The 288,358-nt window shown below is 44.8% G+C and overlaps 4 protein-coding genes, 1 long non-coding RNA gene and 2 pseudogenes across 10 annotated transcripts; all 7 read left to right on the top strand.

Annotated features, from left to right (window-relative positions):
• The first annotated feature begins 11,932 nt into the window (after nucleotides 1-11,932).
• On the top strand, nucleotides 11,933-20,264 carry LOC104845424 (carcinoembryonic antigen-related cell adhesion molecule 21-like; annotated as a pseudogene).
• A 34,570-nt stretch (nucleotides 20,265-54,834) lies between these two features.
• Nucleotides 54,835-100,370, top strand: LOC100673161 (carcinoembryonic antigen-related cell adhesion molecule 5-like). Its single transcript, XM_064293749.1, is given in 9 exon segments — nucleotides 54,835-55,268; nucleotides 56,201-56,322; nucleotides 56,324-56,583; nucleotides 56,922-56,948; nucleotides 60,565-60,815; nucleotides 61,213-61,378; nucleotides 61,380-61,465; nucleotides 99,447-99,725; nucleotides 100,123-100,370. Coding segments are annotated over 9 exon segments (1,443 nt in total). The 5' UTR covers nucleotides 54,835-55,204; the 3' UTR covers nucleotides 100,311-100,370.
• A 49,693-nt stretch (nucleotides 100,371-150,063) lies between these two features.
• Nucleotides 150,064-164,022, top strand: LOC111747594 (carcinoembryonic antigen-related cell adhesion molecule 21-like). Of its 2 annotated transcripts, XM_023543101.2 has the most exons (5): nucleotides 150,076-150,566; nucleotides 151,502-151,858; nucleotides 158,185-158,463; nucleotides 160,602-160,731; nucleotides 162,613-164,022. In XM_023543101.2, the coding sequence occupies exons 1-5, from the start codon at nucleotides 150,356-150,358 to the stop codon at nucleotides 162,629-162,631; spliced, it is 996 nt and encodes a 331-aa protein (XP_023398869.1). In that variant the 5' UTR covers nucleotides 150,076-150,355; the 3' UTR covers nucleotides 162,632-164,022. The 2 variants fall into 2 exon arrangements, with proteins under 2 accessions (XP_023398868.1, XP_023398869.1); XM_023543100.2 differs by lacking the exon at nucleotides 162,613-164,022 and having other exon boundaries at nucleotides 150,064-150,566; nucleotides 160,602-162,605.
• Nucleotides 152,742-158,165, top strand: LOC135232723 (carcinoembryonic antigen-related cell adhesion molecule 1-like; annotated as a pseudogene).
• A 20,726-nt stretch (nucleotides 164,023-184,748) lies between the features above and the next one.
• On the top strand, nucleotides 184,749-186,701 carry LOC135232772 (uncharacterized). Its single transcript, XR_010323339.1, has 3 exons — nucleotides 184,749-184,794; nucleotides 184,912-185,033; nucleotides 185,292-186,701. It is a non-coding gene; the product is annotated as an uncharacterized LOC135232772 (long non-coding RNA).
• A 6,096-nt stretch (nucleotides 186,702-192,797) lies between these two features.
• Nucleotides 192,798-198,877, top strand: LOC111747600 (carcinoembryonic antigen-related cell adhesion molecule 8-like). The gene is made up of 3 exons (XM_064293495.1): nucleotides 192,798-193,145; nucleotides 194,110-194,464; nucleotides 198,379-198,877. The coding sequence occupies exons 2-3, from the start codon at nucleotides 194,176-194,178 to the stop codon at nucleotides 198,678-198,680; spliced, it is 591 nt and encodes a 196-aa protein (XP_064149565.1). The 5' UTR covers nucleotides 192,798-193,145; nucleotides 194,110-194,175; the 3' UTR covers nucleotides 198,681-198,877.
• Nucleotides 198,878-199,697: 820 nt separating this feature from the next.
• LOC100672304 (carcinoembryonic antigen-related cell adhesion molecule 21-like) lies at nucleotides 199,698-262,899 on the top strand. Of its 5 annotated transcripts, XM_023543097.2 has the most exons (11): nucleotides 199,698-199,874; nucleotides 201,001-201,224; nucleotides 201,715-201,775; nucleotides 203,787-203,830; nucleotides 212,215-212,299; nucleotides 214,574-214,666; nucleotides 215,633-215,992; nucleotides 223,890-224,168; nucleotides 244,592-244,718; nucleotides 254,038-254,069; nucleotides 255,310-262,898. In XM_023543097.2, exons 2-10 carry the CDS (start codon nucleotides 201,147-201,149, stop codon nucleotides 254,051-254,053), a joined length of 1,143 nt encoding a protein of 380 aa, XP_023398865.1. In that variant the 5' UTR covers nucleotides 199,698-199,874; nucleotides 201,001-201,146; the 3' UTR covers nucleotides 254,054-254,069; nucleotides 255,310-262,898. The 5 variants fall into 5 exon arrangements, with proteins under 5 accessions (XP_023398865.1, XP_023398867.1, XP_023398863.1 ...); XM_023543099.2 differs by lacking the exon at nucleotides 254,038-254,069 and having other exon boundaries at nucleotides 224,010-224,168; nucleotides 255,310-262,899; XM_023543095.2 differs by lacking the exon at nucleotides 254,038-254,069.
• Nucleotides 262,900-288,358: the final 25,459 nt, after the last annotated feature.

Below are 288,358 nucleotides of genomic sequence, written 5' to 3'. Positions count from 1 at the left end.
TGATACAGAAGATCTAAAGTCCACAGTCAACCAACTCGACCTCATAGATATATATAGAACACTCTACCCAACACCAGCAAAGTATGCATTCTTTTCCAATGCACATAGAACATTCTCCAGAATAGACCACATCTTAGGCCACACAGCAACCCTCAATAAAATCCAAAACACCGAGATAATACAAAGCATCTTCTGTGATCACAATTCCACAAAAGTAGAAATTAATAACAGAAAGAGCAAGGGAAAAAATCAATGTATGGAAACTGAATAACACCTTGCTGAGAAACCCCCGGGTAACAGAAGAAATCAAAGATGGAGTAAAAAAATTCCCAGAAGAAATCAAAGATGGAGTAAAAAAAATCCCAGAATCAAATGAGAATGAAAGCACATCATACCAAAACCTTTGGGGCACCTCAAACGCAGTGCTCAGAGGTCAATTTACAGCAATAGATGCACACATCAAAAAAGAAGGGACAAAATCAAAACATTAGCTATACAATTCAAACAAACAGAAAGAGAACGGCAAAAGAAGACCACTGCCACCAGTAGAAATGAAATAGTAAAGATCAGAGCAGAAATAAATGAAATAGAGGCTAGAAAAATAGTATCAACACAACCAAAGGATCAACAAACCATTGGCTAAATTGACAAAAGAAAAACAAGAGAGAATGCGAATAACCCAAATAAGAAATGAAATGGGGGACATTACAACAGACCCAAATGAAATAAAAAAGATCCTAACAAAGTGCTAGGAAAGATAGAGGCAGAGCCAACATGGCACTATAGACAGAAGCACCATGCCATCCCTCTGCACCAAAGATTAAAAAAAAAAAACAACTAAGTAAAACAGATACAAACAGCAATCCTGGAACCCTAAACCCCAAATGAAGGAATAAAGAACTCTGTCAAGCACCGAATGAAATAAGAAACTGACAAAGAACAGAGAACAAGGAGAGCTATATATTGCAGGTCCCATCCTAGATAATGTGACCAGTTTGGCCATCTTGGAACTCAGACAGGTAGTAAGGGAAGGCAACTTCATGGAGCTTCCAGAAGGAGACAGAACACTGGTTAACCAGGCGTACACGCTTTTCCACCCCCCACTCCTCTTCCTTCTACACAGCCTCCGCCACTTTCCAATGGGCCAATGTTGCCAGGAGAGAGGGACACTCTCTGCTCCTGGGGTCCGTCCTGCCCCCACTATCCAGCCCCTTCAGAACGATTTTTTTTGTTTGTTTTTTGATTTGTATTTTTCTGTGTTTGATTTTTTTTTTTTGGTGGGGGGGGGCTTTTGTCGTTGTTGTTGCTTCTCTATCTCTCCCTTCCTTCCATTCTTTCCACAGACCAGCTAGCCCCGAGTGCAATCCTCTCCCCTTCTTGATGATCTGTGATTTTTTTGGTTTGTTTGCTTTGTTCTTTTTTTTTTTTTTTCCTGTTTCCTCTCTCTCTCCTTTTCTTCCTTTCCTTTCTCCCACTACCTAGCCCTGTGCACAGTTCCCACCCCTCCTGAAGGGGACATGCTGCATAGCTTGGTCAGAAAGTCACCACCATCACCAACAGGCTCCCTCAGAGACATTTTTTTTATTTAATTAGTGTTTGTTTTTTGTTTTTGTTGTTTCTTTTCTCTCTCCTTTCCTTCCTTTCCTTTCTCCCATCCGCCCAGCCCTGTGCACTGCCCCCAACTTCTTGGTAGATTGTGCTGTACCGTTGGGCTGAAAAGCCTCTGAGACTTGGCCTCCCTGGGTCTATACCACCCCCACAAGCCAGCTCTCTCAGTGCCATATTTTTTAATTTTTCTTTAATTTTCCCCTTCTCCTTTTTCTTCTCCCTCCCATCTGTGCCCTGTGCTGCCTCTGCCCCTTCCTGTCAGGCCATGTCGTGCCACCTGGTGAAAGAGATATCAGCTTGCCACCACCCCAACTCTAACCAACCCCCCACGGCCAGCTCCCCCACAACCATATTTTGTTATTGTCGTTGTTTTATTTTGTTATTTTTTATTTGATTGTTGGTTTCTTCTCTCTCTTTTCTCCCACCCACCTAGCCCCATGGGTCACCCACACCCCTTCTCAACAGGCTGAGCCACACTACTGAGCTAACAGCCACCAGCACACTGCCTCACCAGGTCTGCCCCACTCCAACCCACCGAATCCTACCCAACCACCATTTTACTTACTTTTATTTTTATTTTTTTATTTAATTTTTTTTGCTTCAGTTTCTTTCTCTTCTTTCACCCACCCACTTAACTCTACACACCACATCTTCTCCTTTCCTTCTTGCCTATCTGCTCCTTGCACCAAGTGCCATACCCCTCGAGCAGTACCAACCCAGTCCCCAGGCCCCACACTGCACTGCCCCCCAGCTCCTAACAAACCCTTCTGTACCTGCTTCTGATGTCCTCTCTTTCTAACTTCCACTCAGGCCACTCTGCATGGTCCCTGGGCAGATGTTCCCAACTACGAAGTGATTGTGGACCATGAATGTGATGGTCCCATAGCCCCATGGGAGACCAGGACTTGACCCACCCCACTCCTGGCTGTGATCTCAATTCAGGAAACAGCAGCAAAAATGGGAGCAGGGGTGATGAGCAGAGAAGGGGGTGGGAGGAGGGATCTCCCTGAGTAAAGCCAGAACCAGCACAGAGAGGACCCCTGTGGGACCCAGGACCAGGGAGAAGCTGGACCATGTTCTGAGAAGGTTATAAGAGGGTAAGAAGCCTTTTGTTCTCTCTCTCTCTCTTTTTTTTTTTTTTCTTTACAGAAATTACTAAAGCCTGACACAAACATTTACTGCCAGATCTACCTAAAAGCAGAAGTGGCTCCTCAGTTACCTCCAGGAAATGCTCTTTAGGGACTGAGAAGAGGGGCTTACCTTAGATCCCAGACCCTGGGGAGGGGGCAGGAGCTAAGCAAGATTACCAGCTCTGAGTCCTGAAGAGATCTGAGAGCTGAGGTGAAAGGGCTTCCCTCCTAGATTCCTGGAGACCCGGAAAGACTGCCTTGGGCTCGGGCAGCACCAAGACAAAGGCCTCCCATCCCTCCCCCACTGGAAAGTGGGAGGCTTCAAGGAAAAGTGAACCTGTGACCCACCATGCATTATCTGGAAACAATCTGAATAAAGAGGATTCCTCCCCCTCATTTTCTCTCCTTCTGCTCTTGCAAATTGTTTTCAAAAATTCACCTTAAACTCTGGATCCATTCTGCGCTGGGATACATAGGGAAATATTATCTCTAAGTTACCCTAACCCCTGTTTCCATTTTCTGGAAGGGAAGATTTAGAGGCAGATGAAGGTGGGACCACGCTAACAGGCAAGGGTGATTTTCACAGGAGCCAGGCTCAGGCAGGAGAGCACTCCACTGTCCTCACACTGCCCCAGGACGAGACATGGACAGCTCCCAGTATTTGCCCCTCTGGGAACACAGAACAGAAAATGGAACCATCTGAAATCCACACAAAGATGACCATGAAGGAGTACCATGGACAATGAACACATCATAGCATGGCTCCTTCTCAGCCCCTCGTGTACTGAGCCTTTCTGACCTATTCAGCCTAGGCCCTTGTGGCCCCCTTCTGACACACTGCCCTTCACAAATGAACTCATCTGTCCCCAAACCCAGGATGCAGGATCCCCAGCCAGCACCACTGGCTTTCTCCTCTGTTCCAAAAGCCAGCCCTTAAAGTATCTTTATCTCTGAGGGGATAGGGAAGACACAGGTAAGGTCTGTAGGAGAAAACAATGCAGAGAAGTACTCACATTCAGGACCCAGCAAGGTCCTTACAGGCACTGCCATTAACTCTAGACCACACTTCCTGTCACTCCAGAAACACACAAAGCTCGTCCATTTGCTAAAGCACAAAGCCCACAGATCACAAGGTTGTTCTGTCATTGCCCAAGTGTTGTCTGTCATGAGGTGAAGGTGATAAAAATATAAAAATAACCACGTCATGATTTAGCCCTAAGTGACTCCTTAGCCAACATGCATACTTCATTGGATTGGAAAAGTAACCCCTCTCAGGGCCTTTTTTTTCATCACTTTCACCACAAACCACACGTGGTCAACATGGACATGGCAGTTGCTACCATGGTGTCAGTTACAGCACATTCACTGATCTGAGAGACTGAAATGGAGGCCTGCCCACACTCCCTCCAGCCCCCTCATCCTCTTCCTGGTTAATAATGCTCAGTTTGAATAAGAAAGAGAAAGTGCAAAACTTCAGAAATCCACAATAATTCATGACCATCAGCACCACGGACAGTGTGTCTGCGATGCTTATTCCCAGGAGCTGCAGCAGCTGGAAAATTTTCCCATCTCTATTCCATGGGAAAAAGATGCAATAGGGGAGAAAGTTACTACAGAGGAAACCCCAACTATTTCCTAATTTATAAATTATGAACTCATTACACAAGTCTGGACCTTTAGGTTTGTTGGTACATCTCATGTTCTTCCTTGTTAATAATGTTCAGTTTTGAAGAAGAAAGAGTACTCATAAAAATTCAGAAATGAATAATTCATGACCATAACAACTGCAGACAGCATGCTTGTGATGCTCACTCCCAGGTGCTGCGGAAGGGACCACACAGTGAGAAGTGACTGCTGGAAAGGTTTTCCATCTCTATTCCATGGGAGAAAGATTCAACGAGTGAGAATGTTACTACATAGGAAACCCCAGCTATTTCCTAATTTATAAATTATGGACTCATTGTGCATGTCTGAACTTTACTGCTGTTGGTGTCTCCTTTGCAACAGCCTGCAAGGCCGATTGATGCAAGAAGAGTGTCACCTCAGGAAGGCTGAGAGCCTGCTCTGTCCTCATAGTGAGTCTTCCTGCCCCTGAGATTCTGGCCTCTGTGCCTGCAACACAGTGAGAACCTTTCATCATTAACTTCTGAGCCCAGTCCCTCTCCTTAGAACCACAACCCATCACCAGCTTGGAGCCCAAGAGCACAGAAGTCCTGCACCCCACCCCCAACCCTGGATGTGCCCCTGGGGCTACTGGGCTGAACCGAATCCTGGGCTGCTTGCCCCGGCCTCCAAGTCAAGTGTTGTGCTGGTTTCAGAGGCCTTTGTTCCTTCCTTCCCATCAGGGTAAACAACATTCCCAAAGGAACATTGTTGTTAGGTGTCATGCAGTCAGTTCTGACTCATAGTGACCCTACACACAACAGAATGAAACAATGCCCAGTCCTGCACCATCCTCACAATTGTTGCTATGCTTGAGCACATTGTTGCAGCCATGGTGTCAATCCATCCTGTTGAGGGGTTTCCTGTTTTTTGCTGACCCTCCACTTTACCAATCTGATGTCCTACTCCAGGGACTGATCCCTCCTGATAACATGTCCAAAGTATGTGAGATGTAGTCTCACCACTCTTGCTTCAGATGAGCATCCTGGTTGTACTTCTCCCAAGACAGATTTGTTCATTCTTTTGGCAGTCCATGGTATATTCAATATTCTTCACCAACACCACAATTCAATAGCGTCAATTCTTCTTCGGTCTTCCTTATTCATCGTCCAGCTTTCACATGCATATGATGAGACTGAAAACACCATGGCTTGGCCTAAAGACTTATCTCCCAGTGTAGGACCCTGCTCATGGGGGCTTCATCCTGTGACCACAAGGGAAGAGGTCCCTCACAGTCACCATCATCTTCTTTACCCATCACACCCCACCCAAAGAGGGAAATCTGGTCTCCACAGCCCCAACCTGTCCTTCTCAGGGGCTCAGGTCCAACCTGGGATGCATCCTTGTGGTCCCCACACTCACACCACTCAGGATGCCCAGTGCAGCAGTTCACCTGGTTGCCTATGGAGGCCCTCCTTCTGCCTTGGTTGGGAGATACCCCCTCCTCACTTCCCACATCTGAGTAGTCACCACAGTCCTCTCTGCCCTGTCCCTGCACCCACTGCCAGCCTTCACCTTCTCTCATGGACACAGCAACAATCTCCTGGCAAGTGGGATTGGCATCTGTCACCACAGTGTATGGCCCTACTTCTGGAGGCTCCTCATGTCTGACCAGTGATAGAAATTAGCATGTACAACATTTATGCAAATCAAATCAATTTGTACATTTACCTTATGGTAATGTGCACACCCTCTGACCAGGATCCACTTCTAAGAACCCTCCCTGACCTGTGAGCTCTTGGAAGGTAGGACTGTGCTTGTCCTGCTCTCTGCTGAGTCCAGTGACGAGCACACAGCCCAGCACAGGGAGCTTCACAGATATGTGTTGCATGAATGAGATCAACACCCCCACATGCGGTAAAGACACCTCTATGAGAAAGTTCACTGCAGAGTTGCTTGTGAATATGTAAAGTGAGGAACAGTCTCCAAAAGAGCACAGCATGTGGGTAAAGCTTCACAGTGTAGCTGTGCAATGAAATAATGAGGAACCACTTAAAAAACTTGATTGAAACAGATCTACATAAACTAACATGGCATGTGCCCACCACCAACGAGAGAGAATGCCATGAAACAATTTCACTCAGTAATAATTTGGCTCTAAACAAATAAAGAAAACATTATTGAAAGATTCACACCAACTGTCAAAAGTGGTTGTTGTTGTTAGGTGCCGACTTATAGCAACAGTATGTACAACAGAATGGAACACTGCCTGGTCCTTCGCCATCCTCAAAATCGTTGCTATGCTTGAGCCCATTGTTGCAGCCACTATGTCAGTCCATCTCATTGAGGGTCTTCCTCTTTCTTGCTGGCCCTCTATTTTACCAAGCATAATGTCCTTCTCCAGGGACTGATCCCTCTTGATAACATGTCCAAGGTACACGAGATGAAGTCTAGCCATTTTTGCTTCTAAGGAGCATTCTGGCTGTGCTTCTTTTGAGACAGACTTGTTCATTCTTCTGGCAGTCCATGGTATATGCAACATTCTTTGCCAACACCGTCATTCAAAGGGGTCAATTCTTTGTCGGTCTTCCTTGTTCATTGTCCAGCTTTCACATGCACGTGAGGTGACTGAAAACGCCACGGCTTGGGTCAGCCACATCTTAGTCCTCAAGGAAACACCTTCAGCTTTTAACATTTTAAAGAGGTCTTTTGCAGAAGATTTTCTCAATGCAATATGGGCAAAGCAAAAGTGGTTATGTCCTGGAAACAGAACTGGGGCAGGACCTGACAAACCTTATTTTATACAGGTTTATAATTCTGGTCTTTTACAACTAGTATGCTTTCGTAGATAAACACAACAGATAAAACCACCTTATAAGAGCCAGAAGACCTCCTAGGTCCTCAGGACCCAGAGCCCAGGCCTTCCTCCAGCCCCTTCCCCTTCACTGAGTCTCCTCTGAGACAAGCCTTTGTGATTCTGTCCACATCCTTGTGGAAGAAAGGCACCAGCCCCCAGATACGGATGTACCTTGCTGCAGCTCCTACATCAGGTGGGGACAGAGTGAAGCTCTGTCTGCCAGAAACTTATGGAGTAAGTACCTACTGCATGCAGACCTGTGATTGATGGGGGACAGTCCCTGCTCTCCAGGAATGCACCATCCAGAGGACACAGGGAGGACAGGAGAGACCAAAATGATTAAAGAATGATATTGAATAAAAACTCGGGTTATTTGAAATGGTTAATTTTATGTTCTGTGAATTTCACATCATTTTAAAAAACTACTTGACACAATCACCTTTTCCTTCTGCACTTTTCTAAATGTCCACCGGAAGGCAGCAAAGCTACTCCACAGCCTGGAGCTCCGCACACTCCTTCTTCAAATACAGCTGCTGACCCCTCAGCACCACCCCCAACCCAGCAAAGTCTGTGCCTCACCAGCAACACCCCAGTTCACAGCCCTCACTCTGGAGATCCCCACACACAGGTTTCTGTCAGCAGCTCCATCCAGCCACTTTCTCCCACTTGAAGGCCTTCCCCGCTGCACCAGGCTCTGCCCCTCCACACCCTCTGTCCTTCACTTGATAATGTCCACTCATGCTCAGGGCTCAGCCAGAAGGTCACATCCCAGGGGAGCTCTCTGTGGTCCCCAGACCAGCTCAGATACTCCAGATACTTGCCCTTCATAGCCCGTGTCTCCATTATAATTACCTCATTAGTTCCAAACACCTCTGTCCTGTACACTGTGGAATCCCAGGGCCTAGCTCAATGCCTGACACATAACAGATGCTCAGTAAATACTGGTTAAATGAAGGAGGACAAACCACACATCACCTCACCTGCTGACTCCTGATGGTGGAGCACAATCTGTGTAGACACAGGGTACTGGTGTGTCCACATGGGAGGAAGCTAGCAAGTGTCTGCTGCTGTCCCAGGGACATAGGACCTTCACCTCTAATAGTTTCAGGGGGAGCTCCGGGGCCTCCTTACCGTGAGAGGTCAGAACCAATTAGCTCCCAGATAACTGACCACACACCCCGATCTCTAGCTTGTGAGTGACATCAAGTCGCCCAGGAGAGGCTGGGATAGGAGCCTCTGTGCTTCCTCTTCTCACAGAGAGACCTGACCTGGAACAAAAATCTAGACCTAAGATCCCAGAGGAGTACCACCAGGGAGGACTGAGCCCCAGCCTGACCACAAAACAGTCAGGGTGGGACTCCCCAGCCCCAAGGGACCCTGCTTTGTGGGGAGACCTGCCTCCGGTCCACTGAACCATCTCACTAGCCCCAATGGGTCCAAGGGATGAGGAGGTCACCAAGCCAAATGGCAACAAGAGAGCACAGGGTTGGCCTTTGTTTCTACCTCAGAGGGACTGAGTGCCCTTCCCTACCAGGAACCTCAAGGATCCCTGAGTCCCAGGTGGAAGCTGCTCCAGTGCAATGGCCCTGTGGGGAGGACTCTAGTGGACAACAGACAAGGACACAGATGACCTTTATGCAACGCCCCAACAATGTGATGGAGGGAAACATGGAGCAGTGGGGGACTGGCCCCCCAGGCCACTGCCCACTCCTACAGCCTCAGACTGCTCACTGGGCCTTTCCTTTTAAACTTTGGGGTCAGAAAGCTACTCCCAGGCTCACCTGGGATGACAGTTCTCCTAACACTGGAACCAGGGGTCCTCAGGACAACTCACATTCTCTCCGTGGGTTCACCTGTACTTGGGTGGAGTCAGGGCGACCTGGGGACCCACAGCGAACAGGACCTGGGGCTGACCCTCAGCAGGGAGGTCAGAGCCCTGTCCACGGTCAGGGTTAGGTGACACTTTGGAGCCTGGACAGCATCCCTGGTGTGCCAGACATTGGCCGCAGGTCTCCTTGAGCCCTCCAAAGGTGACATAACATAGGAAACAGAAATTATTTCACCTGAGACATGAACCTGGCTTTTGGCTGAAGAGGTGGAGATAGATCCTGGTTTCCATCCTCTGCTCCTAAAGACCCTTCTGAGGTCCTCCTACTTGTCAGCTCTGCCCTGCCCCCCGCTTCCCGGGGCTCTGGGGACCTGTGCAGTGGGGCGTTCCTGTGTAGCAAATCACTCCCTGCTTGGGCACACCCGTGGGGAAAGACAAGGTAGACACAAGAAAGTCAGCTGGGCAGAGGACAGAGGCCTCCCAGGAGGGTCAGGGAGAACACAGACAGACTGTAAGCCACCGCTCAGCTACACAGACCCCAGAGAGAGGGGTCTTCCTGAAACATTTCCCTGAGAACACAGAGCCCACAGCCCCCTGACCTCCCACCACCAGCCCTCTCTCCTCAGGACACTCAGGAAAGTTCTCCCTTCACTCCCCAGGAACTGTAACTCCCTCCTGGACACCCACATCCTATGTCTCTGTCCCTGGAAGCAGAGGCCAGGATGGTGACACCAGAGAGAGAAGGTTGGTCCCTCTCACCCATCATCACCCAGCTTGACCCTTTCAGCCATCTCTGATCTTCCGGTAGGAAGTCAATCCAATCTTCCTAGTGCAGTTGAGGAGCCTGGTGGCACAGCAGCTAAGAGCTTCGCTGGTAACTAAAAGGTCAACAGTTCAAATCCACCAGCCGCTCCTTGAAAGCCATATGGTGCAGCTCTACTCTGTCTTATAGGGTCCCTATAAGTCAGAATCGACTCCACAGCAACAAGTTACTGCAGTTCGGAACACCGGAAAGACCTGGGTGCCCAGGGGGGTTCTGTGTCACCTGAGAAATGATCCCTGGGTTAGGGGAACTCAGAGGCTCCTTGTCCAGTCCTCACAGACCCAAGACCGGGAAACAGCAGAGGCCAACGTTCATGTGGGTGGGTCGTTCTCAGGAACAGAGGTCCCAGACAGCCTGGGTATTCCAAGTGTGGTCCACAGGCAGAATGATCAGCACCACCTAAGAACCTGGTAGATGCACCCTCAGGCCCACCTCGTACCCACCGAGTAAGAATCTGCATTTAACAGGATCTTCAGACTGCACATATGTATGAGAGAGGGAGAGAAGCCCATCCCACCACACAGACCATTGGTTCTCAGCCTGGCTGAGTACCATGAACATTACCTGTGCAGTTGCTGAAGCAGCATTTCTAAGGCATCACCAGGACACCTGGCTGCTTTATAAAGTTGCACAAGTGATTCTGAGGCACAACCAGTGATATCCCCAGTGACAAGAGTTCCTAATATAGCCCCTAGGTGCCTGCTCTGAAGGGAAAAGCTAAATGGGGTTAAAGAGAACTACAGGGGCAAGCTGACTGTGTACCTTAACCCAGAACTCTAGGAAATGCCCAGCTCAGGAGGCTGAGGCCCCTAGTGTTGTGTTCACCCCAACAATCAGGGTAGGGTAGGGGAAAAGATCAGGGCTGAGAAGGCAGAGGCAGCAGCGGTTCCCAGGGAACCTAAATGTAGACAGAAAGGAAAAGGAAAGAAGGGAGCTTAGAAGTCGGGAATGAAAAGGGAGGGCAGTAGAGAGGCTATCTAGGGGAGACCCCGCCCCAGCCCAAGTGACCTGGGGAAACTTCACCCCAGCAGGAGGCTCAGTGCAGAGGGAGGAAGGACAGCAGAGCAGACACGTCTGGGGCAGCAGTTTTTGTATTTCTGGAGCCAGAGTTCTTCCCCACAGAGAGAGTACAGAGCAGTCAGCAGAGATCCATGGAGCCTCCCTCAGCGTCTCCCTGCAGAGGGTGGGTGCTCTGGCAGGGGTCCCTGCTCAGAAGTGAGAGGAGAGTATTCCCTGGCAGGATTGGGGGGCCAAGACTGGCGGGGGTCTCCTGGGAGGACAAGGGTCTGGGAGGTGACAGATACCTCCCTGTGTAACTCCAGTGGAGAGAACATAGAAGAGAGAGGAAGACCCAGCAACAGGAAGTGTTATGGAACTGGAATTGGTAAGGGGGAGTAAAACCACAATTGCTGCATTTTTTCCACATTAGTTATCTCTTAGCACAGTGGGTAAGAGCCGAGCTGCTAACAAAATGGTCGGGGCAGCTGGAATCTGCCAAACTCACCTTGGAAACACTATGGGAAAATTCTACTCTGTCCTAGGAGTCAGAATTGACTCAAAGGCAACTGGCTTGGGGCAAACAATAAATTGTGAAATAGCTTCCAATCTCAGAAATGTGCGAATAAACACCAGGTATTTGCAGACCCTGTCTAGGCATTAGGGGTACAACACACAACAAGACAAGTGTTTGCCCTCATGGAGCTCACGTCTAGGGGAAAGAAAGACAGCCAAGCAAATAAACCTGCTTGGGATGTCAAGGGTTGATAAACGCCATGGAGGACACAGAGCAAGAAAGGTCAGAAAGTGAAGACAGAGGGCCTGTAGATGAGGTGTCAGGAAGGCAGCTCCAAAGACTCCACTGAGTGTGAGCAGATGCCTGAGGACAGTTAGTGAATGAGTGAACCACGCAGACACCTGGGTGAGTATTAGAAAAAGAGAAAATAACAGGTTCCAAGGTGCTCAAGTAATGCTAACTTGGGACGCACACACGCCCCAGGTCCAAGGCCTGAAAGACACCTGCTCAGACTCAAGGGCCCCAACTTTCCAACCCAATATAATTGTCCAAATGCTGATTGATTTCTCCCTCTTCCCTCCTAGTCTCACTTTTAATCCTCTGGAGCACATCCATCACAGCCCAACTCACTAACAAATCCATGCCGTTCAACACTGTTGAACGAAATTATGTTATTCTACATCTTCACAACCTACCAGCAGGTCCTTTAATCTATATCTGGCACAAAGGAAAACATTTAGACAACAACAATAAAATTGTATCATTATCTATCACTAAGTCAATCAAATATCCCAGGGCCTATCCACAGCAGTCGGAAGACAATATACCCTAATGGGTCCCTGCTGTTCCAGAATGTCACCCTGGAGAACACAGAAAACTACATACTACAAATAACAAAGACAAATGGTGACAAAGAAATATTAGCTGGACAGATCCGTGTCTACCTTAATTAATTCCTCTATGACAGTTGGGTGTGGGTGGGGTTAATTTTACTTTAAAGATAAGGATTGACAGGCCTGGACCCTTTATAGTGTATATACCCCCCTCTGCATTCCATACTTGGGTTTTGAGCATTTAGATCAGAATTCCCTTCCCGAATCCAAACCCTGCACACATTCATAGCAAAGAGAAGGAGACTCAGATGGGGAGTAATCAGCAGGGGGAGATCACTCAGTCCATTCCCCCGGGCTCCTTCCTGTGAACATGGTTCTGAAAAAGACCCTGGAGGTCAGGTCCTGGCCTGAGGAGCCCCTGGGACCCTCACAGAGCAGATCAGCACCAGGAAGTCCCTTCCCCAGGCCCTGTCCCAGGCCTCCAGACTCCAGATGACCCTGAGGAGCCTGTAGCCAGGGATGGATCCTGGCCTCCAGGACAGGTCTGACTAGGAGGAACAATTTACTGACTGCCCAAGTCCTGGAACTCCTACAGCTAGTCACCACCCAGGGCTCAACCCCAAGAGCTCTTCTGGACAGCTGAGACCTTCACCTGAGACTCAGTTTGAAGATCACAGGCGGCCATGTACCCCGGGCCATGATCGGTAGATCAGCGTCACACTGAAGTCTGTCTGCAGCCTCAGCCCTGACCTTTCCTCCATCCCAGGTAGCCTTATTAAGGTGTGGACCCTGAGAGCAGCCACTGATTCAGGTCCTTTCTTCTTAGACATCCCCAGTTCAAAGGGAGAGATTTTGGTGGGGGGAGGGGTGTCAGAGCAAATGAGTGATTAATTTGATTTTACTTACAACTAAATTACTTTCACCATCAATTAGTGCCAGGCATATCCACGATTCCACCCCCAGTCATGCTATCCACATGCACTGCACCACACTGAAATCATTTATGTTTGTTTATTGATGTGTTCTCTGTCTCTCCCACTGGAACGTAAAAGAAAGAACTTTGCTTTCTCCCTCCCTACTGCATACCTTGCAACTAGCACATACCCAACATATAACAAACTCTCAGTTACTCTCTGATAAAGGAAGAAAGTAGGAAATTAATGAATGATCCCTAATCTCTTCAGAGAATGGACCCTGCTTGCAGATTCCCTGGACGTTCAGCTACCCTGGCTTTCCTGTCACTCCAGGTGGCTGAAACTCATGTCCCCTCCCTCTGACTGTCTGCTCCTAAAGCTGCCCTGGGAGTCGGTCTCATGATGATTCTGGTCATCATGGTGTTCCTCAGTGGAGAGTGTTTCGGATGTGCTTGTCCTGTTTCTGGGTCACATTTGAGCTCTTGGATCTTTGGGTCTCTGAACCCATGAAACCCCACTGCTCACTGCCATGGGTATTTCTGGCTCTGTCTATTCCTTCCATGTCCCTCTTCTTGCTCCTCCTTCATTCCGACTGGGACTGCCCTGCTCTACACAGCTTCCTCCACCCCATAATCCTCCACCAAGTACTAACTGTCCAGTTCTTTTCCACCAGTACTGTGTTCAAGCTCATCCTTCCCAGGAAACAGTAAAGGACAAAGAAATCAGTCTAAGCAGCAGCCCCTGGGAGGGCTCCACCACCAGCCAATGTACCCAGGTCCCCAGGAGAATAAGTGCCCACTGTGTCCCTGTCCAGGGTTCTTCCCTTTAGTGATGTCAACATGTGGGACAGGCCATGTGGGATGGACATGCACCTCCTTCATTCACTCTCTGCACTGATCCAACCAGGAGTGAAAGGCAGAGGGAACAGATCTGCAGTCCCCACAGTACAGAGTCACATTTTACTTGTGACTCACATCCCTGTCTTCGGTGTGAGGCTCACAGTCCCACAGTAGTTCCGAGAACTTCCTCTGGGGATGGACTTTCAGATCTCATCACAACACCATGGTAATGAGCTGGGGTCCTCTGAGATGCGAGATGCATGAGCCACTGTTCTGTTAATTACTATCACTGTGACTGACAAGCAGGCTTGCTCCTGGTCTCCCCGAGTGTTATTCTGCTCATCACAGCCTGCCCCCAGGCCAGGGTGCCACATTTCCTAAAGTTTAAAGACAATGAGAAGTCCCATCCTTAACCTTCTCTAAGATATCCTTGAAAAGGGAGGCCTCAGAGAAAAAACAACTGGACTGGGCAATGTACACTTGTACCCCTGGAGGGACCTCAGCAAGTGTAAGTTCCAGATGAGGAAACCAACGCTGGTCAGGAAGTCAGCTAGTCAGTTTGAATCAATTCGATCAAACTCTAGTTGTTTGATGAAAGCAAAACTTTGCTGAAGATCATTCAAAAGTGGCTGGAGCAGTATATCGACAGGAAACTGCCAGAAATTCAGGCCAGATTCAGAAGAGGACGTGGAACCAGGGGTATCATTGCTGATGTCAGATGGATCCTGGCTAAAAGCAGAGAATACCAGAAGGATGTTTACCTGTGTCTTATTGACTATGCAAAGGCATTCGACTGTATTGATCATAACAAATTACGGATAACATTGCAAAGAATGGGAATTCCAAAACACTTAATTGTGCTCATGAGGAACCCGTACATAGATCAAGGGGCAGTTGTTAGGACAGACGAGGGGATACTGAGTACATTAAAGTCAGAAAAGGTGTGTGTCAGGGCTGTATCCTTTCATCATACCTATTCGACCTGTATGCCGAGCAAATAATTTGAAAAGCTGGATATATGAAGAAGAATGGGGCATCAGGATTGGAAGAAGACTCATTAACAACCTACGTTATGCAGATGACACAACCTTGCTTGCTGAAAGCGTGGAGGACTTGAAACACTTACTAAGAAGATCAAAGACCATAGCCTTCAGCATGGATTACATCTCAACATAAAGAAAACAAAAATCCTCACAACTGGACCAATGAGCAACATCATGGTAAACGGAGAAAAGATTGAAGTTGTCAAGGATTTCATTTCACTTGGATCCACGATCAACACCCATGGAAGCAGCAGTCAAGAAATCAAAAGATGCATTGCATTGGACAAATCTGCTACAAAGGACCTACCTCTTTGAAGTGTTAAAAAGCAAAGATGTCACCTTGAAGACTAAGGCACTCCTAGCCCAAGCCATGGTATTTTCAATTGCATCATATGCATGTGAAAGCTGGACAATGAATAGGGAAGACTGAAGAAGAATTGACGCCTTTGAATTGTGGTGTTGGCAAAGAATATTGAAATATTCTATGGACTGCCAAAAGAATGAACAAATCTGTCTTGGAAGAGGCACAGCCAGAATGCTCCTTAGAAGCAAGGATGGCAAGACTGCATCTTACTTACTTTGGACATGTTGCCAGGAGGGATCAATCCCTGGAGAAGGACATCATGCTTAGTAAAATAGAGGGTCAGTGAAAAAAGGAAGACCCTCAACGAGATGGATTGACACCTTGGCTGTAATGATGGGCTCAAGGATAACAACCATGGAAGGATGGGGCAGGACCAGGCAGTATTTCATTCTGTTGTGCACAGGGCATCTAGACGACACCTAACCACAACAACAACTAGTTATTTTTATTGTCGTTATTTTTTAGTTGCTTTGACTATCACAGTCTCTGGTACATGGCTTCCTGAAACTTCACCACTGAGCTCTGGGGTGGAAGTTGGTCTGGTTTTCTGAAAAAATCCTAAAAGAAGTTATTTTCCAGTCTGTGTCCCCTAGGAAAAGACAAATCCCAAAATCTGTCCCTGAGCCCTCCCACTACATCCCTCGAAACTGTTCTCTCCTCTTGCCCTTCTTATTTCTCAGGGCAGACCTTGAGTCCAGCCTAGAATGTGGGGAGGGGGTTCTCTCAGCCTCAGAAAGCCCCAAGGAATGGAAGGGGGCTTCAGAGTGGGAGAGGAAAGAAGTATCTCCAAGGTCAAGTGTTCTCTCTGTCACTAATTGTCGCTTTCTTTCATCTGTTTTCTTTCAATGACTCCATGTGCTATAATGAACACACAAGACTTTGAACAGGCTCACATGTTTTCCCAAATGAGAGGATGAAACAACCTCCAATAGGGTGATGGCAGGAAGAAGCTCTGCCTCTTTGCCCTGCCCCCTGCAGCCCCATGTACCACCCCTGTTCTGACACCATCTGTGGTCGGACCAGGGAGTGTGGAGCAGATTCAGGTGTGCTGTGTCCTAATCTTGCTAAAATGTGAAGACTTTCAATGCCAGAGCCATGCCAAATCAGGCTGCAGAGACATTGGTAAAGTGCTAGCTTTGAGGCAGAGGCATCTAAGCCTGTAACCTGGCTATAAAGTCACAGCTGTATACACTGTGGGACACTGGACAGATGATACACAGAGGAAAACAAAGCATAGTGAATCTTAGTTAGAAAACTAGGTAGACTCACCCATGAAGTCTTTTCATGGGAGGGAAGTGGCAGGGCTAAAAGTATGTTCAGTAAAACCTGCAAAAGCAGGAACCCATGTAAGGCGGAAACCTGTCAGAGAAGGAAAACTCAAATATTTTCCACTATTAGAGAGCAATAGAAAAGTGATAAGACTGCACCCTGTCAAAGGCGGGAAACTGTCGAGACGCAGAAAAGCAAGGCAGTCCTGTCAAGCTCCAGCTCTCACAGGTGTCACTGTAGTTTACAGAGAGGACTATGAGTACCGTTGTTGAAACATAACCACTTGCCTCTAAGGTTCCTTTCACCTGATAGTCAATCCATAGAATGGAAGCAAAAGCTTTTTCAGATTGAGAAATCCTTTAGATTGGAAACTCTCTAGTTTCTAAGATAGTGAAGACTGGGCCAGGCTGTGCTTACTCTCAAATACAATATTTTAAAAAAAGGAAACACCTTCCCTTCCGTATGTGAAGCTGCCCTGCCCTAGCTATGGACAGGACATGCAGCCCGCCTTCCCTGCACACACAGAATTCTCTACTAGAGAGGGGCTTGATCTCTTACAAAGTCACAGGAAGCCCTAAGAAAGGGTCACATGAAGGTCTAGAGAAGAAAATTTCCACCTGACCATAAGGTGGATGGACACATGGGCTCAGAAGAGGCCCCGGTACTGATACTCCAGGAAGTCGAGGGGTGCACCTATTTCCTAGTGTTGGGAGGGAACACCCTGTCCTTACAGATCGGCACCTGAACAGACACACGGCCTCTGCAGAGGGTCAGCCCCACCCTCTGGGTCACCTTTCAGAGCTCACTGTGGGGTCTATAAGCTGGTTGAGATCTCATAGGAAGGAGAGTAGCCCCAATACCACGCCCACTCTCAAAGTTGCCTCCTCTGTTTCTCCACAGTCAGTGACTAAGCCTTCCATCCAAGCCAGCAACACTGCAGTCACAGAACATGAGGGCCCAGTGACCCTGACCTGCCTCACCAACCACACTGGAATCTCCATCCATTGGGTCTTCCAAGGGCAGATCCTGCAGCTCGCAGAGAGGATGATGCTCTCCCAGGACAATAGCTCCCTCACCACAGACCCCATCAGGAGGCGGGATGCTGGGGAGTATCACTGTGAAGTTTCCAACCCGGTCAGTTCCAGCAAAAGTGATCTCCTCATCCTGACTATGAACCGTGAGTGACTTCTCTTCCCCTCCTACATCTTCTCTGGATAGATTAACTCTACCAATAGTGTGCTAAATGGATAAATGTTACTTAAGGCAGAATATCAGTTAAGAGACGATTACAGTAAACAATGGTAAAGTGGTCGAGAGCTCAAGTTTGAAACAAAGATGTTTATAAATTTCATATCCCAGGTCTGATAACCACTGTGCAAATTGGGACAGGGTTCTTAATTTCCTGAGCCTCAGATTCCTCAACTGAAAACTGCAATAAGAGCTCCTGCTTCCTGAGATTGTTTTAAAGGCTTAATGTGATAATCAGTTAAACCCTTACCAAAATGCCTCACACATAGAAAATGTTCCATAAATGTTAGCTGTTATCATTACTACAATTAACATTAGGCTTGAAGTCAGATTGTCCTGGAGTCAAATCCCAGAGCCACATCTTATTAGCCATAACACTTTGGGTAAGTTTTTTCACCACTCTAAGCCTCAGTTTTTTCATCTATAAAATGGGAATAATGTCTGTGTGACAGGATGACTGTAAGGATCAAATGAGATATATGTAAAGTATTTAGCACAGGGCCTGGCATTTAAACCTGTTGCCGTCCAGTTAATTCTGACTCATAGCAACCCTATAAGACAGAGTAGAACTGCCCCATAGGGTTTCCAGGAAGCAGCTGGTGGGTTCGAACTGCCAACCTTTTAGTTAGCAGCTGAGCTCTTAACCACTGCAACACCAGGGATTCCAAACTGTAGCTAGCATTAACAGTCAGCCTTGGGTTGACTGATGTGGGTTAACCTCCAAATGGTTGCAACAGACATAAAAACACTAGAAACAGATACAAAAAGTATTATATATGGGGAAAAAATGCATCACACAGAAACCGATTGAGACATGATTATTGACTAAATATCAGAGGGGAAAAAAAGGGGTCGAAAGTTAAGTGCAATCTATCAGAAGTAGATTGCCAGGCCTTACTTCCAAGGGAGTCAACCTTCAGGTTAGTAGCCTAGGGCTTACCCATCTGTGCCATTTGTGATAAAGCTGGGAAAAACAACGGGAGTAACTTTTGGTTTTGAAAGCATCTGGTAATAAAACCTATAAAAGCTTTCTTAAAACAAGACATTTAAAAGTACTTATTGAATAGCCCTCCTGTGCCAGTCACTTTATTCTATAATTACTGATTCTTTTAAAGATCCATTTTAAAGAGAAAAAAAAAAAAACCTGTAACTCAAAATGAATTTACACAAAGTCTGGATTAAAGTATTTGGAAATTACAGTGGAATGGTGCCACTCGTAGACAGATTAACTATCATACATCCAATATCAACACTGGAAATTTAATTGAAGGAAAACACTATTAAAGGAAATAAAAAGATAAGAGCAAAAAATAAAAAAAGAGTTAAGTGCAAAATTTAAGTGTGGTGTGTGACTTTTCATGCCATTAGACAAGCAAGATCTTTATCGGGAAAATGCCTGTGAGGGAAATGGGGCAGGAGTGAGAGGAGCCTGGGAGAGCCCTAGATCAAGGTGTGGTTCTGAGCCCTGTGAAGGAGAAAGGGAGGGAAGGAAGTTCTAGGTTGCAGTGTGGTTCTAAGGGCATTTCCACAGGGCCAGTGGGGAGTCCTCCAGCCAGCCACCTATCAGAAGAAACTGTCTCCCAGAAACAGGTCTGCTTAACACCCCTGCTACAGCCTGTGAGAAGTATGGTCTCTGCACAAACGGGTGATATATTCAGAGTGCATTAGTCTGCCTCTTTACTCAATTAAAAACTCACCACAGCAGATCTGAGAGGTACTTATTCATGGCTGCCATACGCGGGCAACTGAGAACAAGATGTAACCACGAAAAGGTGGAAAGTCAAGAGGGAAGTTCTAATAACACAAAAATAGCCGTCAGCCTTATGTTTCCAAAGCCTCAAAATATCTGAATGCAGAAAGGCCAGGATGGAATTTAGAGAAGATGCATCATCAACCTGGAAACACAGTAAGAGAGAAAAAATTGCAAGGATACAGTCTGCCAACTGCCTAGCAGTGACCTTCTATGAAAACTATTCCTTGACAGAACGAGTACAGACTCTTTCATGTTCAGAGTTGTTCCCCAGGGCAGCCCCAGTGTAAAATTATTTATTTTCTTTCTTTCTTTTTTCTTCCCATGACAGGTGATGATTCGGTCCCAGAAAGTTCTGGCCTCTTAGTTCGGGCCATCGCCAGCATCGTGGTTGGAGTACTGGCCAGGGTGGCTCTGATCAGAAACACTGCCGGGTGTGATGTCTTTCCTCATGTTCTGCTTCCTCCAAGGCTGACGGCCATGCTTAGGAGAGGGAAAGGACTCTTCTCCACCTCTGCCTCTGGGCCTGGGCCTCCTCTTCCTCCTTCCTAATCTCCTGCTTCTCAGCACTAATGCCTGCGGGTCTCTGCCTCCCTGGTCTTCATGATCCCTGTACCCGACTGTCTCTTGGACAAGGATAGGCCCAGCTTTGGAAATTTATATTTTCTTCCATAGCCTCTATGAGTCCCGTTGTGCCTTAGGATAGAAAGGGAGGAAGGGAGAAGGAGAGGAAAATGTACTTTCCTCCCAGCCTTCTTCTGCACAGATGGAATTTCTTTGAGGCTGTTAGAATAAATTTTATTAGTTTTTTTGTTGCTTGTTTTTACTATGTGTAGTACTTCCCTTCTTATTGTGTTCTACGTATTTCATTAAAAGAAAAAAAAAGTGCTTGCCAAGATGCAGAAGAGTGATTCCTCAGCCCACCAATGGACCAAGTCCTGCAGCTGGAAGGGCCTTGATCTGGGGCATGGAGGGATTTTTTGTTTTTAGATTTTTTTTCTATAAATTTTGTTTGTTTTGTTGCTGTTGTTAAGAGTATAAACAGCAAATCATACACCAGTTCAACAGTTTCTACATGTCCAATTCAGTGACATTGATTACATTCTTTGAGTTGTACAGCCATTTTTACCCTCCATTTCTGAGTTGTTCTTCCCTCATTTTTATTCAATATTGACTACTTGATTTCATGCTTTGCCTAAGAGATTTCCTTTTAGGGGGTTAGTTGGGAGTTCTTGACACTCAGTTACCTCTTTCAGTGTTTTCCAGCCCAGATACACACTGTATGCTTCCCCTCATCCTCTCTATGCTGTGTTATTTAATTTTGCCTGGCTAACACTTGGAATCGACTCGACGGCAATGGGTTTCGTTTTTTGGTTTAAGCCCAATTCTGAATTATTTGTAAAATCGATTTGCTCTACATTTATAATAAAAACTATTTACCAAACAAGAATGTGTTGCCTCACAGTTGATACTTCTTTACAGGCAGGAGAAAAAGTGTAGAAATTTCTCAATGGGGTATAGAAGTAAGTGTATTTCTGAGTCTGAAGACATTTGCTCTAGTGACCAGAGAATATGGCTAAATTCATCTGCACACCTGCTAACAAAGTGAGTATGTCCGAAAGCAACAGACCGCAGCTCCAACTGGCCTGGAAGGAACTGCCTACCTTCCTGTGGAAGAGATGATTTCTTGAGTAAAAGATCTCCTGGGGCTCCTTATTAGGGGCAAATAACACTTTTCACAAATATTAAACAATGTTAACATATTAAACAAAGCAGGAAGCATCAAAAGAAGATGGAAGAAATACACAGCGCTACTGTACCAAAAAGAATTAGTCGATGTTCAGCGATTTCAGGAGGTATCATATGATCAAGAACCGATGGTTCTGAAGGAATAGGTCGAAGCTGCTCTGAAGGCACTGGAGAAAAACAAGACTCCAGGAATTGATGGAATATCAATTGAGATGTTTCAACAAACAGATGCAGTGCTGCAAGTCCTCACTCATCTATGCCAAGAAATTTGGAACACAGCTACCAGGCCAGCTGACTGGAAGAGATCCGTATTTGTACACCTTCTAAACAAAGGTGATCCAACCGCATGAAGAAATTATCTAACAATATCATTCATATCACACACAAGTAAAATTTTGCTGAAGATCGTTCAAAAGCAGTTGCAGCAGTATATCGACAGGAAACTGCCAGAAATTCAAGCTGGATTCAGAAGAGGACGTGGAACCAGGAATATTATTGCTCACGTCAGATGGATCCTGGCTGAAAGCAGAAAATACCAGAAAGATGTTTACCTGTTTTTTTTTGACTATGCTAAGGCTTTTGGCTGTGTGGACGGTAACAAATTATGGATGATATTGCAAAGATTGGGAATTCCAGAACACTTAATTGTGCTCATGAGGAAGCCGTACATAGATCAAGAGGTAGGCGTTCCAACAGAACAAGGGCATAATGCATGGTTTAAAGTTAGGAAAGGTGTTCATCAGGGTTGTATCCTTTCACACCATACCTATTTAATCTGTGTGCTGAGCAAATAGCCCGAGAAACTGGACTGTATGAAGAACGGGGCATCAGGATTGGAGGAAGACTTGTTAATAACCTGCATTATGCAGATGACACAAACTTGCTGCTGAAAGTGAAGAGAACTTGAAGCACTTACTGATGAAGATCAAAGACCACAGTTTTCAGTGTGGATTACACCCCAACATAAAGAAAGCAAAAATCCTCACAACTGGACCAATAAGCAACATCATGATAAATAGGGAAAAGAACTTGAAGTTGTTAGGAATTTCATTTTACTTGGATACACAATCAACACCCATGGAAGCAGCAGTCAAGAAATCAAATGACACATTGCATTGGGCAAATCTGCTGCAAAAGACCTCTTTAAAGTGTTGTAAAGCAAAGATGTCACCTTGAAGACTAAGGCGCGCCTGACCAAAGCCATGGTGTTTTCAATCACCTCATATCCATGCAAAAGCTGGAACATAAATAAGGAAGACCGAAGAAGAATTGATGTCTTTGAATTGTGGTGTTGGCAAAGAATATGGAATATACTATGGACTGCCAAAAGAAGTAACAAATCTGTCTTGGAAGAAGTACAACCTGAATTTTCCTTAGAAGCAAGGATAGAGAGACTATGTCTAACATAATTTGGACATGTTATCAGGAGAGATCAGTTCCTGGAGAAGGACATCATGCTTGGTAAAGTACAGGGACAGCACAAAAGAGGAAGACCCTCAATGAGAGGGATTGACACAGTGGTTGCAACAATGGGCTCAAGCATAACAACTGTGGGAATGGCGCAGGAGTGGGCAGTGTTGCATTCTGTTGTACACAGGGCCGCTAGGAGTCAGAACTGACTTGACGGCTCCTAACAACAACAACCTACCACCACCCATCTATCGGTTTGTCATACTGTGGTGGCTTGTGTGTGGCTATGATACTGGAAGCTATGCCACCAGTATTTTGAATACCAGCATGATGGACAGGGTTCAGCAGAGCGTCCAGACTAAGACAGAGTAGGAAGAAAGATCTGGTGATCTACTTCTGAAAAATAGTCAAGGAAAACTTTACGGATCACAACGGAATACTGTCTGATTCAGTTGCTTTGGACATGTCGTCAGGAGGAATCGATCGCTAGGAAAGACATCATGTTAGGTGAAGTGGAGGGCCAAGGGTGAGGGAGGCCCTCAGTGAGATGGATTGGCACAATAGCCACAACAGTGGGCTCAAACATAATAGCGATTGTGAGGATGATGCAGGACCAGGCAACATTTCATCCTATCGCAACCCTAGGACACTAAGATATGAGTTGTTGTTTTTCAGGAAATCTTTCAGTCATTATTTCTCCAAATATTTTTTCTTCTCTTTTCTCTCCACTCCTTTTGGGCCTCCCATTACACATATGTTGGTATCCCAAATTTTTCTGATTCTCTGTTCATTCCTCTTAATTTCTCTCTCTCACTCTTCTTGAATTTTGTATAATCTCTATCAATCTATCTTCAAGTTGGCTAGTTTGTTCTTCTACCAGTTCCAATCTGCTGTTGAGCCCCTCTAGGGGAAACGATATTTCAGTTATTTTACTTTTCAATGCCGTAGCTCCCATTTTTATCTATTTTATAATTTTTGTCTCTTTATTGATATTGTTTTTGATGCAGAATTGTCATCATACCTTATTTTGCTTCTTTAAAGATGCTTTCCTTTAGTTCCACGAACATTTTTATAATGGCCATGTTGAAATCCTTGTCTGTTAAATCCAACATCTGGTCACTCTCACAGGCAGCTTCTGTTGCCTGCTTTTCTTCCAATGTTTGGTCATTCTTTGCTGTTTCTTTGCATGCCTCATAACTTTTTGGTAGAACCTCACCATTTTAAATAATAAATTTAGCAACTCTTAGCACTGGTCATCCTCTTCCTCCAGGACTGAATTTTGGTATTTCCTTGTTTATTTCTTCAGTGAGCAGCTAGATTTTTTAGTGAGGTCTGTTCACACACACACACAGAGTACCTAGCCTCTGGTATTGCTCCTTAAAGAGGGGCAGCTTTGGTTTATGCCCAGAGTTGCCCTGAGAAGACAGTGGTGGAAGTAGGGCACTCTTTTCTCTTTCCCTGACCACATTGAGCTGTTAAATTCCACAAAATGCCAAGGATTACTCATTATTTTCAACAATGCCCTGGGCCATAAATTTCTCAACAAACTAGCCCAATCAAATTATGGCTACTTCAGGTGGAGCCAAGATGGCAGAATAGACAGATGCTTCTGTAGAACCCTCTTTACAACAAACCTGAAAAAACAAATGAAATGAGTATATTTATGAAAAGCTAGAAGCCCTGAGCATCAAAGGCAAGCTTAGAAAACAAACTGAGGGACAGGGCGAGGAAAACCCGGTTCAGAAGTGGAGAGGAGTTACAAAACCTAAATCATGGGGAGCCCTCAGGCACCATTCCCAGAGAAGTGGAGGAGGGCTGATACTAGCATTCGGCAGCAAGTTCCTCAGGGAGAAGCAGCCAGCCACACAGCCTCCTCACACCTTCAGAAACAGAAGAACAGGGCTCTTAGCAAAAGTTAAGTGTTGTTGTTAGGTGCCATCAAGTCAGTTCCAACTCATAGCGACCCTATGCACAACAGAACGAAACACTGCCCGCTCCTGAGCCATTTTCACAATCGCTGTTATGCCTGAGCTCATTGTTGCAGCCACTGTGTCAATCCACCTCATTGAGGGTCTTCCTCTTTTCCGCTGACCCTGCACTCTGCCAAGCATGATGTCCTTCTCCAGGGACTGATCTCTCCTGACAACATGTCCAAACTAAGTGAGACGTGGTCTCGTCATCCTTGCTTCTAAGGAGCATTCTGGCTGTACGGCTTCTAAGACATATTTGTTCATTCTTTTGGCAGTCCATGGTATATTCAATATTCTTCACCAACACCACAATTCAAAGGCATCAATTCTTCTTCGGTCTTCCTTATTCATTGTCCAGCTTTCACATGCATATGATACAATTGAAAATACCATGGCTTGGGTCAGGTGCACCTTAGTCTTCAAGGTGACATCTTTGCTCTTCAACACTTTAAAGAGGTCCTTTGCAGCAGATTTACTCAAAGCAATGAGTCTTTTGATTTCTTGACTGCTGCTTCCATGGCTGTTGACTGTGGATCCAACTAAAATGAAACCCTTGACAACTTCAATCTTTTCTCTGTTTATCATGATGTTGCTCATTGGTCCAGTTGTGAGGATTTTTGTTTTCTTTATGTTGAGGTGCAATCCATGCTGAAGGCTGTGGTCTTTGATCTTCATTAGTAAGTGCTTCAGGTCCTTTTCACCTTCAGCAAGCAAGCTTGTGTCATCTGCATAACACAGGTTATTAATGAGTCTTCCTCTGACTCTGATGCCCTGTTTTTCTTCATATAGTCCAGCTTCTTGGATTATTTGCTCAGCAAACAGATTGAATAGGCATGGTGAAAGAATACAACCCTGAAGCACACCTCTCCTGACTTTAAACCAATCAGTATCCCCTTGTTCTGTCTGAACAACTGCCTCTTGATCTATGTACGGGTTCCTCATGAGCACAATTAAGTGTTCTGGAATTCCCATTCTTCACGATGTAACCCATAATTTGTTATGATCCACACGGTAGAATGCCTTTGCATAGTCAATAAAACACATGTAAACATCCTTCTGGTATTCTCTGCTTTCAGCCAGGATCCATCTGACATCAGCAATAATATCCCTGGTTCCACTTCCTCTTCTGAAACAGGCCTGAATTTCTGGCAGTTCCCTGCAGCCGATTTTGAATGATCACCAAAACTTTGCTTGCGTGTGATATTGATGATATTGTTCTATAATTTCCACATTTGGTTGGATCACCTTTCTTGGAATAGGCATAAATATGGATCTCTTCCAGTCAGTTGGCCAGGAAGCTGTCTTCCATATTTCTTGGCATAGACGAGTGAGCACCTCCAGTGCTGCATCTGTTTGTTGAAATATCTCAATTGATATTCCATCAGTTCCTGGAGTCTTGTTTTTTGCCAAAGCCTTCAGAGCAGCCTGGACTTCTTCCTTCAGCACCATCGGTTCCTAATCATATGCTAGCTCTTGAAATGGTTGAACATCGACTAATTCTTTTTGGTATAATGACTCTGTGTATTCCTTCCATCTTCTTTTGATGCTTCCTGCGTCATTTAATATTTTCCCCATAGAATTCTTCACTATTGCAACTCCACGCTTGAATTTTTCTTCAGTTCTTTCAGCTTGAGAAACATCTAGCATGTTCTTCCCTTTTGGTTTTCCATTTCCAGCTCTTTGCACATATCATTATAATACTTTACTTTGTGTTCTTGAGCCGCCCTTTGAAATCTTCAGTTCTTTTACTTCATCAATTCTTCCTTTTGCTTTAGCTGCTTGACGCTCGAAAGCAATTTTCAGAGCCTCCTCCAACATCCATCTTGGTCTTTTCTTTCTTTCCTGTCTTTTCAATGACCTCTTGCTTTCTTCATGTATGGTGTCCTTGATGTCATTCCACAACTCATCCGGTCTTCAGTCACCAGTGTTCAATGCAGCCAGTATATTCTTGAGATGGTCTCTAAATTCAGGTGGGATATACTCAAGGTCGTATTTTAGCTCTCGTGGACTTGCTCTGATTTTCTTCAGTTTCAGCTTGAACTTGCATATGAGCAATTCATGGTCTGTTCCACAGTCGGCCCCTGGCCTTGTTCTGAGTGATGATATTGAGCTTTTCCATCATCTCTTTCCATAGATGTAGTAATTTGATTTCTGTGTGTTCCATCTGGTGAGGTCCATATGTATAGTCACTGTTTATGTTGGGGAAAGAAGGCATTTGCAATGAAGAAGTGGTTGGTCTTGCAAAATTCTATGATTTGATCTCCAGCATTGTTTCTATCACCAAGGCCATATTTTCCAACTACTGATCCTTCTTCTTTGTTTCCAACTTTTGCATTAAAATCACCAGTAATTATCAATGCATCTTGATTGCATGTACGATGAATTTCAGACTGCAGAAGCTGATAAAAATCTTTTATTTCCTCATCTTTGGCCCTAGTGGTTGGTGCATATATTTGAATAACAGTCGTATTAACTGGTCTTCCTTGTAGACGTATGGATATTATCCTATCACTGACAGCATTGTACTTCAGGATAGATCTTGAAATGTTCTTTTTGACGATGAATGCAACATCATTCCTCTTCATAGTAGACTATATGATTGTCAGATTCGAAATGGCCAATACCACCCCATTTCAGTTCACTAATGCCTAGGATATTGATGTTTATGCATTCCATTTCATTTTTGAAGATTTCTAATTTTCCTAGATTCATACTTCGTACATTCCAGGTTCCTGTTATTAATGGATGTTTGCAGCTGTTTCTTCTCATTTTGAGTCGTGCCACATGAGCAGATGAAGGTCCTGAAAGGTTTGCTCCACCCATGTCATTAAGGTCAACTCTACTTTGAGAAGGCAGCTCTTCCTCAGTCATCTTTTGAGTGCCTTCCACCCTGGGGGGCTCATCTTCCAGCACTATATCAGACAACGTTCTGCTGCTATTCAGAAGGTTTTCACTGGCTAATGCTTTTCAGAAGTAGACTGCCGGGTCCTTCTTCCTAGTCTGTCTTAGTCTGGAAGCTCAGCTGTAACCTGTTCTCCATGGGTGACCCTGCTGGTATCTGAATACCAGTGGCATAGCTTCCAGCATCACAGCAACACGCAAGCTCCCACAGTACAACAAAATGACAGACACGTGGGGGAAAACTAAGCACTTGTGTATATATTACCGTGCCTCCCCCCACCCCCAAGGCAGCTTCAGCTGCTGAATCCCTGGGCCTGAGATAGGCCCTGTTGAGCTCCTAGAGGCATCCTCCCAGCCTTGGAGAAGGAATAAATTTGCAACTGAGGGAAAGAATAATTTGCCAGATCCACTAACAGGGGGAGCTTGGGACAGAAGCGGCTCTTGTCCAGGCATAAATGGTCCATGGACTTTGAGCACTTTTCCCTTCTGCATGGACCTCTGCAGGCCTATTTCAGGAGAATAGACCCTTTTTGGCAGACTCCAACTGTATCAGCTGTGTGGTGGAGAGTTGGTGTTTGATGTTTGACATTGCTTTGCCTATTAAACAGGGTCCTAACCTACCCACATCAAGGGCCTAAGGACTGGTAGCTCCACTCAGGTCACCCAGCCACCTGTGACAGGGGTCCAAGGATAACTGGTACCTTCCAGTCCTTACAACCAAAGACATTGGGTACCATGGTCCATCCGCAGAACCCACCCACCTGTACGCTCTAGGGATCAGGGACACGCTCTCCTCAGAGACACGTGGGGGATGATTCTCAGCTCCCTTCATTGTTCAGAGTGTAACCCCCTACTGCAACCAGGTACCGGTAGCTACACCAATCATCCCTGCCCCTCTAAGACTGAGGAATACAGCCTGTACCACACACTTGATGGTCAGCCACCTGAGCTGAATTCATACAAGAAAAGTGAATGGACTCCTAGACTGATATACCTCATAACAGCTCTAGCCATCAGGGAACAGGACGTCAGAGTGCCAAAGGTGAAAATAATCAAGCTAGCTCACTCGAGCAACCCATTCGGTCATATCAAAACAAAATAAAGCAAGAAGCTACTACACAGTAAGCAAACATAAAATAAACTAACACAATAACTTATAGATGGCTCGGAGACAACAGTCCATATCAAGTCACATAAAGAAACAGACCATGATCGCCTCAACAAGCTCTCAAAACAAAGAAACAAGAGATCTTCTAGATGGAAGTGCATTTCTGGAATTACCAGAGCCAGAATACAAAAGATTAATATATAGGACCCTTCAAGACGTCAGGAAGGAAATGAGGGAATACACAGAACAAGCGAAGGTACACCCTGATAAAACAATTGAAGAAATTAAAAAGATTATTCAGGAACATAATGAAACATTTAATAAGATGGAAAAATCCGTAGACAGATGGCAATCAGAAATTCAGGAAATCCACAATAAAATTACAGAAGTAGACAACTCAGTAGAAAGTCAGAGGAGCAGAATTGAGCAAGTGGAAGGCAGAATTTCTGAACTTTAAGATAAATCACTTGGCACTAATATATCTGAAGAAAAATCAGATAAAAGAATTTTTTTTAAGTGAAGAAACCTTAAGAATCATGTGGAACTCTATCAAGAGAAATAACCTACGAGTGATTGGACTACCAGAACAGGGAGGGATAATAGAAAATACAGAAAGAATTGTTGAAGATTTGTTGGTAGAAAACTTCCCTGATATCGTGAAAGATGAGAAGATATCTATCCAAGATGCTCATCTAACTCCACATAATGTAGATGTTAAAAGAAAGTCACCAAGAAATATTATAATCAAACTTGCCAAAACCAAAGATAAAGAGAGAATTTTAAGAGCAGCTAGGGATAAATGAAAAGTCACCTACAAAGGAGGGCCAATAAGAATAAACTCGGACTACTCAGTAGAAGCCAAGCACGCAAGAAGGCAATGGGATGACATTTTTTAAAAGTTGAAGGAAAAAAATTGCCTGCCAAGAATCATATATCCATCAAAACTGTCTCTTAAATATGAAGGTGAAATTAGGATATTTCCAGATAAACACAAGTTGAGGGAATTCGTAAAAACCAAACCAAAACTACAAGAAATACTAAAGGGAGTTCTTTGGTTAGAAAATCAATAATATCAGGTAACAATCCAAGACTAGAACACTGGGCAGAGAAATCAGAAGTCAACCCAGACAGGGAAATCCAAAAAAAAAAAAAGGCAAGAAAAAAAAATGCTCAAAACAGGGTAACAGCAATATTGTTATGTAAAAGAAGACAACATTAAAACAATATAAAGAGAGACAAAAAAATGTAGTCATAGATCTTCTGTATGGAGAGGAAGACAAGGTGATACAAAGAAATAAATGTAGGTTTAAATTTAGAAAAATAAGGGTAAGTAATAAGGTAACCACAAAGGAAATAAAATATCCTCCACATCAAAATAGAATACAAGAAAAAATAGAGACTCAGCAGAACAAAATCAACAACAACAAATATGAGGAAAGGGCAATATATAAAGATAATCTACTCAGCACATAAAATTAAGTGGGAAGAAGAAACTGTCAACAACACACAAAAAAAGACATCAAAATCATAGCACTAAATTCATACCTATCCATAATTACCCTGAATGTAAATGGACTAAATGCACCAATAAAGAGACAGAGAGTGGCAGAATGGATTAAAAAACACAATCCATCTATATGCTGCCTACAAGAGACACAGCTTAGACTTACAGAAACAAAAAACTAAAACTCAAAGGATGGAAAAAAAATGTATCAAGCAAACAACAATCAAAAAAGAGCAGGAGTGGCAATATTAATTTCTGACAAAATAAACTTTAAAGTTAAATCCATCATAAAGGATAAGGAAGGACACTACATAATGATTAAAGGGACAATATAGTAAGAAGATATAACCACATTAAATATTTATGCACCCAATGACAGGGCTGCAAGATACATAAAACAAACTCTATCAGCATTGAAAAGTGAGATAGGCAGCTCCACAATAATAGTAGGAGACTTCAACACACCACTTTCGGAGAAGGACAGGACATCCAGAAGGAAGCTCAATAAAGACACAGAAGATCTAAATGCCACAATAAACCAACGTGACCTCATAGACATATACAGAACACATCCAACAGCAACCAAGTATACTATCTTTTCTAGTGCACATGGAACATTCTCTAGAATAGACTACACATTAAGTCATAAAGCAAGACTTAGCAGAATCCAAAACACTGAAATATTACGAAGCATTTTCTCAGACCATAAGGCCATAAAAGTAGAAATTAATAACAGAAAAAGCAGGGGGGAAAATCAAACACTTGGAAACTGAACATTACCCTGCTCAAAAAAGACTGGGTTATAGAAGACATCAAGGATGGAATAAAGAAATTCAGAGAATCCAATGAGAATGAAAACAATTCCTATCAGAACCTTTGGAACACAGCGAAAGCAGTGCTCAGAGGTCGATTTATATCAATAAACGCACACATCCAAAAAGAAGAAAGGACCAAAATCAAAGAATTATCCCTACAACTTGAACAAACAGAAAGAGAGCACCAAAAGAAACCTTCAGGCACCACAAGAAAACTAATATAAAAATTAGAGCAGAAATAAATGAAATAGAAAACAGAAAAACAATTGAAAGAATTAACAAGACCAAAAATTGGTTCCTCGAAAAAATCAACAAAATTGATAAACCACTGCCCAAACTGACAAAAGAAAAACAGGAGAGGAAGCAAATAACCTGAATAAGAAACAAGATGGGCAATATTACAACAGACACCACTGAAATTAAAAGAATCATATCAGATTACTATGAAAAATTGTACTCTAACAAATTTGAAAACCTAGAAGAAATGGATCGATTCCTAGAAACACACTACCTACCTAAACTAACACAAACAATTAAATATATCCATGACAAAAGAAGACATTGTAAGGTAATCAAAAAAAGCCCTCGCCAGGGTGGCTTCACTGCAGAGTTCTACCAAATTTTCAGAGAAGAGTTAACACCACTACTACTAAAGGTATTTCAGAGAAAAGAAAAGGACAGAACACTCTCAAACTCATTCTGTGAAGCCACCATATCCCTGATACCAAAACCAGGTAAAAAAAAAAAAAAGACACCACTAAAAAAGAAAATTACAGACCTACATCACTCATAAACTTAGACGCAAAATTCCTCAACAAAATTCTAGCCAATAGAATTCAACAACATGTCAAAAAAATAATTCACCATGACAAAGTTGGATTCATACCAGGTATGCAGGGATGGTTCAACGTTAGAAAAACAATTAATGTAATCCATCACATAAATAAAACAAAAGACAAGAATTACATGATTTTATCAATTGATGCAGAAAAGGCATTTGACAAAGTTCAACACTCGTTCATGGTAAAAACTCTCAGCAAAATAGCAATAGAAGGAAAATTCCTCAACATAATAAAGGGCATTTATACAAAGCCAACAGCCAACAGCATCCTAAATGGAGAGAGCCTGAAAGCATCCCCCTTGAAATCGGGAACCAGACAAGGATGCCCTTTATCACTGCTCTTATTCAACATTGTGCTGGAGGTCCTAGCCAGAGCAATTAGGAGAGATAAAGAAATAAAGCACATCCAGATTGGCACGGAAGAAGTAAAAATATCCCTATTTGCAGATGACATGATCTTATACACAGAAAACCCTAAGGAATCCTCAAGAAAACTACTGAAACTACTAGAAGAGTTCAGCAGAGTATCGGGATACAAGAAAAACACACAAAAACAGTTGTAATTCCTCTACACCAACAAAAAGAACATCAAAGAGGAAATCACCAAATTAATGCCATTTACAGTAGCCCCCAAGAAGATAAAATATTTAGGAATAAATCTTACCAGAGATGTAAAGCACTTATACAAAGAAAACTACAAAACACTTCTGCAAGAGACCTACACAAGTGGAAAAACTTACCTTGCTTATGGATAGGAAGACTTAACATTATGAAAAAGTCTATTCTACCAAAAGCCATCTATAGATTTAATGCAATTCTGATCCAAATTCCAAAGACATTCTTTAATGAGATGAAAAAACAAATCACCAATTTCATATGGAAGGGAAAGAGGCCCCAGATAAGTAAAGCATTACTGAAAAAGAAGAACAAAGTGGGAGGCCTTACTCTACCTGATTTTAGAACCGATTATACCACCACAGTAGTCAAAACAGCCCGGTACTGGTACAACAGATACTTAGACCAGTGGAACAGAATTGAGAATCCAGACATAAATCCATCCACATATGAGCAGATGATATTTGACAAAGGCCCCAAAACAGTTAAATTGGGAAAAGACAGTCTTTTTAACAAATGGTGCTGGCATGACTGGATAGCCATCTGCAAAAAAATGAAACAAGGCCCATACCTCACTCTGTGCACAAAAATGAGTTGAAAATGGATAAAAGACCTAAATATAAAATCTAAAACGATAAAGATCATGGAAGAAAAAATAGGGACAACGTTAGGAGCCCTACTACATGGCATAAACCATATACAAAACATTACTAACAATGCAGAAGAGAAACTAAATAACTGGGAGCAACTAAAAATCAAACACCTCTGCTCATCCAAAGACTTCACCAAAAGAGTAAAAAGATTACCTACAGACTGGGAAAAAGTTTTTAGCTATGACATTTCTGATCAATGTCTGATCTCTAAAATCGTCTTGCTACTGCAAAAACTCAACTACAAAAAGACAAATAACCCAATTTAAAAAAATGGGCAAAAGATATGAACAGACACTTCACTAAAGAAGATATTCAGATAGCTAACAGATACATGAGGAAATGCTCACAATCATTAGCCATTAGAGAAATGCAAATCCAAACTACAATGAGATTTCATCTCTCTCCAATAAGGCTGGCATTAATCCAAAAAACACAAAAGAATAAATTTTGGAGAGGCTGTGGAGAGATTGGAACAGTTATACACTGCTAGTGGGAATGTAAAATGGTATAACCATTTTGGAAATTGATTTGGCACTTTTAAAAAAAAAAAAAAAGCTAGAAAGAGAACTACCATATGATCCAGGAATCACACTGCTTGGAATATATCCTAGAGAGATAAGAGTCTTCACATGAACAGATATATGCACACCCATGTTTATCGCAGCACTGTTTACGGTAGCAAAAAGATGGAAGCAACCAAGGTGCCCATCAACGGATGAATGGATAAATAAATTATGGTCTATTCACACAATGGAACACTATGCATCAATAAAGAACAGTGAGGAATCTGTGAAACATTTCATAACATGGAGGAACCTGGAAGGCATTATGCCGAGTGCAATTAGTCAGTTGCAAAAGGACAAATATTGTATAAGACCACTATCATAAGAACTGGAGAAATAGTTTAAGCAGTGAAGAAAATATTCTTTGATGGTTACAAGGCAGGAGGGAGGGTGGAAGAGGGGTACTCACTAATTAGATAGTAGATAAGAACTACTTTAGGTGAAGGGAAAGACAACACACAGTACAGGAGAGGTCAGCACAATTGGACTAAACCAAAAGCAAAGAAGTTTCCTGAATAAACTGAATGCTTTGAAGGCCAGAGTAGCAGGGACAGGGGTTTGGGGACCATGGTTTCAGGGGACATCTAAGTCAGTTGGCATAATAAAATCTATTAAGAAATCATTCTGCATCCCACTTTGGAGAGCAGGGCCTGGGGTCTTAAACGCTAGCAAGTGGCCATCTAAGATGCATCGATTGGTCTCAACCCACCTGGATCAAAGCAGGATGAAGAACACCAAGGACTCAAGGCTATTACAAGCCCAAGAGACAGAAAGGGCCACATAAACCAGAGACTACATCAGCCTGAGACCAGAAGAGCTGGACGGTGCCCAGATACAACCGATGACTGCCTTGACAGGGAACACAACAGAGAACCCCTGAGGGAGCAGGAGAGCAATGGGATGCAGATCCCAAATTCTTCTAAAAAGACCAGGCTTAATGGTCTAACTGAGACTAGAAGGACCCCGGTGGTCATGGCCTCCAGACCTTCCGTTGGCTCAGGACAGGAACCATTCCCAAAGCCAACTCTTCAGACATGGATTGGACAGGACAATGGGCTGGAGAGGGATGCTGGTGAGGAGTGAGCTTCTTGAATCAGGTGGACACTTGAGACTATGTTGGCATCTCCTGCCTGGAGGGGAGATGACAGGGTGGAGGGGGTTAGAAGCTGGTGAAATGGACACAAAAAGAGAGAGTGGAGGGAGGAAGCGGGCTGTCTCATTAAATAAAAAACTAGAAATTAGGAGTATGTAGCAAGGTGTGTATGAGTTTTTGTGTGAGAGACTGATTTGATTTGTAAACTTTCACTTAAAGCACGATAAAAATTAAAAAGAAAATTATGGCAACTTCCATGGAATAGTTATGAGGTCAGTGTTACATAATTGTTCTCACCCAAGAGGACTCCTTCCAGCTGTCTCGTTCCCTGTTTCTCTCCTTCCAACTAGACTGACTTCGGTCTAGGCTGTATCTTCATTAGATCCATGAATCTCCTCCTGACTTCCTTTCACCACGTCCACTGTTCTTGACAGCACTTATGGGTTTAAACTCTGCAAGCTCTGTTGCAAATAAATTCCTTAGGGAAGACATTAGGAGCTATCTGTTCTATGTGCCTGTTTCTCAAGCATGGCAAAAAATCTCGAAGCTTGGGGTAGGAATAATGGCAAGTTTCTCTCTGAGTTACTCCTCCACTCTAGGAGGTGAGCACTTAGTGGAGTGGGTGGGGAATCTGGAGCCTGGGATCCTATTTCTCCTGACATACAACCAACGCTTTAAGGGCCAGATAAAGGGCTATTGGACCCCAGTATTCTCAGTGCACAATTCCCAAGGTAGAGCTTCATTTCTACAAGTTGGTTTTGGGCAGAAGAAAAGAGCTTCCTCTTCTCAACTGTACTAGCCTGGAACTAAGCCTCACCAATGGGCACTGGGGGAAGGATGAGAAACATTGAAGTTCTACTCCTCCCAGGAAGAAAGACCCCTGGCTAGGAAATGGGGGCAGAAGAAGGTGCAGCAGACGAGTGCAGTCTCCACCTTGCTGAGCTGGGAAAGGGAGGGAGGGAGTGGACTTGGCTCAAATACCACAGCTGTCACCTTTCTTTCACAGATTCTCTTGAAAGCATGTTTCTTTATTAGCCATTTGCAGTTAGTACCATTTATAGCATGCTTAAAAAGTTGTTGTTGTTGTTGTTTTAATACCAGTTTCACTGAGGGCAAGTCGGAGGAGATTCTCACTCTCTCATTCCAGAAGCTGGTCTTTGCTGCCCAGCATGAAAATGTCCAGTGGCTGCTCAATGCACAGGAAGAAAGAACAAACCCCTAATCATGGTAAAAGCCTTCTTCTGGGGCCTCCAAAACTACCATTCCCCAAGTTTACATATTCTCCTCTCATTCACAGGTCAATATCTTCATCCCCACTTCTGTCCTGAGATCCAGGTTCTCCTTTCTGTCTCCTCTGATTTTGCCATCTGTTACCTCTGCTCCTGCCCCAAGCATGCCTGTTCATTGTGTTACAACCCAACCACCCTGAGACAGGGCCCTGGGACATCACTGAGTCTTCCTGATCTCCACTTCACAGTGTCCCATCCCCAAACATTAGCCCCACTAACACCTGTGCCCAGCAGCCCCAACATTCCCTCCACATACCCCAGGGAGCTGCATTCACGGGTGTGATGCAAAATTATGGCTGTAGCTGGACTTAAAAAAATGTGCAGTAAATAAGGCAAATGGCAGAGCAGGTCATCAACACTGTTAAGTGGTGTGCTGGGTGTTTTGTGTGATAAGGATATAAAAGAAGAGCTCCCAGCCTCTAGCTGTCGTTTAATACTAAACTTCTCTTTACCCTGTAGGCAAGCACTGATTACACAAAGCCTCCTCACACATGAGGCTTGAACTTTTGGGTTTGGATAGATAAACCAGTAATTTATATCATCATTTGCATTTACAAGAACATACACTATCTTCTTTTTCGTCATGGTCTTGAGGATTCTGAAATCACTATTGAAAGTGTTTCTGACACAGTCCTTAGGCTGATGGAAAGGCATCCCACCCGGTTTCAACTCTCAAAGGGTGAAAACAAACAAATCTAGCCATACAATCAGAACGGATAAGAGTCCCAGTAATTCCAAATATTTAGGTTATCACAGCCATTAATTGTGCATTACAGATGCTCATTATGACATAGAGAATATGGACTGACTCTGTAAATCCCAAATCTTTCGGTCCAGATGAGGAAACACAAGAGAGCACAAGAGTGAGGGGGAAACCTTTATCTGCTGGGATCCTATTTCTCCTGACATACAACCAACGCTTTAAGGGCCAGATAAAGGGCTATTGGACCCCAGTATTCTCAGTGCACAATTCCCAAGGTAGAGCTTCATTTCTACGGAAACAAATCAGCTCACACCTATGGGCTTCAACATCCTTTGCAGACCGTTATAACCTCACCCAGGACAGCTGGCTGCACCCAGGGTCGGAAGCTGGCCTGCACACTCAGGGTGAGAACCCCTTGCTGCTCCAGCCCCACAGACTGCCACTGCTTCTGGGACAATTATCCTGGCTTCCCCACCCCCATGGAGGATGGAGTATGAGCCCTCTCATCCCCAGGCCAGGAGCTTCAGTGTGAATGACTACAAAGGGTAGCCCCAAATTGACCTGGTCCAACATTTGCTAAGAAGCCTTGGTGGTGTAACTGTTAAGCACTCAGCTGCTAATCTGAGGTTTGCCATTTCAAACCCACCTAACGGTTCTGCAGGAGAAACACCTGGCAATCAGCTTCGGTAAAGAGTACAGCCTAGAAAATGGTATAAAAATGGTATAGGGCAGTTCTACTCTGTTACTTGGGAATGCTGTGAGTCAAAAACTGACTAGACTGTATGTAACAGTAACAACAACATTAACATCTCTTGTCTCAGGCAGGAGCTGGAGATCCAACTGACACCAAACCTGAGCAAAGCCCAGAAGGGCTGACCTCACTAAGGAGGGAGTAGAGAGACGTGAAGTGTGGTGTGATAGGAATACTGAGCTCAGTGCCTCTGACACTGCACCACTGAGGTCATTCTGGTAAAAATAATTCTCCACGTGGGGGTGTGGAAGGATCCACCACCTTCCTTAACACAAATGAAGCCCAGATCCTCTGAGGAGGCAGAGGGTGGAGAATTCCCACAGAGAGAGGGAAGGGGGGCGTCAGGGTCCAGCACCACCCACGGAGCTCTGATTTCATCTGATCTGCCCCACTGTGAGATCTTATGTGGAGATCAGGGAAGGGCAGGGGAATAAACTTTGTCCACCTTAACACTCTGACTCACAAGAGGACAAACAGACATTGTGTTCCATTAGTTGTTCCTCCCTTCTTCTTCCACTGACCCCCAAGCCCAGCCCTCGAGCCCTGCATATTGTGACAGGAATCCCATTGCTGTGGATACTACATCAGAGTTTGGTGGAATCTCTTCCAGGTAGAACAGAGAAGAGCTCATAGTGAGAGAGATTAAAAAGGCAAAGAGATGTAACATGATACCACATCAAAATTATATGTAAGCACATGAAAAAATGCTTAAAAAAAAAAAAAAGCTTAAAGGTGACATTAAATAAACCCTGCTCAGCACGATAACTTTTCCTCCTACACGTTCCTTATCGTCCTCCAGAGGATGGCAAAGATACTCTACAGTCTGGAGCCTCCCAGGAGGGTTGCTCACCCTTCTCAGCATCACCCACAGTTCAGCAGGGTCTTAACCTCAAGAACATCACCTCAGTCTACCGTCCCCCTTGCTCTCAAGCTCCCCCACAATGGACTCTGTCAGCTCCTCCATCCAGACAGGTTATGTCCCCCTGAAGACTATCCCCTCTGCACCAGGCTCCTCCCCTCCACACTGTCCACCCTTCACTTGATAACAGCCACTCATGCTCAAGTCTCAGCAAAAGGTCACTCTCCCAGGGGAGCTCTCTGTGATCCCCTGATCAGCTCAGGCGCATTACATGACCTGGACATGCAAGATATCTGCACTTTAGAGCACATCTCTCCATTATAATTAACTTATTAACTCCATAATTTTCACTGCATGCATGTCTCCCTGCTACAATGTAAACCCTTGAGCATAGAGACCAGTCTTGTGTACATTGTGGCATCCCAGGTTCTAGTCCAGTGCCTGACACACAACAGATGCTCAAAAAATACTCGTTAAATGGAAGAGGAAAAACCACACAACAGGACGTATCACCTCATGTGCTGACTCCTTGATTCTAATTGTGAGTGACCTCATATCCCCAGAAGGGCCTGGCCCGGCAGTCATATTCTAATCGTGAGTGACCTCATATCCTTACCACACGCAAGGAGTCTTGGGTATGGGGGACTCACCATGCAGGATAAGGACAGGAGAACACAGGATTTGCTTTTTCTTCCATCTCAGATGGGCTAAGGGCCCACAGGGGTCTGCCCTCCCCTAACGGGATGTTCATGGGATCCCTGAGATTCCAGATGAGAGCTACTTCAGTGTCTGGGCCCAATGAGGGACAACAGACAGCGACACAGATGACCTAGATATGCCCCAGTGCTGTGATGGAGGGAAACATTAGGCAGTGGGGGACAAGGCCCCCAGGACAGGACCCATTCCTACAGTCTCAAGGGATACCTTACCAGGTCCTTCCTTTTTAATCTTAGGGACAGAGAGCTCTTCCTGGGCAATGCATCCCCTGGTGGGTAATTCTCCTGACTCTGGACAACTCACGTTCTATCCCTGGGCTTAAGCTGCACTTGGAGGAACTCAAGTCAGCCTGGGGACCATGCTCACAGCAAAAATGAGATTCTCCCAGGTGCTGCAGCAGACAGAACAAGATAAGAAGTAACTGCTAAGGAAGTCATCCATTTATATTCTACGTGAGAAAGATGCAACCAGTGAGAATGCTATTAGAGGGACAACCCAGTTCTTTCTTAATTTATAAATTATGAACTCATTGCACATGTCTGCACCTTAGAGTTGATGATATATGCTTTGCAACACCTTGCATGGCCAATTGCTTCACCCAGAGTGTTGCCCCGGGGAGGCAGAGAGCCTACTCTGGCCTCACAGTGAACATCCCTGCCCCTGAGACTCAGGCCTCTCTGCCTACAACACTGTGAGAACCTTTCATCATTAACTTCTAAGCCCCCAGTCTGGAGCTCCCCGTGAGTCCTGCTGCCCAATCTCTGAGCCTTAACTCTGCCCCTGGGGCTACAGGTAGGGGCTAGTCCTGAGACACTGTGCCCAGCTCCTCCAGATCAAGCCTCAAGCCTGGCTTCAGAGGCCTTTATCGTCTTCTTGTCCTTCCCAGCAGAACAGTGGTCGCAAGGGGTTGGCTGGAAACAGGACAAGTAGGGCCTGAAGATGCATCTCCCAGGTTACCACCTACCCCTGAGGGCTCCTCCACTCTGCCTGTGACCTTAGGAGAAGAGGCAAAGACTGGGGCCCCACACTGTTGTTGTTATTGTTAGTTACCGTCAAGTAGGCTCTGATTCCTGGCTACCTTATGTATAACAGAACAAAACACTGCCTGGTTTTATGCCATTCTCATGATTCTTAGTATATTTGAGTCCATTGTTGCAACTATTGTGTTAGCCCATCTCACTGAGGGCTCTTCTCATTTCACTATCCCTCAAAAAAACAAAAAACAAAAAGCCAAACCCATTGCCATCAAGTTGATTCCGACTCACAGTGATCCAATAGGGCACAGCAGAACAGCCCCACAGGGTTTCCAAAGATCAGCTGGTGGATTTGAACTGCCAGGCTTTTTGGTTGGCAGCTTAGCTCTTAACCACTGCATCAATAGGGCTTCCTCACAGTCTAAACCCACAGAAGCAACTTGGATTTCTACAGGCTTAGCCCATCTTTTCCCAGGGGCTCAGGTCCAGCTCCTCCAGCATCCTGTGGTCCCCACACTCACACTTCTCTGGATGCCCAGTGTAGAGATCACTAGGTGTGCATGGGAGGACTGTACTGCCTTGGATGGAACCAAACTCCTCCTCACATCCTGCATACGAGCAGTCACCAGGGTTCTCACTGTCCTTTCCTTATACCCTACTGTCTCTGCCCTGGGACAGCTCTGGTCATCTCCCTCCTGGACATAGCAACAGCCTCCTGTGTGGTCCCTTTGTCTCCAGCTTTTGTCTTTCATCCATTCTCCAGAGTTTTCTTTTTAATGCACAAATATGACCACATCACTGTCCAGCATGGTATCTTAGGCTGGGTTCTCTAGAGGAGCAAAACCAGTAAAGCGTATAAATATATATAGAGAGAGATTTATGGCAAGGAAACAGCTCATGAAATTTTAGAGGCTGGAATATCCCAAGTCTGTGGATCAGGATAGAGGCTTCTCCTGATTCATGTAGCAGCAGGGGCTGGCAAACCCAAGATCAGTAGGTTGGAGAGCAGGGCTCCAGCTTACAGGCTGTAAAGATCGACGAATCCCAAGATTGGCAGATAAGCTAACAGCTCAAGTCCCCCAAGAACCAGAGGTCTAAAAAACAGGAGGCAGCCGCAGGATCCACGGTAGGCAAAAGCCAGAAAGTCTGCTTATATGCGGATGCAGGCCACATGCCCAAGTAAACTCCTTTCAACTGATTGCCTACTCACAGCAGATCCCATCGTGGAGGTGATCACATGTAAACACTGAGAATCATGGCCCAGCCAAGTTGACACATAATCTTAACCATCACAATGAGTTTCCCAAATTTTTCTCCATTACTGGTTTCTAATTTTATTCCATGTGGTTGGAGAACACACATCTTATTATTTTTATCCTGTCAAATTTATGGAGGTTTGTTTTATGGCCTAGCATATAATCCATCCTGGAGAATGCTCCATGTGCACTTGAGAAAAATATATAATTTGCTGTTGTGTGGAGTGTCCTATAGATGTCTGTTAGGTCTAGTAGGTTTACAGTGCTGTTCAAGTCTAATATTTCCTTGCTCATCTTCAGTCTTGTTTTTCTATTCATAATTGAAAATGGAGTACTGAAGGCTCCAACTATTATTGATGAATTATCTATTTCTCCCTTCAATATGTCAGATTTTGCTTCATGTATTACAGTGCTCTTTATTGGGTGCATATACGCTTATCATTGTTATATCTTCCTGATGTGTTGATTCTTTTATCACTATAAAAATCCTCTTCTATCTCTACTAATTTTTTTTGTTTTAAAGTTTATTTTTTCTGACATTAGAATAACGACCCCAGGTTTCCTATCATTCCTGTTTACATGATTTATCTTTTTCTATCCTTTTATTGTCAGCCTCCTCCCACATATCTGTCAGTTTGTCATACGGTAGGGGCTTGCGTATTCCTGTGATGCTGGAAGCTATGCCACGGGTATTCAGATACCAGCAGGGTCACCTATGGAGGATAGGTTTCAGCTGAGCTTCCAGACTAAGACAGACTAGGAAGAAGGACCCTGCAGTCTACTTCTGAAAAGAATTAGCCAGCGAAAGCCTTAGGAATAGCAGCTGAACATTGTTGATATAGTGTGGAAAGATGAACCCTCAGGTAGGTGGGCACTCAAAGATGACTCAGGAAGAGCTGCCTTCTCAAAGTAGAGTCGACCTTAATGACGTGGATGGAGTAAAGCTTTCGGGACCTTCATTTGCTGATGTGTCACTGCTCAAAATGAAAAGAAACAGCTACAAACATCCATTAATAATAGGAACCTGGAATGTACGAAGTATGAATCTAGGAAAATTGGAAATCATCAAAAATGAAATGGAACGCATAAACATCAATATCTTAGGCATTGGTGAGCTGAAATGGACTGGTATTGGCCATTTTGAATGAGACAATCATATAGTCTACTATGCCAGGAATGACAACTTAAAGAGGAATGGTGTTGCATTTATTGTCAAAAAGAACATTTCAAGATCTATCCTAAAGTACAACACTGTAAGCGATAGGATAATACCCATACTCCTATGAGGAAGACCAGTTAATATGACTATTATTCAAATTTATGCACCAACCACTAAGGCCAAAGATGAAGAAACTGAAGATTTTTATCAGCTTCTGCAGTCTGAAATTGATCTAACATGGAACCAGGATGCATGGATAATTCCTGGTGATTGGAACGTGAAAGTTGGAAGCAAAGAATAAGGATTGGTAGTTGGAAAATATGATCTTGGTGATAGAAACAATGCCAGAGATCGAATGACAGAATTTTGCAAGACCAAAGACTTCTTCATTGCAAATACCTTTTTTCACCAACATAAAAGGAGATTCTACCAGTCCATATACAGGGACCTCATCGGATGGAACACACAGGAATCAAATCTACTACGTCTGTGGAAAGACAGGATGGAAAAGCTCAATATCATAAGTCAGAACAGACCATCAATTGATCATATGCAAGTTCAAGCTGAAACTGAAGAAAACCAGAGCAAGTCCACAAGAGCCAAAATACAACCTTGAGTATATCCCACCTGAATTTAGAGACCATCTCAAGAATAGATTTGCTGCATTAAATACTAATGACTGAAGACCAGAGGAGTTGTGAAATGACATCAAGGACATCATAAATGAAGAAAGCAAGAGGTCTTCGAAAAGACAGGAAAGAAATGAAAGACCAGGATGGATGTCAGAGGAGACTCTGAAACTTGCTCTGGAACATCTAGCAGCTAAAGCGAAAGAAAGAAATGATGAAATAAAAGAACTGAACGGAAGATTTCAAAGGGTGGCTTGAGAACACAAAGTAAAGTATTATAATGACATGCACAAAGAGCTGGAGATAGAAAACCAAAAGGGAAGAACACACTCAGCGTTTCTCAAGCCGAAAGAACTGAAGAAAAAAACTCAAGTTGCAATAGTGAAGGATCTATGGGGAAAATATTAAACGGCACAGGGAGCATCAAAAGAAGATAGAAGGAATACACAGAGTTATTACACCAAAAAGAATTAGTCGATATTCAACCATTTCAAGAAGTAGCATACAATCAGGAACCAATGGTACTGAAGGAAGAAATCCAAGATGCGCTAAGGCATTGGTCAAAAACAAGGCTCCAGGAACTGGTGGAATATCAATCGAGATGTTTCAACAAACGAATGCAGCGCTGGAAGTGCTCACTAGTCTATGCCAAGAAATGTAGAGGACAGCTTCCTGGCCAACTGACTGGAAGAGATCCATATTTATGCCTATTCCCAAGAAATGTGATTCAACTGAATGTGGAAATTATTGAACAATATCATTAATATCAAATGCAAGCAAAATTTTGCTGAAGATCATTCAAAAGCAGCTACAGCACTATACTTACAGGGAACTGCCAGAAATTTAGGCAGAATTCACAAGAGGACCCGGAACCAGGGATATTATTGCTGATGTCAGATGGATCCTGGCTGAAAGCAGAGAACACCAGAAGGATGTTTACTTGTGTTTTACTGTCTACGCAAAGGCATTCGACTGTGTGGATGATAACAAATTATGGATAACACTGCGAAGAACGGGAATTCCAGAACGCTTAATTGTACTCATGAGGAACCTTTACATGGATCAGGAGGCAGTTGTTCAGACAGAACAAGGGGATACTGAGTGCTTTAAAGTCAGGAAAGGTGTGCATCAGGGTTGTACCATTTCACCATTTTTATTCAATCTGTATGCTGCACAAATAATCCGAGAAGATGGGCTATATGAAGAAGAACAGGGCATCAGGATTGGAGGAAGACTCATTAACAACCTGCATTATGCATCTGAGACAACCTTGCTTGCTGAAAGTGAAGAGGACTTGAAGCACTTACTGATGAAGATCAAAGACCACAGCCTCAGTATGGATTATACCTCAACATAAAGAAAACAAAAATTCTCACAACTGGACCAATAAGCAACATCATGATAAATGAAGATTGAAGTTGTCAAGGATTTCATTTTACTTGGATTCACAATCAACACCCATGGAAGCAGCAGTCAAGAAATCAAACGATGAATTGCATTGGGCAAATCTGCAGCAAAAGACCTCTTTAAAGTCTTGAAAAGCAAAGATGTCACCTTGAAGACTAAGGTGAGCCTGACCCAAGCCATGGTATTTTCAATTGCATCATTTTTATGCATGTGAAAGCTGGACAATGAAGAAGGAAGGCAGAAGAAGAATTGATGCCTTTGAATTGTGTTGGCGAAGAATATTAAATACACCATGGACTGCCAAAAGAACGAACAAATTTGTCTCAGAGGAAGCACAACCACAATGCTCCTTAGGAAGCAAGGATGGCAAGACTGCATCTCATACTTCAGACATGTTGTCAGGAAGGATCAGTCCCTGGAGAAGGACATCATCCTTGGTAAAGTGCAGGGTTGGTGGAAAAGTGGAAGACCTTCAATGAGGTGGATTGACACAATGGCTGCAACAATGGGCTCAAGCATAGCAATGATTGGGAGGATGGTGCAGGACAGGACAGTGTTTCATTCTGTCGTGCATAGGGTCACTATGAGTCGGAATCGACTCGAGGGCACCTAACAACAACAACAGCATTGGCATTCTCCACCACACGTCTGTCAGTTTGTCATGCTGTAGTAGCTTGCTTGTTGTTGTGATACTGGAAGATTTGCCACCACTATCTCAAATACCAGCAGAGTCACCCTTGGTGGACAGGTTTCAGGGGCGTTTCCAGATTAATACAGACTAGGAAGAAGGACCTGGCAGTCTACTTCTAAAAAAATTGGCCAGTGAAGCCCTATGAATAGCAGCAGAACATTGTCTGATATAGTGTCAGAAAAAGAGCCTCTCAAGTTTGAAGACGTTCAAAATACAGCTGGGGAAGATCTACCTTCTCAAAATAGAGTTGACCTTAATGACGTGGATGAAGTCAAGCTTTCGGAACCTTCATTTGCTGATGTGGCAAGACTCAAAATGAGAAGAAACAGCTGCAAACATCCATTAGTAATTAGAACATGGATGTATGAGATATGATTCTAGGAAATTGGAAATTGTCAAAAACGAAATGAAACCCATAAAGATTGATATCTTTGGCATTACCTAGCTGAAATAGACTGGCCGTTTTAAATCAGACAATCATATAGCCTACTAGGCCAGGAAAGACAAATTGAAGATTAATGGTGTCACATTCATCGTCAAAAAGAACACTTCAAGATCTATCCTGAAGTACAACACTGTCAATTATAGAATATCCATAGGCCTACAAACAGCTTTATATACTGTGTGACACTGACGTAGATGATACACAAAGGAGAACAGTGAATCATGAAGCATAGTTAGAAAACTAGACAGATTTGCCCATGAAATTCCTTCATGGTGGGAAGGTCCAAAAGGGTATAGTTTATACAGAGGGTTAAGAGTACCAGCCTTTTGTTAAAACCATAATCACTTCTGTCTAGAGATTTCCGTCACCTGACAGTCAGTCCACAGACCAGGAAGTAAAAGTTTTTTTCAGCTTAACAAATCCTTTAGGTTGGAATCTCTGGAATACCTAAAGTTTTCTAGATTGGGCTTATCCATTCTCACACCCCTGTAAATTATTTAAAAATAAGGAAATCCTTTTCTTCTGCTTGGAAGCCTACCCAGACCCAGAGATGGACTGGGCTGGCAGCCTGCCTTCCCCACAGAAAAAGAAGTGTCTACTAGAGAGGGGACTGATCTCATATAAAGTCACAGGAGGCACTAGGAAAGGGCCACACAAAGTTCCAAGGGTCAAAAATTCTACCTGATGATGAGGTTGCTGGAAATGTTGGCTGAGAAAAAATCTCAGCGCTGATACTCCAGAGAGGTTCACGTCCAGTCAGGGGGCTGCACCTATTTCCTAGTGATGGGCGGCTGCTTTGTCCTCAACAGATCAGCAACTGGACAAACACATGGCTGCTGCATAGGGTCAGGACCACCCTCTGGGTCACCCCTCAGAGCTCACTGTGGGGCCTGTAAGCTGGCTGGGATCTTGTAGGAAGGAGAGTGCCCCAGCCCCAGGCTCCTCTCACAGTCACCTCCTCTGTTTCTCCACAGTCAGTGACAAAGCCCTCCATCCTAGCCAGCAACATCGCAGTCACAGAAAATGGGGGCCCCATGATCCTGACCTGCATTACCAACCACACTGTAATGACCATTAGGTGGGTCTTTGAAGGGCAGAGCCTACAGCTCATGGAGAAGAAGATGCTGTCCCTGAATAACAGCTGCATCACCATAGATCCTGTCAGAAGGGAGGATGTCGGGGAATATCAGTGTGAGGTCTCCAACATAGTCAGTTACAGTGAAAGTGACTTCCTCATCGAGACTGGGAAACGTGAGTGACTACTCATCCCCACCTATGAGTTATAAAATTATAAATCTCAATTTTCTTTTTTGTAGCATGTTGTTATGATGCACTTTATACAGTACTTGTAAATAGGAAATGGAAGGAAAATGGGAAAACCTTAGACAATTGTATTCTGACACTAAGTGTCCTAAAATGTTACCATTTTCACGTTGTTGGCACAAAATAGCATTCACCTCCTATCCCACCACTGTGATATCAAATGATTCCTCTTCGCGGTAGAAGCAACATGGCTCCCTCCCAGGACAGGCAGTGCACCTGTGCAGTGAGGGGAACTCTGAGCACCACCCAGCACAAGATCAGCTTTCAGAAAACACACCTCTATCACTCCTCCACCAGGAGGTGATGGAGGGAGCCTGGACTTCACCATGGCAAAGGAAATAGATGAGGACATTCGTGTGATGATAATACACAGATGAACCGTATTTGACACATTGTAATCCACCCATGAGATCCCTGCTCAGAAGTGGGAAGAGAAGTTGGAAAGCCTAGCAGCTGAGAACCTGGGACAAGGCACAAACACTGAGGGAAAGGGACAGTCTTAGGGGAGATTCCCATCCCAACCACAGACCCCACCCCACCTCAACTTTCCTGGTTGGCATCTCCCTAAGTGAAGAGTGTGATTCAGGGTTCAGGACCTTGACGTCTCTGCAGACAGATGGCCCCCCATTCCTGACACCCAGCATAGATGAGCATTGGCAAAGGTAAGATCTCTCCCCAAGAGATGTCACCATCACCTGGAAAAGATACACCCAGGGCCACCTGCACATAGGGCCACAATCCAGGCTGAATCAGGATGGGCTGAACCCCAAAGCCACAGATGATGAATCTTGGGCTCCTCTCCACCCTGTCTACTGCAGATGATTTGTCTGAAGGAGGATGGAGCATCTATGCTGGGGCCATCACCAGCGTTGTGACAGCTGTCCTGACTAAGGTGGCTACGATGACTGCTCTGGGGTGTTTCCTCCTCAAGAGGACTAGAGGCTAAGACTACACATCCCCACCTCATCTCCTGCCCCAGGCTGGCCTCAGGCCAGGAGGAAGAAGGCCCCGTTCTCTGATACTGGACATGGTTCTCCATGCCCCCAACTCCTCTAAGGACCCACAAGCACCACATCCTCTGAGGGATTCTGAGCTTCTTTAACCCCTGAGTGCTAATGCTGTCTCTGATCCCCAGGTCATGGTTAATCTGACAGTTCTGCCTCCCCAGTAAGACCATCCCCTCCCCGCCCTTCTCTAGTGGGTCCCAGCTGTGCAGGCTCTGAGCAGAGGTCTGGTCAACCCCTCACACAGCACAGACCCACTGGTCCTTAAAGAAAAGCCAGGACAGAGTGAGCCCAACCCTGGCCAGGAGCAGGCGTCCATTCAGGAACAGGGACTACCCCACTCCCTGTCCTGAACCCCCCCACCCAGTGTCCACTCAGTTGTCTTCAGAGAGGAACTGGAGTCCAGCAAGGAACACAAAGCAGCTCTTGGGTGCAGCAGTCAATGTTCCTGGGATACCAAGTGTCTTAGTCATATAGTGCTGCTATAACAGAAATACCACAAGTGGATGGCTTTAACAAAGAGAAATTTATTCTCTTACAGTCTAGTAAGTTACAAGTCCAATTTCAGGGCATCAGGTCCAAAGGAAGTCCTTCTCTCTCATTCGACTCTGGAGGAAGGTCTTTATCATCCATTTTCCCCTGGTCTGAGAGCATCCTCAGGTCCAAAGGATGTGCTCTGCTCTGGGCTCTGCTTTCTTGGTGGTATGAGGTCTTCCTGCCTCTCTGCTCTCTCTTTTGTTTTATATCTCAAGAGATTGCCTCAAGACACAATCCAATCTTGTAGGTTGAGTCCTGCCTCACTAACACAATTGCCACCCATCTTCCCTCACTAACATTGTAAAGGCAGGATTTACAACATATAGGAAAATCGCACAATACCAGGAATCATGGCCCAGCCCAACCGACACACACATTTTGGGGGGGAAATGTTTTCATCAGGAGTGATCGCCTCTGCCTTCTGAGCATCAGTCCATCAGCCTTCTGTTACAGGCTGATGGACTGATGCTCAGAAGGCAGAGGTGATCACTCCTGATGAAAAGTGACCTAAAGACCCAGAGGGTTGATCTTTGGGCTGTCAGGGACAATAACATTCCACAACGGGGCCCTGGCATCTGCTCACTTGGACCTCGAATACAACAAACCCTCCCATGCCTGTCCCTGATGTCTTCTCTCTCTATCTCCCACCCAGGCTCCCTGCATGACCCCTGGGCAGCTGTTCCCATCTATGAGGTGAGTGTGGGCTATGAATGTACTGGTCCCACAAGCCCATGGGAGACCAGGACTTGCCCCACCCCACGCCTGGCTGTTATGTGAATTCAGGAAACAGCAGCGAAGAGGGGAGCAGGGGCCATGAGCAGAGGGAGCGTCTGGGTGCACAGATCTTCCTGAGTAAAGCCAGGCCCAGCACAGAGAAGATCTGTGTGTGGCTCAGAGACAGGGAGAGGCTGGAACATGTTCTGAGAAGGTTACAAGAGGGTCAGAGCCCTCTTGTTCTCCTTCCCCGCCCCCCCCCCCCCGCCCCTTTACAGCAACTATTAAAGCCTGACACAAACATTTACTGCCAGATCTACCCAAAAGCAGAAGTGGCTGCTTAGTTATCTCCTGGAACTTCTCCTTACAGGCTGAGAAAAGGGGCCCACCTCACACCCCAGACCCTGGGGAGGGGGGCTGGAACTGAGCAAGATTATCAGCTCTGAGCCCTGAGGAGACCCAAGAGCTGGGGTGGAGGGGCGGTCCCTTCTAGATTCCAGGATACTCAGAAAGGCTGCCCTGGGCTCAGGTGGGACCAGGACAAAGGGCTCCCGTCCCTCTCCAGCCAGAAAGTGGAGGTTTCCAGGGAAAGCAAACATGTGACCCACCATGGATTATCTGGAAAAGATGTGGATAGAGAGAACCCTTCCCCCTCAATTTCTCTCCTTCTGCTTCTGGGAACTTTCTCTCAGCAAAAATTCACCTGAAACTCCAAATCAATTCACCCCCAAAACACACAGGAAAATATTATCTCTAAGTTACCCCAACCCCTGTTTCCATTTTCTGGCAGGGAAGATTTGGAAGCAGATGGGGTTGCGACCACACCACAAGAAAAGTTGATTTTTACAGGAGCCAGGCTCAGTCAGGAGAGTTCTGCACTGTCCTCACACTGTCCCAGGACAAGGGACCCTGGACAGTTCCTGGCATTTGCCCCTCTGGGAACTCAGGTAGCACAGAAAATGGAGCCATCTGAAGTCCACACAAAGGTGACGATGAAGGAGCAACCACAGACAGTGGACGCAGCATGGCATGGCTCCTTCTCAGGCCCTGGTGTAATGAGCCCTCCTGTCCTATTCAGCCTAAGCCCTGGTGGCCACCTTCTGACGCACTGCCCTTCACAAATGAACTCACCTGTCCCCAAACCCAGGATCCAGGATCCCCAGCCAGCAGCAGTGGCTTTCTCCTTTATCCCAAAGGCCAGCCTTCAGAGCATCTTTCTCTCTAGGGAATAGGGAAGACAGAGGTAAGGTCTGTAGGAGAAACCAGCTCAGGGAAGGGGCCACATTCAGGACCCAGCAAGGTCCTTACAGGCACTGCCATTAAGTCTAGACCACACTTCCTGTCAGTTCTGGAAACACACAAACTGGTCCATTTATTAAAGCACAAAGCCCACAGATCACAAGGCTGTTCTGCCATTGCCCAAGTGTTGTCTGTCACAACATGAAGCTGATAAAAACATAAAAAATAACCACATCTTGATTTAACCCTAAGTGACTCTTAACCAACATGCATACATCACTGGATTGGAAAAGTGACCCCTCTCAGGGTCTTTTTATCAGCACTTTCACCACAAATCTCACGCGGTCAGCATGGACTCGGCTGTTGTTACTGTGCTGTCACTTACAGCGCAGTCACTGATCTGAGAGATGGAGACAGAGACCTGCCATGTTACCTCCTGCCCATTTCATCCTCTTCCTTGCTAATAAAGCTCAGCTGTGAAGAAGAAAGAGAACGCACAAAAATTCAGAAATCCACAATAATTTATGACTGTCAGCACCACGGACAGTGTGTCACTGATGCTCACTCCCAGGTGCTGAAGCAGGGAAGACACACCATGAGAAGTGACTGCTGGAAAAGTTTCCCATCTCTATTTCATGGGAAAAAGATGCAATGGGGGAGAATGTTGCTATAGGGGGACAACCTAATTCTTTCCTAATCTATAAATTAAAAACTCATTGCACATGTCTGGATCTTAGAGTTGTTGGTACATCCTTTGGAACACCCTGGATGGTCAATTGCTGCACTCAGAGTGTTGCCTTGGGGAGGCTGAGAGTCTGCTCTGGCCTCACCGTGAGCCTCCCTGCCCCCGAGGCTTGGGTCTCTCTGCCTGCGACACAGGGAGAACTTTCATGATTAACTTCTGAGCCCTGTGCCTGACCTTAGAACTACAGCCTGTCTCCCAGCCTGGAGCCCCTGAGCACAGAGTTCTGACCCTGCCCCAGGCCTGGCTGTGCCCCTGGGGCTGCTGGGCTGAAACGAGTCCTGGGCTACTTGCCCAGAACCTCCAGGCGGAGTCTCCTGCTGGTTTCTGAAGCCTTTCTACCATCCTTCCCAGAAGAGTAAACAACCCTCCCAAAGGAGGAGTGGAGCCTAAAGACTTATCTCCCAGAGTAGAGCCTTGCCTGTGGTGTTCCATCATCCTGCCTGGGACCGCAGGGGTAGAGGAGCTGACTGGGGTCGCTCACAGTCACCCCCATCTTCTCATTCCCATCACATCCTACCTACAGAAGCAAATCTAATCCCTAGAACCTCAGCTGAGCCCTTCTCAGGGGCTCAGATCCAGCCTGGCCTGCATCCCTGTGGTCCCCACAACTCACACCACTCAGGATGCCTGGTACAGCAGTCCACCTGCCTCCAACTGCCTTGGATGGGAAAAGACCCCTTCTCACTTCCCACATCTGAGTAGCCACCACGGTCCTCTCTGCCCTGTCCCTGCACCCACTGTCAGCCCTTGCCATCTTTCATGGACACAGCAACAATCTCTTAACAAGTGGGATTAACATCTGTCACCACAGTGTATGGACTTACCTCTGGCCAGTGATGGAAATCAGCACGTACAACATTTACGCAAATCAATTTGTACGTTTCCCTTGTGATAACATGCACACTGTCTGACCAGGATCCATTTCTAAGAAGCCTCCCTGACCTGTGAGCTCTTGGAAGGCAGGACTAAGCCTGTCCTGGTCTCTGCTGAGTCCAGTGACAAGCACACAGCCCAGCACAGGGAGCTTCACAGGTATGTGCTACACAAATGAGAACAACACCCCCACATGTAGTAAAGACACTTGTATGAGGAAGTTCACTGCAGAGCTGCTTGTTTATATGTAAAGTGGGAAACAGTCTCCAAACCACCACAGCGTGTGGGTAAAGCATCACAGTGTAGCCGTGCAATGAAATAATGAGGAACCACTTAAAAAACATGATTGAAACAAATCAACATGAACTAACATGTCACGTGCCCACCACACACACTTCACTCAGAGACAATGTTATAACACAAACAATCTCATTCAGTAATATCTTGGCTGTAAACAAATAAAGGAAACATTATTGAAAGATTTACACTAACTGTCAAAACTGGTTGTTGTTGTCAGATGCTGACTCACAGCAATACTATGTACAACAGAATGAAACACTGCTCGGTCCTGTACCATCCTCATGATCATTATTATGCTTGAGCCCATTGTTGCAGCCACTGTATAAATCCATCTCATTGAGGGTCTTCCTCTTTCTCACTTACCCTCTACTTTACCAAGCATGATTTCCTTTTCCAGGGACTGGGCCCTCCTGACAACACGTCCAGAGTACACGAGACAAAGTCTCACCATCCTTACTTCTAAGGAGCATTCCAGCTGTGCTTCTTCCAAGACAGGCTTGTTCTTTTCTGGCAGTCCATGGTATATTCAATATTCTTCGATAACACCATAGTTCAAAGGACTCCAGTGGACAACAGACAAGGACACAGATGACCTTGATGCAACACCCCAGTGCTGTGAGGGAGGGAAACACAAAGCAGTGGGGCACCAGCCTCCCAGACCACTGCCCTTTCCCACAAGCTCAGACTCCTCACCAGCCTCTTCCTTTTAAACCTTGCGATCACAGAGCTCCTTCTGGGTACCACATCCACCTGGGAGGACAGTCCTCCTGACACTGGAACCAGGGGTCCCCTGGACAACTCACATCCTCTCCCTGGGCTCAACTGCACTTGGGTGAGGTCAGGGCAGCCTGGGGACCCACAGTGAACAGGACCAGGGGCTGACCCTCAGCTAGGAGGTCAGATCCCAGCTCTGTCCAGGGTCACCGCCAGGTCATACCATTTGGAGCCTAGAGAGTATCCCTGGTGCACTAGACATTGGCCACAGGTCTACTTGAGCCCTCCAGAGGGTGACATAACATAGGAAACAGAAATTGTTTCCCCCGAGAAATGAACCTGGCTTTTGGCTGAGGTGAAGATGGAGACTCATTTCCAACCTTTGCTCTAACAGGGCTTTCTGGGTCCTTCTTAGGTGTCAACTCTGTCCTGCTCCTCCTACCTGGGGCTCTGGGGACCTACAGTGTGTAGGGCTCCTGTGCAGCAACCCACTTCCTGCTTGGGCACACTCATGGGGAAAGACAGGGTGTCCACAGGAAAGTCAACTAGGAAGAGGACAGAGGCCACCCAAGAGGGTCAAGGAGAACACAGACAGGCTTTAAGCCACTGCTCAGCCACACAGACCCCAGAGAGACAGGGTGTCCCTGAAACACTCCCCTGAGGACATGGAGCCCACAGCCCCCTGATCTCCCACCACCAGTCCTCTCTCCTCAGGACACCCAGGAAAGCTCCCCCTTCACTCCCCAGGAACTATAACTCCCTCCTGGACACCCACATCCTATGTCTCTGTCCCTGGAAGCAGAAGCCAGGTTGGTCACACCAGAAAGAGAAGGTTGGTCCCCTCACTCAGCTTGACCTTTTCAGCCATCTCTGACCTTCCAGCAAGAAGTAAATCCAATCTTCCTAGTGCAGTTGAAGAACCTGGTGACACAGTAGTTAACAGCTGAGCTGGTAATCAAAAGGTCAGTAATTTGAATCCACCAGCCACTCCCTGGAAACCCTATGGAACAGTTCTACTCTGTCCTATAAGGTCCCTATGAGACAGAATCAACTCAATGGCAACAGGTTAGCACAGTCCAGAACAGGGGAAAGACCTGGGTGTCCAGTGGGTTTCTGTGTCACATGGGAAATCATCCCTGGGTTAGGGGATGCAGGGGTTCCTTGTCTGGTGCTCACAGACCCAAGACCAGGGAACAGCACAGGCCGATGCAGATGTGAGTGGGTCATTCTCAGGAACAGAGGTCCCTGACGGCCTGGGTATTCCAAGTGTGCTCCACAGGCCAGAAGGATCAGCATCGCCTAAGAGCCTGGTAGATGCTCTCTCAGGCCCACCTCACACTCACTGAGTCAGAATCTGCATTTAACAGGATCTTCAGACTCTACAAATGGAGGGGAGAGGGTGAGAAGCCTACTCCACCACACAGATCACTGGTTCTCAGCCTGCATGGGCATCAGCATTACCTGGCCAGCTACTGAAGCAGCATTTCTAAGGCATCACCTGGACACCTGGCTGATTTATAAAATCCCACAGGTGATTCTGATGCACAGTCAGGTAACAACCCCAGTGACAAGAGTTCCCTTGGGCTCCTGCTGTAAAGGAAAAGCCAAGTGGGATTAAAGATAACTGCAGAGGAGAGCTGACTGTGCACCCTGACCCAGAACTCTCGGAAATGCCCAGCCTAGGAGGCTGAGGCCTCTAGCTTTGTGCTCACCCCAACAACCGGGGTGGGGTAGGGGAAAGGATAAAGGCTGAGCAGGCAAGAGGCAGCAGCAGTTTACAGGGAACCTAAATGTAGACAGAAAGGAAAAGGAAAGAAGGGAACTTAGGGACCAGGAATGAAAGTGGAGGGGAGGAGAGAGGCTATCTAGGGGAGAACCCACCCACACCCACATAATCTGGGGAAGCTCCACCCAGAAGGTGGCTCAGTGCAGAGGGAGGAAGGACAGCAGGGCAGGCACATCTGGGGCAGCAGCATTACTTGAGCCAAGGTTCTTCCACACAGAGGGAGTGCGGAGCAGGCAGCAAAGATCCATGGAGACTCCCTCAGCCTCTCCCCACAGAGGGCATGTCCACTGGCAGAGGTCCCTGCTCACAGGTGAGAGGGTAGGATTCCCTGGGAGGAAGGGGGGCAGAGACCGGCTGGGGTCTCCTGGGAGGACAAGGGTCTGGGGGGTGACAGGTAGCTCCCAGTGGACCTCCAGTGGAGAGAACACAGAAGTGGGAGGAAGGCACAGCAACAGGAAGTGTCCTTGAACTGGAATTGGTAAGGGGGAGTAAAACCACAATTGCTACATGTTTTCCAAATTTATTATCTCTTACCACAGTGGGTAAGAGCTCAGCCTCTGCAAAATGGTCGGGACAGCTGGAACCCACCACTTGCTCCTTAGAAAACCTATGGGGCAGTTCTATTCTATCCTACAGGGTTGCTGTCAGTCAGAATCGACTCCAAAGCAACAGGCTTGGGGCAAACAATAAATTGTGAAATACCTACCAACCTCAGAAATGGGCAAATAAACGCCAGAGCCTGGAGGGGGCCTAGGAACCGTCACTGATTCATCTCCCAGGTATTTGCAGACCTGTCTAGGCATTAGGGGTACAACACACAACAAGTGTCTGCACGCATGGAGCTCACGTCTAGGGGAGAGGGAAAAAGACAAGCAAATAGACCTGCATAGGGTGTCAGGGGTTGATAAGCACCATGGAAGACACAGAGCAGGGAAAAGTCAGAAAGTGAAGACAGAGGGTCTGTAGATGAGGTGTCAGGAAAGGCAGCCCCCAAGGACACCACCAAGTGTAAGTAGGTGCCTGAGGGCAGTGAGTGAGTGAGTGAACCATAAAGACACCTGGGGGAGAGTATTAGAAAAAGAGGAAGTAACAGGTTTCAAGGCATTGAAGTAATGCCGACTTAGGAAACACACACACTCCATGTCCAAGGGCTGAAAAAGAACTGCTCAGACTCACGGGCCCCAACCTTCCATCCCAATACAATTGTCTAAATGCTGATTGATTTCTCTCATTCCCTCCTAGTCTCACTTTTAATCTTCTGGAGCCCATCCGTCCCAGCCCAACCCACCATTGAATCCGTGCCATTCAGTGCTGCCGAAGGAAATGATGTTCTTTTACTTCTCCGAAAAAAAATTTTTTTTTTTTAATCCACCAGTAGGCACTTTTGCCTACATCTGGTACAAAGGGGAAAGTGCAGGAAACAACAACAATAGAATTGTATCATATATACCACAACTTCAAACAAATGCTTCAGGGCCTGCCTACACTGGTCGAGAGACAATATACCACAACGGGTCGCTGCTATTCCAGAACGTCACCCTGAACCACACAGGAGTCTACACACTGCAAATATCAAGCATATTTGGTGTTGCGCAGATAGCCGGACAGATCCGCATATACCCTAAGTAATTCCTCTCTGACATCTGGATGTGGGGTGCGGTTAAATCTAATTTAAAGATCAAGATTGACAGGCCTGGACCCTTTGCAGGGCCCATACCCCCCCCTGCATTCCATACTTAGGTTTTGAGCATTTCGATCAGAATTCCCTTCCCGAATCCAGACCCTGCAGACATTCACAGCAGAGTGAAGGAGACTCAGGTGGGGAGTAACTCAGCAGGGGGAGATCACTCAGTCCATCCCCCTGGGCTCCTTCCTCTGAACATAGTTCTGAAAAACAGGTCCTGGCCTGAGGGGCCCTGGGATCCTCACAGAGCAGATCAGCACCAGGAAGTCCCTGCCCCAGGCCTTATCCCAGGCCTTCAGACTCCAGGTGACCCTGAGGAGCCTGCAGCCAGGGTTGCATCTTGGCCTCCGAGACAGGTCTGATAGAGAGGAACAATTTACTGATTGTCAGAGTCCCAGAGCACTTGAAGCTTGTCACGATCGAGGGCTCAACCCTAAGAGCTATTCTGGACAGCTGAGTTCTTCATCTGAGACTCAATTTGGAGACCATAGATGGCCATGAGCCCCAGACCATTAGCTGACTGCCCTGGGGAATTTAGAAGACCCTACGATTTTTTTTTTTTTTTTATAGGAGATCAGCAACCCCATGAAGAAGGAAAAGGGAAGAAGATCCTTCAGGCAGCTTCTTTTCAACCTGAGGGTGCTATCTACTTTAGACAATTACAGACGCTGTTTATCTGGTTATTTGGGCAGCTCATCTGTACCCTGCTTTAGGTCAGACAATTGTGAATATTTTCAGATTAATTCACAGACAACCTTGCAAGCTGGATACCCCTTATCCTTTCTCTGATTTTACTGAGGGAAAACTGGGGCATGGAGAAAAAAAGTCACTGAATCAGGGTTACAAGGACCATGACTAGCAGATTGGAATCACACCAAGGACTGTCTGCAGCCACAGCCCTGACCTTTCCTTCACCCCAAGTGGCCTCATGAGGGGTGTGGACACTAAGAGCAACCACTCGTTCAGATCCTTTCTTCATAGACTTCCCCAGTTCTAAGGGAGAGATTTTGTTGGGGAGAGGGGGTGTCAGAGCAAATGAATGATTAATCCAGTTTTACTCTAGAACCAAATTACTTACACCAACAATCAGTACTAGGCATGTCCCAGCTTCTACCCACAGAAAGCAAATCCACATGCTCCCTGCACTGGAGTGAAATGTTTGTGTTTGTTTATTGATGTGTTGTGTCTCTCTGCCACTGGAGCATAAAGGAAAGGACTTTACTGTCTCACTCCACACTGTACACCATGCAACTAGCACAGACCCAACATGTAACAAACTCCCAGTTACTCTTTGCTAAAGGAAGGAAGGAAGGAATGGTGAGGGAATGAATGAATGACCCATAATCTCTTCAGAGACTGGACCCTACTCCCTGATTCCCAGGATGTTCATCCACCCTGGGCCCCCAGCCCTCTAGGTTGCTGAGACTCGTGTTCTCTCCCTGATTGCCTGCTCCTAAAGGAGCCTCAGGGGTCGGGTCTCATGATGGCTCTGGTGCTGCTCAGCAGAGACGGTTTCAGGATGGGCTGGTTCTGCTTCTGGGTCTTGGCTCTTCAGATCTGTGAACTCATGAACCCCCACTGCTCACTGCCAAGGTAATTTCTGGCTCTGGCTCTTCCTTCCATGTCCCTCAGCTTCCTCCTCCTTCAATTCTGCTGGGATTGCCCTGCTCTACACAGCTTCCTCCAGCACTTAGCTCTCCCCCAGGTACTGACTGTCCTGTTCTAGTCTACCAATACTGTGGCCAGGCTTACCCTTCCCAGGAAACAGTAAAAGACAAAGAAATTAGTCTAAGCAGCAGCCCCTGGGAGGACTCCACCACCAGCCAATGTACCCAAGTCCCCAGGAGAACAAGCTTCCACTGCGCCCATGTCCAGGGTTCTTCCCCTTACTGATGTCAACACATGGGACAGGCCACACAGGATGGCCATGCACCTCCTTGATTCACTCTCTGCACTGATCCACCCTGGAGTGAAAGGCAAAGGGAACAGGTCTGCAATCACCAAAGCATAGAGGCACATATTACTCGTGACTCATATCTTTGTCTTTGGTGTGATGCTCACAGTCCCACAGTTGTTCTGAGAAATTTCCTCGAGGAGGAGCTTCCAGACCATGTGTTGTTGACTAAGTTTACTTTCTATTCCACAGGCACACATCCTCCTCATCACAACACCATGGTCATGAAGTGGGGTCCTCAGATGGGAGATGCATGAGCCACTGTCACTTTAGTTACTGTCACTGTGACTGACAACCAGGGTTGTTCCTGGTCTTACTGAGTGTTATTCTGCTCATGATACCCTGTCCCCAGGCCAGGCTGCCCCATCTCCTACGGTTTAAGGACAACGAGAAATCCCATCCTTAACCATCTCCAGAATATCCTTAAAAAGGGAGATCTCAGAGAAAATACAACTGAGCTGGGCAACATAGAACTGTGCAGCTTGAGGGACTTCAGCAAGTACAGGTTCCAGGTGAGGAAATTGAGGTTGGTCAGGCAGTCAGCTAGTTGGCTTGATCAAATTCTAGTTGTTTTTATTGTTGTTTTGCAGTTGTTTTTATGGCATCGCTCATGCAGTTTAAAGAAAAGGAAGGAAGCATTTTACAAGCCTCTGTCAAGACTCCTTCCCAGTCCTCCATGAGGAATCAGTGACAGGGACCTCTTTTCTAAATTGACTAACATGACACATAATTCCTAACGTGTGATGTCTTTCCTCCTTTTGTACTGAGACTGCTCAGAATTCCCTCTGATCAATTCTGTCCCCTTAGCAGAATCACCTATCTCTCCCCACCCAGAAGTCTCTGGTTTCAAACAGACTTCAGCATCTTCCTTTGGTCATAATGTGATCCTTGCTGGACTTCAGAGCTTGGCCTAAGATGTTCTAGTGTTCCCTAGAGAAATATTCCTTCAGACAACTGGTCTCAGACATTTGGCCATTAATACTATTTTTCACTTATGGAAGAAATTTAAATATTTAATCAAATTTATATCCAAATCCACTAAACTAAATGGTGCGTGAGGGTCAGATCCTCAGAAAGTTCACACTCCCCCTACTTTCCACCAGGGCCCCCTCTGCATTTGAAACCATCCACACGCATTTCAGGAAAATAAACATGGTCCTCACCTCCCTCAGCCATGGGAGGAGGGACTCTGAAGACCAAGGAGAGCATGCTTGTGCGTCCAAACCCAACCGTCTCATGCCTGTTCCCTCACACTTTTCTAGATTATTCCTTGGACTTGGCTCTGCCATTTATGGGGCCATGGCTTCTCATTAGTCACCACCAAACACTGGAAAGAACAGCCCCCCATCTTGTGGCCCCATGACCTGAACACTGGGCTTGCTCCTGGTCTCCCTTAGTGTAATTTCTACTCGTGACACCCAGTCTTCAAGCCAGGCTGCCTCGTATCCTCAGGTTTAAGAGCAATTTGAAATCCCATCATTACCCACATCTAGGATATTTTTGAAAAAAAAGTTATGTTTCAAAGAAAACACACCTGATCATGACAATGTAGAACTGTACAGCTGGAGGGACCTCAGCAAGCACAAGTTCCAAGTGAGGAAACTGAGGTCGATCAGGCAGTGAGCTGGTCAGGGAAGAGCCCAGGAGAGGCCCTGGGTGATCTCTGATCCCCAGACTGTGACTTTCCATGAACAAACACTGCTACTTCATTGATATTAGAGAAAGTCCGGGCTTTTCCCAGAGATAGAATAAGGCAGGTGGACCTTACGTTCTCTAAGCACTCAGATTGTCAGGCATTTATCTTGCAATACAAAGACTTGCTTTATATTTTAAAGACTCCAGGCTGGCTGAGAGATATGCAATGCCAACTCTGATTGAAAGATGACTTTGCAGGAATCAAAGACACTAAATGGGGTAATCCTCTCTCTATTATCTGACAGCTGCGTTACCCACACTCTTCATCACCAGCAATGGCTCCAACCCCATGGAGGACAAAGACTCTGTTACATTAGCTTGTGACCCTGAGACTCAGAACACAACCTCCCTGTGGTTGATAAACAATCAGAGCCTCCCAGACAGTGCCAGGCTGAAGCTGCCCTCAGACAACAGGGTTCTCACTGTACACAGTGTCATAAGGAAAGAAACAGGACTCTATGAATGTAGAACCCAGAACCCAGTGAATGTCCTCCATAGTGACCCATTCATTCTGAATGTTCTCTGTGAGTAACTTTCATTCCCACATGGCACAGATTGCCAACCCAAATCCACACTGTCAGAGCCAGGCCACATCAATCTTCTCTGGTCCAAGTACACTGACCCTCAGCCCCTGGACACCCAGGCTGGCCAAGACTTCCTTATCCAGGCAAACCTGGGCAGGGCCAGCCAAGCCACCAGACAAGGAGGGGAGGGGCTGCTTCTGTGTTGAGATGCTTGGGGTCAATGCCTGGGATGGGAGAAACTGGTTGATGGTCTCAGATCAGACTCCGAGAAGTCAGGGGGTTATTGTGCGGGACTTTTTAAAACAAGCCTCACAGGGATGCTGTGGCCCTTATCAGACCAGGAGTTTCCTTTTCCCTCTGGTTACATCACAAAATGGCCTTCTTCTGTTTGCTCCAGATGGCCCGGATATCCCCACCATTTCCCCCTCATACTGGTATTACCCACCAGGGGCCAACCTCACTCTCTCCTGCAATGCGACCTCCAACCCACCTGCACAGTATTCTTGGCTTATCAATGGAAACTATTTGCAATCCACACAAGTGCTCTTTATCCCCAACATCACTGAGTGATAGTGGAAACTATACCTGCCATATCCATAACAATGCCACTGGCCTCAATAGAACCACGGTCAAGACTATCACAGTCTCTGGTAAGTGGCTCTCTAGAACTTCTGCACTGAGCTCTGGGGTGGAGGTTGGTCTGGTTTTCTGAAAAAAATTCTAAAAGAAGTTATTTTCCAATCTGTGTCTCCTGGAAACACACATATTCCAAAATCTGTCCCTGAGCCCTCCCACTACATCCCTAGAGACTGTTCCCTCCTCTTGCTGTTCTTATGTCTCAGAACAGACCTTGGGTCCAGCCTGGAATGTGGGGAGGGGGCTCTCTCAGCCTCAGAAAGCCCCATGGAATGGGAAGGGACCTCAGAGTGGGGGAGGAAAGAAGTGTCCTCAAGATCAAGTGTAGCCTCTGTAACTAACTTTTCACTTTCTTTCATCTTTGTTTTCTTTCACTGATGCCACGTGATACAGGGAACACATAAGGCTTTGAACAGGCTTACATGTTTTCCCTAATGAGACAATGAAACAGCCTCCAATGGGGTGATGGCAGGATGGAGTGCTGCCTCTCTGCCCTGTTCCCTGCAACCCTGTGCACCAGCCCTGTTCTCATACCATCCGTGGTAGGACCAGGGAGTGTGGAGCAGGTTCAGGTGTGCTATGTCCTATTCTTGCTAAAACATGCAGCCCATCAATGCCAGAGCCATGCCAGATCAGGGTGCAGGGACATAGGGAAAGTGCCAGCTTCAAGGCAGAGGCTACTAAGCCAGTGACCTGGCTCTGAAGTCACAGCTGTATATGCAGTGTCACACTGGCACAGATGATATGTAGAGGAAAACAAAGCATCATGAATCCTACTTAGAAAACTAGGTAGATTCACCCGTGAAGTCTCCTTATGCGAGGGAAGGGGCAAGGCCAGAAGTATGTTCAGTAAAATCTGCAAAAGCAGGAACCTGTGTAAGGCAGAAACTTGTCAGAGAAGGAAAACTCAAATATTTTCCACTAATAGAGACTGACAGAAAAGTGGTAAGACTGCACCCTGTCAAAGGTGGGAAGCTTGTAAGAAGCAAAAAACAAGGCAGTCCTGTTGAGTTCCATCTCTCACAGGTGTCACTGTAGTTTACAGAGAGGGCTAAGTGTACCTGACTTTGTAAAAACATAACCACTTCCCTCTAAGGTTCCCTTCACCTGATATTCGCATAATATTCTATTCATAAAAGCAAAAGCTTTTTCAGATTGAGAAATCCTTTAGATTGGAATATTTCCAGTGAAGACTAGGCCAGGCTGTGCTTACTCCCTAATAAATTATTTAATAAAAAGGAAACACCTTCCCTTCCGTATGTGAAGCTGTCCTGCCCCAGAGATAGACAGGGCCAGCAGCCTGTCTTCCCACCCCCCCGCCCACACACACACAAAATTGTCTACTAGAGAGGGGCCTCATCTCTTACAAAGTCACAGGAGACCCTAGGAAAGAGTCGCATGAATGTGAATGTGTAGAGAAGAAAAATTCCACCTGATGACAAGGTGGGTGGGCACATGAGCTGGGAAGAAGTCCCTGTGCCAATGCTCCAGAGAGACAAAGGGCTGCACCTATTTCCTACTGAGGGAAGGGAACACTCTGTCCTTACAGATCAGAGCCTGGACAGACACACGACATCAGCAGAGAGTCAGGCCCACCCTCTGGGTGCCCCTTCAGAGCTCACTGTGGGGCCTATAAGCTGGTGGAGGTGTCATAGGAAGGAGAGTAGCCCAGAGATGGTGAGAGGGGTTGGCGAGCCCAGGAACTGAGAACCTGGGACAATGTACAACCACTGAGGGAAAGGAAGAACCTTGGGGAAGATTCCCATCCCGCCCACAGACCCTACCCCACATCAACCCTTCTGGGTGGCATCACCCTAACTGCAGAATGTGATTCAGGGTTCAGGACCTTGAGGTCTCTGCAGGGAGAGAGACCCGCATCACTGACACACAACATACACAGGCATTGGCAAAGGGAAGTTCTCTCCCCATGAGGAGTCACCTCTGCCTCTGTCCTCTGCAGATGACCGGCCTGAAGGAACCTGGAGCCTCTCTGCTGGAGCCATCCCAGGCATTGTGAGTGCCGTCCTGGTTGGGGTGGCTGTGGTGACCGCTCTGGGGTGCTTTCTCCTCACCGGGATTGGAGGGTAAGATGGCAAATCCCCCACCTCATCTCCTGCCCCCAGGCTGACCCCAGGCCAGGAGGAAGGAGGTCTCATCCTCATAATCTGGGCCTGGCTCTCCACTCTGCCCCATCTCCCCCATGGACCCTGCTCTCTAGTTCTATCTGGGCTCCTCCAACACTGTGTGCTGACCTCACTCTGTGTCTTCACAGTCTCTTCATCTATAAACTAGGGAAAATTATGGCCTCACCCCTCAGTGTGGTCCTAGTTCATTCACACAGCAAACACACAGTGGTGTCTGGGAGGTAGGTAGTGCTCAGTGAACAGCACCTCCTATTTTTTATTCAAATCCACCCAACTCCATCAGTGGAAATCCTTTTCTTGTATTCTGGGTCCCTCCTGGTCAGCTTTCTCCTGGGCTGGCATCTGCCTGAGGATCCCTTCCCTCTGAGCCCAGGGCAGACATGCCTTTTTAAAGCCTCTCCGCAGCTCCCCCGTCTAGGGCTCGCTCCCACTCCCCCTCCACCGGGAATGGGGCCTCCTCTTGTCCTTTGTTCTCACCCCAAACCCTATGACCTCTTCCTGCACCCTCACCAATAAGCTGACCTTTCCTAGGGCCAGCAGCCAGAGTGACCTTGGACATCAGCGGCCCCTAGCATCCGCCCCTGGTGAGTATATGCTCAGCCTGGACATCTAGGTACCCCAAGGCCTCCCCACAGCATCCATTCCTGCTCACCACCCCGTGGGACCTCAGGCCTTTGCCTGTGGAAGCATAGAACTCACACGGTAGAGGGATTCAGAGTGCCCATGTCAGCCCTGGCCTGTAAGGCTTGGGACCAGGGCCTATCCTCAGCCTCACTTGCTCCCTTTCGGCTCCTAAAATGCCCCCAAGAGCCTCTCTCCAGAAGATGTTCCCTCTTTCCTGGGTCTCTGGGGACTGAGGGACCACCAGCACCTCCTTCTCTGAGGGATTCCAAGCTCCTTTACACCCCTGAGTGTTAACCCCTGTCTCTGCTCCCCAGGTCACGGTCAGTCTGACAGCTCTGCCTCCACAGTAAGTCCCTCCCCTCCCTACCCTTCACCAGGGGTTCCCAACTGTGCAGGTCCTGGGCAGGGGGACTGGCCAACCCCTCACACAGCACAGTCACACCACTCATTCCAGAAAAGCCAGGATAGAGTGAGTCCCACCCTAGCCAGGTACTGGGCCTCCCTTCACGGATAGGGACTACCCCATACCCTGACCAGAGCCCACCCTGTGTCCAATCAGATGCCCTAATTTGAGGAGCTGGAGTCCAGCAAGGAACACATAGTAGCCCTGGGAGCAGCAGTCAGAGGCCCCGGGTTAACAACGCAGAAGGGCGGGGACACAGCAGAAGGAGTGGGGTGTTCTATTACATCTTGGGGTACTGATGCTCAGAAGATAGAGGTGTCACTCCTGATGAGAAGTGACCTAAAGACCCAGGGGGATGAGCTCTGGGGTGTCAGAACCAAGAACCTTCCATGCTGGGCCCAGCACCTGCTCACTTGGACTTCTGACCAAACAACCCCTTCCGTTCCTGTCATTGATATCCTCTCTCTTTCTCTCCTTCGCAGACTCTGCATGGCCCCCAAGCAGCTGTTCCCATCTATGAGGTGAGTGTGTCATGGATATTCTGGGCCCACAGTCCTAAAGGAGACCAGGACCTGCTGCACCCAACCTGGCTGTGCTTTGAATTCAGGAAACAACAGCAAAGATGGGAGCAGAGGTGGTGAGCAGAGGGGAATCTTCCGCACAGGGACCTCCCTGAGTAAAGGCAAATCCAGCACAGAGAAGACCCATGCAGGAACCAAGCCAGAAGGAGATGGAATAAGTTCCGAGATGGTTATAAGAGGGTCAGAGGCCTCTTCTCCTTTTTTTACAGGAGTTATTGAAGCCTGATACAAACATTTACTGCCAGATCCACCCAAAAGCAGAAATGGCTCCTTAGTTCTGTCCAGGAACTGCTCCTTGAAATCTGAGAAGAGAGGTCACCTCTGACCCCAGACCCCAGTGGGGGCAGGAGCTGAGCAAGATTATCAGCTCTGAGCCCTGAAGAAACCTGAGAACTGGGGTGATGGGGGGATGCCTCCTAGACTCCTGGAAAACCAGAATGGTTGCCATTGGTTCAGACAGGAACAGGACAAAGACGTACCATCCATCTCCCACCAGAAAGTGGGGGATTTCCAGGAAAAGTGACCCAAAGTGGATTTGCTGGAAAAGATATGAATAAAGAGGACCCTTCCCCCTGATTTTCACTCTTTCTGCTCATGGAAACTTTCTCTTTGAAAAAATTTACCTGAAACTCCCGGTTCATCCTCCTCTGGGACACGCAGGGAAATATCTCTGAATTATCCCAACCCCTGTTTCTATTCTCTGGCAGAAAGGGTGATTTTCACAGGAGCCATGCTCAGCCAGGGGAGAGCTGCACTGTCCTCACACTGCCCCCGGATAAGGGATCCTGGACAGCTCCTGGCGTTTACCGTCTGAGAAAGCAGGTAGCACAGGAAATGGGGACATCTGAAGTCCACGCAAAGATGACCATTAAGGGGCAACCATGGACAGTGGACACATTATGGGCATGGCCCCTTACCAGCTCCTGGTGTCCTGATCCCTCCTGCACTCTTCAGCCCAGGCCCTGGTGGTCCCCTTCTGACACACTCACCACCCTTCACAAATGAACTTAACCTTCCCCAATTCCAGGATCCTCAGCCAGCATCACTGGCTTTCTCATCTGTCCCAAAGACCAGCCCTCAGAGCATCTTTATGTCTTGGGGGTTGGCAGACACAGAGAGGGACTGTAGGAACAATCAACACAGGGGAGGATCCAGGGTCAGGACACGAGCAAGGTCCTTACAGCCATTGCCATGTACTCTATGTAGACCACACTTCCTGTCAGCTCCAGAAACACACAAATTTGGTCCATTTGCTAAAGCACAAAGCCCACAGATCACAAGGCTGTTCTGCCGTTGCCCAAGTGTTGTCCGTCATGAGGTGCAGGTGTCAAAAATATAAAAATAACTACATCATTATTTAGCCCTAAATCATGCCTTAGCCAACACGCATACATCATTGGATTGGAAAGTGACCCATATCAGGGTCTTTTTATCATCATTTTCACCACAAACCACACATGGTCAGGATGGACTTGGCTGTCATTACTGTGACTTCACTTACAGCTGTAATGTCCACAGCACATTCACTGATCTAAGAGATGGAGTTGGATGCCCATTCAGGCCCCCTCCAGCCCCTCTCATCTTCTTCCTTGTTAATAATGCTCAGGTGTAAAGAAGAAAGAGTACACACAAAAATTCAGAAATCAATAATAATTCATGACCATCAGCAAAAGAGAGAGTGTGTCTGTAATGCTCACTCTCAGATGCTGCAGCAGGGACAATACAGTGAGAAGTGATTGCTGGGAAGGTTTCCCATCTCTATTCTGTGGGAGAAAGATGCAATGAGTGAGAATGTTACTACATGGGAAAACCCCAACTATTTCCTAATTAATAAATTATGAACTCATTGCACAGGTCTGGACCTTAGGGTCATTGGTACATCCTTTGTGGCATCCAGTGTGGCTGATTGCACACCAAGTATTCCCTCAGGAAGGCTAAGTGCCTGCTCTGGCCTCACAGTTAATATTTCTGCCACTGAGCCTCAAGTCTCTCTGACTAAAACACAGTGAGAACTTTTCATCACTAACTTCTGACCCAAGTGCCTAACCTTGGAACCACAGCCCATAACCCAACCTGGAGCTCTCCGTGAGCAGAGTCCTCCTCTTGAGCCTTGACTGTGTCTCAAGGGCTGCTAGGCAGAACCAAGTCTGGGCTACTCTGCCCAGCTCCTCCAGGACAAGCCTTGCACTAGTTTCAGAGGCCTTTACAATCTTCCCATCCTTCCTAGTGCAGCAAACCATGGTCCCAATGGACAAATGGGGCCTGGGGATGCATTTCCCAGGGTAGAATTCTACCACTAAGGATTACTCCACTCTGACTGTGGCCCTATGGGAGGAGGCATAGACTAGGTCCCCTCACTGTTGCTGTTGTGGTTGTTAGTTGCTGTCAAGTCAACTCCAATTCATAGCTACCTGTTTACAACAGAACACAACATTCCCCAGTCCTGTGCTGCTCTCATGATTGTTGGTGTATTTGAGCACACTATTAGGCTTTTGTGTTAGTACATCTCATTGACCCTCACAGTCAGACCACAAATTTCCCTATGTCCCAACTCACAGAGGCAACACTGATCCTTACAGACTCAGCCCAGCCCTTCCCAGGGGCTCAAGTCCAGCCCATCCAGAATCCCTGTGGTTCCCAGTCTCAACACTCTCAACGTTCAGTGTAGGGATTGCTCAAGTGTGCCTGAGGGGACTTTTCTCTGCCTTGGATGGGAACAAGCCCCTCCTCACATCATTGGATGGGAACAAGCCCCTCCTCACATCATGCATCTGAGCAGTCACTGTAGTCATCATTGCCCTTTCCTTGCACCCCACTGTCTCTGTCCTCAGTCAGTCCAGTCATCTCTCTCCTCAAGACAGAAACAGCTTCCTGAATGGCCCTTTTGTCCCCAGCCTCTGCCTTCCATCTACTCTCCAGAGTTTTCTTTCTAATGCCCAAATCTAACCACATCACTATCCAACATAAGTTTTTCAAAATTTTCCCCACTATTGATTTTAATTTTATTCAATGTAGTTGGAGAATATACTTTGAATTATTTTTATCCTCTTAAATTTGTGGATGTCTGTTTTATTGCCTAGCATATGGTCTATCCTAGAGAATACTCCATGTGCATTTGAAAAAATACATATATTCTGTTGTGTGTTCTACAGATGTCTGTTAGGTCTAGTTGGTTTATAACCCATTGCCATTGAGTCAATTCTGACTTATAGCAACCCTATAGGACAAAGTAAAACTGCCCCATAGGGTTTCCAAGGAGCAGCTGGCAGATTTGAACTGCCAACCTTTTGGTTAGCAGTCGAGCTCTTAACCACTGTGCCACCAGGGCTTCTGTGCATTTATACTGCTGTTGAAATCTAATATTTCGTTGTTGATCTTCAGTCTAGTTGTTCTATCCATTATTAAAAGTAGAGTATTGTACTCTCCAACTATTATCGCTGGATTGTCTATTTCTCCATTCAATTCTCTCTGATTTTGCTTCATTTATTTTGATGCTCTGTTATTTGGTGCATATATGTTTATAATTGCTATATCTTCCTGATGTATTCACTCTTTTATCATTGCAAAAAAGTCCCTCTCTATCTCTAGTAACATTTTTTGTTTTAAAGTTTATTTTCTCTGATATTAGTATAGCCACTTCAGCTTTCCTCTGGTTGCTATCTGCATGATATATTTTTCCATCCATTTACTTTCAATCTATTTGTGACTTTGAATCTAAAATATGTTTCCTGTAGGCAGCATATACTTGTATTGTGTTTGCTTGTGACAATCACTGCTCTTTGATTGGATTGTTAATCCATTCACATTTAATGTTATTATTGATACATTTGGATTTATATCTGTCATTTTACTTTTTCTTTTGTCTTGCATATGTCTTGCATATGTTTTGCCCTTTATTTCTCTTTTATTGCTGTCTTTTACATTAAATGAGTATCTTTAATGTAATATTTTAATTTCATTAATTATATTTTCACTATATATATGTGATTGCTCTAAGGTTTACTATGTACATCTTAACCTATCATCATCAATTCAGATTTGTACTAGCTTAATTTCCACAATATACAGAATTGTTACTCCTATACAGCTCTTAGAATTGTTATTGCTATTCAGCTCTATTCTCTTTTCCTTTTTGTGATACTATTGTTATACATATTACATTTATTAATATTAAAGCCTCACAATACATTGTTATAATTATTTTACCTTCATTTTCTCAGCTCATTATAGTTTTTCTCCCACTCATTTCCTTTCTGCTATTATTGCAAAATATATTACACATATATTACATTAACAACCTGCAATATGAAGATGATACAACCTTGTTTGCAGCAAAATGAAGACAACTTGAGGCACTTACTGTTGAAAGTCAAAGCCTTCAGTATGGATTGCACCTGACCATAAAGAAAACAAAAATTCTCACAACTGAAAAGATAAATAGCATCAAGATGAGTAGTGAAGAAATTGAAGTTGTCAAGGATTTCATTCTACTTGGATCAACAATCAACATCTATGGAAGCAGCAGTCAAGACCAAACAATGTACTGCATTGTGCAAACCTGCATCAAAAGACCTCTTTAAAATTTTGAAAATCAAAGAATGTCACTTTGATGGCTAAGGTGTGCCTGACCCAAACCAAGGACTTTTTAAAAGCGTCATATGCATGTGAAAACTAAACAATGAGAAAGGAAGACAGAAGAAGAATTGATGCACTCAAATTGTGGTGTTGGTGAAGAATAGTGAATATACTGTGGACTGCCTGAAAAATGAAGTAATAAGTCTTAGAAAAAATGCCAGAATGTCCCTTAGAAGCAAGGATGGTGAGACTTTGGCTGACTTACTTTGGACTTGTCATCAGGAAAAACGAATCATGAATAAGGACATCGTATTTGGTAAAGGGTCAGTGAAAATGTGGAAAATCTTCAGTGAGATGGATTGACATAATACCCATAACAATGGGATCAAAATTACCAACAATCATGAGGATGGCACGGGACTAAGCAATATATTGTTCTGGAGAACATGAGGTTGAGATGATTTGGAACCAACTAGACAGCAACTACATCTCACATACTTTGGACATATTATTAGGAGGGATCAGCCCTTGGAGAAGGACTTCATGCTTGGTAAAGTGGAGGGTCAGCAAAAAAGAGAAAGACCCTCAATGAGGTGGATTGATTGACACAGTGGCTGCAACAATGTGCTCAAGCATATTGAGTGAGGATGGCACAGGACCAGGCAGTGTTTTGTTCTGTTGTGCACAGGATCACTATGAGTCGGAATTGACTCGACAGCACCATCAACAACAACAGACCGCAACTAACAACATTTTATAGATCCAAAAATACATTATACACATATTAATTTACATATATGCTTTCTAATCAGTTACAAAAAGGAGGAGGAAAATATGCATCTACAGTGTCTTTAACCATTGCATTACAGAATACCTTAACTGGTATTCTTTGTTTGTGTGGATTTGAATTACCATATAGGATCACTCGCTTTTTAAGCTGAAGAATTTCCTTTAATATTTCTTGTAAGGTGGGTCTGTCAACAACTAATTTTCTGTTGTTTATAGTGGAAAGTCTTTGTCTCTTTCGCCTCTGTTCTGATTTTTTTATAAAATTTCTTTCTAGAGCAGTTTTACATTTACAGAAAAATTGTGCAGAAAATACTGCAAATTCCCATGTTTCCCACTCCCCTGCACTTTGCTTCTCCTATTAACATCTTACATTCTTCTGGCACATGTGCTACAATTGATAAGCCAATATTGTTACATCATTATTAAATAAGTCCATAGATTATGTTGGGGTTCACTCTTTGTGTTGTACAGTGCTACGAGTTTTAAAAAAAACTTCTCCTTCATTTTTGAACAATAACTTTGTTGTAAAGAGGATATTTGGTTGACGGTTTTAGCATTTTTTTTTGTTTTGTTTTTGTCTCTTTGTTTTTTAGTACTTTGAATGTTATTCCACTGACTCTGGCCAACACTGTTTCTACCGAGAAGTCAGTTTTTAATTATATTGGGGTTCCTTTGGAAGTAATGTGTCATTTTTCCCTTGCTGCTTTCAAGATTGTCTCCTTGTCTTTGACTTTCAGTATTTCTATCCTGATGTGTCTGTTTTGGGTTTCTTTGCATTTACTCTACTTGGAGTTATCTGAGCTCCCTGGATGTGTAGTGTTATGGATTCTATTGTGTCCCCAAAAAATATACTTCGAATCCTAACCCTTGTACCTGTGAATGTGATCTGGTTCGGAAATAAGTTTTTGTTATGTTAATGAGGTAATACCAGTATATGGTGGGTCCAAAACCTAGTTCTTTCTGAGCAGTGTCTTAAAAGGGGGAGGACACAGACACAGACAGACAGACACACAGTGGGAAGACACCACGGGAAGATCACCTACAAGCCAAGGAACACCAAGAAACACACAGGGCTACAGAAGCTGAGAGAAACAAGGATTTTCCCTACAGCCAACAGAAAAGGAGCATAGCTCTGCTGACACCATGGTATGGACTTCTAACCTCTAAGACTGGGAAGCAATACATTCCTTTTCTTTAAAGCTACCCGCTTTATAATACCACCACTCAGCTGTCAGTTTTTCATACTGTGCTGACTTGAGTGTGGCTATGATGCTGGAAGCTATGCCACCAGTATTTCAAATACCACCTGGGTTACCTGTAGTGGACAAGTTTCAGTAGAGCTTCCAGACTAAGACAGACTAGGAAGAAAGATGCAGTGATCTACTTCTGAAAATCAGTCAATGAAAACCTTATGGATCACAATGGAATACCACAGATCATCACCTTTCTTTCACAGATATTCTTGAATACATGTTTCTTTATTAGCCATTTCCATTAGGACTACTTATAAAAAAAAAAAAGTTGTTGCTGTTGTTTTAATACTTTTCTCCAGTTTCACTGAGGGCAAGTCAGAGAGAGGAGAGCTTCTCTGTCTTATTCCAGAAGCTGATCTCCACTGCCCAGCATGAAAATGCCCAGTGGCTGCTCAATTCACAGGAGAAAGAACAAACCCCTAAACATGGTAAAAGCCTTCTTCTGAGACCACCAAAACTACCATTCCTCAAGTTTACATACTTTCCTTTCATCCACAGGTCAATATCTTCATCTCCACTTCTCTCCTGAGATGTAGATTCCTCTTTCTGTCTCCTCTGGTTTTGTCATCTATTATCCCTGCTCGTGCCCCAGGCATGCCTATTCATGGTGTTACAACCCAAGACAGGGCCCTGGGGCATCACTGAGTCTTTCTGATCTCCACTTCATACATGTCATTCATTAGCTCTACTAACACCCGTGCCCAGCAGCCTCCAACATTCCTTCCACACACCCCAGGGAGCTGCATTCACAGGTGTTATGCACAACCATGGCTGTGGCTGGACCTCAAGAAATTAAATTTGCAGTAAATAAAGCAAGTGGCAGAGCAGGTAGTCAGCCTAGTTTAAGTCACTGTTAAGTATGTTAACACTGTATGTTTTATGAGATAAGCATATAAAATAAGAGCTCACAGTTTCTGGTTATAATTTAATACTAAAATTTTCTTTACCCTGTAGGTAAGCACGATTACACGAGGACTCCTCACACACAAGGCTTGAACTTTTGGGTTTGGATAGATAAATGAGTGATTTATACCACCGTTTGCATTTACAAAAACATACACTATCTTCATCTTCTTCACGGTCTTGGGTATTATGACACTGTTACTGAAAATCTTTCTGACACTATCCTTACTCAGGTGGATAGAAACGCATCCCATATGCCTTCAACTCTCAAAGGGTGAAAACAAACAAGAAATAGATCTAGTCATCCAATCAGAACTGAAAAGAGTCCCAATCATTCCAAATATTTAGGTTATCACTACCATTAATTGTACATTAGAGACGCTCACTATGCATAGAGACTATGGGCTTTGTAAATCCCAAATCTCTCGGTCCATATGAGGAAGCACAAGGGAGCACAAGAGTGAGTGAGTGACGATAACTCAGGGTAACCTTTATCTCCTCTAGGTGGCACAGAAACAAATCAGCTCACGCGTAAGGGCTTCAACATCCTTAGCAGACCTTAAAACCTCACCCAGGACAGCTGGCTGCATCCATGGTGAGAAGCTGGCCTGCACACTCAGGCTGAGGACACCTTGCCACTCCAGCTCCACATGCTGCCTCTGCTCCTGGGACAATTATCCTGTCTTCTCCACCCCCATGGAGGATGGAGTATGAGCCCGCTCATCCCCAGGCCAGGAGCTTGACTATGAATGACTGCAAGGAGGAGTTCCATATTGACTTGCCCTAACATCTGTTAAGAAGCCCTGGCGGTGTAACCCTTAAGTGTTTTGCTGTTAACCTAAAGGTTGGCATTTCGAATCCATCCAGTGGCTCTGCAGGAGGAACACCTGGTAATCAGTAAAAACAAAAATGTCTATTGTCTCAGGCAGGAGCTGGAGATCCAAATGACCCCAAACCTGAGCAAAACGCAGAAGGGCCCGCCCTCACTAAGGAGGGAGTAGGGAGATGTGAAGTGTGGTGTGATAGAAATACTGAGCTCAATGCCTCTGACGTTGCAACACTGAGGTCACTCTGCTAAAATAATTCTCCAGATGCGGGTGTGGAAGGATCCATTACCTTCCACAACACAAATGAAGCCCAGATCCCCTGAGGAAGCAGACAGTGGGGAATTTCCACAGAGAGCGGAAGAGGGGCCTCAGGCCCCAGCGCCACCTGCAGAGCTCTGATTTCATCTGATCTGCCCCGTTGTGTGATTTTATGTGGGGGTCAGGGAAGAGGAGGAATAAAGTTTTGACCACCTTAACACTCCAGCTCACCAGACTACAAATGGACATTGCGTTCCATTAGTTGCTCTTCTCTTCTTCTACCACTGATTCCCCCCACCCGCCACCCGCTCAGGCCTCAAGCCCTGCATATTGTGACAGGAATCCCATTGCTGTAGATATTACATCAGAGTTTGGTGGGATCTCTCTTTTTTTTTTTCTTTCTTCCAGGTAGACCAGAGAAGAGCTCCGAGTGAGAGAGATTAAAAAGACAAAGAGATGTAACATGACACCACATTAAAATTATATGTAGGCACATGAAAAAATGCTTAAAGGGTGACACTGAGTAAACACTGCAGGGTATGGTAACTTTTCCTCCTACACTTTCCTTTTTGTCCACCAGGGGGTAGCAAAGTTACCCTGCAGCCTGGAGCCCACAGGAGGGCTGCTCACCCCTCTCAGCACCACTCACAGCTCAGCAGGATCTTAGGCTCACCAGCATCACCTCAGTCCACCGTCCTCCTTGCTTTCAAGCTCACCCACACTGGACTCTGTCAGCTTCTCCATCATTAACTCTGAGCCGAGTCTAAAGTTCCCCCTAAGTCCTGCTCTCCAATCTCTGAGACTTAACTCTGGCCCTGGGGCTGCTGGCAGGGCTTAGTCCTGAGACACCGTGCCCAGCTCCTCCAGATCAAGCCCTGACCCTGATTTCAGAGGCTTTTGCCATCTTCCTGTCCTTCCCAGCAAAGCACACAGTGGTCCCAAAGACAAGTGGGGCCTGAAGATGCATCTTCCAGGTTACTGCCTACCCCTGAGGGCTCCTCCACTCTGGTTTACAGTGTTGTTCAAGTCTAATATTTTCTTGCTGACCTTCAGCCTATTCATTATTGAAAGTGGAGTATTGAAGTCTCCAACTATTACTGATGAATTACCTATTTCCCCCTTCAATCTGTCAGATTTTGCTTCATGTATTTTAGTGCTCTTTATTGGGTGCATATATGCTTATCATTGTTATATCTTCCTGATGTGTTGATTCTTTTATCATTATGAAAATCCTCTTCTATCTCTACTAATTTTTTTTGTTTTAAAGTTTATTTTTCCCGATGATAGTATAACCACTACACCTCTCCTGTGGCTCCTGTTTACATGATTTATCTTTTTCCATCCTCTTATTCTTAATCTCCACCATGCATCTGTCAGTTTGTCATGCTGTAGTGGCTTGTATGTTGCTGTGATACTGGAAGCTTTGCCACCACTATCTCAAATACCAGCAGGGTTACCCTTGGTGGACAGGTTTCAGCAGAGCTTCCAGGTTAAGACAGACTAGGAAGAAGGACTTGGCAGTCTACTCCTGAAAAAAATGACCAGTGAAAACTCTATGAATAGCAGCAGAACATTATCCGATATAGTGTCAGAAAAAGAGCCCCTCAGGTCGGAATGCATTCAAAACACTACCAGGGAAGATATACCTTCTCAAAGCAGAGTTGAGCTTAATCACATGGTCAGAGTCAAGCTTTCAGGACCTTCATTTACTGCTGTAGCACGAATTAAAATGAGAAGAAACAGCTGCAAACATCCATTAAAAATAAGAATGGGGAATGTACAAAGTATGAATCTAGGAATATTGGAAATTGTTAAAAATGAAATGGAGAAGGTGGGGCCAAAATGGCAGAATAGCCACATGCTTCCAGGGATTGCTCTTAGAACAAAGACCTGAAAAATCAAGTGAAACGATTATATTTATGACAAGCTAGGAGCCCTGAACATCAAAGGCAAAGTTAGAAAATGGACTGAGCAGCAGGGGGAGGGAGGGTCTGTTCAGAACTGGAGAGGAGTTACTGGACCTGAATCATTGGGATGCCTCAGACACCACTCCCAGGAACGGCTACAGTGGCCTGGTAGCAGCCTTCGGCCACAGTTTCCTCAGGGAGAATCAGTCAGCCGCACAGCCTACTCACACCTCCAAATGCAGAGAAAAACAGCACTGTTGGCAAAGGCTAAGCACTTGCATATATTTTACCATGCCCCTGTGCCCAAGTGGGTGTCAGTGGCTGTTGATTGCCCTGGGTCTGAGATGGGCCCATTTGAGTGCCCTGAACCATTCTCCCAAACTTGGAGAAGGAATAAATTCATGACAGGGGGAATAGATAATCTGCCAGCTCCACTACCCAGGGGAGCTCAAGACAGAAACATTTCCTCTCCAGGCATAAACAGTCCGTGCATTTTGAATACCTTTCCCCTCTGCATGGGCCTGTGTGGGCCTATTTCAGGAGAATAGGCCCTTGCAGGAAGACAGCAACTGTTTAAGCTGTGCAGTGGAGAGGTGGGTGTTTGATATTTGACACCACTTTGCCTATTAAACAGGAACCTCACCTACCCGCATTAGGGACATAAGGATTGGTGGCTACACTCAGGTCACCCAGCCATGGTCCGCCTGCAGAGCCCACCCACCTGTACACTCTAGGGAACTGGGATGCGAATTCCTCAGAGACACTCAGAGGATAGCTCTCAGGCTCCTGCTTTATTCAGAGTGTGACCCCCTGCTGCAACCAGATACCGGTACCTACATCAAACACCCCTGCCCCTCTAAGACTGGAGGACAAAGCCTGTACTACACACTTGGTGATCAACTACATGGACACCTGAGCTGAATCCACACAAGAAAAGTGAATGGACTCATAAGCTCATATACCTGATAACAGCTCTAGCCATCTGGTGACAGGACGTCAGGGCTCCAAAGGTGAAAGTAATCAAGCTAGCTCACTCAAGCAACATATCTGGGCATATCAAAACAAAACAAAGCAAGAAAATAAGATACTGTAAGCAAACATAAAATAAGCTAATGTAATAACTTATAGATGGCTCGGAGACAATAGTCAATATCAAACTACAGAAAGAAACAGACCATGATCATTTCAACAAGCTCTCAAAACAGAGAATCAAAGGATCTTCTGGATGAAGGTGTCTTCCAGGAATTACCGGATGCAGAATTCAAAAGATTAACATACAGAACTCTTCAAGACATCAGTTCAAGCAATATGCAGAACAAGCCAAGGAATACACAGATAAAACAGTTGAAGAAATTAAAAAGGTTATTCAAGAACATAATAGAAAATTTAATAAGCTGCAAGAGTCCACAGAGAGACAGCAATCAGAAATTCAGAAGATTAACAATAAAATTACAGAATTAGACAACTCAATAGAAAGTCAGAGGAGGAGAATCAAGCAAGTGGAAGACAGAATTGGTGATCTTGATAAAGTGCTTGGCACCAATATATTTGAAGAAAAATCAGATATAAGAGCTTTGAAAAATGAAGAAACCTTAAGAATCATGTGGGACTCTATCAAGAGAAATAACCTACGAGTGATTGGGCTACCAGAACAGGGAGGGATAACAGAATATACAGAGAGAATTGTTGAAGAATTGTTGGCAGAAAACTTCCCTGATATCATGAAAGATGAGAAGATACCAACCCAAGATGCCATCAAACTCCACATAAGGTAGATCTTCAAAGAAAGTCACCAACACGTAATCAAACTTGCCAAAACCAAAGATAAAGAGAGAATTTTAAGAGCAGCTAGGGACAAATGAAAAGTCAGCTACAAAGGACAGTCAATAAGAATAAGCTCACACTACTCGGCAGGAACCATGCAGGCAAGAAGGCAATGGGATGACTTACACAAAGCATTGAAGAAAAAAATTGCCAGCCAAAAATCATATATTCAGCAAAACTGTCTCTCAAATATGAAGGTGAAATTAGGACACTTTCAGATAAACAGAAGTTTAGGGAATTCATAAAAACCAAAACAAAACTAAATACCAAGGGGAGTTCTTTGGTTAGAAAATCAATACTATCAGGTATCGAACCAAGACTATAACACTGGACAGAGCAATCAGATGTTAACCTAGAAAAGGAAATCACAAAAATAAATCAAGATTAAAAAAAATGCTTAAAACAGGGAAATAGCAATATCATTATGTAAAAGAAGACAATGTTAAAATAATAAAGAGGGACAAAGAAATGTAGTCATATACCTTTCATATGGAGAGGAAGACAATGTGATAAAAAGAAATAAAAGTTAGGTTTAAACTTAGAAAAATAGGGGTAAATATTACCACAAAGGAGACTAACAATCCTGCTCATCAAAATAAAATATGAGAAAAAAATAGAGAATCAGTAGAAACAAAATCAACAATGATGAAGAAGAGGAAAAGACAATGGATAAACTACTCAGCACAAAAAACTAAGTGGGAAAAAGAAACTGCCAACAACTTACAAAAAAAGACATCAAAATGACAGCACTAAACTCATACCTATGCATAATTACACTGGATGTTAATGGACTAAACGCACCAATAAAGAAACAGAGAGTGGCAGAATTGATTAAAAAAACAAGATCCGCCTATATGCTGCCTACAAGAGACACACCTTAGACTTAGAGACACAAACTAAAACTCAAAGGACAGAAAAAATGTATGTCAAGCAAACAACAATCAAAAAAGAGCAGGAGTGGCAATATTAATTTCTGACACAACAGGCTTTAAAATTAAATCTACCACAAAGGATAAGTAAGGACACTGTATAATGATTTCAGAGACAATATACCAGGAGGATATAACCATATTAAATATTTAGGCACCCAATGACAGGACTGCAAGATACATAAAACCAACTCTAACAGCCTTGAAAAGTGAGATAGAAAGCTCCACAATTATAGTAGGAGACTTCAACACACCACTTTCAGTGAAGGACAGGACATCCAGAAAGAAGCTCAATAAAAAAACAGAAGATCTAAATGCCACAATCAACCAACTCAACCTTATAGACATACAGAACACTCCACTCAAAAGCAACCGAGTATACTTTATTTCTAGTGCAAATGGAACATTCTCTACAATAGATCACGTACTAGGTCATAAAGCAAGCATTAAAAGAATCCAAAACATCGAAACATTACAAAGCATCTTCTCTGACCATAAGGCCATAAATGTGGAAATCAGTGACAGAAAAAGCAGGGAAAAGAAATCAAACACTTGGAAACTGAACAATACTCTGCTCAAAAAAGACTGGGCTATAGAAGACATTAAGGAAGGAATAAAGAAATTCATATAATCCCATAAGAATGAAAACATTATCTATCAGAACCTTTGCGACACAGTGAAAGCAGTGCTCAGAGGTCAATTTATATCAATAAATACACACATGCGAAAAGAAGAAAGTACGAAATCAAAGAATTATCCCTTGAACAAATTGAAAGACAACTTGAACAAATAGAAAGAGAGCAACAAAAGAAAACTTCAGGCACTAGAAGAAAGGAAAAAATAAAAATTGGGGCAGAACTAAATGAAATAGAAAACAGAAAAACAATTGAAAGAGTTAACAAGACCAAAAGCTGGGTCTTTGAAAAGATTAACAAAATTGATAAACCACTGGTCAAACTGACAAAAGAAAAACAGGAGGAGAAGCAAGTAAACAGAATAAGAAATGAGACGGGCGATATTACAATAGACCCAACTGAAATTAAAAGAATCATATCAAAAAAAAAAAAAACATATCAGATTGCTATGAAAAATTGTACTCTAACAAATTTGAAAACCTAGAAGAAATGGGTGAATTCCTAGAAACACATTACCTACCTAAACTAACACAAACAGAGGTAGAACGACAACTAAACAGACCCGTAAAAAAACAAGAGATTGCAAAGGTAATCAAAAAACTCACACACACACACACACACACACACACACAAAAGCCCTGGCCCGGACGGTTTCACTGCAGAGTTCTACCAAACTTTCAGAAAAGAATTAACACCACTACTACTAAAGGTATTTAAGAACATAGAAAAAGACGGAATACTCCCAAACTCATTCTATGAAGCCAACATATCCCTGATCCAAAAGCAGGTAAAGATACCACAAAGAAAGAAAATTACAGACTTATATCCCTCATGAACTTAGATGCAAGAATCCTCAACAAAATTCTACCCAATACAATTCAACAACATATCAAAAACTAATTTACCGTGACCAAGTAGGATTCATATCAGTTATACAGGGATGGCTCAACATTAGAAAAACAATTAATGTAACCCATCATATAAATAAAACAAAAGACAAGAATCACATGATTTTATCAATTGATGCAGAAAAGGCATTTGACAAAGTTCTACACCCATTCACGATAAAAACTCTCAGCAAAATAGGAATAGAAGGGAAATTCCTCAACATGATAAACGGCGCTTATACAAAGCCAATAGCCAACATCATCCTAAATGGAGAGAGCCTGAAAGCATTTCCCCTGAGATTGGGAACCAGACAAGGATGCCCTTTATTGCCACTCTTATTCAACATTGTGCTGGAGGTACTAGCCAAAGCAATTAGGCAGATAAAGAAATAAAGTGCATCCAGATTGGTAAGGAAAAAGTAAAAGTATCCCTGTTTGCAGATGACATGATCTTATACACAGAAAACCCTAAAGAATCCTCAAGAAAACTACTGAAACTAATAGAAGAGTTCAGCAGAGGATCAGGATACAAGATAAATATACAAAAATCAGTTAGATTCCTCTGCACCAACAAAAACAACATCGAAAAGGAAATCACTGAATCAATACCATTTACAGTAGCCCCCAAGAAGATAAAATACTTAGGAATAAAACTTACCAGAGATGTAAAAGACCTATACATAGAAAATTACAAGACACTACTGCAAGAAACCAAAAGAGACCTCCATAAGTGGAAAAACATACCTTGCTCATGGATAGGAAGACTTAACATTGTAAAAATGTCTATTTTACCAAAAGCGATCTATAGATACAATGCAATTCCGATCCAAATTCCAACGACATTTTTTAATGACATGAAAAAACAAATCAACAAATTCATATGGAAGGGAAAGAGGCCCCAGATAAGTGAAGCATTACTGAAAAAGAAGAACAAAGTAGGAGACCTCACTCTACCTGATTTTAGAACCTATTATACTGCCACAGTAGTCAAAACAGCCTGGTACTGGTACAACAACAGATACATAGACCAATGAAACAGAATGGAGAATCCAGACATAAATCTATCCACATATGAGCAGCTGATATTTGACAAAGGCCCCAAATCAGTAAAATGGGGAAAAGAAAGTCTTTTTAACAAATGGTGCTGGTATAACTGGATATCCATCTGCGAAAAAATGAAACAAGACCCATATGTCACACCATGCACAAAAACGAACTCAAAATGGATCAAAGACCTAAATATAAAATCTAAAACGATAAAGATCACGGAAGAAAAAACAGGCAGAATGTTAGGAGCCCTAATACATGGCACAAACAGTATACAAAACATTACTAATAATAAAAAAAGAAAAGAAAAACTAGATAACTGAGAACTCCTTAAAAATCAAACACCTACGTTCATCCAAAGACTTGACCAAAAGAGTAAAAAGATTATCTACAGACTGGGAAAAAGTTTTTAGCTATGACATTTCCGATCAGTGCCTGATCTCTAAAATCGACTTGCTACTGCAAAAACTCAACTACAAAAAGACAAATAAGCCAGTTAAAAAATGGGTGAAAGATATGAACAGACACTTCACTAAAGAAGACATTCAGGTAGCTAACAGATACATCAGGAAATGCTCGCGATCATCAGCCATTAGTGAAATGCAAATCAAAACTACAATGAGATTCCATCTCACTCCAACAAGGCTGGCATTAATCCAAAAAATACAAAATAATAAATGTTGGAGAGGCTGTGGAGAGACTGGAACACATATACACTGCTGGTGGGAATGCAAAATGGTACAACCACTTTGGAAATCAATTTGGAGCTTCCTTAAAAAGCTAGAAATAGAACTACCATACAATCCAGCAATCCCATTCTTTGGAATATATCCTAGAGTAATAAAAGCCTTTACCGGAACAGATATATGCACACCCATATTGCTGCACAGTTTACAATAGCAAAAAGATAGAAGCAACCAAGGTGCCCATCGACAGATGAATGGATAAATAAATTATGGTATATTCACACAGTGGAATACTACGCATTGATAAAGAACAGTGATGAATCTGTGAAACATTTCATAACATGGAGGAATCTGGAAAGCATTGTGCTGAGTGCAATTAGTCAGTTGCAAAAGGACAAATATTGTATAAGACCACTATTATAAGAACTCGAGGAAGAGTTAAACAGAGAAGAAAATACTCCTTGATGGTTATGAGAGGGGGGAGGGAGGAAAGGAGGGAGAGGGGTACTCACTAATTAGATAGTAGATAAGAACTACTTTAGGTGAAGGGAAAGACAACACACAATACAGACGAAGCAGCACGACTGGACTAAACCAAAAGCAAAGAAGTTTCCTGAATAAACTGAATGCTTCAAAGGCCAGCGTAGCAGGGCAGGGGTCTGGGGACCACGGTTTCAGGGGACATCTAAGTCAATTAGCATAATAAAATCTATTAAGAAAACATTCTGCATCCCACTTTGGAGCGTGGTGTTTGGGGTCTTAAATGCTAGCAAGCGGCCATCTAAGATGCACCAATTGGTCTCAACCCACCTGGATCAAAGGAGAATGAAGAATGCCAAGGACACAAGGCCAGTATGAGCCCAAGAGGCAGAAAGGGCCACATAAACCAGAGACCACATCAACCTGAGACCAGAAGAACTAGATGGTGCCCGGCTACAACTGATGACTGCCCTGACCGGAACGCAACAGAGAACCCCTGAGGGAGCAGGAGAGCAGTGGGATGCAGACCCCAAATTCTTGTAAAAAGACCAGACTTAATGGTCTGACTGAGACTAGAATGACTCCAGAGGTTATGGTCCCCAGACCTTCTGTTACCCCAAGACAGGAAGCATTCCCAAAGCCAACTCTTCAGACAGGGATTGGACTGGACTATGGGATAGACAATGGTACTGGTCAAGAATGATCTTTTTGGATCAAGTAGACACATGAGACTACGTTGGCATCTCCTGTCTGAAGGGGACACGGGAGGGTAGAGGGGGTCAGAAGCTGGCCAAATGGACAAGAGAGACTGGAGGGAAGAGTGTGCTGTCTCATTAGGGGGATAGCAATTAGGAGTACATAGCAAGGGGTTTATAAATTTTTGTATGAGTCTGACTTGATTTGTAAACTTTCACTTAGAGCACAATAAAAAAAATTTTTTTTTAATGAAATGGAATGCATAAAGATGGATATTCTAGGCATTAGTGAGCTGAAATGGACTGGTAATGGCCATTTTGAATCAGGCAATCATATAATCTACTATGCCAGGAAATCAAAGAGTAATGGCATTACATGCATCGTCAAAAAGAACATTTCCAGATCTATCCTGAAGTACAACACCGTCGGTAATAAAATAATAGCCATAGGTCTATAAGGGAGCCTAATCGGTCCTGGCTGCAAAGTCACAGCTTTATATGCTGTGTGATACTGGCCTAGATGATACACAAAAGAGAACAATGAATCATGAATCACAGCTAGAAAACTAGACAGATTCATCCATGAAATCTCTTCATGGGGGGAAGGACCAAAATATGTAGTTCATAGAGAGGACTAAAAGTGCCAGACTTTTTAAAAACCATAACCACTTCTGCCTAGAGGTTTCCATCACTTGACAGTCAGTCCACAGACCAGGAAATAAAAGTCTTTTTCACCTTAGCAAATCCTTTAGATTGGAATCTCTGGAATTCCTAAAGTTTTGAAGGCTGGGCTTGTCCGTTCTCACTCCCCTGTAGATCATTTAACAATAAGCAAATTCTTTCCTTCCACATGTAAACATGCCCTGACCCAGAGATGGACAGGGTTGGCAGCCTGCCTTCCCCACATACACGGAAGTGTCTATTAGAGAGGGAACCTGATATCTTATAAAGTCACAGGATGCCCCAGGAAAGGGTCCAAGGGTCAAATATTCTACCTGTTGATGAGGTTGCTGGACACATGGGCTGAGAAAAAGTCTCAGTGCTGATAGTCCAGAGAGGTCCACATCCCAGTCAGGGGGCTGCACCTATTTCCTAGTGATGGGTGGCTGCCCTGTCCTCAACAGATCAGCATCTGGACAAACACATGATTGATGCAGAGGGTCAGAACCAACCTCTGGGTCACCTCTCAGAGCTCACCGTGGGGCCTGTAAGCTGGCTGGGATCTTGTAGGAAGGAGAGTGCCCCAGCCCCAGGCTCCTCTCACAGTCACCTCCTCTGTTTCTCCACAGCAACATTGCAGTCACAGAAGATGGGGGCCTCATGACCCTGACCTGCATTACCAACCACACTGTAATCACCATTAGGTGGGTCTTTGAAGGGCAGAGCCTACAGCTCATGGAGAAGACGATGCTGTCCCTGAATAACAGCTGCATCACCACAGACCCTGTCAGAAGAGAGGATGTCGGCGAGTATCAGTGTGAGGTCTTCAACATAGTCAGTGACAGTGAAAGTGACTTCCTCATCGAGACTGGGAAACGTGAGTGACTACTCATCCTCACCTATGAGTTATAAAATTATAAATCTCAACTTTCTTTTCCATAGCATGGTGATTATGACGCACTTTATAGAGTAGTTGTGAATAGGGAATGGAAGGAGGTTGGGAAAACCTTAGACAATTGTATTCTGACACTTTAAGTGTCCCAAAATGTTACCATTATCATGTTGTTGGCACAAAGCAGCATTCAACTCCTGTCCCACCACTGTGATCTCAGTTTATTCCTCTTCGCGGTAGAAGCAACATGGCTCCCACCCAGGATGAGCAGTGCGCATGTGCAGTGAGGGGAGCTCTGAGCACCACCCAGCACAAGATCAGCTTTCAGAAAACATAGCTCCATCACTCCTCCAGCGGGAGGTGAAGGAATGTGCCTGGACTTCACCATGGCAAAGGAAATAGACAAGAGGACATTCATGTGATGATAATACACAGACCAAATGTACTTGACACATTGTAATCCACCCATGAGGTCCCTGCCCAGAAGTGGGAAAAGAGGTTGGAAAGCCTAGGAGCTGAGAACCTGGGACAAGGCACAAACGCTGAGGGAAAGGGACAGTCTTAGGGGAGATTCCCATCCACCCACAGACCCCATCTCACCTCATCTCTCCTGGTTGGCATCTCCCTAAGTGAAGAGTGTGATTCAGGGCTCAGGACCTCGAGATCCCTGCGGAGAGATGGCCCTCCACTCCTGACACCCAACATAGATGAGCATTGGCAAAGGGAAGATCTCTCTTGGAAAAGATGCATCCAGGACCACCTGCGCATAGGGGCACAACTCAGGCTGAATCACGATGGGACAAATCTCAAAGCCACAGAGGGTGAATCTCAGGCTTCTCTCCACCTCTGTCCACTGTAGATGATGGGTCTGAAGGAAAATGGAGCATCTCTGCTGTGGCCATCTCCAGCATTGTGACTCCTGTCCTGCTTGGGATGGCTGTGGTGGCCACTCTGTGGTGTTTCCTTCTCACCAGGACTAGAGAGTAAAAAGGCATATCCCCTACCTCATCTCCTGCCCCCAGGCTGACCTCTGGCCAGGGGAAGGAGGCCCCATTCTCTGAAACTGGGCATGGCTCTCCATGCCTGTCCCAACTCCCCCAAGGATGCACCAGCACCTCCTCCTCAGAGCGATCCTAAGCTCCTTTTTATCCCTGAGTGCTAATGCCTATTTCTGCTCTCCAAGTCATGGTTAATCTGACAGTTCTGCCTCCCCGGTAAGACCATCCCCTCCCCACCCTTCTCCAGGGGGTCCTAGCTGGACAGGCTCTGAGCAGAGGGTTTGCCAACCCCCCACACAGCACAGACCCACCACCCCTTGAAGAAAAACCAGGACACAGTGAGCCGAAACCTGCCCAGGAGCGGGGCCTCCATTCAGGGACAGGGACTACCTCACTCCCTGTCCTAAGCCCACTCAGTGTTCACTCGGTTGTCTTCAGAGAAGTCCTGGAGTCCAGGAAAGAACACAGAAGAGCCCCTGGTATCAGCTGTCAAAGCTCCAGGCATAACAAGGGTGAGGGGTGGGGATGCAGCAGGAAGGGGCATGGTGTTCTGTTACAGGCTGATGGGCTGATACCAGAAGGCAGAAGTGGTCACTCCTGATTAGTGACCTAAAGACCCAGGGGGATGAGCTCTGGGCTATCAGGGACAAGAGCCTTCTACAACGGGGCCCTGGCATCTGCTCACTTAGACCTCTGACCTAACAAACACTTCCATGCCTGTGCCTGATGTCCTCTCTCTCTATCTCCCACACAGGCCCCCTGCATGGCGCCTGGGCAGCTGTTCCCATCTATGAGGTGAGTGGGGCCATGAATGTACTGGTCCCACAAGCCCATGGGAGATCAGGACCTGCCCTGCCCCACACCTGGATGTGATTTGAATTCAGGTAAAATCAGGAAAGAGGGGAGCAGTGGTGATGAACAGAGGAGGGGTCTGGGAGCAGGCATCTCCCTGAGTAAAGTCAGGCCCAGCACAGAGAAGATCCATGTGGGGACCAGAGCCAGGGAGAAGCTGGAACGTGTTTTGAGGTTACAAGAGGGTCAGGGGCCTCTTCATCTTTTTTTTTCTTTTGCTTTCCTTCTTTCTTTCTTTTCTTTTTCTTTCTTTCTTTCTTTTCTTTTTCTTTCTTTCTTTCTTTCTTTTCTTTCTCTCTCTCTCTCTTCCTTTCTTTTTTTTTTGTTATGGGAATTAACTAAAGCTTAACGAAAACATTTACTGCCAGGTCCACCCAAAAGCAGAAGGGGCTCCTTAGTTACCTCCAGGAACTTCTCCTTGAAGTTTGAGAAGAGGGCCCACCTCTGACCCCAGACTCTGGGGAGGGGGCAGGAGCTGAGCAAGATTCTCAGCTCTGAGCCCTGAAGAGACATGGGAGCTGGGGGGAGGGGGAGAGGTCCCTCCTAGATTCCTAGAGACTCAGAAAGGCTGTCATGGGATCACGCAGGACCAGGACAAAGGCCTCCCGTCCCTTCCCCATCAGAAAGTGGAAGACCTCCAGGAAAAGCGAACCTGTGACCCGCCATGCATTATCGGGGAAAGATCTGAATAAATCTCTCCTTCTGCTCATGGGAACTTTCTTTTTTCAAAAATTCACCTGAATCTCTGTATCCATTCTCCTCTGGGGCACACAGGGAAATATTATCTCTAAGTTACCCCAAGGGCTGTTTCTGTTCTCTGGCAGAGAAGATTTGAGGGTGAGTGGGGTTGGGACCATGCTCACAGGAAAGGCTGATTTTCACAAAAGCCAGGCTCAGCCAGGAAAGCAAAGCACTGTCCTCACACTGCCCTGGAACAAAGGACCCCAGAGGTTGCCCATCTGGGAAATCAGGTAGCACAGGAAATGGGGCCATCTGAAGTCCACACAAAGATGACCATGAAGGAGAAACTGTGGACAATGGACACATCATAGCACGGTTTCTTCTCAGCCCCTGGTGTACTGAGCCCTCCTGCCCTATTCAGCCTAGGCCCTGGTGGCCCTCTTCTGACACACTTGTTGTTTGTTGTTGTTGTTAAGGTCGTCGAGTCGGTTCCAGCTCATAGTGACCCTATGCACAACAGAACGAAACACTGCCCGGTCCTGCGCCATCCTTATAATCATTGTTATGCTTGAGCTCATTGTTGCAGCCACTGTGTCAATCCACCTTGTTGAGGGTCTGACACACGACCCTTCACAAATGAACTCACCTGTCCCCAAACCCAGGATTCAGGATCCCCAACCAACATCACTGGCTTCCTCTGTTCCAAAGGCCAGCTCTCAGAGCATCTTTATTTTGGGGTGGGGGGTGGGGTGGAGAAGACACAGAGATGGACTGTAGAAGTAACCAAGGTAAGGAAGGACCCACATTCAGGACCAAGCAAAGTCCTTTCAGGCACTGCCATTAACTCTAGACCACATTTCCTGTAGCTGCAGAAACACACAAATTTGGTCCATTTATTAAAGCACGAAGCCCACAGATCGCAAGGCTGTTCTGCCATTGCCCAAGTGTTCTCTGTCACGACATGAAGCTGATAAACATATAAAAATAACCACATCTTGATTTAACCCTAAGTGACTCTTAACCAACATGCATACATCACTGGATTGGAAAAGTGACCCCTCTCAGGGTCTTTTTATCAGCACTTTCACCACAAATCTCACGCGGTCAGCATGGACTCGGCTGTTGTTACTGTGCTGTCACTTACAGCGCAGTCACTGATCTGAGAGATGGAGACAGAGACCTGCCATGTTACCTCCTGCCCATTTCATCCTCTTCCTTGCTAATAAAGCTCAGCTGTGAAGAAGAAAGAGAACGCACAAAAATTCAGAAATCCACAATAATTTATGACTGTCAGCACCGCGGACGGTGTGTCACTGATGCTCACTCCCAGGTGCTGAAGCAGGGAAGACACACCATGAGAAGTGACTGCTGGAAAGTTTCCCGTCTCTATTTCATGGGAAATAAATGCAATGGGGGAGAATGTTACTATAGGGGGACAACCTAACTCTTTCCTAATTTATAAATTATGAACTCATTGCACATGTCTGGAGTTTAGAGTTGTTGGTACATCCTTTGCAACACCCTGCATGGTCAATTGCTGCACTCAGAGTGTTGCCTCAGGGAGGCTGAGAGTTTGCTGTGGCCTCACAGTTGAGTATCTCTGCCCCTGAGACTTGGACCTCTCTGCCTGCAACACAGGGGGAACTTTCATGATTTAACTTCTGAGCCCAGTGCCTGACCTTAGAACCACAGCTATCACCTAGCCTGGAGATCCCTAAGCACAGAGTCCTGGCCCCTGCCCCAGGCCTGGATGTGCCCCTGGGCTGCTAAGCTGAAATGAGTCCTGGGCTACTTGCCCAGATCCTCCAGGTCGAGTCTCCTGCTGGTTTCAGAAGCCTTTCTTCCATCCTTCCCAGAACAGTAAACAACCTTCCCAAAGGAGTAGTGGAGCCTAAGGACTTATCTCCCAGTATAGGGCCCTGCTCTTGGGGCTCCATCACTCTGCCTGTGACCACAGGGGAAGGAGATCTGACTGGGGTCGCTCACAGTCACCCCCATCTTCCTCATTCTCATCACATCCTACCTACAGAGGCAAATCTAGTCCCTAGAACCTCAGCCCAGCCCTTCTCAGGGGCTCATGTCCAGCCTGGCCTGCCTCCCTATGGTTCCCACTCACACCACTTAGGATGCCTGGTACAGCAGTTTACCTGGGTGCTCATGGAGGGCCTCCAACTGCCTTGAATGGGAGAAGACCCCTCCTCACTTCCCATATCTTAGTAGTCACCATGGTCTCCTCTGCTCTGTCCCTGCACCCACTCTCAGCCCTCACCGTCTCTCATGGACACAGCAACAATCTCCTAACTAGTGGGACTGACATCTGCCACCTCAGTGTATGACCCTGCTTCCGGAGGCTTCTCATGCCCGGCCAGTGATGGAAATTAGCACATACAACATTCATGCAAATTGGTTTGTACGTTTACCTCATGGTAACGTGCACACCCTCTGACCAGGATCCATTTCTAAGAACCCTCACTGACCTGTGGGCTCTTGGAAGGCAGATTGCGCCTGTCCTGCTCTCTGCTGAGTCCAGTGATGGCACACAGCCCAGCACAGGGAGCTTCGCAGATACATCGTGCACAAATAAGATCAACACCCCCACATGCAGTAAAGGCACTTGTATGAGAAAGTTCACTGCAGAGTTGCTTGTGAATAAGAGAACTGAGAAACAGTCTCCAGGCCAGCACAGTGTGTGGATAAAGCACCACAGTGCAGCCGTGCAATGAAGTAATGAGGAATCACTTAAAAAACATGATTGAAACAAATCAACATGAACTAACATGGTACGTGCCCACCACACATACTTCACTCTGAGAGAATGCTATGAAACAAACAATCTCATTCAGTAATATCTTGGCTGTAAACAAATAAATGAAACATTATTGAAAGATTTACACCAACTGGGAAAAGTGGTTGTTGTTGTTGTCAGGTGCTGACTCATAGCAACACTACGTACACCAGAATGAAACAGAGCCCAGTCTTGCGCCATCCTCATGATCATTGTTATGCTTGAGCCCATTGTTTTAGTCACTGTGTCAATCAATTTCACTGAGGGTCTTCCTCTTTTTTGCCGACCCTCTACTTTACCAAGCATGATGTCCTTTTCCAGAGACTGGGCCCTCCTGATAACATGTCCAAAGTTCATGAGACAAAGTCTTGCCGTCCTTGCTTCTAAGGAGCATTCTGGCTGCACTTCTTCCAAGACAGGCTTGTTCATTCTTCTGGAAGTCCATGGTATATTCAGTATTCTTCACCAATGCCATAATTCAAAGGTATCAATTTTTCTTTGGTCTTCTTTATTCATTGTGCAACTTTCACATGCATATGAGGCAACTGAAAACATCATGACTTGGGTCAAGCTCACCTTAGTCCTCAAGGTAACATTGTTGCTTTTTAATACTTTAAAGAGGTCTTTTGCAGATTTTCTCAGTGCAATATGTGTAATGCAAAAGTGGTTGTGTCCTGGAAATGGAATTGGCCAGGACTTAACGCATATTATTTTATACAGGTTTGTAATGCTGGTCTTTTACAATTAATGCGTTTTCTTGTGTGACTTTAAACACAACAGGTAAAACCATCTTATAAGAACCAGAAGACCTCCCAGACCCTCAGGACCCAGAGCCCAGGCCTCCCTCCAGTCCCTTCCCCTTCACTGAGTCTCCTCTGAGACAAGCCTTTGTGATTCTGTCTACATCCTTGTGGAAGGAAGGCACCAGCCCCCAGAGAGGGATGTATCTTCCTGCAGCTCCCACATCAGGTGGGGACAGAGTGATGCTCTGTCTGCCAGACACTTACAGAGTGAGCACCTACTGTATGCAGACCTGTGATTGACAGGGGACAGTCCTTGCTCTCCAGGAATGCACCATACAGAGGATATGGGGAGGAGGACAGAAGAGACCAAAATGATTGCAGGACGATATTGAACAAAAACTTCTCGAGTTGTTTGAAATGGTTAATTTTATGTTGTGTGAATTTCACGTCAATCAAAAAACAAAAACTACTTAGCACAGTTAACTTTTCCTTCTGCACTTTTCTAACTGTCCACCAGAGGGCGGAAAAGCTACTCCGCAGCCTGGAGTCCCGCACATCCCTCCCGCAAAAGAGGGCTGCTGACCCCTCAGCATTGTCCACAGCCCAGCAAGGTCTGAGCCTCACCAGCGTCACCTCAGTCCACAGTCCTCACTCTCGACCTTCCCACACACAGGACTCTGTCAGCAACACCATCCAGCCGCGTTCTCTCGCCTGAAGGCCATTCCCTCTGCACCAGGTTTCACCCCTTCCTTTGATAACCTCCATTCAAGCTCAGGGCTCAGCCAGAAGATCATTTCCCAGGGGAGCACTCTGTGACCCCCAGACCAGCTCAGATACTTGCCCTTCATAGCCTGTGACTCCATTTTAATTACCTTATTAGTTCCAAACACATCTGTCTTGTACACTGTGGAATCCCAGTGCCTAGCCCAGTGCTGACACATAACAGATTCTCAACAAATACTGGTTAAATGGAGGAAGACAAAGCACACATCACCTCACCTGCTGACTCCTGATGGTAGAGCACAATCTGTGTAGACCCAGGGCACTGGTGTCCAATGGGAAAAGCCAGCAAGTGCCCGCTGCTGTCCTAGGGACATGGGGCTTTCACCTCCCATAGTGTCATGGGGAGGACAGGGGCCTCCTAACTGTGAGAGATCAGACCGGATTAGCTACCATATAACTGACCACACACTCTGATCTCTAACTTGTGAGTGACGTCAAGTCACCCAGCAGGCCTGGGATGGGAGCCTCTGTGCTTCCTCTTCACCCAGGGAGACCTGACCTGGAACCAAACTCTAGACCCGAGATCCAAGAGAGTTACCACCAGGGAGGAATGAGCCCCAGCCGGACCACAAAACAGTCGGGGTGCCACTCCCCAGCCCTGAGGTTCACTACTCTGTGGGGAGGCCTGTCTCTGGCTCCCAAACCATCTCACTAGCACCAAGGGGTCCTAGGGATGAGGAGGTCACCAAGCCAAATGGGGACAGGATAGCACAGGATCTGCCTTTGCTCCTACCTCAGAGGGGCTGAGGGCCCACGGGGGCCTCCCTCCCCTGCCAGTAGCCTCACAGATCCCTGAGTCCCAGGTGGAAGCTGCTCCAGTGCCTAGACCCTGTGGGGAGGATTCCAGTGGACAACAGAGAAGGACACAGGTGGCCTTAATGCAACACCCCAGCACTGTGAAGGAGGGAAAAACAGAGCAGTGAGGCACCAGCCTCCCAGGCCACTGCCTACTCTTTCAGTGTCAGATACCTCACCAGGCCCTTCCTTTTAAACCTTGGGGTCAGAGAGCTCCTCCCAGGGTGCACATCTGCCTAGGAGGACAGTCCTCCTGACACTGGAACCAGGGGTCCTCTGGACAACTCACATCCCTGGGCTCACCTGTGCTTGAGTGGATTCAGGGTAGCCTGCGGACCCACAGTGAACAGGACCCCAGGCTGACCCTCAGCCAGGTGGTCAGAGCCCAGCTCTGTCTAGGGTCCGGCCCAGGTCATACACTTTGGACAGCATCCCCGGTGCACCAGACAATGGCCACAGGTCATCTTGAACCCTACAGGGGGCGAAGTAACACAGGAAACAGAAATTATTTCCCCTGAGAAATGAAACTGGCTTTTGGTTAAGGAGGTGATGATGAAGCCTGGTTTCCACCCTTGGCTCCAACAGACCTTCTGGGTCCCTCCTAAGTGTCAGCTCTGTCCTAATCCTCATCCTGGAGCTCTGGAGCCCTGTGCTGTAGGGGTTTCCTGTGCAGTTCCCCACTCCCTGCTTGGGCACATCCATGGGGAAAGCAGGGTGGCCACAGGAAAGTCAGCTGGGCAGAGGACAGAGGTCACCTAGGACAGTCAGGGAGAACACGGACAAACTTTGAGCCACCACTCAGCCACACAGGCCCCAGAGAGACAAGGTCTCCCTGAAACATCTCTCTGAGGACATGGAGCCCACTGCCTCCCAACCTCCCAGGACCAATCCTCTCTCCTCAGGGCACCCATGAAACCTCCCCCTTCAGTCCCCCGGAGCTGTAACTCCCTCCTGGACTCCCACATCCTATGTCTCTGTCCCTGGAAGCAGAGGCCAGGCTGGTCACACCAGAGAGAGAAGGCTGGTCCCTCTCACCCATTATCACCCAGCTTGACCCTTTCAGCCATGTCTATGACCTTTTGCAGGAAGTAAATCCAATCTTCCTAGTGCGGTTGAGGAGCCTGGTAGCGCAGTGGTTAAAAACTTGGCTGATAACTAAAAGGTCAGCAGTTCGAATCCACCAGCCGACCCTCGGAAACCCTATGGGGCAGTTCTACTCTGTCCTACAGGGTCACTATGAGTAAGATTCAACTCAACAGCAACAGGTTAGTGCAGATGAGAACACTGAAAAACCTGGACAACCAGTGGGTTTCTGTGTCACATGAGAAATCATCCCTGGGTTAGGGGACCCCAGGGGCTCCTTTCCTGGTGTTCACAGACCCAAGACCGGGAAATAGCAGAGGCCAATGCTGATGTGGGCAGGTCACTGTTAGGAACAGAAGTCCCAGACAGCCTGGGTATTCCAAGAGTGGTCCATAGGCAGAATGATCAGCACCACCTAAGAGCCTGGTAGATGCACTCTCAGGCCCACCTCGCACCCACTGAGTCAGAAACCGCATTTAACAGGATCCTCAGACTCTACATATACATGCGAGAGGGTGAGAAGCCCGCCCCACCACACGGATCGCTGGCTCTCATCCTGAATGGGCATCATCAACATTACTTCAGCTGCTGAAGCAGAATTTCTAAGGCATCACCTGAATACCAGGCTTCTTTGACAATTTCCACAGGTGATCCTGATGCACAACCAGGTGACATCCCCTGTGACAAGAGTACCTGATATAGCCCCTAGGCTCCTGCTGTAAAGGGAAAAGCCAAATGGGGTTAAAGAGAACTGCAGGGGAGAGCTGACTGTGCACCCTGACCCAGAGCTCTGGAAAATGCCCAACCCAGGAGGCTGATGCCCCTAGCTTTGTGTCTACCCCAACAATAGGCGTGGGTGGGGTAGGAGAAGGATCAAGGCTGAGAAGGCCAGGGGCAGCAACTGTTTCCAGTGAACCTAAATGCAGACAGAAATGAAAAGGAAAGAATGGAACTTAGGGACCAGAAATGAAAGAGGAGGGGAGGAGAGAGGCTATCTAGGGGAAACCACACTGTCCCCCCCACACACACATGACCTGCAGAAGCTCTACCCCAGGAGGAGGCTCACTGCAGAGGGAGGAAGGACAGCAGAGCAGACGTGCCTGGGACACCAGCCTTTGTATTTCTGGAGCCAGAGTTCTTCCCCACAGAGGGAGCACAGAGGAGGCAGCAGAAACCCATGGAGCCTCCCTCAGCCTCTCCCCACAGAGGGCGTGTCCACTGGCAGGGGTCCCTACTCACAGACTAGAGGGGAGGATTCCTTGGGAGGATAGGGGGAGCAGAGGCTGGCTTGGGTCTCCTAGGAGAAGAAGCCTCTGGGGGGTGACAGGCAGAAAGCTCCCTGTGGAGCGCCAGTGGAGAGAACACAGAAGAGAGAAGAGGGCACATCAACAGGAAGTGTCATTGAACTGGAATTGGTAAGAGGGAGTAAAACCGCAATTGCTGCATGTCTTCCAGATTAATTATCTCTCAGCACAATGGTTAAGAGCTCAGCTGCTAACAAAATGGTCGGGCAGTTGGAATCCACCAGTTGCTCCTTGGAAACCCTATGGGGCAGTTCTACTCTGTCCTATGGGGTCGCTATGAGGCAGAATCCTCTCCAAGGCAGCAGACTTAGGGCAAACGATAAATTGTGAAATGCCTACCAATCTCAGAAATGGGCAAATAAACACCAGGACTTGGAGGGGCCCTAGGAACGTTCACTGATTCCTCCCCCAGGTATTTGCAGACCTGTCTAAGCACTAGGTTTACAACACACAACGAAACAAGTGTCTGCCTTCATGGAGCACACATCCAGGGTAGAGGGAAGAAAGACAAGCAAATTTAGACCTGCCTGGGATGTCAGGGGTTGATAAGCACCATGGAGGACACAGAGGTCAGAAGGTGAAGACAGAGGGTCTGTAGATGAGGCGTCCCTGAAGGCAGCTCCCAAGGACACCACCTAGTGTGAGCAGGTGCCTGAGGGGAGTGAGTGAGTAAGTGAACCATGCAGACACCTGGGAGAGAGTATTAGAGAAAGAGGTAATAACAGGGTCCAAGGCACAGAAGTAATGTTGACTTGGGAAGCACACACACCCCAGATCCAAGGGCTGAAAGAGACCTGCTCAGACTCAAGGGCCCCAACCTTCCACCCCAATACAGTTGTCCAAATGCTGATTGATTTCTCTCTCTTCCCTACTAGTCTCACTTTTAATCTTCTGGAAGACATCCATCACAGCTCAACTCACTGTTGAATCCATGCCAACCAATGCTGCCAAAAGAAAGGATGTTCTACTTCTCCACAATCCACCAGCAGATCCTTTAATCTATATCTGCTACAAATGGGAAAGTACAGACAACTACAATAAAATTGTATCATGCCTACCACTAGATCAATCATATACTCCAGGGCCTGCACACAGAGATTGAGAGACAATGTACCCCAATGAGTCCCAGCTGTTCCAGAATGTCACCCTGGAGGACACAAGAATGTACAAATTAAAAATGACAAATGATAACAATGAGATATTATCTGGACAGATCCACATATACCGTAATTCCTCTCTGACATCTGGGCATGGGGTGGGGTTAATTCTACTTTAAAGATAAGGGTTGACAGGCCTGGACTCTTTGCAGTGCCTATACCCCCCTCTGCATTCCATACTTGTGTTTTGAGCATTTAGATCAGAATTCCCTTCCCGAATCCAGACCCTGCAGATTTCCACAGCAGAGTGAAGGAGACTCAGATGGAGAGTAACTCAGCAGGGGAAGATCACTTGGTCCATCCTCCCTGGGCTTCTTCCTGTGAACATGGTTCTGAAAAACAGCCTAGAGGTCAGGTCCTGGCCTGAGGGGCCCTGGGATCCTCACAGAGCAGATCAGCACCAGGAAGTCCCTTCCCCAGGCCCTGTCCCAGGCCTCCAGACTCCAGGTGATCCTGAGGAGCCTGCAGCCAGGGTTGCATCTTGGCCTCCACGACAGGTCTGATAGAGAGGAACAATTTACTGATTGCCCAAGTCCCAGAGCACTTGGAGCTGGTGACAAGCCAGGGCTCAGCCCCAAGAGCTATTCTGGATAGCTGAGTCCTTCCCCTGAGACTCAATTTGGAGACCACAGATGGCCATGGGCCCCTGGCCATTAGCTGACTACCATGGGGAAGTTAAAAGACCCTATAGGAAGGCCAGGGAAGAAGATGCCACAGGCAGCTCCTTTTCAACCTGAGAGTGCCCTCTCCTTGAGGCAAAAGATAATAGACTCCATTTATTTGGTTATTTGGGCCCCTTCTCTGTACCCAGCTTTAGGTCAGATAATTGTGAATATTTTCAGGTTAATTCACAGACAACCTTGCAAGCCAGATACCCCTAATCCTTTCTCTGGAGAGATTTTGTTGGGGGGTGGGGAGGAAATGGGGGTGTCAGAGCAAATGAATGCTTAATCTGGTTTTACTCTAGAACTAAATTACTTCCACAATCATTCAATGCCAGGCATGTCCAGGCCTCCATCCCCAGAGAGCAGATCCACACGCTCCCTGCACTGGAGTGAAAATATTTATGTTTGTTTATTGATGTGTTGTGTGTCCCTCCCACTGGAGCATAAAGGAAAGGACTTTAATGTCTCACTCCCCACTGCACACCCTGCAGCTAGCACAGACCCTACATGTAACAAACTCTCAATTACTCTTCGATAAAAGAAGGAAGGAGGGAATGGTGAGAGAATTAATGGTCCATAATCTCTTCAGAGACTGGACCCTTCTTGCAGGTTCCTTGGACTTTCAGCCACCCTGGCTCCCCGGCCTCTAGCTGACTTGAGACCCATGTTCCTTCCTTCTAACTGCCTGTTCCTAAAGCTACCCCAGGAGTCGGGTCTCATGATGACTCTGGTGCTGCTCAGTGGAGAGGGTTTCAAGATGTGCTGGACCTGCTTCTGGGTCACCTGGGAGCCCTTGGATCTTTGGGTCTGTGAATTCATGAACCCCAACTGCTCACTGCCACAGACATTTCTGACTCCGCCTGTTCCTTCCATGTCCCTCATCTTCCTCCTCCTTCATTCCAGTTGGCACTGCCCTGCTCTACACAGTTCCCTCCACCACTTAACCCTCCCCCAGATACTGACTGTCCTGTTGTCTTCCACCAATACTGTGGCCAGGCTCACCCTTCCCAGGAAACAGTAAAAGACAAAGAAATCAGTCTAAGCATCAGCCCCTGAGAGGGCTCCACAACCAACCAATGTACCCAAGACCCCAGGAGAAAAAGCTTCCACTGTGCCCATGTCCAGGGTTCTTCCCCTTAGTGGTACCAACACATGGGACAGGCCAAGCAAGGTGGATGTGCACCTCCTTGATTCACTTTCTGCACTGAACTAACCAGGAGTGAAAGGCAAGGGAATAGGTCTGCAGTCCCCAAAGCACAGAGACACATTTTATGCGTTTTACTCATGATTCACATCCTTGTCCTTGGTGTGAGGCTCACAGTTCCATTCTGAGAACTTCCTCCAGGGAGGAGCTTCCAGACCACGTACTGTTGACTAGATTTACTCTCTATTCCACAGGCACAAGTGTCCCTCAACACAACACCTTGGTCATGAGGTTGGAGTCCTCTCAGAAGGGAGATGCATGAGCCACTGTTGATTCAGTCAATATATCTCTGTGGCTGACAGCCAGGCTTCTCCTGGTCTCCCCGAGTGTTATTCTGCTCATCACACCCTGTCCGCAGGCCAGGCTGCCCTGTCTCCTTAGGTATAAGGACAATGAGAAGTCCCATCCTTAACCATCTCCAGGATATCCTTGAAAAGGGAGGCCTCAGAGAAAATACAACTGGGCTGCAGAAGGCAGAATTGTGCAGCTGAAGGGACCTCAGCCAGCACAGGTTCCAGGTGAGGAAACAGAGGTTGATCAGGCAGTCAGCTAGTCAGTTTGGACCAATATGATCAAACTCTAGTTATTATTGTTGCTTTTGTGTTATTTTGTAGTAGTTTCATAACATCACTCGTGAGATCTGAAGGGAAGAAGGGAAGCATTCTACAGTCCTCTGTGGAGACTCCTCCCCATTGTGCTCAACTCTCCATGAGGAATCACTGACAGGGATCGCTTTTCTAAACTAACATAATACATAATTCCTACTAATATGATCTCTTTCCTCCTTTTATATTGTGACACCTCAAAATTCCCTCTGATCAATTCTGTCCCCTTAGCAGGACCGCCTCTCTCTCCCCATCCAGGAAATCTCTGATCTCAAAGACTTCAGCATCTTCCTTTGATCATAATGTGATCCTTGCTGGACTTCCAGCTTGGCCTAAGATCTTCTAGTGTTCACTAGAAATTTATTCCTTCAGACAATTGGCCTCAGATCTTTGAACCATTAATAACAATTTTCACATTTGGAAGATATTTAATCAAGTTTATACCCATATTCACTAAACACAAATGGTTCATGAGGGCCAGATTCTCCTCAAGTTCATGCTCCCCACTTTCCACCAGGGCCCGCTCTGCATTTGGAACCATCCACATGTATTTCAGGAAAGACAAACATGCTCCTCAGGTGCCCTCAGCCATGGGAGAAGGGACGCTAAAGACCAAGGAGAGAGCAGGGTTCTGTTTCCAAACCAACCAGCTCCTGTCTCCTCATGCTATTCTAGATCATTCCTTGGACTTGGCTCTGTCCTTTATGGAGCCATGGCATCTTGTCAGTCACCATCAAACGCTGTAAAGAACTGCCCCCAGGGCCTGACCACTGGTCTTGCTACAGGTCTTCCTCGCTGTAATTTCTGCTCATGACACCCAGTCTCCAGGACAGGCTGCCTCATATCCTCAGGTTTAATGACAATTAGGAGTCCTGTCATTGCCCACATCTAGGGTGTCTTTGAACAAAAAGTTGTATTTCAGAGAAAAAACACCTGATGTGGGCAATGTAGAATTGTGCAGCTGGAGGGACCTCAGCAAGCACACGTTCCAGCTGAGGAAGCTGAGGTCGGTCAGGTAGTCAGCTGGTCAGGGAAGAGCCCAGGAGAGGCCCTGGGTAATCTCTGATCCCCAGACCTGTGACTTTCCATGAACAAACGCTGCTACTTCATTAACATTTGAGAAAGTCTGTGCTTTTTCCCAGAGATAGAATAAGGCAGGTAGGTCTGACAATCTCTGAGCACTCAAATTGTCAGGCATTTATCTTGTAATACAGAGATCTGCTATGTATTTTAAAGACACCAGGTTAGCTGAGAGAGATGCATTGCCAACCCTGAATGAAAGGTGCCTTTAGTGGAATCAAAGATACTAAATGGGGTAATATTCTCTCTGTTATCTGACAGCGGAATTAACCACACCCTTCATCACCAACAGCAGCTCCAACTCCATGGAGGACCAGGACTCTGTTATATTAACGTGTGACCCTGAGACTCAGAATACAACCTACCTGTGGTTGATAAACAATCAGAGCCTCCCAGACAGTGACAGACTGGAGCTGTCCTCGGACAACAGGACCCTTACTGTATACAATGTCACAAGGAATGACACAGGACCCTATGAGTGTTGAACCTGGAACCCAGTGTATGTCCTCCATAGTGACCCATTCATCCTGAATGTTCTCTGTGAGTAACCTCTGTTCCCATATGGTACAGGCTGCTGGCCCAAACCCACACTGTCAGAGCCAGGCCACGTCAGTCTTCTCAGGTCCGAGTACACTGACCCTCAGCCCCTGGACACCCAAGCTGGCCATGAAGTCCTTTCCCTGGCAAATCTGAGCAGGCCCAGCCATGCCACCAGACGAGGAGGGGAGGGGTTGCTCCTGTGTTGAGATGCTTGGGGTCAATACCTGGGATAGGGGAAACTGGTTGATGGTCTCAGATCAGGATCAGAGAAGTCAGAGGGTTAGTGTGTGGGACTTTTTAAAACAAGGCTCAGAGGGATGCTGTGGCCCTTATCAGGCCAGGAGCTTCCCCTTCCCTCTGGTTACATCACAACATGCCTTTATTTTGTTTGCTCCGGATGGTGCAGACACCCCCACCATTTCCCCCTCAGGCTGGAATTACCCTCCAGGGACCATTGTTACCCTCTCCTGCCAAACAGCCTCCAGCCCAACAGCACAGTGTTCTTGATTTATCAGTGGGAGTCTCCATCAACCCACACAAGAGATCTTTATCCCCAACATAGCACTGAATGATAGTGGATGCTAGGACTGCCTCATCCATAACTCTGCCACTGGCCTCAGTAGAACCATGACAAGACTGTAACAGTCTCTGGAAAGTAGCTCCCTGGAACTCTCGCAATGAGCTCGGGGGTGGATGTCTGTCTGGTTCTCAGAAAAAATCCTGGAAGAAGCTATTTCCCAGCCTATGTCCCCTGGGCACACAAAAATCCCAAATTCTATCCCTGAGCATTCAACTATTTCTGCGCAGAATATTCCTTCCCTTGCTCTTCTTATTTCTCAGGGCAGACCTTGGGTCCAGCCTAGAATGCAGGAAGGTGGTTCTCTTAGCCCCAGATAGTTATTTGGAATGGGAGGGGACTCCACAAAGGGTAGGGAAGAATGTTTCCAGAGTCAAGTTGCTCCTCTCCATCACTAACTGTCATCTCAGTTTTTGTTCACAGATTCCATGTGCTACGAGGAACATACAAGGCTGTGGAAAAAACTCATGCTTTTCCCCCGAAGAAGAGGACAGAATAGCCACCAGTGGGGTGACAGGCAGGACAGGACTCTGCCTTCCTGCTCTGCTACCTGCCTTCCCCTGGTGCACTGACCCTGTTCTGACACCACTGGCGATTAGACCAGTGAGTGTAGAGGGGTGCACATGAGCCTTGTCCTAATCTTGCTAAAAAGTACAGCCCATTGACACCACAGCAGACTGGGATTATACTGCAGGGAAATGGGGAAAAGTACAAGCTTCAGGGCAGATATGCCTGAGCCTGTCCCAGCTCTGAAGTTACAGCTGTATGAGTTGTGTGATACCAGCACAGATGATACAAAAAGGAGAACAATGAATCATGAATCATAGTTGGAAAACTAGATAGATGCACCCATGAAATCCCTTCATGGTGGGAAGGGCCAAAAGTATGCAGTTTATAGAGAGAGTTAACAGTACCAGCCTTTGGTTAGAACCATTACCGCTCCTGTCTAGAGATTCCCATCACCTGAAAGTCAGTCCACAGACCAGGAAGCAAAAGTCTTTTTCAGGTTAACAAATCCTTCAGATTTAAATCTCTTCAGTTCCTAAAGTTTTAAAGACTGGGCTTCATTCCCCTGTAAATTATTTAACAATAAGAAAACCCTTTCCTTCTGCATGTAAAGCTGCCCTGACCCAGAGATGGACAGAGCTGGCAGCCTGCCTTCCCCACATACACCAAAGTGTTTACTAGAGAGGTGGCCTGATCTCTTATAAAGTCCCAGGATGCCCTAGGAAAGGGCCACACAAAGTTCCAAGAGTGTCGTGAGGAGGGTGTCGCAACAACTACTCCAAATGATTTGTGTCTTTCCACAATGTCTTTATTAGTTATTAGGCACACAGATTCTTGGCTACCCTGGACGCCAGAGATCTGAATTCACCAAGGGAAAGGAGAGGGAAAGCAAGCAAGCTTACAGAAAATGAGGATGGTGTTTGGGCATTTTGTTTTCTGGTCCAGGCCAACTCTTGACCATGCCGTCGTCGATGGCTGGGATGTCAAATCAGCCTTAATCCCCGAGAATCTCTCATGGATCTCTGTCACGTCTCTTGAGCACAACAGCTTATTACCCCTTAGCTCTCAACGTATGACCAAAGCAACGTGTATTGGGTCGGGAGTGAACTAAGAGTAAGCCTGGGCGAGCTGCCACAGCCCACGGCTTCCTAGCTCACTGAGTCTCGACCCCCAACGTATGACCGAGTTAGCAACGTCTCTAGGACTTGGCAGTAAGCCCAGGCATGCTGCCGCAGCCCACTGCTTCCCAGTCCACAGCGTATGACTGAGTTGGCTCTGGTTATAACTCTGAGCCAAGTTGAGTCTTAGTGTCCCTTCTTTTATACATGTTGGAACTCTTTGAGCCCATTTGGTTGGTATTGATAAGTCCTTGTTTGTGACTTAGTTGGTCCTGGTGTCTTCTGTTGATAAGGTTGTTTTTTCTCCTCTAGGTTGCATCATCTTCTTTATCTCCTTTCTTCACATGTTGTTTGCTTCTACGTTTGCCTTCAGCTAGCCTGCTCTCCACACAAGGGTCAAATATTCTACCTGTTGATGAGTTTGTTGGACACGTGGGCTGAGAAGAGATCCCAGTGCTGATACTCCAGAGATGTCCACATCCCAGTCAGGGGGCTGCACCTATTTCCTAGTGATGGGCAGCTGTCCTGTCCTCGACAGATCAACATCTGTATAAACAGCCACTGCAGAAAGTCAGGATCACAATTTGGGTCACCTTTCAGAGCTCACTGTGGGATCTGTAAGTTGGCTGGGATCTCAGAGGAAAGAGAGTGGCCCAGCCCCATGGTCCTCTCACAGTCACCTCCTCTCTTTCTCACAGTCAGTGACAAAACCCTCCATCCAAGCCATCAACATCACAGTCATAGAAAAGTAGGGCCCCGTGACCCTGACCTGCCTCATCAACCACAATGGAATCATCATCAGGTAGGCCTTTGAAGGGTAGAGCCTGCAGCTCATGGAGAAAATGATGCTTTCCCTGGACAGCAGCTGCCTCACCACAGACCCTGTCAGTAGGGAGGGGGATGTCAGGGAGTATCAGTGCGAGGCCTTCAACCCGGTCGGTTCCTGCAAAAGTGGCCTCCTCGGCTAACTGTGAAAAGTGAATGACTCCTCATCCCCTCCTATGAGTTATAAAATTATAAATCTCAATGTTCTTTTCAGGAACATGGTGGTTATAATGCACTTTATAGAGTAGTTGTGAATAGGCAATGGAAGAAGGATGAGAAAATCTTAGAGAATTGTATTCTGACTCTAGGTGTCCCAAAATGTTAACATTATCATGTTGTTGGCACAAAATCACATTCACCTCCTGTCCCACCACTGTGCTCTCAACTGCACCCTCTTTAACCATAGAAGTAACACGGCTCCCTCCCAGGACCGGTAGTGCCCATGTGTGATGAGGGGGCTCTGAGCACCACCCAGCAGAAGATCAGCTCTCAGGAACCACACCTCCATCACTCCTGCAGCAGAGGTGAGGGAGGTGCCTGGACTTCACCATGGCAAAGGAAATAGACAAGAGGACATTCATGTGATGATAATACACAAATGAAATGTACGTGACACATTGTAATCCACCCATGAGGTCCCAGCCCAGATATGGGGAGAGAGGTTGGAGAGCCCAGAAGCTGAGAACCTGGGACAAGGCACAACCACTGAGCGAAAGGGACAGTCTTGGGGGAAATTCCCATCCCACTCACAGACCCCACACCACCTCAGCTGTCCTGGTTGCCGTCTGCGTAAGTGTAGAGTGATTCAGGGCTTAGGACCTCAAGCTCTCTGCAGGGAAAGGGTCCCTCATTACTGACACCCAACATAGAAGGGGATTGGAAAAGGGAAGATCTCTCCCCATGAGGTGTCAGCATCGCCTGGGAAAGATGCACCCAGGATCACCTGTTCGTGGGGACGCAGCCCAGGCTGAATCACAATGGAGCGAACCCAGAAGCAACAGAGGATGAGTCTCAGGCTAGTCTCCTCCTCTGTCCATTGCAGATGACAGATCTGAAGGAGCCTGAGGACTCTCTGCTGAGGCCATCGCAGGCATCATGAGTGCTGTCCTATTTGGGGTGGCTGTGGTGGCTGCTCTGGGGTGTTGCCTCCTCATCAGAACTGAATGGTAATATGGTACATCCTCCACCTCATCTCCTATCCCCAGGTTGACCCCAGGCCAGGATGAAGGAGGCCCCATTCTTGGAATATGGGCCTGTCTCTGCACACCTCCCCAATTCCCCCAAGGACCCTTTCCTCCAATTCTATCTGGGCTCTACCCTTGCTGTGCACTGACCTCACACTGTGTCCTCACAGTCTCTTCATCTATAAATTAGAGACAATTATGGCCCCACCCCTCAGTGGAGTCCTAGTTCATTCAGGCAGCAAACTGACAGTGGTGTCTGGGAGGTAGTTAGTGCTCAGTGAACGGCACTTCCTATTGTTTATTCAAATCAACCCAACCCCACTGGAAATTCCTTTCTTGTGGTCTGAGTCTCTTCTGGTCAGCTTTCTCCTGGGCTGGTGTCATGGAATGAATTGTGTCCCCCCAAAATATCTGTTAACTTGGCTAGGTCATGATTCCCAGTATGGTATGACTGTCTACCGTTTTGTCATCTGATGTGATTTCTGTATATGTTTTAAATCCTATCCCTATGATGGATTACCCATTGCCATCGAGTCGATTCTGACTTATTGCAACCCTATAGGACAGAGTAGAACTGCCTCATATGGTTTCCAAGCAGTACCTGGTGGATTCGAACTGCCAACCTTTTGGTGAGCAGCCATAGCTCTTAAACACTACTCCACCAGGGTTTCCAATGAGATGGATCAGTGACAGTTATATTGATAAGGTCTACAAGATTAGTGTCTTAAGCCAATCTCTTCTGAACAGATAGTGAACAGATAGACATGGGGATCTCATACCACCAAGAAAGCAGTGCTGGCGGCAGAGCACAACCTTTGGACCCATGGTCCCTGTGCGGAGAAGCTCTTAGTCCAGGGAAGATTGATGAGAAGGCCTACGGAGAGAGAAAGCCTTCCCCTGGAGCTGTTGCCCTGAATTTGGACTTTTTAGCCTACTTTACCGTGAGAAAATAAATTTCTCGTTGTTAAAGCAATCCACTTGTGGTATTTCTGTTATAGCACTGGATGCCTAAGACAGCTGACATCTGCCTGACAATCTGATGATATCTTCCCTCTGGGCCCAGGGTAGATGTGGCTTCCTAAGGCTTCTCCTCAGCTCCCCCCTCTAGAGCTCCTCCTTTCATCCCCACAGTAATGGAGAAAAGAGGTCTCACCCCCTGCTGGAAATGGAGTTCCCTCCTTGTCCTCTGCTCTGACCACAAACCCTACAACCTCTCCCTGCACCCTCACCAATAACCTGACCTTTCCTAGGGTCAGCAGCCAGAGCGACCTTGGACATCAGTGGCCCCTAACATACACCCTCAGTGAGTGCACATTCATCCTGGAGAGGCCTCCCCCCAGCATCCATTCCTGCCCACCACCTCCTCGGCCTCTGATCTTTGCCTGTGGTCTCAGGAAAGGAATCACAGAACCCTCAGGAGAGAGGGCTTCACTGTGGCCATGTCAGACCTGAACTGTGGAATGTGGAGCAAGAGCCACCCCTCAGCCTCTCTTGATCCCTTCTGGCCCCTAAAATGCCCCAAGAGCCTCTATCCAGGAGATGCTCCCACTTTTCTGGGTCTACAGGGGCTGAGGGACAATGAGCACCTCCTTCAAGGGAACCTAAGCTCCTTTATACCCTTGAGAGCTAACACCTGTCTCTGCTCCCCCAGTCATGGTCAATCTGACATCTCTGCCTCCCCCGTAAGCCCATCCCCTCCTCACCCTTCGCTAGGGGATCCCAGCTCACAGCTCTGGACAGGGGGACTGGCCAACACTTCACAAAGAATAGACACACCACTGTTTCCAGAAAAGCCAGGACAGTGTTAGCCCTAATCGGCCAGGAGCTGAGCTTCCCTTCAGGGATAGGGACTCCCCCACACTCTGTCCTGAGCCCACCCTGTGTCCACTCAGTTGTCTTAAGAGAGGGTCTGGAGTCCAGCAAGGAACACAGAAGGGCCCCTGGAAGCAGCAGTCAGGGGTTCCAGGTTAACAAGGGTGAGGGATGGGGACTCAGCAAGAATATGTGTGGTGTTCTGTTAGGCAGGCTGGAGGACTGACGCTGAGGAGTCAGAGGCGGTCACCCCTGTTGAGAAATGAGCAAAATCAGACCCAAGAGGATGAGCTCTAGGCTGTAAGGTTAAGAACCTTCTAAGCTGGGGCCCTGGCACCTGCTCACTTGGCCTCTACCGTAACCCTTTCCCTGCCTGTCCCATGACTTCTTCTCTCTCTCCCTTGCCCAGCCCCTCTCCCCCATGTGTCAATCAGGCAGCTGTTCCCATCTGTGAGGTGAGTTTGAGCCATGAATGTTCTGGCCCACAGTCCCAAGGGATACTCAAGACGTACCCCACCTCACACTTGGCTGTGTGTTGAGATTCAGGGAATAGCAGTGAAGAGGGGCACAGATGTGATGTGCGGAGGAGGGCTGGGCTGAGAAGCAGGGACCTCCCTGAGCACAGCCAGGCCCAACGCAGAGCAGCTCTGAGCTGGCACGATAGCCAGGGAGAAGCTATGACATTCTGAGGTTACAAGGGTTTCAGAGACCATTTCTTCTCCTCCCTTGCTCTGCTTTTTTTTTTTTTTATAGGAATTACTAATCCCTGATGCAAACATTTATAATCAGATCAACCCAGAAGCACAAGTGGCTCCTTAGTTACATCCAGGAACTGTTACTGGTTATAGTGTTGTTCAACTATAATATTTACTTGTTGATCTTCAGTCTCATTGGTCTATTCGTTATTGAAGTGGAGTGTTGCAGTCTCCAACTATTACTGAATTGTCTATTTCGACCTTTAATTTTGTCAGTTTTTGCTTCATGTATTTTGATGCTCTGTTATTTGGCACATACCTGTGATATATTCCTGATGGATTTTATCATTAGAAAATGTCCCTCTATATCTGTAGTATTGCTTTCAAAGTCTTTTTTGTCTTACATGAGTATAGCCACTCCAGCTTTCTTGTGGGTGCTGTTCACATGATATACCTTTTCCCATCCTTTTACTTTCAATCTATTTGTGCCTTTGAATTTGTCTCCTGTAGACAATAAATAGTTGTGTCATTATTTTTAATTCAGTCTCACAACCTCTGCCTTTTGGTTAGATTGTTTAATCCATTCACGTATTACTATTGACATAGTTGGATTTATATCTGCCATTTTACTTTTTGTTTTCTATACATCTCATGTATTATTGTCCTCTATTCCTCATTTACTTTTTCTTTTCAATTAAGTGAATATTTTAAATAATGTCACTTTAATTTCATTGATGGTTTTTCTACTATGCCTTTTGCATTTTATATTTTTTGCCGTGTATATCTTAAATTGATTTCCTTCAGTTCTCTGTCCTTAAATTCCTTTAGCTCTTTGATCATACTGAAGACAGTTATTTTAAAGACTTTAACTAGTAAATCCAGTGGTTCAGCTTCCTCAGGGTTGATTTCTGTCACAGTATTTTCTTCCTTTGAATGGGTTCTCTTCCTGTTTCTCTGTATGCCTTGTGATTTTTTCATTGAAAATGAGACATTTGAATAATATAATGTGGTAACTCTGGACATCACATTCTCCTCCTTCCTCAGAGTTTGCTGGGGGACTTTCCTCCTTTCTTTCACCTTTCCTTTTATTGTAGAAGGCTGTAGTAGTCCATAGGTTTAGTGGCTTTTTGAAACTACTTTTACAAAGACTGGATTCCTTCATGTGTGTTGATTGGAATCTCTGTTCCCTTCGCTTGTGTTCAGCAAAGCTCCTCACACTGTCATGCCAGAAGTAGGTCTCAGTGACCAGCATGAGATGTTCGATCAGCTCAATGCACAGGGAGGAAAAACAAACCGTTAATCCATGCAAAAACCAAAAACATTCTTCTGAGGCTTCAAAACCTCAGCATTCCCCAAGTTTACATATTCTCCTCTCATCCATAGGTCGCTGGTTCTCAAGTCAGTCTCAGTCTCTCCTGAGACCCCATTCTAATTATTGTCTGCTCTTTCCTTGTGAATCTGTTATCCCGGCTCCTGACCCAGGTATGTCTGCTCATGGTGTAGCCACACAACCTCCCCTGAGACAGAACCCTGGAGCATCTCTAAATCCTCCTGGCCTTTATCCCATGTGTAACCTGTCCCCAACCCCAGCCCTTCTTTTTTGAGCCTTCTTGACCTCACCTCCTCCCTCCTGTGGACACAACACAGTTATAGGATTCATTATCTCTGGTCCCATTTATGTAAGGAGCCTCCTTACAGATTCCTAGACCAGCCATGCCCTCCCTGACTCACACTCCGTTCTACTCTTCAGCAGGATTCTTCTATAGCCCATGTGTGAACATTCTCTGCTAAAACACTCCCTGGCTCCCATGGGAAATGGACTAAAGTCAAACATCTAAGGTCCTTTTCATTCTCAACACATGAACTCACTCTCCCACATCTCCAGAACTCCCTACATCAGAGGTCTGTGGTCTGGATCCTTGCATGCCTGGGACCACTTCATTTAAATTTACAATAGTGAGAAACACTCCAACCCTAAGATCCTCACCCAACCCACGTGTCTGACAAGAATCACGGATGTGACAACTGCTGGTTCCACAGAACTAAGGCTTCAGTGGCAAGGGTATCTTTATCTCTGTCCTCCCTTTCTGGAGCCAATGAACACTACAGGCTGCTTCAGAACATCAGCTGTCTCCACTCAGAACACAGCCCTCAGGTGTATATTAACTTCTACAAGGAGAGGTAACATGGGAATAGAAGGTGCTTAGAACTTCACCCTACCCAGGTACCATCCCAGATCCCAACCCTTCCTCATATCTAAATTGGAAAAAGACACACACAACAACCTGAACTCATCAATCAAGTCCCCAAGATCAATCACAGCTGACTTTTTCCTTCCTGCTTTCACTTTCCACTTCTTTTCACCCAAACTTGGGACAGGAAGACCTTGGTGTTCTTGGTCTGTTAAGGCAGGTTCCATCTGCTGTGTTTTTTTCCTGGGATGCCCTCTCTTTCAGTTCCTAGATGCCCAAACTTAGCATTCCCCATTCCTTAATGACCAAACTCACCAGCCACCTGCTGGCCTAAGTCTTCCCTGGCCCTGCACGTGGACATGGTAGCCCCTCCTTAAAACACCCATTGCCCACTATTCTTCCTTGGATGGTAACAATAAGTTCTGTGGGAGTTATTTGTGCTCATGTCACATCAACTGTGGAACCTGGAACTCTTGAAGAGACCAGCACAGGGATCTCATTATACATCTCAGGGCCCCCTGCCTCCAGGGTGGGGGTATCACAGTGGTTTCGGCCATAAGTGTATGTATGAATGAATGGACAGTTATGAGGATAAGTTTACAGATGAATGTGTGGGCAGAGTGATGGACGTATAGGTTCGTGTGCATTCTACCACAGAATTATTCTAAGAAAGGTGAGGAAATGGACATTCTAATTAACGTTGTTGTTAGTTGCCATCAAGCTGGTCCCAGTTCATAGCAACCCTATGTACAACAGAATGAAACACTGCCCAGTCCTCTGCCATCCTAACAATCACTGCTGTGTTTGAGCCCATTGTTGCATCAACTGTGTCAATCCATCTCATTGAGGGTCTTCCTCTTTTTCACTGACCCTCTACTTTACCAAGAATGATATCCTTCTCCAGGGATTGATCCCTTTTGACAACAGGTCCAAAGTACATGAGACAAAGTCTCCCCAGCCTTGCTTCTGTGGAGCATTCTGGCTGTACTTCTTCCAGGACAGATTTGTTTGTTCTTCTGGCAACCCATGGTATATTCAAGATTCCTCACCAACACCGTAAGTCAAAGGCATCAGTTCTTCTACAGTTTTCCTTATTCACTGTCCACCTTTCGCATGCATTCGAGGTGATTGAAAATACCACGGCTTGGGTCAGGCACACCTTAGTTCTCAAAGTGACTTGTTTGCTTTTTAACACTTTAAAGAGGTCTTTTGCAACAGATTTGGCCGTGATTTGAGAAAGCTGAGGAAATGGACATTCTAATTACTACATATATCATTATGCAAATAAATTTGCACCTTTTATCTCATAATATTTAATGCTCACACACTCTGTCCAGAATCCCATTTCTAAGGATGCTCTTGACCTATGAGCTCTTAGAAGGCAGGAAGTCACCTGTTCTGGTCTCTGTGGTTGGTGCGACAGAGGTGACAGGGACACTGACTTTGGTCCTTCTGACACTGGGACTCTGATGTCCCTCTGCTAAAATATCTCTGGAAGGGGGGGGGTCCATCAGGGTATACTCTTGGTGTTAACACAAATGAGACCCAGATCCCCTAAAGAGGGCAGAGGATGGAGAATTCTCACAAAGGGAAGGAAGAGGAGATTTAGAAAGCAGCACCACCCCCTGAAGCTCTGAATCCCCCTAATCTGCCCTGTTGTCCTGATCTCATGTGTGGGGTCAGGGAAGGAAAGGGAAGGGAATAAAGTTTTGTTCACCTCGGCACTCTGGCCCTCTTGAGGACACATGGAGATTGTGTTCCAATATGCTGCTACTCACTTTTCTACCTGTAGACCTACCATCTCAGCATTCAACCTGGACATATTGTAACTGGAACACAATTACTATAGAAAGAAAGTGACCTTACATCAGACCATGAAAACATTTACCTGATGAGATCTTCTTGGGTACATGAGAGAGGAGCCTGAAGTAAGAGACACTGGGATTTCAAAGAGGTGGACCATTACACTACGTTAAAACTGTATATACATGGGAAATTCTTAAAGGATGACATTGAATAAAAACTGCTTAGCACAGTAACTTTTCCCTCTACACTTTCCTCAATGTCCACCAGAGGGTGGCAAAGTTACTCCACAGCCTGGAGCCCGCCAGAAGGGCTGCTGACCCCCTCAGCATCACCCACAGCCCAGCAGGGCCTGAGCCTCACCAGCATCACCTCACTCCACAGTCCTTCTCACTCTAGAACTCTCCTGACACTGGACTCTGTCAGCTCCTCCATCCAGCCACGTTGTGCCCACCTGGTGGCCATTTCCTCTTGTACCAGGCTCCTCCCCTCCACACCCTCCAATAATTCTCAAGTCTTAGCCAAAAGATTGCTACTACAAAATCTTTCTCTGATCCCCAGACAAGCTCAGGCCCCACTCACTCATTAGTTTCCTAATTTTCACTGAACATATGTCTTCTTGGAAACCCTGTTGGAGTAGTTGTTAAGTGCTACAGCTGCTAACCAAGAGGCTGGCAGTTTAAATCCACCAGGCACTCCTTGGAAACTCTATTGGGCAGTTCTACTCTGTCCTATAGGGTCGCTATGAGTCGGAATCGACTCAACGGCATTGGGTTTGGTTTGGTTTTATATGTGTCTTCTTGCTACACCGTAAACACCATGAACACAGAGACTACATCTGTCTTATTGTCTGTGGAATCCCAGGGTCTAGTCCAGTACCTGACACATAACAGGTGCCCAACAAATACTCATTAAATAGAGGAGAAGAAATTATATAATACAACATATCCCCTCATATTCTGACCCATGGTGCTCAGAGCACAGTCTGTCTAGACACAGAAGCACTGGCATTCACATGGGAGGAAACAGCCAGGGCCCACTGCTGTGCCAGGAACGTGAGGCCTTTGTCTTTATGCTGTCAGGAGGGAGTACAGGGACCTCCTAACAGTGAGAAGATATAACCCGTTCACTCCCAGATAACTGACCTACCCCCCTCCCCGATCTCTAATTTGTGAGAGATCTCAAGTCTTCAGGAGGGACTGGGATGGGATGCTCTGTCCTTTCTCTTCTCAAAGAGAGACCTGACCTGGAACAAATATCTAGACCCAAGATTCCAGAGAGTGTTACCACCAGGGAGGACTGAGGGTAAAGCTCCCCAGCACTGTGGATCCTTGGTCTGTGGAAACACCTGGCTGTGATCCCCTGAACCATCTCAAAAGTCCCGTGGAGCTTTGGGCACATGGGGAACTCACCGTGCAGGATGGGGAGAGGACTACACAGGATCTGCCTTTGCTTCCATCTCAGGTTAAGGACCCACGGGGACCTTCCATCCCTAACAGAAATCTCACTGAATCCCTGAGTCCAAGTGGGAGCTGCTGCAGTGCCTGGGCCATGTGGGGAGGACAACTCCCACTTCCCGCTTTTTACAACCCTTGGGGCCGGGTCTTAGGACTGCGCTGTTGCCACCCTCTTCTTTGTGTAGCTCCCTGGAGGGACTGTAACCCCCCTCAGAGGGGACTTTAACACTCCCTCCCTTGGATGTCCAGTGAAACAACCTGGTCCCACAGTGCTTGCCTTAATTCAGAGGCCTTTCCCACCCAGTTTCCAGTTTCTGTTTCTGAGCTGAGGTGGAGACCCAGTGGACCTCATCCTGGGGCAGGGATCACAGTGGCCACCTGAAACTCCTTACTGACCAAACGGGTGGGTGAGTGCCTTAAGGGTTGTGGCGGTCCGGATACTCACTGCCCAGGTTTCGGAGTCTGTAAGTTCCAGCTAGGGTCTCCAAAACTTGTAGCCCAAGAAGGGTTCTTGTCCTGTCTTATTAACAGATTGAAATAAGATGGATGCCACACCACCAGTTGCAAGTGAAACAAAATGGAAATTTATTTTTTGTGCAAACTAGGAGCAACATGGGGCTTAGCTGCTGAAAGACCACGTCCTTACTGTCTGGGGTGGTTGGGGAGTATTTTATTTCCAATGGTGGCCTGGGGGTTGGGTTTGGTGCCCAGAACTCTCTGCCCTTTACCTTCCTATGTCCACATTTGGAGGTCTGGAAGTTGAGTCATGTCGGTGATGTTCAGGTCCCAGGACAGATTGAGGACACAACTCTTCAGGTCCTGCGCATCCGCCAAAATCTTGGTTCATGCATGCGCAGGATTCTGGCACCACGTTCAAAATGCGTTAGGGCCACAGCATGGTCTGGCCAAACCACAGTTAGAAGCTGTGGTTCGAAGGTGTGAGGAAGGGGGGACCCACCGCAGAGCAGGGAGAAGTCTCAGTGGAGGCTTCATATTGATATTGAAGGGAGGGGCTGTGTAGCCTGGGGGTGCAGCATTAGGGAGTGAAGTTGTGGGGGTAGGGGATTTTTTTTCTTTTCCCCTGAAGGTAAAGGGATTTCCTAGTGATGGAGATGAGAGCAGCTTGAAATAAATACATCAACAGTGCAGCAAGCGGTACGATTGCATTACTTCTTTTTTACTTCTGAAGAGATCATTCCTGTGGCTGTTGGGGATGAGGATGTTGAAGTCGGTTTCTTTGGTAGCTGGGCATTGAAATTCAGGGAAGAATATGCAACTTCATTGTCCTGAAAAGCGTGAATAACAATTAAATCAAGGGTCATGCCCTCACCTGGCCTAGTATGTTTCAGCACCACTTACTATCACCACTTTGGAACTTTTAGCTTCGGAGAAGGGCTTTTGTGACCCATTATCTCTACTTGGTAAACTCCTGTTGAACGGTCATTAGAAGAGATACACCGTAGTATTCATACAATGGAAGACAATACAGCAATGAGAATGAACAAACTACAGACACCCACAAAAATGCGAATGAATCCCACAGAACATAAGGTAGAATGAAAATAGGCAGACACATACAAGGATATACAGTATTTTTCATTTATATGAGACCAAAAAACAGCAAAATTAATCTAGGGTATTGGAAGTCAGGATAGTGGTTACTCTTGGGTGGGATATAACTGGAAGGGTCCTTTGGGGGTGGGTCCTGTTAAATGGGTGTGTTCATTTCATGAAAGTTCATACATTGTGAAGGTATACTTATGTTTTCAGCACTTTTTAGTACATATGTTCACTCTATTAAAAGATTAAAATGAGAAAAACTCTGTAAATTATAAAGGAACTAGGACCTCAGGCCCCCAAGGGTCCCCACCTCGGCTCGGAAACAGAAACTGGAAACTGGATGGGAAAGGCCTCTGAATTAAGGCAAGCACTGCGGGACCAGATTGTTTCACTGGTCATCTAAGGGAGGGGTTAAAGTCCCCCCGAGGGGGGTTACAGTCCCTCCAGGGAGCTACACAAAGAAGAGAGTGGCAACAGCGCAGTCCTAAGACCCGGCCCCAAGGGTTGTAAAAAGGGGGAAATGGGAGTTGTGGTCCCTGGAGCCCATCCTCAGCCTAGCTGGGGTCCCTTGCCCCATCTGAAACCAAGGGTATCTGGTCACCCTGCCATCGGCAACGATTTTTGTCCATCTGCGATCACCCAAGGTTAATCGGTAGTTGATAGAGTGTTCACACAATGGAAGACAATACATCAATGAGAATGAACAAACTAGACACCCACGAAAATGTAAATGAATCTCACAGAACATAACGTTGAATGAAAATAGGCAGGCACATATAAGGATATACAGTCCCTCAGAGGTTCGCAACAATCTTTCTTTGGGAACATTCTTTTCCTCTCTCCCTTTCTTTCTCTCTATCTCTGCTCTATGACCGCAGAAAACAGATAATTTAATTTATGGTCATCTATTTTGGTTAAGTCTTGGTTTTGGTTGTGGTTCAGGTTTTGGTTTGGGGCTTAGAGGACATCTTTTTTGCATTGGTATCCTTTGTCTGTCTGGTGGGCACTCCTCTAGGTTGGGAGGGGGCGTCCTTCTGTCTGAATGCATTTAAAACCTGTGTTCTACATTTGTCTGACCATGTATTTTCGTGCAAGTGTGTAGGTGTAGGAACAGGGATGATCCTAAAAACATTCCAAAGCGTTCACCCTTAAGGTGTACTTCAGAGAACTGAGATAAATTTGGTTGTGATCATGGGAAAAAGAGAAGGTCCACCGTGCCACCGCCAGGGTTGGTAATGAACAGCCCTTACAACTCCAGCAGTGCACAGCTAGCCTCTTAGACCTGTGCCGGGAGGGGAAAAGGGCAAAGAATTAACCGGGAAAGGCACTTCAAATGTCCTGGGAATTTTTCCTTGCCATCATCCCATATGAGGGGGATGGACACCTTTTCGAAGGAAAAATGTGGCCCTGGGTGCCGCAAAGCCAGAACAGAGCCAACAGGGAGGGCTAGCCCCCAGCCAGTATCCCCTCCACCAAACAATTCCAGTGGTGAATAGGGGCCAGGTTTTTTTACCCTTTAGTACAGCAGACCTGATTAACTGGAAGAATAACACCTCAGGATGTCAACAGAAACCAAAGAAATTGTATGAACTGTTTACTGCCATCTTTAACTCTTTTGATCCCACCTGGGCAGGCTGTCAATCTCTCTTAAGCACCATCCTCCCCCCTGAAGAGAGGAAGATGGTCCTAGACAAGGCCAGAGAGGAAGCCCAGAGGCAACATGATGCTCAATGGCCCAGGGATGCAGTCAATGACATCTTCCCCCTTCAAGGCCCCACTAGGACCACAATTGCACAGTGGAATACCGTAGGGTCACTTGATATCGGGACTGTCTTTTAGTAGGCCTTAGCTGTGGAGTGCCTAAGCTTAGATTGGAACAAAGTATGTAAAATTAACCAGCATAAAGATGAGGACCCTTCAGCCTTCCTCGAAAAAGTTTATAGAGCCTTAAGACAACATACTGATCCGGATCCAGAGGACCCAGCAAATGCTCACAGGGTCAATAGTAATTTTATAAGACAGTGTGCCCCAGATACTGAGAACAAATTTTGTAAAATAGAGGGAGGAGTAACTATGAGTATCGAACACCTAACTGAGTTGGCATTCAAGGTCTATAACAACAGAGAAGAAGACAAAGACAGGAGGTGCCAGGTTGCCCTACCGGCAGCAGCAGCAACAGTACTGAAACAGTATAGGCCCCCTAGGAGGAAAAGACCCTCAGACTGTAGTGAGGTCTGGCCCCGACCCCTCCTGGTAGAGAACCAGTGTGCATATTATGAGCAGGAGGCCCACTGGCAAAGAGAGTGTCCCAAGAGAGACAGTGAGTATTGCGTAACTCAATACCAAACCTCTCTGGTGGGTAGTCCCAGCGCATCAGTCCAATCTGTTGCCACTCTAGATCTGACCACCCCTCTTCCCACTCTGTTCTTGGGAGACTCCATCCACCATGACTGTGTCCGGGAAGTGGGCCTGATCCATGCCAGCTGTCCAGACTCACAAAATCAACCTCTGGAAGACACCAGTTTAGAGATCTTCATAGGTGGGAGTAGCTTCGTCAAGACTGGCCAAGGGAGAGCCAGCTACACAGTTGTCAGCCACACCGAGGTACTAGAGGCAAATGCTCTCCCAAATGGAGCCTCAGCCCAAAAACCTGAGAGCTGGTTGCAGCGATCCAGGCCTTGTGCCTGGCCAAGTCCAAGCAAGTGACTATTTATACAGATTCGGAATATGTGTTGTCAGTTTTACATGTATATGGGACTTTGTGGAAGCAAAGACAGCTTTTAAACTGGGTCAGTAGGGAAATCAAACACGCAGCTCTGGCTGTGGTACACTGAAAGGACATCAACAGAAAGATACAGTAGTGGCCCAAGGCCACCAAAGGGCTCACTTAAAGACCAAGTGGGCAGCGAGAACTGTGACCCCAGTGGTAATGACTGATTCTAGCTTGCTACAAGCTACAGAAGGCCTTTATAGTTGCAAAATAGGAGCCAGACAGGGAAAAACTGATGAGGCTTGGAAGAGTAAAAGGGTAGAGAGCAAAAAGAATGAAGAGAAAACAGAAAGGGAGAAAAGGAAAAGGCAGAGAAGAAAAGAATAAGGAAGTGAAAGAAAGGTGAGAAGTAGGAAGATAAGAAAAAAAGGGAGGGATGGTTCCAGACTGGACTGTCCTGGGTTTCCAGGAAAAACCTAAATGTAAATAATATTCATTTATTCTGCTACTGGGTCAGGTTTTAGAGTCTTGTGAGCAGCTGGCTCTGCACCACTTGTCACTCTGTATTGTCCCTCCCAGTATTAAAGACCACTACTTACAAAAAACAAAAAAGAGGCAGCAAGATCTTCTTGGCAGCATAAGACGGTACTAAGTGCCAGGAATATGTTCTGGAAGAAGATTACAGGAAAAAGGTAAACTAGACTATTGAAGCCCACCAAGCCAAACCTTACAAGAAGACCTAATTTTCCCTTGGCTCTGTTCAGGACTAGGGTTGCACCTCAAACCAAACTTAAAGTAAGCCTTTTTGAGCTTACTTATGGGTGTCCCCTCCTCTGTAATTTGTGGGAGGGTTTGATTACTCTGGGTCCTGAGGATAACTTGGAGGCTAGAGACATGCACGATGCTAGCTCGCTAGTAAACAATATTTGTATTCTGTGGCAGGGGTGCTTGACTCTCTTTACAGGTATATGATGTGACAACACTTTCACAACCTGCAGTCTCTGTCTCCGTGTCAAGACCTGGAGCACTATAGACCTGGCAGGAGAACAAACCTCTGAAACACATTTACAATGCCACAAAATAAATAAACACCGAAGCCCCACATGCTGACCTGGGCTCTGTGGACCCCTAGCTCCGAACTTGTGGAGTGGCACTTGGCTCGAGTGAGCTGGTGCTACCCTCAGTGGCTGTGCCATCACTGAATCTTTATGTTCCCCCAGTGGATGTGTCTGAGTGTGTGGGTCTGGCTCATGTCCAGGTGACAGAAGCCAGGCTTGTCATTGTCCTGGCTGTGGAAGGACAGCTCCTTAATTGGCCCTGTCACTACCACCGGTAAATGTTCCTAGGATTTTTGTTCCTCTCAGGCACCAGTGTCTGAATGTACTGGGCCTCCAGCTGAGCCTCAGAGAGGGCACTGGGTTTAATCCTAACTGGAGCAAGTACAGTAATAGGGCTTCTGGCTTCTTGGGGAGGATTCGAGTCCCTCTGTAGTAAATGGCTACACAAGTTCAACGAAGACCCAACTTTACAGGATATCTGGGATATAGCAAAGGCAGCAATCTTGAACTTAACATGGTATCTTCCCCTTCTAAGATCCTTGGCCATGGTCATTCCCCTGCTTGTATTCAGGCCTTGTTTGTTTAACCTTTTAGTAAAGCTTATGTCTTTCAGGCTTCAGAAGTTCCACCTGCAGATGATGCTGCAACAGGGCTATCACCCTATCTCCCCTAAGCAGGTTCCAGCTACAGCCCGGTTCTACGCCAGCACCCCCAGCCAGCACAAAGAAGCTACAGAAAATGAGACCTTTGGCCCTAAACCTTGTTTAAGATTAAAAGGAAGCTGTTAGAGGGGGGATTGAAGCCTCCACCAAAACTTCCCCCCATTCTGCCACAGCTTCCCCCGCCCCTTGCAGCCCCTCAAGCCATGGCTTCTAACTGCAGTTTGGCCGGACTACACTGTGGCCCTAACACAGTTTGAATTTGGTGCCAGAATCCCAGGCATGCGCTAACCAAGATTTTGGCGCATGCGCAGGACCTGAAGAGCTGTGTCCTCAACGTCTTTGCACCTAAACATCGCCAACATGATTCAACTTCCGGACCTCCAAATGTGGACATAGGAAGGCTAAGGTTGGACAGCTCTGGGCACCAAACCCAACCCCCAGACACCTTTAGAAATAAAAAGCTCCCCAACCCCCTCAGATGGTGAGCACGTGGTCTTTCAGCAGCCATGCCCCATGTTGCTCCTTGTTTGCACAAACAGTAAATTTCCATTTTTTGTTTCCCTTGCAACTGGTGGTGTGGCATTCACCTTATTTCGATCGGCTGATAAGACGGGACAAGAACCCTCGTTCAGTTACGGATCGATATCATTGAAATTTGGTCAAACCAACCTTGGGGGAGAGTTGCTAGAACTTCCCAGTTCCTCTAACTAGACTTTTTAAAACTCACGTCTTCAGAGCACACTCACTCCTTCTCACATGGGTCCTGTTGCATCGGAGTCTAATTTGAATTAGCCATAACCTCTAGAGTAATGTGCCAGAAAAGGAGAAAAAAATAAAAGCAGCAATAGCTTCTCTGATCTCTCCAAAGCCCAGTGTGAAAATCAAATATATAACCAATACCGAACTGAGAAATTCTACACCTCTGTCCACTGTCAGGGTTGTCTACCTATAGGATCAGGGTCTAAGCATTTTGCTGTTTAGTAAGGATACCAACGAAACCTTTGGCAAACCTGTCTCAAGAGAACCCACTAGACACAACTAGAAAAACTATTTACCAAGATCTACAGGCAATTCCTAATGGAAAATGTGAAATTGCGTGTATTTTTAATATCTTTATGGACTTTATACATGGAAATGCCCATGAAGGGAAGGCTACTGCTTTAGGAGGGGGACAGTTGTAACAAACACAATCTGCTGGGAACTTGGGAAAGGAATCAGAGAACTACCCTTCAGAGAATTATTTACTGTTAAAAACTGAAAATTTGGAGGTATTGAGTTTTTACCTTTTCTCTGGGACATTCTGCCATTTTAACTTTCATAACTGCTTATTATTTCTCTAAAAGAGGTTACTTTTATGTATTTTACCTATATAAGCCAATCTGACTTTGGTGAAAGATTGGTTAAGGAAGCCACCAAAATCCCTCAGGTTCCCTTGGCCAGGAGCTCCTCAAGGCTGTTTTATCAGGGGCTCCAAACAGAAAACAGCAAGGAGAGGCTTTCCTCATCCATGTCTAGAAATGGGCATCTCAGGCCAATCTCCGACTACCATTTTGTTCCAGGTTTCTTCTTGTGCACCCCACCTTCCACTGTATCTGTTTGGCCCTTGCTCTTTCTTAGGAAACCTTGGCTTCTGCCAAGGTGTGTTTGGTTCTTGAAAAGTGGGAGCCCTCTAAAAGGAACACTGTCACTCATGCTGTTGGCATTGTGTGCAACCTAGAAAGCTGCACTAGTGCTGATGTCCCTTGGGGACAAGGGCTCTAAGAGGATATTAAGATATGAGAGGAAGATGAGGACAGAACCCTAGGCTTCTTAAGCAGCCTCAGAAATTTATATTTTCTTCCATAGGCTTTATGTGTCCCAATGTGCCTTCAGATAAAAAGGGAGAAAGGAGAGGAAAATGTACTTCCCACCCAGCCTTCTTCTACACAGATGAAATTTCTTTGAAATTGTTAGAAGAAATATTTTATTAGTTTTTTTGTTTGTTTTTACCATATGTAGTACTCTCTTTTTATTGTATTTCTCTATTTCATTTTAAAAAGTGCTTGCCAAGACTCAGAAGGCTGATCCCACAAGCCATCAATGGGCCAAGACCTGCAGCTAAAAGCGCCTTCATCTGGGGCATGGAGGAACCTTGTTTTTGTTGTTAAGATTTTTTTTCTATAAATTTTATTTATTTTGTCGCTGTTGCTAAGAATATACACAGCAAAACATACACCAATTCAACAATTTCTACATGTACAATTCAGTGACATTGTTTACATTCTTTGAGTTGTGCAACCATTCCCACCCTCCTTTTCTGAGTTGTTTCTCCCTCATTATTATTTGATACTGACTACCTGATTTCATGCTTTGCCTAAGAGACTTCCTCTTAGAGGGTTAGTTGGAAGTTCTCTGTACCCAGGTACCTCTTTCAGGGTTTTCCAGGCCTGATACTCACTGTAGGCTTCCCCTCATTCTGTTTATGGTGTGTTATTTAATTTTGCCTGGCTAAGCCCACTTTTGAATTACTTTTAAAATTGACTTACTCTATATTTGTACTAAAAATTATTTATCAGACAAGATCATGTTGCCTCACAGTTGATACTTCTTTACAGACAGGAGAAAGAGGGTAGAAATTTCTCAATGGGGAATCAGAGTAAGTGTATTTCTAAATCTGAAGACATTTGCCCTAGTGACCAAAGAGTATGGCTAAATTCATCTGCACACCTCTAACAAAGTGAGTATATCTGAAAGCAACAGGCCATAGCTCCAACCAGCCTGGAAGGAACTGCCTACTTCCTCTGGAAGAGAAGATGATTTCATGAGTAAAAGATCTCCTGGGCCTCTTTATTAGTGGTAAACAACACTTCCCACAAATATTAAACAATGTTAAAATATTAAATGATGCAGGAAGCATCAAAAGAAGATGGAGGGAATATACAGAGTCACTGTACGAAAAGGAATAGGTCAACTTCCAACCATTTCAGGAGGTAGCATATGATCAACAACCAATGGCTCTGAAGGAAGAGGTCCAGGCTGCACTGAAGGCATTGGTGAAAACCAAGGCTCCAGGAAATGACAGACTACCAACTGAGATGTTTCAACAAATAGATGCAGTGCTGGAAGTGCTCACTCATCTATGCCAAGAAATCTGGAACACATCTGCCTGGCCAACTGACGGGAAAAGATCCATATTTGTACCCATTCTAAAGAAAGGTGATCCAACTGAACGCAGAAATTGTTGAACAATATCACTAATATCACACAAAAATAAAATTTTGCTGAAGATCATTCAAAAGCAGCTGTAGCAGTACATTGACAGGGGATTGCCAGAAATTCAAGTTGGATTCAGGAGAGATCACCGAATGAAGGATATCATTGCTAATATCAGATGGATGCTGGCTGAAAGCAGAGAATACCAGAAAGATGTTTGCCTGTGTTATTGACTATGCAAAGGCATTCGACCATGTGGAGCATAACCAATTAAGGATAACATTGCAAAGAATGGGAATTCCAGAACACTTAATCCTGCTCATGAGGAACCTGCACATAGACAAAGAGGCAGTCGTTCGAACAGAACAAGGGGATAGTGCATGGTTTAATGTCAAGAAAAGGGTGTGTCAGGGTTGTACCCTTTTACCATACATATTCAATCTGTATGCTGAGCAAATAATACAAGAAGCTAGACTATATGAAGAGAACGCAGCATCAGGATTGGAGGAAGACTCATAAACAACTTGCAATATGCAGATGACACAATTTTGCTTGCTGAAAGGAAGAGGACTTGAAGCACTTACTGATGAAGATCAAAGACCACAGCCTTCAGTATAGGCTACACCTCAACATAAAGAAAACAAAAATCCTTACAACTGGACCAATAAGCAAAAAAGCAACATCACAATAAATGGAGAAAAGACTGAAGTTGTCAAAGATTTTATTTTACTTGGATCCACAATCAAAAGCCATGGAAGCAGTAGTCAAAAAATCAAATGACAATTGCTTTGGGCACACCTACTGCAAAAGATCTTTTTAAATTGTTAAAAAACAAATATGTCACTTTTGAGGACTATCTAAGGTGTGCCTGATCCAAGCCATAGTGTTTTCAACCGCCTCATATGCATGTGAAAGCTGGAGAACAAATAAGGAAGACTGAAAAAGGATTAATAGTTTTGAATTACAAGGTTGGCGAAGAATATTAAACACACCATGGACTGCCAGAAAACTGAACAAATCCACCTTGGAAGAATTATAATCAGAATGCTTATTAGAAAGAAGGATGGTGAGGCCAGCTTATGGAGGACATCATGCTTGGTAAAGTTGAGGGTCAGCAAAAAAGAGGAAGACTCAACAAGATGGATTGACACAGTGGCTGCAACAAAGGGTTCAAGCATGACAACAACTACGAGGATGATACAGGACTGAGCTGTGTTTCATTCCATTGTACACAGGCTTGCTGTGAGTCGAAACTGACTTGATGACACCTAACGACAGCAACACTTTCCACACAGGAGGCTCCAGCCACTCAGATGTAGCAATACAACTCATTCACAAGGACCTTCACAGGTTCAGTCATATGGAATTCTTTCTAGTACCTTCAATCTCTTCCTCATTCCCAGCTTCTATTTTTTTCTGCCCTTTTGGAGGATCACATCTATTCTAACATGAACAATCTTCATTTATTAATTCCACTAAATATTAATCTGTTATCTCATTCCCTTCACTTCTAAACAATTATTAATCTGTTATCTCATTCCCTTCACTTCTAAACAATTGAAATATATGTGCTACATGCACTGCCTTTCCATGTCCTCATCATCTAATTTCTCCTGACCCTCTGCAGTAATGCCTCCATACCCAAGACTACTGGAAGCAGCATAAAATCAGTATCTATTGGCCAAATTCAAAGGTATTTTCACTATCCTCACACTTTCCACTTTTACAGTCTCTGACACCACAAACTTTTTCCTTCTGGAAGCTCTCCTTCCACCACCACCACCTAGGAGCATGCCCACACCAGATTTAGTACTCAGGCCATTCTACTCTCCCTCTACTTCACTCCTCTTTCCTCAGCTTCCATGGCCCCTCTGCAGAAATCTCTAGCCTCTGTTACTTTCAAGAACCCATGTCACCCACATCCAGATACCTTCTGAAATTATTCCCCATCAAACTGACTCTCCCCAAAAACTTGCTCATTTCTCTCAGTGAAACCATTGAGAAACACCCAGTCCCTCTCTTTTTGTCCCCCAGATTCAATGGGTCTTGGATTGAATTGTTTCCCCCAAAAATATGTTAACTTGGCTAGGCCATGCTTCCCAGTATTGTGTGATTGTCCACCATTTTGTCATCTAAAGTGATTTTCCTGTGTGTTATAAATCCTATCTCTATGATGTTAATGAGGCAGGGTTGGGTTATGATGTTAATGAGGCAGGATTAGAGACAGTTATGCTAATCAGGCAGAACTCAACCTACGAGATTAGGTTGTATCTTGAGTCAATCTCTTTTGAGATATAAAAGAGAGGAGGGAGCAGAGAGACAGGGAGGACCTTATACAGCCAAGAAAGCAAGGCAAGGAGCAGAACAGGTCCTTTGCACTCAAGGTTCCTGTGCTGAGAAGTTCCTAGACCAGGGGAAGATTGATGAAAGGGCCTTCCTCCAGAGCTGACAGAGACAGAAAGCTTTCCCTGGAGCTGGCATCCTGAATTCGGACTTCTATCCTACTGGACTGTGAGAGAAAAAATTCCTGTTTGTTAAAGCTATCCACTTATGGTATTTCTGTTATAGCAGTAGACACCTAAGACAGAACAGTGCCTGAAGTGTCAGTGATAGATAGAGATGCTGTGAGTCTTTGGCAGGCTCCTACTGGTAAGTCACAGTGCATACCCTTAGGATTTGGGAGCAAAGCCCTGCCACCCTCTGCAGATAACTACTCTCCTTTTGAGAAACAGCTATTGGCTTCTTACTGGGCCTTAGTAGAGACTGAACTCTTAACCATGGGCCACCAAGTCACCATGCAGCCTGAATTGCCCATCATGAACTGGGTGTTGTCTGACCCACACAGCCATAAAGCTGGACATGCACAGCAACACTCCATCATTAAATGGAAGTGGTATGTAAGAGACTGTGCCTGAGCAGGACCTGAAGGAGCAAGTAAGTTGCCCAAATGCCCATGGTCTCCACTCCTGTCACATTACCTTCCATCTCCCAGTCTGCACCTATGGCCTCATGGATAGTTCCTTATGATCAGTTGACTGAGAAAGAGAAAACTCATGCCCGGTTTACATATGGTTTTGCACGATGTGCAGGCACCATTCGAAAGTGGACAGAGGCAGCACTACAGCCCCTTCTGGGACCTCCCTGAAGGATAGCAGTGAAGGGAAATCCTCCCAATGAGCAGAACTTCGAGAAGTGCACCTAGCTGTTCACTTTGCTTGGAGGGAGAAATGGCCAGTTGTTCAGCTGTATACTGATTCATGGATTATGATCAATGGTTTGGCTGGATGGCCAAGGTTGTGGAAGGAACATGATTAGAAGATTGGAGACAAGGAAGTATGAGGAGGAGGTATGTGGATAAACCTCTCTGAATGGGGCAAAGAAGTGAAGATATTTGTGTTCCATGTGAATGCTCACCAAAGGGTGATCTCAGCACAGGAGGATTTTAACAATCAAGTGGATAGGATGTCACATTCTGTGGAAACCAGTCATCCTCTTTCCCCAGACACTCCCATCACTGCTCAGGGGGCTCATGAAAAAAGTGGCCATGGTGGCAGGGATAGAGGTTATGCATGCACTCAGTGACATGGACTTCCACTCACCAAGGCCGGCTTGGCTACAGCCACTGCTGAGTGCCCAATCTGTCAACTGCAGAGATTAACATTGAGTCCCTGATATAGCACCATCCCTAGAGGTGATCAGCCAGCAACATGGTGGCAAGTTGATTATATTCCATCATTTCCATCATGGAAAGGGCAGCATTTTGTTCTTACTGGAATAGACACTTAGTCTGGATATGGATTTACCTTCGCTGCACACAGTGCTTCTGCCAAAACGACCATCTGTGGACTTACAGAATGCCTTACCCACCGTCTTGGTATCCCACACAGCATTTGTAATGGATCAAATTGTATCCCCCCAAATGTGTGTCAACTTGGTTAGACCATGTGTGGCTGTCCTCCATTTTGTGATTTTCCTGTGTGTTATAAATCATAATCTCTGCCTGTGGTTAAGGAGGATTAGGGTGCGATGTAACATCCTTGCTCGGGCCACATCCCTGATCCAAAGTAAAGGGATTTTCCCTGGGGCATGGTCTGCACCACCTTCTATCTCTCAAGAGATAAAAGGAAAGGGAAACAAGCAGAGAGTGGGGGAAACTCACACCACCAAGAAAGCAGCACCAGGAGCAGAGCGCATCCTTTGGACCCAGGGTTCCTGCACCTGAGAAACTTCTCGACCAGGGGAAGATTGAGGACAATGACCTTCCCCTAGAGCCGACAGAGAGAGAGCCTTCCCCTGGAGCTGACACCCTCTATATTGGTCTTTTAGCCTACTTTACTGTGAGAAAATAATCTTCTCTTTGTTAAAGCCACCCACTTGTGGTATTTCTGTTACAGCAGCACTAGGTGACTAGGACAGCATTGCTTCAGATCAACACACTCTTTTCACAGCAAATGAAGTGGGGCAATGGGCTCATGTTGATGGAATTCACAAATCTTACCACCTTCCCAATCATCCTGAAGCAGCTGACTTGATAGAACGGTGGAATGCCCTTCTAAAGACACAGTTACATCACCAGCTAGGTGGCAATATCTTGCAGGGTTGGGGCAGTGTTCTCCAGAAGGCTGTATATGCTCTAAACCAGCATCCAATATGTGGTGCTATTTCTTCCATAGCCAGGATTCGTGGGTCCACGAATGAAGGGGTAGAAACGAAAGCGGCACCACTATTACTCCTAATGACCCACTTGCAACATTTTTACTTCCTTCCCTGCGACCTTATGCTCTGTGGGTATAGGGGTCTTAGTTCCAAGGGAGGAATGCTCCCAACTGAAGACACGCCACGGATTCCATTGAACTGGAAGCTAAGAATGCCACCTTTGGGCTCCTTACGCCTCTTGATCAACAGGCAAAGAAGTGAGTTACCATATTGGGTGGTGTAATTCATTCTGATTACCAAGAGGAAATCAGATTGATATTACATAATGGAGGTGTCATGGATTGAATTGTGTCCCCCCAAAATATGTGTCAACTTGGTTGGGCCAAGAGTCTCAGTATTGTGTGGTTGTCATCCATTTTGTGATGTTAAAGAGGATTAAGGTGGGATTGTAACACCCTTACTAAGGTCACATCCCTTATCTAGTGTAAAAGGAGTTTCCCTGGGGTGTGGCCTACACCACCGTTTATCCTACAAGAGATAAAAGGAAAGGGAATCAAGCAGGTGGGGGACCTCAAACCACCAAGAAAGCAGGACCAGGAACAGAGCACATCCTTTGGACCCAGTGTTTCTCCATGGAGAAACTCCTAGCCCAGGGGAAGATTGATGACAAGGATCTTCCTCCAGAGCCAACAGAGAGAAAGCCTTTCCCTGGAGCTGATGTCCTGAATTTGGACTTTTAACCTACTAGGTTGTGAGAAAATGAATTTCTCTTTGTTAAATCCATCCACTTGTGGTACTTCTGTTATAGCAACCTTAGATAACCAGGACAGGAGGTAAAGAAGAGTATGCCTGGAATGCAGGAGATTGCTTAGGGTGTCCCTTAGTACTACCATGCCCCATGACTAAAAAAAAAAAAAAAAAAAAAATTTAAGTCAATGGAAAATTACAGCAACTCAATTCCGACATGACTACTAATGGCCCAGATCCTTCAGGAATGGAAGGTTTGGGTCACCCCACCAGGCAAAGAATCATGACCAGCTGAGGTACTTATTAAGGGCAAAGGGAATATGGAATGGGTGGTGGAAGAAGGTTATGACCATGTGACCAGTTGCAGAACCGAGAACTGTAATTGTTAGGAGTATGTTTTCCTTGTATCTGTGCATCAGATATTTTTGTTTTCTTCACTTATAAAATATAAGATGTAAACACAGCTAGTGCATATTCGGTTGTATGTGTGTTTGTGGTATCATGTTAGGCACAAGAACGACTTTATAATTGTTTTTATTTAGAGATTGTGTATGGTTTAAGAAGATGTGTACAGGTGCCAAGTTGACAGGGGATAGACTGTGATCACTAAGGTTGAGCGTCAACTTAGCTGGGCCATGAATCTCAGTGGTTTGGCAGTTATGATATACTTTGGCAGTCGTATGATGACGTGATAACTTCTGTGATGAGATTTGATATAATGTGATCACCAGTCAGCTGAAAGGGAGTTTCCTTGGGGGTGTGGCCTGCATTGGGTATAAGTGGACTTTCTGGCAAAGCTTGTGGGCTTTTGCTCGTTCTGGATCCTGCAGCTGGCTCCTGTTCCTCTGATCACCAGTTCTTCAGTCTTGAGCTACCAGCTTACCTGTGGCCTTGTCTGCCATTCTTGGGATTCACTGATCTTTGCAGCCTGTGAGTAAGTGCCCTGCTGTCTGACTTGCTAACCTTGGGGTCGTAAGCCCCTGCAGCTACATGAATCAGGAGAAACTTCCAGCCTGACCCAAGTTCCAGCCTCTACAACCATGTGAGCCATTTCCTTGATATAGACCTCTCTCTGTATATGTATTTATACACTTTTCTGGTTTTGCTCACTGGAGAACCCAGCCTAAGACACAGTGTGTCTTCAAAGCCTGTGGATTCTTTTCTAACACCTCTTAATTCTGTCCTTCTCTCCATTTCCGTAAATTTAACTAATCCAGGTCCTGAACAACTCCTGCCTGAAGCACTGCTGGATTTCCAATTTCCAATTTCCCTACTGAAATCTTCTTTGCATACAACTGCCTTTTTACCCTTCCTAAAAACTAGTTTACTCTCCTACTCAAGAATCTACAGTGCACACATCTACAGTCAATTGATTTTGACAAGGATGTTAAGTCCATTCAGTGGGAAAGGAAGAATGTCTTCAATAAATGGTGCTGGGAAAACTGGACTTCCATATACAGAGAAATGAATCAGGATCCAAACCTCACACTATACACAAACACCAATTCAAAATGGATCAAGGGCCTAAATGTGGAAACTAAAACCATAAAACTCTTAGAAGAAAATATAGGGGTGAGGTTGTGGAGCCTCGTTTTTAGTGATGGACTATCAGATAGGATAAAAAAGCACCAGCATCAAAAAATGAAAAAGATAAACGGAACCTCATAAAAATTAAATACTTTTGTTCACCAAAGGACTTTATCACAAAAGTGAAAAGACAACCTACAAATAGAGAAAAAACAAATTGGGGAACCACATATCTGATAAGAGCCTAATATCTAAAATACATAAAATACTTCTACAACTTAACAACAAAAAGACAAACAGCCCAATCAAAAAATTTGGCATAGGACTTGAAAAAGCATTTCAGCAAAGATATTCAAATGGGCAACAAGCACATGAAAAGATGCTCAACATCATTAGCTATAAGAGAAATGCAAATCAAAACAACAATGAGATGCCACCTCAGCCCCATTAGAATGGAACTGATAAAAAAAAAAAAAAGGGAAATAACAAATGTTGGCCAGAATGTGGGGAAATTGGAACCCTTATCCACTGCTGGCAGGAATGCAAAATGGTACAGCTATTATGGAAAACAGTGTGGCAGTTCCTAAAAAACTAAAAGTAGAACTACCATATGACCCAGCAATTCCTCTCCTAGGTATATACCTAAAAGACTTGAAAGCAGAGTCTCAAGCAGAGACTTGTATCCCAATGTTCACTGCACCACTATTACGCAATAGCTGAAAGGTGGAAACAACCTAAATGCCCATCAATAGATGAATGAATAAACAAAATGTGGTACATACATACAACAGAACACTACTCAGTCAGCAGAAGAAACAAAGACACAATGCAATATGGATGCAGCTTGAAGACATTATGCTGAGTGAAATCAGTCAATAAGAAAAGGACAAATATTGTATGACTTCACCTAAATAGAAAGACAAGAAAAGGCAAATGCATAGAGACCAAAGTTTATTGGTAGTGTCTTAGTCATTTAAGAGCCCAGGTGCAGAGCACTGGTGGTACAGTTGCTAATCAAAAGGTAGGCAGTCTGAATCCACCAGCCACTCCTTGGAAATGCTATGGGGCAGTTCTACTCTGTCCTATAGGGCAGCTACAAGTTGGAATCAACTCCATGGCAATGAGTTAGTTATCTAGGGCTCCTAAACCAAAATACCACAAATGGATGGCTTTAACAAACAGAAAGTTATTCTCTAACAGTCTAGGAGTCCAGAAGTCCAAATTCAAGGTACCAGCTCCAGGAAAAGGCTTTCTTTGTCTGTCAGCTCCAGGGGAAGGTCCTTGTCATCAACCTCCCCTGGTCTAGGAGATTTTCAGCACAAGGACACCAGGTCTAAAGGATGTACTCCACTCCTAGCTCTTCTTGATTGGTGGTAATGAGGTCCCTCTGCTCTCTACTCACTTCTCTCTTTTATATCTCAAAAGAGATTGACTCAAGATACAACCTAATCCTGTAGATTGTGTCCTGCCTCCTTAACATAACTGCCTCTATTCTTGACTCATTAACATCATAGAGGTAGGATTGACAACACGTAGCAAAATTACATCATATCACAAAATGGAGGACAACCACACAACACTGGGAATCATGGCCTAGCCAAGTTGACACATATTTTGGGGGGACACAATTCATCCATAACAAGTGGTTACCAGAAACAGAAGGGAGGGGAAAAAGGGGACTTAACAGTGATAGAAAAATCACATTAATTAAGGGTAGGGTTGCTGATCATTGTAATTGCAGCCAATAAGTTGTACACCTGTAAAAATTTAAACTGGATACAAGGAAGGTCAGCCTAATTGGACTGGACTAAAAGCAAAGAGGTTTCCAGGATAAAATGAAAGCTTCAAAGGTCAGCGGAGCAGGGGCTGGGGTCTGGGGAACTTGGTTTGAGGGGACTTCTAAGTCAATGGGCAAAATAATTCTATTATGAAAACATTCTGCATCCCACTTTGAATTGTGGCACCTGGGGTCCTAAATGCCAACAAGCGGCCATCTAAGATACATCAATTGGTCTCAACCCACCTGGAGCAAAGGCAAAGGAAGAACACCAAGGTCACACGACAACTAAGAACTCAAGAGACAGAAAGGGCCACATGAACCAGAGACATACATTATCCTGAGACCAGAAGAACTAGTTGGTACCCAGCCACAACCGATGTCTGCCCTGTCAGGGAGCACAACAGACAACTCCTGAGGGAGCAGGAGACCAATGGGATACAGACCCCAAATTCTCATAAAAAGACCATACCTAATGGTATGACTGCGACTAGAGGAATCCCAGAGACAATGCTCCCCAGAACTTCTGATGGCACAGGACAGGAACCATCCCCGAAGACAAATCATCAGGCATGAAAAGGACTGGTCAGTGGGGGGGAGAGAGATGCTAATGAAGAGTGAGCTAATTAAATCAGGTGGACACTGGAGAGTGTGTAGGCAACTCTTGACTGGAGGGGGGATGGGAAGATAGAGAGAGAGGGAAGCTGGCAAAATTGGCACGAAACGAGAGACTGAAAGGGCTGACTCAATAGGGGGAGAGCAAGTGGGAGAAGGGAGTAAGATGTATGTAAACCTACATGTGACAGACTGATTGGAATGGTAAATGTTCACTTGAAGCTTAAGAAAAATTAATTAAAAAAAAATTTAAACTGGCAAAAGTTGTGTGATATAATTACCAGAAGGCAAAAAAAAAAAAAAAAAAAGAGTAACTACCTAGGCTACTTATGTACAGCCAAAACCTCGTGGAATCTGCCTTCTTGGTTTTGATGCTTAGGATCATGGATTCATAGGACATCCCAGTTAATTGGACTACTAATGTGTTTAATGTTTCTGTTCTACCTCCTAGTTGGTTGCATAGTGCCTGGGGTCTTAAAAGCTTGGAAGCAGCCTTTCAAGGTATGACAGTTGGTCTCTTTTCACCTGGAGCAACAGAGGAAGAAGGAGAGTCAGGAATAGAAGGAGGATATAGAATGTGCAGTTACCTCCATGAACAACTGCTTCCTTTGCCATGAGACCAGAAGAACTGGATGGTGCCCAGCTACCATTACTGAACATTTTGATCAAAGATTCCACAGAAGGGGAGTCAGGACCAAGATGGCAGAATAGCCAGGCACTCCCGGCAATCCCTCTTACAACAAATACCCAGAAAAACAAGTACAACGATTATATTTATGACAAGCTAGGAGCCCAGAACGTCAAAGGCAAAGTCAGAAGAATGGACTGAGTGGCAGGGAGAGGGAAAGACAGTTCAGAAGCAGAAAAGAGTTGCCTGACCTGAATCGCCGGGATCTCTCAGGCACCATCCTCAGAAGCGGCTGCAGTGGGCTGGTGGTAGCATTCAGCTGCAGCTTGCTCAGGGAGAAGCAGCCAACCACAACACAGCCTACTCACACTTCCAGAACCAGAGAAGAATAGCACTCTTGGCAAGAGCTAAGTACTTGAGTATATTCTATTGCACCACCCACCGCCAAGCCTGCTTCAGAGGCTGTTGATTTCCCTGGGCCTGAGATAGGCCCTGTTGAGCATTCAGAGCCATTCTCCTGGCCTTGAAGAAGGAATAAATTCATAACTGGGGGAAAAGATAATTTACCAGCTCCACTACCCTGGGGAGCTCAGGACAGAAGTGGTTCCTGTCCAGGCATAAATGGTCCATGGACTTTGAATAATTTTCCCCGCTGTGTGGACCTGTACGGACCTATTTCAGGAGACTAAGCCCTTGTTGGCACACTGCAACTGTTTCAGCTATGTGGTGGAGAAGTGGGTGCTTGATGTTTGACACCACTTTGCCTATTAGACATGGACCTCACCTACACACATCAGGGGCCTAAGGATTGGAGGGCCACTCAGGTCACCCAGCCAACTGTGACCAGGGTCCAAGGATAACTGGTACCTCCCAGTTCTCACAACCAAAAGCACTGGGTGCCCATGGTCTGTCTGCAGAACGCACCCACCTGTACCCCCTAGGGAAGAGGGACACGCTCTCCTCAGAGACACTCGGGGCACAATTCTCAGCCCCCTGCCTTGTTCAGAGCGTGACGCCCTGCTGCAACCAGATACTGGTGCGTACACCAATAAGCCCTGCCACTGTAAGACTGGAGGACAGAGCCTGTACACACACTTGATGATCAGCTACCTGGAAACCTGAGCTGAATCCATACAAGAAAAGTGAACGGACTCCTAGACTGTTACACCTGAAAACAGCTCTAGCCATCTGTTGACAGGGCATCAGAGCTTCACAGGTGAAAATAATCAAGCTAGCTCACTCAGGCAACCCATTTGGGCATGTCAAAACAAAACAAAGCAAGAAGCTAGGATACAGTAAGCAAACATAAAATAAACTAATACATTAACTTATAGATAGCTCAGAGACAACAGTCAATATCAAATCCCATAAAGAAACAGACCATGATCACTTCAACAAGCTCTCAAAACAAAGAGTCAAGGGCTCTTCTATATGAAGATGCCTTCCTGGAATTACCGGATGCAGGATACAAACGATTAATATACAGAACCCTTCAAGACATCAGTAAGGAGATCAGGCAATACACAGAAAAAGCCAAGGAACACATAGGTAAAGCAGCTGAAGAAATTAAAAAGGTTATTCAAGAACATAATGGAAAATTTAATAAGCTGCAAGATTCCATAGACAGACAGCAATCAGAAATTCAAGAAGATTAACAATAAAATTACAGAATTAGACAACTCAATAGAAAGTCAGAGGAGCAGAATTGAGCACGTGGAAGGCAGAATTGGTGAGCTTGAAGATAAAGCACTTGGCACCAATATATTTGAAGAAAAATCAGACAAAAAATGAAAACACCTGAAGAATCATGTGGGACTCTATCAAGAGAAATAACCTACGAGTGATTGGAGTACCAGAACAGGGAGGGATAACAGAAAATACAGAGAGAATTGTTATAAGTTTGTTGGCAGAAAACTTCCCTGATATTGTGAAAGATGAGAAGATATTTATCCAAGATGCTCATCAAACTCCACATAAGGTAGATTTTTAAAAGAAAGGCACCAAGACATATTACAACCAAACTTGCCAAAACCAAAGATAAAGAGAGAATTTTAAGAGCAGTTAGGGATAAACGAAAAGTCACCTAAAAAGGAGAGTCGATAAGAATAAGCTCGGACTACTCGGCAGGAACAATGCAGGCAAGAAGGAAATGGGATGACTTATATAAAGCACTTAGGAAAAAAATTGCCAGCTGAGAATCATACATCCAGCAAAACTGTCTCTCAGATATGAAGGTGAAATCAGGACGTTTCCAGATAAACCGAAGTTGAGGGAATTCATAAAAATCAAGCCAAAACTACAAGAAATACTAAAGGGAGTTCTTTGGTTAGAAAATCAATAATATCAGGTACCAACCCAAGACTAGAACACTGGACAGAGCAATTAGACGTGAACCCAGACAGGGAAATCACAAAAATAAATCAAGATTTTAAAAAAACGCTCAGAACAGGGAAACAGCGATATTGTTATGTAAAAGAAAACAACATTAAAGAGGGACTAAGAAATTTAGTCACAGATCTTTCATATGGAGGGAAAGACAAGGCGATAAAAAGAAATAAAAGTTAAGTTTAAACTTAGAAAAATAGGGATAAATATTACTATAACCACAAAGGAGAATTACTATCCTACTCATCAAAATAAAATACAAGGAAAAAAAAATGATGCTGCAGAAACAAAATCAACAACAAAGAATAAGAGGAAAAGACAATATATAAAGACAAACTAATCAGCACAAAAAAATTAAGTGGGAAAAAGAAACTGTCAACAACACATAAAAATAACAGCACTAAATTCATACTTATCCATAATTAAGCTGAATGTAAATGGACTAAAAGCAGCAATAAAGAGACAGAGAGTGGCAGAATGGATAAAAAAACACAATCCGACTATATGTTTCCTACAAGAGACAAACCTTAGACTTAGAGACAAAAACAAACTAAAACTCAAAGGATGGAAAAAAATATATCATGCAAACAACAATCAAAAAAAATCAGGAGTGGCAATACTAATTTCTGATAAAATCGATGTTAAATCCACCACAAAGGATAAGGAAAGACACTATGTAATGATTAAAGGGACAATATACCAGAAATATAACCATATTAAATATTTATGCACCCAATGACAGGGCTGCAAGATTCATAAAACAAACTCTAATGGCATTGAAAAGTGAGACAGCTCCACAATAAGAGCAAAAAATGTCATGACACCACTTTCATTGAAGGACAGGACATCCAAACAGAAGCTCAATAAAGACACAGAAGATCTGAACGCCACAATTAACCAACTTGACATCGTAGACATACACAGAACACTCCACCCAACAGCAACCAACTATACTTTCTTTTCTAGCACACATGGAACATTCTCTGGAATAGACCACATTATTACGTCATAAAGCAAGCCTTAGCAGAATCCAAAACACTGAAATATTACAAAGCATCTTCTCTGACCATAAGGCCATAAAAGTAGAAATCAATAACAGAAAAAGCAAGGAAAAGAAATCAAACACTTGGAAACTGAATAATACCTGCTCAAAAAAGCCTGGGTTATAGAAGACATTAAGGATGGAATAAAGAAATTCACAGAATCGAATGAGAATGAAAACACTTCCTATCAGAACCTTTGGGACACAGCGAAAGCAGTGCTCAGAGGTCAATTTATATCAATAAATGCACACATTCAAAAAGAAGAAAGGGCCAAAATCAAAGAACTATCCCTAAAACTTGAACAGAGAGAAAGAGATCAACAAAAGAAACCCTCAGTCACCAGAAGAAATCAAATAATCAAAATCAGAGCAGAATTAATAGAAAACAGAAAAACAGTTGAAAGAATTAATACGACCAAAAGCTGGTTCTTTGAAAAATTTAACAAAATTGATAAACCATTGGCCAAACTGACAGAAGAAAAACAGGACAGGAAGCAAATAACCTGAATAAGAAATGAGATGGGCAATATTACAAAAGACCCAACTGAAATTAAAAGAATCATATCCGATCACTATGAAAAATTGTACTCTAACAAATTTGAAAACCTAGAAGAAATGGATGAATTCCTAGAAACACACTACCTACCCAAACTAACACAAACAGAGGTAGAATAACTAAATAGACCCATAACAAAAGAAGAGATTGAAGAGGTAATCAAAAAAATCCCAACAAAAAAAAGCCCTGGCCCAGGTGGCTTCACTGCAGAGCTCTACCAAATTTTCAGAGAAGAGTTAACACCACTACGACTAAAGGCATTTCAGAGCATAGGAAAGGACGGAATACTCCCAAATACATTCTATGAAGCCAGCATATCCCTAATGCCAAAACCAGGTAAAGACACCACGAAAAAAGAAAATTACAAACCTATAACCTTCATGAACTTAGATGCAAAACTCCTCAACAAAATTCTAGCGAATAGAATTCAACAACGTATCAAAAAAAGAATTCACCACAATCAAGTGGGATTCATACCAGGTATGCAGGGATGTTTCAACTTCAGGAAAACAATTAATGTAATCCATCATATAAATAAAACAAAAGACAAGAATCACATGATTTTATCAATTGATGCCGAAAAGGCATTTGACAAAGTTCAACACCTATTCATGGTAAAAACTCTCAACAAAATAGGAATAGAAGGAAAATTCCTCAGCATAATGAAGGGTATTTATACAAAGACAACGGCCAACATCATCCTAAATGCAGAGAGTCTGAAAGCATTCCACTTGAGATTGGGAACCAGACAAGAATGTCCCTTATCACTGCTCTCACTCAACATTGTGCTGTAGGTCCTAGCCAGAGCAATTAGGCTAGATAAAGAAATAAAGGGCATCTAGACTGTCAAGAAAGGAGTAAAAGTATTTCTATTTGCAGATGACATGATCTTATACACAGAAAACCCTAAAGAATCCTCAAGAAAACTACTGGAACTAATAAAAGAGTTCAGCAGAGTGTCATGATACAAGAAAAACATACAAAAATCAGGTGGATTCTTCTATACCAACAAAAAGAACATCGAAGAGGAAATCACCAAATCAATACCATTTACAGTAGCCCCCAAGAAGATTAAAATACTTAGGAATAAAGCTTACCAGATATGTAACAGACCTATACAAAGAAAAGTACAAGACACTACTGCAAGAAACCAAGAGACCTACATAAGTGGAAAAACAAATCTTGCTCATGGATAAAAGATTTAACATTGTAAAAATGTCTATTTTACCAAAAGCAACCTATAGATACAACACAATTCCGATCCAAATTCCAAAGACATTTTTTAATGAGATGGAGAAACAAATCACCAACTTCATATGGAAGGGAAAGAAGCCCCAGATAAATAAAGCATTACTGAAAAAGAAGAACAAAGTCGGGGGTCTCACTCTACCTGATTTTGTTGTTGTTGTTCTTAGGTGCCGTCAAGTCAGTTCCAACTCATAGCGACCCTATGCACACCAGAACGAAACACTGCCCGGTCCTGAGCCATCTTCGCAATCGTTGTTATGCTTGAGCTCATTGTTGCAGCCGCTGTTTCAAGCCACCTCATTGAGGGTCTTCCTCTTTTCCATTGACCCTGCACTCTGCCAAGCATCATGTCCTTCTCCAGGGACTGATCCCTTCTGACAACATGTCCAAAGAATGTAAGACACAGTCTCGCCATCCTTGCCTCTAAGGAGCATTCTGCTTGAACTTCTTCTAAGACATATTTGTTCGTTCTTTTGGCAGTCCATGGTATATTCAATGTTCTTTGCCAACACCACAATTCAAAGACGTCAGTTCTTCTCTGGTCTTCCTTATCCATTGTCCAGCTTTCACATGCATATGATGTGATTGATAATACCATGGCTTGGGTCAGGCGCACCATAGTCTTCCAGGTGACATCTTTGCTCTTCAACACTCTAAGGAGGTCCTTTGCAGCAGATTTACCCAGTGCAATGGGTCTTTTGATTTCTTGACTGCTGCTTCCATGGCTGTTGATTGTGGATCCAAGTAAAATGAAATCCTTGACAACTTCAATCTTTTCTCTGTTTATCATGATGTTGCTCATTGGTCCAATTGTGAGGATTTTTGTTTTCTTTATGTTGAGGTGCAATCTATACGGAAGGCCGTGGTCTTTAATCTTCGTTAGTAAGTGCTTCAACTCCTCTTCACTTTCAGCAAGCAAAGTTGTGTCATCTGCATAATGCAGGTTGTTAATTATTTTAGAACCTATTATATGGGAGGCCTCACTCTACCTGATTTTAGAAGCTATTATACCACCACAGTAGTCGAAACAGCCTGGCAGTGGTACAACAACAGATACATGGACCAATGGAACAGAATGGAGAATCTAGACATAAATCCATCCACATATGAGCTGTTGATATTTGGCAAAGGCCCAAAATCAGTTAAATGGGGAAAAGACAGTCTTTTTATCAAATGGTGCTGGCATAACTGGATATCCACCTGCAAAAAAAGAAACAAGACCAATACCTCACACCATGCACAAAAACAAACTCAAAATCGATCAAAGATCCAAATATAAAATCTAAAATGGTAAAGATCTTGGTACAAAAAATAGGGACAACATTAGGAGCCCTAATACATGGTATAAACAGTATACAACACTTTGCTAACAATGCAGAAGAGAAACTAGATAACTGGAAGCTCCTAAAAATCAAACACCTATGCTCAGCCAAAGACTTCACCAAAAGACTAAAAAGATTACCTACGGACTAGGAAAAACTTTTTACCTATGACATTTCTGATCAGCGCCTAATCTCTAAAACCTACATGATACTGCAAAAACTCAACTACAAATAACCCAGTTAAAAAATGGGCAAAAGATATGAACAGACACTTCACTAAAGAAGATATTCAGGTAGCTAACAAATACATGAGGAAATGCTCACCATCATTAGCCATTAGAGAAATGCAAATCAAAACTACAATGAGATTCCATCTCACTCCAACAAGGCTGGCATTAATCCAAAAAACACAAAATAATCAATGCTGAAAAGGTTGTGGAGAGGCTGGAACACTTATACACTGCTGGTGGGAGTGTAAAATGGTACGCCACTTTGGAAATTGATTTGGTGCTTCCTTAAAACGCTAAAAAGCTGGAAATAGAACTACCATACCATCCAGCAATCCCACTCCTTGGAATATATCCTAGAGAAATAAGAGCCTTTACACAGATATATGCACACCCATGTTCGTTGCAGCACTGTTCACAACAGCAAAAAGATAGAAGCAACCAAGGTGTCCATCAACGGATGAATGGTTAAATAAATTATGGTATATTCACACAATGGAATACTACCCATCAAGAAAGAACAATGATGAAATCATGAATCATTTCATAACATGGAGGAATCTGGAAGGCATTATGCTGAGTGAAGTTGGTCAGTTGCAAAAGGACAAATATTGTATAAGACCACTATTTCAAGAACTTGAGAAATAGTTTAAATAGAGAAAAAAAAATTCTTTGATAGTTACTAGAGGGGGGAGGGAGGGAGGGAGGGAGCGGAGTTTTCATTAATTAGGTAGTAGATAAGAACTATTTTAGGTGAAGGGAAAGACAACACACAATACAGGAGAGGTCAACACAAATGAGCTAAAACAAAAACAAAGAAAAAAATGTTCTACAGAGGAATCCTCATCAAAAAGCGGAAAAAGCAGAACAAAATTTCAAATTCTCATAGACTGCAGACTTTCTGGAACCACAGGGACTGGATGAACCCCTGAAACTATTTCCCTTACCTACCAAATTCCAAAATGGGCAAATAAGCACCAGGACTTGGAGGGGCCCTGGGAACCTTTACTGGTTCATCCCCCAGGTATCTGCAGGCCTGTCTAGGCACTAGGGGTACAACACAAAACAAGCCCCTGCCCTCATGTAACTCATATCTAGGGGAGACAGAGTCAGACAAGGAAATAGATTTTCATGTGATGTCAGCTGTTGATAAGTGTCATGGAGGCCACAGAGCAGGAAAGGTCAGAAAGTGAAGGTAGTGGGTCTGTAGATGAGGTGTCAGGGAAGGCAGCTTCCACTGAGTGTGAGCAGATGTCTGAGGGCAGTGAGTGAGTGAGCCCGTGTAGACACAAGGGAGAGAGTGTTAGAAAAACAGGAAATAACAGGTTCAAATGTGCTGAAGTAATGTTGACCTTGGTAGGTGCACACACACCATATCCAATGGCTGAAAGAGACCTACTCAGACTCAAGAAGCCACAATTTCCATCCCAACACAATTGTCCAAGTGCTGATTGATATTTTTCTCTCCCCTCCTAATCTCACTTTTAATTTTCTGGAGCCCACCAATCACAGCCCAACTCATTACTCAATGACTGTTGTTCAGTGCTACGGAGGGAAATGATGTTCTTCTACTTGTCAACAATCCAGCAGTGAATCCTTTAATCTACAGCTGGTACAAAGGGGAAAGTTGAGAACACAACAATCAAATCACAGCATATGTAATATCAACTCAATTAAATACCTCTGTGCCTGCCCACAGCAGTCAAGAGACAATATACCTATATGGGGTTTATTGAGCTTCTTGAATGGTCAGCTTTTCATCTTTCATGGCATGAGGGAAGTTTTCTGTCAGCAAATCCTCAAAGATCCTCTCAGTGTTTTCTGTTTTCTCCCCCTGTTCTGAAACTGTGATTACATGCAAATTTTTGCTTTTGATTGTATCCAACATCGTTCTCAGGGTTTCTTCATTCTTTTCTCTGATTTTTCCTCAAAGTGGTTTTCATGGGTTGAATTGTGTCCCCCCAAAATATGTCAGCTTGGCTAGGCCATGACTCCCAGCATTGTGTCACTGTCCACCATTTTGTCATCCAAAGTAATTTTACTATGTGTTGTAAATCCTGCCTCTATGATGTTAATGAGGCAGGGCTAGAGGCAATTATGTTAGTGTGGCAGGACTCAATCTACAAGTCTAGGCTGTGTGTTAAGTCAATCTCTTTTTAGATATAGAAGAGAGAAGTGAGCAGAGAGCAAGGGGACCTCATACCACCAAGAAAGCAATACTGGAACTAAGGTTCTTATGCTGAGAAGCTCCTAGATTAGGGAAAGATTGATGACAAGGACCTTGCCCAGAGCTGACAGAGACAGAAAGGCTTCTTCTGAAGCTGGCACCCTGAATTTGTACTTCTAGACTACTAGACTGTGAGAGAATAAACTTCTCTTTGTTAAAGCCATTTACTTGTCGCATTTCTGTTCTAGCAGCACTGGATAACTAAGACAGTAATATCCAAGGATTTGTCTTTGGTTTTGTTGATTCTGTCTTCCATCGTTTCAAATCTGCTCCTAAAACTTTTTATTGCACTGTCCATTTCTAAAATCTTGTTGTTTATCTTTTGGATTAATAATTTATGTTTTTGTATAATTTCTAGTTGTTTATGTATTTTGACAATTTCTTTCTGTATTATTTTTCTGAATTCTTTCATTGCTTTGTGTTTCCCCTGATTTTGTCTGTACTTTTCATGATTTTGTCTATTTTTTCCTTATTTTTCCTTTCATTTTCCTTCATCCTTTGGAGAACCCTGAATACTAGAGTTTTGAATTTCCTATCAGGTAGTTGCAGTGCCTTTTCTTCTACCTGATGGTCATCTGGTGTTTTATTTTGGTCACTCTCTGGAGCCATGCTGTCCTGTTTTTCTATGGATTGATAATGTCTGCTGTCTCCAGGATGTTCAGGAATTACTTTCTTCATTTACTGATTGTAGACTTGTTTCATCCTGGTTTGTTTTTTATTTTTCTGTTTTATTTTGTTATGTCTGGGCAGGCGGGCTGGGCGTGTTTTATTGCTTGCTTGTCTTTCATCACAATATCTCTCCGTATCTTGTCCAGGTGGGCAGGGAAGATCACTCAGCTACAGTGCAGCAGGGCAGATCTAGTGGTGGGGAGGGTTGGGGATGGGTTGGTTGTGGCACAAACTGGGGCCAACAAGGTGGGCCCAGGGGGCAGTGCAGGTTGGGGTACAGGGAACCAGGGCAGTGCCATTCGGAGGCATAGTGCTTGGCACTCAGTGCCAATAGGCATGAGAGAAAGGAGAGGATGTGGTGTGCGGAGCTAACTGGTAAGAGAAGGGAGAGAGAGAAACAAAAGCAAAAAAAGGAAAGAAAAAAGTAAATAAAATGGCGGTGTGGTAGGATTCAGTGGGTGGGAGCGGGGCAGACATGGTAAGGCCAAGTGCCAGTGGTTCAGCCTGTCAAGAAGGGTAGCAGACAGCACACGGGGCTAGCTGGGTGGGAGAAAGGAAAAGAACAAAGAGAAAGAGAGAAGAAACAAACAAACAAAAAAAAGGCCAAATAAAAACAATAACAAAAAGAAAAAAGATGGCACTGAAGGAGCCGGCCATGAGGAAAGGGTGTACCCAGGAGACGGTGAGCTGGTGTCTCTCCCACTGAGCAACCGTGGCCCATTGGAAAGCGGCAGAGGTCTCATGCAGGGAAGAAGAGTAGGCATGGGAAAGCATGTATCCCTGGTTACCAGGTGCTCTGTCTCCTGTTGGCTCTCCGTGAAGTTGCCTTCCCGTATTCCCTGTCCCTGGTCGTTGGTGGCAGAGGTCCAAGATACTGAATCTGGGTGGCAGTGAGTTGATATCTCCCTATAAGAGACACACTTTAGAAAAAAAGACGTAAATATATTAAAAATTAAAGGATGGAAAAATATATATCAAGCAAACAGGAACCAAAAAAGAGCATAAGTGTCAATACTAATCTCAGATAAAATAGACTTTAAAACACAATTCACCACAAAAGACAAGGAAGAACATTATACAATAATTAAAGGGACAACCCACCATGAGAACATAACCGTAATAAATATCTACACACCCAACGACAGCACTGAAAAGAGAAATTGACACTTCCACAATAATAGTAGGAGACTCCAATACACCACTCTCAGTAAAGGACAGAACATCTAGAAAGAAACTCAACAAAGATACACAAGATCTAAAGGTCACAATCAACCAACTTGACCTCATAGAAATATATAGAACACTCCACCCAACAGCAGCAAAGTACACATTCTGTTACAATGGACACGAAACATTCCCCAGAATAGACCAAATCTTAGACCACAAAGCAGCCTTCAACAAAATCCAAAACACTAAGATAATATGAAGAATCTTCTCAGATCAAAATGCCATAAAAGTAGAAATTAATAACAGAAAGAGCAAGGGAAAAAAATCAAACTGATGGAAACTGAGTAAGACCTTGCTTAAAAACCACCGGGTAATAAAAGAAACCAAAGATAGAATCAAAAAATTCCTAGAATCAAACAAGAACAAAAACACATCACACCAAAACATTTGAGACGCAGAAAAGGCAATATTCAGAGGTCAATGTATAACAATAGATGCACACATCAAAAATGAACAAAGGGACAAAATCAAAACACTAGCTATACAACTCAAACTAATGAAAGAGAACAGTAAAAGAAGCCCACAGCCACCAGCAGGAAGGAAATAATAAATATGAGAGCAGAAATAAATGAAACAGAGAATAGAAAAATAGAACGAATCAACGAAACCAAAGTTCGTTCTTTGAAAAAGGATCAATAAAATCGACAAACCATTGGCCAAACTGACAAAAGAAAAACTGGAGAGGACGCAAATAACCCAAATAAGAAATGAAATGGAGGACATTACAACAGAGCCAGCTGAAATAAAAAGGATCATAACAAAGTACCATGAAAAGATGGAGGTGGAGCCAACATGGCACTATAGACGGAAGCACCACAACATCTCTCTGCAGCAAAAACCCAAAAAACTAACAGAACAGATACAAATAGCAATCCTGGAACCCTAAGCACCAAATGAAGAAATAAAGAGCTCAATCAAGAACCAAATGGAATAAGAAACTGAGCGAAAACTGAGAACAAGGAGAGCTATGGAGTGGAGGACCCATACCAGGCAACTTGGACAGATTTGCCATCTTGGGCTACAGCCACAAAAGAACTCAAGACAGCAAGTACAGGAAGGCAAATCCATGAAGATTCCAGCAGAAGACAGAGCACCAGGTAACCAGGGATACACACTTCTCCACCCCACATCCTTCTTCTCTCTATGCAGCCTCCATGGTTTTCCAATGGGCCACAGTTGATGGGCTGGAGAGACATCAGTGCCCCCACCAGCCAGCCCCTTCAGAGTCATTTTTTGCTTTATTTTGTTTGTTTTTGATACTGTTTTTGTTGTTGTTGTTGCTTCTCTCTCTCTCCCTTCCTTCCTTTCCTTTCTGCCACCCAGCTAGTCCCATGTGCCATCCCCTCCCCTTCTAGATGAAAAAAAAAAATTTTTTTTGATGAGCTGCCATTTTTTTGGTTGTTTTTTTTTTTTTTTTTTTTTCTGTTTCTCTGTTTCCTCTGTCTCTCCTTTCCTTCCTTTCCTTTCTCCCACCCAACCAGCCCTGCCCACAGCCCCTGCCACTTCTGGATGGGACATGCTGCAAAGCTTAGTAGGAGAGTCACCGCTCTTACTGACCAGCTCCCTCAGTGCCATTTTGTTTATTTATTTAGTGCATGTTTGGTTTTTGTTGTTGTTTCCTCTCTCTCTTCTTTCCTTTCTCCCATCCACCCAGTCCCGTGTGCCACCCCCAACTTCTTGGTGAGCTGTGCTGTACTGCTTGGCTGGAGAGCCTCTGGCATTCAGCCTCCCTGGGTCTGCACCAGCCCCACAGGCTGGCTCTCTCAGCGCCATCTTTTTAATTTTTCTTTAATTTCCCCTTCTCCTTTTCCTACTCCCTCCCATCTATGTGCCGCCTCCAACCCTTCCTGACGAACCATATCATGCCACCTGGCAAGAGAAATATCAGCTCGCTGCCATTCCAATTTTGCCCCACCCCCAACAGCTGGCCCCATTACCATATTTTTTTGTTATTTTTATTTATTATTTTTTTATTTGGTTTTTTGGTTTCTTCTCTCTCTTTCCCCTCTTTTCTTCCCTTTCTCCCCCTCCCCCCACCTAGTCCGGTGCACCACTCACACCCCTTCTCAACAGGCTAAGCCACACCACTCAGCTACACAGCCACAAGCTCACAGCCTCATCAGGTCTATCCTGTTCCCACCCACCAAATCCTACAACACTGCCATTTTATTTAGTTTTTTTTCCTTTTATTTTTTTACTTCATTTTTTGCTTTTTTTTCCTTCTGTTTGTCTCTCTTCTTCACCCACTCACTTAACTCTGCACACCACATCCTCTCATTTCCCTCCTGCCTATCCACACCATGCACTAAGTGCCATGTTTCCAAGTGGTACCAACCCAGTCTCACAGACCCCACTCTGCACTGTCTCCCAACCCCTAACAAACACTTCTGTGTCTGTCACTGATATCCTCTCTCTCTATCTCCCACCCAGGACCTCCTGTATGCCCCCTGGGCACCTGTTCCCATCTATGAGATGAGTGTGGGCCAAGAATGTGCTGGTCCCACAGGTCTATGGAAGACCAGGACCTGCCCCAACCGACACCTGGCTGTGATTTCAATTCAGGAAACAGCAGTGAAGAGAGGAACAAGGGTGATGAACAGAGGAGGGGTCTGGGTGCAGGGATCTCGGAGTAAAGCCCGACCCAGCACAAAGAGGGCACATGTGGGACCCAGGGCCAGGGAGAAGCCATACCATGTTCTGAGAAGGTTACAAAAAGGTCAGAGTCTTCTTGGTCTCCCTTTTTTTTTTTTCTTTACAGAAATTACCAAAGCCTGACACAAACATTTACTGCCAGATCTACCCAAAAGCAGAAGTGGCTCCTAGCTACCTCTAGGAAATGCTCCTTAGGGGCTGAGAAGAGGGACTCACCTCAGACTTCAGCTCCTGGGGAGGGGGTAGGAGCCGACCAAGATTATCACCTCTTAGCCCTGAAGGGACCTGAGAGCTAGGGTGGAGGGGGTTCCCTCCTAGGTTCCCGGAGACCCAGAAAGGCTGCCTTGGGATCAGACAGGACCAAGACAAAGGCATCCCATTCCTCCCCCACCAGAAAGTGGGGGGCTCCCAGGAAAAGTAAACATGTGAGCCACCATGGGTTATCCGGAAAAGATCTGAATAAAGAGGATCTTCCTCCCCTCATTTTCTCTCCTTCTGCTCATAGGAACTTTCCATTTCAAAAATTCACCTGAAACTTTGGATCCATTCTCCTCTGTGTGTCCCACACAGGGAAATATTATCTCTAAGTTACACTAACCCCTGTTTCTAGTCTGTGGCAGTTAAGATTTGGAGGAGGATGGGAGTGGGACCACACTCACAGGAAAGGGTGATTTTCACAAGAGCCACGCTCAGCCAGGGGAGGACTGCACTGTTCTCACACTGCCCCAGAACATGGGACCCTGGACAGCTCCTGGTGTTTGCCCCTCTGGGAATGCAGGTAGCACAGAAATGGGGCCATCTGAAGTCCACACAAAGATGACCATGAAAGAGCAACCAAGGATGGTGGGTATATCATGGACATGGCCCCTTCCCAGCCCTCCTGCCCTATTCAGTCCAGGCCGTGGTGTCCCCCTTCTGACACACTGTCCTTCACAAATGAACTCACCTGTCCCTAAACCCAGGATCAAGGATTGCCAGTCAGCACCACTGGCTTTCTCCTCTACCCCAAAGGCCAGCCCTCAGGGGCTGCTGGGCTGTACTAAGTCCTGGGATACTTAACCAGTCCTCCAGGTCCAGTCTCGTGCTGGTTTTATCCTTCTCAGCAGAGTAAACAACCCTCTCAAAGGACGAGTGGAGCCTAAAGACTTATTTCCCCATGTAGGGCCCTGCTCCTGGGGGCTCCAACACTCTGCCTGTGACCACAGGGGAAGAAAAGCTGACTGGGGTCCCTCACAGTCCCCCCATCTTCCTCACTCCCATCACATCCCACCCACAGAGGCAAATCTGATCCCTACGGCCTCAGCCCTTCCTTCTCAGGGGCTCAGGTCCAGCCTGGCCTGCATCCCTATGGTCCCCACACTCACACCACCTATGATGTACAATACAGCAGGTCACCTGGGTGCCCATGGAGGCCCTCCTTTTGCCTTGGATGGGAAAAGACACCCCTTGTCACATCCCACACCTGAGTAGTCACCACAGTCCTCTCTGCTCTGTCCAGGCACCCACTGTCAGCCCTCGTCTTCTCTCACAGACACAGTAACAACCTACCAAGAAGTGGGATTGACATCCGTCACCACAGTGTATGGACCTACTTTTTGAGGTTCCTCATGTCTGGCCTGTGATGGAAATTAGCACATACAGCATTTATGCAAATCAGTTTGTATGTTTACCTCATGATAATGTGCACACCCTCTGACCAGGATCCATTTTTCAGAGCCCTCCCTGACCTGTGAGCTCTTGGAAGGCAGGACAGTGTCTGTCCTGCTGTCTTCTGAGTCCAGTGACAAGCACACAGACTTGTTCATTATTCCGGCAGTCCACGGTTTATTCGATATTCTTCGCCAACACTGTAATTCAAAGGTGCCAATTCTTCGTCAGTCTTCCTTATTCATTGTCCAGCTTTCACACGCATGTGAGGTGACTGAAAACACCACGATTTGGGTCAGCCGTACCTTAGTCCTCAAGGTAACATCTTTGCTTTTTAACACTCTGAAGAGGTCTTTTGCAGAAGATTTTCCCAATGCAGCATGGGCAATGCAAAAGTGGTTATGTCCTGGAAATGGAACTGGGGCAGGACCTGACACAGGTCATTTTATACAGGTTTATAATTGCAGTCTTTTAAAACAAATGTGTTTTCCTGTGTGGCTTTAAACACAACAGGTAAAACCATCTTATAAGAACCAGAAGACCTCCCAGGCCCTCAGAACTCAGAGCCCAGGCCTCCCCCCAGCCGCTTTTCCTTCACTGAGTCTCCTCTGAGACCAGCCTTTGTGATTCTGTCAACATCCTTGTGGAAGGAAGGCACCAGCTCGCAGAAAAGGATGTACCTTGCTGGAGGGGACAGACTGAAGCTGTGTCTGCCTGACACTCACTGAGTGAGCGAGCACCTACTGTGTGCAGACCTCTGACTGACAGGGGACAGTCCGTGCTCTCCAGGAATGCACCATACAGAGGACACAGGAAGGAGGACAGGAGAGACCAAAATGATTAAAGGATGATATTAAATAAGAGCTTCACAGGTTATTTGAAATAGTTAATTGTATGTTATGCGAATTTTAAAAAACTACTTATATATACTTAGTGTAACTTTTCCTTCTGCACTTTTCTAACTGTCCACCAGAGGGCGGCAGAGCTACGACCTAGGCTGGAGTCCCGCACACCCTCCCCCCGCAAATATGGCTGCTGACCCCCCTCAGCATCGTCCACAGCCCAGCAAGGTCTGAGCCTCACCAGTGTCCCCTTAGTCCACAGTCCTGCTCACTCTTGATCTCCCCACACACTAGACTGTCAGCTCCTCCATGCAGCCACATTCTCCCACCTGAAGGCCTTTCCTTCTGCACCAGGCTCCACCCCTCCACCCCCTCATCCCTTCACTTAATAACCTCCACTCATGCTCAGGGCTCAGCCAGAAGATCACATCCCAGGGGAGCTCTCTGTGATCCCCAGACCAGCACAGATACTCCAGATACTTGCCCTTCATACCTGTGTCTCCGTTATAATTACCTCATTAGTTCCAAACACATCTGTCTTGTACACTGTGGAATCCCAGAGCCTAGCCCAGTATCTGACACCTAACAGACTCTCAATAAATACTGGGTAAATGGAGGAGGACAAACCACACATCACCTCACCTGCTGACTCCTGATGGTGGTGCACAATCTGTGTAGACACAGGGCACTGGTGTCCACATGGGAGGAAGCCAGCAAGTGCCCCATGCTGTCCCAGGGACATGGGCCTTCACCTCTCATAGTGTCAGGGGGAGGACAGGGCCCCCCAAACAGTGAGAGGTCAGATCTGATTAGTTTCCAGATAACTGACCACACACCCCGATCTCTAGCTTGTGAGTGACATCAAGTCACCCAGGAGGGCCTGGGATAGGAACCTCCGTGCTTCCTCTTCTTACAGAGAGACCTGACCTGGAACAAAACTCTAGACCCGAGATCCCAGAGAGGTACCACCAGGGAGGACTGAGCCCCAGCTTGACCACAAAACAGTCAGTGTGGGACTCCCCAGCCCTGAGGAACACTGCTCGTTGGGGAGACCTGCCTCTGGTCCCCTGAACTGTCTCACCAGCCCCAAGGGGTCCTGGAGATGAGGAGGTCACCAAGCTGAATGGCAACAGGATAGCACACAACTGGCCTTTGCTTCTACCTCAAAGGGGCTGAGGGCCCAACGGGGTCTCACTCCCCTACCAAGAACCTCACAGATCCCTGAGTCTCAGGACGGAGCCGCACCAATGCCTAGGCCCTGTGAGGAGGACTCTAGTGGACAACAGACAAGGACACAGATGACCTTGATGCAATGCCCCAGTGCTGGGATGGAGGGAAACATGGGGCAGCGGGGGACCAGCATGCCAGGCCACTGCCCGCTCACGCAGCCTCAGACTGCTCACCGGGCCCTTCCTTTTAAACCTTGGGGTCAGAGAGCTCCTCCTAGGCAGCACATCTGCCTGGGAGGATCATCCGCCTGACACTGGAACCAGGGGTCCTCGGAAAACTCACATCCTCTCCCTGGGCTCACCTGCACTTGGGTGGATTCAGGGAAGCTGGAGACCCACAGTGAACAGGATCCGGGGCTGACCTGCAGCCAGGAGGTCAGAGGACATCTCTGTGCCAGGTCACACCCTTTGGAGCCTGGACACCATCCCTGGTATGAGACATTGGCCGCAGTTCTCCTTGAGCCCTCCAGAGGGCAACATAACACAGAAAACAAATTGTTTCCCCTGAGGAATGAACCTGGCTTTTGGCTGAGGTGGAGATGGAGCCTCATTTCCAGCCTTTGCTCTGACAGACCTTTCTGGGTCCTTCCTAGGTGTCAGCTCTGTCCTGCTCCTCCTTCCTTGGGCTCTGGGGACCTGTGGGGTTCCTGTGCAGCCACTCACTCCCTGCTTGGGCACACTCATGGGGAAAGACAAGGTGTCCACAGGAAAGTCAACTAAGCAGAGGACAGAGGCTACACAGATGGGCTGTAAGCCACCGCTCAGCCACACAGACCCCAGAGAGAGAGGGTGTCCCTGAAACATTTCCCTAAGGACACGGAGCCCACAGACCCCTGACATCCCACCACCAGTCCCCTCTCCTCAGGACAACCAGGAAAGCTCCCCCTTTGCTCCCTAGGAACTGTAACTCCCTCCTGGACACCCACATCCTATGTCTCTGTCCCTGGAAGCAGAGGCCATGTTGGTGACACCAGAGAGAGAAGGTTGGTCCCTCTCACCCATCATCACCCAGCTTGACACTTTCAGCCATCTCTGACCTTCTGACAGGAAGTAAATCCAATCTTCCTAGTGCAGTTGAGGAGCCTGGTGGCCCAGCATTTAAGAGCCTGGCTGATAACCAACAGGTCAGCAGATCAAATCCTTGGAAACCATATGGGGCAGTTCTACTCTGTCCTATATGGTCACTATGAGTTGGAATTGACTTGTCGGCAACAGATTAGTACAGCTCAGAACACTGGAAAGCCCTGGGTGTCCAGCAGGTTTCTGTGTCACATGGGAAATCATCCCTGGGTTAGGGGACCCCAGTGGTTCCTTGTCTGCTGCTCACAGATCCAAGACCAGGAAATGACAGAGGCCAATGCGGATGTGGGCGGGTCATTCTCAGGAACAGAGGTCCCTGACAGCCTGGGTATTCCAAGTGTGGTCGGTCCACAGGCCAGAAGGATCAGCACCACCTAAGAGCCTGGTAGATGCACTCTCAGGCCCACCTCGCACCCACTGAGTCAGAATCTGCATTTAACAGGGTCCTCAGACTCTTACTTTTTTTTTCAGACTCTACATATGCATGGGAGAAGGTGAGAAGCCCGCCCCACCACACAGATCGCTGGCTCTCAGCCTGCATGGGCATCAGCATTACCTGGGCAGCTGCTAAAGCAGCATTTCTATGGCATCACCTGGACACTGGCTGCTTTATAAAGTCCAACAGGTGATTCTGATGCACAGCCAGGTGACATCCCCGGTGACAAGAGTTCCCCAAGCTCCTGCTCTAAAGAGAAAAGCCAAATGGGATTAAAGAGAACTGCAGGGGAGAGCTGACTGTGCACCCTGACCCAGAGCTCTGGGAAATGCCCAGCCTTGGAGGCTGAGGTCCCTAGCGTTGTCCCTACCCCAACAATCAGGGTGGGGTAGGGGAAAGGCTGAGAAATCAAGAGGCAGCAGCAGTTTCCAGGGAACCTAAATGTGGACAGACAGGAAAAAGAAAGAAGGGCACTTAAAAAAAAACAGGAATGAAAGTGGAGGGGAGGAGAGCGGCTATCTAGGGGAGAATCCCCCCACATGACCTGGGGAAGCTCCGCCCAGGAGGAGGCTCCGCGCAGAGGGAGGAAGGACAGCAGAGCAGACACATCTGAGGCAGCAGCATTTGTATTTCTGGAGCCAGAGTTCTTCCCCACAGAGGGAGCAAAGAGCAGGCAGCAGAGATCCATGGAGCCTCCCTCAGCATCTCCCCGCAGAGGGCGTGTCCATTGGCAGGGGTCCCTGCTCACTGGTGAGAGGGGAGGATTCCCTGGGAGGATGGGGGGCAGAGACTAGTTGGGATCTCCTGGAGGACAAGGGTCTGGGGGGTGACAGCTACCTGTGGGACTCCTATGGAGGGAACACAGAAGGGGCAGGAGGGCCCAGAAACAGGAAGTGTCATTGAACAGGAAATGGTAACGGGGAGTAAAACCACAATTGCTACATGTTTTCCAAATTAATTATCTCTTAGCACAGTGGGTAAGAGCTGAGCTGCTAACAAAGAGTTCAGAGAATTTGGAATCCACCAAGTGCTCCTTGGAAACCCTGTGGGGCAGTTCTGTTCTGTCCCACAGGGCCACTATCAGTCAGAATCAACTCCAAAGCAATGGGCTTGGGGCAAACAATAAATTCTGAAATACCTACCAATCTCAGAAATGGACAAATAAACACCAGGACTTGGAGGGGCCCTAGGAACCTTCACTGATCCGTTCCCCCAGATAGTCGCAGACCTGTCTAGGCACTAGGGGTACAACACACAACAAGACGAGTGTCTGCCCGCGTGGAGCTCACATCTAGGGAAGAGAGAGACAGACAAGCAAATAGACCTGCACGGGGTATCAGAGGTTCCTAAGTGCCATGGAGGACAGAGAGTGGGGAAAGGTCAAAAAGTGAAGAAAGTGGGTCTATAGATGAGGTATCAGGGAAGGCAGCCCCCAAGGACTCCACCAAGTGGGAGTAGGTACCTGAGGGCAGTAAGTGAGTGAGTGAACCATAAAGACACCTGGGGAAGAGTATTAGAAAAGGAGGAAATAACAGGTTCCAAGGCTCAGAAATAATGCTGACTTGGGAAGCACACACACCCCAGGTCCAAGGGCTGAAAGAGACCTGCTCAGACTCATGGGCCTCAACATTCCATCCCAATACAATTGTCCAAAATCCCTATTGATTTCTCTCATTCCCTCCCAGTCTCACTTTTAATCTTCTGGAGCCCATCCATCCCAGCCCAACCCACCATTGAATCGGTGCCACTCAATGCTGCCGAAGGAAATGATGTTCTTCTACTTCTTCAAAACCCACCAGAAAACATTTTCATCTACATCTGGTACAAAGGGAAAAGTGCAGGAAACAACAATAGAATTGTATCATATACACCACAAGCTCAAGTAAATGATTCAGGGCCTGCCTACACTGGTCGAGAGACAATATACCACAACGGGTCGCTGCTGTTCCAGAATGTCACCCTGAACCACACAGGAGTCTACACACTGCAAATATCAACCATACTTGGTGTCACTCAGATAGCTGGGCAGATCCGCGTATACCGTAAGTAACTCCTCTCTGACATCTGGGCGTGGGGTGCGGTTAATTCTACTTTAAAGATCAAGATTGACAGGCCTGGACCCTTTGCAGTGCCCATACCCCCCTCTGCATTCCATACATAGGTTTTGCGCATTTAGATCAGAATTCCCTTCCCGAATCCAGACCCTGCAGACATTCACAGCAGAGTGAAGGAGACTCAGATGGGGAGTAACTCAGCAGGGGGAGATCACTCAGTCCATCCCACCGGGCTCCTTCCTGTGAACATGGTTCTGGAAAACAGCCTAGAGGTCAGATCCTGGCCTGAGGGGGCCCTGGGATCCTCACAGAGCAGATCAGCACCAGGAAGTCCCTGTCCCAGGCCTCCAGACCCTGAGGAGCCTGTAGCCAGGGTTGCATCTTGGCCTCCACGACAGGTCTGATAGAGAGGAACAATTTACTGATTGCCCGAGTCCCGGAGCACTTGGAGCTGGTGACAAGCCAGGGCTCAGCCCCAAGAGCTATCCTGGACAGCTGAGTCCCTCCCTTGAGACTCAATTTCGAGACCACAGATGGCCATGGGCCCCAGGCCATTAGCTGACTGCCCCGGGGAGCTTAGAAGACCCCATAGGAGGTCAGCATCTCCAGGAGGAAGGAAAAGGAAAGAAGATGCTACAGGCAGCTCCTTTTCAACCTAAGAGTGCCGTCTCCTTGAGACAAACAATTATAGACGCCATTTATCTGGGGGGCAGCGCCTCTGTACCCAGCTTTAGGTCAGATAATTGTGAATATTTAAGGTTAATTCACAGACAACCTTGCAAGCCAGATACCCCTTATCCTATCTCTGATTTTACTGAGGAGAAACTGAGGCATGGAGGAAAAAAGTCACTGGATCAGGGTCACACAGACCATGACCAGCAGATCAGAATCACACCAAGGTCTGTCTGCAGTGACAGCCCTGACCTTTCCTCCAGCCCGGGTGGCCTTATTAGGGGCACAGACACTAAGAGCAACCACTCGTTTAGATCCTTTCTTCGTAGACTCCCCAGTTCTAAGGGAGAGATTTTGTTGGGGGGAGGCGGTGTCAGAGCAAATGAATAATTAATCCGGTTTTACCCTACAACTAAATTACCTACACCAACAATCAGTCAGTGCCAGGTATGTCCAGGCCTCCACCTTCTAGGTTCCCAGGATTTTCCACTACCCTGGGCCCCCAGGCCCTCCAGGTGGCTGCGACCCATGGTCCCTCCCTCTGGCTGCCTGCTCCTAAAGCTGCCTCGGAGGTCAGGTCTCATGTTGACTCTGGTGCTGCTCAGCGGAGAGGGTTTCAGATGTGCTGGTCTTGCTTCTGGGTCACACAGGAGCCCTTGGGTCTTTGGGTCTGTGAACTCATGAACCCCCACTGCTCACTGCCAAGGGCATTTCTGGCTCTGTCTGCTCCTTCCATGTCCCTCATCTTCCTCCTCCTTCAATTCAGCTGGAACTGCCCTGCTCTACACAGCTTCCTCCACCACTTAACCTTCTCCCAGGTACTAACAGTCCTGTTCTCTTCCACTGATGCTATGGCCAGGCTCCCCTTCCCAGGAAACAGTAAAGGACAAAGAAATCAGTCTAAGCACCAGCCACTGGGAAGACTCCACTACCAGCCAATGTACCCAAGTCCCCAGGAGAACTAGTTTCCACTGTGTCCCTGTCCAGGGTTCTTCCCCTTAGTGACGCCAACATGTGGGACAGGCCATGCAGGATGGACATGCACCTCCTTGATTCACTCTCTGCACTAATCCAACCAGGAGTGAAAGGCAGAGGGAATAGGTCTGCAGTCCCCAAAGCATAGAGGCACGTTGTACTCATGGCTCATGTCCTTGTCTTTGGTGTGATGCTCACAGTTCCCACAGTGGTTCTGAGAACTTTCTTCAGGGTGGAGCTTCCAGACCATGTGTTGTTGACTAAGTTTACTCTCAATTCCACAGGCACATGTCTTCCTCATCACAACACCATGGTCATGAGGTGGGGTCCTCAGATGGGAGATGCATGAGCCACTGTCGCTTCAGTTACTATCACTGTGGCTGACAACCAGGCTTGCTCCTGGTCTCCCCCTGGGTGTTATTCTGCTCATGACACCCTGTCCCCAGGCCAGGCTGCCCCATCTTCTGAGGTTTAAGGACAATGAAAAGTCCCACTCGTAACCGTCTCCAGAATATCCTTAAAAAGGGAGATCTCAGAGAAAATACAACTGGGCTGGGCAATGAAGAATTGTGCAGCTGGAGGGACCTCAGCAAAGGCAGGTTCCACATGAGGAAACCGAGGTTGGTCAGGCAATCAGCTAGTCAGTTTCATTAAACTCTAGTGGTTTTTATTGTTTTTTTTGTTGTTGTTTTGTAGTTGTTTTGATGGCATCACTCATGAGGTCTAAAGAAAAGAAAGGAAGCATTCTACAGGCCTCTGCTGGGACGCCTCCCCATCATGCCCAGCTCTCCGTGAGGAATCAGTGACAGGGACCTATTTTCTAAAGCAACTAATATGACATACAATTTCTACTAATGTGACGTTTCCCTCCTTTTGTACTGAGACACCTCAGAATTCCCTCTGATCAATTCTGTCCCCTTAGCAGGATCAATTCTCTCTCCCCACCCAGGAAGTCTCTGGTTTCAAACAGGCTTCAGCATCTTCCTTTGACCATACCGTGATCCTTGCTGCACTTCAGAGCTTGGCCTATGATGTTCTAGTGTTCACTAGAGAAATATTCCTTCAGACAATTGGCCTCAGATCTTTAAACCATTAATAATAATTTTCACATACGGAAGAAATTTAAACATTTCATCGAATTTATACCAGACCCACTAAACACGAATGGTCCCTGAGAGCTAGATCTTCAGCAAGTTCGTGCTCCCACTACTTGCCACCAGTAATCCCTCTGCATTTGGAACCATCCACATGCATTTCAGGAAAGAAAAACATGGTCCTCACCTGCCCTTAGCCACGGGAGGAAGGACACTAAAGACCAAGGAGAGAACATGGTTCTACTTCCTAACCCAGTCAGCTACTGCCTGTTCCCTCACTCTTTTCTAGATCATTCCTTGGACTCGGCTCTGTCCTTTATGGGGCCATAGTATCTCATCAGTCACCATCAAACACCAGAAAGAGCTGCCCCGCATCTTGTGGCCCCACAGCCTGACGACTGGGCTTGCTCCTGGTCTCCTTGAGTGTAATTTCTGCTCATGACACCTAGTCTCCAGGACAGGTTGTCCCATATCCTCAGGTTTAAGAACAATTAGAAGTCCCATCATTACCCACATCTAGGATATCTTTGAACAAAAAGTTGTGTTTCGGAGAAGACACACCTGATCTGGGCGATGTAGAACTGTACAGCTGGAGGGACCTCAGCAAGCACAAGTTCCAGGTGAGGAAACTGAGGTCGGTCAGGCAGTCAGCTGGTCAGAGAAGAGCCCAGGAGAGGCCCCGGGTGATCTCTGATCCCCAGACTGTGACTCTCCATGAACAAACACTGCTACTTCATTAACATTTGAGAAAGTCTGGGCTTTTTCCCAGAGATAGAATAAGGCAGGTAGGTCTTATATTCTCTGAACACTGCAACTGTCAGGTATTTTTCTTGTCATACAAAGACCTGCTTTACATTTTGAAGACCCCAGGTTGACTGAGAGCTATGCAATGCCAATTCTGATTGCAAGATGCTTTTGCAGGAATCAAAGACACTAAATGGGGTAATCTTCTCTCTGTTATCTGACAGCAGAGTTACCTACACACTTCATCACCAGCAACAGCTCCAACCCCGTGGAGGACCAAGACTCTGTAACATTAACATGTGACACAACCTACCTGTGGTTGATAAACAATCAGAGCCTCCCAGACAGTGACAGGCTGGAGCTGTCCTAGGACAACAGGACTCTCACTATATACAATGTCATAAGGAATGACACAGGACCCTGTGAGTGTAGAACCTGGAACCCAGTGAATGCCTGCTGTAGCGACCCATTCATCCTGAATGTTCTCTGTGAGTAATTTTTTTCCCACATGGCACAGGCTGCCGCCCCAAATCCACACTGTCAGAGCCAGGCCATATCAGTCCTCTCAGATCCAAGTTCACTAACCCTCAGGCCCTGGACACCCAGGCTGGCCATGACTTCCTTTCCCAGGTAAATCTGGGTTGGTCTAGCCCTGCCACCAGACAAGGAGGGGAGGAGCTGCTCCTGTATTGAGATGCTCGGGGTCAGCGCCTGGGGTGGGAGAAACTGGCTGATGGTCTCAGATCAGGCTCAGAGAAGTCAGGGGGTTATTGTGCGGGACTTTTTAAAACAAGCCTCACAGGGATGCTGTGGCCCTTGTCAGACCAGGAGCTTCCTCTTCCCTCCGGTTACATCACAAAATGGTTTTCTTCTGTTTGCTCCAGATGGCCCGGACACCCCCACCATTTCCCCCTCATACTGGTATTACCCACCGGGGCCAACCTCACTCTCTCCTGCAATGCGACCTCCAACCCACCTGCACAGTACTCTTGGCTTGTCAATGAGAATTATTTGCAATCCACACAAGGGCTCTTTATCCCCAACATCTCTGTGAGGGATAGTGGAAACTATACCCGCCATGTCCATAAACAATGCCACTGGCTTTAATAGAGCCATGGTCAAGACTATCACAGTCTCTGGTAAATGACTCCTGGAACTTCAGGACTGAGCTCTGGGGTGGAGGTCAGTCTGGTTTTCTGAAAAAATCCTTAAAGAATTTATTTTCCAAACTGTGTCCCCTGGGAGCACACAAATCCCAAAATCTGTCCCTGAGCCCTCTGATTACATTCCTGGAAACTCTTCCGTCCTCTTGCTCTTCTTATTTCTCAGGGCAGATGTTGGATCCAGCCTGGAATGTAGGGAGGGGGCTCTCTCAGCCTCAGAAAGCCCCATGGAATGACAGGGGGCTTCAGAGTGGGAGAGGAAACAAGAGTCTTCAAGGTCAAGTGTTCTCTCTGTCACTAACTTGTCACTTGCTTTCATCTGTTTTCTTTCATTGACTCCATGTGCTATAAAGAACACATAAGACTTTGAACAGGCTCTTATGTTTTCCCAAATGAGAGGATGAAACAACCTCCAGTGGGGTGATGGCAGCATGGAGCTCTGCCTCTCTGCTCTGTCCCCCACAAACCCGTGCACCAGCCCTGCTCTGACACCATCTGTTGTCAGACTGAGGAGTGTGGAACAGGTTCAAATGTGCTGTCTCCTAATCTTGCTAAAACAGTGTTGCCCATCAATACCAGTGCCACACCAGATCAGTCTGCAGGGACATGGGGAAAGTGCCAGCTTCAGGGCAGAGATGTCTAAGCCTATGATGTGGCTCTAAAGTCACAGCTATATATGCTGTGCAACACCGGCACAGATGATGCACAAAGGAGAACAATGCCTCATGAATCATACCTGGAAAACTAGTTGATTTACCCATGAAGTCTCTTCATCAGAGGGAAGCAGTAGACCCAAAAGTATGTTCAGTAAAACCTGCAAAAGCAGTAACCTGTGTAAGGCAGAAACCTGTCAGCTCAGGAAACCTCAAATATTTTCCACTAATGGAGACTGATTGAAAAGCAGTAAGACTGCATCTGTCAAAGGCAGGAAACTGCTGAGACCTAGAAAAGCAAAGCAGTCCTGTAGAGTTTCAGCTCTCACAGGTGTCACTATAGTTTACGGAGAGGGCTAAGAGTACTAGCCTTTTTTAAAACCATAACCACTTTCTTTTAAGGCTTCCTTCACCTGATAGTCAATCCACAGACTGGAAGCACAAGGTTTCTCAGATTGAGAAATCCTTTAGGTTGAAAACTCTCTAGTTTCTACGATAGTGATGACTGCACTAGGCTGTGCTTACTTCCTAATATATTATTTAATAAAAAGGAAACACCTCCCTTCTGTATGTGAAGCTACCCTGTCCCAAAGATAGACAGGACTGGCAGCCTGCCATCCCCTACACAAAAAATTGTCTACTAGAGAGGGACCTGATTTCTTACAAAGTCGCAAGAGGCCCTAGGGAAGGGTCACACGAATGCCTAGAGAAGAAAAATTCCACCTGATGACAATGTGGATGGACATGTGGTCTGGGAAGAGGTCGCAGTGCAGATATGCAGATACTTCAGAGAGTCAGGGGGCTGCACCTATTTCTTAGTGAGGGGATAGGCCACCGTGTCCTTATAGATCAACATCTGGACAGACACATAACCTCTGCAGAGGGTCAGGACCACCTTCTGGGTCACCTTTCAGAGCTCACCGTGGGACCTGTAAGCTGGCAGAGATATCATAGGAAGAAGAGTAGCCCCAGCACCAGGCCCTCCCACAGTCACCTCCTCTGTTTCTCCACAGAGTCAGTGACAAAGCCTTCCATCCAAGCCAGCAACACCACAGTCACAGAAAATGAGGGCCCTGTGACCCTGACCTGCCTCACCAGCCATGCTGAAATCTCTATCAGATGGATCTTCAAAGGGCAGATCCTGCCGCTCACGGAGAGGACGACGCTGTCCCAGGACAACAGCTCCCTCACCATAGACCCCGTCAGGAGGGAGGATACTGGGGAGTATCAATGTGAGGTCTACAACCCAGTCAGTTCCAACAAAAGTGATCCCCTCAACCTGACCGTGACATGTGAGTGACCCCTCATCCACTCCTACATCTTCTTTGGATAGATTAACTCTACCAATGGTATACAGAACGGATCAATGTCACAGGGGCAGAATATCAGTTAAGAGACAATTACAGTAAATAATGGTAAAGTGGTCAAGAGCTCAGTCTCTAAAACAAAGATGTTTTTAAGTGTCATATTCCAGGGCTGATATCCACTGTGCAAACTGGCACAAGGTTCTTAATGTCCTGAGCCTCAGGTTCCTCAGCTGAAGGTTGCAGTAAGTTCGCCTGCTTCACAAGATTGTTTTAAAGGTTTAATGCAATAATCAACTAAACCCTTAGCAAAGTGCCACACAAATAGAAAATGTTCCACAAATGTTAGCTGTTATTATTACTGCTATTATCGTTAAGCTTTAAGTCAGGTCGTCCTGGAGTCAAATCCCAGATCCACCTCTTATTAGCCATAAGACTTTGGGTAAGTTTTTTCACCACTCTAAGCCTCAGTTTTTTTCATCTATAAAATGGGAATAATGTCTGTGTGACAGGATGACTGTAAGGATCAAATGAGATATATGTATTCAGCACAGGGCCTGACACATAAACCTGTTGTCATCAAATCAATTCCAACTCATAGGGACCCTATACGACAGAGTAGAACTCCCCCATACGGTTTCCAAGGAGTGGCTGGTGGATTTGAACTGCCAACCTTTTGGTTAGCAGATGAGCTCTTAACCACTGCACCACCAAGGCTCCAAACATTACCTAGCATTAACAGTCAGCCTTGGATTGACTGGTGAGTGCTAAGCCCCAAATGGTTGCAGTAGAAAAAAGTAGAAACAGATGGAAAAGGTATTATATATGGGGGAAAAAATGCATCACAGAGAAACCCACTGGGGCATGATTATTGACTAAACACAGGAGGGAAAAAAAGGGATTGAAAGTTAAGTGCACTCTATCAGAAGTAGATGCCAGGCCTTTCTTCCAAGGTGGCCAGCCTTCAGGTTAGTAGCCTAACACTTAACCATCTGTGCCATTTCTGATAATGCCTGAAGACCTGGGAAAATCAATGGGAGTGATATTTGGTTTTGAAAGCATCTGCTAAAAAAATCTAGAAAGGCTTTCTTGAATAAAGCATTTAAAAATATTTTTTGAATGGCCCTTCTGCACCAGTCCCTTTATTCTATAATTACTGATTCTTTTAAAGAGTAAAAAAAAAAAAAAAAAAAAAATCTATAATTTAAAATGTATTAACACAAAGTCTAAATTAAAATATGTGGAAATTATAGTGACAAGAATGGCGCCCCTTGTAGTCAGATTAACTATCACACATTTAATATCAACTTTGGAAATTTAATTAAAGAAAAACACTATTAAAGGAAATAAAAAGATAAAAGCAAAAAATAAAAAAAGAGTTAAGTGCAAAATTTAAGTGTGGTGTGTGAGTTTTCGTGCCATTAGACAAGCAAGATCTTTATCAGGGAAAATGCCAGTGAGGGAAATGGGGCAGGAGTGGGAGGAGCCTGGGAGAGTCCCAATCTGATCCCTGGGAAGGAGAAAGGCAGGGAAGGAAGTTTTAGGTTGCAGTGTGGTTCTAAGGGCATTTCCACAGGGCCTATGGGGAGTCCTCGAGCCAGTCACCTATCAGAAGAAACTGTCTCCCAAAAACAGGTCTGCTTAACACCCCTGCTGCAGCCTGTGGGAAGCATGGTCTCTGCACAAACAGGTGGTATATTCAGAGCATATTAGCCTACCTCTTTAACCAGTTAAAAACTCACCACAGGAGATCTGAGAGGTACTTATTCATGGCTGCCATACCCAGGCAACTGAGAACAAGATATAACCACGAAAAGGTGGAAAGTCAAGAGGGAAGTTCTAATAACACTAAAATAGCCATCAGCCTTTCTCAAGTTTTCAAAGCCTCAAAAATATCTGAGTGCAGAAAGGCCAGGATGGAATTGAGACAAAATGGATCACTAACCTAGAAACAGAGTGAGAGAGAAAAAATTGCAAGGATACAGTCTGCCAACTGCCTCACAGTGACCTTCTATGAAAACTATTCCTTGATGGAATGAGTAGAGACCATTCAAGTTGAGAGTTGTTTCCCAGAGCACCCCCACGGTAAAATAATTTACTTTCTTTCCTTTTTCTTCCCACAACAGATTATGATTCTGCTCCAGAAAGTTCTGGCCTCTCAGGAGGAGCCATTGCTGGCATCGTGGTTGGAGCAGTGGCTGTGGTGGCTGTGGTAGTAGCCCTGGTGTACTTTCTGTGTATCAGAAACACTGCCGGGTATGATGCCTTTCCTCATGTTCTGCTTCCTCAAAGGCTGGCCGCCATGCTTAGGAAAGGGAAAGGACTCTTCTCCACCTCTGCCTCTGGGCCTGGGCCTCCTTTTCCTCCTTCCTAAACTCCTGCTTCTCAGCACTAATGCCTGCGGGTCTCTGCCTCCCTGGTCTTCATCTCCCTGTATCCCATTGTCTCTTGGACATGGATATTCCCATCCCCATCTGCATTTAGAGGGAAATGCCCAGTTATGTTCTTCTATTCCCCAGTCAGGGAAGCCAGGGTTCAAAAGGGAAAAAAAATGAGAAAATGAAAGCAACAGCAAGAGAAAGTGAGCCAGGTGATCTGGTGACCACAGTAGCAGAGGAGGGAGGGATAGTACAGGAACTGAACCTAAGAGAAAGCAGACACAACTAAAAGACATCTTGATAATAAATAAATTGAGGAAAAAAACAGTATCTACTCCTTGGGAAAACAAAAGGGGAAAGGTCTGGGGTAGAAGTAGGCTCAGAAGCAGTTGATAAAGAATGGACCTAAATGTGCACATCTAAGAAGCCTTGGTAAAGCTCTAGGCTGCTAACTGAAAGGTTAGTGGTTAGAGCCCACCAAGTTTCTCCACAGGAGAGGGACCTGGCAATCTGCTCCCATAAAGATTACAGCCTAGAAAACCCTATGGGGCAGCTCTACTCTGTCAGATCGGGTTGCTATGAGTCAAAAATCAACTCAATGACACATACCAACAACAACAACAAAAAAATGCACATTTAGCAAATGGAAAGGAGTCAATACTACAAGGGATAGTGGTAAGACTGAAAAAAACAAGCCCCTAAAGAAAAGGTAGTACCAAAAAAAAACATGGAGTAAATGAACATTGAGGAGTTATCTGCTGAAAGTGTCCTTCCTAATTCAAAGAGCAGCATTCCTATGCTTGGGAATAGCAGACACAGTGTGTGATATTTATTTAGGGCAAGCTATTAGCGTGATCAAACAGAGCACAAACAGCTTGATCAAATAGAGCACAAACACTCAGCATCCAACCACAGTAAGGAAAGCCACTCACCCAGTGACAGCTGGTGAGATCCACCACATGCCCTGCCCTAGCAGAGAATCCTGGATTCCCAAACCACTCCCTGTCTTCTGAATTTTTACAGAGGAATCTTTGTTTCTCAACGGTAAGCTAGCATAGGTATTCACACCCTTCCTCACCTCAGAAGGTTCCTGTCTTAGTTATCTAGACAGAATTACCACAAATACCACATGTGGGTGGCTTTAACAAACAGAAATCTATTTTCTCACAGTTTAGGAGGCTAGAAGTCTGAATTCAGGCTGTTAGCTCTCTCTCTGCAGGCCCTGGGTATAGGTCCTTGTGTCTTTGAGCTTCTGCTTCAGGGCGATCTTCCTGTGGCCTGTCATTTCTCTTTCCCCATCTCTACTTGCTTGCTTGTGTGTTTAAGCTCTTCAATATGTGAAAAGAGATTGACTAAAGATATACCCTACACTAATCCTGCCTCGTTAATATAACAAAGACAACTCATTCAACACATATTTTGGGGAGACACAATTCAACCCATAACATTCCACAATTTTGCCCCCAAAATTTCATGTCATTGCGACATACAAAACAGAGTCACCCCATCACATCATCCCAAAAGTCGTAAATCCACTCCAAGTCCAAAATCTCATCTTCAGAATTATCTAAATCAAATATTGAGACAGATAGGGCTAACTGTGCTGGCGGAACAAAGAGCTGTTAAAAGATTACTATCTAAAAGTTGGGTAAACAGGAACCACACCTTGTCAACAGGAAATAAGACTGAAACAACCCGTGAATTGCTACCTCCTTCTTTTTATTTTTTAGTGTTTTTCTAATCCCTTCCCCCTTTACAGGCTGTTTAAACTTCCTTAGCCCTCCGAGGATGGTGATGTAGTGTCAAAGATCAGTGCGCTTATGCTATATCCCATAATAAGTGATGCCAAGAGCTGCCGAGAGGACTCCATCTTGAATACCACAGGGTTCCATCTTGGGTTCCAGATGCCGTGCAACCTAATTAACATGTACCACCATTCTGAGAAGTAACCGCCCCTTGAAAGAAGCCCACTAAATATTCATTACTCTGTTGTCCTCACTGAACCCATACAAGCCCTAGCCTTGCTTCCTTTTTTGAGTCAGTCTTTTGGAGAGACAGATCCCTGCTGACTCCTTTTGCTTGACTCAAGCAAAATAAAGCTTGCTGAAGATAAAGTTTGTCATTCATTTATATTCTTACTCGGGAAAAGACAAGGACCCGTTGTGTCAGATTGGCAATTGGTAACAATATGGGTGACATTTTAGGCATATTCCATCCTGGGGCAAAATTCCCCTTCATCTGTGAACCTGTGAAATCTGGAATATATGTTATCTGTTTCCAAAGTACAATGGTGAAACAGGCACAAGGTAGATATTTCCATTACAAATGGGAGAAATCAAGAGGAAAGAAGGGAGATAACCTGCATCAAGCAAGTCCAAAACCCAGCAGAAAAATTTATGTTAGCTCTCAAGGCTTGAAAATAACCCTCTGTTGCCTGAGACCTTCTGAGCAATGGTCCATGCCCTCTGGATGACGGGTGAAGGCTCCTCGGCCCTGGATTTCAGCTCCACCTTCAAGGCCCTTTAGGATGGCAACTCTGTTCCCTCGGCTTTGGGCAGCCCCATTCTCCTAGTTCATCTAAGTGGAGATCTCAACCCCTCATCCCCAAAAGCCCATTCTTCTGCCCCTTGGACATGGCAGCCCCACCCGCCTCAGCTTTGTGCAGGGATCCAGTCCCCCTGGCACACCTTAACAGCAGCACCACACTCCGGAAATGAGTTGGCCAACATTAGACTCTTTGAAACCAATAAGGCTGTAGCCCCACTCTTTGAGATCCAGGAGAACATGGCCGGACCACTTGAAACCTAGAAGGTCCTGCTTCACATGCTCTAGAAGCAGCTTTTCTCCCCTCAGTTGCAGCATAACTTTCCTTTCAGACATTACAGGTAGCATCAACCAAAGTAACCATCTAAGATTAAAAAGTTTCACCTTCCAAGCCCTTTCCATTCTGTGTTTTACAAAGTCTGACACTTCCACGAGTTTGGAGTCTTTGGAACAAATCCCATTTCTGATGCCAACTGTAAAAATGGCATGGGGACAGCATCTGACCTCCTCTAACATGACAACGGAAAAGAGAATCAAGATCAACAGCCCAAGTCCGCTTCCTATGAGGCAGAGGTCAGATATACCTCCTCTCTGCACCATCTTTACCAATTCTAACTCTAACCATCCCTCCTGTGGCACTCTCTATTTCTCTGCTTGGTTCAGTAATTCGTTGAAATGGCCACGCAGGATGAACAGCCCATACTCAGGATTATGGGGCTTATTAGGGAATTAACAGGTTACAATTCAGATTGAGGAATGCTCAAGATACAGTTCTTCCATTAGGACAGCCTCTTCTCAGCTATGCTCACAGACACGCTGGTCCCTCAGCCTATGCCCTGGTCAGGCAAGTGTTGCAAAAGTCTTTTAGCTCTACCTATATGAGCCCTGAGGCACGCATGCCAGTAGGCCAGTAAGCTTTGGCCCAAATGCACTCAGCCCTAGCTCTGTAGGTTGACAAACCTAGCTCCATGTACTCTTCCAGCTAGTCTCCTGCCCAAAACCCACCAAACCAAACCCACTGCCGTCGAGTCTATTCCAACTCATAGCGACCCTAAAGGACAGAGTAGAACTGCTCCATAGAGTTTCCAAGGAGTGCCTGGCGGATTCGAACTGCCGACCTCTTGGTTAGCAGCCATAGCACTTAACCACTACGCCACCAGGGTTTCCCTCCTGCCCAAAGGCGCTAGCTTTCTTATTCCATTGGCTGAGAAGCCAGTGTGCCATCTTATGCCAGTCTCGCCTACCAGTCTCTCCTGCAGCCATTTCTCTGCCATCGCTTCTCATCATTCCCAGTGATACCACTCTCTCTCTCTCTCTGTCCTCTGGTTCCAGGAGTTTCTCAGTGCAGGGAACTCAGGCCCAAAGGAGGTGTTCCATTCTTCACTCTTCTTCCTTGAGGGTAGTGAGATCCTCTCTCTCCTACCTCTGGGATGGCTAAACTGGGACAGCTAATCGGGATGGCAAAACTGACCAATCCCTTTGGTGGGCCACAATTCCCTCATTTGCACAGTCCTGCCCAATCACTGGAAATCGTGGTGGCATAGTGGTTAAGTGCTACAGCTGCTAATCAAGAGGTCAGCAGTTCAAATCTGCCAGGCTCTCCTTGGAAACTCTATGGGGCAGTTCTACTCTATCCTATAGGGTCACTATGAGTCAAAATCAACTCGATGGCAGTGGTTTGGGTTTTTTTTTTTTTTTTTTTTTTTTTTTGGCCCAATCACTTGGGTAAAAAACCCACTGCCATTGAGTCAATTCTGACTCATAGCGGCCCTATAGGACAGAGTAGAACTGCCCCATAGAGTTTCCAAGGAGCGCCTGGCGGATTTGAACTGTCAGCATCACTTGGGTGGGAGTTACAAAACCATGGGGAAAGAGGCCACATAAAAGTATCCACTGCAATGCAAGCCGCCCCCTGGCTTTTCTAGCAATGGTTCTTTCATACTTGGAGGATATGTTCCCCCTTTCAATTATTTTGCCAGTCCAAAACAGTCATGAACAATTAGTTCTTCAGTAGGTCAAAGAATTCTCAAGGTGAGGTTACCCAGGTACTAGCCTTTCAGGTCTGCTGCAGGTGTCCATCTGATCTGGTCAGGTTCTCCAAAAGTCATCTCAGTTTCACCCTTGCTGGCGCCTGACAGGAAACCCTGGTGGAGTAGTGGTTAAGAGCTATGGCTACTAACCAAAAGGTTGGCAGTTCAAATGCACCAGGCACTCCTTGGAAACCCTATGGGGGAGTTCTACTCTGTCCTATAAGGTCACTATGAGTCTAAATCAACTCGACGGCAACACTTGTTTGTTTGTTTGTTTGTTCGTTTGTTTGTTTGTTTGGTGTCCGATAAAATTTAACTGAGAGATAATTATTCCCTTGCTCTGAGCCTCAAGAGGTGTCAGCATAGCAAAACTTTTAGGGACTTTAGTTTTGAACACTATACTCGAGTCCAGCAGTGCCTCCTCCTTAGTCCGCTCTTTCACACTTATAACTTCTACAACTACAGTTTTTACAATCACAATTAATCCTGTTAACAATAAACACTCACAACTGAATCATATCATCCCATCAGCATCTTCCCCCACCCTCTTCCCCAGACCCATCAGAAAAAGAGGAATCTATTCAGTGGGTATCCTCTCTTGTCCCCCTCATTTAGAGTGTAAACACACCCACGAAAGCGTGTAAGCCAGCCACTTCATGCCTTTATCGCCCCCCATTTTAGATACCAAATGCTTAAACTGCCCATCCCTATCAAATCAGTACTCTGAGGACACAAGCATGTTCCTTGGTTTTGAAGAATCTGCTGTTCCCGTTGCAGCTGTGAGCATCTGCATCCATAAGCAAAGTCCAGTCCAGGGCAAGCCATCAAACTGCAGCAATCTATGTGAGCTCTCATTGTCAAACATCTTTCTCTGCGTTCAGTCAGGTTCTGGTCAGCTTATCCCAAGCTATCCAAGTTGGGTTGGGTCGCAGTAGGTAGCCCATTATCCCTCTCTCATCTCCAGCCCCCTTGGGCTACATCAGTGGGCTCCATCCCTAAACTCGGGAGTCCACACAACTGCCTTAATTTCTGAAGTTAGCCCTTCCTCTGACTCATTCCGAGTACCCATAGGCTAGGTCAATAGGCTCCAGTGGAACATGTCCAAGCTCGGTCCATCTATTTTGCTGCACTTACTCCACTTCCACACATTCAGTGGACCCAGGTGGTCACCATAAGCAAGCATACTGTCTACTTGCCAGCTCCCTTTAACATCCAGTCCCGCAAGGGTGTTCCTTAAGCTCTGCTGAAGAGGTGCTCTGAGGCACCCCACTTCCCCAGTAAGCCTCAGCCCTAAGGCACTCAGCTCCAGCTCTTTGGGTTGCAAACCTAGCTCCAAGTGCCTGGAGGTACGCTACTTCTCCAGCAAATTTCTTATCCAAAGGCACTCAGCTTTTTCACTCCATGAGCTGGGAAGCCCACTGCACTGTCTTCTGCCAGTCTTTCCTGCCAGTATCTCTTGCCACTGTTTCTCTGCCAACGCTTCTTACCGTATTCAGTGTTAACCCTCTCCCTCCCTCCCTCCCTCTCTCTCTGTCTCTCTGAGTCCCTTAGTTCCAGGAGCTTCTCAGTGCAGGGATCCCAGGTCCAGAGGATACATTTCATTCTTGGCTCTTCTTCCTTGGTGGTAGTGAGATCCTCTCTCTCCCATTGCTGGGATGGCTCATTTTAAGCTTAGCTGGATGGTAAAACTGACCCATCCCTTTGATGGGCCATAATTACCTTATTTGCACAGTTGTACCCAATCACTTGGGTGGCAGGTACAAGATCATGGAGAGAAAGGCCATACAAAAGAGATCCATCACACTCTAACAGTTCATTTTTAAGTCTTTGTCTTTCCTCTCACGTTTTAGTATAGGCGGCAAGGAGAAACCATGCAGCCTCTTTAAGATTTTGCTTAGAAATCTGATCAGACAGATACCCAAGTTCATCACTTACAGGTCCTACCTTCCACCAGACACTTGGACATAATGCAGACAAGTCCCTTGCCACTGCATAAAAAGCATCACCTTTCCTCCATTGTTCAACCACATGTTCGTTATTTTCTCTTAAAGCCTCACCGGAAGCATATTTGTCATTCACATTTCCAGCGACATTCTGGGGCCACATGTATTCTCTAAGATGACTGAGGCTTTCTCTATAGCTCTCCTGACTTCCTTCTGAGCCCTCACCGCAACTGCCTTTCACATCCATAATTCTACCAATAATCTACCTAGGCTTTGGGTGCCTTAAAACCCTTCCAGCCTCTAAACATTAACTAATTCCAAAACCACTGCCAATTTTTAGGTATTTGTTAGACCAGCAATGGGAGCCCTGGTGGCATAGTGGTTAAAGCTCTCGGCTGCTAACTGAAAGGCCGGTGGTTCGAACCCACCAGCTGTTCCCCAAGAGGAAGATGTTGCAATCAACTTCCATAAAGATTTACAGCCTTGGAATCAAACCTTCTGGGGCAGTTCTTCTCCGTCCTATAGGACAACTGTGAGTCAGAATAGACTCTATAGTTTCTATTGGTTTGGTTAGAGCAGCACCACCTCTTCTCGGTAACAAATTCTGTCTTAGTTATCTAGATAAAATTATCACAAATACCACAATTGGGTGGCCCTAACAAACAGAAGTTTATTTTCTCACAGTTTAGGAGGCTAGCAGTCCAGAGGCTGCTGTTACTGTAATGTCACAGGTGGGTTGATTTAACAAACAGAAATTTATTCTCTCAGTTTCACCAAAAAAAAAGAAAAAAACCTATTGCCATCGAGTTGATACCAACTCACAGCGACCCTATAGGGCAGAGTGGAACTGCCTCATAGGGTTTCCAAGGAACAGCTGGTGTACTCGAGCTTCCGACATTTCCATAGCAGCCAAGATCTTAACCACTGCTAGAAATCAAAATTCAGGGTATCAGCTCCAGGGGAAGGCTTTCTCTCTCTGCAGGCTCTGGAGGAAGGTCTTTGCCTCTTTCAGTTTCTGTTCCTGGGCGATCTTCATGTTGTTTGGCATCTCTCTTCCCGCATCTTTGCTCTTCTCATTTGTTTAATCTCAAAAAAGACTGACTCAAGATACACCCTACACTAATACTGCCTCATTAATATAACAAAGACAACCCTTTTTCAAATGGGATTATAACCACAGGCATGGAGGCTAGGATTTACAACACATATTTCTGCGGGACACAATTCAACACATAACATTTTCCCTGAGACACAGCCTCAGAAGTGATGCTTGCTCTCCCTAGGCCAAACAGACCTGTGTAAAATGGGCATGTTTCCAGGAGCCATTCCCTCATCCTTACTCCTTCCCCTCCTGCCTCTATTATGGATGTGGGCATTCTCCCTTGGTGAGTGTCTGCGTCATCTAGTGCTGCCCTAACAGAAATACCACAAGTGGATGGCTTTAACAAAGAGAAATTTATTTCCTTACGGTAAAGTAGGCTAAAAGTCCAAATTCAGGGCATCAACTCCAGGGGAAGGCTTTCTCTCCTTGTCGGCCTTCTCAACAATCTTCCCCCTGACTAGGAGCTTCTCCACTCAGGGACCCTGAGTCCAAAGGACAGGCTCTGCTCCCAACACTGCTTTCTTGGTGATATGAGGTCCCCAACTCTCTGCTTGCTCCCCTTTCCTTTTATCTCTTGTAAGATAAAAAGTGGTGCGGACCACACCCCAGGGAAACTCCCTTTACATTGGATCAGGGATGTGACCTTGCTAAGCATGTTACAATCCTACTCTAATCCTCTTTAACATAAAATTATAAGCACAAAATGGAGAACAACCACACAGTACTGGGAAACATGGCCCAGGCAAATTGATACACACATTTTGAGGGGACATAGTAATTCAACCCATGACATTGAGGCTTTTCCCTGCCTTGTGGGTGCTCTGGGTACTGCAGGTCTCACTGTCTCTCCTTGACTCTGAATCCTGTTCCTCAGAATGCATCTTGGAAAAATCAAGGCCTGTGAACGGGTAGAAATCTTCAGAAGTGGACTGAGGCCTCCTGTGGCTCTATTTCTGCCCCTCTCTGGCACTGATTCTTCTGGACCACAGACTCTGGGAGAAGTAAAATTCCTTAACTGATCATGGGCCACCCCCATTGCTTACCATTGCCACGACCTGTCCCCTCCTTCAGGTAGAAATCACAACAGCCTAGGAACACACGATTCTAAGGTTATAAGTCAGCTCTGCATTTTCATGGATTTGAAACTCTTCTTTTGCTTCCCCAGGCCAGGGCCAAGCTGACAACTCACCTAATGTGGTAAACATAGCCATTTTCACTGATTCATTTTCTCGTAGAAATATCGCTGTATGAAACGAGTTCTTCTGCGTGTGTGTGTGTGTGTGTGTGTGTGCAGAAAATATACTCAATACATACACCAACTCAACAATTTGCACATGTGCAATTCGGTGGCACTGATTACATTCTTCAAGTTGTAAAACCATTCTCCTTATCCTTTTCCAAATCATTGCACTACCATTAACATGAACTCAATGCCACCTAAGCAAAAACGCTAGAATGAGTTAATCTTGAAGGCAGGAATGTGAGATCAAGTTTGGGTCAAAGTTTCTCAGTGTAGCAACAAAGAAGTGTTGGTTAATTACTCCCATGAGTCTACCACATAGCAAGAAGTTGGATTTTGGAATTATCCCCACCCTGTGTGTTGAATCCTGGCTATGACTCTTAGTAGCTCTGTGAGTTTGGACAAGTAACTTAACCTCTTTGACTCTCAGCTTTGTCACCTGTAAACTAAGTTTTCTGCCTTTCTTAAAGGGAAATTGAAGGAATTAAACAACCTATGTCAAGAACCCAGCACAATGTCCAGCACAAAGAAGGCCCTAGATAATTCTCCCTCCTCTACCTTCCATCTGACCCTGCTCTTACTGCCAAAAGGATAATTCCCATCCTAAAGGACATTCTGAGGTCCCAGTTTCTTTATAATAATTTTACAGTTTTTCTCATTTTTATCATTTAACAGAGTGCACATATATACTAAAAAGTACTTAAAACATAAGTATACCTTCACAATGTATGAACTTTCATGAAATGAACACGCCCATGTAAGCAACACCCATCCCCCAAAAAACCCTACCAGTCATTTCCCACCCAAGAGTAGCCACTATCCTGACTTCCAATGCACTACAATAGTTTTGCTCGCATGTAAATAAAAACCCCATGCATCTTTCAGTTTGTCATATCATGGGGGCTTGTGCTGTAATGTCAGAGCTATGCCACCAGTATTCAAATACCAGCAGGGTCGCCGATCGTTGACAGGTTTCAGCTGAGCTTCGAGACTAAGACAAGCTAGGAAGAAGGACCCGGAAGTCTACTTATGTAAAGAATTAGCCAGTGAAAACCTTATGAATAGCGGGGGAACATTGTCTGATATAGTGCTGGAAGATGAGCCCCTCAGGTTGGAAAGCACTCAAAATGCAACTGGGAAAGAAGTGCCTTCTCAAAGTAGAGTCTACCTTAATGACGTGGATGGAGTCAAGCTTTCGGGACCTTCATTTGCTGATGTGACAAAACTCAAAATGAGAAGAAATAGCTGCAAACATCCATTAATCATCAGAACCTGGAATGTATGATGTATGAATCTAGGAAAATTGGAAATCATCAAAAATGAAATGGAACACAGAAACATTGAAATCCTAGGTATTAGTGAGCTGAAACGAACTGGTATTGGCCATTTTGAATCAGATTAATCATATGGTCTACTATGCCGGGAATGACAACTTGAAGAGGAATGGCTACACATTCACTGTCAAAAAGAACATTTCAAGATCTATCCTGAAGTACAATGCTGTCAGTGATAGGATAATATTCATAAGCCTACAAGGAAGACCAGTTAATACAACTATTACTCAAATTTTTGCACCAACCGCTAAGGCCAAAGATGAAGAAATTGAAGATTTTTACCAACTTCTGCAGTCTGAAATTGATCGAACATGCAATTAGGATACACTGATAATAACTGGTGATTGGAATGCAAAAGCTGGAAATAAAGAAGAGTGATCAGTAGTTGGAAAATATGGCTTTGGTGATAGAAATGATGCTGGACCAATGACTTCTTCATTGCAAATACCTTTTTTTACCAACATAAACAGCAACTATATACCTGGACCTGGCCAGATGGAATACACAGGAATCAAATCGACTATATCTATGGGAAAAGACAATGGAAAAACTCAACATCAGTCTGAAAAAGGACAGGGGCCAACTGCAGATAAGACCATCAATTACTCATATACAAGTTCAAGTTGAAACTGAAGGAAATTAGAGCAAGTCCACGAGAGCCAAAGTTTGACCTTGAGCATATCCCACCTGAATTTAGAGACCATCTCAAAGATAGATTTGACACATTGAACACTGATGACCGAAGACCAGATGAGTTGTGGAATGACATCAAGGATATCATACATGGAGAAAGCAAGAGGTCATTAAAAAGACAGGAGAGAAAGAAAAGACCTAAATGGAAGTCAGAAGAGACTGTGAAACTTACTCTTGAATGTCAAGTAGCTAAAGCAAAAGGAAAACATGATGAAGTAAAAGAGCTGAAGAGAAGATTTCAAAGGGTGGCCTGAGGAGACAAAGTAAACAACTATGATGACTTGAGAAAAGACCTGGAGATAGAAAACCAAAGGGGAAGAACATGCTCAGCATTTCTCAAGCTGAAAGAACTGAATAAAAAATTCAAGCCTCGAGTTGCAATACTGAATAATACTAAGGAGAAAATATTAAATGATGCAGGAAGCATCAAAAGAAGATGGAAGAAATACACAGAGTTACCATACAAAAAAGAATTGGTCAACATTCGACCATTTCAGGAGGTAACATACGAAAAGGAACCAATGGCACTGAAAGAAGAATTCCAAGCTGCACTGAAGGCATTGGCGAAAAACAGGGCTCCAGGAATTGATGGAATACCAACTGAAATGTTTCAACAAATGGAGGCAGTGCTGCAAGTGCTCGCTCACCTATGCCAAAAAATTTGGAAGACAGCTACTTGGACAATCAAATGGAAGAGATCCATATTTATGCCTATTCCCAATGAAGATAATCTGACCGAATGTGGAAATTATTGAATAATATCAAGCAAAATTTTGCTGATGATCACTCAAAAGCGGCTGCAGTAGTATATCAACAGGGAATTGCCAGAAATTCAAGCCAGATTTGGAATAGGACGTGGAACCAGGGATATCGTTGCTGATGTCAGATGGATCCTGGCTGAAAGCAGAGAATACCAGAAAGATGTTTACCTGTGTTTTATTGACTATGCTAAGGCATTCAACTGTTATCATAACAAATTATAGATAACATTGTGAAGAACGGGAATTCCAGAACACTTAATTGTGCTCATGAGGAACCAGTGTATAGATCAAGAGGTAGTCGTTCAAACAGAACAAGGGGATACTCCATGGTTTAAAGTCAGGAAAGGCGTGCATCATACCTATTCTCACCATACCTATTCAATCTCTATGCTGAGCAAATAATCCGGGAAACTGGACTATATGAAGATGAACGGGCCATCGGGATTGGAGGAAGCCTCATTAAAAACCTACATTTTGTATATGACACAACTTTGCTTGCTGAAAGTGAAGAGGACTTGAAGGACTTGCTGATGAAGATCGACGCCTACAGCCTTCAGTATGGATTACACCGCAACATAAAGAAAACAAAAATCCTCACAACTGGACCAATAAGCAACATCTTGATAAACAGAGAAAAGACTGATGTTATTAAGGATCTCATTTTACTTGGATCCACAATCAACACCCTGGGACGCAGTAGTCAGGAAATCAAAAGACACATTGCATTGGGCAAATCTGCTGAAAAGACCTCTTTGAAGTGTTGAAAAGCAAAGATGTCACCTTGAGGAGTAGGATGCAACTGACCCAAACCATGGTGTTTTCAATCGGCTCGTATGCATGCGCTGGACAACGAATAAGGAAGACTGAAGAAGAACTGACGCCTTTGAATTGTGGTGTTGGAGAAGAATATTGAATATACCATGGATTGCCAAAAGAACAAACAAATCTGTCTTGAAAGAAGTACAACCTGAATGCTCCTTAGAAGCAAGGATGAAGAGACTATCTAACATACTTTGGACATGTTATCAGGAGAGATCAGGCCCTGGAGAAGGAAATCATGCTTGGTAAAGTACAGGGCCAGCACCAAAGAGGAAGACCTTCAACAAGAAGGACTGACACGGTGGCTGTAACAATGAGCTCAAGCATAACAATGATCATAGGGATGGTGCGGGACGGGGCAGTGTTTCTCTCTGTTGTAGATAGGGTTGCTAGGAGTCAGAACCAACTCAACAGCACATGATAACAACAAAACAGGCCTACTAGACTGTGAGAGAATAAACTTCTGTTTGTTGAAGCCATCCACTTGTGGTATTTCTATTACAGCAGCACTAGATAACCAAGACAGAATACTGCTTGAAGTGTCAGTGGCAGATAGAGATGCTGTTTGGAGTATTTGGCAGGCCCTTACTGGTGAATCTCAACTCAGACCCTTAGGATTTTGGAGCAAAATCCTGCCATCCTCTGCAGATATCTACTCTCCTTTTGAGAAACAGCTTTTGGTTTGTTATTGGCCTTAGTAGAGACTGAAAACTTAATCATGGGCCACCAAGTCACCATACGGCCTGAGCTGCCCATCATGAACTGGTTGTTGTCTGACTCACAGAGCCATAAAGTTGGACACGCACAGCAGCACTCCACCATTCAATGGAAGCGGTATATATAAGGTCGAGCCCAAGCAAGACCTGAAGGCACAAGTAAGTTGCAGGAGGAAGTGGCCCAAATGCCCATGGTTTCCATTCCTGTCACATTATCTTCCATCTCCCAGTCTGCATCTATGGCCTCATGGGGAGTTCCTTATGATCAGTTGACTGAGGAAGAGAAAACTCATGCCTGGTTTACAGGTGCTTTTGTTCGATATGCAGACCCCATTCCAAAGCGGACAGAGGCAGCACTACAATCCCTTTCTGGAACCTCCCTGAAGGACAGTGGTGAAGGGAAATCCTCCCAATGGGCAGAACTTCAAGCAGTGCACCTAGTTGTTCACTTTGCTTGGAAGGGAAAGTGTATATTGATTCATGGGCTGTGGCCAATGGTTTGGCTGGATGGTCAGGGACTTGAAAGGAACATAATTGGAAAATCGGAGAGAAGGAAGTATAGGAAAGAGATATGTGGATAGATGTCTCTGAATGGGCCAAAGAAGTGAAGATATTTGCGTTCCACGTGAATGCTCACCAAAGGGTGACCTCAGCAGAGGAGGATTTTAATAATCAAGTGGATAGGATGACATATTCTCTGGAAACCAGCCATCCTCTTTCCCCAGCCACTCCCGTCATTGCTCAATGGGCTCATGAAAAAAGTGGCCATGGTAACTGGGATGGAGGTTATGCATGGACTCAGCAATATGGACTTTCACTCACCAAGGCTGACTTGGCTACAGCCACTGCTGACTGCCCAATCTGCCAGCAGCAGAGACTAACACCGAGTCCCTGATATAGCACCATCCCTAGAGGTGATCAGCCAGCAACCTGGTGGACAGTTGATTACATTGGACCATTTCCGTCATGGAAAGGGCAGCATTTTCTTCTTACTGGAATAGATACTTACTTTGGATATGGATTTACCTTCCCTGCACAAAATGCTTCTGCCAAAACTACCATCCATAGACTTACAGAATAACTTACCCACCATCATGGTATCCCACACAGCATTGCCTCAGATCCAGGTACTCACTTCACAGCACATAAAGTGTGGCAATGGGCCCATGTTGATGGAATTCACTGGCCTTACCCTGTTCCCCAACATCCTGAAGCAGCTAGGTTGACAGAATGATGGACTGGCCTTCTAAAGACACAATTATGGTGCCAGCCAGGGGGGGCAATACCTTGAAGCATTGGGACAGTGTTCTCCAGAAGGTTGTATGTGCTCTAAACAAGCATCCAATATATAGTGTTGTTTCTCCCATAGCCAGGATTCATGGGTCCAGGAATCAAGTGGTAGAAATGGGAGTGGCACCACTCACTATTACCACTAGTGACCCACTCACAATATTTTTGCTTCCTGCCCTTGTGATTTCATGCTCTGGGGGTCTAAAGGTCTTAGTTACAAAGGGAGGAATGCTCCCACCTGGAGACACATTACTGATTCCATTAAACTGGAAGCCAGGAATGCCACCTGGCCACTTTGGGCTCCTTATGCCTCTGGATCAGCATACAAAGGAAGGAGTAACCACATTGGCTGGTGTAATTTATCCTGATTACCAAGAGGAAATTGGGTTTATATTACATACTGAGGTAATGAAGAGTATGTCTGGGATGTAGGAGATCCCTCTGGTCATCTCTTAGTACTACCATGCCCTGTGATTAAAGTCAATGGAAAACTACAGCAACCCAATTCTGACACGACTACTAATGCCCCAGACCCTTCAGGAATGAAGGTTTGGGTCACCCCACCAGGCAAATATCACAACCAACTGAGGTGCTTACTGACGGCAAAGGGAATACAGAATGGGTAGTGGAAGTAAGTGGAAGTAGGTAGTTCTAAATACCAGTTATGATCACATGACCAGTTGCAGAAATGAGGACTGTAATTGCTATGAGTATTTCTTCCTTGTACGTGTGCATGATTTATTTTTGTTTTCTTCACTTATAAAATATAAGATGTAAACCTGGCTAGTACATGTTCAGTTGTATGTGCATTTGCTGTATCATGTTAGGCGCAAGCATGACTTCATAACTGTCTTTATTCAGAGATTATGTATGGTTTAAGAAGATGTGTACAGGTGCCAAGTTGACAAGGTGTGGACCGTGATGGTTAAAGTTGAGTGTCAACTTGGCTGGGCCATGATTCTCAGTGGTTTGTAAGTTGTGACGTAGTTTGGCAGTCATATGATGATGTGATCACTTCCATGATGAGATGTGATATAATGTGATCACTTCCAGGATGGGATCTGCTGTGAATAGCCAATCAGTTGAAAGGGAGTTTCCTTGGGGTGAGGTCTGCATCCAATATAAGTGGACTTTCTGGCAAGGCTCATGGGCTTTTGCTCACTCTGGGTCCTGCAGCTGGCTCCTGTTCCTCTGATCTCCAGTTCCTGGGACTTGAGCTAGCAACTTCCCTGCCATCTTGCCTGCGGATCTTGGGATACGCCAATCTTCTCAGCCTGTGAGCAAAAACTCTGCTGTCTAACTTGCCAGTCTTGGGTTCGCCAGCCCCTGCACCTACATGAATCAGGAGAAGGCTCCAGCTTGACGCACGTTATAGCCTCTACAACCATGTGAGCCATTTCCTTGTCATAAATCTCTCTCTCGCTGTATATATATACGTTTTATACACTTTACTGGATTTGCTTCTTTAAGAACCCAGTCTAAGACACAAAGCCTGTTGATTCTTTTTTAGCATCTCTCAATTCTGTCATTCTCTCCATTCCCATAATTCTAACTAATCCAAAAAAAAAAAAAACAGGCCCACAACAATTCCTGCTTGAATCACTACTGGACTTTTTATTTCCAGTCTCCCTACTGAAATCTTCTTTGCATACGACTGCCTGGTTACCCTTCCTAAAAACCAGTTCACTCTCCTACTCAAGAAGCGACAGTGCACACTTGTATAGTCAACTGATTTCGACAAGGATGTTAAGTCCATTCAATAGGAAAGGAAGAGTCTCTTCAATAAATGGTTCAGGAAAATTTGGATTTTCATATACAGAAGAATGAATCAGGACTCAAGCCTCACACTATACAGAAAAACCAATTCAAAATGGATCAAGGGCCTAAATTTGAAAACTAAAACAATAAAATTCTTAAAAGAAAATGTAGGGGTGAGATTGTGGAACCTAGTTTTTAGCTTTGGGCTATCAGACATGATAACAGAAGCCCGAGCAGCAAAAAATGAAATAGATAAATGGGCCCTCATAAAAATTAAATATTTTTGTTCACCAAAGGACTTTATCACAATGGTGAAAAGACAACCCACAGACTGAGAAAGAGTCTAATATCTAAAATACATAAAATACTTCTACAACTTAACAACAAAAAAAAGACAAACAACCCGATCAAAAATTGGCGTAGGACTTGGAAAAGCATTTCAGCAAAGAAGATATTCAAATGGGCAACAAGCACATGAAAAGATGCTCAACATCATTAGCTATCGGAGAAATACAAATCAAAACCACAATGAGATACAACCTTGCCCCCATTAGAATGGCATTGATCAAAAAAAAAAAAAAAGGAAAATAACAAATGTTGGCCAGAATGTGGGGAAACTGAAACTCTCATCCATTGCTGGTGGGAATGCAAAATGGTACAGCTACTGTGGAAAACAATGTGGCAGTTCCTCAAAACACTAAAAACAGAACTACCTTCTGACCCAGCAATTCCACCCTAGGTATACACCCAAAAGACTTGAAAGCAGAGACTCAAATAGAGCCTTGTATGCCGATGTTCACTGCAGCACTATTTACAACAGCCGAAAGGTGGAAGTAACCTAAATGCCCATCAACAGATGGATAAACAAAATGTGGTACATACGTAGAACGGAATACTACTCAGTCAGTAGAAGAAACAAACTCTTAATACATGCTACAATACAGATGGAGCTTGAACACATTATGCTGATTGAAATAAGTCAATAAGGAAAGGAAAAATATTGTATGACCTCACTTATATAAAGAGACAAGAAAAGGCAAATGCATAGAGATCTAAGTTTATTAGTGGTGTCTTAGTCATCTAAGAGCCCTGGTGCAGAGTTCTTGTGGCACAGCGGTTAAGAGCTCGATTGCTAACCAAAAGGCTGGCAGTTCAAATCCATTAGCCACTCTTTGGAAACCCTATGGGGCAGTTCTGCTCTGTTCTATAGGGTTGCTATGAGTCAGAATCAACTCCACAGCAATGGATTAGTTATCTAGTGCTCCTAAAACAGAAATATCACAGGTGGATGGTTTAACAAACAGAAATTTATTCTCTCACAATCTAGGAGGCCAGAAGTCCAAATTCAGGGCACCAGCTGCAGAGGAAGCCTTTCTCTCTCTGTTGACTCTGGGAGAAGGTCCTTGTTATCAATCTCCCCTGGTCTAGGAACTTCTCAGCACAGGGACTCTGGGTCCAAGGCATGTGTTCCACTACTGGCTTTTCTTGCTTGGTGGTAATGAGGTCCCTCTTCTCTCTGCTCACTTCTCTCTTTTATATCTCAAAAGAGACTGACTCAAGATACAACCTAATCCTATAGACTATGTCCTGCCTCACTAACATAACTTCCTCTAATCTTGCCTCATTAACATCATAGAGGTAGAATTCACAACACATAGGAAAGTTACATGAGATCACAAAATAGAGGACAACCACACAACACTGGGAATCATGGCCTAGCCAAGTTGACACATATTTTGTGTGACACAATTCATAACAAGTGCTTACCAGGAATGGAAGGGAGAGAGAAAGGGGGAGTTAATGGTAATGGAAAAATCACATTAAGAGTAGGGTTGTCGATTATTGTAATCGCTGTCAATAAGTTGTACACCTGTAAAAATTTAAACTGGCCAAAGTTGTGTGATAGATATATTTACCAGAAGGGGGAAAAAAAAAAAAAAGTAGCTACTGAGGCTGCTTATGCACAACCAAAACCTCAAGGAATTTTCTTCCTTGGTTTGGATGTTTAGGATCATGGTTTCATGGAACATCCTAGTTAATTGGTCTAACAATGTGTTTAGTGCCTCTGGTCCACCTCCTCGTAGTTCCTGGGGACTTAAAAGCATGCAAGCAACGATCCAAGGCACAGCAATTGGTCTCTAGTTGCCTGGAGCAACAAAGGAAGAAGGAGAGTCAGAAATAGGAAGAAGATATGCAGTGTGTGGCTAATTGCCTCCATGAGCAACTGCCTCCTTTTCTATGAAACCAGAAGAATTAGATGGTGCCCAGCTACCATTACTGAACATTTTGATCAAAGATTCCATAGAAGATTCCTGATCCAAAGGTGGAAAATGCAGAACACAATTTCAAATTCTCATAGACTGAACACTTTATAGAACCATGGAGGTTGAATGAACCCCTGAAACTACTCCCATCACCTACCGAATTCAAAAATGGGCAAATAAACCCCAGCACTTGGAGGGGCCCTGGGAACATTTACTGTTTCATCCCCCAGGTATTTGCAGGCCTGTCTAGGCACTAGGGGTTCAACACAAAACAAGACAAGCCTCTGCCCTCATGTAACTCATGTCTAGGGCAGAGGAAGACAGACAAGGAAACAGATTTGCAGGTGATGTCAGCTGTTGATAAGCATCACAGAGGACACAGGACAGGAAAGGTCAGAAAATGAAGACAGTGATTCTGTAGATGAGGTGTCAGAGAAGGCAGTTTCCAAGGATGGCATTGAGTGTGAGCAGGTATCTGAGGGCAGTGAGTGAGTGAGCCTGTGCAGACACAAGGGAGAGAGTATTAGAAAAAGAGGAAACAAGACTTTCAAAGGTGCTGAAATAATGCTGACCTTGGTAAGCGCACACACCCCATGTCCAATGGGTGAAAGAGACCTGCTCAGACTTAAGGGGCCCCAGTTTCCATCCCAATACAATTGTCTAAATGCTGATTGATATCTCTCTCTCCTCTTCTAATCTCACTTTTAATTTTCTGGAGCCCACTGATCACAGCCCAACTTATTATTCAATGACTATCGTTCAGTGCTATGGAGGGAAACAATCTTCTACTTGTCCACAATCCACCAGTGAATCCTTTAACCTACAGCTGGTACAAAGGGGAAAGATTAGAACACAACAATCAAATTGCAGCATATGTAATACCAACTTAATTAAATATCTCAGTGCCTGCCCACAGCAGTTAAGAGACTATATACCTATATGGAGTTTGTTGAGCTCTTGGGTGGTTAGCTTTTCATCTTTCATGATATGAAGGAAGTTTTCTGTCAGCAAATCTTCAAGGATCCTCTCCGTATTTTCCATTTTCTCCCCCTGTTCTGGAGCTCCAATCACACCGAAATTTTTGCTTTTGTTGTATCCTCAGGGTTTCTTCATTTTTTTTTTTTCATTCTTTTCTCTGATTTTTCCTCAGAGTAGTTGTCAAGATTGAATTGTGTCCCCGAAGAATATCTGTCAGCTTGGCTAGGCCATGATTCCCAGTATTGTGTGATTGCCCACTGTTTTGTCATCTGATGTGATTTTTCTATGTGTTGTAAATCTTACCTCTATGATGTTAATGAGGCAGGATTAGGGGCAATTATTTTAATGAGGCAGGAGTCAATCTACAAGATTAGGTTGTGTGTTAAGGCAATCTCTTTTGAGATATAAAAGAGAGAAGTTAGCAGAGAGACAAAGGGATCTCATACCACCAAGAAAGTAACACCAGGAGCAGAGTGCATCCTTTACAACCAAGGTTCCTTGCTAAGAAGCTCCTAGATTAGGGGAATTGATGACAAGGGCCTTGCCCCAGAGTCAACAGAAAGAAAGCCTTTGCCTGGAGCTGACACCCTGAATTCAAACTTCTAGCCTCCTACATTGTGAGAGAATAAACTTCTCTTTGTTAAAGCCATCTGTTTGTGGTATTTCTGTTATAGCAGCCCTAGATAACTAAAACAGTGGTATCCAAGGAATTGTCTTCAGTTTCTCTGATCCTGTCTTCCATTGTTTCAAATTTGCTCCTTAAACTCTGTATTGCACTGTCCATTTCTGAAATCTTGTTGTTTCTCTTTTGAATTTCTGATTGCTGTTTTTGTATAATTTCTAGTTGTTTATCTTGACATTTTTCTCCTGTCTTATTTTCCTGAATTCTCCCATTGCTTTGTCTGTATTTTCCCTGATTTTGTCTGTATTTTCCATGATTTTGTCTATATTTCTTCCTTACTTTTGCCTGTGTTTTCCTTCATTTCTTGGAGAGCCCTGAATATTAGAGTTTCGAATTCCGTATCAGGTAGTTCCAGTGCCTTTTCTTCTACCTGAAGGTCATCTGGTGTTTTAGTATGGTCCTTTTCTGGAGCCATACTGTCCTTTTTTATGTTTTGATAATGTCTGCTCTCTCTGGAACATTCAGGAATTATTTTCTTGTGTTTATTTACCATAGATTTATTTGTTTTATCCTGCTTTTTTGTTTTATTTTGTTTTGTCTGGGCAGACAGGCTGGGCGTGTTTTGTTCCTTGCTCATACGTCAAAACAACACTTCTCAGTATCTTGTCCAGGTGGGCAAGGCTGGTCACTCAGCTATGGTGTAGCAAGGCAGGTTCAGTGGTGGGAAAGGGCAAGCATGGGTTGTTTGCAGCAAGAACGGAGGCCAAAAGGGCAGAGTCAGGGGACAGTGAAGGACGGGGTCCAGGGGACAGGGCAGTGCCACTTGGGAGTGCAGTGCTCAGTGCTCAGTGCTGATAGGCAGGAGGGAAAAGAGAGGATGTGATCTGTGGAGTTAAATGGGTGAGAGAAAGAAGAGAGAGAAGTAAATAAAATTATGGCATGGTAGGATTCGGCAAGTAGGGGCACGGCAGACATGGCATGGCCATGTGCTGGAGGCTTAGCCCACCAAGAAGGGTAGGGTACAGCACACAGGGCTAGCTGGGTGGGAGAAAGGAAAAGAATGAAGGGAGAGAGAGAGAAGAAACAATAAAAGCCAAAAAAAAAGAAAAAAAAGCACTGAAGGAGCTGGCCAGTGAATGCTGGGTGGACTGAGTTGGCAGCGAGCTGGTGTCTCTCCAGCCAAGCGACCATGGCCTGTTGGAAAGTGACAGAGGCCTCGTACAGAGAAGAAACACGGGGTGGGGAGCGGTGGGAAAGCATGTATCCCTGTTAGGAGCTCCTTGAAGTTGCTTTCCCTGTACTCCCTGTCCATGACCCTTGGTGGCTGAGGTTCAAAATGGCAAATCTGGGCAGCAGGGAGTTGATGTCTTCCTATAAGAGACACACCTTAGAAACAAAGACATAAATACGTTAAAAACCAAAGGACAGAAAAATATATATCAACCAAACAGCAACCAAAAAAGAGCATGAATGACAATGCTAATCTCACATAAGATAGACTTTAAAACAAAATCCATCATAAAAGACAAAGAAGGACATTATATAATGATTAAAAAGACAATCCACCGTGAGGGCATAACCATAATAAATACACACCCAATGACCGGGCTCCAAAATACATAAAACAAACTCTAATAGCACTGAAAAGAGAAACTGACAGTTACACAATAATAATAGCAGAGTTCAACACACCAGTCTTGGTAAAGGACAGAACATCTAGAAAGAAACTCAACAAAGATACAGAACATCTAAAGGCCACAATCAACCAACTTGACCTCATAGACATACACAGAACACTCCACCCAACACCAGCAAAGTGTACATTCTTTTCCAATGCACATGGAACATTCTCCAGAGTAGACCACATCTTAGGCCACAAAGCAACCCTCAACAAAATCCAAAACACTGAAATAACACAAAGCATGTTCTCTGATCACACGGCATAAAAGTAGAAATTAATAACAGAAAGAGCAAGGGAAAAATATCAAATGCATGGAGACTGAATAATACTTAGCTTAAAAACCATTAGGTAATAGAAGAAATCAAAGATGGAATCAAAAATTTGTGAAATCAAATGAGAATGAGAACACATCATACCAAAACCTTTAGGACACAGTAAAGGCAGTGCTCAGAGGTCAATTTATAGCAATAGGTGCACACATCAAAAAAGAAGAATGGGACAAAATCAAAACATTAGCTCTACAACTCAAATAAATAGAAAGAGAACCGCAAATGAAGCTCACAGCCACCGGAAGAAAGGAAATAATGAAGATCAGAAGTAAATGAAACAGAGAATGGAAATAAATGAAATAAAGAATGGAAAAGCAATAAAAAGAATCAACGAAACCAAATGTTTGTTCTTTGAAAGGATTGACAAACCATTGGCCAAACTGACAAAAGAAAAACAGGAAAGGATGCAAATAATCCAAATAAGAAATAAAATGGGGGACATTACAACAGACCCAACTGAAATAAAAAGGATCATAACAAAGTAGTATGAAAAGATGGAGATGGAGCCAACATGGCACTATAAACAGAAACATCATGCCGTCCCTCAGCAACAACAACAAAAAAAAAACTAGTTCAGCAACAAAGACCTGAAAAATTAAATAAACCAGATACAAATGGCAATCCTGGAACCCTAAGCACCAAATGAAGGAATAAAGAACTTGATCAAGCACCAAATGGAATAAGAAATGGACGGAGAACAAGTAGAGCTACAGAGTAGAAGTCCCCTACCAGCTAACGTGGCCAGATTTGTTATCTTGGACTACAGCAGACAGGGAGTACAAGAAGGCAACTTCATGGAGCTCCCAACAGGAGACAGAGCACTAGTTAACCAGGGATACACGTTTTCCCATTCCCTAACCTCCTTCCCTCTATGCAGCCTCTGCTGCTTTCCAAAGGGCCATAGCTGCTCTGCCAGAGGGACACCAGCTCACTGCCACCAGGGTCTGCCCTGCCCCCACTGGCCAGCCCCTTCAGGGCCATTTTTGTTTGTTTGTTTTTTGATATTGTTTTTAAGCTTTTTCATTGTTTCCCTCTCTTTCTTCCTTCCTTTCCTTTCCCTTGCCCAGCAAGCCCTGTGTGCCATTCCTTCCCCTTCTTGATGGCCTGTGATTTTGTAGTTTGTTTGCTTTTTTTTTTTATCTCTCTCTCTCCTTTCCTTCCTTCCTTTTCTCCCACCCATTCAGCTCTGTAAACTGCCACTGCCCCTTCTGGAGTGGACATGCAGCACAACTTGGTCAGACAGTCATTACTGCCACCAACCAGCTCCCTCAGTGCCATTTTATTTACTTATTTAGTGTGTGTTTGTTTGTTTCTTTTTGTTTGTTTTCTCTCTCTCCCTTCCTTCCTTTACTTTCTCCCATCCACCTAGCCCTGTGCACTACCCCCAACTTCTTGGCAGACTGTACTGTACCACTTGGATGGAGAGCCTCTGGCACACTGCCTTTCTGGGTCTGCACTGCCCCCACAGGTCTACTTTCTCAGCAACGTATTTTTTATTTTTCTTTAACTTCCCTGGTCTACTTTTCTTTCTCACTCCCATCTATGCCCTTCACTGCCTCTGCCCTTTCCTGATGGGCCATGTTGTGCCAGCTGGTGAGACAGATATAAGTTCTCCACCACCCCGATTCCACCCGCCCCCAATGGTCAGCTCCCCCACCACCATGTTTTTGTTATTTTATTTTTTATTCATTTATTTTTGTTTGTTGGTTGGTTTCTTCTCCCTCTTTCTCTCTTTCTTTTCCTTTCTCCTGCCCACCTAGTCCCGTGTGCCAACCATGCCCTTTCTCAACAGCCCAAGCCACACCACTGCAGAGCCACCAGCACATGACCTCCCCAGGTATGCCCTGCTCCCACCCACCAAATCCTACTGCAACACCATTTCATTTACATTTGTTTTCTATTTACTTATTTTTTTAACCTTTTTTTTTTTTTTTTTTTGGCTTCTGTCCCCCAGGCCCCACTCTACACTGGCCCCCAGCCCCTTACAAACTCTTCTGTGCCTGTCCTTGATGTCTTCTCCCTATCTCTCACCTAAGCACCCCTGCATGGCCCCTGGCAGCTGTTCCTATCTATGAGGTGAGTATGGGCCATGAATGTGCTCATGGGAGGCCAGGACCTGCCCTACCCCACACCCGGCTGTGATCTGAATTCAGAAAACAGCAGCAAAGAGGGGAACAGGAATGATGAGCAGAGGAGGGGTCTCTGAGTGAAGCCAGGCCCAGCACAGAAAAGGTCCGTGTGGGACCCAGTGCCAGGGAGAAGTTGAAATATGTTCTGAAACGTTTACAAGAGGATCAAGGTCCTCTTGTCTTTTTTTTTTTTTTTTTCTTACAGAGATTACTAAAGCCTGACACAAACATTTCTGCTAGCTCTATCCAAAAGCAGAAAGTGGCTCTTCAGTTACCTCTAGGAGCTGCTCCTGGGGATGAGAAAAGGAACCCATCTCAGACCCCAGGCCCTGGGGAAAGGGCAGGAACTGAGCAAGATTATCAGCTCTGAGCACTGAAGAGACTGGAGACCTGGGGTTGAGGGGGAGTTTCCTTGTAGATTCCTAGAGACTCAGAAATGTTGCCATGGGCTCAGGCAGGACCAGGATGAAGGTCTCCCATCCCTCCCCCACCAGAAAAGGGGGGCTTCCAGGAAAAGTGAACCTGTGACCCACCATGGATTATCTGGAGAAGGTCTGAATAAAGAGGACTCTTCCCCCCTCATTTTCTGTCCTGCTCATGGGAACTTTCTCTCAGCAAAAATTCACCTGAAACTCCAGATCCATTCACCCCTGGAATACACAGGGAAATATTATCTCTAAGTTACCCCAACCCTGTTTTCTATTCTGTGGCAGAGAAGCTTTGGGAGCAGATGGGTAGGGCCACACTCACAGGAAAGGATGATTTTCACAAGAGCCAGGCTCAGCCAGGAGAGCTCTGCACTGTCCTCATACTGCCCTGAGGCAAGAGACTGTGGACAGCTTCCAGCATTTGCCCCTTTGGGATTGCAGGTAGCACAGGAAATGGAGCCATCTGAAATCCACACAATGATGACCATGAAGGTGAAACTGTGGATGGTGGGCACATCATGGACATGGCCCCTTCTCAGCCCCTAGTGTACTGAGCCCTCCTGCTCCATCCGGCCCAGTCCCTGGTGAACCCATTTTGACACACTCACTGCCCTTAACAAATGAACTCACCTGTCCCCAAATCCAAGAGCCCCAGCCAGTGGCACTGGCTTTCTCCTCTGTTCCAAAGGCCAGCCTTCAGAGCATCTTTATCTCTGGGGGGTGTGGAAGGCAGAGAAGGACTGTAGGAATAACCAAGGCAAGGAATAGCCCTCATTCAGGACCCAGCAAGGTCCTTACAGGCACTGCCGTGAACTCTAGACCACACTTCCTGTCAGTTCTGAAAACACACAAAGCTGGTCCATTTGCTAAAGCACGAAGCTCACAGATCACAAGGCTGTTCTGCCATTCCCCAAGTGTTGTCTGTCATGAGGAGATGGAAATAAAAATATAAAAATAACCACATCATGATTTAGCCTTAAATGACTCTTAGCCAATATGCATACATCGTTAGATTGGAAAGTGACCCTCTCAGGGCCTTTTTATCATCACAAACCACAGGTGGTCAGCATGAACTTGGCTGTCATTACTGTGGTGTCAGTTACAGCACATGCACTGATCCGAGAGATGGAGACGGAGGCCCATCCATGCTGCCTCCAGCCCCTCTCATTCTCTTCCTTGTTAATACAGCTGAGTTCTGAAGAAGAAATAGAACATAAAAATTTCAGAAATCTACAATGATTTATGACTGTCAGCATCACAGACAGTGTGTCTGCGATGCTCACTCCCAGGTGCTGAAGGAGGGAGGACACCATGAGAGGTGACTGCTGGAAAGGCCGCTCAATTCTAGCCCATGGGAGAAAATGCAATGAGTGAGAATGTTACTACAGGGGAAAAGCCCAACTATTTCCTGATTTATAAATTAAGGACACATTGCACAAGTCTGGACCTTAGAGTTGTTGGTACAGCCTTTGCAACATCCTGCATGGTTGATTGCTGCATGCAGAACATTACTTCAGGGAACCTGAAAGCCTGCTCTGGCCTCACATTGAGTCTCCCTGCCCCTGAGACTCAGGCCTCTCTGCTTGCAACACAGGGAGAACCTTTCATGATTAACTTCTGACCCCAGAGTCTGACCTTAGAACCACAGCCCATCACCCAGCCAGGAGCCCCCTAAGCACACAGTCCTACTCCCTGAGCCCTGGCTGTGCCTCTGGGGTTGCTGGGCTGATCTGAGTCCTGGGCTGCTCAACCTAGATCCTCCACATTAGCTCTCATGCTGGTTTCAGAGACCTTTGTTCCATCCTTGCCAGCAGAGAAAGCAACCCTCCCAAGGGTCTAAAACCAAAAACCAAACACGTTGCCGTCAAGTCCAGCTCATAGTGAACCTATAGGACAGAGTAGAACTGCCCCATAGGGTTTTTAAGGAGTGTCTGATAGATTTGAACTCCCAGTCTTTTGGTTAACAGCAGAGCTCTTAACCTCTGTGCCACCAGGGCTCCACAAACCTTACAGCACGTGGTATTTCCAGGTGGTCTCCCATTCAAGTATTAACCAGGCCTGATCCTGCTTAGCATCCGAGATCAAGTCGTTTAGAGTAGTATGACCGTAGAACCCAAGGGACTAGTGAAGTTTAAAGACTTATCTCCCAGTGTAGGGCCCTGCTCCTGGGGGCTCTATCACTCTGCCTGTGACCACAGGGGAAGGAGAACTGACTGAACTTCCCTCTCGGTCACCTCATCTTCCTCATTCCCATCACATCTCACACACAGAGGCAAATCTAATCCCTACAGCCTCAGCCTGGCCTTTCTCAGGGGCTCAGGTCCAGCCTGGCCTGCATCCCTCTGGTCCTCACACTCACACCACTCAGGATGCCCAGTAACCAGTGCAGCAGGTTACCTGGGTGCTCATTGAGGGCCTCCTCCTGCCTTGGTTGGGAAAAGGCCCCTCCTCACATCCCATATCTGAGTAGTCACCATGGTCCTCTCTGCCCTGTCCCTGCACCCACTCTCAGGCCTCGCCATCCCTCATGGACACAGCAACAATCTCCTGACAAGTGGGATTGACATCTGTCACCACAGTGTATGGCCCTACTTCTGGAGGCTCCTCATGTCTGGCCACTGATGGAAATTAGCACATATAACATTTATGGAAATCAAATCAATTAGTATATTTACCTCATGGTAACATGCACACCCTCTGACCAGGATCCATTTCTAAGAACCCTCCCTGACCTGTGAGCTCTTGGAAGGCAGGACTGAGCCTGTCCTGCTCTCTGCTGAGTCCAGTGACGAGCACACAGCCCAGCACAGGGAGCTTCACAGGTATGTGCTACACAAATGAGAACAACACCCCCACATGTAGTAAAGACACTTGTCTGAGGAAGTTCACTGCAGAGCTGCTTGTTTATATGTGAAGTGGGAAACAGTCTCCAAACCAGCAGAGCATGTGGATAAAGCATCACAGTGTTGCTGTGCAATGAAATAATGAAGAACCACTTAAAAAACATGGTTGAAGCAAATCGACATGAACTAACTTGGCACGTGCCCACCACACATACTTCACTCTGAGAGAATGTTAGGAAACAATTTCACTCAGTAATAATTTGGCTCTAAACAAATAAAGGGAACATGGGAAGATTCACATCAACTGTCAAAAGTGGTTGTTGTTGGTTTTAGGTGCCAACTCATAGCAACACTATGTACAACAGAATGGAACACTGCCTGGTCCTTCGCCATCCTCATGATCATTGTTATTCTTGAACCCACTGTTGCAGCCACTGTGTCAACCCATCTCGTTAAGGGTCTTCCTCTTTTTCTTTGACCCTCTATTTTACCAAGCATGATGTCCTTCTCCAGGGACTAGTCCCTTCTGATAACATGCCCAAAGTACATGAGATGAAGTCTAGCCATCCTTGCTTCTAAGGAGCGTCCTGGCTGTACATCTTCCAAGACAGACTTGTTCCTTCTTCTGGCAGTCCATGATATATTCAGTATTCTTCACCAACACCATAATAAAAAGGGCTTCCTTTTTCATTGTCCAGCTTTCACGTGCACGCAAGACGACTGAAAACACCATGACGTGGGTCAGCAGCACTTTAGTCCTCAATGTAACATCTTTCCTTCCTTACACTTTAAAGAGGTCTTTTGCAGATTTTCCCAGTGCAGTATGGGCAATGCAAAAGTGGTTATGTCCTGGAAATGGAACTGGGGCAGGACTTAACACATACTATTTTACACCGGTTTATAATTCCGGCCGTTTACAACAAATGTGTTTTCCTGTGTGACTTTAAACAGAGCAAGTAAAACCATCTTATAAGAGCCAGAAGACCTCCTAGGTCCTCAGGGCCCAGAGCCCAGGCCTCCCTCCAGCCCCTTGCCCTTCGCTGAGCGAGTCTCCACTGAGACCAGCCTTTGTGATTCTGCCCACATCCTGTGGAAGGAAGGTACCAGCCCCTAGAGAGAGAGGTATCTTGCTACTGCTTCCACGTCAGGTGGGGACACTGCGAAGCTCTGCCTGACACTGACTGAGTGAGCACCTACTGTGGGCAGACCTGTGATTGACAGGGGACAGTCTCTGCTCTCCAAGAATGCACCATCCGGGGGACACAAGGAGGACGACAGGAGAGACCAAACTGATTAAAGAATGATATTGAACAAAAACTTCTTGGGTTATTTAAAATGGTTACTTTTATGTTATGTGAATTTCACGGGTATTAAAAAATAAAACTACTTGGCAGTGATTTACCCTTCTACACTTTTCTAATTGTCCACCAGAGGGCGCATAGAGCCCCCGCACACCCATCCCGCAAATAAGGCTGCTGACCCCCCTCAGCATCGCCCACAGCCCAGCAAGGTCTGAGCCTCACCAGCGTCACCTCATTCCACAGCTCTCCTCACTCTCAAGCTCCCCCACACTGGACTCTGTCAGCTCCTGCATCCAGCCATGTTCTCCCACCTGAAGGCCTTTCCTTCTGCACCAGGCTCCTCCCCTCCACATCTGCCCTTCACTTGATAACCTCCACTCATGCTCAGGGCTCAGCCAGAAGATCACATCCCAGGGGAGCTCTCTGTGATCCCCAGACCAGCACAGATACTCCAGATACTTGCCCTTCATACCTGTGTCTCCGTTATAATTACCTCATTAGTTCCAAACACGTCTGTCTTGTACACTGTGGAATCCCAGAGCCTAGCCCAGTATCTGACACCTAACAGACTCTCAATAAATACTGGGTAAATGGAGGAGGACAAACCACACATCACCTCACCTGCTGACTCCTGATGGTGGTGCACAATCTGTGTAGACACAGGGCACTGGTGTCCACATGGGAGGAAGCCAGCAAGTGCCCCATGCTGTCCCAGGGACATGGGCCTTCACCTCTCATAGTGTCAGGGGGAGGACAGGGCCCCCCAAACAGTGAGAGGTCAGATCTGATTAGTTTCCAGATAACTGACCACACACCCCGATCTCTAGCTTGTGAGTGACATCAAGTCACCCAGGAGGGCCTGGGATAGGAACCTCTGTGCTTCCTCTTCTTACAGAGAGACCTGATCTGGAACAAAACTCTAGACCCGAGATCCCAGAGAGGTACCACCAGGGAGGACTGAGCCCCAGCTTGACCACAGAACAGTCAGGGTGGGACTCCCCAGCCCTGAGGAACACTGCTCGTTGGGGAGACCTGCCTCTGGTCCCCTGAACTGTCTCACCAGCCCCAAGGGGTCCTGGAGATGAGGAGGTCACCAAGCTGAATGGCAACAGGATAGCACAGAACCGGCCTTTGCTTCTACCTCAAAGGGGCTGAGGGCCCACGGGGGCTTCTGTCCCCTACCAGGAACCTCACGCATCCCTGAGTCCCAGGTGGAAGCTGCTCCAGTGCCTGAGCTCTGTGGGGAGGACTCTAGTGGACAACAGACAAGGACACAGATGACCTTGATGCAATGCCCCAGTGCTGGGATGGAGGGAAACATGGGGCAGTGGGGGAGCAGCCTCCCAGGCCACTGCCCACTCCTGCAGCCTCAGACTGCTCACAGGGTCCTTTCTTTTAAACCTTGGGGTCAGAAAGTTCCTCAAGGCCAGCACATCCATTTGGGAGGACCATCCTCCTGACACTGGAACCAGGGGTCCCCTGGAAAACTTACATCCTCTCCCTGGACTCACCCGCACTTGGGTGGAATCAGGGAAGCTGGAGACCCACAGTGAACAGGACGCAGGGCTGACCCTCAGCCGGGAGGTCAGAGCCGAGCTCTGTCCAGGGTCAGGGCCAGGTCACACCCTTTGGAGCCTGGACAGCATCACTGGTGCAGCACCAAACCTTGGCCGCAGGTCTCCTCAAGCCCCCCAGAGGGCGACATAACACAGGAAACAAATTATTTCCCCTGAGAAATGAACCTGGCTTTTGGATGAGGTGGAGATGCAGCCTCATTTCCAACCTTTGCTCTAATAGAACTTTCTGGGTCCTCCCTAGGTGTCAGCTTTGTCCTTCTCCTCCTTCCTGGGGCTCTGGGGACCTGTGCTTTGGGGGATTCCTGTGCAGCAACCCACTCCCTGCTTGGGCACACTCATGGGGAAAGACTGGGGTGGCCACAGGAAAGTCAACTAGGCAGAGGACAGAGGCTGCCCAGGACAGTCAGGGAGAACACAGGCTCTGAGCCACACAGACCCCAGAGAAACGGGGGCTTCCTGAAATATTTCTCTGAGGACACGGAGCCCACAGACCCTGGCCTCCCACCACTAGTCCTCTCTCCTCAGGACACCCAGGAAAGTTCTCCTTTTACTCCCCAGGAACTGTAACTCCCTCTGGGACACCCACATCCTATGTCTTGTACCTGGAAGCAGAGGCCAGGCAGGTCACACCAGAGAGAGAAGGCTGGTCCCTCTCACCCATCATTACTCAGCTTGACCCTTTCAGCCATCTCTGACCTTCTGACAGGAAATAAATCTAATCTTTCCAGTGCAGTTGAGGAGCCTAGTGGCGCAGCGGTTAAGAGCTTGGCTGATAACCAAAAGGTCAGCAGATCAAATCCTTGGAAACCATATGGGGCAGTTCTACTCTGTCCTAAAGGGTCACTATGAGTTGGAATTGACTCGTCGGCAACACGTTAGTACAGCTCAGAACACTGGAAAGGCCTGGGTGTCCAGCAGGTTTCTGTGTCACATGGGAAGTCATCCCTGGGTTAGGGGACCCCAGTGGTTCCTTGTCTGCTGCTCACAGACCCAAGACCAGGAAATGACAGAGGCCAATGCTGATGTGGGCGGGTCATTCTCAGGAACAGAGGTCCCTGACAGTCTGGGTATTCCAAGGGTGGTCCACAGGCCAGAAGGATCAGCACCACCTAAGAGCCTGGTAGATGCACTCTCAGGCCCACCTCGCACCCACTGAGTCAGAATCTGCATTTAACAGGGCCCTCAGACTCTACATATGCATGGGAGAGGGTGAGAAGCCCACCCCACCACACAGATCGTTGGCTCTCAGCCTGGATGGGCATCAGCATTACCTGGGCAGCTGCTAAAGCAGCATTTCTATGGCATCACCTGGACACTGGCTACTTTATAAATTCCAACAGGTGATTCTGATGCACAGCCAGGTGACATCCCGGGAGACAAGAGTTCCCTGGGCTCCTGCTCTAAAAGGAAAAGCCAAATGGGATTAAAGAGAACTGCAGGGGAGAGCTGACTGTGCACCCTGACCCAGAGCTCTGGGAAATGCCCAGCCTTGGAGGCTGAGGTCCCTAGTTTTGTGCCGACCCGAACAATGGGGGTGGGGTAGGGGGAAGTATCAAGGCTGAGAAGCCAAGAGGCAGCAGCAGTTTCTAGGGAACCTAAATACAGACAGAAAGGAAAAGGAAAAAAGGGAATTTACAGACCAGGAATGAAAGGGGAGGGGAAGAGAAGGCTATCTGGGGGAGAACCCACCCCAGCCTACTTGACCTGAGGAAGCTCCGCCCAGAAGGAGGCTCAGTGCAGAGGCAGGAAGGACAGCAGAGCAAACACGTCTGAGGCAGCAGCATTTATATTTCTGGAGCCAGAGTTCTTCCCCACAGAGGGAGCAAAGAGCAGGCAGCAGAGACCCAGGGAGCCTCCCTTGGCCTCTACCCACAGACGGCGTGTCCACTGGCAGGGGTCCCTGCTCACAGGTGAGAGGGGAAGATTCTCTGGGAGGATGGGGGTAGCAGAGGCTAGCTGGGGTCTCCTAGGAAGAAAGGGTCTAGGAGGTGACAGATAGCTGCCTATGGAGCCCCAGTGGAGGGAATTCAGAAGTGGGAGGAGGACCCAGCAACAGGAAGTGTCCTTGAACTGGAATTAGTAAAAAAAAAAAAATTTTTTTTTTTTAGTAAGGGGGAGTAAAACCACAATTGCTGCATGTTTTCCACATTAATTATCTCTTAATACAGTGGTTAAGAGCTCAGCTGCTACAAAATGGTACGGACAGTTGGAATCTACCAGTCACTCCTTGGAAACCCAATGGGGCATTTCTATTCTGTCCTACAGGGTCGCTATCAGTCAGAATTGACTCCAAAGCAACAGGCTTGGGGCAAACAGTAAATTCTGAAATACCTACCAATCTTAGAAATGGGCAAATACACACCAGGACTTGGAGGGGCCCTAGGAACCTTCACGGATTTGTTGCCCCAGGTATTTGCAGACCTATCTAGCCACTAGGGGCACAACAGACAAGATGAGTGTCTGCCCTCATGGAGCTCCTGTGTAGGGGATAGAGAGACAGACAAGCAGATAGACCTGCATGGAATGTCAGGGGTTGATAAGTGCCTTGGAGGACACAGAGTGGGGAAAGGTCAGAAAGTGAAGACAGTGGGTCTATAGATGAGGTATCAGGGAAGGCAGCTCCCAAGGACACCACCAAGTGGGAGTAGGTGCCTGAGGGCAGTGAGTGAGTGAGTGAACCATAAAGACACCTGGGGAAGAGTATTAGAAAAAGAGGAAATAACAGGTTCCAAGGCACAAAAATAATGCTGACTTGGGAAGCGCACACACCCCATGTCCAAGGGCTTTAAGAGATCTACTCAGACTCACAGGACCCAACTTTATGCCCCAATACAATTGTCCAAATGCTGATTGATTTCTCTCATTCCCTCCTAGTCTCACTTTTAATCTTCTGGAGCCCATCCATCCCAGCCCAACCCACCATTGAATCGGTGCCACTCAATGCTGCCGAAGGAAATGATGTTCTTACTTCCCCATAATCCGTCAGCAGATCCTTTATTCTGCGTCTGGTACGAAGGGGAAAGTATAGGAAACGATAAAATTGCATCATATATACCACAAGCTCAATCAAATGATTCAGGGCCTGCCTACACTGGTCGAGAGACAATATACCACAACGGGTCGCTGCTGTTCCAGAATGTCACCCTGAACCACTCAGGAGTCTACACACTGCAAATAACAACCATACTTGGTGACAGTGAGATATTAGCTGGACAGATCTGTGCATACTGTAAGTAATTCCTCTCTGACATCTGGGCGTGGTTGGGGTTAATTCTACTTTAAAGATAAGGATTGACGGGCCTGGAGCCTTTGCAGTGCCTATACCCCACTCTGCATTCCATACTTCAATTTTGAGCATTTAGATCAGAATACCCTTTCCAAATCCAGACCCTACAGACATTTGCAGCAGAGAGGAGAAGAGTCAGACGAGGAGTTACTCACCAGGGGAGATCACTCAGTCCATCCCCCCGGACTCCTTCCTGTGAACATGTACTGAAAAAGACCCTGGAGGTCAGGCCCTGGCCTGAGGGGCCCCCGGGATCCTCACAGAGCAGATCAGCACGAGGAAGTCCCTTCCCCAGGCCCTGTCCCAGGCCCTGTCCCAGGCCTCTAGACTCCAGGTGGCCCTGAGGAGCCTGCAGCCAGAGTTGCATCTTGGCCTCCACGACAGGTCTGATAGAGAGGAACAATTTACTGATTGCCCGAGTCCCGGAGCACTTGGAGCTGGTGACAAGCCAGGGCTCAGCCCCAACAGCTATTCTGGACAGCTGAGTCCTTCCCCTGAGACTCAATTTGGAGACCACAGATGGCCATGAGCCCCAGGCCATTAGCTGACTGCTCTGGGGAACTTAGAAGACTGCATAGGAGGTCAGCATCTCCGGGAGGAAGGAACAGGGAAGAAGATCCTTCAGGCAGCTCCTTTTCAACCTGAGGGTGCCGTCTCCTTGAGCTTTTTATCTAGTTATTTGGGCAGCTCCTCTGTACCCAGCTTTAGGTCAGATAATTGTGAATATATTCAGGTTAATTCACAGACAACCTTGCAAGCCGGATACCCCTTATCCTTTCTCTGATTTTACTGAGGAGAAACTGAGGCAAGGAGAAAGAAAAGCCACTGAATCAGAGTCACACAGACCATGACTAGCAGATCAGAATCACACCAAGGTCTGTCTGCAGCCACAGCCCTGACCTTTTCTCCATCCCGGGTGGCCTTATTAGGGGTGCAGACACTAAAAGCAACCACTCGTTCATATCCTGTCTTCACAGACTCCCCACTTGTAAGGGAGAGATTTTGCTGGGGAAAGGGGGTGTCAGACCAAATGAATGATTAATCCAGTTTTACTCCAGAACAAAATTACTCTCACCAACAATCAGTCAGTACTAGGCATGTCCAGACCTCCATCCAAGGACAGCCGATCCACAAGCTCCCTGCACTGGAGTGAAATCATTTATGTTTGTTTATTGATGTGTGTCTCTCCCACTGGAGTATAAAGGAAAGGACTTTACTGTCTCACTCCCCACTGCACACGCTGCAGTTAGCACAGACCCAGCATGTAACAAACTCTCAATTACTCTTTGGTAAAGGAAGGAAGGAGGAAGTGGTGAGAGAATGAATAAATGATCCACAATCTCTTCAGAGACTGGACCCTGCTCCCTGGTTCCCAGAATGTTCAGCCACACTGGTCCCCCAGCCTCCAGGTGACTGAGACCCATGGTCTGACTGCCTGCTCCTAAACCTGCCTCAGGAGTTGGGTATCATGATGACTCTGGTGCTGCTCAGTGGAGAGGGTTTCAGGATCCACTGGTTCTGCTTCTAGGTTACAAGCGAGCTCCTGGATCTTCGGGTCTGTGAACTCAGGAACCCTCACTGCTCACTGTCAAGGGCGTTTCTGGCTCTGTCTGTTCCTTCCATGTCCCTCATCTTCCTCCTCCTTCAATTCAGCTGGGACTGCCCTGCTCTACACAGCTTCCCTCACCACTTAACCCTCCCCCAGATACTGACCGTCCTGTTCTCTTCTACCAATGCTGTGGCCAGGCTCACCCTTCCCAGGAAGCAGTAAAGGACAAAGAAATCAGTCTAAGCACCAGCCACTGTGAGGACTCCACTACCAGACAATGTATCCAAGCCCCAGGAGAACTAGCTTCCACTGTGTCCCTGTCCAGGGTTCTTCCCCTTAGTGACACTAACACGTTGGTCAGGCCATGCAGGATGGACATGCACCTCCTTGATTCACTGTCTGCATTGATCCAGCCAGGAGTGAAAGGCAGAGGAAACAGGTCTGCAGTTCGCAAAGCATAGAAAAAAATAGGCACGTATTACTCATGACTCATGTCCTTGTCTTTATAGTGTAATGCTCACAAAGAAAGTTCTGAGGAGTTTCCAGACCATGTGTTATTGACTAAGTTTACTCTCTATTCCACAGGCACATGTCTTCCTCATTGCAACACCATGGTCATAAGGTGGGGTCCTCAAATCAGAGATTCTTGAGCCACTGTCCCTTCAGTTACTATCACTGTGGCTGACAACCAGGCTTGCTCCTGGTCTCCCTGAGTGTTATACTGCTCATGACACCCTGTCCCCAGGCCAGGCTGCCGCATCTCCTAAGGTTTATGGACAATGAGAAGTCCTGTCCTTAACCATCTCCAGGATATCCTTGAAAAGGGAGGTCTCAGAGAAAATACAACTGGGCTGGGCAACATAGAATTGTGCAGCTTGAGGGACTTCGGCAAGTACGGGTTCCAGGTGAGGAAAATAAGGTTGGTCAGGCAGTCGGCTACTTGGTTTGATCAAACTCTAGTTGTTTTTATTGTTGTTGTTGTTTTGTAGTTGTTTTTATGGCATCACTCAAGCGGTCTAGAGAAAAGGAAGGAAGCATTTTACAGGATTCTGTTAAGACTCCTCTCCATTGTGCCCAACTCTCTACGAGGAATCAGTGACAGGGACCTCTTTTTTAAATTGACTAACATGACACATAATTCCTACTAATATGATGTCTTTCCTCTGATCAATTCTGTCCCCTTAGCAGGATCAACTCTCTCTCCCTGCCCAGGAAGTCTCTGGTTTCGAACAGACTTCAGCATCTTCCTTTGGTCATAATGCGATCCTTGCTCTGGACTTCAGAGCTTGGCCTAAGATGTTCTAGTGTTCCCCAGAGAAATATTCCTTCAGACAACTGGCCTCAGATCTTTGGCCATTAATACTAATTTTCATATATGGAATAAATTTAAACACTTAATCAAATTTATATCCAGATCCACTAAACCAAATGATCCATGAGGGCCAGATCCTCAGAAAGTTCCTGCTCCCCCTACGTTCCACCAGTAACCCCTCTGCATTTGAAACCATCCACATGCATTTCAGGAAAGATAAACATGGTCCTCACCTGCCCTCAGAAGTGGGAGGAGGGACACTAAAGACCAAGGGGAGCATGCTTGTGCTTCCAAACCCAACCAGCTCCTGCCTTTTCCCTCACACTTTTCTAGATCATTCCTTGGACTTGGATTTGTCAATTATGGGGCTATGGCACCTCATTAGTCACCACCAAACACCAGAAAGGACTGCCCCCCATCTTGTGGCCCCATGACCTGAACACTGAACTTGCTCCTGGTCTCCATGAGTGTAATTTCTGCTCATGACACCCAGTCTCCAGGCCAGGCTCCCCCATAGCCTCATGTTTAAGGGCAATTAGAAGTCCCATCATTACCCACATCTAGGCTATCTTTGAACAAAATTTGTGTTTCAAAGAAAACACACCTGATCTGGGCAACGTAGAACTGTACAGCTGGAGGGACCTCAGCAAGCACAAGTTCCAGGTGAGGAAACTGAGGTCGGTCAGGCAGTCAGCTGGTCGGGGAAGAGCCCAGGAGAGGCCCCGGGTGATCTCTGATCCCCAGACTGTGACTCTTCATGAACAAACACTGCTACTTCATTAACATTTGAGAAAGTCCGTGCTTTTTCTCAGAGATAAAATAACGCAGGTGGGCCTTACATTTTCTGAGCACTGAAACTGTCAGGCATTTATCTTGTAATACAAAGACCTGCTTTATATTCTAAAGACTCCAGGTTAACTGAGAGATATGCAATGCCAACTTTGCTTGAAAGATGCCTTTGCATGAACCAAAGACACTAAATGGGGTAATCTTCTTTCTGGTATCTGACAGCGGAGTTACCCACACCCTTCATCACCAGCAACAGCTGCAACCCTGTGGAGGACCAGGACTTTGTAACATTAAGGTGTGATCCTAAGACTCAGAACACAACCTACCTGTGGTTGATAAACAATCAGAGCCTCCCAGACAGTGCCAGGCTGGAGATGTCCTCGGACAATAGGTTTCTCACTATACACAGTGTCATAAGGAATGACACAGGACCCTATGAGTATAGAACCTGGAACCTAGTGAATGTCCTCCATAGTGACCCATTCATTCTGAATGTTCTTTGTGAGTAACTGTCATTCCCACATGGCACAGATTGCCAACCCAAATCCACACTGTCAGAGCCAGGCTACATCAGTCCTCTCAAGTCCAAGTACACTGGCCCTCAGCCCCTGGACACCCAGGCTAGCCATGACTTCCTTACCCAGGCAAATCTGGGCAGGCCAAGCCATGCCACCAGACAAGGAGGGAGGGGCTGCTCCTGTGTTGAGATGCTCGGGGTCAACACCTGGGATGGGAGAAACTGGTTGACGGTCTCAGATCAGAATCAGAGAAGTCAGGAGGTTATTGTGTGGGACTTTTTAAAACAAGCCTCACAGGGATGCTGTGGCTCTTATACCAGGAGCTTCCCCTTCTCTCTGGTTACATCACAACGTGGCTTTATTCTGTTCGCTCCAGATGGCCCAGACACCCCCACTATTTCCCCCTCAGACTGGTATTACCTACCAGGAGCCAACCTCACTCTCTCCTGCAATGCGACCTCCAACCCACCTGCACAGTATTCTTGGCTTATCAGTGGGAATTACTTGCAATCCACACAAGTGCTCTTTATTCCCGACATCACTGTGAGTAATAGTGGAAACTACACTTGCCATGTCCATAATAATGCCACTGGCCTCAGTAGAACCACAGTGAAGACTATCACAGTCTCTGGTAAGTGGCTCCCTAGAACTTCAGCACTGAGCTCTGGGGTGGAGGTCAGTCTGGTTTTCTGAAAAAATCCTTAAAGAAGCTATTTTCCCATCTGTGTCCCCTGGGCACAAACAAATCCCAAAATCTGTCCCTGAGCCCTCCCCCTACATCCTAAAAACTGTTCCCTCCTCTTGCTCTTCTTATTTCTCAGGGCAGTCCTTGGGTCCAGCCTGGAATGTGGCTAGGGGGCTCTCTCAGCCTCAGAAAGCCCCTTGGAATGACAGGGGGCTTCAGAGTGGGGGAGGAAAGAAGAGTCTTCAAGGTCAAGTGTTCTCTCTGTCACTAACTTGTCACTTTCTTTCATCTGTTTTCTTTCACTGACTCCATGTGCTATAAGGAACACATAAGACTTTGAACAGGCTCTGGTGGTTTCCCAAATGAGAGGATGAAACAAACCCCAATGAGTTGGTGGCAAGATGGAGCTCTGCCTCTCTGCCCTGCCCCCTGCAACCTTGTGCACCGACCCTGTTCTGACACCAGCTATGACCGGACCAAGGAGTATGGAGCAAGTTCAGGTGTGCTGTGCCCTAATCTTACTATAACGTGCTGCCCATCGATGCCAGAGCCACACCATATTAGGCTGCAGGGACATTGGAAAAGTGCCAGCTTCAGAGAAGAGGCTACTAAGCCTGTGACTTGGCTCTAAAGTCACAGCTGTATATGCTGAGACACTGGCACAGATGATACACAAAGGAGAACAAAGCATCATGAATCCTACTTGGAAAACAAGGTAGATTCACCCATAAAATCTCTTCATGGCAGGGAAGGAGCAAGGCCAGAACTAAGTTCAGTAAAGCCTGCAAAAACAGGAACCAGTGTAAGGCAGAAACCTGTCAGAAATGGAAAACTCAAATATTTTCCACTAATAAAGATAGAAAAGTGATAAGACTGCACCCTGTCAAAGGTGGGAAACTGTCGAGACCTGGAAAAGCAAGGCAGTCCCACTGAGTTCCGTCTCTCACAGGCGTCTCTGTAGTTTACAGAGAGGGCTAAGAGTACCTGAATTTGTTAAAACATAACCACTTCCCTCTAAGGTTTATTTCACCTGACAGTCAATCCATAGGCTGGAAGCATAAGCTTTTTTAGATTGAGAAGTTCTTTAGATCAGAAACTCTCTAGTTTCCAAGATACTGAAGACTGGGCTGGGCTGTGCTGACTCCTGAAAACAATATTTAACAAAAAGGAAACACCTTCCCTTCTGTATATGAAGCTGCCCTGCCCCAGATACAGACAGGGCCAGCAGCCTGTCTTCCCCCGACACACAGAATTTTCTGCTAGAGAGAGGCCCGATCTCTTACAAAGTTAAACGAGACCCTAGGAAACAGTGACACAAATGTCTAGAGTAGAATAATTCCACCTGCTAATAAGGTGGGTGGACATGAGGGGTGGGAAGAAGTCCCGGTTCTGATACTCCAGAAAGTCAGGGGGCTGCATCTATTTCCTCATGAGGGGAGGAGCCATCCTATTCTCACAGATCAGCACCTGGACAGACACACAGCTGCCAAAGGGGGCCAGGACCACCTTCTGGGTCATTTTTCGGAGCTCACTGCAAGGCCAGCAAGCCTGCTGAGATCTCTTAGGAAGATGATTGTCTGCAGCCCTGTGCCTTCTCCCACAGTCACCTTCTCTGTGTCTCCACAGACCCAGTGACAAAGCCTTGCATCCGAGCCAGCAACACTATACTCACAGAACATGAGGGCCCCATGACCCTGTCCTGCCTCACCAACCGAACTGGAATCTCCACATGATGGATAATCGAAGGGCAGAACCTGGGTCTTACAGAAAGGATGAGACTGCCCCGGGACAACAGCTCCGTCACCGTAGACCCTATCAAAAGCGAGTATGCTGGGAAGTATCAGTGTGAGGTAAGCTCCAGCAAAAGTGACCCCCTCATCTTGACTGTGAAATGTGAGTGATTTCTCACCCCCTCCTATGAGTTATAAAATTATAAATCTCAATTTTTTTATCTGTAGCATGGTGTTATGATGCACTTTATAGAGTAGTTATGAATGATCAATGGAAGGAGGACTGGAAAAAACTTAGACAATTGTATTCTGACACTAAGTGTCCCAAATATTAACATTGTTATGTTGTTGGCACAAAGCCACATTCACCTCCTGTCCCACCACTGTGGTCTCAGCTGCACTGTCTCCACAGTAGAAGCAACACGGCTCCATCCAGGATGGGCAGTGCACCTGTCCAATGAGCGGGTCTCTGAGCACCGCCTAGCACGTGATCAGCTCTCAGGAGCTACACCCCATCACTCCTCTCAGCAAAGAGAATAGACAAGAAGACATTCATGTGATGATAATACACTGATGAAATGTACCTGACATGTTGTAATCCGCCCTCCAGGTCCTTAGTCAGAGATGGAGAGAGGGTTCGGAGAGCCCAGGAGCTGAGAACCTGGGACAAGGTAAAACCACTGAGGGATAGGGACAGTCTTGGGGGAGGTTCTCATCCCACCCACAGACCACCCCACCTTAGCCCTCCTGGTTGGTGTCTCCCTAAGTGCAGAGTGTGATTCAGGGCTCAGGACCTTGAGGTCTCTGGAGGGAGAGCGTCCCTCATTACTGAAACCCAACATAGACAGGCATTAGCAAAGGTAAGGTCTCTCCCCACAAGGTATCACCATTACCTGGGAAAGATGCACCAGGGACCACCTGCTCGTGATGACACAGCCAATACTGAGTCACAATGGGGCACATCCCAAAGCAACAGAGGATGAATATCAGGCTAGTGTCCACCTCTGTCCACTGCAGATAATGGGTCTGAAGGAGGCTGGGGCCTCTCTGCTGGGGCTATCCCTGGCATTCTGACTGGTTGGGGTGGCTGTGGTGACTGCTCTGGGGCATTTCCTCCTCATCAGGACTGAAGGGTAAGATGGCATATCTCCACCTCATCTCCTGCCCCCAGGCTGACCCCAGGCCAGGATGAAGGAAGCCCCATCCTGAGAATGTGGGCCTGGCTCCCCACACCTCCTCAACCTCTCCATGAACCCTGCTTTCTAGTTCTATCTGGGCTCCTCCCTCACTGTGTGCTGACCTCAGTCTGTCTTCACAGTCTCTTCATCTATAAATTAGGGACAAATATGACCCCACCCCTCAGTGTGGTCCTAGTTCATTCACACAGCAAACTCACAGTGGTGTCTGGGAGGTAGTTAGTGCTCAGCAAACAGCACCCCCTATTGTTTATTCAAATCCACCTAACCAAGTCAGTGGAAATTCCTTTCTTGTGTTCTGGGTCCCTTCTGATCAGCTTTCTCCTGGGCCAGCATCTCTCTGAGGATCCTTTCTCTCTGGGCCAAGGGCAGATGTGGCTTCTTAAGGCTTCTCCTCAGCACCCCCTTCCAGGGCTCCCCTCTCACCCCCACAGTGATAGACAGAGAAGGTCTCCATCCCCTGCTGCAAATGGAGTCCCTTATTTATCATCTCTTCTGACCCAAACATTGTGACCTCTCCCTGCACCCTCACCAATAATCTGACCTTTCTTAGGTCCAGCGGCCAGAGTGACCTTGGACATCAGCAACACCTAGCATCTACCCCCAGTGAGTGCACATTCAACCTGGAGAGCTAGGTACTCTGTGCCTTCATGGAAAGAGGCATAGAACCTTCAGGACAGAAGGCTTCAGAGTGGCCATGTCAGCCCTGAACTCTCTGGGGCCAGGGCCACTCCTCAGCTTCCTTGCTTCCTTTTGGACCCTAAAATGTCCCAAAAGCCTCTCTCTCCAGGAGATGCTCCCTCTTCTCTGAGTCTCTGGAGACTGAGGGGCCACAAGCGCCTCCTCCTCTGAGGGATCCCAAGCTCCTTTACACCCTTGAGTGTTAACCCCTGTCTCTGCTCCCAAGGTCATGGTCAGTCTGAAAGTTCTGCCTCCCCAGTAAGCCCATCCCCTCCCCAACCCTTCTCCAGGCGGTCTCAGATGTGCAGGCTCTGAGCAGGGGGACTGGGCGACCCCTCACACAGCACAGACACATCCCTTCTTCCAGGAAAGCCAGGACAGAGTTAGCCCCACCCTGGCCAGGAGCTGGGCCTCCCTTCAGGGATAGAAACTACCCCATACCCTGCCCTGAGCCCACCCAGTGTCTACTCAGTTTCTTGAGAGAGGACCAGGAGTTCAGCGAGGAACACAGAAGGGCCCCTGGAAGCAGCAGTCAGGGGTTCCACGTTAACAAGGGTGAGGTGTGGGGACTCAGCAAGAACGGGTGTAGTGCTCTGTTATGGGCAGAGTGGGGGACTGATGCTAGGGAGGCAGAGCTGGCCACTTCTGTTAAGAAATGAGCAAAGGCAGACCCAAGAGGATGAACTCTAGGCTGTAAGGATAAGAACCTTCTAAGCTGGGGCCCTGGCACCTGTTCACTTGGCCTCTACTATAATGCCCCCTTCCTTGCCTGTCCCCTGACATCCTCTCTCTCTCTCTTGCCCAGGCCCCGCACAATGTGTCAACCAGGCAGCTGTTCCCATCTATGAGGTGAGTTTGAGCCGTGAATGTTCCGGCCCACATGCCCAAGGGATACACCCAAGACGTACCCTATCTCACACCTGGCTGTGTGTTGAGATTCAGGGAACAGCAGTGAAGAAGGGAACAGGTGCGGTGAACAGCAGGGAGCTAGGCTGAGAAGCAGGGACCTCCCTGAATACAATCAGGCCCAGCTCAGAGCTGCCCTGGGTGAGACCAGAGCCTGGGAGAAGCTATGACATTCTGAGAAAGTTACAAGGGTTTCAGAGACCATTTCTTCTTCTCCTCCTTTTTTTTTTTTTTTTACAGGAATTACTAAATCCTGATGTAAATGTTTACTATATCGGATCAACCCAAAAGCACAAGTGGTTCCTTAGCTACATCCAGAAACTCTTACTGTTTATAGTGTTGTTCAACTATAACATTTCCTCATTGACCTGCAGTCTTTATCCATATTGAAGTGGTGTGTTGCTGATTTGTCTTTTCTCCTTTTAATTTTGTCAGTTTTTGCTTCATGTATGTTGATATGTTGATGCTCTGCTATTTGGCACTTATATTTTTATACTTGTTATATATTCCCGATAGATTTGATCATCATAAATGTCCCTCTGTATCTCTTGTATTGTTTTCAAAGTCTATTTCATCTTATATGAGTAGAGCCACTCCAGCTTTCTTGTGAGTGCTGTTTGCATGACATATCTTTTCCCATCCTTTTACTTTCAATCTATTTTTGTCTTTGAATTTGTGTTCTATACACACTAAATAGTTGTATCATCTTTTTATTTCAGTCTGACAACCTCCGTCTTTTGGTTGGATTGTTTAATCTGTTCTCGTGTAATTATTGACGTAGTTGGATTCACAGCTACTATTTTACTTTTCGTTTTCTGTATGTCTCATGTATTTTCGTCCTCTATTTCTTTTACTTTTTCTTTCCAATTAAGTGAATATTTTATATAATACCTCTTTAATTTCATTGATGAAATTTTCACTAAATCTTTTGCATTTTATTTTTAGTGGCAGCGCTAGAGTTTACCTTGTATGTCTTAACTTGATTTCCTTTAGTTCTCTGTCCCTATATTCCTTTAGCTGTTGATTGTGTTGAAGACAGTTATTTTAAAGAATTTATTTAGTAAATCCAGTGGTTTGGCTTCCTCAGGGTTGCCTTCCGTTACATTATTTTCTTCTTTTGAATGGGTCATCTCCTTGTTTCTCTGTATGCCTTGTGATTATTTCACTGAAAATGAGACATTTAAATAGTATAGTGCAGTAACGCTGGACTTCACATTCTCCTCCTTCCCCAGGGTTTGCTGGAGGACTTCCTCCTTTCTTCCACCTTCCCTTTTATTGTAGAAGGCTGTAGTAGTCCTTTACAAAACTATTTTTATGAAGACTGAATTCCTTCATTTGTGTTGACTGAAGTCTCTGGTCCTTTAGCTTATGTTCAGCTAGTGTTCTTAATTGTTGTTTTCTTTTAAGTTTCACCAGTTTCTCTGGGAAGCAAGTCAGCAAAATTCCTCACACTGTCATGCCAGAAGTAGGTCTCACTGATAAGCATGAAATGTCCAGTCAGCTCAATGCACAGGGAGGAAGAACAACCCCCTAATCATGCCCCTCCCCCCAAAAAACTTCTTCTGAGGCTTCAAAATCTCAGCATTCCCCAAGTTTACATATTCTCCTGTCATCCATAAGTCAGTGGTTTTCAAATCAGTCTCAGTCTTTCCTGAGACCCCATCCTAATTTCTTTCTGCTCTGACCTTGTGAATCTGCTACCCCTGCTCCTGACCCAGGTATGTCTGCTCATGGTGTCGCCACACAGCCTGCCCTGAGACAGAACCCTGGGGTACCTCTAAATCCTCCTGGCCTTTACCCCATGTGTATCCTGCCCCCAACCCCAGCCCTTCTCTTCTAAGCCTTCTTGACCTCACATCCTCCCTCCTGTGGACACTCTGCAGTTATAAGATTCATTAGCTCTGGTCCCGTTTATGGAAGGAGCTTCCTTACAGATTCTTGGACCAGCCATGTCCTCCCTGACTCACACTCCACTCCACTCTTCAGCAGGATTCTTCTATAACCCATGTATGAACATTCTCTGCTAAAACACTCCATGGCTCCTGTGGGAAATGGACTAAAGTCAAACATCTACGGTCCTTTTCACTCTCAACACATGAACCTGCTCTCCCACATCTCCAGAATACCCCACACCAGAAGCTTGCAGTCTGAGTCCCTGCACACCTGGGTCCACTTCATTTAAACTCACGACAATGACAAACACTCCAGCCCTGATATCCTCATCCAACGCATGTGTCTGACAAGAGTCACAGATGTGACACCTGCTGATTCCACAGAACTAAGGCTTCAGTGGCAGGGGCAACTTCATCTCTGTCCTCCGTCTCTGGAGCCAATGAGCATGACAGGTCGCTTCAGAACATCAGCTGCTTCCCCTCAGATCACAGTCCTCAGGTGTACACTAGCTTCTACAAGAAGACATAATGTGGGAATGGTAGGTGCTTGGAGCTTCACCCTACCCAGGTACTATCCCAGACCCCACACCCTCCTCATATCTAAATTGAAGAAAGACACACATTAACAACCTCAACTCATGAGGCAGTCCCCAAGGTGAATCCCAGCTGACTTTTTCCTTACTACTTCCATTTACAGAAGTAGTTGGAAGTAGTTACTCTCAGGTTGGAAGGCACTCAAAAGACAACTAAGGAAGAGCTGACTCCTCAAAGTAGGGTCGACCTTAATGACTTGGATAGAGTCAAGCTTTTCGGACCTTCTTTTGCTGATGTGGCACAACCCAAAATGAGAACAGCTGCAAACATCCATCAATAATCAGAACTTGGAATGTACAAAGTATGAATCTAGGAAAATTGGAAGTCATCAAAAATGAAATGGAACATGTAAACACTGATATCCTAAGCATTAGTGAGCTGAAATGGATTGGTATTGGCCATTTTGAATCAACAATCATATGGCCTACTATGCTGGGAATGACAACTCGAAGAGGAATGGCGTTGCATTCATCATCAAAAGAACATTTCAAGGTCTATCCTGAAGTACAACCCTGTGACAGGATAATATCCATACGCCTACAAGGGAGACCAGTTAATACGACTATTATTCAAATTTATTCACCAACCACTAAGGCCAAAGGTGACGAAATTGAAGATTATTGCCAGCTTCTGCAGTCTGAAATTGATCGAACATGCAATCAGGATGCCTTGATAATTACTGGAGATTGTAATGCCAAAGTTGGAAACAAAGAAGGATTGGTAGTTGGAAAATATGGCCTTGGTGATAGAAATAAATGATGCCAGAGATTACATGATTGAATTTTGCAAGACCAACAACTTCTTTATTGCAAATACCTTTTTTCACCAACATAAACAGTGACTATACACAAGGACCTCACCAGATGGAATACACAGGAATGAAACCGACTACATCTGTGGGAAAAGATGATGGAAAAGCTCAATATCATCAGTCAGAACAAGGCCAGGGGCTGACTGTGGAACAGACCATCAATTGCTCATATGCAAGTTCAAGTTGAAACTGAAGAAAATAAGAAGAAGTCCATGAGAGCCAAAGTATGACCTTGAGTATATCCCACTTGAATTTAGAGACCATCTCAAGAATAGATTTGACACACTGAACACTAATGACCGAAGACCAGATGAGTTGTGGAAAGACATCAAAGGACATCATACACGAAGAAAGCAAGAGGCCCTTAAAAAGACAAGAAAGAAAGAAAAGACCAAAATAGATGTCAGAAGAGGCTCTGAAACTTGCTCTTGAACATCGAGTAGCTAAAGCGAAAGAAAGAACTGAAGAAGTAAAAGAGCTGAAAAGAAGATTTCAAAGGGCAGCTCAAGAAGATAAAGTAAAGTATTATAATGACATGTGCAAAGAGCTGAAGATGGAAAACCAAAAAGGAAGAACAAGCTCTGCAGTTCTCAAGCTGAAAGAGCTGAAGAAAAAATCCAAGACTCGAGTTGCAATATTGAAGGAGTCTATGGTGAAAATACTAAACAACTCAGGAAGCATCAAAAGAAGATGGAAGGAATAAACAGAGTCGCTATACCAAAAACAACTGGTGGACATTCAGCCCTTTCAGGAGGTACCATATGAGCAGGAACCAATGGTACTCAAGGAAGAAGTCCAAGCTGCACTGAAAGCATTGGAAAAAATGAGGCTTCTGGAATTGAGGGAATACCAATTGAGATATCTCGACAAAGGGATGCAGCACTGGAAGTACTCACTCATCTATGCCAAGAAATTTGGAAGACAGCTACCTCACCAGACAAGGACCTGGTGAGACAGCCAACTGACTGGAAGAGGTCCATATTTATGCCTATTCCCAAGAAACGTGATCCCACCGAATGCGGAAATTATCGAACCACATCATTAATATCCCATGCAAGTAAAATTTGCTGAAGATCATTCAAAAGCAGCTGCAGCAGTACATTGACAGGGAACTGCCAGAAATTCAATTCAGATTCAAGAGGATGTGGAACCAGGGATATCTTTGCTGATGTCCATTGGATCGTGGCTAAAAGCAGAGAATACCAGAAAGATGTTTACCTATGTTTTACTGACTATGCAAAAGGCATTCGACTGTGTGGATTGTAAGAAACTATAGATAATGTTGGGAAGAATGGGAATTCCAGAACACTTAATTGTGCTCATGAGGAACCTGTACATAGATCAAGAGGCAGTTGTTCGGCAGAACAAGGGGATACTGCATGCTTTAAGTTAGGAAAGATGTGCATCAGGGTTGTATACTTTCACCACACCTATTCAATCTGTATGTTGAGAAAATAATCCAAGAAGCTGGACTATATGAAGAAGAACAGGGCATCAGGATTGGAGGAAGATTCATTAACAACCTGTGTTATGTAAACGACACATGCTTGCTGAAAGTGAAGAGGACTTGAAGCACTTACTGATGAAGATCAAAGACCACAGCCTTCAGTATGGATTACCCCTCAACACAAAGAAAACAAAAATCCTCAAAACTGAACCAATCAGCAACATCATGAATGGGGAAAAGATTGAAGCTGTCAAGGATTTCATTTTACTTGGATCTACAATCAACACCCATGGAAGCAGCAGTCAAGAAATCAAAAGATGCATTGCATTGGGTAAATCAGCTGCGAAAGACCTCTTTAAAGTGTTGAAAAGCAAAGATGCTTGAAGACTAAAGTACACTTGACCCAAGCCATGGTGTTTTCAATCGCTTCCTCTGCATGGGAAAGCTGGATGATGAATAAAGAAGACCAAAGAAGAATGCCTTTGAATTGTGGTGTTGGGAAGAATATTGAATACACCATGGACTGCCAAAAGAATGTACAAATTTGTCTTGGAAGAAGTACAATCGGAATGCTCCTTAAAAGCAAGGATGGTGAGGCTGTGTCTCCCAGAGTTTGGACATGTTTTCAGGAGGGATCATTCCCTGGAGAATGCCATCATGTTTGGTAAAGTAGAGGGTCAGCAAAAAAAGGAAGATCCTCAGTGAGATGGATTGACACAGTGGCTACAACAATGGGCTAAAGCATAACAACGATTGTGAGGATGGCATAGGACCAGGCAGTGTTTCATTCTGTTGGACATACGGTCGCTCTGAGTTGGAACTGACTCGATGGCACCTCACAAAAACTTCCACTTCCACTTCTTTTTACCCATACTTCAGGAGGAAGACCTTTCTGTTCTTGGTCCATTAAGCCAGGTTCCATCTCGTATGTTTTTTTCCTGGGATGCCCTCTCTTCTGATTCCTAGGACCCCACACTTACCAATCTCCCTTCCTTAGTGATCAAACTCACCAGCCACTTGCTGGCCTAAGTCTTCCCTGGCCCTGCATGTGGACATGATAGCCTCTCCTTAAAACACCCATTGCCAACTATTGTTTCTTGGGTGGTAACAATAGGTTCTGTGGGATTAACTTGTGCTCAGGTCACATCAACTGGGGAACCTGCAACTCTTGAAGAGACCAGCACAAGAATCCCATTATATATCTCAAGGCCCTCTGCCTCCAGGGTGGAGGTACCACAGTGGATGTGGCCGTAAGTGAATATATGAATGAAAGGACAGGTACAAGGATAAGTGGATAGATGAATGTGTGCGCAGAGTGATGGACATATAAATACGTGTGCATTCTACTCATAGAATTAATCTGAGAAAGGTGAGGAAATGAACATTCTAATTACTGTTGTTAGCTGCCATTGAGTCAGTTCTGACTCACAGTAACCCTACGTACAACAGAATGAAACACTGCCCGTCCTCTGCCATCTTTACAATCGTTGTTGTGTTTGAGCCCATTGTTCTAGCCACTGTCCCAATCCATCTCATTGAGGGTCTTCCTCTTTTTTGCTGACCCTCTCCTTTACCAAGGATGATATTCTTCTCCAGGAACTGATCCCTCCTGATAACCGGTCCAAAATACATGAGACAGAGTCTTGCCAACCTTGCTTTTATGGAGCATTCTGGCTGTGCTTCTTCCAAGACAGATTTGTTTGTTCTTCTGGCAGTCCATGGTATATTTAAGATTCCTCACAAACATCATAATTCAAAGGCATCAATTTGTCTATGGTTTTCCTTATTCATTGTCCACCTTTCCCACGCATATGAGGTGACTGAAAATACCATGGCTTGGGTCAGGCGCACCTTAGTTCTCAAAGTGACATGTTTACTTTTTAACACTTTAAAGAGGTCTTTTGCATCAGATTTACCCATGATTTGAGAAAGCTGAGGAAATGGACATTCTAATTACTACATATATCCTTTATGCAAAAAAAAAATTACATCTTTTATCTTATAATATTTAATGCACGCACACTCTGTCCAGAATCCCATTTCTAACGATGCCTGTGCCCTGCGAGCTCTTTGAAGGCAGGTAGGCACCTGTTCTAGTCTCTGCAGTTAGTGTGACAGTGTTGACAGGGACATTGGCCTTGGTCCTTCTGACATTGGCACCATGATGTTCCTCTGCTAACATATCTCTGGAAGGGGGGATTTATCAGAATATAACCCCATTGTTAACATAGATGAGGCCCAGATCCCCTAAAGAGAGCAGAGGGTGACAAATTCTCACAGAGGGAGGGAAGAGGAGCTTCAGAGCCCAGCACCACCCCCTGAAGCTCTGAATCCCTCTAATCTGCCCCATTGTTCTGATCTCATGTGTGGGGTCAGGGAAGGAGAGGGAAGGGAGTAAAGCTTTGTCCCCTTAGCACCCTGGCCCTCTTGAGGACACATAGACTTTGTGTTCCGATATGCTGCTACTCACTTTTCTACCAAAAGACCCACCATCTCAGCATTCAAGCAGGACATATTGTAACTGGAACCCAATTACTATAGAAAGAAAGTGACCTTACATCAGACCATGGAAAGGTTAGCCTGATGAGATCTTCTTGGGTAGATGAGAGAGGAGCTTGAAATGAGATAGACTGGGATTTCAAAGAGGAGGACCATGCCACTGCATTAAAATTATACATACATGGAAAAATGCTTGAAGGATGATATTAAAAACTGCTCTGCACAGTAACTTTTCCTCCTACACTTTCCTGAATGTCCACCAGAGGGCGGCAAAGTTACTCCACAGCCTGGAGCCCCCCAAGAGGACTGCTGACCCCCCTCAGCACCACGCATAGCCCAGCAGGGCCTGAGCTTCACCAACATCACCTCAGTCCATAGTCCTCCTCACTCTCAAACTACCCCCACACTGGACTCTGTCAGCAACCCCATCCAACCAGGTTCTGCCCACCTGATGGCCATTGCCTCTGCACCAGGCTCCTCCCCTCCACACCCTTCACCCTTCACTTGATAACGGTCCACTCATGCTCAAGTCTCAGCCAACCTATCTCTACTCAGGGGATCTTTCTCTGATCCCCAGACCAGCTCTGGACCCATTCACCAGTCTCTTGATTATAATTGCCTCATTATTTCCCTAATTTTCACCCAAAATCTGTCTTGTTACACTGTAAACACCATTAACACAGAGACTACATCTGTCCTGTTGTCTGTGGAATCCCAGGGTCTAGTCCAGTTCCTGACACATAACAGATGCCCAATAAATACTCATAAAATGCAGGAGAAACCACACGACACAACATATGACCTCACATGCTGACTTCTGGTGCTCAGAGCACAGTCTGTGTAGACACAGAAGCACTGGCATCCACCTGGGGGGACACAAGCAGGGCCCACTGCTGTGCCAGGAACCTGAGGCCTTTGTTCTCATGGTGTCAGGAGGGAGGACAGGGGTCTGCTAACACTGAGAAGACAGAACCCAATTAGATTGCAGAAAATAGACCCACCCACCCCAATCTCTAACTTCTAAAGGACCTCAAGTCTCCAGGAGGACCTGGGATGGGATGCTCTGTTCTTTCTCTTCTCGCAGAGAGACCTGTCCTGGAACAAAACTCTAGACCTCAGATTCCAGAGTTACCACCAGGGAGGACTGAGCCTCAACCAGACCACAATAAGTAAGGGCGCGGCTCCCCAGCACCGTGGGTCCTTGGTCTGGGGAAACACCTGGCCATGGGCCCCTGAACCATCTTACCAGTCCCATGGAGTCCTGTGGGCTTGGGTGACTCGCTATGCAGGATAGGGAGAGATCGCACAGGATCTGCCTTTGCTTCCGTCTCAGGCTAAGGGTCCACATGTGCCTCCCATTCCTAACAGAAACCTCACGGGATCCCTGAGTCCAGGTGGGACCTATTGCAGTACCTGGGCCATGTGGAGCGGACTCAAGTTTATGACAGACAGGGACACAGGTGACCTTGATGCAATGCCCCTACGCTGTGAGAAAGGGAAACATGGGGCATTGGGGGACCAGCCTCCCACGCCAGTACCTGTTTCTGCAGCCACACAAGACACCTCACCGGCCCTTTCTTTCAGACCTCGGGGACAGAGAGGTCCTCCTGGGCAGCACGTCTGCCTGGGAGGATAGTTCTCCTGATACTGGAACCAGGGGTCCTCTGGACAACTCACATCCTCTCCCTAGGCTCACCTGCAGTTGGGTGGAGTTGCAGCAGCCTGGGGACCCACAGTGAACAGGACCCGGGGCTGACTCTCAGCCAGGAGGTCAGAGCCCATCTCTGTGCCAGGTCAGGACCAGGTTACACCCTTTGGAACCTGAGCAGATTCCCTGGTACAGCACCTGACATTGGATACAGGTCATCTCAAACCCTACAGGGGGCGAAATAACACAGGAAACAGAAATTATTTCCCCTGAAACATTAACCTGGCTTTTGGTTATGGAAGTGGAGACGAAGCCTGATTTCTGTCCTTGGCTCCAATAGACCTCTCTGGGTCCCTCTTATGTGTCAGCTCTGTTCTAGTCCTCATCCTGGAGCTCTGGAGCCCTGTGATGTAGGGCTTCCTTTGTAGTAACCCACACCTGGCTTGGGCTCACCCATGGAAGGCAGGGTGGCCACAGGAAAGTCAGCTGGACAGAGGACAGAGGCTGCCCAGGATGATCAGGGAGAACATGGACAGGCTTTGAGCCACCACTCAGCCATATGGACCCCAGAGAAAGAGGGTCTCTCTGAAACATTCACCTAAGGACATGGACCCCATGGCCCCCTGACCTCCCACCACCTCAGGACACGCAGGAAAGCTCCCCCTTTACCCCCCAGGAACTGTAACTCCCTCCTGGAAACCCAGATCCTAAGTCTCTGTCCCCAGAAGCAGGGGCCAGGCTGGTCACACCAGAGACAGAAGGTTGGTCCCTCACCCATCATCACTCAGCTTTACCCCTTCAGCCATTTCTGACCTTCTGACAGGAAGTAAATCCAATCTTCCTAGTGCAGTTGAGAACACTGGAGAGAGCTGGGTGCCCCTTGGATTCTGTGTCACATGGGAAATCATCCCTGGGTTAAGGGACTCCAGGAGATCCCTGTCTGGTGTTCACAGACCCAAGACCAAGAAACAACAGAGGCCAACACTGAAGTGGGCAAGTTGTCCTTCCAGGGAACAGAACTCCCCAGCAGACTGGCTATTCAAAGTGTGGTCCACAGGCCAGTATCATCAGCATTACCTAAGAACCTGTAAGATGCACTCTCAGGTCTACCTCACACCCATGGATTCAGAATCTGCATTTAACAGGATCTTCACAGTATCCCTGTGCACAGGAGAGGGTGAGAAGTCCACCCTACCCCACAGATCACTGTTTCTCAGCCTTTCTGGGCATCAGCGTTACCTGTGCAGCTGCTGAAGCAGCATTTCTAAGGCATCACTCGGACACCTGGCTACTTTATAAAGTCCAACAGGTGATTCTGATGCACAACCAGGTGAAATCTCCAGTGACAGGAGTCCCTGATACTGCCCCCAGGCTCCTGCTCAGAAGGGAAAAGCCAAATGGAGTTAAAGAGAACTGCAGGGGAGAGCTGACTATGCACCCCTACCCAGAACACTGGGAAAGATCCAGCCCAGAAGGCTATGTCCTAGTGCTGTGCCCACTCCAACAATCAGGGTGACGTGGGGGGAGGATCAAGGCTGAGAAGGCAGAGGCAGCAGTGGTTCCCAGGGAACCTAAATGTAGACAGAAAGTAAGAGGTAAGAAGGGAGCTTAGAAGTCAGGAATGAAAGTGGAGGGCAGGAGAGAGGCTACCTAGGGGAGAACTCACCCTCAACCCATGTGACCTGGAAAGTTCTGCCCCAGGAGGAGGCTCAGTGCAGCAGGAGGAAGGGCAGCAGAGCAGACACATCTCGGGCAGCAGTGTTTGCATTGCTGGAGCCAAAGTTCTTCCCCACAGAGGGAGCACAGAGCAGGCAGCAGAGACCCATGGAGCCTCCCTCAGCCTCTCCCCACAGATGGCGTGTCCACTGGCACAGGTCCCTGCTCACAGGTGAGAGGCGAAGATTCCCTGGGAGGGTGGGGAGGGCAGAGACTGGCTGGGGTCTCCTGGGAGAACAAGGATCTGAGAGGTGACAGATAGCTCCCTGTGGACCTCCAGTGAAAAGAACACAGAAGGGGGAGGAGGACCTAGCACCAGAAGTGTCACTAAACTTGAATTGGTAAGGGGGAGTAAAACCTCAATTGCTGCATATCTTCCAAATTAATTATCTCAGCACACTGATTAAGAGCTCGACTGCTAACAAAAGGTCAACAGTTCAAATCCACCAGTCATTCCTTGGAAATCCTATGGGGAAGTTCTACTCTGTCCTGCAGGGTTGCTACGAGTCAGTATGGTCTCAAAGGGTTGGGGCAACAATGAATTTTGAAAACTAATGACAGTAACAAGAAATTTATGTTAACATGACATCTAGAAAAAGTCTTACCTTACCTACCAATCTCAGAAATGGGCAAGTAAACACCAGGACTTGGAGGGGCCCTAGGAATCTTCATTAATTCATTCCCCAAGTATTTGTAGGCCTCTCTAGGCACTAGGGGTACAACACAGAACAAGGCAAGTCCCTACCCCATGGAGCTCAAGTCTAGGGGAGAGAAAGAAAGACAAGCAAATAGACTTGCATGGGATGTCAGGCATTGTTAAGCACCATGGAGGACACAGAAGAGGGAAAGGTGAGAAAGTGAAGATAGAGGGACTGTAAATGAGATGTCAGGAAGGCAGCTTCCAAAGACACCACAGAGCCTGAGGAATGAGTGAGCAAGTGAGCCATGCAGACACCTGGGGGAGATTATTAGAAAAAGGGGAAATAACAGGTCCCAAGGCGCTGAAGCAATGCTGACTTGGGAAGCATACACACCCCATGTCCAAGGGCTAAAAGACCTGCTCAGACTCAAGGGCTCCAATTTTCCATCCCAATACAATTGTCCAAACGCTGATTGATTTCTCTCTCTTCCCTCCTAGTCTCACTTTTAATCTTCTGGAGCCCATCTATCACAGCACAACCCAAAATTGAATCAGTGCCACCCCATGCTGCTGAAGGATTTGATGTTCTTCTAGCTCTCCGTAATCCACCAGAAAACATTTTCGTCTACATCTGGTACAAAGCGGAAACTCCAAGAGACAGCAACAATAGAATTGTATCATATACACCACAAGCTCAAGTAAATGATTCAGGGCCTGCCTACACTGGTCGAGAGACAATATACCACAACGGGTCCCTGCTGATCCAGAACATCACCAGGAGCAACGCAGGAGCCTACACACTGCAAATGTCAACCATATCCGGTCTCGTTGAGGCACGTGGACAGATCCGCATGCACCGTAAGTAACTCCTCTCTGACATCTGGGCATGGGGTGCGGTTAATTCTACTTTAAAGATCAAGATTGACAGGCCTGGACCCTTTGCAGTGCCCATACCCGCCCTCTGCGTTCCATACTTGGTTTTGAGCATTTAGATCAGAATTCCCTTCCCGAATCCAGACCCTGCAGACATTCACAGCAGAGTGAAGGAGACTCAGGTGGGGAGTAACTCAGCAGGGGGAGATCACTCAGTCCATCCTCCTGGGCTCCTTCCTGTGAACATGGTTCTGAAAAACAGCCTAGAGGTCAGGTCTTGGCCTGAGGGGACCCTGGCATCCTCACAGAGCAGATCAGCACCAGGAAGTCCCTTCCCCAGGCCCTGTCCCAGGCCTCCAGACTCCAGGTGACCCTGAGGAGCCTGCAGCCAGGGTTGCATCTTGGCCTCCACGACAGGTCTGATAGAGAGGAACAATGTACTGATTGTCAGAGTCCCAGAGCACTTGGAGCTGGTGACAAGCCAGGGCTCATCACCAAGAGCTATCCTGGACAGCTGAGTCCCTCCCTTGAGACTCAATTTCGAGACCACAGATGGCCATGGGCCCCAGGCCATTAGCTGACTGCCCCGGGGAGCTTTGAAGACCCCATAGGAGGTCAGCATCTCCGGGAGGAAGGAAAAGGGAAGAAGATGCTACAGGCAGCTCCTTTTTGACCTAAGAGTGCCGTCTCCTTGAGACAAACAATTATAGACGCTGTTTATCTGGTTATTTGGGCAGCTCCTCTGTACCCAGCTTTAGGTCAGCTAATTGTGAATATTTTAAGGTTAATTCACAGACAACGTTGCAAGCCAGATACCCCTTATCCTGTCTCTGATTTTACTGAGGAGAAACTGAGGCATGGAGGAAAATAGTCACTGAATCAGGGTCACACAGACCATGGCTAGCAGATCAGAATCACATCAAGGCCTGTCTGCAGTGACAGCCCTGACCTTTCCTCCAGCCCGGGTGGCCTTATTAGGGGTGCAGACACTAAGAGCAACCACTCGTTTAGATCCTTTCTTCGTAGACTCCCCAGTTCTAAGGGAGAGATTTTGTTGGGGGGAGGGGGTGTCAGGGCAAAAGAATAATTAATCTGGTTTTACCCTACAACTAAATTACCTACACCAACAATCAGTCAGTGCCAGGTATGTCCAGGCCTCCACCTTCCAGGTTCCCAGGATTTTCCACTACCCTGGGCCCCCAGGCCCTCCAGGTGGCTGCGACCCATGGTCCCTCCCTCTGGCTCCCTGCTCCTAAAGCTGCCTCAGGGGGTCAGGTCTCATGTTGACTCTGGTGCTGCTCAGCAGAGAGGGTTTCAGGTGTGCTGGTCTTGCTTCTGGGTCACACAGGAGCCCTTGGGTCTTCAGGTCTGTGAACTCATGAATCCCCACTGCTCACTGCCAAGGCATTTCTGGCTCTGTCTGCTCCTTCCATGTCCCTCATCTTCCTCCTCCTTCAATTCAGCTGGGACTACCCTGCTCTACACAGCTTCCTCCACCACTTAACCTTTCCCCAGATACTGACAGACATGTTCTCTTCTACCGATGCTATGGCCAGGCTCCCCTTCCTAGGAAACAGTAAAGGACAAAGAAATCAGTCTAAGCACCAGCCACTGGGAGGACTCCACCACCAGCCAATGTACCCAAGTCCCCAGGAGAACAAGCTTCCATTGTGTCCCTGTCCAGGGTTCTTCCCCTTAGTGATGCCAACATGTGGGACAGGTCATGCAGGATGGATGTACACCTCCTTGATTCACTCTCTGCACTGATCCAACCAGGAGTGAAAGGCAGAGGGAATAGGTCTGCAGTCCCCAAAGCATAGAGGGACGTTTTACTCATGGCTCATGTCCTTGTCTTTGGTGTGATGGTCACAGTCCCACAGTGGTTCTGAGAACTTTCTTCAGGGTGGAGCTTCCAGACCATGTGCTGTTGACTAAGTTTATTCTCTATTCCATAGCCACATGTCTTCCTCATTACAACAAACACCATGGTCATGATGTCCTTCTACTTCTCCACAATCTGCCAGCAGATCCTTTAATCTACATCTGGTACGAAGTGGAAAGTATACAAAAAAAAAACAATAAAATTATATCATATCTACCACCAAGTCAATCAAAACTCCAGGACCTGCCCACAGCAGTTGATAGATAATACACTCCCATGGGTCCCTGCTGTTCCAGAACGTCACCCTGAAGGACATAGGAATCTCTACACTACAGATAATAAAGACAGATGGATTATATTAGCTATTACCTGGACAGATCCTCGTATACTATAAGTAATTCCTTTCTGACACCTGGGTGTCAAACCAAAAACCAAACCCAGTGCCATCGAGTCGATACCGACTCGTAGCAACCCCATATAACAGAGTAGAATTGCCCCATAGACTTTCCAAGGAGTGCCTGGCAGATTTGAACTGCTGACCCTTTGGTTAGCAGCCGTAGCACTTAACCACCATGCCACCAGGGTTTCCCATCTGGGCGTGGGGTGGTGTTAATTCTACTTGAAGTTAAGGATTGACAGATCTGGACCCTTTACCTGCCTCTGCCTTCCATACTTAGGTTTTGAGCATTTAGATCAGAATTCCCTTCCCGAATCCAGACCCTGCAGACATTCACAGCAGAGTGAAGGAGACTCAGGTGGGGAGTAACTCAGCAGGGGGAGATCACTCAGTCCATCCCCCTGGGCTCCTTCCTGTGAACATGGTTCTGAAAAACAGCCTAGAGGTTAGGTCCTGGACTGAGGGGCCCTGGCATCCTCACAGAGCAGATCAGCACCAGGAAGTCCCTTCCTCAGGCCCTGTCCTAGGCCTCCAGACTCCAGGTGGCCCTGGAGAGCCTGTAGCCAAGGTTGTAACTTGGCCTCCAGGACAGGTCTGACAGGGAGGAACATTTTACTGACTGCCTGATTCTCAGAGCACTTGGAGCTGTTCACGAGCCAGAGCTCAGCCCCAATGACTATTCCAGGAGAGGCCAAGCTGAGTCCTTCTCCTGAGACTCAATTTGGAGACCACAGATGTCTATGGGTCCCAGGCCATTAATTGACTGCCCTGGAGAATTTAGAAGACCCCATAAGAAGGTCAGCAACCCCAACGAGGAAGAAAAAAATAAAGAAGATGCTACAGGCAGCCGTCTGAGGGAGCCGTCTCATTGAGGCAAACTGTAATAAAGAACCCCTCCTCTGTACCACGCTTTATGTCAGATAACTGTGAGTATTTTAAGGTTAATTCACAGACAACCTTGCAAGCCAGATACCCCTTATCTTTTCTCTGATTTTATTGAAGGAAAACTGAGGCATGGAGAAAAAAAGTCACTGAATCAGGGTCACACAGATCATGACTGGCAGATCAGAGTCACACCAAGGTCTATCCACAGCCACAGCCCTGACCTTTCCTCCATCCTGGGTAGCCTTATTAGGAGTGTGGACCCGTAGTGCAGCAACTGGTTAAGATTCTTCCTTCTTAGACATCCCAAGTTCAAAGGGAAAGATTTTGATCAGGGGTGGGGAGTGTCAGAGCAAATGAATAATTAATCGGTTTCACTCTAGAACTAAATTACTTACATCAACAATCATTCAGGGCCAGGCATGTCTAGGCTTTCATCCCCGAACAACCCATCCACACACTACCTGCACTGGAGTGAAATCATTTATGCTCAGCCAAGTGAGGGCCTCTGATTGTACTGGTCCTGCTTCTGGGTCACATGGGAGCTCTTGGATCTTTGAGTCTGTGAACTCATGAACCCGCACTGCTCACTGCCAAGAGCATTTCTGGCTCTGTCTGTTCCTTCCATGTCCCTCATCTTCCTTCCCCTATATTCCAGCTTCAACAGCCCTGGTCTACACAGCTTCCTCCACCACTTGACCCTCCCCCAGATACTGACCATCCTATTCTCTTCCACTAATACTGTGACCAGGCTCACTCTTCCCGGGAAACAGTAAAGGACAAAGAAATCAGTCTAAGCAGCAGCCCCTGGGAGGACTCCACCACCACCAATGAGCCCAAGCCCCAGGGGAACTAGCTTCAACTGTGTCCCTGTCCAAGGCTCTTCTCCTTAGTGATGCCAACACATGGGACAGGCCATGGAGGATGGACATGCACATCCTTGATTCACTGTCTACACTGATCCAACCGGGAGTGAAAGGCAGAGGGAACAGGTCTGCAGTCCCCAGAGCATAGAGGCACATTTTACCCATTTTAACCTTTACTCACATCCTTGTCCTTGGTGTTAGCTCACAGTTCCCTGAGACTTTTTTCCATAGAGGAGCTTCCAGACCATGTGCTATTGACTAGGTTTACTCTCTATTCCACAGGTACGTGTAATCCTCATCACAACACCATGGTCATGAGGTGGGGTCCTCCAGATGGGAGATGGATGAGCCATTGTCCATTCAGTTCTATCACTGTGGCTGACAACCAGCCTTGCTCCTGGTCTCCTCGAGTATTATTCTGCCCATGACACCCTGTCCCAAGGCCAGGTTGCCCCATCTCCTAAGGTTTAAGGACAATTAGAAGTCCCATCATTACCCATATCTAGGATATCTTTGAACAAAAAACTGTGTTTCAGAGAAAACATACCTGATGTGGGCAATGTAGAATTGTGCAGCTGGAGGGACCTCAGCAAGCACAAGTTCCAGGTGAGGAAACTGAGGTCGGTCAGGCAGTCAGCTGGTCAGAGAAGAGCCCAGGAGAGGCCCCGGGTGATCTCCAATCCCCAGTCCTATGACTTTCTGTGACCAAACGCTGCTACTTAATTAACATTTGAGAAAGTTTGTGCTTTTTCCCAGTGATAGAATAAGGCAGGTGGGCCTTACATCCCCTGAGCACTCCAACTGTCAGGCATTTATCTTGTTCTACAAAGAACCGCTTTATATTTTAAAGACTCCAGATTGGCTGAGAGGTATGCAATGCCAGCTCTGATTGAAAGATGCCTTTGCAGGAATCAAAGGTACCAAATGGGGTCATCTTATATCTGTTATCTGACAGCAGAGTTACCCACACCCTTCATCACCAGCAACAGCCCCAACAGCATGGAAGACCAGGGCTCTATAATGTTAACGTGTTACCCTGACACTCAGAACACAACCTACCTGTAGTTGATAAACAATCGGAGCCTCCCAGACAGTGCCAGGCTGGCGCTGTCGTCAGACTGCAGAGTTCTCACTATATGCAATGTCACAAGGAACGACACAGGACCTATGAGTGTAGAACCTGGAACCAAGTGAATTCCCGCCATAGTGACCCATTCATCCTGAATGTTCTCTGTGAGTAACTTCTGTTCCCACATGGCACAGGCTGTTAGTCAAATCCACACTGTCAGAGCCTGGCCACATCCGTCCTCTCAGGTCCAAGCACATGGACCCTCAGCTCCTGGACACCCAGGCTGGCCATGACGTCCTTTCCCAGGAAATTCCAGGCAGGCCCAGCCATGCTGCCAGATGAGGAGGGGAGGGGTTGCTCCTGTGTTGAGATGCTCGGGGTCAAGACCTGGGATGGGAGAAACCACTTGATGGTCTCAGAATCAGGCTCAGAGAAGTCAGGGAATTTATTGTTGAAACTTTTTAAAACAAGACTCAGAGGGATGCCGTGGCCCTTATCAGACATGAACTTCCCCTTCCCTCTGGTTACATCACAACGTGGCTTTATTCTGATTACTCCAGATGGCTGGTCTCCTCCACCATTTCCCCCTACCATTACCCTCCAGGGGATTATCAGACAAGGAGCTTCCTCTTCTCTCTGGTTACTTCACAATGTAGCTGTATTCTGTTTGCTCCAGATGGCCCAGACACGCCCACCATTTCCCCCTCAGACTGGTATTACTCTCCACAGGCAACCCTCAACCTCTCATGCCAAGCAGCCTCTAACCTGCTCGTGCAGTATTCTTGGTTTATCAATGGGAACTACTTGCAATCCACACAAGTGCTCTTCATCCCCAAGATCACTGTGAGTGATAGTGGAAACTATACCTGTCATGTCCATACAATGCCACTGGCCTCAACAGAACCACAGTCAAGACTATCACCCAAGTCTGTAGTAAATGGCACCCTGGAACTTCAGCACTGAGCTCTGTTGTGGAGGTCAGTCTGGTTTTCCAAAAAAAAAATCCTGAAAGAAGTTATTTTCCAGTTTGTGTCCCTAGGAACATGCAAATCCCCAAATCCATCCCTGAGCCCTCCCACTATATCCCTGGGGACTGTTCCCTCCTCTTGCTCTCCTTATTTCTCAGGGCAGAATTGGGTTCACCCTGGAATGGGAGGGGTTGCTCCCTCAGTCTCAGAAAGCCCCATGGAGTGGGAGGGGGCTTCATAATGGGGAAAGGAGGAAGTATCCTCAAGGTCAAGTGTTCCCTCTGTCACTAACTTGTTGCTTTCTTTCATCTGTTTGTTTTTCTTCACTGACTCCATGTGCTGTAAGGAACATGCAAGGCTTCGAACAGGCTCACATGATTTCAAAAATGAAAGGCTGAAACAATCTACAATAGGGTGGTGGCAGAATGGAACTCTGTCTTTATGCTCTGTCCCCTGCAACCCCATGCACCAGCCCTGTTCTGATACCATCTGTGCTCTGACAGGGAAGCATGGAGCAGGTTCAGCTGTGCTGTGTCCTAATCTTGCTAAAATGTGCAGCCCTTCAATGCAAGAGCCATGCCAAATCAAGTTGCAGAGACATTGGGAAAGTGCCAGCTTTGAGGCAGAGGTTTCTAAGCCTGTGACCTGACTCTAAAGTCACAGCTGTATATGCTGTGTGACACTGGCACAGGCTATACACAAAGGAGAACAAAGGATCATGAATCCTACTTGGAAAACTAGGTAGATTCTTCATGGGTGGGAAGGGGCAGGGCCAAAGTATCTTCAGTAAAACCTGGGAAAGCAGGGACCTGTGTAAGGCGGAAACCTGTCAGAGAAGGAAAACTCAAATACTTTGTACTATAAAGAGCAATAGAAAAGTGGTAAAACTGTACCCTGTCAAAGACGGGAAACTACCAAGACCCAGAAAAGGGGGCAGTCCTGTCGAGTTCTAGCTCTCACAGGTTTCACTGTAGTTTACAAAGAGGGCTAAGAGTACCTGACTCTGTTAAAACTGTAACCACGTCCCTCTAAGGTTCCTTTCACCTGGTAGTCAATCCATACTGGAAGCAAAACATTTTTCAGATTGAGAAATCCTTTAGATTGGAAACTCTCTATTTTCTAAGATAGTGAAGGCTGAGCCGAGCTGTTCTTATTCCCTCATATAAAAAAAAAAAAAATCCAAAACCAAATCCACTGCTGTTGAGTCAATTCCGACTCATAGCGACCCTATAGGACAGAGTAGAACTGCCCCGTAGAGTTTCCAAGGAGCACCTGGCAGAGTCAAACTGCCAACCTCTTGGTTAGCAGCCGTAGTACTTAACCACTACACCACCAGGGTTTCCCCTAATATAATATTTAGCCAAAAAAACTTCACTTCTGTATATGAAACTGCCCTGCCCCTGAGATAGACAGGGCCAGCAGCCTGCCTTCCCCAACACACAGGATTATCTGCTAGAGAGGGGCCTGATCTCTTACAAACTCACAGGAGGCCCTAGGAAAGGGTCACACAAATGTCTAGAGAAGAAAAATTCCACCTGATGACAAGGTGGATGGACATGTGGTCTGGGAAGAGGTACCAGTGCAGATACTTCAGAGAGTCAGGGGGCTGCACCTATTTCCTAATGAGAGGAGGGGCCACCCATCCTTACAGATCAGCACATGGGCAGACACATGGCCTCTGCAGAGGGTCAGGATCACCCTGTGGGTCACCTTTCAGAGCTCACCGTGGGGCCTGCATACTGGCTGAAATCTCTCAGGAAGATGATTGTCTGTAGCCACACACCTCCTTTCACAGTCATCTCCTCTGTTTCTGCACAGACATGGTGACAAAACCCTCCATCCAAGCCAGCTTTACCACAGTCACGGAGAATAAGGGCTCCGTGACCCTGACCTGCCACAGCAACCACACTGAAATCTCTTTTCGGTGGCTCTTTGAAGGACAGAGCCTGCAGCTCACAGAGAGGACGATGCTGTCCAGAAACCACGGCGCCCTCACCATAGACCCCATCAAGAGGTGGGATGCTGGGGAGTATCAGTGTGAGGTCTACAATCCAGTCAGTTCCAGCAAAAGTGATCCCCTCGTCCTGGCTGTGAAATGTGAGTGACCCCTCATCCATTTCTACATCTTTTCTGGATGGATTAACTCTACCAATAGTGTGCTAAATGGATAAACATCACAGGGGGCAGAATATCAGTTAAGAGATGATTACAGCAAATAATGGTAAAGTGGCCGAGAGCTCAGACTCTGAAACAAAGATGTTTATAAGTGTCATATCCCAGGTGTGATATCCACTGTGCAAACTGGCACATTGTTCTTAATGTCCTGAGCCTCAGGTTCCCCAACTGAAAATTGCAGTAAGAGCGCCAGCTTCACAAGATTGTTTTAAAGGTTTAATGTGATAATCGATTAAACCCTTACCAAAGTGCCAGATACATAGAAAATGTTCCACAAACGTTAGCTGTTATTATTACTATTATTATCATTAGCCTTGAAGTCAGATTGTCCTGGAGTCAAATCCCGGAACCACCTCTTATTAGCCATAAAACTTCAGGTAAGTTTTTTCACCACCCTAAGCCTCAGTTTTTTCATCTTTAAAATGGGAATAATGTCTGCATGACAGGATGACTGTAAGGATCAAATGACCCACCCAGTGCCGTCGAGTCGATTCCGACTCATAGGGACCCTACAGGACAGAGTAGAACTGCCCCCAAATGAGATATATGTAAAGTATTTAGCACAGGGCCTGACACATAAAGTACCCAATAAACAGTGGCTAACATTAACAATCAGCTTTGGGTTAACTGGTGAGGGCTAAGGCCCAAAAGGTTGCAAAAGAAGTAAAAGAGTAGAAACAGATACAAAAGGTATTATACATGGGAGGAAAAAATGCATTACACAGAAACCCACTGAGACATGATTATTGACTAAATACAGGAGAGGAAAAACAGGAGTTAACCGTGATCTTTCAGAAGCATATTGCCAGGCCTTTCTTCCCAGGTGACCAACCTTCAGGTTAGCAGCCTAGCACTTAACCATCTGTGCCATTTGTGATAATGCCTAAGGACAGAAAATCCATGGGAGTGACTTTTGGTTTTGAAAGCATCTGCTAATAAAACCTAGAAAGGCTTTTTTTTTTTTTTTTAATTGTGCGTTAGGTGAAAGTTTATAGCTCAAGTTAATTTCTCATACAAAAGTTAATGCACATATTGTTAGGTCACATAAGTTGCAATCTCCACAGTGTGACAACACACTCCCCCTTTCCACCCCGGGTTTCTTGTGTCCATTCAACCAGTTCCTGTCTCTTCCTGCCTTCTATCCTGCCTCTGGGCAGGAGCCGCCCATTTGGTCTCGTGAATCTGATTGAACTAAGAAGCACACTCCTCACGAGTATCATTTTTTGTTTTATAGTTCAATCTAATCTTTGTCTGAAGAGTAGGCTTCAGGAATCGTTTTAGTTCTGGGTTGACAGAGCGTCAGGAAGCCATAGTTTCGGGGGTTCCTCCAGCCTCTGTTCTGCTCCGCACTTTTCTCCCCTTCTGTCTGGAACTCTCTGTTGTGTTTCCTGTCAGGGCGGTCATTGGTGGTAGCCAGGCACCCTCTAGTTCTCTGGTCTCAGGCTGGTGGAGTCTCTGGTTTAAATGGAACTTTTGTTTACTGGGTATTTTCCTTGTGTCTTTCGTGTTCATTCTTCTTTGCTCCAAGAGGGTTGGGACCAGTTGATGCATCTTACATGGCCACTTGAAAGCTTTTAAGGCCCCAGATGCCACTGACCAAAGTAGGATGCAGGACATTTTCTTAATAAACTTTGTTATGCCAATTGAACTAGACGTCCCCTGAAACTATGGTCCCCAGGACCCAGCTCCAGCCACTCTGCCCCTCAGTGTTTGGATGTGTTCAGGAAACTTCTTAGCTTTTGCTTTGGTCCAGTTGTGCTGACCTCCCCTGTATTTTGTGTTGTCCTTACCTTCACCAAAGATGATCCTCATCTACTATCTAGTCAGGGAATTCCCCTCCCCCTCCCTCTCCACCCTCATAACCATCAAAGAATGCTTACTTCTGTGTTTGAACCTTTTCTTGGGTTCTTATAACAGTGGTCTCATACAATATTTGTCCTTTTGAGACTGACTAATTTCACTCAGCATAATGCCCTCCAGATTCATTCACGTCGTGAGATGTTTCGCAGATTCACCATTGTTCTTTAATGTTGCGTGGTGTTCCATTGTGTGTATGTACCATAATTTCCTTATTCATTCGTCTGTTGATGCACACCTAGGTCGTCTCCATCTTTTTGCTATTGTTACCAGTGCGGCAATGGACGTGGGTGTGCAACTATCTATTCGTATGACGACTCTTATTTCTCTAGGATATATTCCAGGGAGTAGGATTGCTGGATCATATGGTACTTCTATTTCTAGCTTTTTAAGGAAGTGCCAAATCATTTTCCAAAGTAGTGGTACCATTTTACATCCCTACTAGCAGTGCATAAGTGTTCCAGTCTCTCCACAACCTCTTCAACATTTATTATGTTGTGTTTTTTGGATTAGCGCCAGCCTTGGTGGGGTGAGATGGCATCTCATTGTAGTTTTATTTTGCATTTCTCTGATGGCTAATGATCCTGAGCATTTCTTCATGTATCTGTTAGCCACCTCAATGTCTTCTTTGGTGAACCATCAGTTCATATCTTTTGCCCATTATTTAATTGGGTTATTTGTTGTTGAGGTGTTACATTATCTTGTAGATTTTAGACACTAGAACCTTATTGGATATGATGTAGCCAAAATTTTTTTCCTAGTCTCTAAATTGTCTTTTCAGTCTTTTGGTGAAGTTTTCTGATGAGCATAAGTGTTTGATTTTTAGGAGCTCCCAGTTACTTAGTTTCTCTTCTGGCCTTTGTGCATTTTTATATTTTGTATACTATTTATGCCATGTATTAGGGCTTCTAGCATTGTTTCTATTTTTTCTTCCATGATCTTTATCATTTTAGATTTTATATTTAGGTCTTTGATCTATCTTTAGGTAGTTTTTGAACATGGTGTGAAGTATGGGCCTTTTTTCATTTTTTTTGCAGACGGATATCCAGTTATACCAGCACCATTTGCTAAGGAGACTGTCTTTTCCCCATTTAATGGACTTTGGGCCTTTGTCAAATATCAGCTGCTCATAGGTGGATGACTTTACCTCTGGGTTCTCAATTCTGTTCCATTGGTCTATGTACGCGTTGTTGTACCAGTACCAGAATGTTTTGACTACCATGGTGGTATAATAGGTTCTAAAATCAGGTAATGTGAGGCCTCCCACTTTGTTCTTTTTCAATAGTGCTTTACTTATCCAGGGCCTCTTCCCTTTCCATATAAAGTTGGTGATTTGTTTCTCCATCTTGTGAAAAAATGCCATTGGAATTTGGATCAGGGTCGTGTTGTATCTGTAGATCACTTTGGGTAGGACTGACATTTTCACAATGTTGTGTCTTCCTATCCATGAGCATGGTATGTTTTTCCATTTAGGAAACCCTGGTGGCATAGTGGTTAAGAGCTATGACTACTAATCAAAAGGCTGGCAGTTCAAATCCACCAAGCACTCTTTGAAAACCCTATGGTGTGGTACTACTCTGTCCTAAAAGGTCACTATGAGTCAGAATTGACTAGATGGCAAAAAGTTTTGGTTGGTCTCTTTCAGTTTCTTGCAGTAGTGTCTCGTAGTTTTCTTCATATAGATCTTTTACATCTTGGGTTAGGTTTATTCCTAAGTACTTTATTTTCTTGGGGGGCTATTGTAAATGGTATTGATTTGGTGATTTCCTTTTTGAAGTTCTCTTTGTTGGTGTAGAGGAATCCAACTCATTTTTGTATGTTTATCTTGTATCCTGATATTTTGCTGAAATCTTCTATTAGTCCCAATAGTTTTCTTGTGGATTCTTCGGAGTTTTCTGTGTATAAGATAGTATCAGCTGCAAATAGGGATACTTTTACTTCTTCCTTACCAATTTAGATGCCAATTATTTCTTTTTCTTGCCTTATTGGTCTAGCTAGTACCTCCAGCACAATGTTGAATAAGAGCGGTGATAAAGGGCATCCTTGTCTGGTTCCCATCCTCAAGAGGAATGCTTTCAGACTCTCTCCATTTACAATGATGTTGGTTATTGGCTTTGCATAAGTGCCCTTTATTATGCTGAGAAATTTCCCTTCTATTTCTATTTTGCTGAGAGTTTTTATCATAAGCAGGTGTTGGACTTTGATAAATGCCTTTTCTGCATCAATTGATAAGATCATGTGGTTCTTATCTTTAGTTTTATTTATGTGATGGATTACATTCATTGTTTTCCTAATGTTGAACCATCCCTGTATACCTGGTATGAATCCCACTTGGTCATGATGTATTATTTTTTTGATATGTAGTTGAATTCTTTTGGCTAGAATTTTGTTGAGGATTTTTCTATCTATGTTCCTGACAGATATTTGTCTGTAATTTTCCTTTTTTCTGGTGTCTTTGGAATGAGAGTTATGCTGGCTTCATAGAATGAGTTTGGTAGTATTCCATCCTTTTCTGTACTCTGAAATACTTTTAGTCGTACTGGTGTTAACTCTTCTCTGAAAGTTTGGTAGAATTTTTCAGTGAAGCCATCAGGGCCAGGGCTTTTTTGTTCTTATTGTTGGGAGTTTTTTTTATTACCTTTTCAATGTCTTCTTTTGTTTTGAGTTTATTTAGTTTTTCTACTTCAGTTTGTGTTAGTTTAGGTAGTTAGTATCTTTCTGGAAATTCATCCATTTTCTCTAGGTTTTCAAATTTGTTGGAGTACAATTTTTCGTAGTATTCTGTTATGATCCTTTTTATTTCAGTTGGCTCTGTTGTGATATCACCCGTCTCATTTCTTATTCAGGTTATTTGCTCCCTCTCCTGTTTTTCTTTTATCATTTTGGTCAATGGTTTATCAATTTTGTTGATCTTTTAAAAGGACCAGTTTTTTTTTTATCTTGTTGCCTCTTTCAACTGTTTTTCTATTCTCTATTTCATTTCTGCTCTGATTTTTAGTATTTACTTTCTTCTGGTACCTGAGGGCTTCCCTTGCTGCTCTCTATTTGTTCGAAGTGTAGGGTAAATGTTTTGATTTGGGACCTTTCTTCTTTTTGGATGTATGCATTTATTGCTATAACTTGACCTATGAGCACTACTTTTGCTGTGTCCCAAACGTTCTAGTAAGGTGTGTTTTCATTCTCACTGAATTCTGTTAATTTCTTTATTCAGTCCTTGATTTCTTCCATAACCCAGTAGTTTTTGAGCAAGGTGTTGTTCAGTTTTCATGTATTTGATTTTTTTTTTTTTTTCTGCTGTTTCTGTTATTGATTTCTACTTTTATGGCTTTACGGTCAGAAAAGATGCTTTGTGTTATCTCAGTGTTTTGGATTTTATTGAGGGTTGCTTTGTGGCCTAATATGTGGTCTATTCTGGGGGAAGATCCATGTGCATTGGAAAAGAACGTATACTTTGCTGCTGTTGGAGTGTTCTGTATATGTCAATGAAGTCAAGTTGATTCATCCTGGCATTTAGATCTTCCGTGTCTTTACTGATTTCTTTCTAGATGTTCTGTCCTTCACTAAAAGCGGTGTACTGAACTCTCCTACTATTTTTATGGAGCTGTCTATTTCTCTTTTCAATGCTGTTAGAGGTGTTTTATGTATTTTGGAGGCTTGTCATTAGGTGTGTATATATTTATTATGGTTATGTCCTCCTAGTGTGTAGTTGTTGTTAGGTGCTGTCGAGTCAGTTCTGACTCATAGTAACCCTATGCACAACAGAACGAAACACTGCCCGGTCCTGTGCCACCCTTACAATCATTGTTATGCTTGAGCTCATTGTTGCAGCCACTGTGTCAATCCACCTCGTTGAGGGTCTTCCTCTTTTCCGCTGACCCTGCACTCTGCCAAGCATAATGTCCTTCTCCAGGGACTGATCCCTCCTGACAACATGTCCAAAGTATGTAAGATGCAGTGTCGCCACCGTTGCCTCTAAGGAGCATTATGGCTGTACTTCTTCTAAGACAAATTTGTTAGTTCTTTTGGCAATCCATGGTATATCCAATATTCTTTGCCAACACCACAATTCAAAGCCGTCAATTCTTCTTCGGTCTTCCTTATTCATTGTCCAGCTTTCACACGCATATGATGTGACTGAAAATACCATGGCTTGGGCCAGGCACACCTTAGTCTTCAGGGTGATGTCTTTGCTCTTCAACACTTTGAAGAGGTCCCTTGCAGCAGGTTTGCCCAATGCAATGCATCCTTGGATTTCTTGACTGCTGCTTCCATGGCTGTTGATTGTGGATCCAAGAAAAATGACATCCTTGACAACTTCAATCTTTTCTCTGTTTATCATGGTGTTGCTCATTGGTCCAGTTGTGAGGATTTTTGTTTTCTTTATGTTGAAGTGCAGTCCATACTGACGGCTGTGGTCTTTGATCTTCATTAGTAAGTGCTTCAGGTCCTCTTCACTTTCAGCAGGCAAGGTTGTGTCATCTGCATAACGCAGGTTGTTAATGAGTCTTCCTCCAATGCTGATGCCCCGTTCTTCTTCATATAGTCCAGCTTCTAGTATTATTTGCTCAGCATACAGATTGAATAAGTATGGTGAAAGAATACAACCCTGATGCACACCTTTCCTGATTTTAAACCAATCAGTATCCCCTTATTCTGCCTGAACAACTGCCTCTTGATCTATGTAAAGGCTCCTTATGAGCACAATTAAGTGTCCTGGGATTCCCATTCTTCGCAGTGTTATCCATAGTTTGTTATGATCCACACAGTCAAATGCCTTCGCATAGTCAATAAAACATAAGTAAACATCCTTCTGGTATTCTCTGCTTTCAGCCAGGATCCATTTGACATCAGCAATGATATCCCTCATTCCACGTCCTCTTCTGAAACCGGCCTGAATTTCTGGCAGTTCCCTGTTGATATACTGCTGCAGCCACTTTTGCATGATCTTCAGCAAAATTTTGCTTGCGTGTGATATTCATGATATTGTTCTATAATTTCCACATTCGGTTGGATCACCTTTCTTGGGAATAGGCATAAATATGGATCTCTTCCAGTCAGTTGGCCAGGATACTGTCTTCCATATTTCTTGGCACAGACGAGTGAGCACCTCCAGCACTGCATCGGTTTGTTGAAACATCCCAATTGATATTCCATCAATTCCTGGAGCCTTGTTTTTCGTCAATGCCTTCAGTGCATCTTGGACTTCTTCCTTCAGTACCATCGTTTCCTGATCATACCCCACCTCTTGAAATGGTTGAATATCAACTAATTCTTTTTGTTATAATGGCTCTGTGTATTCCTTCCATCTTCTTTTGATGCTTCCTGCATCATTTAATATTTTCCTCATGGAATCCTTCACTATTGCAACTCGAGGCTCGAATTTTTTCTTCAGTTCTTTCAGCTTGAGAAACGCGGAGCGTGTTCTTCCCTTTTGGTTTTCTATCTCCAGCTCTTTGCACATGTCATTATAATACTTTACTTTGTCTTCTCGAAAGGCCCTTTGAAATCTTCTGTTCAGTTCTTTTACTTCATCAATTCTTTCTTTTGCTTTAGCTGCTCGACGCTCAAGAGCAAGTTTCAGAGTCTCCTCTGACATCCACCTTGGTCTTTTCTTTCTTCCCTGTCTTTTCAGTGACCTCTTGCTTTCTTCATGGATGATGTCCTTGACGTCATCCCACAACTGGTCTGGTCGTCGGTCACTAGCGTTCAATGCATCAAATCTATTCTTCAGATGGTCTCTAAATTCAGGTGGGATATACTCAAGGTTATATTTTGGCTCTCGTGGACTTACTCTGATTTTCTTCAGTTTCAACTTGAACTTGCATATGAGCAATTGATGGTCTGTTCCACAGTTGGCCCCTGGCCTTGTCCTGACTGATGATATTGAGCTTTTCCATCGTCTCTTTCCACAAATGTAGTCAATTTGATTTCTGTGTGTTCCATTTGGCGAGGTCCATGTGTATAGTCGCCGTTTATGTTGGTGAAAGAAGGTATTTGCAATGAAGAAGTCATTGGTCTTGCAAAATTCTATCATTCGATCTCTGGCATTGTTTCTAGCACCAAGGCCATATTTTCCAACTACTGATCCTTCTTCTTTGTTTCCAACTTTTGCATTCCAATCGCCAGTAATTATCAATGCATCTTGATTGCATGTTCGATCAATTTCAGACTGCAGCAGCTGATAAAAATCTTCTATTTCTTCATCTTTGGCCCTAGCGGTTGGTGCATACATTTGAATAATAGTCATATTAACTGGTCTTCCTTGTAGGTGTATGGATATTATCCTATCACTGACAGCATTCTACTTCAGGATAGATCTTCCGCCTGGTGTATTGACTCTTTAATCATTATATAGTGTGTTCCTCATCCTTGGAAATCCTGCTGGAGTACTGGCTAAGAGCTATGGCTGCTAACCAAAAGGTCGGCAGTTCGAATCCACTAGCCAGTCCTTGGAAACCCTATGAGTCAGTTCTACTCTGTCCTTTAGGGTTTGGATTTTCCTTATCCTTAGTGGTGGATTTTGCTTTAAAGTCTATTTTGTCAGAGATTAACACTACCACTTCTGCTCTTTTTTGGTTGTTGTTTGCTTAACATATTTTTTTCCATCATTTCAGTTTTAGTTTCTTTGTGTATTTGAGTCCCAGGTGTGTCTTTTGTAGGCAGCATATAGACAGACTGTGTTTTTTATCCGTTCTGCCACTCTCTATTTATTGGTGCATTCAGACCATTTACATTCAGTGTAACTATTGATAGGTATGAGTTTACTGCTGTCATTTTGGTGTATTTTTGTGTGGTGTTGAAAGTTTCTTTGTCCCACTTAATTCCCTGTGCTGAGTCGCTTTTATTTATATATTTTCTTTTTGTCCTTTTCATTATTGTTGATTTTGTGTTTGCTGAGTCTTTATGTTTTCTTCTTTTTTATTTTGACGGGTATATTTGTTAGTTTCCTTTGTGGTTACCTTAAAATTTATCTTTATTTTTCTAAGTTTAAACCATTGTTTTATTTCTTGTTATTGCCTTAACTTCCACTCCGTATTGAAGTTCTATAGATACAATATTTAGTCCCTCTTTTTTGTTTTAATGTTTTCATTGTTTACATATCGACGTCTCTTTTTCCCTGTTTTCAGTCTTTTAGCTTTGACTTATTTTTACTACTTCCCTATCTGGGCTGATATCTGGTTGTTCTGTCCTGTTTTTTTAGTCTTGGGTTGTTGTCTGATATTGTTGGTTCTCTAGTGGAGGACTCCCTTTAATATTTCTTGTAATTTTGATTTGGTTTTTACAAATTCTTTTCAATTCTGTTTATCTGGAAATGCCCTAATTTCACCGCCATATTTTAGAGACAATTTTGCTGGATATAAATCTTGGTCAGCAATTTTTTTCCTTCAAAGCTTTATGTATGCCATCCAATTGCCTTCTTTGCCTGCATAGTTTCTGCTGAGTAGTCAGAGCTTAGTCTTATTGGTTCTCCTTTGTAGGCGACTTTTCTTTTATCCCTAGCTGTTCTCAAGATTCTATCTTTATCTTTGGTTTTGGCAAGTTTGATTATATTATGTCTTAGTGACTTTCTTTTGGGCTCTACCCTGTGTGGAGTTTGTTGTGCTTCTTGGATAGATATCTTCTCATTTTTCATGATATCAGGGAAGTTTTCTGCCAGAAAATCTTCAACAATTCTCTTTTTATTTTCTGTTATGCCCCTGTTCTGGTACTCCAGTCACTCGCCAGTTTTTTCTTTTGATAGTGTCCCACATAATTCTTAGAGTTTCTTCATTTTTTTAAGTTATTTTTTCTGATTTTTCCTCCAATAAGTTGATGCCAAGGAAATTTATCTTCAGTCTCACTAATTCTGACTTCCATTGCTTCAATTCTTCTGCTGTGACCTTCTATTGAGTTATCTGATTCTGAAATTTAATTGTTAATCTTTTGGATTTCTAGATGCTGTCTCTCTGTGGTTCCTAGCAACCTGTAAAATTTTTCATTCTGCTCTTGTGTTGCTTTCCTGATTCCTCTGTTGCTTTGTCTATGTGTTCCCTGGTTTGGTCTGAGTTTTCCTGATCTCCTTCATGATCTCTTGAAGAGCTCTGTATATTAATCTTTTGAAATCTAACTCCAGCAATTCCAAGACATTCTCTTCCTCCAGAAGATTTCCTGGTTATTTGTTTTGGTCATTTCCTGAAACCATCGTGTCCTGCTTCTTTATGTGTTTTGATATTGGCTGTTGTCTCTGAGTCATCAATAAATTATTATACTTATTTATTGTATGTTTACTTATTGAGACCTAGCTTTTCTTTTTTTTTTTTTTTTTTTGATATGCCCAAATAGGCTGGGCATGTGAGCTACTTTGGTTATTGGCATCTTTGAAGCTCTCACATTCTGTTACCAGCTGGGTAGAGCAGCTACTAGGTGTGTGAGCTCAAAAATCTGTTCACTTTTCTTGTGCAGATTCAGCTGTGGAGTACAGGTCATCTGTCTCCAAGTGTGTGGTGCAGACTCTCACCTACAGTCCTAGATGGGCAGGACTGCATAGGGGTGTTTGGAGTAGGCACAGGTATCTGGCTGCACTAGGGGTCTATGTGCTGACCAAGGCAGGGAGCTGATGGCTGCCCCTGAGTACCTGAGTGGAAGGGGTGTCCCTGTCACCTAGAGTGCATAGAGGGGTGAGTTTTTGGGCACCCAATGCTGTTGGCTGTAAGGAGTGGGAGGCACCACTTATTCTTAGATCCCTATCATTAGTGGCTAGATGGAATGGGTGATACCACTAACCCTCAGGCCCCTGATGTGGGTGGTTGAGGACCCTACTTAGTGGGCAGGGCAGTGTCAAGTGTCACAAATCTGAAACTCCCCATTGGCTGCTGCAATTGAAAATAGGCTTCAGGTGTATGCCCTGTTGTTCTATGCCAATGAGGACCTATGCTGTTGAATCAGCCCAAACAGGTCTAGGCAGGGGTGAAGGGCACTACAAATCTATGAACCCCTTATGCCAGTGCCTAGGCAAAGGGGCAGTGTCTGCCCTGATTTCCCAGCTTAGGGAGCATAGCAATTTTTTAAAGCTGCAAAGCTGATTTGGGCACAGATAATCATGAATTTCTGGCTTATTGGGCTTGGTATCAGTGAGAGGCTGCAGTGTTGAATCAGCCCACACAGGTCTAGGCAGGGGTGAAGAAGGGCATTACAAGTCCTTGGACCACTTATGCCAGTGCCTGGGAAAAGCGGCAATGTCTACCCTGAGTTTCAGGCTTAGGGGTGTGGCGATTTTTTTTTTAAGCCAAGAGACAGGTTTGGGTGCAGATAGCACTAATTCCAGCTTAGTGAGCATGGCAGTTGTTGAATACTGCCGGAATGGCATTGGAGTGGAGCAGGCAGGGGCACAGTGAGAGAAAAGAGGCACTTCTAGCCATGAAAGTCCCAGAGGGAGAAGGGTTATTTTGGCCTCACATGTTAGGTTAGACAATTGCACTTAACCTTCACAGATCCAGTGCAGATTCCCCTGGCTCCAGAGTCTTGTGCAGAGTCTAAACTGCCCAGTGTCTCCTGACATGGTGAAATGTATTCTGAGCACTATATATACTGTTCACCTTAGCCCACGTGCACCAGCCAACCCAGCCCATGGGGTACTGGCTACTTCACTTCTTTGCTGCATCTGAACCATCTCTCCATTTGCCTGCTGTTCATTGGAACTCCTCAACTTTGTCTTTGACGATCAGGGCTCCTAGACTGTCATATATCATCCATTCACTTGTTTTGGGGTTGGTCTTTGTTGTAAGAGGGACCACAGGAGACATCTGACAATTCAGCCATCTTGGTTCCACCTCCTAGAAAGTCTTTTGCCTTAGGCCTCTAGTGATGTCATAACAGAAATACCACAAGTGGGTGACTTTAACAAAGAGAAGGCTATTTTCTCACACTAAAGTAGGCTAGAAGTCCAAATTCAGGGCATCAGCTCCAGGGGAAGGCTCTCTCTCTGTTGACTCTGGATGAAGGTCTTTCTTGTCAATCTTCCCCTGAACTAGGAGCTTCTCTGTGTAGGAATCCTGGGTCTAAAGGATATGCTCTGCTCCCAGTGCTATTTTCTTGGTAGTATGAGATCCCCGACTCTCTGTTTGCTTCCCTTTCCTTTTATCTCTTAAGAGATAAAAGATGGTGCAGGCCACACCCCAGGGAAGCTCCCTTTATCCTGGATCAGGGAGGTGACCTGGGTAAGGGTGGTGTTACTATCCCACCTGATCCTTTTAACATAAAATTACAATCACAAAATTGAGGACAACCACTCGATACGGGGAAGCATTGCCTAACCAAGTTGATACACACATTTTGGGGAGGGGGGACATAATTCAATCCATGACAGCTTTCTTGAACAAAACATTTAAAAATACATATTGAATGGCCTTTCTGTGCCAGTCGTCTGATGCTATAATTACTGATTCTTTTAAAGAGTAAAAAAAAAAATTACATAATTCGAAATTAATTTACACAAATCTGGATTAAAATATACAGACATTATAGTGACTGGAATAATGTCCCTGGTAGATAGATTAACTGTTACACATTCAATATCAACATTGGAAATTTGACTGAAGAAAAACGCTATTAAATGAGATTTAAAAAAAAAGAAAAATTATTTAAAAAATAATTAAATGCAAAATTTCAAGTCTGGTATGTGAGTTCTTGTCCCAAGAAGCTGTGAGAGTGTCATCAGACAAGCAAGATCTTTATTAGTGAAAATGCCTGTGAGGGTAATGGGACAGGAGCTGGAGGAGCCTGGGAGAATCCCAGATAGGGATGCAGATCTGATTCCTGTGGAGAAAGGGAAGGAAGGAAGTTTTACCTTGCAGTGTAGTTCTAAGAGCATTTCCAAAGGCCAGAGGGAAGTTCTTGAGCTAATCACCTATTAGAAGAATCTGTCTCCCAGAAAGGGGCCTCCTTTAGCACCCTTGCTAGACTCTGTGGGAAACGAGGTCTCTGCATAAACAAGGCAGGGAATTCAGAGAGCTTTATTCAGGGTCTTCAGTCAATTAAATTCTCACCTCAGGAGATCTGAGAGGTACATATTCATGGCTGCCACACGTGGAAAACTGAGAACAAGATGTAACTACAAGAGGCAGGGCCAAGACGGCGGAGTACTCAGATGCTTCCAGTGATCCCTCTTACAGAAAACACCCAAAAAAAACAAGTGAAACAATTATATGTATGACAAACTAGGAACCCTGAACATCAAACGCAAAGTTATAAAACAGACTGAGTGGCAGGGGGAGGGAGAGATGGTTCAGAAGCAGTGAGGAGTTGCCAGACCTGAGTCACCGGGAATCCTCAGGCACCATTCCCTGGAGCAACCACGGAGGGACTGGTGTTAGCATTCCAGATGTGGTTTGCTCAGGGAGAGACAGTAAGCCACATAGCGTACTCACAACTTTGGAACCAGAGAAGAACGGTGTTCTCAGCAAAAGTTAAGTACTTGCAATTATTTTACCACGGCACCAGCACTGAAGCTAGGTTCGGTGGCTGTCAATTTCTCTGGGCCTGTGATAGGCCTTGTTGCATACCCTGGGCCATTCTTCTGGCCTTGGAGAAGGAATAAATTCACAGTTAGGGGAAAAGATAATCTGCCAGTTCCACTAACCTGGGGAACTCAGAAGAGAAGCAGATCTTATCCAGGCACAAATGGTCTGTGGACTTTGAATGCTTTTCACCCCTGCACAGACCTGTATCAGTCCATTTAAAGACAATAGGCCCTTGTTGGCAGACTGCAACTGTTTCAGCTGTGAAGTGGAGATGTGGGTGTATGATGTCTGACTCTGCTTTGCCTATTAAACAGGGTCCTCACCTACCCACATCAGGGGCCTAAGGACTGGTGGATCCACCCATGTCACCTAGCTACTCATGACAGGGGTCCAAGGATAAGTAGTAACTCCCAGTCATTACAAACAAAACCATTGGGTGCCCATGGTTCAGCTGCAGAACCCACCCACCTGTGTGCTCTAGGGAACAGGGACACGCTTTCCTCACAGACACTTAGGGGATGGATGTCAGGCCCTTGTCTTATTGAGAGTGTGACCCCCTACTACAACCAGATACCTGTACCTACACCAATCACCCCTGCCCCTCTAAGACTGTAGGACAGAGCCTGTACCACACACTTGATGACCAACTACCCGGTCAATCCATACAAATAAAGTTAATGAACTCTTGGGCTCATATACCTGATAACAGCTCTAACCATCTAGTGACAGGACGTTAGAGCTTATAAGACAAAAATAATCAAGCTAGCTCACTCAAGCAGCGTATTTGGGCATATCAAAACAAAATAAAGCAAGAAGCTAGAATACAGTAAGCAAACATAAAATAAACTAATACAATAATTTATAGATGGCTCAGAGACAACACTCAATATAAAATCACATAAAGAAGCAGAACATGATCGCTTCAACAAGCTCTCAAAGCAAAGAATCAAAGAATCTTCTGGGATGAAGTTGCCTTCCTGGAATTACAAGATGCAGAATACAAAAGATTAATATACAGAACTCTGCAAGACATCAGGAAAGAGATCAAGAAGGATATGAGGCAAAACAAAGAACAAGTCCAGAAACACACAGATAAAGCAGTTGGAGAAATTCAAAAGGTTATTCAAGAACATAATGAAAAATTTAATAGACTGCAAGAATCCATAGAGAGACAGCAATCAAAAATTCAGAAGATTAACAATAAAATTACAGAATTAGACAACTCAATAGAAAGTCAGAGGAGCAGAATTGAGGAAGTGGAAGGCAGAATTAGTGAGATAGAAGATAAAATGCTTGGGCACAAATATATGCAAAGAAAGATCAGATAAAAGAATTTAAAAAAATGAAGAAACCCTAAGAATCATGTGGGACTCTATCAAGAGAAATAACCTACGAGTGACCTGAGTACCAGATACCAGAACAGGGAGGAATAACAGAAAATACATAGAGAATTGTTGAAGACTTGTTGGCTGAAAACATTCCTGATATCACAAAAGTTGAGAAGATATCTATCCAAGATGCTCACCAAACTCCACATAAGGTAGACCTCAAGCAAAAGTCTCCAAGACATGTTATGCTCAAACTTGCAAAACCAAAGATAGAGAATTTTAAGAGTGGCTAGAGAAAAACAAAAAGAAACCTACAAAAGAGAGTCAACAAGAATTGTTTTTTTTGGTTTTACTCTGCAGAAACTACACAGGCAAGAAGGCAATGGGATGACTTATATAAAGCATTGAAGGAAAAAAATTGCCAGCCAAGAATCATATATCCAGCAAAACTATCTCTCAAATATGAAGGCAAAATTAGGATATTTCCAGTTAAACAGAAGTTTAGGGAATTCAAAAAACCAAACCAAAACTACAAGAAATACTAAAAGAAGTTCTTTGGTTAGAAAATCAATAATATCAGATATCAAACAAAGACTACAACACTGGACAGAGCAATCAGATGTCAACCCAGATAGGGAAATCACAAAAATAAATCAAGATTAAAAAAAGCTCAAAACAGGGAAAAGGCTGTGTCATTATGTAAAAGAAGACAACATTAAAACAATAAAGAGAGGCTAGGAAATGTAGTCATAGATCTTTCATACGGAGAGGGAGTCAAGGCGATATAAACAAATAAAAGTTAGGTTTAAACTTAGAAAAAAAAAGTGGTTAATATTAAGGTAACCACAAAGGACATTAACAATACTACTCATCAAAATAAAGTAAAACAAAAGAAAAACATACTCATCAAAAACAAAATCAGCAACAACAACAAAGAGGAAAAGACAAAATATAAAGATAACTACTCAGCACAAAAAAAAAGTGGAAAAAAGAAACTGTCAATCACACATAAGACATCAAAATGACAGCAGTAAACACATACCTATCCATAATTATCCTGAATATAAATGGACTAAATGCACCAATAAAGAGATAGAAAGTGGCAGAATGGATAAAAAACATGATCCGTCTATATGCTCCCTACAAAGGGCACACCTTACATTTAGAGACACAAACAAGCTAAAACTCAAGGGATGGAAAAAAATATATATCAAGTAAACAACAATCAAAAAATAGCAGGAGTGGCAATATTAATTTCTGACAAAATAGACTTTAAAGTTAAATCCACCACAAAGGATAAGGAAGGACACTATATAATGAATAAAGGGACAATACACCAGAAGGATATAACCATATTAAATATTTACACACCCAATGATAGGGCTTCAAGATACATAAAACAAACGCTAAACAGCATTGAGAAGTGAGATAGACAGCTCCACAATAATAGTAGGAGACTTCAACACACCACTTTAGGTAAAGGATAGAATATCCAGAAAGAAGCTCAATAAAGACATTGAAGATCTAAATGTGATAATCAACCAACTCGACCTCACAGACATACACAGAACACTCCACCCAACAGCAGCCAAGTATACTTTCTTTTCCAGCACACATGGAACATTCTCTAGAATAGGCCACATGTTAGGCCATAAAGCATACCTTAACAAAACCCAAAACTCTGAAATATTACAAAGCATCTTCTCTGACCATAAGACCATAAAAGTAGAAATCAATAACAGAAAAATCAAGGAAAAGAAATCAAACATTTGGAAACTGAACAATACCCTGCTCAAAAAACACTGAGTTATAGAAAATGTTAAGGATGGAATAAAGAAATTCATAGAATCCAATGAGAATGAAAACTCTTCTATCAGAACCTTTGGGACACAGCAAAAGCAGTGCTCGGAGGTCAGTTTATATCAATAAATGCACACATTAAAAAAAGAAGAAAGGGCCAAAATCAAAGAATTATCCCTACGACTTGAACAAATACAAAGAGAGCAACAAAAGAAACCCTCAAGCACCAAAAGAAAGCAAATAATAAAAATTAGAGCAGAATTAAATGAAATAGAGAACAGAAAAACAATTGAAAGAATTAACAAGACCAAAAGCTGGTTCTTTGAAAACATCCACAAAATTGATAAACCATTGGCCAAACTGACAAAAGAAAAACAGAAGAGGAAGCAAATACCCCCCCAAAAAAATTAGGTCGGTGAAATCACAAAAGACCCAATTGAAATTAAAAGAATCATATCAGATTACTACAAAAAATTGTACTCTAACAAATTTGAAAACCTAGAAGAAATGGATGAATTTCTAGAAACACACTACCTAACTGAGCTAACACAAACAGAGGTAGAACAACTAAATAAACTCATAACAAAAGAAGAGATTAAAAAGGTAATTTAAAAACTCCCAACAACAACAAAAAAAAGGCATGGCCCTGATGGCTTCACTAGAGAGTTTTACCAAACTTTCAGAGAGTAGTTAGCACCACTACTGCTAAAAATAACTCAGAACATAGAAAAGGATAGAATACTCCAATACTCATTCTATGAAGCCAGCATATCCCTGATACCAAAACCAGGTAAAGGCACCATAAAAAAAGAAAATCAGACTACATAAAGAAATAAAGGGCATCCACATTGGTAAGGAAGAAGTAAAAGTGTCTCTATGTGCAGAGGACATGATCTTATACATAGAAAACACTAAAGGATCCTCAAGAAAACTACTGAAACTAATAGAAGAGTTCATCAGAGTATCAAGATTCAAGATAAACATACAAAAATCCATTGGATTCCTCTACACCAACAAAGAGAACATCGAAGAGGAAATCACCAAATCAATACCATTTACAGTAGCTCTCAAAAAGATAAAATACTTAGGAATAAATCTTACCAAAGATGTAAAAGACCTATACAAAGAAAACTACAAGACACTACTGCAAGAAAACAAAAGAGACCTACATAAGTGGAAAAACATACCTTGCTTATGGATAGGAAGACTTAACATTGTAAAAATTTCTATTCTACCAAAAGCGATCTATAGATACAGTGCAATTCTGATCCAAATTCCAAGGACATTTTTTAATGAGATGGAAAAACAAATCACCAACTTCACATGGAAGGGAAAGAGGCCCCAGATAAGTAAAGCACCACCGAAAAAGAAGAACAAAGTGGGAGGCCTCACACTACCTGGTACAATAGATACATAAACCAATGGAACAGAATTGAGAATCGAGACATAAATTCATCCACATATGAGCAGCTGGTACTTCACTAAGTCCCAAAGTCAGTTAAATGGGGAAAAGACAGTCTGTTTAACAAATGGTGCTGACTTAACTGGATATCCATCTGCAAAAAAATAAAACAAGACCCATACCTCACACCATGCACAAAAACTACCTCAAAATGGATCAAAGACCTAAATATAAAATCTAAAATGATAAAGATTATGGAAGAAAAAATAGGGACAACATGGCATAAGCAGTATACAAAACATTACTAACAATGCACAAACACCAGAAGAGAAACTAGATAACTGGGAACTTCTAAAAAAATCAAACACCTATGCTCCTCCAAAGACTTCACCAAAAGGGTAAAAAGATTATCTACAAACTGGGAGAAAGTTTTTAGCTATGACGTTTCCGATCAGCTTCCGATCTCTAAAATCTACATGATACCGCAAAAACTCAACAACAAAAAGACAAAGAACCCAATTAAAAAATGGGCAAAGGATATGAACAGACACTTCACTGAAGAAGACCTTCAGGTAGCTAACGGATACATGAGGAAATGTTCACGATCATTAGCCGTTAGAGAAATGTAAATCAAAACGACAATGAGATTCCATCTCATTCCAACAAGGCTGGCATTAACCCAAAAAACACAAAATAATAAATTTTGGAGAGGCTGTGGAGAGATTGGAACATTTATGCCCTGCTGGTGGGAATGTAAAATGGTACAACCACTTTGGAAACTTATTTGGCACGTTTTAAAAGCTATAAGTAGAACTACCATACAATCCAGCAATCTCACTCCTTGGAATATATCCTAGAGAAATAAGAGCCTTTACACAAACAGATATATGCACACCCATATTCATTGCAGCACTCTTTACAATAGCAAAAAGATGGAAGCAACCACGGTGCCCATCAATGGATGAATGGATAAATAAATGATGGTATATTCACACAATGGAATACTATGCATCGATAAAGAACAGTGAGGAATCTGTGAACCATTTCATAACATGGAGGAACCTGGAAGGCATTATGCTGAGTGAAATGAGTCAGTTGCAAAAGGACAAATATTGTATGAGACCACTATTATAAGAACGCAAAAAATAGTTTAAACAGAGAAGAAAATATTCTTTGATGGTTACCAGAGTGGGGAGGGAGGGAGAAAGAGGGGTTTTCACTAGTTAGATAGTAGGCAGGAACTATTTTAGGTGAAGGGAAAGACAACACACACACAGGAGAGGTCAGCACAATTGGACTAAACCAAAAGCAAAGAAGTTTCCTGAATAAACGAACACTTCCAAGGCCAGAGTAGCAGGGGCGGGGGTTTGGGGACCACGGTTTCAGGGGACATCTAGGTCAACTGGCATAAAAATACTGCTTAAGAAAACATTCTGCACACCACTTTGGAAAGTGGTGTCTGGGGTCTTAAATGCTAGCAAGCGGCCATCTAAGATGCATCAATTGGTCTCAAACCACCTGGAGCAAAGAAGAATGGAGAACACCAGACACAAGGTAATTATGAGCCCAAGACACAGAAAGGCCATGTAAATGAGAGACTACATCAGCCTGAGACCAGAAGGACTAGATAGTGCCAATGAGTGCCCTGACAAGGAACACAACGGAGAACCCCTGAGGGAGCAGGACGGCACTGGGATGCAGAGCTCAAATTCTTGTGAAAAAAACCAGACTTAATGATCTGACTGAGACCAGAAGGCCCCCGGAGGTCATGATCGCCAGACCTTCTGATAGCCCAAGACTGGAACCATTCCTGAAGCCAACTCTTCAGACAGGGATTGGACTGGACTATGGGATAGAAAATGATACTGGTGAGGAGTGAGCTTCTTAGATCAAGTAAACACGTGAGACTACTTGGGCAGCTCCTGTCTGGAGGGGAGATGAGAAGGCAGAGGGGGATAGAAGCTGGCTGAATAGACACGGAAACAGGGTGGAGAGAAGGAGTGTACTGTCTCATTATGGGGAGAGCAACTAGGAGCATATAGCAAGGTGTATATAAAGTTTTGTATGAGAGGCTGACTTGATTTGTAAACTTTCACTTAAAGCACAATAAAAACTAAAAAAAAAAAAAAACAGCCAAAAAAAAAAAAGATGTAACCACAAAGAGATAGGAAGTCAAGAAGGAAGTTCTAATAACACAAAAATAGCCATCAGCCTTTCTCACATTTCCAAAGCCTCAAAAATATCTGAGTGTAGAAAGGCCAGGATGAAATTGAGACAAGATGTATCACCAACCCAGAAACACAGTAATAGAGAAAAAGGGTACAGTCTGCCAACTGCCTCAAGGTGACCTTCTATGAAAACTACTCCTCGACGGAACAAGTACAGACTCCATGTTTGGAGTTGTTTCCCAGGGCACACCCACTGTAAAATTATTTACTTTCTTTTTTCTTCCCATGACAGATGATGATTCTGCTTCAAGATCTGGCCTCTCAGGTGGGGCCCTTGCTGGTGTCGTGGTTGGAGTACTGGCTGGGGTTGCTCTGATAGCAGCCCTGGTGTGCTTTCTGTGTATCAGAAACACGGGCAGGTATGATGCCTTTCCTCGTGTTCTGCTTCCTCCAAGGCTAACCACCATGCTTAGGAGAGGGAAAGAACTCTTCTCCACCTCTGCCTCTGGGCCTGGGCCTCCTCTTCCTCCTTCTTAAACACCTATTTCTCAACACTAATACCTGCGGGTCTCTGCCTCTCTGGTCTTCATGGTCCCTGTACCCCATTGTCTCTTGGACATGGATATTCCCATCCTTATCTGCATCTAGAGGGGGAATACTCAATTATGTTCTTCTGTTCCCCAGTCAGGGAAGCCAGGGTCCAAAAGCAAAACAAATGAGAAAATGAAAGCAGCAGCAGGAGAAAGCAAGCCAGGTGCTCTGGCAACCACAGTTGCAGAGGAGGGAGGGATAGGACAGGAACTGAATCTAAGAGAAAGCAGACACAACCAAAAGACCTCTTGACAACAAATTAAGTGAAGAAAAAAAACAGTATCTACTTCTTGGGAAAACCTAAGGGGGAAGGTCTTAGGGTAGAAGTAGGCTCAAAAGCAGATGATAAACAATGGACCTAAATGTGCACATCTAAGGAGCCTTGGTAAAACCCTAGGCTGCTAACTGAAAGGTTAGTGGTTAGAGCCCACCAAGTTGCTCCACAGGAGAGGGACCTGGCAATCTGCTCCCAAAAAGATTAAAAAAAAAAATTTTTTTTTTTTTTTACGGCCTAGAAAACCCTATGGGGCAGCTCCACGCTGTCACGTGGGGTTGCTGTGGGTCAAAAATCGACTCAATGACACGTACCAATAGCAACAACAGCAAAAAATATGCACATTTAGCAAATGGAAAGGAGTTAACACTAGAAGGGATAGTGGTTAGATTGAAAAAAACAAGGCCCTAAAGGAAAGGTGGTACCAATTGTGGAGTAAATGAACATTGAGACGTTATCTGCTGAAAGTGTCCTTCCCAATTCAGAGAGCAACGTTCCTATACTTGGGAATAGCAGTCACAGTGTCTGATATTTATTTAGATCAAACAGAGCTCAAACACTCAGCATCCAACCACAGTAAGGAAAGCCACTCATCCAGTGAAAGCTGGTGAGATCCACCACATGCCCTGCCCTAGCAGAGAATCCTGGATTCCCAAACCACTCCCTGCCTTCTGAATTTTTACAGAGGAATCTTTGTTTCTCAGCGGTAAGCTAGCATAGGTATTCATACCCTTCCTCACCTCAAAAGGTTCCTGTCTTAATTATCTACACAGAATTACCACAAATACCACATGTGGGTGGCTTTACAAACAAATCTATTTTCTCACAGTTTAGGAGGCTAGAAGTCTGAATTCAGGCTGTTAGCTCTCTCTGTGCAGGCCCTGGATATAGGTCCTTGTGTCTTTGAGCTTCTGCTTCACGGCAATCTTCCTGTGGCCTACCATCTCTCTTTCCCCATCTCTGCTTGCTTGTGTGTTTAAACTCTTCAATATGTGAAAAGAGATTGACTCAAGGTACACCCTACACTAATCCTGCCTCATTAATATAATAAAGACAACTCATTCCTAAATGAGATTATAACAACAGTCATAGGGGTTAGAATTCACAACACATATTTTGAGGGGACACAATTCAACCCATAATATTCCACAATTTTGCCCCCAAAATTTCACGTCCTTGCCACATGCAAAACACATTCACCCCATCACATCATCCCAAAAGCCATAAATCTACTCCAAGTCCGAAATCTCATCTTCTGAACGATCTAAACCAAATATGGGTGAGGCTTTAGGCATATTCCATCCTGGGGCAAAATTCCTCTTCCTCTGTGAACGTGTCAAATCTAGAATACAAGTTTTCTCTTTCCAAAGTACAATGGTGAAACAGGCACAAGGTAGACATTTCCACTACAAATGGGAGGAATTAAAGGGAAAGAAGAGATAACAGGCATCAAGCAAGTCCAAAACCCAGGAGAAAAATTTACATTAGCTCTCAAGGCTTGAAAAATAACCCTCTGTTCTCTGAGACCTTCTGGGCAATGGTCCCACCCTCCAGTCTTTGGCTATTGTCCATTTTCTGGATGGTGGGTAGGGGTCCCTTGGCCCTGGGCTTCAGCTCCACCTTCAAGGCACACTGGGATGGCAACTCTGTTCCCTCAGCTTTGGGAAGCCCCATTCTCCTAGTTCATATGAGTGGAGACCTCAGCCCCCAAAAACCCTACTGTTCTGCCCTTTGGGCATGGCAGCCCCACCCCCCCAGCTTTGGTCAGGGGCCCAGGAGCACCACACTCCAGAAATGAGTTGGCCAACATTAGACTCTTTGAAACCTAGAAGGCTGTAGCTTCCACCCTTTGAGATCTAGGAGACCATGGCCTGACCACTTGAAACCTAGAAAGTCCTGCTTCCCACGCTCTAGAAGCAGCGTTTCTCCCCTCACCTGCAGCATAACTTTCCTTTCAGACATTACAGTAGCATCAACCAAAGTAACCATCTAAGATTAAAAAGTTTCACTTCCCAAACCCTTTCGTTCTTTGTTTTACAAAGTCCGATGCTTCCATGAGTTTGGAGCCTTTGGAACAAATCCCATTTCTGATGACAACTGTAAAAATGGCATGGGGACAGCATCTGACCTCCTCTAACATGACAACAGAAAAGAAAATCAAGATCAACAGCCCAAGTCTGATTCCTATGAGGCAGAGGTCAGATATGCCTCCTCTCTGTGCCGTCTTTACCAATTCTAACTCTAACCACCCCTCCTGCAGCACTCTCTACTTCTCTGCTTGGTTCGATAATTCATTGAAATGGCCACACAGAATGAACAGCCCATACTCAGGATTATGGGGCTTTTTAGGGAAGTAACAGGTTACAATTCAGATTGAGGAATGCTCAGGATACTGTTCTTCCATTAGGACAGCCTCTTCTCAGCTGTGCTCACAGACACGCTGGTCCCTCAGCCTATGCCCTGCTCAGGCAAGTGTTGCAAAGGTCTTTTAGCTCTACCTATATGAGCCCTGAGGCACGCAAGCCAGTAGACGAGTAAGCTTTGGCCCAAAGACACTCAGCTCTAGCACTGTAGTTTGACAAACCTAGCTCCACCTACTCTTCCAGCTAGCCTACTGCCCAAAGGCACTCAGCTTTCTCGGTCCATTGGCTAGGAAGCCAGTGTGCCATCTCATACCAGTCTTGCCTACCACCATTTCTCTGCCACCACTTCTCATCATTCCCAGTGATACCACTCTCTCTCTCTCTCTGTCTTCTTGTTCCAGGAGTTTCTCAGTGCAGGGAACCCAGGTCCAAAGGATGTGTTCCATTCTTCGCTTTTCTTCCTTGATGGTAGTGAGATCCTCTCTCTCCTACCTCTGGGATGGCTAAACTGGGACAGCTAATCGGGATGGCAAAACTGACCAATCCCTTTGGTGGGCCACAATTACCTCATTTGCACAGTCCTGCCCAATCACTTGGGTAAGAAACCCAAAAAAACCCACTGCCATCGAGTTGATTCTGACTCATAGCAATCCTATAGGACAGAGTAAAACTGCACCATAGAGTTTCCACAGAGCGCCTGGCTGATTTGAACTGTCAGCATCAGTTGGGTGGGAGTTACAAAACCACTGGGAGAAAGGCCATACAAAAGTATCCATTGCAATGCAAGCCGCCCCCTAGCATTTCTAGCAATGCTTCTTTCATACTTGAGGATAAGTTCCCCCTCTCAACTATTTTGCCAGTCCAAAACAGTCATGAACAATTAGTTCTTCAGTTAGGTCAAAGAATTCTCAAGGTAAGGTTACTCAGGTACCAGTCTTTCAGGTCTGCTGCAGGTGTCCATCTGGTCTGGTCAGGTGTTCCAAAAGTCATCTCAGTTTCACCCTTGCTGGTGTCTGATAAGAAACCCTGGTGGAGTAGTGGTTAAGAGCTATGGCTAGTAACCAAAAGATTGGCAGTTCAAATGCACCAGGCACTCCTTGGAAACCCTATGGAGGAGTTCTACTCTGTCCTATAGGGTCACTATGAGTCGGAATTGACTCAACAGCAACGGGTTCTTTTTTGTTTGGTTTTTTGGTGTCTGATAAAATTTAACTGAGAGATGATTATTCCTTTGCTCTGAGCCTCAAGAAGTGTCAGCAAATAGCAAAACCTTTAGGGGACTTTGGTTTTGAACACCATACTCGAGTCCAGCAGTGCCTCCTCCTTAGTCCGCTCTTTCACACTTATAACTTCTACAACTACAGTTTTTACAATCACAATTAATCCTGTTAACAATAAACACTCACAACTGAATCATCATCCTATCAGCATCTTCCCCCATCCTCTCTTCCCCAGACCCATCAGGAAAAGAGGAATCTATTCAGTGGGTATCCTCCCTTGTCCCCCTCATTTAGAGTGTAAACACACCCACAGAAGTGTGTAAGCCAGCCACTTCATGCCTTTATCACCCCCCATTTTAGATACCCAATGCTTAAACTGCCCATCCCTACCAAACAAGTACTCTGAGAAGACAAGCATTTTCCTTGGTCTTGAAGAATCTGCTGTTCCCATTGCAACTTTGAGCATCTGCATCCATAAGCAAAGTCCAGTCCAGGGCAAGCCATCAAATTGCAGCAATCTATGTGAGCTCTCATTGTCAAACATCTTTCTCTGCATTCAGTCAGGTTCTGGTCAGCTTATCTCAAGCTATCCAAGTTGGGTTGGGTCGCAGTAGGTAGCCCATTATCCCTCTCTCATCTCAAGCCCCCTTGGGCTACATCAGTGGGCTCCACCCCTAAACTCGGGAGTCCACACAACTGCCTTAATTTCTGAAGTCAGCCCTTCCTCTGACTCATTCCAAGTACCCATAGGCTAGGTCAATGGGCTCCAGTGGAACATGTCCAAGCTCGGTCCATTTATTCATTGCTGTACTTACTCCACTTCCACACATTCAGTGGACCCAGGCGGTCACCATAAGCAAGCATACTGTCTACTTGCCAGCTGCCTTTAACATCCAGTCCTGCAAGGGGGTTTCTTCTCATGAGCACTGACTTATCCTGCCTGGACACAACCAACAGCAAACCACTTGCTCAAAGTTCAAAAAGCGAAAGAGTCACTTTTTTTTTTTATCCTGCAGGTCCTTCCTTCAAATGCAAATCTCCTGTTTGCTCAGCAGTCGTAGGTGGCTCTGCATGTCTTTTCAGATATAAATTTTCTGACTCCAAAGGGTTCAGGTGGGGCTCAGGTATGCACAGGGCTACTTACTGCATTGAAACCAACAGCCTGTGGCTCTTTCAGGCAAATTCTAATTCCCCCTTTCAGCATATCCAATCAAGTATTGGCTGAAGGCGGGGTTATACACTCTCTGTAATCTATACTACCCAACATTCATTTCTATCATAACACTCAGGTCTGTTTTACAATACTAGATAACAGAAACATTCTCTATACATAAAAAACCCATTCATGTTCAGTCAGCTCTGACTCATAGCAGCCCTATAGGACAGAGTACAGCCACCCCATAGGATTTCTAAGGAGCAGCTGGTAGGTTCAAACTGCCATCCTTTTGGTTAGCAGCTGTGCTCTTAACCACTGTACCACCAGGGCTCCACACTATCCACAGTACATTCAATTAAACACATAATCCTAAAAACATAACCATTTTTTATAAAACATTCAAAATTTCATTTTTCCATCCCTTGACTATTTTCCCATTCACACGCATATGGCCTTGGGCCTCTTACTGGGTGGAACCACTAGACCATGGCCCCCTATCAATAATCTTGCTTATCTGGCCCGGCTCTTTCCCTGAGCCACTCCAGAAGAGGCTTTTCTCCCCTTAGCTGCAGCATAACTTTTCTTTCAGCCATTACAGGTAACAATAACCAAAATAACCATCTAAGATTAAGAAGTTTCACTTCTCAAGTCCCTTTGTTCTTTCTCTTACAAATTTCCACGTTTCTATGAGTTTGGAGCTATTGGAACAAATTCTGTTTCTGACACCAACTGTAAAAATGGAGTGGGGGCAGCATCTGAACCCTTCTAACTTCACAAGGGGAAAGGAGAATCAAGACCAACAGCCCAAGGCTGATTCCTATGAGGCCGAGGTCAGACATGCCTCTTCTCTATGTCATCTTTACCAATTCTGACACCAACCTTCCCTCCCACAGCACTCTCTACTTCTCTGCTGTGTTCAATAATTCATTGAAATGGCCACACAGAACTCACAGACAATACTCACGATTATGAGGTTTATTAGGGAAGTAACAGGTTACAATTCAGGTTGAGGAATGCTCAGATACAGTTCTTCCATCAGGACAGCCTCTTCTCGGCTGTGCTCAAAGACACACCTTTCTCTGGCCCCTCATCCTCTACCCTGCTCGGGCAACTGTTACAAAGGCTCTTTAATCTCTGCTGAAGAGGTGCTCTGAGGCACCCCACTTCCCCAGTAAGCCTCTGCCCTAAGGCACTCAGCTCCAGCTCTTTGGGTTGCAAACCCAGCTCCACCAAGTGCCTAGAGGCACCCTACTCCTCCAGCAAGCCTCCTGCCTGAAAGGACTCACCTTTCTCCCTTGATGAGTCAGCAAACCTAGCTCCATGAAGTGCCTGGAGATACCCTACTTCTCCAGCAAACCTCCTGTCCAAAGGCTCTCAGCTTTTTCACTCCGTGAGCTGGAAAGCCCACTGTCTCCTGCTGGTCTCTCCTGCCAGTGTCTCCTGCCACTTCTCACCATATTCAGTGTTAAGTCTCTCTCTCTCTCTGTCTTCTAGTTCCAGGAGCTTCTCAGTGCAGGGATCCCAGGTCCAGAGGATACATTTCATTCTTGGCTCTTCTTCCTTGGTGGTAGTGAGATCCTCTCTCTCCCATTGCTGGGATGGCTCATTTTAAGCTTAGCTGAATAGCAAAACTGACCCATCCCTTTGATGGGCCACAATTACATTATTTGCACAGTTGTACCCAATCACTTGGGTGGAAGTCAGAAGACCATGGGGAGAAAGGCCATACAAAAGCCATCCATCACACTCTAACTGTTCATTTTTAAGTCTTTGTCTTTCCTCTCACATTTTACTATAAGCAGCAAGAAGAAACCATGCAGCCTCTTTAAGACCTTGCTTAGAAATCTGATCAGACAGATACCCAAGTTCATCACTTACAGGTCCTACCTTCCACCAGACACTTGGACATAATGCAGACAAGTCCCTTGCCACTGCATAAAAAGCATCACCTTTCCTCCATTGTTCAACCACATGTTCGTTATTTTCTCTTAAAGCCTCACCGGAAGCATATTTGTCATTCACATTTCCAGCGACATTCTGGGGCCACATGTATTCTCTAAGATGACTGAGGCTTTCTCTATAGCTCTCCTGACTTCCTTCTGAGCCCTCACCGGAACTGCCTTTCACATCCATAATTCTACCAATAATCTACCTAGGCTTTGGGTGCCTTAAAACTCTTCCAGCCTCTAAACATTAACTAATTCCAAAACCACTGCCAATTTTTAGGTATTTGTTAGACCAGCAATGGGAGCCCTGGTGGCATAGTGGTTAAAGCGCTCGGCTGCTGACTGAAAGGCCGGTGGTTCGAACCCATCAGCTGTTCCCTGGGAGGAAAATGTGGCCATCAGCTTCCATGAAGATTTACAGCCTTGGAAATCTTTTGGGGCAGTTCTTCTCTGTCCTATAGGGCTGCTATGAGTCAGGATAGACTCAACAGTTTCTACTGGTTTCATTAGAGCAGCACCACCCCTTCTTAGTAACAAATTCTGTCTTAGTTACGTAGACAAAATTACCACAAAAAACAAGAGTGGCCCTAACAAACAGAAATTTAATTTCTCTCAGTTTAGGAGGCTAGAAGTCCAAAGGCTGCTGTTACAGTAATACCACAGGTGGGTGGCTTTAACAAACAGAAATTTACTTTCTCAGTTTGACCAAAAAAAAAAAAAAAACCAACTGCAATTGAGTCGTTACCAACTCATAGCGACCCTATAGGGCAGAGTAGGACTGCTCATAGGTTTTCCAAGAACAGCTGGTGTATTCAAGCTTCTGACATTTTCATACCAGCCACAATCTTAACCACTGCTAGAAATCCAAATTCAGGATGCTGGCTCTAGGAGAAGGCTTTCTCTCTCTGCAGGCTCTGGAGGAAGGTCCTTGCCTCTTTCAGCTTCTGTTCCTGGGTGATCTTCATGTGGCTTGGCATCTCTCTTCCCCCATCTTTGCTCTTCTCGTTTGTTTAACCTCAAAAGAGACTGACTCAAGATACACCCTACACTAATAATACTGCCTCATTAATATAACAAAGACAACCCATTTTCAAATGGGATTATAACCACAGGCATGGAGGCTAGGATTTACAACACATTTCTGGCGGACACAATTCAACCCTAACACTTTCCCTGAGACACAGCCCCAGGAGTGATTCTTGCTCTGCCTAGGCCAAACAGGCCTGTGTAAAATGGGCATGTTTCCAGGAGCCATTTCCTCATCCTTACTCCTTCCCCTCCTGCCTCTATTATGGATGTGGGCATTCTCCCTTGGTGAGTGTCTTAGTCATCTAGTGCTACTCTAACAGAAATAGCATAAGTGGATGGCTTTAACAAAGAAGAATTTATTTCCTTACACTGAAGTAGGCTAAAAGTCCAAACTCAAGGCGTCAGCTCCAGGGTAAGGCTTTCTCTCTCTGTTGGCCTTCTTGTAAATCTTTCCCCCAACTAGGAACTCCTCCACACAGGGACCCCGAATCCAAAGAACGCGCTCTGCTCCCGACACTGCTTTCTCAGTGATATGAGAAAGCAACTCTCTGCTTGCTTCCCTTTCCTTTTACCTTTTGTAAGATAAAATAAAAAGTGGTGTGGACCACACCCCAGGGAAACTCCCTTTACATTGGATCAGGAATGTGACCTTACTAACCATGTTACAATCCTACCCTAATTCTCTTTAACATAAAATTATAATCACAAAATGGAGGACATGGAATCATGGCCCAGGTAAATTGATACACATATTTTGAGGGGGCATAATAATTCAACCCATGACATTGAGGCTTTTCCCTGCCTTGTGGGTGCTCTGGGTACTGCAGGTCTCACTGTCTCTCCTTGACTCTGAATCCTGTTCCTCAGAATGCATCTTGGAAAAATCAAGACCTGTGAACGGGTAGAAATCTTCAGAAGTGGACTGAGGCCTCCTGTGGCTTTATTCCTGCCCCTCCTCTGGCACTAATTCTTCTGGGCCACAGACTCTGGGAGAAGTAAAATTCCTTAACTGATCATGGGCCACCCCCACTGCTTACCATCGCCACCACCTGCCCCCTCCATCAGCTAGAAATCACAACAGCCTAGGAACACACAGTTCTAAGGCTGTAAGTCAGCTCTGCATTTTCATGGATTTGAAACTCTTCTTTTGCTTCCCCAGGCCAGGGCCAAGCTGACAACTCACCTAACGTGGTAAGCACAGCCATTTTCACTGATTCATTTTCTCGTAGAAATATCCCTGTATGAAATGAGTTCTTCTGCGTGTGTGTGTGTGTGTGTGTAGAAAATATACACAATATATACACCAACTTAGCAATTTGCACATGTGCAGTTCGGTGGCATTGATTACATTCTTCAAGTTGTAAAACCATTCTCCTTATCCTTTTCCAAATCATTGCACTACCATTAACATGAACTCAATGCCACCTAAGCAAAAACGCTAGAATGAGTTAATCTTGAAGGCAGGAATGTGAGATCAAGTCTGGGTCAAAGTTTCTCAGTGTAGCAACAAAGAAGTGTTGGTTAATTACTCCCATGAGTCTACCACATAGCAAGAAGTTGGATTTTGGAATTATCCCCATCCTGTGTTTGAATCCTCATTGTGTCTCTTAGGAGCTCTGTGACTGTGAACAAGTAACTTTACCTCTTTGACTCTCAGCTTTGTCATTTGTAAAGTAAGTTTTCTGCCTTCCTTAAAGGGAAGTTGAAGGGATTAAACAACATTTGTCAAGCACCCAGCACAATGCTCAGAACAAAGAAGGCACTAAATAATATGCCCTCCTCTACCTTCAAGCTGATCCTGCTCTTAATGTCAAAAGGGTAATTCCCATCATAAAGACATTCTGAGGTCCTGTTTCCTTTGTAATAATTTAACAAAGTCTTTCTCATTTTAAACTTTTTAATAGAGTGCACATATATACTGAAAATTGCTTAAAACAGAAGTATACCTTCACAATGTATGAACTTTCACAAAAGGAACACACCCATGTAAGCAGCATCCACACACACACACACAAAAAAAAACCTTCCAGTCATTTCCCACACGGGGGTAACCACTATCTTAACTTCCAATGCTCTAGATTAGTTTTGCTGGCTTTCTTTTCATATATGTGAAAAATACAGTATGTTCTTACACGTGTCTGGCTTCTTTGGTTGAACTTATGTTCTGTAAGATTCATTCACACTGTTGTGGGTGTCTGTAATTTGTTAATTCTCATTGCCATACTGTCTTCCACCATATGAATACTATGATGTACCTCTTCTCATGACCTTTCAACAGAAGTTTACCCAGCAGAGATAATGGGTAACAAAAGCCCTTCTCCAAAGCTAAAAGTTCCAAAGTGGTGATAGTAAGTGGTGCTGAATCAAGCCAGGCCAGGTGAGGGCATGACTCTGGATGTTGATTTAATTGATTGTTACTCATGCTTTTCAGGTCACTGAAGCTGCGTATTCTTCCCTGAACTTCAATGCCCAGCTACCAAAGAAACCGACTTCAGCATCTCCATTCCCAGAAGTCACAGAAATGATCCATTCAGAAGTAAAAAAGAAGTAATGCAACCTGTCCTGCTGGCTGCACTACTGAAGTATTTATTCCAACCCTCTCTTATCCCCATCTCTAGGAGATCCCTTTACCATGAAGGGAAAAGGAAAGAAGCCTCCACTCTCACCCCTTCATTCCCTAATGCTGCACACCCAGGCTACCCGGTCACAGCCTCACCCTTCAGTGTCAATAGATGTCATTGAAATTTGACAAAGCCAACATTGGGGGAGAGGTACTCAAACCTCCCCATCCCTCCCCTTTCCTGACCTAGACTTTCTTAAAACTTACCTCTTCAGAGCACACTCACTCCTTCAGACCCAAGTCCTGTCCCATCAGCGTCTAACTTGAATTTGCCATAACTTTGTGGGTTATGTTCCAGAAAAGGAGAGAAAAAGTAAAAGCAACGATAGCTTCTCCTGTCTCTCCAAAGCCCAGTGTGAAAATCAAACACATAACCAATACCAAACTGGGGAATTCTACACCTCTGTCCACTGTCAGGGTTGTCTGCCTGTAGAATCAGGAACTAACCACTTGCTGTTTAGTAAACTTTTTAAACTAAACTTTGGCAGGCCTGTCTCAAGAGAAACCACTAGAAGCAACTAGAAAAACCATTTGCCAAGATCTACAGGTTATTACTACCGGTGAATGCAAAAGTGCATGTATCTTTTAATATATTTATGGACTTTATACAAGGAACTGCTCCCAGAGGGAGGGCTATAGCTTTAAGAGCGAGACAGCTTGTAACAGAGACCATCTGCTGGGGTCTTAGGAAAGGAATCAGAGAACTACCCTTCAGAGAATTATTTAAATTATTGTTAAAGAATGAAAATTTGGGAGTATTGAGCTTTCATCTTTTCTCTGAGACATTCTGCTATTTTAATTTTTGTAACTGCTTATTATTTCTCTAAAAGAGATTATTTTTATGTACTTTACCTATACAAGCAAATCTGACTTTGGTGAAAGATTGGTTAAGGAACCCACCAAAATCCCTCAGGTTCCCTTGGCCAGTAACTCCTCCACGTTTTTTTATCAGGGGCTCCAAATAAAAAATAGCTAGGAGAGGCTTTCCTTATTCATGTTTAGAAATGGATCTAACTCGGTTTCTGGGCATCTCAGACCAATCTGTAACTATGGCTCTATGCCAGGTTTCTGCCTGTGCACCTTACATTCCATTGGGTCTGTCTGCCCCCTCCCTCTTTCTCAGGAAACCTTGACCTCTGCCAAGGTGTGTTTGGTTCTTGAGAAGTGGGAGCCCCTAAAAGGAACACTGTCACTCATTCTATTGGCGTTGTGTACAACATAGAAAGCTGCACTGGTGCTGAAGCCCCTTGGGGGCAAGGGCTATTAGAGGATATTAGTACATGAGGAGAAGATGAGGACAGAACCCTAGGCTTCTTAAACAGCCTCAGCAATTTATATTTTCTTCCATAGGCTCTATGTGTCCCAATGTGCCTTAGGATAAAAACGGAGAAAGGGAGGAGAGGAAAATGTTCTTCCCACCCAGCCTTCTTCTATACAGATGGAATTTCTTTGAGCCAATTAGAAGTATTTTATTAGATTTTTTTATTTACCATATGTAGTACTCTTTTTTAATTGTATTTATGAATTTCACTTAAAAAAAAGTGCTTGCCAAAACACAGAAGACTGATTCCAGAGCCCACCATTGGGCCAAGACCTGCAGCTGGAAGGGCCTTGATATGTGGCATGAAGGAATTTTTTGTTTTTTTTTTTTCTATAAATTTTATTGATTTATTTTTGTTGCTGTTGTTAAGAATATACACAGCAAAATATACACCAACTCAACAATTTCTACATGTACAATTCAGTGACATGGGTTACATTCTTTGAGTTGTGCAACCATTCCCGCCCTCCATTTCTGAGTTGTTCCTCCCTCATTATTATTTGATATTGACTACTTGACTTCATGCTTTGCCTAAGAGACTTCCTCTTAGAGGGTTGGTTGGGAGTTCTTCGACTCAGGTGCCTCTTTCAGGGTTTTCCAGGCCTGATGCACACTGTAGACTTCCCCTCATCCTCTCTATGGTGTTATTTAATTTCTCCTGGCTAAGCGTACTTCTGAATTATTTTTAAAATCGATTTGCCCTATATTTGTAATAAAAATTATTTATCAGACAAGAACATGTAGCCTCATAGTTGATACTTCTTTACAGGCAGGAGAAAGAAGGTAGTAGAAATTTCTCAATGTAGAATAGGAGTAAGTCTGAAGACCTTTGCTCTAGTGACCAGAGAATATGGCTAAATTCATCTCACACCTGCTAACAAAGTGAGTATATCTGAAAGCAATAGGCCATAGCTCCAACCAGCCTGGTAAGAACTGCCTACCTTCCTGTGGCAGAGATTATTTCATGAGTAAAAGATCTCCTGGGCCTCTTTATTAGGGGCAAATTACAGTTCCACAAATATTAAACAACATGAAAATATTAAATGACTCAGGAAGCATCAAGATGAAAGAAATACACACATTGTACCAAAAATAATTGGCCGACATTCAACCATTTTAGGAGGTAGCATACGATCAAGAACCAATGGTTCTGAAGGAAGGGGTCCAAGCTGCATTGAAGGTGTTGGCAAAAAACAAGACCCCAGGAATTGACAGAATATCAGTTGAGAGGTTTCAACAAATGGATGCAGCACTGGAAGTGCTCACTTGTCTATGCCAAGAAATTTGGAAGACAGCTATGTGGCCAACCGACTGGAAGAGGTCCATATTTATGCCTACTCCCAAGAAAGGTGATTCAACAGAATCCAGAAAGTATTAAACAATATCATTAATTTCACACTCACAAAAAATTTTGCTGAAGATCATTCAAAAGCAGCTGCAGCAGTACATCGACACGGAACTGCCAGAAATTCAAGCCAGATTCAGGAGAGAACGTACAATGGGGCATATCATTGCTGAGATCAGACGGATCTTGGCTGAAAGCAGAGAATACCAGAAAGATGTTTACCTGCGTTTTATTGACTATGCAAAGGCATTCAACTGTGTGTCATAACAAATTTTGGATAACATTGCAAAGAATGAGAATTACAGAACACTTAATGTGCTCATGAGGAACCTATACATAGACCAAGAGGCAGTCATTCAAGGGGATGCTGTGTGGTTTAAAGTCAAGAAAGCTGTGCATCAGGATTGTACCCTTTCACTGTATTTATGTAATCTCTATGCTGAGAAAATAATCCAAGGAGCTGGACTATATGAAGAAGAACACTGCGTCAGGATTGGAGGAAGATTCATAAACAACTTGCTATATGCAGATGACACAACCTTGCTTGCTGAAAGGCGGAGGACTTGAAGCATTTACTGATGAAGATCAAAGACCACGGCCTTCGGTATGAATTACACCTCAACAAAAAGATAACAAAAATCCTTACACCTTGATCAATAAGCAACATCGTGATAAACGGAGAAGATATTGAAGTTGTCAAGGATTTTATTTTACTTGGGTCTGCAATCAATGCCCATGGAAGTAGCAGTCAAGAAATCAAATGACACACTGCATTGAGAATTGGGCACGTCTACTGCAAAAGACCCCCTTAAGGTGTTAAAAAGCAAAGATGTCACTTTCGAGGACTAAGGCATTCCTGACTCACGCCATGGTGTTTTCATTCCCCTCATATGCATGTGAAAGCTGGACAATGAATAAGGAACACAGCAGAAGGATTGATGCTTTTGAATTATGGTTTTGACCAACAATATTGAATATACCACGGACTGATGTAAGAATGAACAAATCTGTCTTGGAAAGGTTACAGCCAGAATGCTCATTAGAAGCAAAGATGGTGAGTCCAATCCATAGAGAAGAACATCATGCTTGATAAAGTAGAGGATCAGCAAAAAAAGGAAAACCCGAGGAGGAGCCAAGATGGGGGAATAGACAGATGCTTCCATCGAGCACTCTTTACAACAAAGACATGAAAAAAAACAAGCGAAATGAGTAAATTTGTGAAAAGCTGGGAGCCCTGAACATCAACGGCAAGCTTAGACAACGAACTGAGGGGCAAGGGAAGGAAGAGACCGTTCATAAGTGGAGAGGAGTTACCGGACCCGCGGGGAGCCCTCAGGCACCATTCCCAGAGCGGTGGCGGTGGGCAGGTACTAGCGTTTGGCTGCAGTTTCCTCAGGGAGAAACAGCCAGCCACACGGCCTCCTCGCACCTCCAGAACCTGAGGAGAACTAGCTCTCAGCAAAAGCTAAGTACTTGCGTATATTTTACCACTACCCCCCCCACCCCCAAGCCGGCTTCAGTGTCTGAATCCCTGGGCCTGAGATAGACCCTATGACACTGGGTTTTTTTGGGGAGATAGACCCTGGTGAGCACCTAGAGCCATCCTCCCAGCCTTGGGGAAGGAAAAAATTTGCAATTGGGGGGAAAAGATAATTTGCTAGCTCCATTAACTGGGGGAGCTCAGGACAGAAGCGGCTCCTGTCCAGGCATAAACCGTCCGCGGACCTTGAGCACCTTTCACTTCTGCATGGAACTGTGTGAGCCTATTTTGGGAGAATAGACCCTTGTTGGCAAACACCAACCATTTCAGCTGTGTGGTGGAGAGGTGGGTGTTTGACATTTGACATTGCTTTGCCTATTAAACAAGGTCCTCACCTATCCACATCAGGGATCTAAGGACTGGTAACTCCACTCAGGTCACCCAGCCACCCGTGACAGGGGTCCAAAGATAACTGGTACCTCCCAGTCCTTACAACCAAAAACTTTGGGTGCCCATGGTCCCTCTGCAGAACCCACCCATCAGCACACTCTAGGGAACAGAGACACGTTTTCCTCAGAGACACTTGGGGGTCGGTTCTCAGCCCCCTGCCTTGTTCAGAGCATGACCCCCTGCTGCAATCAGATACCGGTATATACACCAATCACCCCTGCCCCTCTACGACTGTAGGACACAGCCTGTACCACACACTAGATATCAGCTAAACCTGGAAACCTGAGCTGAATTCATACAAGAAAACTGAATGGACTCCTAGACTGATATACCTGATAACACCTCTAGCCAGCTGGGGACAGGACACCAGAGCTCCAAAGGTGAAAATAATCAAGCTAGCTCACTCAAGCAACCCATAGGGGTATACCAAAACAAAACAAGCAGCTACGACACACTAAGTAAGCATAAACTAATGCAATAACTTATAGATGGCTCCGAGACAACAGTCGATATCAAGTCACATAAAGAAACAGACCATGATCACCTCAACAGGCTCTCAAAACAAAGAATCGAGGGATCTTCTAGATGGAAGTGCATTCCTGGAATTACCAGAATCAGAATACAAAAGTCTAATATACAGAACCCTTCAAGACATCAGGAAGGAAATGAGGCAATATGCAGAACAAGCCAAGGAACACACAGATAAAGCAACTGAAGAAATTAGAAAAATTATTCAGGAACAGAACGAAAATTTTAATAAGCTGGAAAAATCCATAGACAAACAGCAATCAGAAATTCAGAAGATTAACAATAAAATTACAGAATTAGATAACTCAATAGAGAGTCAAAGGAGCAGAATTGAGCAAGTAGAAGCTAGAATTTCAGAACTCGAAGATAAATCACTTGGCACTAATATATTTGAAGAAAAATCAGATAAAAGAATTTTTTAAAAATGAGGAAACCTTAAGAATCATGTGGGACTCTATCAAGAGAAATAACCTACGAGTGATTGGAGTACCAGAACAGGGAGGGAGAACAGAAAATACAGAGAGAGTTGTTGAAGATTTGTTGGCAGAAAACTTCCCTGATATCGTGAAAGGTGAGAAGATATCTATCCAAGGTGCTCATCAAAATCCACATAAGGTAGATCTTAAAAGAAAGTCACCAAGACATATTATAATCAAGCTTGCCAAAACCAAAGATAAAGAGACAATTATAAGAGCAGAGAGGGATAAACAAAAAGTCACCTACAAAGGAGAACCAATAAGAATAAGCTCTGACTACTTGGCAGAAACCATGCAGGAAAGAAGGCAAAGGAATGATGTATTTAAAAAACTGAAGGAAAAAAATAGCCCGCCAAGCATCCTATATTCATCAAAACTGTCTCTTAAATATGAAGGTGAAATTAAGACGTTTCCAGATAAACACAAGTTGAGGGAATTCGTAAAAACCAAACCCAAACTACAAGAAATACTAACAAGAGTTCTTTGGTTAGAAAATCAATAATATCAGGTATCAACCCAAGACTAGAACACTGGGCAGAGCAACCAGAAGTCAACCCAGACAGGGAAATCCAAAAAAAACAAAGCAAGACTATTAAAAAACAAAACAAAAACAAAAAACCAACAGAGGGTAACAGCGATGTTATTATATAAAAGAAGACTACATTAAAATAATAAAGAGGGACTAAGAAATGTAATCATCCACCTTCCATATGGAGAGGAAGGTACGGCGATACAAAGAAATAAAAGTTAGTTTTAAATTTAGAAAAATAGAGGTAAATAATAAGGTAACCACAAAGGAGACAAACTATCCTACTCAACAAAATAAAATACAAGGGAAAAATACAGACTCAGCAGAAACAAAATCAACAACAATAAATATGAGGAAAGGACAATATATAAAGAAATCTACTCAGCACAAAAAATCAAGTGGGAAAAAAAACTGTCAACACACAAAAAAGACATCAAAATGAAAGCACTAAATTCATACCTACCCATAATTACCCTGAATGTAAATGGACTGAATACACCAATAGACAGAGAGTGACAGAATGGATTAAAAAACAACATCTGTCTATGTGCTGCTTACCAGAGGCACACCTTAGACTTAGAGACACAAACAAACTAAAACTCAAAGGATGGAAAAAATACATCAAGCAAATAACAATCAAAAAAGAGCAGGAGGAGGCGGAGCCCTCTTACAACAAAGACACGGAAAAACAAGTGAATCGATCACATACATAACAATCTACGAACCCTGAACAACAAACACAGATTTAGAGACGGAGAACGAACTAATACGGGGAAGCAGCAATTGTTTCCAGAGCCTGGAGCCAGCGTACCAGTCAGGTACGGCACAAGCACAGAGAGCGGCTCCACCCCCCTGAACTAACCCCGGGAGGGGGACCAGCCGGTTCCACGGGCGGTGTGGGACGCAGCCGGTAGGAGAAGTCCCTGGGAGGCAGTGACTGGTCTTGGAGCAGGAAGAGCAGCGTCCCAGCCGGAGAACCGTCCCGCCGGGATTTGGGCTGGACGCAGGTACGGCATAAACACGGAGAGCTGCTCCACCCCCCTGAACTAACCCCAGGAAGGGGCCCAGCCGGGTCGCACGGGCGGCGAGGGACACAGCCGGTAGGAGAAGTCCCCGGGAGGCAGCGACTGGTATTGGAGCGGGGAGAACAGCGTCCCAGCCGGGACACTCGGTCACGGCACAAGCACGGGGACCTGCTCCACCCATCTGAACTAACCCCGGGAGGAGGCCCAACTGGTTCTCGGAGGCGGCACGGCCACGCGGCTGGAGGGACGAGAAGTCCCCGGGAAGCAGCGACTGATTTTGGAGTCGAGAGTGCACCGTCCCAGTAGGGGAGCCTTGACGCTGGGCGTGGGGCTGGAAGCGGAGGATCTGACCGTGACTCCAGCGGGCCAGACCCCCCGGGGGCAATCTCCACACAGCCAGCACGCATATGCGACACGCCCTGCGGGAATCTCAGATATAATAGTCATTCCAAGCAAGACAAGCAACTCTGGCTATATTCTGAGGTGCTACTCTCCTATCTCTCTGTTCCCTCCCCCACCCTCCCCAGGCGGCTTCATTAACATCCGAATAGCCTGAGCCAGAGGGAGAACTCTGATAGGGATCTGACTGCCTTTTTTTTTTAGCGGATTTTCTGGAAAAACTAGTTTCCCAGTGATGGCCCGGAGACAACAATCCATATCAAACCACTTAAAGAAGCAGACCATGACAGCTTCTCCAACCCCCCAAACAAAAGAATCAAAATCTTTCCCAAATGAAGATACAATCCTGGAATTATCAGATACAGAATATAAAAAACTAATTTACAGAATGCTTAAAGATATCACAAATGAAATTAGGATAACTGCAGAAAAAGCCAAGGAACACACCGATAAAACTGTTGAAGAACTCAAAAACATTATTCAAGAACATAGTGGAAAAATTAAAAAGTTCCAAGAATCCATAGAGAGACAACATGTAGAAATCCAAAAGATTAACAATAAAATTACAGAATTAGACAATGCAATAGGAAGTCAGAGGAGCAGACTCGAGCAATTAGAATGCAGACTGGGACATCTGGAGGACCAGGGAATCAACACCAACATAGCTGAAAAAAAATCAGAGAAAAGAATTTAAAAAAATGAAGAAACCCTAAGAATTATGTGGGACTCTATCAAGAAGGATAACCTGCGGGTGATTGGAGTCCCAGAACAGGGAGGGGAGACAGAAAACACAGAGAAAATAGTTGAAGAACTCCTGACACAAAACTTCCTTAACATCATGAAAGACGAAAGGATATCTATCCAAGATGCTCATCGAACCCCATTTAAGATTGATCCAAAAAGAAAAACACCAAGACATATTGTCATCAAACTCACCAAAACCAAAGATAAACAGAAAATTTTAAAAGCAGCCAGGGAGAAAAGAAAGGTTTCCTTCAAGGGAGAATCAATAAGAATAAGTTCAGACTACTCAGCAGAAACCATGCAGGCAAGAAGGGAATGGGACCACATATACAGAACACTGAAGGAGAAAAACCGCCAGCCAAGGATCATATATCCAGCAAAACTCTCTCTGAAATATGAAGGCGAAATTAAGATATTTACAGACAAACACAAGTTTAGAGAATTTACAAAAACCAAACCAAAGCTACAAGAAATACTAAAGGATATTGTTTGGTCAGAGAACCAATAATATCAGATATCAGCACAACACAAGGTCACAAAACAGAACGTCCTGATATCAACTCAAATAGGGAAATTACAAAAACAAACAAATTAAGATTAATTAAAAAAAAAATACACATAACAGGGAATCATGGAAGTCAATAGGTAAAAGATCACAATAATCAAAAAGAGGGACTAAATACAGGAGGCACTGAACTGCCATATGGAGAGTGATACAAGGCGATACAGAACAATACAAGTTAGGTTTTTACTTAGAAAAATAGGGGTAAGTAATAAGGTAACCACAAAAAGGTATAACAACTGTATAACTCAAGATAAAAGCCAAGAAAAACATAACGACTCAACTAACATAAAGTCAAACACTATGAAAATGAGGATCTCACAATTTACTAAGGTAAACACCTCAGCACAAAAAAGTATGTGGAAAAATGAAATTGTCAACAACACACATAAAAAGGCATCAAAATGACAGCACTAAAACCTTATTTATCTATAATTACCCTGAATGTAAATGGACTAAATGCACCAATAAAGAGACAGAGAGTCACAGACTGCATAAAGAAACACGATCCATCTATATGCTGCCTACAAGAGACACACCTTAGACTTAGAGACACAAACAAACTAAAACTCAAAGGATGGAAAAAAGTATATCAAGCAAACAATAAGCAAAAAAGAAGAGGAGTAGCAATAGTAATTTCTGACAAAATAGACTTTAGACTTAAATCCACCACAAAGGATAAAGAAGGACACTATATAATGATAAAAGGGACAATTGATCAGGAAGACATAACCATATTAAATATATATGCACCCAATGACAGGGCTGCAAGATACATAAATCAAATTTTAACAGAATTGAAAAGTGAGATAGATACCTCCACAATTATAGTAGGAGACTTCAACACACCACTTTCGGAGAAGGACAGGACATCCAGTAAGAAGCTCAACAGAGACACGGAAGATCTAATTACAACAATCAACCAACTTGACCTCATTGACTTATACAGAACTCTCCACCCAACTGCTGCAAAATATACTTTTTTTTCTAGCGCACATGGAACATTCTCTAGAATAGACCACATATTAGGTCATAAAACAAACCATTGCAGAGTCCAAAACATCGAAATATTACAAAGTATCTTCTCAGACCACAAGGCAATAAAACTAGAGATCAATAACAGAAAAACTAGGGAAAAGAAATCAAATACTTGGAAACTGAACAATACCCTCCTGAAAAAAGACTGGGTTATAGAAGACATCAAGGAGGGAATAAGGAAATTCTTAGGAAGCAACGAGAATGAAAATACTTCCTATCAAAACCTCTGGGACACGGCAAAAGCAGTGCTCAGAGGCCAATTTATATCGATAAATGCACACATACAAAAAGAAGAAAGAGCCAAAAGCAGAGAACTGTCCCTACAACTTGAACAAATAGAAACTGAGCAACAAAAGAATCCATCAGGCTCCAGAAGAAAACAAATAATAAAAATTAGAGCTGAACTAAATGAATTAGAGAACAGAAAAACAATTGAAAGAATTAAGAAAGCCAAAAGCTGGTTCTTTGAAAAAATTAACAAAATTGATAAACCATTGGCTAGACTGACTAAAGAAATACAGGAAAGGAAACAAATAACCCGAATAAGAAACGAGAAGGACCACATCACAACAGAACCAAATGAAATTAAAAGAATCATTTCAGATTATTATGAAAAATTGTACTCTAACAAATTTGAAAACCTAGGAGAAATGGATGAATTCCTGGAAAAACACTACCTACCTAAACTAACACATTCAGAAGTAGAACAACTAAATAGACCCATAATAAAAAAAGAGATTGAAATGGTAATCAAAAAACTCCCAACAAAAAAAAAGCCCTGGCCCGGACGGCTTCACTGCAGAGTTCTACCAAACTTTCAGAGAAGAGTTAACACCACTACTTCTGAAGGTGTTCCAAAGCATAGAAAATGACGGAATACTACCCAACTCATTCTATGAAGCCACCATCTCCCTGATACCAAAACCAGGTAAAGACATTACAAAAAAAGAAAATTATAGACCTATATCCCTCATGAATGTAGATGCAAAAATCCTCAACAAAATTCTAGCCAATAGAATCCAACAACACATCAAAAAAATAATTCACCCTGATCAAGTGGGATTTATACCAGGTATGCAAGGCTGGTTTAATGTCAGAAAAACCATTAATGTAATCCATCACATAAATAAAACATAAGACAAAAACCACATGATCTTATCAATTGATGCAGAAAAGGCATTTGACAAAGTCCAACACCCATTTATGATAAAAACTCTTACCAAAATAGGAATTGAAGGAAAATTCCTCAACATAATAAAGGGCACCTACGCAAAGCCAACAGCCAATATCACTCTAAATGGAGAGAACCTGAAAGCATTTCCCTTGAGAACGGGAACCAGACAAGGATGCCCTTTATCACCGCTCTTATTCAACATCGTGCTGGAAGTCCTAGCCAGGGCAATTAGGCTAGACAAAGAAATAAAAGGTATCCGGATTGGCAAGGAAGAAGTAAAGTTATCACTATTTGCAGATGACATGATTATATACACAGAAAACCCTAAGGAATCCTCCAGAAAACTACTGAAACTAATAGAAGAGTTTGGCAGAGTCTCAGGTTATAAAATAAACATACAAAAATCACTTGGATTCCTCTACATCAACAAAAAGAACACCGAAGAGGAAATAACCAAATCAATACCATTCACAGTAGCCCCCAAGAAGATAAGATACTTAGGAATAAATCTTACCAAGGATGTAAAAGACCTATACAAAGAAAACTACAAAGCTCTACCACAAGAAATTCAAAAGGACATACTTAAGTGGAAAAACATACCCTGCTCATGGATACGAAGACTTAACATAGTAAAAATGTCTATTCTACCAAAAGCCATCTATACATTTAACGCACTTCCTATCCAAATTCCAATGTCATATTTTAAGGGGATAGAGAAACAAATCACCAATTTCATATGGAAGGGAAAGAAGCCCCGGATAAGCACCGCACTACTGAAAAAGAAGAAAGTGGGAGGCCTCACTTTACCTGACTTCAGAACCTATTATACAGCCACAGTAGTCAAAACAGCCTGGTACTGGTACAACAACAAGCACATAGACCAATGGATCAGAATTGAGAACCCAGACATAGATCCATCCACGTATGAGCAGCTGATATTTGACAAAGGACCAGTGTCAATTAATTGGGGAAAAGATAGCCTTTTTAACAAATGGTGCTGGCATAACTGGATATCCATTTGCAAAAAAATGAAACAGGACCCATACCTCACACCATGCACAAAAACTAACTCCAAGTGGATCAAAAACCTAAACATAAAGACTAAAACGATAAAGATCATGGAAGAAAAAATTGGGACAACCCTAGGAGCCCTAATACATGGTATAAACAGAATACAAAACATTACCAAAAATGATGAAGAGAAACCCGATAACTGGGAGCTCCTAAAAATCAAACACCTATGCTCATCTAAAGACTTCTCCAAAAGAGTAAAAAGACCACCTACAGATTGGGAAAGAATTTTCAGCTATGACATCTCTGACCAGAGCCTGATCTCTAAAATCTACATGATTCTGTCAAAACTCAACCACAAAAAGACAAACAACCCAATCAAGAAGTGGGCAAAGGATATGAACACACATTTCACTAAAGAAGATATTCAGGCAGCCAACAGATACATGAGAAAATGCTCTCGATCATTAGCCATTAGAGAAATGCAAATTAAAACTACGATGAGATTTCATCTCACACAAGCAAGGCTGGCATTAATCCAAAAAACACAAAATAATAAATGTTGGAGAGGCTGCGGAGAGATTGGAACTCTTATACACTGCTGGTGGGAATGTAAAATGGTACAACCACTTTGGAAATCTATCTGGCGTTATCTTAAACAGTTAGAAATAGAACTACCATACAACCCAGAAATCCCACTCCTGGGAATATACCCTAGAGATACAAGAGCCTTCATACAAACAGATATATGCACACCCATGTTTATTGCAGCTCTGTTTACAATAGCAAAAAGTTGGAAGCAACCAAGGTGTCCATCTACGGATGAATGGTTAAATAAATTGTGGTATATTCACACAATGGAATACTACGCATCGATAAAGAACAGTGACGAATCTCTGAAACATTTCATAACATGGAGGAACCTGGAAGGCATTATGCTGAGAGAAATTAGTCAGAGGCAAAAGGACAAATATTGTATAAGACCACTATTATAAACTCTTGAGAAATAGTAAACCTGAGAAGAACACATACTTTTGTGGTTACGAGGGGGGGAGGGAGGGAGGGTGGGAGAGGGTTTTTTATTGATTAATCAGTAGATAAGAACTGCTTTAGGTGAAGGGAAAGACAACACTCAATACATGGAAGGTCAGCTCAATTGGACTGGACCAAAAGCAAAGAAGTTTCCGGGATAAAATGAATGCTTCAAAGGTCAGCGGAGCAAGCGCAGGGGTCTGGGGAACATGGTTTGCGGGGACTTCTAAGTCAATTGGCAAAATAATTCTATTATGAAATCATTCTGCATCCCACTTTGAAATGTGGCATCTGGGGTCTTAAATGCTAACAAGTGGCCATCTAAGATGCATCAATTGGTCTCAACCCACCTGGAGCAAAGGAAAATGAAGAACACCAAGGCCACACGACAACTAAGAGCCCAAGAGACAGAAAGGGCCACATGAACCAGAGACCTACATCATCCTGAGACCAGAAAAACTAGTTGGTGCCCGGCCACAATCGATGACTGCCCTGACAGGGAGCACAGCAGAGGACCCCTGAGGGAGCAGGAGATCAGTGGGATACAGACCCCAAATTCTCATAAAAAGACCAAACTTAATGGTCTGACTGAGACTAGAGGAATCCCGGCAGCCATGCTCCCCAGACCTTCAGTTGACACAGGACAGGAACCATCCCCGAAGACAACTCATCAGACATGAAAGGGACTGGTCAGCGGGTGGGAGAGAGACGCTGATGAAGAGTGAGCTAATTATATCAGGTGGACACTTGAAAAAAAAAAAAAGTCTTTATCTGCTATGATTCTATTTCATATAAAGCAGCACATTTTAAACCACAAAGGTAAAACGGACATGATTTCTGAATAAAGGGGAGCCCTTTATATTGAATAAATTTAACTTTTCAAACTTGAAAAAAAAAAAAAAAGAGCAGGAGTGGCAATATTAATTTCTGACAAAATAGACTTTAAAGTTAAATCCATCAGAAAGGATAAGGAAGGACACCATATAATGATTAAAGGGACAATACATCGAGAAGATATAACCATATTAAATATTTATGCACCCAATGACAGGGCTGCAAGATACATAAAACAAACTCTATCAGCATTGAAAAGTGAGATAGCTCCACAATAATAGTAGGAGACTTCAACACAGCACTTTTGGTGAAGGACAGGACATCCAGAAAGAAGCTCAATAAAGACACGGAAGATCTAAATGCCACAACCAACCAACTTGACCTCGTAGACATATACAGAATACTCCACGCAACAGCAACCAAGTATTCTTTCTTTTCTAGTGCACATGGAACATTCTCTAGAATAGACCACATATTAGGTCATAAAGCAAGCCTTAGCAGAATCCAAAACATTGAAATATTACAAAGCATCTTCTCTGACCATAAGGCCATAAAAGTGGAAATCAATAACAGGAAAAGAAATCAAACACTTGGAAACTAAACAATACCCTGCTCAAAAAAAGACTGGATTATCGAAGACATTAAGGGTGGAATAAAGAAATTCAGAGAATCCAATGAGAATGAAAACACTTCCTATCAGAACCTTTGGGACACCAATAAATGCACACATCCAAAAAGAAGAAAGGGCCAAAATCAAAGAATTATCCCTACAACTTGAACAAATAGAAAAAGAGCAACAAAATAAACCTGCAGGCACCAGAAGAAAATAAATAATAAAAATTAGAGCTGAACTAAATGAACTAGAGAACAGAAAAACAATTGAAAGAATTAACAAGACCAAAAGCTGTTTTTTTGAAAAACTCAACAAAATTGATAATCCACTGGCCAAACTGACAAAAGAAAAACAGGAGAGGAAGCAAATAACCCGAATAAGAAATGAGATAGGCGATATTACAACAGACCCAAATGAAATTAAAAGAATCATATCAGATTACTATGAAAAACTATACTCAAACAAATCTGAAAACCTAGAAGAAATGGCTGAATTCCTAGAAACACACTACCTACCTAAACTAACACAAACAGAGATAGAACAATTAATAGACCCATAACAAAAGAAGAGATTGATAAGGTAATCAAAAACCTCCCAACAAAAAAAAAGCCCTGGTCTGGATGGTTTCACGGCAGAGTTCTACCAAACTTTCAGAGAAGAGATAACACCACTACTACTAAAGGTATTTCTGAGCATAGAAAAGGACGGAATACTACCAAACTCATTCTATGAAGCCACCATATCCCTGATACCAAAATCAGGTAAAGACACTACAAGAAAAGAAAATTATAGACCTATATCCCTCATGAATGTAGATGCAAAAATCCTCAACAAAATTCTAGTCAATAAAATTTGACAACATACAAAAAAAATAATTCACCATGACCAAGTGGGATTCATATCAGGTATGCAGGGATAGTTCAACATTAGAAAAACAATTAATGTAATCCACCACATAAATAAAACAAAAGAATCACATGATATTATCAATTGATGCAGAAAAGGCATTTGACAAAGTTCAACACTCATTCATGATAGACTCTCAGCAAAATAGGAATAGAAGGAAAATTCCTCAGCATAATAAAGGGCATTTATACAAAGCCAACAGCCAATCCTAAATGGAGAGAGCCTGAAAACATTCCCACTGAGATCGGGAACCAGACAAGGATGCCCTTTATCACCACTCTTATTCAACATTGTGCTGGAAGTCCTAGCCAGAGCAATTAGGCTAGATAAAGAAATAAAGTGCATCCAGATTGGCAAGGAAGAAGTAAATGTATCTCTATTTGCAGATGACATGATCTGCAAATACACAGAAAACCCTGAGGAATCCTCCAGAAAACTACTGAAACTAATAGAAGAGTTCAGCAGAGTATCAGGATACAGGATAAACATACAAAAATCAGCTGGATTCCTTTACACCAACAAAAAGAACATCAAAGAGGAAATCATCAAATCAATGCCATTTACAGTAGTCCCCAAGAAGATAAAATACTTAGGAATAAATCTTACCAGAGATGTAAAAGACTTATACAAAGAAAACTACAGTACACTTCTGCAAGAAGCCAAAAGAGACTTACATAAGTGGAAGAACATACCTTGCTCGTGGATAGGAAAACTTAACATTATAAAAATGTCTATTCTACCAAAAGCGATCTATACCTTTAATGCAATTCCAATCCAAATCCCAATGACATTCTTTAATGACATGGAGAAACTACTCACCAACTTCATATTGAAGGGAAAGAGGCCCCGGATAAATAAGACATTACTGAAAAAGAAGAACAAAGTGGGAGGCCTTACTTTACCTGATTTTAGAACCTATTATACGGCCACAGTAGTCAAAAGAGCCTGGTACTGGTACAACACATACATGGGCCAATGGAACAGAATTGAGAATCCAGACATAAATCCATCCACATATAAGCAGTTGATATTTGACAAAGGCCCCAAAACAGTTAAAGGGGGAAAAGACAGTCTTTTTAACAAATGGTGCTGGCATAACTGGATATCTATTGGCAAAAAAAATGAAACAAGGCCCATACCTCACTCCACGCACAAAAACTAACTCAAAATGGATCAAAGACCTAAATATAAAACCTAAAACTATAACGATCATGGAAGAAAAAAAAAGGGACGACGTTAGGACCCCTAATACATGGTATAAAAAAAAAATACATGGTATAAGCAGTGTACAAAACATTATAAAGAATGTAGAAGAAAAACTAGATAACTGGGAGCTCCTAAAAATCAAACACCTAAGCTCATCCAAAGACTTCACCAAAAGACTAAAAAGACTACCTAAAAAAAGACTACCTACAGACTGGGAAAAAGTTTTTAGCTATGACATTTCTGATCAGCTCCTGATCTCTAAAATCTACATGATGCTGCAAAAACTCAACTGCAAAAAGACAAATAACCCAATTAAAAAATGGACAAAACATATGAATAGACACTTCACTAAAGAAGACATTCAGGTAGCTAACAGATATATGAGGAAATATTCACAATCATTAGCCATTAGAGAAATGCAGATCAAAACTACAATGAGATTTCATCTCACTCTACAAGGCTGGCATTAATCCAAAAAACACAAAATAGTAAATGTTGGAGAGGCTTTGGAGAGATTGGAACTCTCATACACTGCTGGTGGGAATGTCAAATGGTACAACCACTTTGGAAATCGGTTTGGCGCTTCCTTAAAAAGCTAGAAATAGAACTACCATACGATCCAGGAATCCCACTCCTTGGAATATATCCTAGAGAAATAAGAGCCTTTACACGAACAGATATACGCACACCCATGTTCATTGCAGCACTCTTTACAATAGCAAAAAGATGGAAGCAACCAAGGTGCCCATCAACGGATTAATGGATAAATAAATTAAGGTACATTTACACAATGGAATACTACGCATTGAGAAAGAACAGTGAGGAATCTGTGAAACATTTCATAACATGGAGGAACCTGGAATACATTATGCTGAGTGCAATTAGTCAGTTGCAAAAGGACAAATATTGTATAAGACCACTATTATAGGAACTTGAGAAATAGTTTAAACTGAGAAGAAAACATTCTTTTGTGCTTACGAGGAGGAGAGGAGAGAGGGTGGGAAAGGAGCATTCACTAATTAGATAGTAGATAAGAACTACTTTAGGTGAAGGGAAAGACAGCACACAATACAGGGGAGGTCAGCACGATTGGGCTAAATCAAAAGCAAAGAAGTTTCCTGAATAAACTGAATGCTTTGAAGGCCAGCGTAGCAGGGGCAGGGGTCTGGGGACCATGGTTTCAGGGGACATCTAAGTCAATTGGCATAATAAAATCTATTAAGAAAACATTCCGCATCCCGCTTCGGAGAGTGGCATCTGAGGTCTTAAACGCTAGCAAGCGGCCATCTAAGATGCATCAATTGGTCTCAACCCACCTGGATCAAAGGAGAATGAAGAACACCAAGGACACAAGGCAACTACGAGCCCAAGAGACAGAAAGGGCCACATGAACCAGAGACTACATCACCCTGAGACCAGAAGAGCTAGATGTTGCCCGGCTGCAATCGATGACTGCCCTGACAGGCAACACAACAGAGAACCCCTGAGGGAGCAGGAGAGCAGTGGGATGCAGACCACAAATTCTCATAAGACCAGACTTAATGGTCTGACTGAGACTAGAAGGACCCCGGTGGTCATGGCCCCCAGACCTTCTGTTGGCCCAGGACAGGAACCATTCCCGAAGCCAACTCTTCAGACATGGATTGGACTGGCACTGAGTTGGACAGGGATGCTGGTGAGGAGTGAGCTTCTTGGATCAGGTGGACACTTGAGACTATGTTGGCATCTCCTGCCTGGAGGGGAGATGAGAGGATGGAGGGGGTTAGAAGCTGGCGAAATGGACTCGAAATGAGAGAGTGGAGGGAGAGAGTGGGCTGTTTCATTAGGGGGAGAGTAATTGGGAGTGCCTAGCAAGGTGTATATGGGTTTTTGTGTGACAGACTGACTTGATTTGTAACTTTTCACTTAAAGCACAATAAAAATTTAAAAAAAAAAAAAAAAAGGAAGACCCTCAACAAGATGGATTGACACAGTGGCTGCAACGATGGGCTCAAGCATAACAACGATTGTCAGGATGGCACAGGACTGGGGTGTGTTTCATGCTGTTATACATAGGGTTGCTATGAGTTGGAACCACCTCAGTGGCACCTAACAACAACAACAACAGCAACAATTCCCACACAGGAGGCTCCAGCCGCTCAGATGTAGCAATACAGCTCATCCACAGGTTCAGTCATATGGAATTCTTTCTAGCACCGTCAATCTGTTCTTATTCCCAGCTCTTATTTTTTCTGCCTTCTTGGAGGGTCAGATCTCTTCTAACCTGAAAAACCTTCATTTATGAATTCCACTAAGTCTTAATCTATTATCTCATTCCCTTCCCTTCCAAATAATTGAAATACGTGGACTACATCTACTGCCTTTCCATGTCCTCATCATCTAATTTCTCCTGACCCTCTGCAGTAATGCCTTCATACACAAGACTACTGGAAACAGCATAAAATTAATATCTCTTGGCCAAATTCGAAGATATTTTCACTGCCCTCCCTCTTTTAACTTTTACAACATCTGAGACCACAGACTTTTTCTTTCTGGAATTTCTTCTTCCACCACCACCTATGGGTTACACACCCACACCAGATTTAGTACTCAGACCATTCTACTCTCCCTCCTCTCCACTCCTCTTTCCCCATCTTCGATGACCTCTCTGCAGAAATCTCTAGCCTCTGTTACTTTCAAGAACTCACGTCACCCACATCCAAATATCTTCTGAAATTATTCCTCATCAAACTGACTCTCCCCAAGAGCTTGTTCATTTCTCTCAGTGAAACCACTGAGAAACACCCAGTCTCCTCTTCTTCTGTTTCCCAGATTCAATGTGTCATAGATTGAATTGTGTACCCCCAAAATATCTGTCAACTTAGCTAGGCTATGCTTCCCAGTAGTGTGTGATTGTTCACCATTTTGTCATTTGATGTGATTTTCCTGTGTTATAAATCTCACCTCTGTGATGTTAATGAGGCAGGATTTGAGGCAGTTATGCTAATGAGTTAGAACTCAATCTACAAGATTCGATTGTATCTTGAGTCAATCTCTTTTGAGATATAAAAGAGAGAAGGGAGCAGAAAGACGGGAGGACCTCATACCATAAAGACAGCAATGCAGGGAGCAAAGTACATCCTTTGGACTTGAGGTTCCTGCACTGAGAAGTTCCTAAACCAGGAGAAGACTGATGACAAGGACTTTCCTCCAGAGCTGACACAGAGAGAAAGCCTTCCTCTGGAGCCGGCGCCCTGAATTTAGACTTCTAGCCTACTAGACTGTGAGAGAATAAACTTCTGTTTATTATAGTCATTCACTTGTGGTATTTCTGTTACAGCAGCACTAGCTAACCAACACAGAATGGTGCTTGCAGTATAGTGACAGATAGAGATGCTGCGTGGAGTCTTTGGCAGGCCCCTCTTGGTGAATCACAGTGCATACCCTTAGAATTTGGGAGCAAAACCCTGCCATCCTCTCCAGATAACTACTTTCCTTTTGAGAAACAGCTTTTGGCTTATTACTGGGCCTTAGTAGAGACTGAACTCTTAACCATGGGCCACCAAGTCACCATCATGACTGGGTGTTGTGTGACTCACAGAGCCATAAAGTTGGACGCGCACAGCAGCACTCCATCATTAAATGGAAGTGGTACATATGAGACTGGGCCCAAGCAGGACCTGAAGGCACAAGTAAGTTGAATGAGGAGGTGGCCCAAATGTCCATGGTCTCTACCCCTGTCACATTATCTTCCTTCTCCCAGTCTGCATCTGTGGCTTCATGGGGAGTTCTTTATGATCAGCTGACTAAGGAACAGAAAACTCATGCCTGGTTTACAGATGGTTTTACACGATATGCAGGCACCACTCGAAAGTGAACAGCGGCAGCACAACCGCCATTCTGGGACCTCCCTGAAGGACAGTGATGAAGAGAAATTGTCCCAATGGGCTGAATATCAAGCAGTGCACCTGGTTGTTCACTTTGCCCAGAGCGAGAAATGGCCAGCTGTGTGACTGTATACTGATTCATGGATTGTGGCCAATGGTTTGGCTGGATGGTCAGGGACTTGGAAGGAATATAATTGGAAAATTGGAGACAAAGAAATATGGGGAAGAGGTATGTGGATAGATCTCTCTGAATGGGCGGAAGACATGAAGATATTTGTGCTCCATGTGAATGCTAACCAAAGGGTGACCTCAGCAGGAGAGGATTTTAACAATCATGTGGATAGGATGACACGTTCTCTGGAAACCAGTCATCCTCTTTCCCCACCCAGTCATTGCTCGTGAGCTTAAGAGCAAAGTGGCCATGGTGGCAGGGATGGAGCTTATGCATGAGCTCAGCAACATAGACTTCCACTCACCAAGGCCAACTTGGCTACAGCCACTGTTGAGTGCCAAATCTGCCAGGAGCAGAGACGAATACTGAGTCCCTGATATGGCACCTTCCTTCAAGGTGATCAGACAGCAACCTGGTGGCAAGCTGATTACATTGTACCACTCCCTTAATGGAAAGGGCAGTGTTTTATTCTCACTGGAATAGACATTTACTCTGGATACAGATTCACCTTCCCTGCCAAATGCTTCTGCTAAAACTACCTTCGGTGGACTTACAGATATCTTATCCACTACCATGGTATCCCACAGAGCATCATTTTGGATCAAAGGACTCACTTCACAGCAAATGAAGTGCAGGAATGGGTCCATGTTCATGGAACTCACTGGCCTTACCATGTCCCCAATCATCCTGAAGCAGATGGCTTGATAGAATGATGGAATGGACATCTAAAGACACAATTATGGCCCCAGCTAGGTGGTAATACTTTTCAGGGTTGGGGCAGTGTTCTTCAAAAGGCTGTATAGGTGCTAAACCAGCATCCAATATATGCTGCTGTTTCTTCCATAGCCAGGATTCATAGGAATCCAGAGGTAGAAATGGGAGTGGCACCACTCGCTATTACCCCTAGTGACCCACTTGCAAGATTTTTCCTTCCTGCTCCAACGACCTTATGCTTTGCAGGTCTAGAGGTCAAAGTTCCAAAGACAGAAATGCTCCCACCTGGAGACACATCCACTGCACTGGAAGCTGAGAAAGCCACCTGGCCACTTTGGGCTCCTTATGCCTCTGTATCAACAGACAAATAAGATAGTTACCATATTGGCTGGTGTGATTGACCCTGATTATGAAGAAGAAATCAGATTGATATTGCATAATAGAGGTAAAGAAGAGTATGCCTGGAATGCAGGAGATCTCTTAGGGCGTCTCTTGGTACTACCATGCCCTGTGATTAGTCAATGGAAAACTACAGCAACCCAATTCCAACATGACTACTATGGCCGAGACCCTTCAGGAATGAAGGTTTGGGTCGCCCCACCAGGCAAAGAATCATGACCAGCTGGGGTGTTTACTCAGAGCAGAGGGAATACAGAATGGGTGGTGGAAGAAGGTAGTTCTAAATACCAGTTATGGCCATGTGACCAGTTGCAGAAACTAGGACTGTAATTGTTAGGAGTATTTTTTCCTTGTATGTGTGCTTCAAATATTTTTGTTTTCTTCACTTACAAAATAAAAGATGTAAACAGGACTAGTACATATTTGGTTGTATGTGTGTTTGTTGTACCATGTTAGGCACAAGTATGGCTTTATAATTATCTTTATTCAGAGATGGTATATGGTTTAAGAAGATGTGTACAGGTGCCAAGTTGACAAAGAATGGACTGTGATCATTAAGGTTGAGTGTCAACTTGGCTGGGCCATGATTCTCAGTGGTTTGGCAGTTAAGATATAGCTTGGCAGTCATAGGATGATGTGATCTCTTCCATGATGGGATATGCTGTGAGTTTCCTTGGGAGTGTGGTCTGCATCGAATATAAGTGGACTTTCTGGCAAGGCTCGTGGGCTTTTGCTTGCTCTGGATCCTGCTGCTGGCTACTGTTTGACTGACCTGCAGTTCTTGCGACTTGAGCTAGCAGCTTACCTGGGATCTTGCCTGCCAATTTTGGGATTCGTGGATCTTTGCAGCTTGAGAGCAAGAGCCCTGCTGTCTGACTTGCAGATCTTGGGCTCCCCAGCCCCTGCACCTACATGAATCAGGAGAAGCCTCCAGCCTGGCCCATGTTACAGACTCTACAACAGCATTTTTTCCATATATATATAAATATGTATGTGTGTGTATATATATATATATGTATATATATATATACACACACACACACACTATTGGTTTTGCTTCTCTAGAGAACACAGCCTAAGACACAAAGTATCTTCAAAGCCTGTTGATTCTTTTTTAACATCTCTCAATTCTGTCCTTCTCTCCATTCCTGTAAATCTAACTAATCCAGCCTTCAACCACTCCTCTTGAAGCACCGCAGGAATTCTTATTTCCAGTCCCCTATTGAAATCCTCTTTGCATACAACTGCCTTGTTATCCTTCCTAAAAAACCAGTTCACTCTCCTACTCAAGAATCTGCAGTGCACACATCTATGGCCAACTGATTTCCACAAGGATGTTAAGTCCTTTCAATGGGAAAGGAAGAGCCTCTTCAACAAACGGTGCTGGGAAAACTGGATTACATATACAGAAGAATGAATCAGGACCTAAGCCTCACACCATACACAAAAAACAATTGAAAATGGATCAAGGGCCTAAATGTGAAAACTAAAGCCATAAAATTCTTAGAAGAAAATGTAGGGGGGGAGGTTCTGGAACCTACTTTTTAACAATGGACTATCAGATGTGATAACAAAAGCAAGAGAAGCAAAAAAAAAAAAAATAGATAAATGGGACCTTATAAAAATTAGATACCTTTGTTCATCAATGGACTTTATCAAAAAATTGAAAATACAACCTACACATTGAGAAAAAAAATTTTGGGCAACATATATCTGATAAGAGTCCAATATCTCAAATACATAAAATACTTCTACTACTTAACAAAAAGACAAACAACCCAATAAAAAAAAAATTGGTGTAAGACTTGAAAAGACATTTCACCAAAGAAGATATTCAAATGGGCAACAAGCACATGAAAAGATGCTCAACATCATTAGCTATCAGAGAAATGCAAATCAAAACCACAATGAGATACAACCTCACCCCCCATTAGAATGACACTGACCAAAAAAAACAAAATAACAAACGTTGGCCAGGATGTGGGGAAATTGGAGCCCTTATCCATTGCTGGTGGGAATGCATGACACCATTATGGCAAACAGTGTGGCTGCTCCCAAAAAAAAAACTAAAAATAGAACTACCACATGTCTGTCAGTTTGTCGTACTGTCGGGGTTTGTGTGTTACAGCGATGCTGGAAGCTACGCCACCTGTATTCAGATAACAGCAGGGTTACCAGTGGAGGACAGGTTTCAGCTGAGCTTCCAGACTAAGACAGACTAGGAAGAAGAACCCAGCAGTCTACTTCTGAAAAGAGTTCACCAGTGAAAACCTAATGAATAGCAGAAGAACATTGTCTGATACAGTGCTGGAAGATAAGCCCCCCAGGTTGGAAGATGAGCCCCTCCAGGTTGGAAGATGAGCCGCCCAGGTTGGAAGACAACTGGGGAAGAGCTGCTGCCTCAAGGTAGAGTTGACCTTAATGATGTGGATGGAGTAAACCCTTCAGGACCTCCATTTGCTGATGTGGCATGACTCAAAATGAGAAGAAACAGCTGCAAACATAATCAGAACCCAGAATGTATGAAGAATGAATCAAGGAAAATTAGAAATTGTCCAAAATGAAATGGAACGCATAAACATTGATATCTTAAGCATTAGTGAGCTGAAATGGACTGGTATTGGCCATTTTGAATCTTACAATCATATGGTGCACTATGCCGGGAATGACAACTTGAAAAGGAATGGCGTTGCATTTATCATCAAAAAGAACTTTTCAAGATCTATTCCGAAGTACAGCATTGTCAGTGATAGGATAATATCCATACGCCTACAAGGAAGAACAGTTAATATCACTATTATTCAAATTTATGCACCAACCACTAGGGCCAAAGATGAAGACATTCAAGATTTTTATCAGCTGCTGCAGTCTGAAATTGATCAAACATGCAATCAGGGTGCATTGATAATTACTGGCAAATGGAATGCAAAAGTTGGAAACAAAGAAGGAACGGTAGTTAGAAAATATGGCCTTGGTGACAGAAACAATGCCGGAGATCATATGATAGAATTTTGTAAGTCCAATGACTTCTTCATTGCAAATACCTTTTTTCACCAACATAAACGGCCACTTTACATATGGACCTCACCAGACGGAATACAGACTACACACCTGTGGAAAGAGACGATGGAAAAGCTCAATATCATCAGTCAGAACAAGGCCAGGGGCTGACTGTGGAACAGACCCTCAATTGCTCATATGCAAGTTCAAGTTGAAACTGAAGAAAATCAGAGCAAGTCCACGAGAGCCCAAATACGACCTTGAGTATATCCCACCTGAATTTAGAGACCATCTCAAGAATAGATTTCCTGCGTTAAACACTAATGACTGAAGACCAGAGGAGTTGTGGAATGACATCAAGGACATCATCCATGAAGAAAGCAAGAAGACATTGAAAAGACAGGAAAGAAAGAAAAGATCAAGACGGATGTCAGAGGAACTTGTTCTCAAGTGTCAGCAGCTAAAACATACAGAAGAAATGATGAAGTAAAAGAACTGAACAGAAGATTTCAAAAGGCAGCTCAAGAAGACAAAGTAAAGTATTACGATGACATGTGTGAAGAGCTGGCGATGGAAAACCAAAAGGGAAGAACATGCTTGGCGTTTCTCAAACCGAAAGAACTGAAGAAAAAATTCAAGCCTCAAGTTGCAATAGTGAAGGATTCTATGCGGAAAATATTAAATGACACAGGAAGCATCAAAAGAAGATAGAAGGAATATGCAGAGTCATTACACCAAAAAGAGTCAACATTCCACCATTTCAAGAGGCAGCATATAATTAGGAACTGATGGTTCTGCACTGAAGGCATTGGCGAAAAACAAGCCTCCAGGAATTGACACAATATCAATTGAGATGTTTCAACAAATGGATGCAGTGCTGGAAGCACTCACTCATCTATGCCAAGAAATTTGGGAGACACCTACCAGGCCAACCGACTGGAAGAGATCCATATTTATACCTATTCCCAAGAAAGGTGATCCAACTGAATGTGGAAATTATAGAACAATATCATTTATATCACACGCAAGGAAAATTCTGCTGAAGATCATTCAAAAACGGCTGCAGCAGTATATCGACAGGGAACTGCCAGAAATTCAGGCCGGTTTCAGAAGAGGACGTGGAACCAGGGATATCTTTGCTGATGTGAGATGGATCCTGGCTGAAAGCAGAGAACACCTGAGGGATGTACCTTTGTTTTATTGACTATGCAAAGGCATTGAGCTGTGTGGATCATAACAAATTACGGATAACATAGGGAAGAATGGGAATTCCATAACACTTAATTGTGCTTATGAGGAGCCGTATATAGATCAAGACGCAGTTGTTCAGATAGAACAAGGGGATACTGAGTGGTTTAAAGTCAGGAAAGGTGTGCGTAAGGGTTGTATCTTTTCAGCATACCTGTTCAATCTGTATGCTGAGCAAGAAGTTGGACTATATAAAGAAGAACAGGGCATCAGGATTGGAGGAAGACTCATTAATAACCTGTGTCATGCAGATGACACAACATTGCTTGCTGAAAGCGAAGAGGACTTGAAGGACTTACTAATGAAGATCAAAGACCACAGATGACACAACATTGCTTGCTGAAGCGAAGAGGACTTGAAGGACTTACTAATGAAGATCAAAGACCACAGCCTTCAGTATGGATTGCACCTGAACATAAAGAAAACAGAAACCCTCCCAACTGGTCCAATAAGTCACATCATGATAAACAGAGAAAAGATTGAAATTGTCAAAGATTTCATTTTATTTGGAGCCACGATCAACACCCATGGAAGCAGCAGTCAAGAAATCAAAAGACTCATTGCATTGGAAGAATCTGCTGCAAAGGACCTCTTTAAAGTGTTGAAAAGCAAAGATTTCACCTTGAAGACTAAGGTGCGCCTAACTCAAGCTATGGTGTTTTCAATCGCATCATATACACTTGAAAGCTGGACAAGGAATAAGGAAAACGAAAGAAGAATCAAGTCCTTTGAATTGTGGTGTTGACAAAGAATATTGAATATACCATGGACTGCCAAAAGAAGGAACAAATCTGTCTTGAAAGAGGTATAGCCAGAATCCTCCTAAGAAGCAAGGATGGCAAGACTGTGTCTTACATACTTCAGACATGTCACCAGGAGGGATCAGTCCCTGGAGAAGGACATCATGCTTGGTAAAATAGAGGGTCAGTGAAAAAAAGGAAGACCATCAAAGAGATGTATTGACACTGTGGCTGCAGCGATGCACTTGAGCATAACAACAATTTAAGGATGGCACAGAACCAGGCAGTGTTTCGTTCTGTGGTACATAGGGTTACCGTGAGTCAGAACAGACACGACAGCACTTAGCAACAACAACAACATGACCCAGCAATTCCAATCCTAGGTATATATCCAAAAGACTTGAAAGCAGAGCCTCAAACAGAGACTTGTATCCCAATGCTCATTGCACCACTTTTACACAAGAGCCGAGAGGTTGAAACAACCTAAATGCCCATCAGCATATGAGTGGATAAACAAAATGTGGTACATACATGCAATGGAATACTACTCAGTCAGTAGAAGAAACAAAGACTTGGTATATGCTACAGTAAGGGTGGAGCTTGAAGACATTATGCTGAGTGAAATAAGTCAATAAGAAAAGAGCAAATATTGTATGACTTCAAGGCAAATGCATGGAGATCAAAGTTTGTTAATGGTGTTAGTTATCTAAGAGCCCTGGTGTGGAGCCCTAGTGGCCAGTGGTTAAAAGCTTGGCTGCTAACCAAAAGGTTGGCAGTTCAAATCCATCAGCTGTTCCTTGGAAACTCTATGGGGCAGTTCTACTCTGTCCTGTAGGGTCGCTATGAGTCAGAATCAATGCCACGGTGTTAGGTATCTGGTGCTCTTATAACAGAAATACCACAAATGGATGGCTTTAACAAACAGAAATTTATTCTCTCACAGTTCAGGAAGCCAGAAGTCCAAATTCAGCTCCAGGGGAAGCTTTCTTTCTCTGTCACTCTGGGGAAAAGTCCTTTTCATCAATCTCCCCCAGGTCTAGGAGCTTCTCAGCACCAGTACCCTGGGTCCAAAGGATGAGCCCCACTCCTGGCTCTTTTTGCTTGGTGATAATGAGGTCCCTCTCCTCTCTGCTCACTTTTTTATATCTCAGAAGAAACTGACTCAAGATAAAACCTAATCCTGTAGATTGTGCCCTGTCTCATTAACATAAAAAAATATATATAAATATATTTTTTTATACCTACCTCTAATTTTGCCTCTTTAATATCATAGAGATAAAACGGACAACACAAAGGAAAATTACATCAGATCACAAAATGGAGGACAACCACACAACACTGGGAATCATGGCCTAGCCAAGTTGACACATATTTTGGGGGGACACAATTCATCCATAACTGGTTACCAGGAGCATAAGGGAGGGGATAAGGGGGAGCTAATGGTGATGACAACACACAAGCCCGCACGTGTATGTCAGTTTGCCGTACTGTGGGGGCTTGTGTGTTGCTGTGATGCTACGCCACCGCTATTCAGATACCACCAGGGTCACCAATGGAGGACAGGTTTCAGCTGAACTTCCAGACTAAGACAGACTAAGAAGAAGGACCCGGCAGTCTACTTCTGAAAAGCATTAGCCAGTGAAAACCTTATGAATAACAGCAGAACATTGTCTGATATAGTGCTGGAAGATGAGCCCCCCAGGTTGGAAGGCGAGCCCCCCAGGTTGGAAGGCACTCAAAAGATGACTGGGGAAGAGCTGCCTCCTCAAAGTAGAGTCGACCTTAATGACATGGATGGAGTAAAGCTTTTGGGACCTTCATTTGCTGATGTGGAACAACTCAAAATGAGAAGAAACAGCTGCAAACATCCATTAATAATCGGAACCTGGAATGTACGAAGTATGAACTTAGGAAAATTGGAAATCGTCAAAAATGAAATGGAACGCATAAACATTGATATCCTAGGCATCAGTGAGTTGAAATGGACTAGTATTGGCCATTTTTAATCGGACTATCATATAGTCTGCTATGCTGGGAATGACAACTCGAAGAGGAATGGTGTTGCATTCATCGCCAAAAAGAACGTTCCATGATCTATCCTGAAGCACAACGCTGTCAGCAATAGGATAATACCCATATGCCTATAGGAAGACCAGTTAATACGACTACTATTCAAATTTATGCACCAAACACTAGGGCCAAAGATGAAGAAATAGAAGATTTTTATCAGCTGCTGCAGTCTGAAATTGATCAAACATGCAATCAAGATGCATTGATAATTACTGGCAATTGGAATGCAAAAGTTGAAAACAAAGAAGGATCAGTAGTTAGAAAATGTGGCCTTGGTGATAGAGACAATGCCAGAGATCCAATGATAGAATTTTGCAAAACCAACGACTTCTTCACTGCAAATACCTTCTTTCACCAACATAAACGGCGACTATACACATGGACCTTGCCAGAGGGAACACACAGAAATCAAATTGACTACATCTGTGGAAAGAGACGATGGAAAAGCTCAATATCATCAGTCAGAACAACACCAGGGGCTGACTGTGGAACAGACCATCAATTGCTCTTATGCAAGTTCAAGCTGAAACTGAAGAAAATAAGAGCAAGTCCACGAGAGCCAAAATATGACCTTGAGTATATCCCACCAGAATTTAGAGACCATCTGAAGAACAGATTTGACGCATTGAACACTAGTGACCGAAGACCAGACGAGTTGTGGAAGGACGTCATCCATGAAGAAAGCCAGAGGTCACTGAAAAAACAGGAAAGAAAGAAAAGACCAAGGTGGATGTCAGAGGAGACTCTGAAACTTGCTCTTGAGCGTCGAGCAGCTAAAGCAAAAGAAAGAATTGATGAAGTAAAAGAACTGAACAGAAGAGTTCAAAGGGCCTTTCGAGAAGACAAAATAAAGTATTATAATGACATGTGCAAAGAGCTGGAGATGGAAAACCAAAAGGGAAGAACACGTTCGGTATTTCTCAAGCTGAAAGAACTGAAGAAAAAAATCAAGCCTCGAGTTGCAATAGTGAAGGATTCCGTGGGGAAAATATTAAATGATGCAGGAAGCATCAAAAGAAGATGGAAAGAATACACAGAGTCATTATACCAAAAAGAATTAGTTGATATTTAACCATTTGAAGAGGTGCCATATGATCAAAAACCGATGGTACTGAAGGAAGAAGTCCAAGCTGCTCTGAAGGCATTGGCGAAAAACAAGGATCCAGGAATCGAAGGAATATCAGTTGAGATGTTTCGACAAACAGATGCAGCGCTGGAGGTGCTCACTCATCTATGCCAAGAAATATGGAAGACAGCTTCCTGGCCAACTGACTGGAAGAGATCCATATTTATGCCTATTCCCAAGAAAGGTGATCCAACCAAATGTGGAAATTATAGAACAATATCATTAATATCATACGTAAGCAAAATTCTGCTGAAGATCATTCAAAAACGGCTGCAGCACTATATCGACGGAGAGCTGCCAGAAATTCAGGCCAGTTTCAGAAGAGGACGTGGAACCAGGGATATCATTGCTTATGTCAGACGGATCCTGGCTGAAAGCACAAAATACCAGAAGGATGTTTACCTGTGTTTCATTGATTATGCAAAGGCATTTGACTGTGTGGATCATAACAAACTATGGGTAACACTACGAAGAATGGGAATTCCAGAACACTTAATTGTGGTCATGAGGAAACTTTACATAGATCAAGAGGCAGTTGTTTGGACAGAACAAGGGGATACTGATTGGTTTAAAGTCAGGAAAGGTGTGTGTCAGGGTTGTATTCTTTCACCATACCTATTTAATCTGTATGCTGAACAAATAATACGAGAAGCTGGACTATATGAAGAAGAACGAGGCATCAAGATTGGAGGAAGACTTATTAACAACCTGTGTTATGCAGATGACACAACCTTGCTTGCTGAAAGTGAAGAGGACTTGAAGCACTTACTAATGAAGATCAAAGACCATAGCCTTCAGTATGGATTATACCTCAACATAAAGAAAACAAAAATCCTCACAACTGGACCAAAGAACAACATCATGATAAATGGAGAAAAGATTGAAGTTGTCAAGGATTTCATTTTACTTGGATCCACAATCAACAGCCATGGAAGCAGCAGTCAAGAAATCAAAAGACACATTGCATTGGGCAAACCTGCTGCAAAGGACCTCTTCAAAGTGTTGAAGAGCTAAGATGTCACCCTGAAGACTAAGGTGCGCCTGACCCAAGCCATGGTATTTTTAATCGCATCATATGCATGTGAAAGCTGGACAATGAATAAGGAAGACCGAAGAAGAATTGACGCCTTTGAATTGTGGTGTTGGCGAAGAATATTGAATACACCATGGACTGCCAAAAGAATGAACAAATCTGCCTTGGAAGAAGTACAGCCGGAATGCTCCTTAGAAGCAAGGATGGCGAGACTGCGTCTTACATACTTTGGACATGTTGTCAGGGGGGATCAGTCCCTGCAGAAGGACATCATGCTTGGCAGAGTACAGGGTCAGCAGAAAAGAGGAAGACCCTCAACGAGGTGGATTGACACAGTGGCTGCAACAATGAGCTCAGGCATAACAATGATGGTAAGGATGGCGCAGGACCGGGCAGTGTTTCGTTCTGTTGTGCGTAGGGTCGCTATGAGTCAGAACCGACTTGACGGCACCTAACAACAACAACAATGGTGATGGAAAAATCACATTAATTAAGGGTAGGTTTTCTGATCATTTTAATTGCTGTCAATAAGTTGTACACCTGCAAAAATTTAAACTGTCAAAAGCTGTGTGATAGATATATTTGCCAGAAGAAAAAAAGAAGGCAGCTACTGAGGCTGCTTATGTACAACCAAAACCGCATGAAATTTGGTTCTTTGGTTGGCATGTTTAGGATCACGGTTTCATGGGACATTCCATTTAATTGACCTAACAGCATGTTTAGTGCTTCTGTTCTACCTCCCGGTTTGTTGCATAGTGCATGAGGTCTTTTTCAAAAGCTTGCAAGCAGCCATTCAAAGCACGACAAATGGTCTCTATTTGCCTGGAGAAACAGAGGAAGAAGGAGAGTCAGGCATAGGAGGAGGAATGTGTGGTTAATTACTTCCATAAACAACTGCCTCCTTTTTCATGAGACCAGAAGAACTGGATGGTGCCCAGGTACAATTACTGAACATTTTGATCAAAGATTCTATAGAAGAATCATGATCAAAAGGGGAAAAATGCAGAACATAATTTCAAATTCTCATAGACTGCAGACTTTCTGGAGCCATGAGATGCTAGATGAACCCATAAAACTATTTGCTTTATCTACCAAATTCAAAAATCTTCCAACACTGGGACTTGGAGGGGCCCTGGGAACCTTTACTGATTCATCCCCAGGTACTTGCAGGCCTGTCTAGGCACTAGGGGTACAACACAAAACAAGCCCCTGCCCTCATGTAACTCATGTCTAGGGGAGAGGGAGTCAGACAAGCAAGTAGATTTGCATGTGATGTCAGCTGTTGATAATGGTCATGGAGGCCACAGAGCAGGAAATGTCAGAAAGTGAAAACAGTAAGTCTCTAAATGAGGTGTCAGGGAACGCAGCTTCCCAGGATGACACTGAGTGTGAGCAGGTATCTGAGGGCAGTGAGTGAGTGAGCCTGTGCAGACACAAGGGAGAGGGTATTAGAAAAAGAGGAAATAATAGGTTCGAAGGTGCTGAAGTGATGCTGACCTTGGTAAGCACACCCCCACCCCCATGTCCAATGGCTGAAAAAGACCTGCTCAGACTCAAGGAGCCCCAATTTCCATCCCAATACAATTGTCCAAATGCTGATCAATACCTCTCCCTCCCCTCCTAATCTCACTTTTAATTTTCTGGAGCCTGCCAATCACAGCCCAACTCATCATTCAGTGACTGTTGTTCAGTGCTATGGAGGGAAACAATGTTCTTCTACTTTTCTATAATCCTCCAGCGGATCCTTTAATCTACAGCTGGTACAAAGGGGAAAGGTGAGAACAGAACGATCAAATTGCAGCATATGTAATGTCAACTC

This window comes from Loxodonta africana, chromosome 11 (assembly GCF_030014295.1).
Source record: "Loxodonta africana isolate mLoxAfr1 chromosome 11, mLoxAfr1.hap2, whole genome shotgun sequence".
Classification (NCBI taxonomy): Eukaryota; Metazoa; Chordata; class Mammalia; order Proboscidea; family Elephantidae; genus Loxodonta; species Loxodonta africana.
The sequence above is the reverse complement of the archived record's forward strand: the minus strand, read 5'-3'. Positions and strand labels throughout refer to the sequence as shown.

Bases quoted from the DNA above. Each gene is read 5' to 3' on its own strand.
- LOC111747594 (XM_023543100.2), top strand. From the start codon at position 150,356: ATGACCTGGGGAAGCTCCGCCCAGGAGGAGGCTCCGCGCAGAGGGAGG. The intron at 150,567-151,501 runs GTGAGAGGGGAG...ATTCCCTCCCAG, and splicing joins GCAGGGGTCCCTGCTCACTG to TCTCACTTTTAATCTTCTGG. The intron at 151,859-158,184 runs GTAAGTAACTCC...GTTTCTCCACAG, and splicing joins TGGGCAGATCCGCGTATACC to AGTCAGTGACAAAGCCTTCC.
- LOC111747600 (XM_064293495.1), top strand. From the start codon at position 194,176: ATGCTGCCGAAGGAAATGATGTTCTTACTTCCCCATAATCCGTCAGCA. The intron at 194,465-198,378 runs GTAAGTAATTCC...GGTAATCTTCTT, and splicing joins TGGACAGATCTGTGCATACT to TCTGGTATCTGACAGCGGAG.
- LOC100672304 (XM_023543095.2), top strand. From the start codon at position 201,147: ATGAGACTGCCCCGGGACAACAGCTCCGTCACCGTAGACCCTATCAAA. The intron at 201,776-203,786 runs GTAAAACCACTG...TCTCTTGCCCAG, and splicing joins AGCTGAGAACCTGGGACAAG to GCCCCGCACAATGTGTCAAC. The intron at 214,667-215,632 runs GTGAGAGGCGAA...CTTCCCTCCTAG, and splicing joins GCACAGGTCCCTGCTCACAG to TCTCACTTTTAATCTTCTGG.